General features: G+C 40.4%; 2 protein-coding genes across 2 annotated transcripts; both read right to left on the bottom strand.

Moving 5' to 3' along the window:
• Positions 1-70,758: 70,758 nt before the first annotated feature.
• Positions 70,759-273,914, bottom strand: LOC139756468 (ras-like GTP-binding protein RhoL). The gene is made up of 5 exons (XM_071675921.1): positions 273,785-273,914; positions 146,940-147,026; positions 93,954-94,100; positions 87,078-87,198; positions 70,759-71,345 (listed from the first exon to the last, which is right to left on the bottom strand). The coding sequence occupies exons 2-5, from the start codon at positions 147,024-147,026 to the stop codon at positions 71,146-71,148; spliced, it is 555 nt and encodes a 184-aa protein (XP_071532022.1). The 5' UTR covers positions 273,785-273,914; the 3' UTR covers positions 70,759-71,145.
• On the bottom strand, positions 263,240-264,073 carry LOC139756467 (autophagy-related protein 101-like). Its single transcript, XM_071675920.1, is given in 2 exon segments — positions 263,240-263,874; positions 263,876-264,073. Coding segments are annotated over 2 exon segments (666 nt in total). The 3' UTR covers positions 263,240-263,406.
• Positions 273,915-288,358: the final 14,444 nt, after the last annotated feature.

The raw sequence follows: 288,358 nt of genomic DNA, 5'->3' as shown, positions 1-288,358 counted from the left end.
GCCTATCAATTAACACGTAATCCAATAACGCTATCTGGCCATTTCTCATACTTTCATAGGTATTTTCATGTTTATCTCTCTTTTTAAACTAGGTATTCCCAATCACCAGTCCTTTTTTCAGCACACAAATCTACAAGCTCTTCACCATTCCCATTTACAACACTGAACTCCCCATGTACACCAATTATTCCCTCAACTGATACATCACTCACCTTTGCATTCATATCACCCATCACTATAACCCTTTCTCGTGCATCAAAGCTGCTTACACACTCACTCAGCTGCTCCCAAAACGCTTGCCTCTCATGACCAGGTGCATAGACACCAATAACCATCCATCTCTCTCCATCCACTTTCGCTTTTACCCATATGACTCTTGAGTTTGCTTTTTTACTCTATTACATACTCCCACAACTCGTGTTTCAGGAGTAGTTCTACTCCTTCCTTTGCTCTTGTCCTCTCACCAACCCCTGACTTTACTCCCAAGACATTCCCAAACCATCACATGTTTTGGACAATCACATGTTTACCAAATGGCGTCCTAGCTTCGTCTCTTCGATGTATATCAACTGACTGTTATATTTCTCTCTTGTGTCTCCCCTGATGATGTGATTATTACACGAAAGTGCACTTGGGAACTTTTCGTGTTTCATTTTCCCCGTGGACTCATAGGAATATATATATATATATATATATATATATATATATATATATATATATATATATATATATATATATATATATATTATCTCGGAAAGCAAAAATGGGTATGTTTGAAGGAATAGTGGTTCCAACAATGTTGTATGGTTGCGAGGCGTGGGCTATGGATAGAGTTGTGCGCAGGAGGATGGATGTGCTGGAAATGAGATGTTTGAGGACAATGTGTGGTGTGAGGTGGTTTGATCGAGTAAGTAACGTAAGGGTAAGAGAGATGTGTGGAAATAAAAAGAGCGTGGTTGAGAGAGCAGAAGAGGGTGTTTTGAAATGGTTCGGGCACATGGAGAGAATGAGTGAGGAAAGATTGACCAAGAGAATATATGTGTCGGAGGTGGAGGGAACGAGGAGAAGAGGGAGACCAAATTGGAGGTGGAAAGATGGAGTGAAAAAGATTTTGTGTGATCGGGGCCTGAACATGCAGGAGGGTGAAAGGATGGCAAGGAATAGAGTGAATTGGAGCGATGTGGTATACCGGGGTTGACGTGCTGTCAGTGGATTGAATCAAGGCATGTGAAGCGTCTGGGGTAAACCATGGAAAGCTGTGTAGGTATGTATATTTGCGTGTGTGGACGTATGTATATACATGTGTATGGGGGTGGGTTGGGCCATTTCTTTCGTCTGTTTCCTTGCGCTACCTCGCAAACGCGGGAGACTGCGACAAAGCAAAAAAAAGAAAAAAAAAAATATATATATATATATATATATGGAGGTGAAATAGCAATTCCTTAATTCAGATAATCTAACATGTATTTCTCTCTCCATGTTAAATAAGATTATCTGAACTACCGAATTGTAATTTCGCCTTCGTAACTATCATCGTGGACTAGTTTGATCATCATATCAACATATATATCAGAGAGAAAGTTTCTGACGGCCAGCAATAATCCGTATCAAGTCTCTAGTTACAAGAAATATTCTTATTCTGACTGATGGACACAAACGTGTAAGCACAGACAAAATCTTGAAAACTAGGCTGATTACTCCTCAATGAGATAAAGAAATTTAATGGAAGCGCCTAATGTAACACAACACCAAGAAATGCAAACAAATGTAGAGATGACATACTGCAAAGACAAGGAGACAGGAAATAGACATAGATAGGTCCCATTAACGTGGAACAGATGAAAGATAAACAGTTATTCTGTCTTATGAAATAATGTAGACCATAAGTGATTTGAAGATATTAACAGATTTACAGAACACTGATGGCAAAACTGAGCAGCTTGAGCGAGATAGAATACTTCCGTAGTTCGTGACGTTTATCCTTCAGTGACACTGAGGAAACGATGGCTGAACATGGTACGTAAGGAGTTGAAAAGAAAGGATAACATTTAAGTAAAAAAAAACAAATAGTGGGGAAGGAGAATTGAGTGGTAGTAGCGTACAATGTATGGAAAGCTGGGATCTGGGTATTGGATTGGGTTGGCAAGGTGAGCCCAGGAGAATGAGCACTCCCCGCAGGCAGTCGTCACAACGTGGCATGTGGGGAAAGGATGAAGCACGCAGGTGTACGACGGCGTTGGCGTTGTAATATAGGACACTCGGACCCTCGATGGCAACATGGACCACAGCAGCAGATGGATTGTTGATTGCAGCTACCGTAGCAGTTAGAGGGGGGAGGGGGGAGGGGCGAATCGATGGAGGCGGGGGTTGGAGACGAATGGTTATAGACTAGGACGGGACTGGGGTGGAGACAGGTGATATGTTGAATGGGGATACTGTAAGGGGAGGATGAAGGACGAGTGATATGGGGAAGGGTGATAATAAGGGAAGATAAGGACTAATCAAATCAGAAATATTTATCCAATGCAACAGAAATGATCTTACCTGCATATTTAGTATCCGGTCTGGGTTGGGTAGAGCCATGACACGATCTGAGGGAACCATCACCACCTCCAGCACTTCGTCACACTTCTCTACATTGAATCTTTTCTCACTTACGGCCAACTCTCCTGATCTGTACAGATGGATCCACTACACGTTGCATGTAACATAGTCACTCCTTGTAACATTGTAAATGTTCTGCCAGGAGCATCTTGTCTAGTTCGGTCACCAGCGATATAGTTGGCTGTGAGTGGCGGAGCAAAAGGTTTTCTCAAACGAGAAAATAACCCTTCCCCAAATATCCAGATCCTCGTTCACTTAGCTGTGTTCGATTCTAAACCTGTTCAGATGGTGTCTCCCGTCCGGATTATTTTGATGGTGTCTTTATGAAGACTGTTTCGTGCAGTAGAACTAGACAGTGGAAGTCGTAGGTGATCTTGGACAGCAACAGCATTAGAGAAGGGATCTGCTGCCACCACCTCTGGTCTTCTGCAGTTGTTGCTGCCTTGGGTGAACCTGAAAATCCCATTTTCTACACAACGTGTAAATTGTAGCGTACGATACGCCAATTTTCCTTGTTACGGCAGCAGCAGAGAGCCTCCACTGTGATTCGTTCCTATATTTCTTCCTCAGAGGGTTAATTGTAAATGTAGTCGATCTGTTTGTGCCGATGCCCTAAACTGTTACCACTCCGTTATGTTCTGATACCAGAGCGTGGCCGTAATCCAAGTCAATAGCACTCAACACCTCGGTATGAGTTACCACACAGGTGACTGAAACAACACTGTTTCGAACGGCAGATTGAAACGATCAACTAGGTGATGAAGGGAGGCAGAAGGGTATTGCATTCGGCAAGGGTAGTGGTGGATGAAAGTAGTGATAACTAATTCTCAGTATTGCCATATCTTTCATTTTTTGAAGTAGATGTCTTTAGTGTGAATGGAGGCCAGTTTTGTTGCAAGTGTGTAATGGGCTCTCGGCAGCCAGCGTACGACAACTGCTGTGGAATAAATACGTTGAGATTCTTGATTCTTTCATCATTATAATAAGAACTCACTCAATCAAGCATGTTTTCCCAAAGTATATATTGTTAGTCTAGTATTGTTAGTAGTTTTGTAATTGTTTCAAGAGTAAAGAATTAATTACAAGTATTTTAGCAAACTTGGTATATCTTCCCTTAACATCATTACCAGATCTGTTGCCTTACCTGTATTTTGTCGGGTCTTTACAATCTTTACAGACCAACGGTTCATTTACTATTGTATCTATGGACTTTGCTAGTGGTACTCGGGGAGCAAACTAAAAATCCATTTTTCGAGCAATAAGACCACCGAGAGATTTTTTCCGATGCTCAGATTTTTTTTTCTAGGTAAACATCGTAATCTCGAGTAGTTCACTTGTATAATCATCACACATTAACCCCTCACATATATACGTACGTATGGGTATAAGGGTACGTGGCTGTGCAAGAAAACATCAAGTGATATTACAGTCACGGACCAAAGTTCGCCATCTGAGATGTTTGGACTTTGAAACTTCATGAAGAAGTTGTTGTTTTCCGACAGATGGCGCGCTTCTCAGAGTAGGCCTTGGGGGGGTGTGTTTGTTAGGACTGAGGTACACACAGAATAAATCTTATACATTTCTATCTATAACTACTGCAGGACACAATTCTACGAAAGAGCCGTGGTGTTACACAGGAATGTTCTAAAGATTCCTGCAGTTCAAGGCTGAGCTATTTCCATTATCACGGAAATAATATAACCTTTGACAAGACTGTAATTAGTAATTAATTTAGAGGCTTCCGTGGTGTAGCGGTTAGCGTTCTTGACCCTGACGCATTTACGGGTCGCCCACGGTCAAGTGCATAGGTTCGACTCTTGGTTGTTGCAGTTGGTCTACATTCAACAAAAAATATTTATGAATCCCCAGAGGTTGGCCGATGAAATGGGCACCTGGCTTAGGCTAGGATATATATATATATATATATATATATATATATATATATATATATATACCCTTCATTCATGTGACTGGGTATTGCTGTGGGTAATAGTTGTTAAAGCTAATATAGTCTTGTACAGTATCTTAAGTAATGATGCATAGATTACCAGTCGGTGCTTTTTGTGATTATAATTTATGCATTTTGGAATATCTGTGATTAAATTTGGGGATTTACATGATTCCAGTTCTTCTGAGTATATTCAGAATTTGTTGTTCTGTCCATTCTATTTTTCATTTTTTCTTTCCATTTCTTGTCCATTTAATTTGCTGTAAAATAATTTTAAAAAATTTTCACTTTTGCTAATGAACACAGTATTATCCCTGAGATAGGGGAAAAAGAATACAGCCTACATATCTCCTATATTGATAAAGGCAACTAAGAAAGGTGGAAGTGGAGATGCTGGAAATCCTCCTGTATTACTTTATAAAAGATGGAACAGAGGAAAGAGCCAAATGAGGATCTCTTTTCCTCTAAGACTAAGTCATCTGTTGTAGATGCAACTTTGCTTACATGGAAAATAGCTAACAAGAGTGAAAGAAAAAGCGACTAGAAGGGACGGGAGCGGGGGGCCGGAAATCCTCCCCTCCTTGTATTAACTTTCTAAAATGGGAAACAGAAGAAGGAGTCACGCGGGGAGTGCTCATCCTCCTCGAAGGCTCAGAGTGGGGTGCCTAAATGTGTGTGGATGTAACCAAGATGTGAAAAAAGGAGAGATAGGTAGTATGTTTGAGGAAAGGAACCTGGATGTTTTGGCTCTGAGTGAAACGAAGCTCAAGGGTAAAGGGGAAGAGTGGTTTGGAAATGTCTGGGGAGTGAAGTCAGGGGTTAGTGAGAGGACAAGAGCAAGGGAAGGAGTAGCAATACTCCTGAAACAGGAGTTGTGGGAGTATGTGATAGAATGTAAGAAAGTAAATTCTCGATTAATATGGGTAAAATTGAAAGTTGATGGAGAGAGGTGGGTGATTATTGGTGCATATGCACCTGGGCATGAGAAGAAAGATCATGAGAGGCAAGTGTTTTGGGAGCAGCTAAATGAGTGTGTTAGCGGTTTTGATGCACGAGACCGGGTTATAGTGATGGGTGATTTGAATGCAAAGGTGAGTAATGTGGCAGTTGAGGGAATAATTGGTATGCATGGGGTGTTCAGTGTTGTAAATGGAAATGGTGAAGAGCTTGTAGATTTATGTGCTGAAAAAGGACTGATGATTGGGAATACCTGGTTTAAAAAGCGAGATATACATAAGTATACTTATGTAAGTAGGAGAGATGGCCAGAGAGCGTTATTGGATTACGTGTTAATTGACAGGCGTGCGAAAGAGAGACTTTTGGATGTCAATGTGCTGAGAGGTGCAACTGGAGGGATGTCTGATCATTATCTTGTGGAGGCTAAGGTGAAGATTAGCATGGGTTTTCAGAAAAGAAGAGTGAATGTTGGGGTGAAGAAGGTGGTGAGAGTAAGTGAGCTTGGGAAGGAGACCTGTGTGAAGAAGTATCAGGAGAGTCTGTGTACAGAATGGAAAAAGGTGAGAACAATGGAAGTAAGGGGAGTGGGGGAGGAATGGGATGTATTTAGGGAATCAGTGATGGATTGCGCAAAAGATGCTTGTGGCATGAGAAGAGTGGGAGGTGGGCTGTTTAGAAAGGGTAGTGAGTGGTGGGATGAAGAAGTAAGAGTATTAGTGAAAGAGAAGAGAGAGGCATTTGGACGATTTTTGCAGGGAAAAAATGCAATTGAGTGGGAGAAGTATAAAAGAAAGAGACAGGAGGTCAAGAGAAAGGTGCAAGAGGTGAAAAAAAAGGGCAAATGAGAGTTGGGGTGAGAGACTATCAGTAAATTTTAGGGAGAATAAAAAGATGTTCTGGAAGGAGGTAAATAGGGTGCGTAAGACAAGGGAGCAAATGGGAACTTCAGTGAAGGGCGTAAATGGGGAGGTGATAACAAGTAGTGGTGATGTGAGAAGGAGATGGAATGAGTATTTTAAAGGTTTGTTGAATGTGTCTGATGACAGAGTAGCAGATATAGGGTGTTTGGGTCGAGGTGGTGTGCAAAGTGAGAGGGTTAGGGAAAATGATTTGGTAAACAGAGAAGAGGTAGTAAAAGCTTTGCGGAAGATGAAAGCCGGCAAGGCAGCAGGTTTGGATGGTATTGCAGTGGAATTTATTAAAAAAGGGGGTGACTGTATTGTTGACTGGTTGGTAAGGTTATTTAATGTATGTATGACTCATGGTGAGGTGCCTGAGGATTGGCGGAATGCGTGCATAGTGCCATTGTACAAAGGCAAAGGGGATAAGAGTGAGTGCTCAAATTACAGAGGTATAAGTTTGTTGAGTATTCCTGGTAAATTATATGGGAGGGTATTGATTGAAAGGGTGAAGGCATGTACAGAGCATCAGATTGGGGAAGAGCAGTGTGGTTTCAGAAGTGGTAGAGGATGTGTGGATCAGGTGTTTGCTTTGAAGAATGTATGTGAGAAATACTTAGAAAAGCAAATGGATTTGTATGTAGCATTTATGGATCTGGAGAAGGCATATGATAGAGTTGATAGAGATGCTCTGTGGAAGGTATTAAGAATATATGGTGTGGGAGGCAAGTTGTTAGAAGCAGTGAAAAGTTTTTATCGAGGATGTAAGGCATGTGTACGTGTAGGAAGAGAGGAAAGTGATTGGTTCTCAGTGAATGTAGGTTTGCGGCAGGGGTGTGTGATGTCTCCATGGTTGTTTAATTTGTTTATGGATGGGGTTGTTAGGGAGGTAAATGCAAGAGTCTTGGAAAGAGGGGCAAGTATGAAGTCTGTTGGGGATGAGAGAGCTTGGGAAGTGAGTCAGTTGTTGTTCGCTGATGATACAGCGCTGGTGGCGGATTCATGTGAGAAACTGCAGAAGCTGGTGACGGAGTTTGGTAAAGTGTGTGGAAGAAGAAAGTTAAGAGTAAATGTGAATAAGAGCAAGGTTATTAGGTACAGTAGGGTTGAGGGTCAAGTCAATTGGGAGGTGAGTTTGAATGGTGAAAAACTGGAGGAAGTGAAGTGTTTTAGATATCTGGGAGTGGATCTGTCAGCGGATGGAACCATGGAAGCGGAAGTGGATCATAGGGTGGGGGAGGGGGCGAAAATTTTGGGAGCCTTGAAAAATGTGTGGAAGTCGAGAACATTATCCCGGAAAGCAAAAATGGGTATGTTTGAAGGAATAGTAGTTCCAACAATGTTGTATGGTTGCGAGGCGTGGGCTATGGATAGAGTTGTGCGCAGGAGGATGGATGTGCTGGAAATGAGATGTTTGAGGACAATGTGTGGTGTGAGGTGGTTTGATCGAGTAAGTAACGTAAGGGTAAGAGAGATGTGTGGAAATAAAAAGAGCGTGGTTGAGAGAGCAGAAGAGGGTGTTTTAAAATGGTTTGGGCACATGGAGAGAATGAGTGAGGAAAGATTGACCAAGAGGATATATGTGTCGGAGGTGGAGGGAACGAGGAGAAGAGGGAGACCAAATTGGAGGTGGAAAGATGGAGTGAAAAAGATTTTGTGTGATCGGGGCCTGAACATGCAGGAGGGTGAAAGGAGGGCAAGGAATAGAGTGAATTGGAGCGATGTGGTATACAGGGGTTGACGTGCTGTCAGTGGATTGAATCAAGGCATGTGAAGCGTCCGGGTAAACCATGGAAAGCTGTGTAGGTATGTATATTTGTGTGTGTGGACGTGTGTATGTACATGTGTATGGGGGGGGTTGGGGAATTTCTTTCGTCTGTTTCCTTGCGCTACCTCGCAAACGCGGGAAACAGCGACAAAGTATAAAAAAAAAAAAAAAAAAAAAAAAATATATATATATACATATATATATATATATATATATATATATATATATATATATATATATATATATATATATATATATATATATATATATATATATATATATATATATATCTTCGTATGAGTCACGGGGAAATGAAACACGATAAGTTCCCAAGTGCACTTTCGTGTAATAATCACATCATCAGGGGAGATACAAAAAAGAAATGTAACGGTCAGTTAATATACAACGAAGAGACGTAGATAGGACGCCATTTGGTAAACAAGTGACTACCCAAATGTATATAAAATCGTCCCTCCCTCCTGTGGGAGATGATTGAGGTTTGGGTGGAGAGTAGCTGAGGTACATAAGATTGACCCAATATCATAAGATACCGAATTCTTGATATATAGATGAAAGGAATTTCTGTACATTTGCTATGGAGATTCAAACTTCAGTTACCTTTCATGGATTTTTTATCAGCTGTCACTTCCTACAGTATATATGATCGATTACTGTAATGATGTGTAATTCAAAAGCCTCTGCCACCTAATCAGTTATCATGCATCATTGAATGTCACTCATGATAAGCATGTTTACCAGAACTCAGGCAATCAGTTGTATAAACATGTCTGACAAAAGAAATACGTTAAAAAAGATGAAGAAAATACATAAATCCATCCAATCGTAATGGCTGGTTATGCCGTCTGGGTCCAGTGTGTAACGTGGTTTATTCATCGTAAACGCAAGAGGTTTCGACAGACCTCAATGTCCAATGCACACATGTGCACTCTTGTGCTCACCTAGAGACTCATTTACATGTATATCGATAAAGTGAACACCGATACCATCTGTGAGTAAAGGGGAAAAAGATATATTTGAGGCTTTTCGTCTCTAACCTTAGAGTTCATTATCGTATAATAACCCCAATGAATTAAGAAGCTGGGGAAATTGACATCACCCCTAATGAATAATGAGTTTAGATTGTGTTGATTGGTAGCCACTGTCTCGAGAACCTTTTGATCGACATACGTCATACAAACCTGATGGAATGACACTACGTACCGTGTTTTCTGTTTAGACGGCTACCAACTTTTATATATTGTATCAGAACAGTCCAGTGCCGAATGATATATAGAGGTCTCTTTACGGTTAGCATCAGTCATCTACTTTAGCAATACAACAGATATTTGGAGAACAGATGTATGTAGAGGAGCCAGTGCCTTAAACCCGTGCCAACACTATGGGCTCTTATGGGCTGAATGACAGATGATTCTACATTATATGTTATTCATTACAAAATTTCTTTGCACTCATTCTGCGAACTCATTATATTTTTCTTAGTTTTCCTCCTAGATTGAATTTGGTGTATCTTGTAGACTGTAGATACACCTCCATCATGTGCATACTGAAGATATGTATTTTATCAAAAATTTTGCTTACTCGTGCTTACTTTGTGTGGCAGAAAATTATCATAAAGGATGACCTAGTATTTTAATATTCATGTTTTCTATTCTTAATTCATATCACTTTCACTAGAATAAACATGCCCATCTGTCATCATCAGGCATTCTAACTATATTTGACTAATGGATTTGTATATAGCTACGTACTTTTTCATAATTACATTCATACATTTTATGATCAATTTGTATACCTGTGGTTACTTACTTAAACAATCCTTTGGTTATCAGAAATCATAAAGGTTATGAAAATGCGTGACATGTTATTGAAGTGTTGCTGAAGTCAGTAGGACGCCCACTCTCCGTGTGCATCAACAACCTTATGAAATCGTGTTGTTAATGAATAGACTAAATCGAGGTAGAGGTTCGGATGGCGTCTCACTAACTCCTACACCTCTCTGCCTTATTTCCTATGGCTTGCGGCTTCCGGGCCTTCCCTTCGTCCCGCTCCCGGTACCTGTAACCCATCGGTTTACGATGGGGTTCAAGCTACACCCTTTACTTGGCCAATCTGTCACCACTGCTTCCGGATGATGGGAGAGCCAGTTCGTAACTATACTCCTCATTATGAATCGAACTCATATCCCACACAAGTCTAATGAAGTTCGGTTGTGGGATCGCCATAGTTCTCTCTGCTGGCGGTAGAACCACTTCCAAACAGTTCAGCATTTATTCTTGCTGTAAATCTTCAGTCCAATTCAACAAGATCCCCCGACCCTTACGCCCACATCCACCACGAAAATGAGGTGCCGGCTCTCCCGCTGGTGGCTCTTTGTTGAATGTGAACCTCCCTAAATCGTATATTCAGGGCTCTCCAGCATTATCGAGCCTCAGACCCTAAAGATGTAAAACATTTCTTATTCGTGAATATTACGTATAATGCAGGGCAAAACCCCAGAATGATTTCTTCATGCGCCTGCGTGAGCCGGCCTGGATGTAGTAGTGTTCTATGTTGTTTTGGAGAGGAGGTCGCCTGATTCTTCATAGTTAACGAGGCAGGTGCAAGACTCGTGTCAGTCGCTCAGCAGAGGCCAGTGGCTGTTTGTTGTTGAGCTGTCTACATAATCCTTTGATTGTTCTCGCTGTTGTACACAGGAATTCAAAAAGCAACAGACTGTTGGGTCCAAACAAGGCTGTTTGTCATAGTGAAAGATATCAGAAACTCGTACGATGTTATAGTAAAAATAGAAGACAAAAGTGTACAAATGATTCAATGAGAAAAACCTGCAAATTGTTTATATGCCTAGGGAGGCGCAAGAAATGATAGTCATAGACATTAAGGAAGATATATATCTACTAGTTTGTTAGGGGTATCTGTAGTACTGCTTTCAACCCCGACATAAAATGTTCTTCGACTCATTCGAGGTAAAACTTTGGCTCATGAGTTTGTATTCATTGTTATGAGTGAAATCAGATGAATCATTTCTTAAGTAGTTTCTTTGATCGAGATTATCAAAAGGTTTGATAATTTTTGATACTTGTTTTAGATCACCTCTTAAACTTCTCTTTTCTAAGCTAAATAGATTTAAATCGTTTAGTCAGCTACCATAAGGTTTTGTATTTCTTAGTCAGAGAATCATATTGATAGCTCGACAATGTACTCTCTCCATTCTGTTATCAACAAGGATGACCAAAACTGAACACAATATTAAAGATGAGGACGAATTGTAAAGAATAAGAATGATCTTACATTGAAATTCGTAATCCCTACCGATGAATACAAACGTTGTTCGCTCATTTCACTGCTTCTATCCCTGCTTACTTGGCCTTAGGTCACCAATGGTTATTACACGTGGTCTAACAATACGTGGCCTCGTCTCCTAACTTATCTGTTTGTCATCATTAAACTCATTTATGGTCAAGTGCCTCATAGAATCCTGTACCGTGAGCGATTTCTGTCGCTGGTAGACCGATCTCTCACACCCCGGTAATTCTCCCAAGATCAACATGTACCGCTGGGGTGTGGTCGCATCTTCTTGCCATACCTGGAAATTCAGTAGCGTGAGCACTTAGGGAGTGTGATACTCCTGGTGCGTGGTCACTTGGCCGCGCCCCAGTAGCCTGCGGCAACACACACACACACACACACACACACACACACACACACAGTTTGCCTGTCGCTGGAATTCCGGTTTTCATTCGTTATTCACATTTGGTCAAAATTGTACAGCGAAACGTATCATGTACTTGATGCTAATGTCTTTTGATGCACTCCTTTGGTCATTAACAATTAATTGATTATGAAAGATATGATCTACTCTGTTGTACCTCCGTCCAGACACACATCCACACACTAACATGCTCGCATACACATACATGCACTAAAACCTACTCTTAGAAACGCGTCAGCTGTCGGTAGACATCAAAACTTGTTTATGAAGCTCAGAGATTCAAAGTCTAGACACCTCCAGATGAGTCGCTGCGAACTGATCTATGTAAATGACTTGCCAGAAAGATGTAAAAGTCGTGAGAGAACTTAATGCAAGGAAAGATACATCATCTACAAGGGAATCAACACAGATTCCCAGTCCTGATATGAATCACTCCGAGTAAATATAGAATAATGAAGATGTCTCACAGCGAACGAAGGCCTCAATATGAATAACAGTTGGAAAATTTGCTGTGGGAATCTGTGTGAGAGAGATCTATGTGTTGACAACGTCCTTAACCTGTCACTAGAACCCAGCCTTAGTCGAATAGTTAAGGAGGCCAACTCTCTGTAGGCAAATATAAGTATATGATTCAAGTTCATAGATAAGGAAATATTCAGATGGATGTTCACGTCTTACACAAAACCAAAATTAGAATATGCTTCTCAAGACTGATTACTATGCTTACAGAAGCACGAAGAGCTACTAGATGTAGAGGGTCCAGAGGTAATCAACAAGACGGTACCAGAATTAAGAGATCTGAGTCTGAGGGAGAGGCTAGAGACCTTAGATTTACCCACTATAGGAGATGAGTAAGGGGTAACCTGATCACAAACTGTAGGTTTTTGAACTACATTGATTGATGGCGTATACAATGAACAGTTCGTCGATGGATAGCACAACCATAGGACTCAACATCCACTTAAGCAGGAAACGTGTTAAGATATGAAAAATAATTACGTTTATGATATAAGAGTAATGGATGATTGGGATAAACTGAATGAGGATGGGGCAAATGTTGGACAGCATGCAGAAGTTTAAAAGGTTCGCGACAGCGGGAAAGAGGTGTGGCGCCAGTAGTGCAGAACTTCCTCCCCAGTATAGTATAAACAGGTAATTCCACGAGGAAAATAGATGTTTCCTCTTTCGGCAGTTCTTATTTTTTCTAGCATTTAGCCCAAAGTGCTGTTCATGCAGACTTGAACCACGTGTACTGAGGGTACTATCATACAAATTGAATGTTCAGTTACATGGCAAAGAGTATTTGCGTTTGATATATATTACAAAGGTGTTTCAACTCCACCACCAATCTTCTCATGGCTCTGTCGTACACGTCAGTTGTGCATTTAACGATTTCTTTCCTTACAAAAATCGTCGTACCATCTTTTTTCCTGTTCGATGACGAAGTGAATGTTACGTACGAACGCTTCCACGCGATCGGGTTAGAATTCCCGTTAACGATAGAAACTACAGTCTCTAGAAGTATGATGCGGTTCTAAACACTTGAGAATGCCACATGGAGTATGTGAAGGAAAACAGATTTATTCCATGGACATAAATCTCTGATGTTAAAAAAAAAAAAAGTGTGAGCTTGCTTCCTAGTCACCAGAAAATTCCCCAGCACTGGTGTAAATATAGCGTTGAATATTGCAATCAGAGGCGCAAATGCAGTCACTGGAGCTTGTTACCCAGGCGTAAAGGTCATTAAACCAACAAGAGACACTTTACTATGCAGTATTCAGTGCTAGTTCCCAGGGGGTCTTTCAACCCTTACGCTGGCCCGCCAGCATTTTAATGCTACATGGCGGGGAAGGATACTAAAAAGGTGAGAAATGTGTATATGAATGTGTATATCAATGTGTATATAAATAAGGGGAAGGACAGATCGTAAGGTTCAGCCGGTGTGACGGTACATGAGTGCGTGAAACTAAGCATTGATATGGACGAACGGAGACGCACCACGAGCCAGTCTGCTGGATTATGAGGGACGGGATATTTCATATAGACAGATAGATGGATAGAAATATACAGATAGATAGACAGATAGATAGACGACAGTTGAGGTTGCAAGATGAGAGATTGGCGCGGCTGTGTGGATCAGATTCTCATCATGGATATGACACTGAGGAGAACGTGAAAAAGCATAGAAAATGAGACTTAAAATCTTATGACACATTTGACAGAGATGAGGTTTGGGCTGGGCTGAGGACGCATGGGAAACGTGGTGTGGCGGAGGAAAGAGGAGGAGGGAGGCTATTATCCTTGGTAGGTGTTAGGAATGACACATGAAGAAATGAGTTGCTTGGTGTTAAAGATGGAGCAAGACAGCGTTTGTTATGTTTTTAGAAAAAAAGAAAGCATAATGATGATCTTTAGAGATACAGTGGCAAGGATATTCTCATCATAAAATGTTAGAAATGACTATTCAAAGTGTTGTTGAATGTTAGGGAATATCATGTTGAGGACTGAATCGGTGCGACTACAAAATATTGCAAAGACAGCTTGGGTGAGTGAAGTAAATTAGGAAGGAGGTGAAGCTTGATCATACCGTAAGCAAGTTGTTGTCATACTGACAGATGTGCTTGGGAAGCGAGAAATTTAGAAGTTCTACTTAAGTATTTGAAATATCTGGATGTCAGAGAGGCACAGCATAAACTTGACCAAGGTAAACAATTTACATCCGAGATAATGAGGGAAGTAAATATACTTCTATCTCAGTTCACCGTCATTTCTTATCATTCATCATGTGATGGGTTAGTGGGGAAAAATCAGTGGGACACTAAAATACGAAGAACGGCCGGAATGCTGGGATAGGTACTACGTGATTTCTTTGGTATTCGCATACTGGGAGGCAGCGCAGGAGACTACAGGTTTTCCACTGTTTGACCTCATGTGGTACAGTGGTACGAAGATCATTAACTATCCTGAAGGAATTATGCACAAAATAAGTAGACGTAGCAGAGACTGGGCTAATGTATTAGACCTTCAGGATTGATTAAAGACAAGGTGTGGATTATCCCAGGCAACCCTTAAGAAGACAGGGAAAAAAGGTACAAATATCTTTATAACAGGAAAGGTAAACGACAAACATTTAATGATGGGGTTGAGATATCAATACAATTACCGACAAAGGACGACAAATTTAATGGATTGCAAGGGACCATTTAATTCAATAGGTTAAGTAGGTGCAATGAATTACATAATCTAATCAGGACATGCTGCAAAAACCTTCCATGGTGATCTCTTGAAAAATGACTCACACAAGATGGAATGTGGCTCTCATGCTCAACCAGGGTGCTCAACTTGGGCACGTGCCTCAGTGAAAGACGTCGCAACAGCTGGGACGAACCTCACCCAGGAGACGTCCAGAGTGAAGATAACACACGAAGGTCAAGCGAGGAGTTGCTACAAACACCTACATTTAAGGATCAGGAGACTACGGAGGATGTAAGATCTTATATGAATTTGTAGGGGGATATGAAGGCCTAAGTGGAGGATTTGTTAGGAGGTTATTCAGATGCTATTACTGAAGTACTTGGAGGTTCTGACAAATTACAGTAAGTGTCATTAAACATAATGGACTTCCGTAGCGCAGCGGTTAACGTTCCTGACCTTGTTAAATTCTCAGGCAGCCCGACGTCGAGCGCTTAGGTTCGAACCCTGACTTTGGCAGTCTGTCCACAGCCAACCCAGTCGTTCATCTTCCGCTAGGGAATACTCGAAAAATTGGGTACCTGACTTACTCCGAATACAAACAGACACACACAAACACACACACACACAAATCCTGGAGACTTGAAAAATGTGTGGAAGTCGAGAACATTATCTCTGAAAGCAAAAATGGGTATGTTTGAAGGAATAGTGGTTCCAACAATGTTGTATGGTTGCGAGGCGTGGGCTATGGATAGAGTTGTGCGCAGGAGGGTGGATGTGCTGGAAATGAGATGTTTGAGGACAATATGTGGTGTGAGGTGGTTTGATCGAGTAAGTAATATAAGGGTTTGAGAGATGTGTGGAAATAAAAAGAGTGTGGTTCAGAGAGCAGAAGAGGGTGTTTTGAAATGGTTTGGGCACATGGAGAGAATGAGTGAGGAAAGATTGACGAAGAGGATATATGTGTCGGAGGTGGAGGGAACGAGGAGAAGTGGGAGACCAAATTGGAGGTGGAAAGATGGAGTGAAAAAGATTTTGAGTGATCGGGGCCTGAACATGCAGGAGGGTGAAAGGCGGGCAAGGAATAGAGTGAATTGGATCGATGTGGTATACCGGGGTAGACGTGCTGTCAATGGATTGAATCAGGGTTATGTGAAGCGTCTGGGTAAACCATGGAAAGTTGTGTGGGGCCTGGATGTGGAAAGGGAGCTGTGGTTTCGGGCATTATTACATGACAGCTAGAGACTGAGTGTGAACGAATGGGGCCTTTGTTGTCTTTTCCTAGCGATACCTCGCACACATGAGGGGGGAGGGGGATGTTATTCCATGTGTGGCGAGGTGGCGATGAGAATGAATAAAGGCAGTGTGAATTGTGTGCATGTGTATATATGTATGTGTCTGTGTGTGTATATATATGTGTACATTGAGATGTATGGGTATGTATATTTGCGTGTGTGGATGTGTATGTATATACATGTGTATGGGGGTGGGTTGGGCCATTTCTCTCGTCTGTTTCCTTGCGCTACCTCGCAAACGCGGGAGACAGCGACAAAGCAAAATGAATATATATATATATATATATATATATATATATATATATATATATATATATATATATATATATATATATATATATATATCGTTACCTCGCTATCGTGGGAAATGGCGAATAGTATGAAAAAGAATATATATATATATATATATATATATATATATATATATATATATATATATATATATATATATATATATATATATATCCTGGGGATAGGGGAGAAAGAATACTTCCCACGTATTCCCTGCGTGTCGTAGAAGGCGACTAAAAGGGAAGGGAGCGGGGGGCTGGAAATCATCCCCTCTCGTTTTTTTTTTTTTTTTTTTTTTTTTCTTAATTTTCCAAAAGAAGGAACAGAGAAGAGGGCCAGGTGAGGATATTCCCTCAAAGGCCCAGTCCTCTGTTCTTAACGCTACCTCGCTATCGCGGGAAATGGCGAATAGTATGAAAAAAAAAAAAACATATATATATATATTTATATATATGTATATCGGGGGGCTGGAAATCCTCCCCTCTCGTTTTTTTTCTTTTTTTTTTCCCCAAAAGAAGGAACAGAGGGGGGCCAGGTGAGGATATTCCACAAAGGCCCAGTCCTCTGTTCTTAGCGCTACCTCGCTAACGCGGGAAATAGCGAATAGGTTAAAAGAAAGAAAGAAAGATATATATATATATATATATATATATATATATATATATATACATATATATATATATATATATATATATATATATATATATATATATATATATATATGGTTGTTTAATTTGTTTATTGATGGGGTTGTTAGGGAGGTAAATGCAAGAGTTTTGGAAAGAGGGGCAAGTATGAAGTCTGTTGGGGATGAGAGAGCTTGGGAAGTGAGTCAGTTGTTCGCTGATGATACAGCGCTGGTGGCTGATTCATGTGAGAAACTGCAGAAGCTGGTGACTGAGTTTGGTAAAGTGTGTGGAAGAAGAAAGTTAAGAGTAAATGTGAATAAGAGCAAGGTTATTAGGTACAGTAGGGTTGAGGGTCAAGTCAATTGGGAGGTGAGTTTGAATGGAGAAAACTGGAGGAAGTGAAGTGTTTTAGATATCTGGGAGTGGATCTGGCAGCGGATGGAACCATGGAAGCGGAAGTGGATCATAGGGTGGGGGAGGGGGCGAAAATTTTGGGAGCCTTGAAGAATGTGTGGAAGTCGAGAACATTATCTCGGAAAGCAAAAATGGGTATGTTTGAAGGAATAGTGGTTCCAACAATGTTGTATGGTTGCGAGGCGTGGGCTGTGGATAGAGTTGTGCGCAGGAGGATGGATGTGCTGGAAATGAGATGTTTGAGGACAATGTGTGGTGTGAGGTGGTTTGATCGAGTGAGTAACGTAAGGGTAAGAGAGATGTGTGGAAATAAAAAGAGCGTGGTTGAGAGAGCAGAAGAGGGTGTTTTGAAGTGGTTTGGGCACATGGAGAGAATGAGTGAGGAAAGATTGACCAAGAGGATATATGTGTCGGAGGTGGAGGGAACGAGGAGAAGAGGGAGACCAAATTGGAGGTGGAAAGATGGAGTGAAAAAGATTTTGTGTGATTGGGGCCTGAACATGCAGGAGGGTGAAAGGAGGGCAAGGAATAGAGTGAATTGGAGCAATGTGGTATACAGGGGTTGACGTGCTGTCAGTGGATTGAATCAAGGCATGTGAAGCGTCTGGGGTAAACCATGGAAAGCTGTGTAGGCATGTATATTTGTGTGTGTGGACGTATGTATATACATGTGTATGGGGGGGGGTTGGGCCATTTCTTTCGTCTGTTTCCTTGCGCTACCTTGCAAACGCGGGAGACAGCGACAAAGTATAATAAAAAAAAATATATATATATATATATATATATATATATATATATATATATATTTTCTTCTTTCAAACTATTCGCCATTTCCCGCGTTAGCGAGGTAGCGTTTAGAACAGAGGACTGGGCCTTTGAGGGAATATCCTCACCTGGCCCCCTTCTCTGTTCCTTCTTTTGGGAAATAAGAAAAAAAAAGAAAAAAAAAAACGAGAGGGGAGGATTTCCAGCCCCCCGCTCCCTTCCTCTTCTAGTCGCCTTCTACGACACGCAGGGAATACGTGGGAAGTATTCTTTCTCCCCTATCCCCAGGGATAAGATCAGTATATATTTTTTTTTTTTTTTTTTTATACTTTGTCGCTGTCTCCCGCGTTTGCGAGGTAGCGCAAGGAAACAGACGAAAGAAATGGCCCAACCCACCCCCCCCCCCCCATACACATGTACATACACACGTCCACACACGCAAATATACATACCTACACAGCTTTCCATGGTTTACCCCAGACGCTTCACATGCCTTGATTCAATCCACTGACAGCACGTCAACCCCGGTATACCACATCGCTCCAATTCACTCTATTCCTTGCCCTCCTTTCACCCTCCTGCATGTTCAGGCCCCGATCACACAAAATCTTTTTCACTCCATCTTTCCACCTCCAATTTGGTCTCCCTCTTCTCCTCGTTCCCTCCACCTCCGACACATATATCCTCTTGGTCAATCTTTCCTCACTCATTCTCTCCATGTGCCCAAACCATTTCAAAACACCCTCTTCTGCTCTCTCAACCACGCTCTTTTTATTTCCACACATCTCTCTTACCCTTACGTTACTTACTCGATCAAACCACCTCACACCACACATTGTCCTCAAACATCTCATTTCCAGCACATCCATCCTCCTGCGCACAACTCTATCCATAGCCCACGCCTCGCAACCATACAACATTGTTGGAACCACTATTCCTTCAAACATACCCATTTTTGCTTTCCGAGATAATGTTCTCGACTTCCACACATTCTTCAAGGCCCCCAGAATTTTCGCCCCCTCCCCCACCCTATGATCCACTTCCGCTTCCATGGTTCCATCCGCTGACAGATCCACTCCCAGATATCTAAAACACTTCACTTCCTCCAGTTTTTCTCCATTCAAACTCACCTCCCAATTGACTTGACCCTCAACCCTACTGTACCTAATAACCTTGCTCTTATTCACATTTACTCTTAACTTTCTTCTTCACACACTTTACCAAACTCAGTCACCAGCTTCTGCAGTTTCTCACATGAATCAGCCACCAGCGCTCTATCATCAGCGAACAACAACTGACTCACTTCCCAAGCTCTCTCATCCCCAACAGACTTCATACTTGCCCCTCTTTCCAGGACTCTTGCATTTACCTCCCTAACAACCCCATCCATAAACAAATTAAACAACCATGGAGACATCACACACCCCTGCCGCAAACCTACATTCACTGAGAACCAATCACTTTCCTCTCTTCCTACACGTACACATGCCTTACATCCTCGATAAAAACTTTTCACTGCTTCTAACAACTTGCCTCCCACACCATATATTCTTAATACCTTCCACAGAGCATCTCTATCAACTCTATCATATGCCTTCTCCAGATCCATAAATGCTACATACAAATCCATTTGCTTTTCTAAGTATTCCTCACATACATTCTTCAAAGCAAACACCTGATCCACACATCCTCTACCACTTCTGAAACCGCACTGCTCTTCCCCAATCTGATGCTCTGTACATGCCTTCACCCTCTCAATCAATACCCTCCCATATAATTTACCAGGAATACTCAACAAACTTATACCTCTGTAATTTGAGCACTCACTCTTATCCCCTTTGCCTTTGTACAATGGCACTATGCCATATATATGCCATATATATATATATATATATATATATATATATATATATATATATATATATATATATATATATATATATATATTTATATATATATACTATTATACTTTGTCGCTGTCTCCCGCGTTAGCGAGGTAGCGCAAGGAAACACACGAAAGAACGGCTTAGCCCACCCACATACACATTTATATACATACACACCCACACACGCACATATACATACATATACATTTCAACGTATACATATATATACATACACAGACATATACAAGATATACACATATACATATTGATGCTTACTGCCTTCATCCATTCCCGTTGACATCCCGCCACACATGAAATGGCAACCCGCTCCCACCGTGCGCGCGCGAGTTAGCGCTAGGAAAAGACAACAAAGTCCACATTTGTTCACGCTTAGTCTCTAGCTGTCATGTGTAATGCACCGAAACCACAGCTCTCTTTCCATATTCAGGCCACACAAAACTTTCCATGGTTTACCCCAGACGCTTCACATGCCTTGGGTCAAACCATTGACCACGTCCACCCCGGTATACCATATCGCTCCAATTTACTCTATTTCTTGCATGCCTTTCGCCCTCCTGCATGTTCACACTCCGATCGCTCAAAATCTTTTACATTCCATCCTTCATATCCAATTTGGTCTCCCACTTCTCCTAGTTCCCTCCACCTCTAACTCATATATCTTCTTTGTCAATCTTTCCTCACTCATTCTCTCCATGTTTCCAAACTATTTCAATACACCCTCTTCTGCTCTCTCAACCACACTCTTTTTATTGCCACACATCTCTTTTACCCTTTCATTACTAACTCGAGCAAACCACCTCACACCACATATTGTCTTCAAATATTTCATTTCTAACACATCCACCCTCCTCCGCACAACTCTATCCATAGTCCATATCTATAGCAACCATATAACATTGTTGGAACCCTTATTCCTTTCCGAGATAACGTTCTCGCCTTCCACACATTCTTCAACGCTCCCAGAGCCCTCGCCCCCTCCCCCACTCTGTGACTCACTTCCGCTTTCATGGTTCCATGCGCTGCTAAATCCTCTCCCAGGTATATAAAACACTTCACTTCCAGTTTTTTTCCATTCTTAATTGACTTGTCCCTCAACTCTACTGAGCCTACTAACCTTGCTCTTATTCACATTTACTCTCAGCTTTCTTCTTTCACACACTACCAAACCTAGTCCCCAGCTTCTGCAGTTTCTCACCCGAATCAGCCACCAGCGCTGTATCATCAGCGAACAACAACTGACTCACTTCTCCAGCCCTCTCCTCCACAACAGACTGCATACTTGCCCCTCTCTCCAAAATTCTTGCCATCACTTTCCTAACAACCACATCCATAAACAAATTAAACAATCATGGAGACATCACACACCCCTGCCGCAAACCGACATTCACTGGGAACCAACCACTTTCCTCTCTTCCTATTCGTGCACATGCGTTACATCCTAGATGAAAACTTTTTACTGCTTCTAGCAACTTACATCCTACATCATATACTCTTAATACCTTCCACAGAACATCTTTATCACTCTATCATATGCCTTCTCTAGATCCATAAATTCTACATACAAATCCATCTGTTTTTCTAAGTATTTCCCACATACATTATTCAAAGCGAACACCTGATCCACACATCGTATACCACTTCTGAAATCACACTGCTCTTCCCCACTCTGATGCTCTGTACATGCCTTCACCCTCTCAATCAATGCCCTCCTGTAAGATTTCCCAGGAATACCCAACAAACGTATACCTCTGTAATTTGAACACTCATCTTTACCTCCTTTGCCTTTGTACAATGGCACTATGCATGCATTACGCCAGTCCTCAGGCACTTCACCACGAACCATACATGCATTGAATATCCTCACCAACCAGTCAACAACACAGTCATCCCCTTTTCAATGAATTCCACTGCAATACCATTCAAACCCCCCGCCTTGCCGGATTTCATGTTCCGCAATGCTTTCACTACCTCCTTTCTGTTTACAAGACCATTCTCCCTGACCCTCTCACTTCGCACATCATCTCGATTAAAACACCCTATATCTGCCACTCTGTCATCAAACACATTAATCAAAGTCAAAATACTCACTCCATCTCCTCACTTCGCTTGGGGTGTCTAAATGTGTGTGGATGTAACAAAGATGAGAAAAAAAGGAGAGATAGGTAGTATGTTTAAGGAAAAGAACCTGGATGTTTTGGCTCTGAATGAAACAAAGCTCAAGGGTAAAGGGGAAGAGTGGTTTGGGAATGTCTTTGGAGTAAAGTCAGGGGTTGGTGAGAGGACAAGAGGAAAGGAAGGAGTAGCGCTACTCCTGAAGCAGTTGTTGGAGTATTTGATAAAGTGTAAGAAAATAAACTCTAGAATGATATGGGTAAAACTGAAAATGGACGGAGAGAGATGAGTGATTATTGGTGCCTATGCACCTGTTCATGTGAAGAAAGATCATGAGAGGTAAGTGTTTTGGGAGTAACTGAGTGAATGTGTTAGCAGCTTTGATGCACGAGACCGGGTTATAGTGATGGGTGATTTGAATGCAAAGGTGAGTAATGTGGCAGTTGAGGGAATAACTGGTGTACATGGAGTTTTCATTGTTGTAAATGGAAATGGTGAAGAGCTTATAGATTTGTGTGCTGAAAAAGAACTGGTTTAAAAAAGAACCTGTTTTAAGAAGAGATATACATAAGTATACGTATGTGAGTAGGAAAGATGGTCAGAGAGCGTTATCTGATTACGTGCTAATTGATAAGCGCGCGAAAGAGAGACTTTTGGATGTTACTGTGCTGAGATGGGCAACTGGAGAGATGTCTGATCATTATCTTGTGGAGGCGAAGGTGAAGGTTTGTTGAGGTTTTCAGAAAAGAAGAGAGAATGTTGGGGCGAGGAGAGTGGTGAGAGTAAATGAGCTTGGAAAGTAGACGTGTGTGAGAAAGTACCAGGAGAGATTGTGTGCATAATGGATAAAGGTGAGAGCAAATGACGAAAGGGGAGTGGGGGAGAAATGGGATGTGTTTAGGGAAGCAGTGATGGCTTGTGCAAAAGATGGCTATGGCATGAGAAAGGTGGGAGGTGGGCAGATTAGAAAGGGTAGTGAGTGGTGGGATGAAGAAGAAAGGTTGTAAGTGAGAGAGAAGAAAGAGGCAGTTGGACGATTTTTGCAGGGAAATAGTGTAAATGACTGGGAGATATATAAGAGAAAGAGGCAGGAGGTCAAGAGAAAGGTACAAGAGGTGAAAAGAGGGCAAATGAGAGTTAGGGTGAGAGAGTATCGTTAAATTTTAGGGAGAGTAATAAGATATATTGGAAGAAGGTAAATAAAGTGCGTAAGACAAGAGAACAAATGGGAACATCGGTGAAGGGGGCTGATGGGGAGGTAATAACACACACACACACACACACACACATATATATATATATATATATATATATATATATATATATATATATATATATATATATATATATATATATATATATATATATATATATATATATATATATATATATATATATATATATATATTTATCTATTTATTTTGTTTTGTCACTGTCTCCCGCGTTAGCGAGGCAGCGCAAGGAAACGGTCGAAAGAATGGCCCGACCCACCCACATACACATGTATATACATATACGTCCACACACGCAAATATACATACCTATACATCTCAACGTATACATGTATATACACACAGACATATACATATATACACATGTACATAATTCATATTGTCTGCCTATATTCATTCACATCGCCACCCCGCCACACATGAAATAACAACCCACTCCCACCTCATATGCGCGAGGTAGCACTAGGAATATATATATGTTTAAACAAATCAAACAGCCGCTGTAACATGACACATCATTGCCGCAGACTAACCTTTACTCGGTACCACTCTCTCTCCCCTTTTCTTACACGTAGACACTCCTTATACCTTTGATAAAAGCTTCTCACTGATTCTAAAAGCTTTCCTCCCTCATCATATGATCAGGACGTCTGACGAAAATGTAGAGGCTGATATCATCTATTCAGCTTATCAAAAAAGCATTTGATAAAGTCTCGTATTAAAGATTACTTAAAAGAATGTCACATGCTATAGATGATGATGTACTTCAGCGGTAAGAAAAATGATAGATGATTGGCTGGATAGACGTAACGAGTGGTGTGCCACAGGGATCAGCTATGGGACCACTTCTCTTTCACATGTATTGATGCATGAATGATACATCAATGATCTATCAGTGGTTCTGAGGCTAAGCTGATAAATACATCTCAACAAAAAGTGAGCGTATTCAGCCTCAAAGTAATGGAATATAGTCCTCACTCTTTACAGTTTTGGTCACCCTGCTCGGATAAAGGAGATCGATAGGATAGAGAGAGTCGAGTTACCACTTTAATTCCAAGACTGAGGGAGAACTCTTATTAGAGCCGACTAAACACCTTTGAACGTATTGCTCTCGTGTGTATACACACATATATACCCCAACCCATGCCAGGTACTAATTCGTCGACCAATCCTAACGACAGGATGAACAGTCGGGTTGGGTGTGGGCTGACTGTCGCACGCATGGTTCGAGCTCTAACGGGCCCGTGTATGTTCACACGCAAGTGAAAAACCATCCTCGGCGAGGCTACAACATTGCCAATGACAGGAAAGCGAGGAACTTCTTGCTCCATAGGAGTCAGTCATATCCCTGCTTCCGGTTGGAGCGCAGCCTTGAAGATGCATGAGCCCAACAAATGTATATATATATATATATATATATATATATATATATATATATATATATATATATATATATATATATATATATATATATAAATATATATATATATATATATATATATATATATATATATATATATATATATATATATATATATATATATATATATATATATTATTTTTTTTTTTTTTTTTTTGCCGCTGTTTCCCGCGTTTGCGAGGTAGCGCAAGGAAACAGACGAAAGAAATGGCCCCCCCCCACCCATACACATGTATATACATACGTCCACACACGCAAATATACATACCTACACAGCTTTCCATGGTTTACCCCAGACGCTTCACATGCCTTGATTCAATCCACTGACAGCACGTCAACCCCGGTATACCACATCGCTCCAATTCACTCTATTCCTTGCCCTCCTTTCACCCTCCTGCATGTTCAGGCCCCGATCACACAAAATCTTTTTCACTCCATCTTTCCACCTCCAGTTTGGTCTCCCTCTTCTCCTTGTTCCCTCCACCTCCGACACATATATCCTCTTGGTCAATCTTTCCTCACTCATCCTCTCCATGTGCCCAAACCACTTCAAAACACCCTCTTCTGCTCTCTCAACCACGCTCTTTTTATTTCCACACATCTCTCTTACCCTTACGTTACTCACTCGATCAAACCACCTCACACCACACATTGTCCTCAAACATCTCATTTCCAGCACATCCATCCTCCTGCGCACAACTCTATCCATAGCCCACGCCTCGCAACCATACAACATTGTTGGAACCACTATTCCTTCAAACATACCCATTTTTGCTTTCCGAGATAATGTTCTCGACTTCCACACATTTTTCAAGGCCCCCAGGATTTTCGCCCCCTCCCCCACCCTATGATCCACTTCCGCTTCCATGGTTCCATCCGCTGCTTTGTCGCTGTCTCCCGCGTTTGCGAGGTAGCGCAAGGAAACAGACGAAAGAAATGGCCCAACCCACCCCCATACACATGTATATACATACGTCCACACACGCAAATATACATACCTACACAGCTTTCCATGGTTTACCCCAGACGCTTCACATGCCCTGATTCAATCCACTGACAGCACGTCAACCCCGGTATACCACATCGATCCAATTCACTCTATTCCTTGCCCTCCTTTCACCCTCCTGCATGTTCAGGCCCCGATCACACAAAATCTTCTTCACTCCATCTTTCCACCTCCAATTTGGTCTCCCTCTTCTCCTCGTTCCCTCCACCTCCGACACATATATCCTCTTGGTCAATCTTTCCTCACTCATTCTCTCCATGTGCCAAAACCATTTCAAAACACCCTCTTCTGCTCTCTCAACCACGCTCTTTTTATTTCCACACATCTCTCTTACCCTTACGTTACTTACTCGATCAAACCACCTCACACCACACATTGTCCTCAAACATCTCATTTCCAGCACATCCATCCTCCTGCGCACCACTCTATCCATAGCCCACGCCTCGCGACCATACAACATTGTTGGAACCACTATATATATATATATATATATATATATATATATATATATATATATATATATTTGTATGGGTTTTCAGAAAAGAAGAGTGAATGTGGGGGTGAAGAGGGTGGTGAGAGTAAGTGAGCTTGGGAAGGAGACTTGTGTGAGGAAGTACCAGGAGAGACTGAGTACAGAATGGAAAAAGGTGAGAACAATGGAAGTAAGGGGAGTGGGGGAGGAATGGGATGTATTTAGGGAATCAGTGATGGATTGCGCAAAAGATGCTTGTGGCATGAGAAGAGTGGGAGGTGGGTTGGTTAGAAAGGGTAGTGAGTAGTGGGATGAAGAAGTAAGATGATTAGTGAAAGAGAAGAGAGAGGCATTTGGACGATTTTTGCAGGGAAAAAATGCAATTGAGTGGGAGATGTATAAAAGAAAGAGACAGGAGGTCAAGAGAAAGGTGCAAGAGGTGAAAAAAAGGGCAAATGAGAGTTGGGGTGAGAGAGTATCATTAAATTTTAGGGAGAATAAAAAGATGTTCTGGAAGGAGGTAAATAAAGTGCGTAAGACAAGGGAGCAAATGGGAACTTCAGTGAAGGGCGCAAATGGTTAGGTGATAACAAGTAGTGGTGATGTGAGAAGGAGATGGAGTGAGTATTTTGAAGGTTTGTTGAATGTGTTTGATGATAGAGTGGCAGATATAGGGTGGTTTGGTCGAGGTGGTGTGCAAAGTGAGAGGGTTAGGGAAAATGATTGCAGTGGTATTTATTAAAACAGGGGGTGACTATATTATTGACTAGTTGGTAAGGTTATCTAATGTATGTATGACTCATGGTGAGGTGCCTGAGGATTAGCGGAATGCGTGCATAGTGCCATTGTACAAAGGCAAAGGGGATAAGAGTGAGTGCTCAAATTACAGAGGTATAAGTTTGTTGAGTATTCCTGGTAAATTATATGGGAGGGTATTGATTGAGAGGGTGAAGGCATGTACAGAGCATCAGATTGGGGAAGAGCAGTGTGGTTTCAGAAGTGGTAGAGGATGTGTGGATCAGGTGTTTGCTTTGAAGAATGTATGTGAGAAATACTTAGAAAAGTAAATGGATTTGTATGTAGCATTTATGGATCTGGAGAAGGCATATGATAGAGTTGATAGAGATGCTCTGTGGAAGGTATTAAGAATATATGGTGTGGGAGGCAAGTTGTTAGAAGCAGTGAAAAGTTTTTATCGAGGATGTAAGGCATGTGTACGTGTAGGAAGAGAGGAAAGTGATTGGTTCTCAGTGAATGTAGGTTTGCGGCAGGGGTGTGTGATGTCTCCATGGTTGTTTAATTTGTTTATGGATGGGGTTGTTAGAGAGGTGAATGCAAGAGTTTTGGAAAGAGGGGCAAGTATGAAGTCTGTTGGGGATGAGAGAGCCTGGGAAGTGAGTCAGTTGTTGTTCGCTGATGATACAGCGCTGGTGGCTGATTCATGTGAGAAACTGCAGAAGCTGGTGACTGAGTTTGGTTAAGTGTGTGAAAGAAGAAAGTTAAGAGTAAATGTGAATAAGAGCAAGGTAATTAGGTACAGTAGGGTTGAGGGTCAAGTCAATTGGGAGGAAAGTTTGAATGGAGAAAAACTGGAGGAAGTAAAGTGTTTTAGATATCTGGGAGTGGATCTGGCAGCGGATGGAACCATGGAAGCGGAAGTGGATCATAGGGTGGGGGAGGGGGCGAAAATCCTGGGAGCCTTGAAGAATGTGTGGAAGTCGAGAACATTATCTCGGAAAGCAAAAATGGGTATGTTTGAAGGAATAGTGGTTCCAACAATGTTGTATGGTTGCGAGGCGTGGGCTATGGATAGAGTTGTGCGCAGGAGGATGGATGTGCTGGAAATTAGATGTTTGAGGACAATGTGTGGTGTGAGGTGGTTTGATCGAGTAAGTAACGTAAGGGTAAGAGAGATGTGTGGAAATAAAAAGAGCGTGGTTGAGAGAGCAGAAGAGTTTTGAAATGGTTTGGGCACATGAAGAGAATGAGTGAGGAAAGATTGACCAAGAGGATATATGTGTCGGAGGTGGAGGGAACGAGGAGAAGTGGGAGACCAAATTGGAGGTGGAAAGATGGAGTGAAAAAGATTTTGTGTGATCGGGGCCTGAACATGCAGGAGGGTGAAAGGAGGGCAAGGAATAGAGTGAATTGGATCGATGTGGTATACCGGGGTTGACGTGCTGTCAGTGGATTGAATCAGGGCATGTGAAGCGTCTGGGGTAAACCATGGAAAGCTGTGTAGGTATGTATATTTGCGTGTGTGGACGTATGTATATACATGTGTATCTGGGTGGGTTGGGCCATTTCTTTCGTCTGTTTCCTTGCGCTACCTCGCAAACGCGGGAGACAGCGACAAAGCAAAATATATATATATATATATATATATATATATATATATATATATATATATATATATATATATATATAAATTTTCTTCCATTACAATTTGATCTACTGCGTCGACTTTTTATTCTTCTCGCATTTTCATGTTGAACCATTCTTGTAGCATAAGCTCAGGAAGAAATGAATACTTCGTATGGCAGACAATGGTTCTCTGTTGAGAAGTTACTTTAAAAGTTAAAGGCTTGCTATACTGTAGAGAATCATTGCGATAAGATGTTATGTTACACCATATACATGCACAGATGGTACCCGTATACACTTCGATCCTTCTAGTGTACCTTCTCACTACGCTTATAAGATACGGCCAATCATTGTCATCTTAAGATCCAGAGTCAATATCAAGGTATTTAAACTCTCCTGACTCGCATCTGCCATAAAAAGCCAATGGGTCCTTTATCGTCCTCTCTGGAATGGAGAGAAGGTTGTAAGATGAGTAAAAGATGACCTCCTGGAGGTGACAGTTTTCCCATTACGGCCACGCAATGTCTTCCTCGATCATCTCTAAGGAATGAGACCTCTTAGGTTAGGTATAAATGGAGTGAAATGGTGTCTGGGGAAACCACTGCTTGCCTTTAATAAACCCGTATGTCAACCAGGATCTACAGTGATATATTTTCCAAGCACCGAAATTCTGCTCAGAACTGTGGGAAATACATGAATATTCACAGAGAAATATCAGAGCCTAGTTCTGATTCCCCTGATGAGAAGAGTAATTACTACCGCATAAAGCCTGAGTCCTTGTGGCATAAATTTCCTGAAGAATACGCGAGGATAATGATCATATCTGCCAGGTTTTGCGGAATTTATGGACCCTAATCATTACAGGTTATTGCCATCATTATTTCGTTATAGGTGTAATATATCACCTGACTTATCAACAGGTGCTTTGTCAAAGCTATCATTATGGACAGCTCAGGGGAAAGTTGCAGGTGACATGATCAATGTTCGGTCTCAGCCTATTCAGATGTCACTATCACTGCGAGGTAAGGGGGAGTGATATAAAAAAACGTCTGTAGAAATAACGCTTCCTCGTTATTCGAGTCTGGAGCAAAGCAACTATGAAAATTCTATGGCTGACAGAATGATTTTATTTTTCATCCTCCTAAATCCAATTATATCACGTAAATTATCAACTTGCGTGTCAGAGCAGGAACAAGCCTTCTCTCCTTCAAACTTGTCGTACGCTTCAAGTCTTTCCGTTTACCACACTTCTCAGAATAACGTCCATAATCCCCCGCTTCAACTTTCGACTCCTAACCTCAGTTTCCTTACTTTTAAGCACAAGCCTTTCAAAGATTAGCTGCAGATGTACCTTAACTCATACACACAGCATCCTGTGCTCTTCAATAGTCTATCTATTTATCTATTTATCTATCTGTAAGATTCTCTATCTGTCTACACATGTTAGATAGTCTATTTATCTATCTATACATCTGTCAGATTGTGTATCTATCTATCTATCTATCAATCCAAACACTCATATCTACTCACAATTTTCTCCTTTCACAAACTCTCCCACACTCTTTTACCTGCTTCTTCATTGTCTTGCACGAATCTACCACCAGCGTCATGTCATTAGCAAATAAGAACTCACTTACATCCCAGGCCCGCCTCACCTTCAACAGATAGTATATCTGTTCCTTTCTCCTACAGCCTTGCATTCACCTCCCACTCAATCTCATCCATGAACAAATCAAACAGCCATGGTAACATCACAAACCCCTACCATAGACCAACCCTTTCTTGGAATAACCCACCCTCCTGTTCATACACTCGCACACACGTGCCTGACACTCTTGATTAAAAACTCTTTCACTGATTCTAACACCTTTCCTCTTACACTATATATTTACACGAGTTTACACGAATTTACAAGAGAAAGACAGACAACAGGAGGCCTGATTGAACCACGACTGGGTTGTCTGGCTAAAAGAACAAAGGAGTTTAACTTGACAAGAAAATGTAATTCCATTCAGCAGTTTTTCAATATCACTGACTCTTCGCTGCTTGCTTTTTTACTTCCAGCTTAATATTTTTTATTGTACTTCAGATTGTCGCCAATGAAAACTCCAAGGTCCTTTTCTTCATTTACTTTAGTTAATTTCCGAATAGTTTGTAGTCGCAACGTATATTCTTGTCTCCAAAGTGCATAACTTTACACTTGTCTACAATAAATTTCATTTGTCATCTGTCTGACCTCTCTGGTAGTATGTTAGGATCTCTTTGAATCATTTCGCAGTCCCGCGTGTTGACAGCTCTGCCTCCTAGCTTAGTACTGTCAGCAAATTTGGAGACCTTAGATATGAGACCGAGTTCTAGGTCATTAATGTATACTAATGAAAGAAATTGTTACGTGAGGCTTAGCCGTTTAATAACACACGCTGCTTTCTTCCGTTAAGCCAGTCTCTGATCCATGTAGAGTTCTTCACCGTTTCCTTGTGATTTGAGTTTATATAAAAGTCTCCTGTGAGATATCTAATAGAAAGCTTTTTGGAAATATAAGTGTCTACATCGGACGGTAATTTTTAGTCCCAATTCTGATAAATAACGTTAACGATTTCTTAGCAGATTTGTCAGGAAGGATCTTGTATTGCAGAAACCCTGTTGGTCGTCCGATATAATTTTGTGATCTAGAAACGTGACACTTTTATCTCGTATCATTTTCTCCATTGTTCTACCTAACGCTGCAGTAAGGCTAATTGAGTAATAGCTCAAGGCACACTTTTTGTCTCCTTTTTATGCATAGGAGTAACATTTACTAGTTTCCAGTCATTTGGCACCTGACCATCCGATAGAGACTTGTTGACTATTCTTATGGGATATATCAGCTGTCTCCTGACCTCTTTTAAAAATCTTGGAGCAAAGTTGTCTGGGCCGTTTGATTTGTTAGGATTTAATTGGTCCAGGTATCTAAGTACATTAGAGATCTTTATATCTCTAACCTTTAACTCTTCATCATCAGATCCTTGAAGCATTTTCATTGGTTGCAGTATTCGAGCTTTCTCTTCAACTGTGAATACAGAATTAAAGGAGTAATCTAGTATGGTAGCCATTTCCTTGTCGTCATTAGTTAGTTGTGTTACAATTATCTCCACCTATTTACCAATAAATGTTATAGTTATCCATTAAATCTTATTCAGTTTTCTTTGAAGAATATCTTTTTTTTCAAGTCACATTATCCAGTGTACATTATATTATTTTGAGGGTCCTACTATCGTATATTAATATAAGAGATTTTGTTTGTTAGAGTGTAAACAAATTGAGAGGAAATGTCTTCAATATTATTACAAGTTATGGAAGGACCAAACGTAAGTAAGGGACAAGAGAGTGATGTGAGGAATTTGTATAGAAACTGGAAGAAGGCCAAAGCCGAGCCTCTCAAAGAATGGCTACAGAGAAAGGATGTGATACAAAGCTGTTGGTAAATGAATAATGTAAATGTACACATCTCCGTCATTTCAAACACTTATGTATATATTTGAGGGCAGTATATTTGCTAGGGAGATGTAAAGTAAGATAGAGATCAATGTATCAATCATAAATTTTACTAATCATGTTATGTGAGAGCCATGTTTATATTTGCTATTAGAAATATATCTTTATACATTTTCATCTGTGTTTGGTATTTGACCAACGTAACAAAAATCAAAAGTAGGTTTATATTTACGGCAGTCAGCTGTCAGGAGGTGTTAGCTAGATGGTAAGGGAATCTGTATCTAGCTCAAATCTCTCTGTTAACAAAAGCTGGTTTTTCAGCGTTATCTGTTTAAATGGGATAATGGGCTTATCATACACCCTTCAATATAAGGGGTGGAGGGAGAACGTAACAGTTGTCATGTTCGTTTTGTAAATGTACAATTCCTTCTATCTTTCTCATCTTTTGCCTCAAAAATTTGCAGAAATCCTCAGGATTATTCTTAACTTTCAAAGAAATTCTTTTTTCTTCCATTGTTAACTCTATCTTATGACCTTCTTATACTTTCTTCGGATTTTGATTAATTCTTAGTAATTTTCATTGGTTTCAATTGATTTGAATCTCATATATGTTTTCTTCTTTTGGCAAATTAGTCCTATTCTCCTATTCATCTATAATGGTTTTGAAATATTGAAAGTTCTCTTTGTAATTCGTGGAATATATTTATTTTCAATCTTGAGTAGGACGTTTTTAGAATTATTCCACATTTCCTCTACTGTGTGAACATCAAGAAGTTTTTTTCACTTGGTACTTCGAATTTCGTGTCTAGTGATTTCAAAATTTACTCGCCTGTAATCTGGGATTAAGAGTTTGTCATTTATCTCAAATTCTAAATCTATCTCTACTCTAATTAAACTGTGATCGCTGTTTAACAAACTCTCACCAACTTCGCAAGATTTGATTAAGTTTGTGTCACAGGTGAGGACATGATCAAGAATGCTTTTACCTCTAGTTGGATTTTGAATCAACCGTTGTAGAAAAGCGTCTTCAATCAGTTCCGTTAGTCTTATTCCCCCTCGGTCACCTGTTAACGTGTTCCACTTTATGCTTGGACTGTTGAAGTCTCTTACTGTTGTAACCTCTTCACTGTTTACTATAGTTTTGATTCCATTGCATATCATCTTATCGTTGTCTTCCTTTTGCTTAGAAGGTCTGTAAATAACGCCGAGACGTAGTTTACTTTGAACTTGTCAGTAATGCCAATATAAAGAAAGTCGTAAGTTTGTGTGTCTACTTTGCTTATCTTATCAGCACTTAGATTGTTATCAACGTAGATCAAAACTCCACCACCCGGATCTTTCGTAAATAGTTTGTATCCGAGTATTGCTACCTCGATGATTAAGTGTTTATTTTCAGAGTGCACCCACAATACTGCGATTGCAGTAATGTTCGGTTTTACAGGAACTGCATAGGATATAAATTCATCGCGCTTCGTAATGATGCTCCGGTCATTTATGTATATCAAATATATTTTCCTTGGAGTTGATTTCTGCACCGAATTCGCCTTTTTGTCGTCGTTATGCGTGTTTGTATTACCATTGTGGGTGTGTGCAGCAACGGGAGAGAGACGGTTCTCCATCAGTTTCGGGTTCACCGCCTCACTCTGGCTCTCCCCGCACTGGGCCCTACCAGCCTTGGCCCTTAAAAGTTACCTGAGAGTTAACCTGTAGCTGTGCTGACCCGCTGGTTATACTACCTGAGTTGTCCCCAGCTGACCTTACTTGACCTTTCTTCGTTAATTCCTCTGCCTGTGAGGTTATCGTTAATCCCCGAGGATCCCTTCCGCCAAGGTCCCGGCTATCCCCTACCGCTACCGTTATAGTGGTCATCCTGGACGGCTTGTCACTCCTATCCCTTTCACCCTCAGATCCCCCTCGCGCACCGACCCATCTCATATAGATACCCCGTCATTCTTCCCCATGCTCCTAGTTCCTTCGTTAGCTCGACCGTGATTTGCTCTCCCGAGTAGTTTATCTCTATCGAAAAAGACCTGATGTTCTCATCTAATACTCTGCCAAGGTTGGCTTTCCTTATTCCATTTAAGTGAAGACCATCCCTAGCGTACAGAGATCTATCATGACTAAAATGGTCCCACAGGTCGATACTAAATACACTATCCTCCTCCCTACAGACAGCTTCGACCCCTTTGTTTATTCCCGTCATTCTACTGAGGGTAAAGGAATCGACGTCATACCTTGGTAGTGATTCCAATATCATAAGCTTCCTATGACTTTCTTTAAACTCGATGATAAGTTCGCTATACTTCGCCAATATTGATTCCGATCTGCCATTATCTGCATTGTTCGTCCCAGCCTGAGCGACAAAAATCTTGTCCTCGGGATTGTTTGAGACAATGTCGTCAGACTTATCTAGGACGTGTTCTATCCTAGCTCCTGCATAACAACAGTCGTTCCTATTTCTACCCTTCATACAGAATCCTTGGTCCTGATGATGCTACGATCATCCTGTACCTCATCGTCTAGGACACTAAACCTATTGTTAGTGGAGAGTTCTTTGCTAGTAAGTTGTTCTGTAATGCAGTGACAGGTTTTCCTCGCAGGTTGGAATGTAGAAGTGTCTTCAAACTTCGTCTCAAGAGTTGCTGTCTAAACTATCCTGTATCGCAGCCACTCTCGCCGCCAAGAAATCAGCTTCCTCTTCCTACCCTTCATCCCAACATCTACTTTCTCTAGGGCTTCGCCGTTTTTCTAAACACCTACCGAAAGCCTATCAAATACGTCGCAGAACAAACAAGAAGGAACTCACCTCTATTCCGAGGGGAAAATCCCTAATGAACTCCCGATGGAGTTTAGGGCGGGCAAAACGAGAATCTGAAGCCATTTTCTAGGATTTCACTAAGACTGAAAGGATTCCGCCAAGATTCAAGTGGGTCACTTAACGGCACGAAAAAAAAAAAAAAAAAAATCCCAGTTTAAAACTCGGTCGACGAGCACGTTGCGAGAGCACGATATGTTAACGCCATATACAATCCCTCTTCATTTGTGTATTTCTTGCACACATTTCTCAAAGCAGACACCTAATCCAAGTATCCCTTACCACTCCTAAAGCCACATTGCTCCTCCTCAATCTGTCGCTCTGTGCGTGCCGCCACCTTCTCAATCATACCTCCCCCATTCAACTTTGTGAAACAAAAGTTTGTATAACTTCTGGCTATGTATGTTCAAATTCCTATAATTTTCACCACAAAATTGAATTTCTGATCTTTGAGGGTCAATGGTTTTCAAGGAAACTTTATGGTAACTTACATGAGTAAACAGTTTTCCAAACAGTTTTTCTTTACCAGGGAAGAACATCATTCACTTTCCGTCACGTAAACTATTACTTTCGTCCCCATGCCCAGCACGGTAGCCAAAGTTGTCTTTTGAAGCTATGAGTTACTCAATGACAGCACTTTGCCCCTAACTCTTATGTAATATAGTAATCAGAGTCAATAACATACCATAGTAGTGGTTTTACGTACGAGGAGATGAACCATGACTGCCTACAGTCGCCAACTGTGGAGCAATATCCGTGAAGGAAATCCGTGTAAGTCTCAGTATATTGGCAGGACGACGAGGCAACTCCTGGATCGCATCTTTCAACAGCTGGGACATTCATATTGCACGAACCAGCCACTCAGTCGTCAGCGTACTCTGCCTTTCAAGAACTGGTGTGAGCGAAGGACCATCGGATATGTGAGGTGCATCCGAGAATGCTCTCTAGTTATACCATATGCATGGAGCCTTGAGCAGCAGAGGCTTTATGCACTTACCAGGAAAGAAATATAGAAAATTTAGTTAGTATGGAACAGGGAAGGAACCTGTGTATTTCATTAGTAGTGTTTATTTTTAATAAATCTTGCTCTTTGCTTTAACATTTTGGAATTAAATCTATTTGTTAATGTACATCTTCCTTCCTTGCAGTTCTAGTACGTATTTCCAAATCATGACTGTTTTTATATTGAGCATTTTACCTTTCTCTTTTCTTATGTTACAGCTGTGCTTCTATTCAAATATGATGATCATTTCATCAAATCATTTCTTGATTATATTGGAATGTTATTTTCTGTTGTCTAACTCTACACTACGAGCGAAAAGTCACCTTTGGCGAAGTACTCCTCACTTCACAGGAGTCCACAATTCAATGCTGCTAGTAGTAACACAATCTTGGGCAGAAGAAGCCTTTAGAAAAAGATATGAGCGACGCCAAGACTTATAGAAACTGGTCCTGGGATAATTTGAAATGAAGAGAATTATATGTTTGGATGTTACTGGGCTCCGTTGTAAGAGGCTACACCGTTAGCGAAAAGTCACGTTAGCGAAGCTAAAGTCACTTGCTGCCGGAGTAGTTCGATGATAGCTTTTAAGGAAATTGAAGGTTGCCAGTGTAAGACCGATATTCAAAATAGTTACGAAGTCTCTGTCTGTGAATCATTGTCCAATCAGGTTAACGTCTGTCTTCGGGAAACTCATGGAAACCATTTTGCTGGACAAAATTGTGAACCATTTACCGGACTTCCATTTAATAAGCAATTCTCAGCATGGTTTTCAGTGTAATCAATCATGTCCAACACATCTGCTTACTATGATGAAAGTAAAGTATTTGATGTCGTCTACTTGAATTTTCACAAAGCAGTCGATGAAACACCACATCAAAGATTAATACAAATATTAAGTCATGTGGTATAGATGAGGTTGTACTTCGGCATTTTAGGAAACTGGCTGACTGGCCCTAAACTCATTAGAGTTGTGATTAATAGTCAAGACTCGCTTATTTGGACCGGATCTTTCGCATAAAAACTTATGACACTGATAATGGGGCTACATTGTAAGATAACGAATTTGCAAATGATACCATGTTGAAAGAAAAAAAATCCATAAAAGAAATTGGACATCAGCAGACTCAAATTGAAAAACTGATATCCTTACTGGCTTCATAGGTAACAAATTACTCGGATACATCAGTGATAAGTACAAAGTTTGACGCAATGGCTGTAGAATTAAGAGGCTATGGTGTAAGATCTGTTGAGTTACAGTAGATAAGTGAGGAAGTAATCTCTAGTGACCTAAAGACAAGCGAGTAGCGCACAGAAGCATTTATAAGGGCGAATCAAATTCCAGGATTTAAAAGTAATGTTTTTCGGACTCAAGGTTACTTAAGTTATCCTTACTCTTTGCAGTTTATACGTACGTTCTCATCTTGATTACTGCAGTCAGTGTTGAACATCCTGCTTTTAAACCCACAAGCAGAATGGAGCGCACAGCTTCGAGTTACCTAAATGATTACCGGACTGAGAAACAAAGGCTATGGGAGCCTGCTAAGCAACTCAGAACTATCTAACTTATCAAAAGAGAAAGTGAAGAGATGATTTACTACAAGTATTCAATATTGCCTGTCAAAGGCTTCGGTAATCTTGAGCCAGCCAGGTACTTACGGTTTGGGTCGTCTGATTTCACTCTTAGTAATGGTTACGAATACGGGGGACCACGATTAGCTTCGACTAAGTGGAAGCAATTTTTCTTTAACAGGATGTTAGTATATGGAATGATTTACCAAGTAAAGTAGTCGTACCATAGATGCGTTTCTGAATAGACTTAATCAACATTTTCTTTTTAAAATCCACACCTGCCGTTAGTTGGGCTTCCTCAGTTACACAAAAAGTTTGCGGGTGTTTCTCTTTGAAAAATATGTAAGTTTCTTTCCTTTTACCATCGTAATTTCCCACAACCATAAGCAGCCTTGGAAGGAAGCAGGGATATGTTGAGCTTGAATTCCTTTGTATTCCTTTTGTATCCCTTTGCATATTCCTGAATAAACAGAGAAGCAAGGATAAAACATCCAAAACCAGTATGATAGAAATCATCTACAAAACACGTAAAACTATCTCAAAAACAGTTCAAGAAAATACAGCGCTTGTTCTATGTCCGGAGGCACATGAAGCATCGTGTTATGTAACTGGGATTCGAATGTTGTTAATAGAAAATGACTAATAATCTCAAATCATCATTAGAATAAACTATTAGTTATTTCAATATTATCCGGACGTAGTCAGAATCTTCTCTTACTGCTGAGTGAGGAGGGATGTACAGCAACGAAGCGTCCTGCTCGAGTGAAGCAATCATTCGTTCGTTCATTGTTACGAATTTCGTAACTGACGATGGACGGCTGCAGGTCAGCTGGTATGCGGTCTTTACACGAAGAAAAACGAATGCCGAACTGAAACGAGGTTAAAGGCGAAAGTCTAAAATCACTTCAGTATGGGGATATAAATCTTAACTCAAAATAATTTGAAGAATTTTTCGAATTTTTCTTGAGTGTCGCTTCCAGATATTGTAGCCCAATGATAATACAACTTAATCGTTGGAATACATTGTAAAGAAGAGTAAATTTTTTTAGAACTTTAAATTTCATTAGATAGTCGACCGGTACAAATGTTTTTGATTATGAAATTTCATTTCAAGAATATGATGTTGTAATAACAGGTAAAGCCATCTTGGGTAGTCTACTCAACAGCATGTTCTTTTTTCACCGTAATGGTTATTTTGTGGTAATGCAAACAATTTTCTGTGTCTGTGGTCTCATCTACGGCAAAACACATTAAAGGATTCAATATTCATCTAAAATGTTCAACCGCACACTATTCAGGATAATGCTCTCAAGCCTTGTAATAAAAATTATATCAAATCTTCAAGAGTTTTTGGTATGATTCATATCTGTCTAATTCACATATTTTCCGTCGCACTTTTATCAAATGAACATTGCCCTGAGGGAAAGAACTCTCTATTCTATTAAAGGAACACTCGGGAATTCTATCAGTTTCAGACCACTGGGTCCCTTCGGAGGCTATTTGTGATATAGGAAGATATCTGAAAATCGTAAATCAATCTGGTAAGAGTGGTAAGACGTACAGATATTTCAAAAGAGAATAATACTGCAACTAATGCTAGTCGGTGGTGTTTGTATCCTCTTTATTCACGGACGCTAACATTTTCATGCCTTCTTTCAGCACCAGTGTTTTTCTTTCCCCAATTAAAGGTCATCCCAGCGTTCTGGTTCTCCTCCTCATGTCTTCCCTGGGCGCAAATATCATCCCATCACAAGGCACCATCAGCATTATTTAGGCAAACACCATTATCAACGTCAAACGAGGTACCGATCGTGTTGCATTACGACAGCCTAACCCGTCGTGCCAGTGTTTGGTGAGTAATATTACCAGATGGTTATGTTTTAGGTGCGGATATGGCGGTGTACCAGCCGGAAATTTCGCTATTATGTATTCAGTAACTCTGTTAACGAGCCAAGAGCAGTGGAGGTGGTGGGGAGGAGGCTCGACCTAAGAAAGAAGATAATGCTGGGTAACCTAGACACCAATAACATTATCAGGTTCCCCTCTTGCTAAAGATGCTATATCATTACTCAGATCTCTTGAGTATGATATCATTTCACGCCAGTAGGGCATTTTATAGACTTTGTCAGGTTTCTTGGCAGCGCCATTACCTTCAGTTTCTGAAAAATCCTGATTCTTGTCAGCAAAGAATGATTTTGATTTTTTTCGAGTATGCCATTTCCCTAAGAAATGCATTTGTTTTTGTCAGATGTTGTGTCATGCGTAGTTTGGCAGGTGCATGAGGTGATGAGTACTCATATGATCATATAAGACTTGATTGCTACGTATGAAACATTACAGTTTGCTTGCTCATTATTCCCCTGCAGATGATATACGTACTAGAAGTGATGGCCTTTGAGAAATCAGCCGTCAATGTGACGAAGATAAACTAATAGATAAAAGTAAAAACACATAAAATGCCAAACATGTACGGACGCATATAATTTTTTTTTTCATGAAATTTTAGGTCTAAAGGTTATGTCAGGTAAAATACAAAATATTTATCCGTAACGCAATAACTAGAAGTAACATGTTGTTTTGGGTCAGTAGTATGCACAAAATCAAAACTCTGCTCCTAAAGCATGGATATACTCACGGTATAAAAAGTATCTTCAAGAGTGTGTCCGATGAACTTCGAAATGATCAAAGCTACTTGTGTTGACTGGGTAGGGTTGGTAAGCGTGAATGATACAAATCATCTTAATATTATTGGTAGCCTCACTTTATAGTTACTTCCATCGAAATATGAAATCAATATAACTTTTATTATGGCAAATGACAGGAAATCTCGCAAGCAATCGATATATGAAGATATTTGAGACCAGACCAATGGGTATTTCTCAAAATCCTTCATCCGTTTTGTCGTTCTGCTTCACACAAAAAGTGGTAAGATACTTTTTTATCGTGTGTACAGTCTGATGTTCAGAGAACATACCTATTCGTTGAATCTTAAATTGGTTTCATAGTGACGATATGCTTTGCTAAACCTCACCGTCAGTGGCATTTTCTTTCATTTTACCAGTCTACCAGTCAGACATGTCTAGTTACAAGGAGTTAGGTGAGACATTGCAGCAATCCTTATATCAGTTTCTGTTCCAACTTTAGTCTGTATCCAGTTTTATGGCGAGAATGTTTCTCTAGCCGCCCTGAATAGCATTAGCATACAAAAATCTCTCCACAGCTACATTCTAGGAGAGAAAAGTACCTAATACTGAAATACCTACGTTCGGGTTGGGTTAATTTACCGTCAGAAATCACTTATTCAAGGCTAGAGCAGGTTATGTGGCGTGTAGAAAGGATCACAAAGGCGCTTGGACGAGTCCCCCAGGATGGTTTGGTCTCTTCTATTTCTAGCCCTATTCACTCCTATTCTGATGATTCCGCTTTGCCTACTCTAACTCACTTTCCTTCCCTTCCTCCGAAAACTCGTTTTCTTTCTCGAAGTGGTCATATATCCTCTTTCATCTTGGACCTCTTCTGCATCTTTGAATAGGGAAGCAGTAATCCAAGCATAATTTTACAGTATTATAGTGTATTTTCTCTCTATATCACTACCTAAGTGTCATTCAATTCTAGAGCACCATAACTCAGTCCTGTAACGACATAGATGTGTTGGGCGTAATACTATCCTCTACTCTATCCTGAAAACTCCACATAATCAACATCACAAACTCTGCTTCCAAAAATGTGTGTGTATGTTGTACATGTGGTTCCGGAATCATTTCTTTTGAAAGCAACCGTATCAGAATCGATGGTTCTGTTCGTCCTAGTGTGGAATACTGCTCAAGGTATCTCTTCTAATACCTCTCTATGAACGAGATTGGAATCAAAAGCCTTCCATCTCATTGATTCTCCTGGTATCATCTAATTTCAATCATCCCTTTGTATACGCAGCGATGTTGTTGTTGCTACTGCCGTCTCTGTCTCTATTCTACAGGTATAATTTTGTCTACATGTGTCGCCACCCCCAGAGCTTGGACCCTAGCTGTTACAGTTTCTATGTGGAGACCTGCTGCTCAAGGACTGACTGTTATGATACCTCCTTCCCTTTCACAGATAATCTGTGGAATTCCTATCCTCCTCTTCTCTTTCTTTCGACTTACAACCTTTCTATCTTTAAAAGTCAGCCCAACAAACACCTGTGGAGCCCTGACTAATGTCTAGTCTTTCCCTCACTTGGCTCCTTCATTCCGGGCGTGTTTTGCCCCTGCCATGTCGGTTGTTATATGATGAAAGAAAAGGTAGACCATTAGGCACTTGATAGGCTGGTCGTGAAGGTACATAACAGCACAGTAAATGGCACGAGGAGAAGTAGACCATGAAGGAGGTGGAGAGATCTAATGAGAAAATTTATCAAGTTTAGAGACGTTTCAGATGAAGATGGTAAATGACTCTAAGGAATTGGACAGAATGGAGGCATTTTGTTCATATAGGCAGTGAGAACTGAGAAACTGATCCCGTCTGAGGAACGAACTTATTGTGTACAAAAAAGGATGAAGCACTTTTATAACTGTAGATGTCCATGTTTCACATTTAGCGTTCTGAGAATGGGTTGTAGATGCGTGTGAGGGAGGTCATACCTATCCTTCTTTATGAAACTAGGACTGAAATAGTGATATGATATAGAAAATCAGATTATAAGAGACCCTTAAGGAGATTATCCCAGAGGCAGCCTCAAATTAACCCCATTTACCGCCCCTTCATTTTAACAAATAAGACTCTTACAACATCAGCCATCAAGAAAAATAATATTTCATTATCAGATACAATGGGAACGACTGGTCTTCTACTTGAAGATGTCATCGAGGAGTTGAGTTATAAGATTGGCTCCCACAAAACAGTCAAAAGAAAAAAACAATTTTTTCTAGAAATGGCAGCATACTCCCTGAGGATAATATGGGATAATAAAGATATATAAGACTCTAGAGTAAGGGTCCTTAACCTTTCTGTGTAAATGGACGGCGCAGAGGCACCTAGATGTGTCTGCAGACATAGACATATATCTAGTGAATATCCAATATCTTAAGGGGTCTGATATTACAGTCAAACAATATCACCCAAACCTTTATCGAAGACGGCATTGATGGAAGAATCTATCTATACATTTATTTCCATCCTTCTGTAGACCACTGAGGAATGGACTATAGCCCACCAGTGGTCCGTGGACCACAGGTTAAGAACCATTGCTCCAGAGGAGCTTACTGCCGCTGCTGCTTGTTGGTGATCTTCAACTTGAAAGCTTAGGTTTTATATTCGTCACTATCCAATACCGGCTCTGGTATGATCTCTCATTCTTTGTCAGAGAATCTGGGAAAGAGGGAGGGAGGGAAAGGAGGTCACTCGGATGCTCTCCCTGACAGAGACGTTATCTGCCTCACTTTTCTGAACGACAATGTAGTGGGGCACTGGAGAAGAAGGAGGATCTCCGATAGAACGAGAAGTGTGAGTTATCTATAAATTCCATCTCAGGATGTCTTCTCAGTGTGTCCAGTTCCACTCAAAACGATAAAGTCTGAAAGAAAAGGTGATTTTTATAAAGCCTTCATACTTTATTCTCCAAAAGCGGTATCTATAAGAATATCTATTTATACGTTACGAGTTATTTTTTTGTCTCTCTCTCTCTCTCTCTCTCTCTCTCTCTCTCTCTCTCTCTCTCTCTCTCTCTCTCTCTCTCTCTCTCTCTCTCTCTCTCTCTCTCTCTCTCTCTCTCTCTCTCTCTCTCTCTCTCTCTCCACATCGTTCCAATTCACTCTATTTCTTGCACGCCTTTCACCCTCCTGCATTTTCAGGCCCCGATAGTTGAGAGTCTTTTTCACTCCATCCTTTCACCTCCATTTTGGTCTCCCACTTCTCTTCGTTCCCTCCACCTCTGACACATATATCCTCTTTGTCAATCTTTCCCCAATCATTCTCTCCATGTGATCAAACCATTTCAAAACACCCTCTTTTGCTCTCTCAACCACGCTCTTTTTATTTCCACACATCTCTCTTACCCTTACATTACTTACTCGATCAAACCACCTCACACCACATATTGTCCTCAAACATCTCATTTTTAGCACATCCACCCTCCTCCGCACAACTCTATCTAGAGCCCACGCCTCACATCCATAAAACATTGTTGGAACCAATATTCCTTCAAACATGCCCATTTTTGCTTTCCAAGATAACGTATCTCGCCTTCCACACATTCTTCAACGCTCCCAGAACCTTCGCCCTCTCCCGCACCCTGTGACTCACTTCCGCTTCCATGGTTCTATCCGCTGCTAAATCCACTCTCAGATATCTAAAACACTTCACTTCCTCCAGTTTTTCTCCATTCAAACTTACCTTCCAGTTGACTTGTTCCTCAACCATGCTGAACATAATAACCTTCCTCGTATTCACATTTACTCTCAGCTTTCTTCTTTCACACACTTTACCAAACTCAGTCAACAGCTTCTGTAGTTTCTCAACCGAATCAGCCACCAGCACTGTATCATCAGCGAACAACTGACTCACTTCCCAAGCTCTCTCATCTACAACAGATTGCGTACTTGCCCCTCTCTCCAAAACTCTTGCATTCACCTCACTATCCCCCCAATCCATAAACAAATTTAACAATCATGGAGAAGTCACACACCTCTGCCGCAAACCGACATTCACTGGGAACCAATCACTTTCTTTTCTTCCTACTCGTACACATTCCTAACATCATCAATCAAAATATTTTCACTGCTTGTAGCAACTTGTCTCCAACAACATATACTCTAAGTACCTTCCACAGAGCATCTCTATCAACTCTTTCATATGCCTTCTCCAGATCCATAAATGCTACATACAGATCCATTTATTTTTCTAAGTATTTCTTACACACTTTCTTCAAAGCAAACACGTGATCTACCAACCCTCTACCACTTCTGAAACCACACTGCTCTTCCCGAGTCTAATGCACTGTACATACCTTCACCCTCTCAATCAATCAATATATATATATATATATATATATATATATATATATATATATATATATATATATATATATATATATATATATATATATATATATATATATATATAGTTAGAAATATTACACCAATTTTGTGATGAGTTTGGCATGGTGATCAACTGCTCTAAAACTAAATTTTTTGTAATCAACGGCAATGAGAGAGATAAGGAGGCGTTTCAGATGAATGATTTAGTCGTAGAACACTGCGTGAAGTATGTTTACCTGGGGTCACCCTTCACCTGTGACGGCTCTGTGTCCTCGGCTGTACGGACTCACGCTAAAAGAAAATTGTCCCATGTGTTAAAGTATGTATCATTCCTCAAGAAGAATAACGACATCCTATTTATTGTTAAACGACGAGTCCTTGATGCTGCCATGATGTCGTCCTTACTGTATGGATGCGAGTCTTGGGTAGGTGCTGATATCAAACCTGTTATCAAACTGTACAGTTGGGTCATAAAACAACTACTAAGGGTCAGGAAGACTACATCAAATTCGGTATGCTATGCGGAAGCTGGATATCCTTCACTCCCAGATTTGATTAAGTTTAAACAGCACAAGTTTTTCAGCAGTATGTGGTCCCAAAGATCAGATATGCCAGATGATCCCCTAACACTTTCCATCCGTGTTATAACCAGCACCAATACACACATGGGGAAACACATTCAAAATTTCATTGATAACCGGCCATCTGACCTAACTTCCTTAATTAAGAATGTACATAACACAATTGAAAATTCCAGCTCCTCAAGGTGTATCATATATAAGGAGCTCAACCCAGGTTTGTCTGTACATGACGTATACACTAAAAAACATCTGATACCAGAGTCCAACCACATTGCATTTACGCGCTTCCGTGTAAGCGGCCACAGCTTAAGTGTTGAAACAGGTCGCTGGAATAGAAGGGGACGTGGCCGCATACCTCTTGAAGAACGTGTGTGTATTTGTGGTGGAGGTTTACAAACTAAGAGGCATGTGATTGAAAATTGCTCTTTGACACAGAACATCAGACATATGAATAACTTCATAAGATTACAGGACCTTTTTGCACCTGATTTTCCCCATGACACATGTGTGAAATAATTTTTAAGATATTAGAAATGTATGATTAAATATCTTTAAGATAATATTCTGTGGACTACATTATCAACATTAAAAGTGGATTTAGTGATTATTGTTATTTTAGATTTAACGTTTAATTGTATTTATGTATGCTTAATGTCAATCTTATCTTGTTGTGGTCAATAAACTATCTATCTGTCTATCTATATGTATATATATATATATATATATATATATATATATATATATATATATATATATATATATATATATATATATATATATATATTTATTTATTATACTTTGTCGCTGTCTCCCGCGTTTGCGAGGTAGCGCAAGGAAACAGACGAAAGAAATGGCCCAACCCCCCCCCCCATACACATGTATATACATACGTCCACACGCGCAAATATACATACCTACCCAGCTTTCCATGGTTTACCCCAGACGCTTCACATGCCCTGCTTCAATCCACTGACAGCACGTCAACCCCGGTATACCACATCGCTCCAATTCACTCTATTCCTTGCCCTCCTTTCACCCTCCTGCATGTTCAGGCCCCGATCACACAAAATCTTTTTCACTCCATCTTTCCGCCTCCAATTTGGTCTCCCTCTTCTCCTCGTTCCCTCCACCTCCGACACATATATCCTCTTAGTCAATCTTTCCTCACCCATTCTCTCCATGTGACCAAACCATTTCAAAACACCCTCTTCTGCTCTCTCAACCACGCTCTTTTTATCTCCACACATCTCTCTTACCCTTACGTTACTTACTCGATCAAACCACCTCACACCACACATTGTCCTCAAACATCTCATTTCCAGCACATCCATCCTCCTGCGCACAACTCTATCCATAGTCCACGCCTCGCAACCATACAACATTGTTGGAACCACTATTCCTTCAAACATACCCATTTTTGCTTTTCGAGATAATGTTCTCGACTTCCAAACATTCTTCAAGGCTCCCAGAATTCTCGCCCCCTTCCCCACCCTATGATTCACTTCCTCTTCCATGGTTCCATCCGCTGCCAGATCCACGCCCAGATATCTAAAACACTTTACTTCCTCCAGTTTTTCTCCATTCAAACTTACCTCCCAATTGACTTAACCCTCAACCCTACTGTACCTAATAACCTTGCTCTTATTCATATTTACTCTTAACTTTCTTCTTTCACACACTTTACCAAACTCAGTCATCAGCTTCTGCAGTTTCTCACATGAATCAGCCACCAGCGCTGTATCATCAGTGAACAACAACTGACTCACTTCCCAAGCTCTCTCATCCCCAACAGACTGCATACTTGCCCCTCTTTCCAAAACTCTTGCATTCACCTCCCTAACAACCCCATCCATAAACAAATTAAACAACCATGGAGACATCACACACCCCTGCCGCAAACCTACATTCACTGAGAACCAATCACTTTCCTCTCTTCCTACACGTACACATGCCTTACATCCTCGATAAAAACTTTTCACTGCTTCTAACAACTTGCCTCCCACACCATATATTATTAATACTTTCCACAGAGCATCTCTATCAACTCAATCATAAGCTTTCTCCAGATCCATAAATGCTACATACAAATCCATTTCCTTTTCTATATATATATGTATATATATATATATATATATATATATATATATATATATATATATATATATATATATATATATATATATATATATATATTTTTTTTTTTTTTTTTTTTTATACTTTGTCGCTGTCTCCCGCGTTTGCGAGGTAGCGCAAGGAAACAGACGAAAGAAATGGCCCAACCCCCCCCATACACATGTACATACACACGTCCACACACGCAAATATACATACCTACACAGCTTTCCATGGTTTACCCCGGACGCTTCACATGCCTTGATTCAATCCACCGACAGCACGTCAACCCCTGTATACCACATCGCTCCAATTCACTCTATTCCTTGCCCTCCTTTCACCCTCCTGCATGTTCAGGCCCCGATCACACAAAATCCTTTTCACTCCATCTTTCCACCTCCAATTTGGTCTCCCTCTTCTCCTCGTTCCCTCCACCTCCGACACATATATCCTCTTGGTCAATCTTTCCTCACTCATTCTCTCCATGTGCCCAAACCATTTCAAAACACCCTCTTCTGCTCTCTCAACCACGCTCTTTTTATTTCCACACATCTCTCTTACCCTTACGTTACTTACTCGATCAAACCACCTCACACCACACATTGTCCTCAAACATCTCATTTCCAGCACATCCATCCTCCTGCGCACAACTCTATCCATAGCCCACGCCTCGCAACCATACAACATTGTTGGAACTACTATTCCTTCAAACATACCCATTTTTGCTTTCCGGGATAATGTTCTCGACTTCCACACATTTTTCAAGGCTCCCAAAATTTTCGCCCCCTCCCCCACCCTATGATCCACTTCCGCTTCCATGGTTCCATCCGCTGACAGATCCACTCCCAGATATCTAAAACACTTCACTTCCTCCAGTTTTTCTCCATTCAAACTCACCTCCCAATTGACTTGACCCTCAACCCTACTGTACCTAATAACCTTGCTCTTATTCACATTTACTCTTAACTTTCTTCTTCCACACACTTTACCAAACTCCGTCACCAGCTTCTGCAGTTTCTCACATGAATCCGCCACCAGCGCTGTATCATCAGCGAACAACAACTGACTCACTTCCCAAGCTCTCTTATCCCCAACAGACTTCATACTTGCCCCTCTTTCCAAGACTCTTGCATATATATATATATATATATATATATATATATATATATATATATATATATATATATATATATATATAAATATATATATATATATATATATATATATATATATATATATATATATATATATATATATATATATATATATATATATATATATATATATACATATATATATATATATATATATATATATATATATATATATATATATATATATATATATATATATATATATATATATATATATATATATATACATATATATATATATTATCCCTGGGGATAGGGGATTAAGAATACTTCCCACGTATTTCCTGCGTGTCGTAAAAGGCGACTAAAAGGGGAGGGAGCGGGGGGCTGGAAATCCTCCCCTCTCGTTTTTTTTTTTTAATTTTCCAAAAGAAGGAACAGAGGGGGCCAGGTGAGGATATTTCAAAAAAGGCCCAGTCCTCTGTTCTTAACGCTACCTCGCTAACGCGGGAAATGGCGAATAGTTTAAAAGAAAAAAAAAATATATATATATATATATATGTATATATATATATATATATATATATATATATATATATATATATATATATATATATATATATACATTATACCTATTATACTTTGTCGCTGTCTCCAGTGTTAGCGAGTTAGCGCAAGGGAACAGACGAAAGAATGGCCCAACCCACCCACATGCACATGTATATACATACACGTCCACACACAGCACATATACGTACCTATACATCTCATGGTATACATATGTATATACACACACAGACATATACATATATACACATGTAGATAATTCATACTGTCTGCCCTTATTCCTTCCCGTCGCCACCCCGACACACATGAAATGACAACCCCTTCCCTCAGCATATGCACGAGGTAGCGCTAGGAAAAGACAACAAAGGCCACATTCATTAACACTTAGTCTCTAGCTGTCATGTATGATGCACCGAAGCCACAGCTCCCTCTCCACATCCAGGCCCCACAAAACTTTCCATGGTTTACTCCAGACGCTTCACATGCCCTTGTTCAATTCATTGACATCACGTCAACCCCGATATACCACATCGTTCCAATTCACTCTATTCCTTGCACGCCTTTCACCCTCCTGCATGTTCAGGTTCCTATCACTCAAAATTTCTTTCACTCCATCTTTTCACCTCCAATTTGATCTCCCACATCTCCTCGTTCCCTTCACCTCTTTGTCAATCTTTCCTCACTCATTCTCTCCATGTGACCTAACCATTTTGAAAATTCCCTCTTCTGCTCTCTCAACCACACTCTTTTTATTACCACACATCTCTCTTACCTCTCCATTAATTACTCGATCAAACCACCTCACACCACATATTGTCGTCAAACATCTCATTTCCAGCACATCCACCCTCCTCCGTACAACTCTATCTATAGCCCACGCCTCGCAACCATATAACATTGTTGGAACCACTATTCCTTCAAACATACCCATTTTTGCTTTCCAAGATAACGTTCTCGACTTCCACACATTTTTCAACGCTACCAGAACTTTCGCCCCCTCCCCCACCTATGATTCACTTCCGCTTCCATGGTTCCATCCGCTGCCAAATCCCCTACCAGATATCTAAAACACTTTACTTCCTCCAGTTTTTCTCCATTCAAACCTACTTACCAGTTGGCTTGTCCCTCAAACCTACTGTACCTAATAACCTTGCTCTTATTCGCATTTAATCTCAGCTTTCTTCTTTCACACACTTTACCAAACTCAGTCACCAGCTTCTGCAGTTCTTCACCCGACTCAACCACCAGCGCTGTATCATCAGCGAACAACAACTGACTCACTTCCCAAGCTCTCCCATCCACAACAAACTTCATACTTTCCCCTCTTTCCAAAACTCCTGCATTCACCTCCCTAACAACCCCATCCATAAACAAATTAAACAACCATGGAGACATCACGCACTCCCGCCGCAAACCAACATTCACTGAGAACCAATCACTTTCCTCTCTTCCCACACGTACACATGCCTTAGATCCTCGATAAAAACTTTTCACTGCTTCTAACAACTTACCTCCCACACCATATATTCTAAATACCTTCCTCAGAGCATCTCTATCAACTCTATTATATGCCTTCTCCAGATCCATAAATGCTACATACAAATCCACTTGCTTTTCTAAGTATTTCTCACATACATTTTACAAAGCAAACACCTGATCCACACATCCTCTATCACTTCTGAAACCACATTCTTCTTCCCCAATCTGATGCGCTGTACATGCCTTCACCCTCTCAATCAATACCCTCCCATATAGTTTCCCAGGAATAATCAACAAACTTATACCTCTGTAATTGGAGCACTCACTCTTACCCATTTACCTTTGTACAATGGCACTATGCAAGCATTCCGCCAATCATCAGGCACCTCACCATGAGTCATACATACATTAAATAACCTTACCAGCCAGTCAACAATACAATCACCCCCTTTTTTAATAAATTCTACTGCAATACCATCCAAACCCGCTGCCTTGCAGGCTTTCATCTTCCGCAAAGCCTTTACTACCTCTTCTCTGTTTGACGAATTCTCCCTAACCCTCTCACTTTGTACACCAACTCGGCCAAAACACCCTATATCTGCCACTCTATCATCAAACACATTCAAAAAACCTTCAATATACTCACTCCATCTCCTTTTCACATCACCACTACTTGTTATCACGCCCCCATTAGCCCCTTTCACTGATGTTCCCATTTGTTCCCTTGTCTTACGCACTTTATTTACTTGCGCACTTTATTTACTTACGCACTTTATTTACTTACCTCCAATTCTATTCTCCCTAAGATTTAATGATACTCTCTCACCCCAACTCTCAATTGCCCTCTTTTTCGCCTCTTGCACTTTCTCTTGACTTCCTGCCTCTTTCTTTCATACATCTCCCACTCATTTGCATTACTTCCCTGCAAAAATCGTCCAAATGCCTCTCTCTTCTCTTTCACTAATGATCTTACTTCTTCATCTCACCACTCACCACCCTTTCTAATCTGCCCACCTCCCACGCTTCTCATGCAACAAGTATCTTTTGCACAAGCTATCACTGCTTCCCTAAATACATTCAATTCCTCCCCACTCCCCTTACCTCCTTGTTCTCACCTTTTTCCATTCTCTACTCAGTCTCTCCTGGTACTTACTCATAAAAGTCTCCTTCTCAAGCTCACTTACTCTCACCACTCTCTTCACCCCAACATTCTCTCTTCGTTTCTGAAAACCTCTACAAATCTTCATCTTCGCCTCCACAAGATAATGATCAGACATCCCTCCAGTTGCACCTCTCAGCACATTAACATCCAAAAGTCTTTCTTTCACGCGCCAATCAATTAACACGTAATCCAATAACGCTCTCTGGCCACCTCTCCTACTTACATACGCATACCTAAGTATATCTTTCTTTTGAAACCAGGTGTTCCCAGTCACCAGTCCTTTCTCAGCACATAAATCTACAAGCTCTTCACCTTTTCTATTTAAAACACTGAACACCCCATGTACACCAATTATTCCCTCAACTGACCAGGTCCATCGGCTGAAACCACAGGTCATAAAGTATAGTGATTTGGCTGTGTCTATGCACAGAGTACAGGGCAATTGAACAGGAAGTGCTCACTGTCTTCTTCATGGGAACTGCATCGTGGGCATGGATGGTATGGGGATATGATGAAGTGGTGTTTGTTGTGTTGTAGTGATGGATGATGTCCAGAGCACAAGCGAAAGAATGTCACTCGTGTTTGTCTGGGGAGTGTGGTTTCCAATGAGTGTATTTCTGGTGAGATTGAGATTAACATTGAGTTGGGGGTCGATTGTTTAGTGTTTGCCAGGTATTTCACTGTGTACATGTTTTGTCAGTTTTATATTTGTTGTGGGTTCGGGGATCTGTGAGTACAGTTTATCGAAGTGTGAGGCAGGGGTATGCTTTTCATTTTTGCTGGGAGGTTGATGGTTAGGGTGAATATGGTCCTGTAAGTATACCTTATAACTGGTAGGTTGTATGGAAGGGTATTGATGGAGAGGCCGATGATACATCCAAAGCGTCAGACTTGGAAGGAACAGTGTGGTTTCAGAAGTAGTGGAGGATGTGTTAGACCAGGTCTTTGCTTCAAGAATGTGTGTGAGAAATACTTTAAGAAACAAGAATTTGCCAGTGGCATTTGTGGATCTGGAGAAAGCATATAATAGGGGTGAATAGCGAAGCCTTGTGGAAGGTCCTAAGAAGATAAGGTGCGTGAGAAAAGCTGCTAGAAATAGTAAGAAGTCTTTATCAAGGGTGTAAAACGTGTGTGCGAGTGAGAAGACAGGAAAATCAGTGGTTTCAAATTGCAGTAGGTCTGCGATAGGTGCGTGTGATGTCACTATGGTTTTTAGTATATCTATGGATGGGGCTGTGAGGGAGGTAAACGCAAGGGTCTTGGAGAGGTGGGGCGAATATACAAATGTAAAGGATGAGGGTACCTGGGAAGTAAGTCAGTTATTGTTCACTAATGACATAGCACTCACTGGTAGCAGGTTCAATTTAGGAAATGTAGAAGCTGTTGACCGAGTCTGGGAAGGTGTGAAAAAGATTGAGAGTGAAGGAAGGTTACTAGGATTAGCAGGGTTCACGAAAAGGTTACTTTGGTTTGAATTTGCATGAAGAAAATTTGGAGGAAATGAATTTTTTCAGATATCTGGGAATGGACTTGGCAGCAAATGGAACCATGGAAACGGAAGTGGGTGGGTGAGTGAGCGAAGGTTTTGGAAATATTGAAAAATGTGTAGCAAGAGAAATCGTTATGTGGGAGGGCGAAAATGGGCATGTTTGATGGTATAGTAATCCCAACAATATCTTATGGATGCCAGGCATAGGCTGTAGATGAGGGTGTGATGAGGAAGGTGGATGTGCTGAAGTTAAATGTTTGAAGACAAATGTATGATGAGGTGGTCTGATCCAGTAAGTAATAAAACGGTAAGACAAAGGTGAGTTGATAAGAAGAGCGTGCTTGAGAGAACTAGGGAGGGTGCGCTGAGATGGTCTGGGCACATGGAAAGTATGAATGAGGAAAAGTTGACAAAGAGGATGTATGTGTCAGAAGTGGAAGGGATAAGAAGGGGAAAACCTAATTGGAGACTGAAGGATGGAGAGAAAAGATTCTGCGTGACAGGCCCAAACATGCCGGAGGTTGAGAGGTGTGCATTAGATAGAGTGAATGGGAACGATGTGATATACAGTGGTCGACGTCTTGTCATTGGACTGCACCAAGGCAAGTATATTGTTCAGGGAAAAAGATTGGAAAGGTCTATTGGTCCTGATTTTGGATAAGGGGCATGTGGTTTCGGTGCACTGCACACGACAGCTAGAGAATGGATGTGAGCAATTACTGTCTTTCTTCGTATCCTGCAGGCGCTATCTAGCTAATGTGAGAAACGGCGAATAAATATCGAAGGGGACTATATATGCATATATACCTCTTTTCTTGAAATGGCGAGGCATACACCTTCCCCATAAGGGGAATGGAGAAAAATTGTAAGGTCATGAAACCCTCATGATGCTCTTTTCGAGAGTGCAAGGGGTCCAATCGGATGCGAAACATCTCAATAACAAACAACTCCTTCATGAATGAGGCACCACGTGAGTATTGCAATATGATTTGTGTTATGGAAAAAGCTGCTCCTCTGAAAGGTCACAAGTGCCGCTAGGTAAAGGATGAGTTAGTAGTAATGGCAGCGAGTCACGGATATTGCATCGCACCATCTTCAGATTATGAACGATTTGCACATAGATACGTTGCCGTATGACACTGAAGCAATCTCAGGAGTGGTGTGGAATGTGGGAATGTTGCCACCAGCTCCATCCACGGCAGCTGATCCTGCTTACTGGGCTGCTCTTCAGACGATGGGCACCGAAGTGGTGATGGCTTATAGGAATACATTAGCATATTCAATAACAAATATATATATATATATATATATATATATATATATATATATATATATATATACACATATATAATAGAACATACAAACCTCCAACAGCCAGGATCGAACCCGGGACCCCTGTGCAAGAGGCAGGCATGCTAACCGCTAGGCTATGGGACTGTATAATAGGAAACAACTATTCGAAATACTAAGTACTCGAATACCCTTCGTCTCACAATGGTGAGCAACGGGGTCTATACCGGTTATTTCCGAACAGACGCACATAGCCAGGTGACAGCGTTTTACCGAACCTAACTGTACAACGCGGAGGTATATGAATACGAATAAAGTGCATATGAACGCGCACCTTCATAGAACATACAAACCTCCAACAGCCAGGATCGAACCCGGGACCCCTGTGCAAGAGGCAGGCATGCTAACCGCTAGGCTATGGGATTGTATAATAGGAAACAACCGGTATAGACCCCGTTGCTCACCATTGTGAGACGAAGGGTATTCGAGTACTTAGTATTTCGAATAGTTGTTTCCTATTATACAGTCCTATAGCCTAGCGGTTAGCATGCCTGCCTCTTGCACAGGGGTCCCGGGTTCGATCCTGGCTGTTGGAGGTTTGTATGTTCTATGAAGGTGCGCGTTCATATGCACTTTATTCGTATATATATATATATATGTATTTATCTTTTTCTTTCAAACTATTCGCCATTTCCTGCGTTAGCAAGGTAGCGTTAAGAACAGAGGACTGGGCCTCTGAGGGAATATCCTCACCTGGCCCCGTTCTCTGTTCCTTCTTTTGGAAAATTAAAAAAAAAACGAGAGGGGAGGATTTCCAGCCCCCCGCTCCCTCCCCTTTTAGTCGCCCTCTACGACATGCAGGGAATACGTGGAAAGTATTCTCTCTCCCCTATCCCCAGGGATAGGGGATATATATATATATATATATATATATATATATATATATATATATATATATATATATATATATATATATATATATATATTATATTATATTTTTTTAATATACTTTGTTGCTGTCTCCCACGTTAGCGAGGTAGCACAAGGTGACAGACGAAAGAATGGCCCATCCCACCCACATACACATTTATATAATTGCATGTCCACACTAGCACGTATACATACCCATGCATTTCAACGTATACATATATATATATATATATATATATATAGACATACACAGACAAATACACATGTACATAATTTATACTTGCTGCCTTTATTCATTCCCGTCGCCATCCTGTCACACATGAAATGACACCCCCCCCTCTCTCCGCACGCGCGCGAGGTAGCGCTAGGAAAAGAAAACAAAGGCCACATTCGTTCACACTCAGTCTCTAGCTGTCATGTATATTGCACCGAAATCACAGCTCCCTTTCCACATCCAGGCCAGAAAAAACTTTCCATGGTTTACCCGAGACGCTTCACATGCCCTGATTCAATCCACTGACAGCACGTCGACCCCGGTATACCACATCGTTCCAATTCACTCTATTCCTTGCACGCCTTTCACCCTCCTGCATGTTCAGGCCCCGATCACTCAAAATCTTTTTCATTCCATTCTTCCATCTCCAATTTGTCTCCCACTTCTCCTCGATCCCTTCACCTCCGACACATATATCCTCATGGTCAATCTTTCCTTACTCATTCTCTCCATGTGACCAAACCATTTCAAAACACCTTCTGCTCTCTCAACTACACTCTTTTTATTACCAGACATCTCTCTTACCCTTTCATTGCTTACTCAATCAAACCACCACATACCATATATTGTCCTGAAATATCTTATTTCCAACACATCTACCCTCCTCCGCACAACCCTATCTATAGCCCACGCCTCGCAACCATGAAACATTGTTGGAACCACTATTCCTTCAAACATACCCATTTTTGCTTTTCGATATAATGTTGTCTCCTTCCACACATTCTTCAACGCTCCCAGAACTTTCGCCCCCTCCCCCACCCTGTGACTCACTACCGCTTCCATGGTTCCATCCACTGCCAAATTTACTCCCAGATATCTAAAACACTTCACTTCATCCAGTTTTTCTCCATTCAAACTTACCTCCCAGTTGACTTCTCAGTCAACTCCACTGTACCTAATACCCTTGCTCTTATTCGCATTTCCTCTCAACATTCTTCTTTCACACACTTTACCAAACTCAGTCACTAGCTTCTGCAGTTTCTCACCCGAATCAGCCACCAGCGCTGTATCATCAGCAAACAACAACTGATTCACTTCCCAATCTCTCTCATCCACAACAGTCTGCATACTTGCCCTCCACTCCAAAAATCTTGTTTTCACCTCTCTAACAACTCCATCCATAAACAAATTAAACAACAATGGAGACATCACGCACCGATGCCGCAAACCAACATTCACTGAGAACCAATCACTTTCCGCTCTCCCTACTCTTACACATGCCATACATCCTCGAGAAAAACTTTTCACTGCTTCTAACAACTTGCCTCCCACACCATATACTGTTAATACCTTCCACAGAGCATCTCTATCAACTCTATCATATGCCTTCTCCAGATCCATAGATGCTACATACAGATCCAAATATTTTTCTACGCATTTCTCACATACATTCTTCAAAGCAAACGCCTGGTCCACATATCCTCTACCACTTCTGAAACCACACTGCTCTTCCCCAATCTGATGCTCTGTACATTCCTTCACCCGCTAAATCAATACTCTCCCATATAATTTCCCAGGAATACTAAACAAACTTATACGTATGCAATATATATATATATATATATATATATATATATATATATATATATATATATATATATATATATATATATATATATATATATTATATGTATATTATCCCGGGGGATAGGGGAGAAAGAATACTTCTCACGTATTCCCTGCGTGTCGTAGAAGGCGACTAAAAGGGAAGGGAGTGGGGGGCTGGAAATCCTCCCCTCTCGTTTTTGATTTTCCAAAAGAAGGAACAGAGAAGGGGGCCAAGTGAGGATATTCCCTCAAAGGCTCAGTCCTCTGATCTTAATGCTACCTCACTAACGCGGGAGACAGCGACAAAGTAAAATAAATAGAATATATATATATATATATATATATATATATATATATATATATATATATATATATATATATATATATATATATATATATATATATATATATATATTCCCAGGGGATAGGGGAGAAAGAATACTTCCCACGTATTCCCTGCGTGTCGTACAAGGCGACTAAAAGGGAAGGGAGCGGGGGGCTGGAAATCCTCCCCTCTGGTTTTTTTTTTTTTTTAATTTTCCAAAAGAAGGAACAGAGAAGAGGGCCAGGTGAGGATATTCCCTCAAAGGCCCAGTCCTCTGTTCTTAACGCTACCTCGCTATCGCGGGAAATAGCGAATAGTATGAAAAAAAAAAAAAAAAATATATATATATATATATATATATATATATATATATATATATATATATATATTTCTCTATTACCAAGAGAAATATCATTGAATCTTCTAATGTTAGATACACAAAGAGTTATAATCTTGATATTAGTGATGATCTATACAAATTAGATAACTTTATTGTTGATGAGATTTGTAAAATTTATGAACGCTCGTTGTATGTTTTGGACAATCACATGTTTACCAAATGGCGTCCTAGTTTCGTCTCTTCGATGTATATCAACTGACTGTTATATTTCTCTTTTGTGTCTCCCCTGATGATGTGGTTATTACACGAAAGCGCACTTGGGAACTTTTCGTGTTTCATTTTCTCCGTGGACTCATAGGAATATATGTATATATATATATATATATATATATATATATATATATATATATATATATATATATATATATATATATATATGAGTTGATAGAGATGCTCTGTGGAAGATATTAAGAATATATGGTGTGGGAGGCAAGTTGTTAGAAGCAGTGAAAAGTTTTTATCGCGGATGTAAGGCATGTGTACGTGTAGGAAGAGAGGAAAGTGATTGGTTCTCAGTGAATGTAGGTTTGCGGCAGGGGTGTGTGATGTCTCCATGGTTGTTTAATTTGTTTATGGATGGGGTTGTTAGGGAGGTAAATGCAAGAGTTTTGGAAAGAGGGGCAAGTATGAAGTCTGTTGTGGATGAGAGAGCTTGGGAAGTGAGTCAGTTGTTGTTCGCTGATGATACAACGCTGGTGGCTGATTCATGTGAGAAACTGCAGAAGCTGGTGACTGAGTTTGGTAAAGTGTGTGATAGAAGAAAGTTAAGAGTAAATTTGAATAAGAGCAAGGTCATTAGGTACAGTAGGGTTGAGGGTCAAGTCAACTGGGAGGTAAGTTTGAATGGAGAAAAACTGGAGGAAGTAAAGTGTTTTAGATATCTGGGAGTGGATCTGGCAGCGGATGGAACCATGGAAGCGGAAGTGGATCATAGGGTGCGGGAGGGGGCGAAAATCCTGGGAGCCTTGAAAAATGTGTGGAAGTCGAGAACATTATCTCGGAAAGCAAAAATGGGTATGTTTGAAGGAATAGTGGTTCCAACAATGTTATATGGTTGCGAGGCGTGGGCTATGGATAGAGTTGTGCGCAGAGGGTGGATGTGCTGGAAATGAGATGTTTGAGGGCAATGTGTGGTGTGAGGTGGTTTGATCGAGTAAGTAATGTAAGGGTAAGAGAGATGTGTGGAAATAAAAAGAGCGTTGTTGAGAGAGCAGAAGAGGGTGTTTTGAAATGGTTTGGGCACATGGAGAGAATGAGTGAGGAAAGATTGACCAAGAGGATATATGTGTCGGAGGTGGAGGGAACGAGGAAAAGTGGGAGACCAAATTGGAGGTGGAAAGATGGAGTGAAAAAGATTTTGAGCGATCGTGGCCTGAACATGCAGGAGGGTGAAAGGCGGGCAAGGAATAGAGTGAATTGGATCGATGTGGTATACTGGGGTTGACGTGCTGTCAATGGATTGAATCAGGGCATGTGAAGCGTCTGGGGTGAACCATGGAAAGTTTTGTGGGGCCTGGATGTGGAAAGGGAGCTGTGGTTTCGGTCATTATTGCGTGACAGCTGGAGACTGAGTGTGAACGAATGGGGCCTTTGTTGTCTTTTCCTAGTGCTACCTCGCACACATGAGGGGGGAGGGGGATGGTATTCCATGTGTGGCGAGGTGGCGATGGGAATGAATAGGGGCAGGCACTGTGAATTGTGTGCATGGGTATATATGTATGTGTCTGTGTGTGTATATATATGTGTACATTGAGATGTATAGGTATGTATATTTGCGTGTGTGGGCGTGTGTGTGTGTACATTGTGTATGGGGGTGGGTTGTGCCATTTCTTTCGTCTGTTTCCTTGCGCTACCTCGCAAACGCGGGAGACAGCGACAAAGCAATATATATATATATATATATATATATATATATATATATATATATATATATATATATATATATATATATATATATATATATATATATATATATATATATATATATATATATACGAACAAAGTGCATATGAACGCGCACCTTCATAGAACATACAAACCTCCAACAGCCAGGATCGAGCCCGGGAACCCAGTGCAACAGCTACTGCTAATCTATGAACATCTAGGTTCAGTAAAATGCTATCTGTTTGCAATGTGAGCCTGTTGGGAAATGACCGTTGTAGACCCCGTTGCTCATCAACGTGAAACGAAGGGTATTCGAATGAATAGTATTTGAATAGTCATTTCCTATTAGGGGCGATCATAGCCTAGCGGTAGCGCTCCTGCCTGTTGCACAGGGGTCCCGGGTTCGATCCTGGCTGTTGGAGGTTTGTACGTTGTATATATATATACATAAGGTCTCCGAATTTTGAAGGCGGTGTGAAAAGACTTCTGAAATCCTGTGCTGCTATAGGATATAGGATGTCACTCAAAGTGCATATCATCAGTTCACATCTTAACGTTTTTGCGGAGAACCTTGGAACAGTGTCTGACGAACAAGGAGAGCGCTTCCATCAGGACATCAGCGCGATGGAGCATCGATACCAGGGTTTCTGGAATGAAGGAATGCTTGTAAATTACTCTTGGATGCTAAATAGTGACGAACCTGTGTCAGAGCACCAAAGGAGGTTCCAAAGCTCAGCGTTTTTAGTTTGTGAAGATCGCCATAGAAGGATAAAAGGTCTATGTTTTTAGCTTGTCCTTCTGATTAGTATCTTCTTTGTATACCTTCTACCTAGGAATATTGAATTTCTGAAATAGAGAGTTGGAACTGGTACAATTCTTAACATTTGACCTTTTCCCATGCATCATGTAGCTGCAGCTGAACCGAAAAAGTATGTATCAGTAGAAAAAAAAAATGAGTCGCTCTGAAACGGGTCAAAAATTCGTAATCTGCATCGGAAATAAGTCTAGAAAAGTCCTACTGCAGACTTGATGAGGAAAAAGCTCAGTTTTGTTGACGAATGAATTCTGATGTCCTCATGTTTACATTTATTTTCTTGTTAACCAGATTTGCCCATTGGAAGGAATTCTTACGACATATCTGACGCCAAATAAACCAAGAGTGATAAGACTGCATGACAGATTCCATCCCCCGCTGGGAGAGTTAGTTCTTTGAATCGTTAATATGCGTTTACTATGATTTATCTTAGTACCTGATGCATTTTTGTTTTCTGTTCAAAGTCTGAAGATCTTGGCTTCCAGCATAGAAACTCGACACTGCATTTTCCGGTGATTTTGTGCCATGCAAATCAATGCTATATTATTATGCTTTATTACTGTTATGTCATTCCAGTAATACTGGTGGTGTATGTCAACCTTTACTGTATAACACCTTAAAACTCAGGTCAGTAATTAGGTGCAGTATTGGTGTGTATGAATACCGCCACCATAGTCTATTTTAGTGAGTGGAGACAGAAGGCTGCTGCTAATGGTCTAACAAAGAAGCTTGGCATAGTGGATTACATGTAGGGTGAGATGGAAGGTGAGGACCGACAGATGGCGTCTAACGTAATCAGTTTCAGCATTAAGTCTCGGGGAGGAAGGATGAGGGAATGCGAGGCGAACATGAGAACATAAGGAAATGTTTCCTCATGAAAGAAAATGAGGAAAAAACATCTCATCGGCGTGCTCTAGAGCTTGTCCAGGCTCAGCTGTTGAACAGTGTGCCTTAACGAGGTACAGATTCCAAAATCTACCCAGTTGTCTTCCATATAATGAGCTAGAAGGAACTGGGGTCTTCAGACGCTTTGAAGACCCGGCTCAGTGATATAAGCTTAACGAGCAGCTTAAGACCCTACATCTCCGGAGTCTATTGAAGGCAAATCTGCCCAGATCCTCAATCGCCGTGCGAGATCAATTAAGTCCTAAGAGACAATGAAAGAGACCCTTCTGAAAGCCCATATCCTGATTCAACTTTATCTGGGCTTAGTTGCAGGTTAATGAAAAGGCATCGTAAACTGGTGTCAGTTTATATGGCTACCTTCGAGCCTGGATGTCAGTAGCAGCATAACTCGATGCTACAGAGGAGAGATACCTGAATTAACACTTAAGACTCAGCTTCAAAGCTCCTGCCCGAGGAGATTGATCTTCAAGTTCAAAATGCAGCACATCAAAACACCTTTCTAAGTGATGGAAGAAGATGATACTTATTTTGCATTCTACGGTGATGCAACGAGGCATGATTTCAGGTATAGGAAGTTTCGAAAGAGCTACTCACCCCAACAGGCTGACTCACTGACTCACCACCTTCTGCAGAGCAAGCCACCGCACCTAACAGTGATTATCTTACCTCAACCATACCGTACTCACTTACCACACAGCAAACCAACCACGGGAAAAAAAGTTAGAATGTAGTGCAAGTTACACAGCACTTCTACTCGTTCTAATGCTCAATGTCTTGCCAAGAAATAAGAGCGCAGATGTGGCAGCTGCTCTCCAGGCCCCAGTTGGCCACGAGAATGAATCTACTAGTAAAACCATCCATACCTCACCACACAGGGATGTAAACCCAGCATTAGTGTTGCCGACCCGTGCACCTCTCCTACAATCATCTATATCCGCACTGCACTGCCGACACAGGCAGCCACCACTGTGCAGTCAGCTATCACGGTCACAGCGCAGCCACTTAATATTCTGGACAGCAGGTATCGACGCTCACCCAGCCGGGCTGTCAATCCCACCAGTGATATCTTGTGTCGCACACTTCGAGATGATTGATCCAGACAACTTACATACACCAGGTCAAGTTTCAATCACCAGATTCAGCTTCTGAACTCTTCCCCAACTGCACCACCAGACTGCAGTGCTCTAGATACTCTAAAGTCTAACACTACAGGACAACAGGACTGCAGCACTCACTGCTACTGCATCAGCAAATCCCGTGTAGCAAAGCGACGTCATCATCATGTCATTCATCGCCCCGCAGCAGTCAAGCTGAGCCACAGCATCGCTTCATCACCTAAGGAGTACCATAGTTACACCACAGCATTGTACTTATACCCTCAGGAGCAAAAGGGGATATCAGGATTCCTTTACCTCCTCCCTTACAACAGTCAAAATATCACAAGACTCACCATCAGCACCCACCTTGTCAAAAATAACTAGGACATATTCAACTTACCATACATTATTTTATCACATAACTTTTTATCATCTGATGTACAGTACATGAGAGATGCTATAACCAAAAACGCTAATTTCGGAAACTGGAGGTGGAAGACAAATGCCTGCCATTACTTTCATTACACGACAGTGAACTTCGAACACAGTCAGAACGTCCGTTCGAGGTTATCGGGCAGATCTTGGACTATATCTTTATCAACAAGACGGAAAGAGAACAACAAGAATAATCTTACTGATGTGTTAAAGAAATAGTTACAGATACGTTCTTTAACAATTCTGTTACACTTAGCTTGAGGCTCGAGCAGATTTAGATTGTTTATATCTGGTCAGAGAAAGCGAAGATGTAGGTTGAGGTTCACAGTGAACAAATGAATTGTTGCGGGTCGATGATAAGCGTTGTGGCGAGCAGAAATCTCCCTGGTGAGGATAAATGATTGACTACTTGGGCTTGAGGCTTATCGACTGTCAGGTTCATTAAGGCCTTCAGCGTCAATTCATCAATTCATGACTGCCAATCGAAAATCATAAACACGTTATCGAGGTATTCAAGGTAATGTACATACACCATACACCCTCTCAGCGAGCGTGTGCGGCCATAAAACAGAGCCACAGGTATATTCAGGGCGAACTCCTTAAGGACCACAACTTTTTAGTGAAGTCAGTGGAGTCCCACATAGAATCACTGCACAGTCACCACTAATCGACCAAGCTGTGCAAGAGATGGAGTTTGCCGGCATTACTGAATAATTCACGTCATCCTACCGTAGTTTTATGGTGGTTCTGTGAAAAAAAAAGGTTAAGGGGGTTTGCACTGGCGGAGGTTACAGGATAATAACCTCTGTGTATTCTGTCTTGCTGGCTGCGATTATTATGGCGTCTGGAGTCCACTGACCAAGTAGAAGGTTAGCATCTTCTTCACAAGGAATGAATGTGGAGTCCATAATTTCTTTTTCTCTAACGCCAGTTTTGATTTAGATAACGATGAGATATTATTCTGATCCAAGATGTGGCCTTCACAAAGGACAGTATTAGAAATAGTACTACTTTCTCGACCATATGTAACTGATGTCCCCAAAACGCTCACAGCCTGGAAGGGGACTATATCAGGGGATAATTCTGCCCAAATACATATGATAGGTCATGTAACCTAACCTGATACTGTCAACCTTTCTCTATACTTCTCTGTTGAGTTTTTGATGTACCTAATCGTACGTCTTTTTCCTAAAGAAAGTCCTCGAGTATAGGTCGCTATACAGTATTACCAGTTCTTTTATTTTTCCAGTGCTGGGTTAACCTTCGTTGTTTAATGTTACAATACATTTCTGCATCATATATATATATATATATATATATATATATATATATATATATATATATATATATATATATATATATATATATATATATATATATATATATATATATATGTTTATATATATATATATATATATATATATTTTTTTTTTTTTTTTTTTTTTTATACTTTGTCGCTGTCTCCCGCGTTTGCGAGGTAGCGCAAGGAAACAGACGAAAGAAATGGCCGAACCCACCCCCATACACATGTATATACATACACGTCCACACACGCAAATATACATACCTACACAGCTTTCCATGGTTTACCCCAGACGCTTCACATGCCCTGATTCAATCCACTGACAGCACGTCAACCCCGGTATACCACATCGATCCAATTCACTCTATTCCTTGCCCTCCTTTCACCCTCCTGCATGTTCAGGCCCCGATCACACAAAATCTTTTTCACTCCATCTTTCCACCTCCAATTTGGTCTCCCACTTCTCCTCGATCCCTCCACCTCCGACACATATATCCTCTTTGGTCAATCTTTCCTCACTCATTCTCTCCATGTGCCCAAACCATTTCAAAACACCCTCTTCTGCTCTCTCAACCACGCTCTTTTTATTTCCACACATTTCTCTTACCCTTACGTTACTTACTCGATCAAACCACCTCACACCACACATTGTCCTCAAACATCTCATTTCCAGCACATCCATCCTCCTGCGCACAACTCTATCCATAGCCCACGCCTCGCAACCATACAACATTGTTGGAACCACTATTCCTTCAAACATACCCATTTTTGCTTTCCGAGATAATGTTCTCGACTTCCACACATTCTTCAAGGCTCCCAGGATTTTCGCCCCCTCCCCCACCCTATGATCCACTTCCGCTTCCATGGTTCCATCCGCTGCCAGATCCACGCCCAGATATCTTAAACACTTTACTTCCTCCAGTTTTTCTCCATTCAAACTTACCTCCCAATTGACTTGACCCTCAACCCTACTGTACCTAATTACCTTGCTCTTATTCACATTTACTCTTAACTATCTTCTTTCACACACTTTACCAAACTCAGTCACCAGCTTCTGCAGTTTCTCACTTCTCACTGACTCACTTCCCAAGCTCTCTCATCCCCAACAGACTTCATACTTGCCCCTCTTTCCAAAACTCTTGCATTCACTTCCCTAACAACCCCATCCATAAACAAATTAAAAAACCGTGGAGACATCACACATCCCTGCCGCAAACCTACATTCACTGAGAACCAATCACTTTCCTCTCTTCCTACATGTACACATGCCTTACATCCTCGATAAAGACTTTTCACTGCTTCTAACAACTTGCCTCCGACACCATATATTCTTAATACCTTCCACAGAGCATCTCTATCAACTCTATCATATGCCTTCTCCAGATCCATAAACGCTACATACAAATCCATTTGCTTCTCTAAGTATTTCTCACATACATTCTCCAAAGCAAACACCTGATCCACACATCCTCTACCACTTCTGAAACCACATTGCTCTTCCCCAATCTGATGCTCTGTACATGCCTTCACCCTCTCAATCAATACCCTCCCATATAATTTACCAGGAATACTCTACAAACTTATACCTCTGTAATTTGAGCACTCACTCTTATCCCCTTTGCCTTTGTACAATGGCACTGTGCACGCATTCCGCCAATCCTCAGGCACCTCACCATGAGTCATACATACATTAAATAACCTTACCAACCAGTCAATAATACGGTCACCCCCTTTTTTTATAAATTCCACTGCAATACCATCCAAACCTGCTGCCTTGCCGGCTTTCATCTTCCGCAAAGCTTTTACTACCTCTACTCTGTTTACCAAATCATATTCCCTAACCCTCTCACTTTGCACACCACCTCGACCAAAACACCCTATATCTGCCACTCTATCATCAAACACATTCAACAAACCATCAAAATACTCACTCCATCTCCTTCTCACATCACCACTACTTGTTATCACCTCCCCATTTGCGCCCTTCACTGAAGTTCCCATTTGCTCCCTTGTCTTACGCACTTTATTTACCTCCTTCCAGAACATCTTTTTATTCTCCCTAAAATTTAATGATACTCTCTCACCCCAACTCTCATTTGCCCTCTTTTTCACCTCTTGTACCTTTCTCTTGACCTCCTGTCTCTTTCTTTTATACATCTCCCACTCAATTGCATTTTTTCCCTGCAAAAATCGTCCAAATGCCTCTCTCTTCTCTTTCACTAATAATCTTACTTCTTCATCCCACCACTCACTACCCTTTCTAATCAACCCACCTCCCACTCTTCTCATGCCACAAGCATCTTTTGCGCAATCCATTACTGATTCCCTAAATACATCCCATTCCTCCCCCACTCCCCTTACTTCCATTGTTCTCACCTTTTTCCATTCTGTACTCATTCTCTCCTGGTACTTCCTCACACAAGTCTCCTTCCCAAGCTCACTTACTCTCACCACCCTCTTCACCCCAACATTCACTCTTTTTTTCTGAAAATCCATACAAATCTTCACCTTAGCCTCCACAAGATATATATATATATGTATATATATATATATATATATATATATATATATATATATATATATATATATATATATATATATATATATATATATATATATATGTATATATATATATATATATATATATATATATATATATATATATATATATATATATATATATATATATATATATATATATATATATATATATATATATATATGATGAAATCTTCATCGTCTTCAATTTCGAAAGTTGCAGTATGTAACAAGTTATCAAAGTTTTTCAAATCCCTTCTGAGATCTTCATTTGAAGGCTATAGATATATATGAATTATCATCAGTCCTTCTGTACCAGGGTAACGTGAAGTTACATACATTAGGAACAATCCTAGTGTCGAAATATTACATAAACAGATTTGAATAATTGGTGAAAACGATTTATATATTGCAAAACTGTCTTTCTTTCATAAAACTTATATCTGAATTTGAAAGCACTGTACATTTTAAAATGTTCTGAAAGTTTAAGAAATACGTTTATGACTCAAAGGAAATTCTAGTTCGTGCAGCTTCTGAAGGTAATTTAGCAAGCAAAATCTTGTAAAAAGAGAATCCACACCAAAACCAGTAAGTGGGCAAAGAATATTGTGATTTCTTAAATGCTGCACCTAATCAGTCCTCATTGGCTTTTGAATAGAATTTTGAAATGTGTGCCTACTACGTGAGGCAACAACTTACATATCCATTTGGACAATTCATAAAATCAAATACACCGTCAGACCTGATCACAGGGCATGGAACACGACCTGGCACATAGATCTGCACCAAAACATATTTGTATGTCAAACCAGAAATGACAGCTGAAAATAATTTCATCCATTCCGGTTTGTTTTCAGAGCAATGATATCATGGATGAGCTGAAATTCTTAGTGGCTAAGGCTGTGGGATCTTTATGTATTTCCCTGCACGTATTTTCAAAACTTAGCATTTCTCTGATTTCCTTATTGTAACTACATTCATCAAGAATAACAACAGAATCAGGTTTGTCTGCTTCTTTGTATATCCTTATCATTCTTCAAGTAGCGGGAGGCACACATAAAACGATGGGATATGTTACTACTCTTCATTTTATTATAGTTGCTGTAAACATAAACACAAGCTTTGGCAAATAAGAATTTCATTTTCTGTAAGGTCTTTGGACATGTTTCAATATTGACAAATCCTGTAGACAATGAAAACTGATTTACTGTATTCTTTGAAAATCAAATTCTATGGCAACACCAAGAGTAATTACACTCGACTTGGTAAGTTCCGTTAGTATATTTATACCCATCTACCTTTTCCTGCACAGCAAGTTACCGCCAAGAACAGACGAGAACGGCCTCATTTGCTCAAATGCAGTCTTTGTCTGTAATACATAATGCACCGAAGAGCCTCCTATCCATAGTCAAGTCTCCATAGGTTTTTCACATTTTTCCATGACCATTTCCCACGTCCTGGCGAGTCCTTTGTACACGACATAGCAACAGTTCGCTCTATCCCTTACACGCCTCTCATCCCCTTGCATGTTCAAGCCCTGATAACTCAAACCCTCTTTCAATCCATCTTTCTATATCCATTAGCTTGTAGTCTCCACTTTTCCGTATGTATTCTTTTAGTCATTCTTCCTTCACTCACCGTCTTCATCTGTCCAAACCATTTCAATTCAGCTCTTCCAATCACAATCCTCGTACTATTACATCTTCGTCTCATATCATTAATCTTCGCAAGTACAACCTTCTTCGCGCCACTTACGGTCCTGAAACATTCAACTTGCAACACATCTGCTCTGTTCCGTTCTTTTCTCCATAGAACCCCAGACCTCTCACCCATACAGCATCCGTCTTTGCCCTTGCTGACAGGGACCTCCTCATTGCACCCAGGATCATTGTCCCCTCACCCACCCTATGATTCACTTCTGCTCCGATGTTATGTCATATGTCTAAGGTTATGTCCACCACCAAGTGTCTAAAACACTCCACTTCCACCAACCTCTCAACCTTAAAAAAAGAACAATGCGAAAACGAAAGAACTTTTTCTCTGTTAAGCTCTCCCAGAAAACGAACAATAAGCGTATAATTTTCGCCGGAACCCTTAACTGCCCTCATTCCAATGCTATTCGGATTATTCATAATTATTCAACTTTCCAGAAAAATATTTCAAATCCATTCCAGAAGGTTACTCTCGCAGAACACAGCTGTATCTGGTGGTTATGTGTCATCCATTATATAAACCTTGCATTAAATTTATTGTGGCTTCAGTAATGATCAGCGAGTTTCCGGTATCACTGGTAAGCTCTAATAAGGTATTGCACATCTAAAATATTGCCCATTAAACTCCAAAATGTTTTGTGTTTCACAGTGATTACGGGAAAAGCTACGCTTCCTGATCATATTCAGCTCAAGGTATGCCAAACACAATAATGACGTGAAAATAATTCCATAAATTGATGGTAAGTCTGCACACGGAACTGAATTTCTCCTGACTTAATGCTTTCATCACTAGTGCAGGTTGGAAATCCTTAGGAGTTGTGTCCGGCCGGTGTTACAAATCATGGTGGTTAAGTGCTTCGTGTGGTCGGTGTTACAACCCATGGTGGTTAGGTGCTTCGTGTGGTCGGTGTTACAACCCATGGTGGATAGGTGCTTCGTGTGGTCGGTGTTACAGCCAATGGACAAGTGCTGGGTCCAAAAGGTGTTACATCCCATGGACAGGTGTTTGGTCCTGACGGTGTTACAGGCCATTGCCAGGTGCTGGGTCCAGACAGTGTTACAACCCACACTACTGATGAAGTTACTCTCGCTCATATTTCCTGGATGGTGGAAAGGTCATACTTTTGCCATTCGGTCATAATCTGTTTTCCTTAACATTTGAGATTGGAAACTAAAAAAAAAAAAAGATAGATTTCAATTTCATCTCAGGGCGAAAAAATCTTCTTTGCGCTTATTTTCATCGACTGTGTAGAGCAAAGGAAAATTCCTCCCCCATCAGCTGTGTAAGAAAATAATTGAGTTCTCTTTCATCCCACGAGTGACAGCACACACACTGGTATATTGCAAGAGGTCATAATTGTGCCCGTGATCTAGTATATGCATTAAACCACAATAGAATTCTCATTCTTCTGTGATTTTATATCTGAATAAACATAATGTATGATCAAGAGCCACATACACAGTGGAGAGTCTTTGGTCATTAACGCCTGAAGGTGTTAAAGATTTCTTTCGGTTGGTGGATGTAACTTGACGTTGACGGCCTTAATGACCCTGGCAATTTATAGTTCTAAAGTCAATCTATCACCATGATCAAACACACACACACACACACACACACACACACACACACACAACATATCAAGACGTAAATCTTTATAATTTGATATTTATATATGTATATATATATATATATATATATATATATATATATATATATATATATATATATATATATATATATATATATATATATATATATATATATATATATATATATATATATGTGTGTGTGTGTGTGTGTGTGTGTGTGTGTGTGTGTGTGTGTGTGTTTGTGTATACGTATTTACTAAGGCATTTATCACTAACTCTCATGGTACAAGGTTCTCAGATAACATTACAATCACATGTTCTGGGTAATGATCAGAAAGAAATGTTCATGTGGCAATGAGGAGGAAACACCATTTATAAAGATTACATCACAGTTTAAGTCAAGAGATCAGTGAACAATATACAGACTTAAAGCTACGACGATGTCCTAATGTCAGCAATTATCACCAGGAGGCAAGAAAGAGGTTTGACGCACTAGTGACGAGTTCTTCACCTGTGGAATAATTGTTCACTAAGTAGATTGATAATCTGAGGTTGGTTGTCTACAGGAGATAATATCAAGGTAATACCAATATCAACAGTCCAATAGCCAAGCAAGGACAGATATCTACAGTACAAGGAAGCGCATTTGGTCATCACAACTAAAGTATATTTTTGAATCTCGTACTCGCACTATGGTCATACGGAGCCCTAAATCACTTCTAATAAAGCCAATGCTTCACAATAGGACACACGGAATTGCACGCTTCTTGAAGGTGGCTCTGACAGCGGTCTGGAAGACGTCATCACAGCCAGTCATCAGCTTGGCGGAACATTCCACGTAGCCGTACATGTTGAGCGAATGTGCCATCTTCTTGGCCTCAGTTTTCGTCACAGTGTGTTCAGGGGATGTTTCCCTGCGCAGGTCAGACTTGGTCCCTGAAAAGAAAATTGCGTTGAAACGATGACCAGACTTGATGATACTCTTACAGAAGGCGAGTATACAGAACCCACAACTAGTTACAAAAGAAAGACCTTCGTTCTGTAGAAGTACATGGGACAGACTAACGTGCAAAGAAAGATTGATACATGAGGTAGGGGAGAAAGAGTACGTCCTTATTCCCTGCATGTCGTAGAAGGCGACTAAAGGGGGCTTGTGCATGGGGCGAGAAACCCTTCCATTCTTGTATTTTGATTTCTAAAAGAGGAAACAGAAGAAGGGGTCAAGCGGGAAGTGCTTATCCTCTTCGAAAACTCATTTGGGGTGTCTGAATGTGTGTGGACGTAACCAAGAATAAAAGAGAGAAGAGACAGGTAATATGTTTTGGGAAAGAAACATGAAAGTTCTGGCTCTGAGTGAAACGAAGCTCAAGTGTAAAGGGGTAGAATTGTTTGGAAATGTCTTGGGAGTAAAGTCAGGAGATGGTGAGAGGACAAGATCTAAGAAAGGACTAGCATTACTCCTGAAGCAGAAGTTGTGGAAGTGTGTGATAGAGTGTAAGAAAGTAAATTCTTCCTAAATCTTGATGATACTCTCTCACGCTAACTCTCATTTGCCCTCTTTTTCAACCCTTGCAGCTTCCTCTTGACTTGCCACTTTCTCATATACATCTCCCAATCATTTGCACTTCTTCCTGGGAAGTATCGATCAAACACCATTCTTTTGTCTTTCACTAGCAGCTTTACTTATTCATCCCAGAACTCACTACTCTTTCTAATCTGCCCACCGTCACCTTTCTAATGCCACATGCATCTCTTTCACATGACATCACTGCTTCCCTATATACATCCCATTCCTCAACCACTCCCCTCGCGTCATTTGCTCTCGCCTTTTGCCATTCTACGCTCAGTCTCTCCTGGTACTTCATCGTACAAGTCTCCTTCGCAAGCTCACTTACTTTCACCATTCTCTTCTTTCCTCTTTTTTGAAAACACTTACAAATCTTCGCCTTTGCTTACACGAGATAGTGATCATATATCCCACCAACTGCCCCTCTCAGCACATTAACATCCAAAAGTCTCTCTATCACACGCCAGACAATTAACGCGTAATCTAATAATGCCCTTTGATCATCTCTCCTACTCTAATGCGTAACTGATATATATATACACATGTATATACATACGTCCACACACACAAATATACATACCTACACAGCTTTCCATGGTTTACCCCAGACGCTTCACATGCCTTGATTCAATCCACTGACAGCACGTCAACCCGGTATACCACATCGCTCCAATTCACTCTATTCTTTGCCCTCCTTTCACCCTCCTGCATGTTCAGGCCCCGATCACACAAAATCTTTTTCACTCCATCTTTCCACCTCCAATTTGGTCTCCCTCTTCTCCTCGTTCCCTCCACCTCCGACACATATATCCTCTTGGTCAATCTTTCCTCACTCATTCTCTCCATGTGCCCAAACCACTTCAAAACACCCTCTTCTGCTCTCTCAACCACGCTCTTTCTATTTCCACACATCTCTCTTACCCTTACGTTACTCACTCGATCGAACCACCTCACACCACACATTGTCCTCAAACATCTCATTTCCAGCACATCCATCCTCGTGCGCACAACTCTATCCATAGCCCACGCCTCGCAACCATACAACATTGTTGGAACCACTATTCCTTCAAACATACCCATTTTTGCTTTCCGAGATAATGTTCTCGACTTCCACACAGTCTTCAAGGCCCCCAGAATTTTCGCCCCCTCCCCCACCCTATGATCCACTTCCGCTTCCATGGTTCCATCCGCTGCCAGATCCACTCCCAGATATCTAAAACACTTCACTTCCTCCAGTTTTTCTCCATTCAAACTCACCTCCCAATTGACTTGACCCTCAACCCTACTGTACCTAATAACCTTGCTCTTATTCACATTTACTCTTAACTTTCTTCTTCCACACACTTTACCAAACTCAGTCACCAGCTTCTGTAGTTTCTCACATGAATCAGCCACCAGCGCTGTATCATCAGCGAACAACAACTGACTCACTTCCCAAGCTCTCTCATCCCCAACAGACTTCATACTTGCCCCTCATTCCAAAACTCTTGCATTTACCTCCCTAACAACCCCATCGATAAACAAATTAAACAACCATGGAGACATCACACACCCCTGCCGCAAACCTACATTCACTGAGAACCAATCACTTTCCTCTCTTCCTACACGTACACATGCCTTACATCCTCGATAAAAACTTTTCACTGCTTCTAACAACTTTCCTCCCACACCATATAATCTTAATACCTTCCACAGAGCATCTCTATCAACTCTATCGTATGCCTTCTCCAGATCCATAAATGCTACATACAAATCCATTTGCTTTTCTAAGTATTTCTCACATACATTCTTCAAAGCAAACACCTGATCCACACATCCTCTACCACTTCTGAAACCACACTGCTCTTCCCCAATCTGTACTCTGTACATGCCTTCACCCTCTCAATCAATACCCTCCCATATAATTTACCAGGAATACTCAACAAACTTATACCTCTGTAATTTGAGCACTCACTCTTATCCCCTTTGCCTTTGTACAATGGCACTATGCACGCATTCCGCCAATCCTCAGGCACCTCACCATGAGTCATACATACATTAAATAACCTTACCAACCAGTCAACAATACAGTCACCCCCTTTTTTAAATAAATTCCACTGCAATACCATCCAAACCTGCTGCCTTGCCGGCTTTCATCTTCCGCAAAGCTTTTACTACCTCTTCTCTGTTTACCAAATCATTTTCCCTAACCCTCTCACTTTGCACACCACCTCGACCAAAACACCCTATATCTGCCACTCTATCATCAAACACATTCAACAAACCTTCAAAATACTCACTCCATCTCCTTCTCACATCACCACTACTTGTTATCACCTCCCCATTTGCGCCCTTCACTGAAGTTCCCATTTGCTCCCTTGTCTTACGCACTTTATTTACTTCCTTCCAGAACATCTTTTTATTCTCCCTAAAATTTAATGATACTCTCTCACCCCAACTCTCATTTGCCCTTTTTTTCACCTCTTGCACCTTTCTCTTGACCTCCTGTCTCTTTCTTTTATACGTCTCCCACTCAATTGCATTTTTTCCCTGCAAAAATCGTCCAAATGCCTCTCTCTTCTCTTTCACTAATACTCTTACTTCTTCATCCCACCACTCACTACCCTTTTTAATCAACCCACCTCCCACTCTTCTCATGCCACAAGCATCTTTTGCGCAATCCATCACTGATTCCCTAAATACATCCCATTCCTCCCCCACTCCCCAAACTTCCATTGTTCTCACCTTTTTCTATTCTGTACTCAGTCTCTCCTGGAACTTCCTCACACAAGTCTCCTTCCCAAGCTCACTTACTCTCACCACCCTCTTCACCCCAACATTCACTCTTCTTTTCTGAAAACCCATACAAATCTTCACCTTAGCCTCCACAAGATAATGATCAGACATCCCTCCAGTTGCACCTCTCAGCACATTAACATCCAAAAGTCTCTCTTTCGCGCGCCTGTCTTTTATACATCTCCCACTCAATTGCATTTTTTCCCTGCAAAAATCGTATATATATATATATATATATATATATATATATATATATATATATATATATATATATATATATATATATATATATATATATATATACATATATATATATATATATATATATATATATATATATATATATATATATATATATATATATATATATATATATATATATATATATATATATATATATATATATATATATATATATATATATATATACATATATATATATATAGGGGGATAGGAGGAAAGAATACTTCCCACGCATTCCTCAATTGTCGTAGAAGGCGACTAAAGGGGACGGGAGCGGAGTGCTAGAAACCCTCCCCTCCTTGTATTTTAACTTTCTAAAAGAGGAAACAGAAGAAGGAGTCACGCGGTGAGTGCTCATCCTCCTCGAAGGCTCAGAATTTGGTGTCTAAATGTGTGTGGATGTAACCAAGATGAGAGAAAAGGAAAGATAGGTAGGATGTTTGAGGAAAGGAACCTGGATGTTTTGGCTCTGAGTGAAACGAAGCTACCAAGGGGTTTATAAAAAATTATATTTTATTATATTTTTTTTTTTTTTTTATTTTATTATATTTACATTTTTATAAATTTAAAAAAAAATTTATAATATATAATTTTATTAATTTTATTTTTATAATTTTTTTTATTATTGTTATTAATTTATAATATATTTTTATTAAAAACCAATAAAAATAACAAATAATATTTTTTTATTAATTAGATAATGTTATTTAAATCATTTTATAATAATAATTAAATTTTTTAATATTTTTTTTTATATAATATTTATTTTTATTTTTAATTTTTTCTTTATAATTAATAAATAAATTTTTTTTTTTTATATTTTTAATTCTTTTTAATTTTATAAATTTAAATTTTTTTTAATTTTTTTTTTTATAATTTTTATTTTAATATTTTTTTTTTATTTTTTATATTTTTTTTTTTTATATTAAATTAAAGGTAATTTCAATTTTTAAAATTTTTTTTTATTATTTTTTTTATTTTTATATTTTTATTTTTTTTTTTTTTTATTTTTTATTTTTTTTATTTATTTTAATAAAAATTTTTAAATTAATTGTTTAATTTTATATTTTTATTTAATTTTTTATATTTTATTTTTTTTTTTTATATTATTTTTTTTTATTTAATTTTTTGTTTTGTTTATAAATAGATAAAAAAAAATTTATTAAATTTTTTTTAATAATATTATTAATAATAATTTTTTTATAAAATTTTAAATTTTTTTTTTAATTTAAAATAATTTTAATTTTTATTTATAATTTATTATTTAATTTTTTTTTTTTTTTAAAAATTATAAAAAGTTATTATAAAAAAAAAAAAAAATATTATTAATAATTTTTTTTTTTTTTTTTTTTTTTAGTTTTTTTTTTTTTTTTTCAATAATTTTTAAAATTTTTTAATTAAAAAAATAAAATTATTTTTTAAAAATAAATTTTTAATATTATTTTTAATTAATAATATTTAAACAATTTTTTTTTTAATTTATAAATATATATTTAAATTTTTACTTTAATTTTTATTTTTAATTTTAATTTATTTTTTAAATGTTTTTTTTTTTAAATTATTTATTAATATATTTGTTATATTTTTTTAATTTTTTTTCTTTTAATTATTTTAATTATTTTTATATTTTTAATATTTATTATTAATTTTTTTAATTTTTTAATATAATTTTTTTTTAAATAAATTTTAATTTATATATATATATAAATTCAATTTATTTATTTTTTTTATTTTTTTTTTTAATTTTATTTATTTTCTTTTTATATTTATTTTTATTTTTATATTTTAAATTAATTTTTATTTTGTTTTTTTTTTTATAATTTATAAATAAAGATATTTTAAATTAAATAAATATATTTTATTTTTTATTATTAATTATAATTTTTTAATTATATAAATAAATTTTATTTTTTTTAATTTTAAATTTTTTTATTAATTTAAAGGGGGAAGGGTGGTTTGGGAATTCTCTTGGGAGTAAGTCAGTGGGTTGTGAGAGGACAAGAGCAAGGGTTGGAGTAGCATACTCTGAAACAGGAGTGGTGGAGTATGTGATAGAGTGTAAGAAAGTAAATCTCGAATGATAAGGGTTTAACTGAATTTTGAATGGAGAGAGGTGGGTGATTATTGGTGATAGCCCTGGGCATGAGAAGAAAGATCAAGAGAGGAAAGGGTGTTTTGGGAGCAGTGAATGAGTGTTTTAAAGTGGTTTTGATGCACGAGACGGGTTATAGTGATGGTTTGATTTGAATGCAAAGGGTGAGTAATGTGGCAGTTGGGGAATAATTGGTTATACATGGGGTGTTCGGTTGTAAATGGAAAGGTGAAAAAGCTTGTAGATTTATGTGCTGGAAAAGGGATTTTGATTGGGAATCCCTGGTTTTAAAAAGCGAGATATACATAAGTAAAACTTATGTAAGTAGGAGGATGGCCAGAGAGCGTTATTGGATTACGTGTTAATTGACAGGCGTGCGAAAGAGAGACTTTTGGATGTTAATGTGCTGAGAGGTGCAACTGGAGGGATGTCTGATCATTATCTTGTGGAGGCTAAGGTGAAGATCTGTATGGGTTTTCAGAAAAGAAGAGTGAATGTTGGGGTGAAGAGGGTGGTGAGAGTAAGTGAGCTTGAGAAGGAGACCTGTGTGAGGAAGTACCAGGAGAGACTGAGTACAGAATGGAAAAAGGTGAGAACAATGGAAGCAAGGGGAGTGGGGGAGGAATGGGATGTATTTAGGGAATCAGTGATGGATTGCGCAAAAGATGCTTGTGGCATGAGAAGAGTGGGAGGTGGGTTGATTAAAAAGGGTAGTGAGTGGTGGGATGAAGAAGTAAGAGTATTAGTGAAAGAGAAGAGAGAGGCATTTGGACGATTTTTGCAGGGAAAAAATGCAATTGAGTGGGAGATGTATAAAAGAAAGAGTCAGGAGGTCAAGAGAAAGGTGCAAGAGGTGAAAAAAAGGGCAAATGAGAGTTGGTGTGAGAGAGTATCATTAAATTTTAGGGAGAATAAAAAGATGTTCTGGAAGGAGGTAAATAAAGTGCGTAAGACAAGGGAGCAAATGGGAACTTCAGTGAAGGGCGCAAATGGGGAGGTGATAACAAGTAGTGGTGATGTGAGAAGATGGAGTGAGTATTTTGAAGGTTTGTTGAATGTGTTTGATGATAGAGTGGCAGATATAGGGTGTTTTGGTCGAGGTGGTGTGCAAAGTGAGAGGGTTAGGGAAAATGATTTGGTAAACAGAGAAGAGGTAGTGAAAGCTTTGCGGAAGATGAAAGCCGGCAAGGCAGCAGGTTTGGATGGTATTGCAGTGGAATTTATTAAAAAAGGGGGTGACTGTATTGTTGACTGGTTGGTAAGGTTATTTAATGTATGTATGACTCATGGTGAGGTGCCTGAGGATTGGCGGAATGCGTGCATACTGCCATTGTACAAAGGCAAAGGGGATAAGAGTGAGTGCTCAAATTACAGAGGTATAAGTTTGTTGAGTATTCCTGGTAAATTATATGGGAGGGTATTGATTGAGAGGGTGAAGGCATGTACAGAGCATCAGATTGGGGAAGAGCAGTGTGGTTTCAGAAGTGGTAGAGGATGTGTGGATCAGGTGTTTGCTTTGAAGAATGTATGTGAGAAATACTTAGAAAAGCAAATGGATTTGTATGTAGCATTTATGGATCTGGAGAAGGCATATGATAGAGTTGATAGAGATGCTCTGTGGAAGGTATTAAGAATATATGGTGTGGGAGGAAAGTTGTTAGAAGCAGTGAAAAGTTTTTATCGAGGATGTAAGGCATGTGTACGTGTAGGAAGAGAGGAAAGTGATTGGTTCTCAGTGAATGTAGGTTTGCGGCAGGGGTGTGTGATGTCTCCATGGTTGTTTAATTTGTTTATGGATGGGGTTGTTAGGGAGGTAAATGCAAGAGTTTTGGAAAGAGGGGCAAGTATGAAGTCTGTTGGGGATGAGAGAGCTTGGGAAGTGAGTCAGTTGTTGTTCGCTGATGATACAACGCTGGTGGCTGATTCATGTGAGAAACTGCAGAAGCTGGTGACTGAGTTTGGTAAAGTGTGTGGAAGGAGAAAGTTAAGAGTAAATGTGAATAAGAGCAAGGTTATTAGGTACAGTAGGGTTGAGGGTAAAGTAAATTGGGAGGTGAGTTTGAATGGAGAAAAACTGGAGGAAGTGAAGTGTTTTAGATATCTGGGAGTGGATCTGGCAGCGGATGGAACCATGGAAGCGGAAGTGGATCATAGGGTGGGGGAGGGGGCGAAAATTCTGGGGGCCTTGAAGAATGTGTGGAAGTCGAGAACATTATCTCGGAAAGCAAAAATGGGTATGTTTGAAGGAATAGTGGTTCCAACAATGTTGTATGGTTGCGAGGCGTGGGCTATGGATAGAGTTGTGCGCAGGAGGATGGATGTGCTGGAAATGAGATGTTTGAGGACAATGTGTGGTGTGAGGTGGTTTGATCGAGTGAGTAACGTAAGGGTAAGAGAGATGTGTGGAAATAAAAAGAGCGTGGTTGAGAGAGCAGAAGAGGGTGTTTTGAAGTGGTTTGGGCACATGGAGAGAATGAGTGAGGAAAGATTGACCAAGAGGATATATGTGTCCGAGGTGGAGGGAACGAGGAGAAGAGGGAGACCAAATTGGAGGTGGAAAGATGGAGTGAAAAAGATTTTGTGTGATCGGGGCCTGAACATGCAGGAGGGTGAAAGGAGGGCAAGGAATAGAGTGAATTGGAGCGATGTGGTATACCGGGGTTGACGTGCTGTCAGTGGATTGAATCAAGGCATGTGAAGCGTCTGGGGTAAACCATGGAAAGCTGTGTAGGTATGTATATTTGCGTGTGTGGATGTATGTATATACATGTGTATGGGGGGGGGTTGGGCCATTTCTTTCGTCTGTTTTCTTGCGCTACCTCGCAAACGCGGGAGACAGCGACAAAGTATAAAAAAAAAAAAAAAAAAAAAATATATATATATATATATATATATATATATATATATATATATATATATATATATATATATATATATATATATATATATATATATATTCTTTCTTTTTTTTTCTTTTACACTATCCGCCATTTCCCGCGTTAGCGAGGTAGCTTTAAGAACAGAGAACTGGGCCTTTGAGGGAATATCCTCACCTGGCCCCCTTCTCTGTTCCTTCTTTTGGAAAATCAAAGAAAAAAATAATGAGAGGGGAGGATTTCCAGCCCCCCGCTCCCTCCCCTTTTAGTCGCCTTTTACTACACGCATGGAATACGTGGGAAGTATTCTTTCTCCCCTATATATATATATATATATATATATATATATATATATATATATATATATATATATATATATATATATATATATATATATATATATATATATATTTATTAAAAAAGGTGGTGAATGTATTGTTGACTGGTTGGTAAGGTTATTTAATGTATGTATGACTCACGGTGAGGTGCCTGAGGATTGGCGGAATGCGTGCATAGTGCCATTGTACAAAGGCAAAGGGGATAAGAGTGAGTGCTCAAATTACAGAGGTATAAGTTTGTTGAGTTTTCCTGGTAAATTATATGGGAGGGTATTGATTGAGAGGGTGAAGGCATGTACAGAGCATCAGATTGGGGAAGAGCAGTGTGGTTTCAGAAGTGGTAGAGGATGTGTGGATCAGGTGTTTGCTTTGTAGAATGTATGTGAGAAATACTTAGAAAAGCAAATGGATTTGTATGTAGCATTTATGGATCTGGAGAAGGCATATGATAGAGTTGATAGAGATGCTCTGTGGAAGGTATTAAGAATATATGGTGTGGGAGGCAAGTTGTTAGAAGCAGTGAAAAGTTTTTATCGAGGATGTAAGGCATGTGTACGTGTAGGAAGAGAGGAAAGTGATTGGTTCTCAATGAATGTAGGTTTGCGGCAGGGGTGTGTGATGTCTTCATGGTTGTTTAATTTGTTTATGGATGGGGTTGTTAGGGAGGTGAATGCAAGAGTTTTGGAAAGATTGGCAAGTATGAAGTCTGTTGTGGATGAGAGAGCTTGGGAAGTGAGTCAGTTGTTGTTCGGTGATGATACAACGCTGGTGGCTGATTCATGTGAGAAACTGCAGAAGCTGGTGACTGAGTTTGGTAAAGTGTGTGAAAGAAGAAAGTTAAGAGTAAATGTGAATAAGAGCAAGGTTATTAGGTACAATAGGGTTGAGGGTCAAGTCAATTGGGAGGTGAGTTTGAATGGAGAAAAACTGGAGGAAGTGAAGTGTTTTAGATATATGGGAGTGGATCTGGCAGCGGATGGAACCATGGAAGCGGAAGTGGATTATAGGGTGGGGGAGGGGGCGAAAATTCCGGGAGCCTTGAAGAATGTGTGGAAGTCGAGAACATTATATCGAAAAGCAAAAATGGGTATGTTTGAAGGAATAGTGGTTCCAACAATGTTGTATGGTTGCGAGGCGTGGGCTATGGATAGAGTTGTGCGCAGGAGGATGGATGTGCTGGAAATGAGATGTTTGAGGACAATGTGTGGTGTGAGGTGGTTTGATCGAGTGAGTAACGTAAGGGTAAGAGAGATGTGTGGAAATAAAAAGAGCATGGTTGAGAGAGCAGAAGAGGGTGTTTTGAAGTGGTTTGGGCACATGGAGAGGATGAGTGAGGAAAGATTGACCAAGAGGATATGTGTCGGAGGTGGAGAGAACAAGGAGAAGAGGGAGACCAAATTGGAGGTGGAAAGATGGAGTGAAAAAGATTTTGTGTGATCGGGGCCTGAACATGCAGGAGGGTGAAAGGAGGGCAAGGAATAGAGTGAATTGGAGCGATGTGGTATACCGGGGTTGACGTGCTGTCAGTGGATTGAAGCAGGGCATGTGAAGCGTCTGGGGTAAACCATGGAAAGCTGTGTAGGTATGTATATTTGCGTGTGTGGACGTATGTATATACATGTGTATGGGGGGGGGGGTTGGGCCATTTCTTTCGTCTGTTTCCTTGCGCTACCTCGCAAACGCGGGAGACAGCGACAAAGTATAATAAAAAATAATAATTGAAGGAATAGTGGTTCCAACAATGTTGTATGGTTGCGAGGCGTGGGCTATGGATAGAATTGTGCGCAGGAGGATGGATGTGCTGGAAATGAGATGTTTGAGGACTATGTGTGGTGTGAGGTGGTTTGATCGAGTAAGTAACGTAAGGGTAAGAGAGATGTGTGGAAATAAAAAGAGCGTGGTTGAGAGAGCAGAAGAGGGTGTTTTGAAATGGTTTGGGCACATGGAGAGAATGAGTGAGGAAAGATTGACCAAAAGGATATATGTGTCGGAGGTGGAGGGAACGAGGAGAAGAGGGAGACCAAATTGGAGGTGGAAAGATGGAGTGAAAAAGATTTTGTGTGATCGGGGCCTGAACATGCAGGAGGGTGAAAGGAGGGCAAGGAATAGAGTGAATTGGAGCGATGTGGTATACTGGGGTTGATGTGCTGTCAGTGGATTGAATCAGGGCATGTGAAGCGTCTGGGGTAAACCATGGAAAGCTGTGTAGGTATGTATATTTGCGTGTGTGGACGTATGTATATACATGTGTATGGGGGTGGGTTGGGCCATTTCTTTCGTCTGTTTTCTTGCGCTACCTCGCAAACGCGGGAGACAGCGACAAAGGAAAAAAAAAAAAAAAGAAAATATATATATATATATATATATATATATATATATATATATATATATATATATATATATATATATATATATATATATATTTCTATTTCTTTTTCCTTTTCCATTATACTTAATCGCTTTCCACTGCGTTAGCGAGGCAGCGTAAGGAAACAGACGAAATAGCCCAACCCACCCACATGCACATGTGTATACATAAGCGCCCTCACACGTACATATACATACCTATAGATTCAACGTATACATACAAATACATACACAGACACAAACATATACATATATACACATGTATATATTCATACTTGCTCCCTTCATCCATTCTCGTGCCACCCCGCTACACATGAAATAGCATGTATATCTTTTTACACCAGGTATTCCCAATCACCATTGTTATTTCTGCATAAAATTCCACAAGTTCATCACCATTTTCATTCGCAACACTGAATACTGAATGTACCCCAATTGTACCCTCAACTGCAACATTACTCACCTTCGCATCTATATCACCCATCACTGATATCGGGTTTCGTCCATCAAAACTGCTGACACACTCACTCAACTGCTCCTAAAACACTTGCGTCTCATGATTTTTCTTCTCATGATCAGGTGCATATGCAGCAATAATCACCCATCTCTCTCCATTCACTTTCAGTTTTACCCACATCAATCCAGTATTTACTCCATTATACCTTATCACACACTCCCACAATTCCTGCTTTAGGAGTAGTACTACTCCTTTCACTCTTGTCTTCTCACCGAACCCTGCCTTTACTCCCAAGACGTTTCCTAACCATTCTTCCCCTTTATCCGTGAGCTTGGTTTCACTCAAAATCAGGCATCCACATCTCTTTTCTCAAACATACTTTCTTTTTTTCAGATAGCCATTTTCACCATATTTCAGAGCTTACCCAAGGAGCTTTCGTCCTCCTTCGGGCATCATCACAGAAATGGAATCTTGATACCACTGAATATGATACAGGCAGAGTGAGGAAAAACTAAAATTATAGAGACAGCTGTGTACTCCATGACGGGTAGGGAAGGCTGAAGGGGCTGCAGGATGTCTAATCTCACGTGCGAGACCAGCCACCCTGGGTCCCTATCTGCTATCCTGTTTGACGGCTGGAGGGACCAAATAATCTCAAGCTTCTGACTTGACTCTCTTGCTGGTTGTTGAGTTAGGGAGAAATGTTACTTTATATAAACTGCGTCTTTTATTCAAAGAATGCTGTGGCTGCTGTGATGTTTAAGAATTTTCGTGGTGTCCATCAAATGCTGTCGTTTAAGAGTCGTACTTTGATCCCTTTCCGGTACTTGGCCTCACATAGGGTGGAACGCTTGTCCACGAGTTCGTTGATTGAGATTATCGAAACCTTTAAAATGATTTTGAATACTTGTTTTAAATCACCCCTTCATCGCTTTTCTAAATACATTTAATTGATTTAATCGGCTCTCATAAATTTGTTTCTCAAGCAGGGGATCATCTTGGAAGTTCGCCTCTATACTCTTTTCGTTCTTTCTACGTCTTTCCTCAAGTAGAGCGAACAGCATTCGAGATGGGGACGCACCAATGAGTTGTAAAGAGCGAGGATAATTTCAGTAGACTTAGATTCGAAAGCCCTACCCATGATTCCAAGAGTTTTTTTTCGATATTAAACTGCTTATGTGCACTGCTTACTTGGCTTTAGGTCGTTAGAGATTATTTCATCCAAGTCCTCTTCCTCATTTAACCTTTAAGGCTCAACAGAATTTTATTGTAATTAGCACCTTGAGTTTTACTACCGGTATGCAAAACTTTGCATATATCATTTCTGAAATGAATTCGCCATCTGTTGACCCAATCCGTCATTCTTTTATGTCAGTTTGAAGAAATAGATTTATTTCCAAACTTATCAATATCCAAGAATTTAGTTACCCTACAATGCAGCATATTTTCAATATCATTAATACAAATGAAAATGAGAAACGCTTCTAAGAATGATCTCTGTGGCACACTATTTGTTACGTCTAAACATTCAAAAGCTTGACAGTTAATCACTACTCGTTGTTCACAGACAGTCAGACAATTTCTAACTGTCGAAGTTCAACAAAATATGTACCATGTACTCAACTTATCCATGCAACTTTTGATATGGAACTCAGTCGAATGCTGATTGAAAATCTAAATACATGACATTAGCTGCTTTGCTCTCATCATGCGTGGCGATTATTTCGTAAAAGAAATCAAGTACATTTATCTGTCGAGCGATTTCGTCGTCGAAAATCATGCTGGGAAATGCTTATTAAGTGGCGGTTCTCTAAATGGTTTAAGAGTCTTATTAACGAATGATGGCATCCTTTAGTTTACCAACTACAGACATTAAGCTAATTGGACGATAATTTCTGGGCAATTATCAATTATCTTTTATGAATATCAGTTTAATACCGGCAACTTTCCATTCCGATGAAACATTTCCCGTAGCATCTGACCTATTGAAAAGAGTAAACAAGGTTTTTAACTATTTCATTTTTCGCCTCTGCCAGCGTTCGTCCTTAAAACTGATCTGGACCTGCCCTTTTATCAACTTTTATTCCATTTATCGCCCATAGCACATCTTCATCTTTTATTTCATTATGTTGCAAAATGGTTTCCCCTTTTAGCTGTAGCGACGAGCATCTTGCAGGAAAGCAACGAGTGGTAGTGACACACCAATCTGGTAAGGGTCATGGGCAGTAACGACATGCTGTGATCGCTCTGTGAAGACAGTGTGTTGCCATCGTGAACAGTGCACTGGTGGAGTCCCTGCCAGTTTGAGCATATACAGATGGCAGACATGTGAATATCATCTTCCCAGCTTTCCAAGAACTTTTTTCATGTGGGATGCATCTTCCTGGGTGTCTAGTACCACCAGTACCTCCGTATCGTCAAAACTAAAGACAACTTTAGAGTGGGTGTTTATGAGAGAGAGAGAGAGAGAGAGAGAGAGAGAGAGAGAGAGAGAGAGAGAGAGAGAGAGAGAGAGAGAGAGAGAGAGAGAGAGAGAGAGAGAGAGAGAGAGAGAGAGAGAGAGAGAGAGAGAGAGAGAGAGAGAGAGAGAGAGAGAGAGAGAGAGAGAGAGAGAGAGAGAGAGAGAGAGATATCATTGGCAGAGAAGACAAAACTGGTGCCTGATTCTTTCTGGGAAGGTAAGAGATACGTTTACATGACACCTCCTCTCAGTGTCCTTCAACAGCTTAACATTCTCTCCTGCATGAACTATTCACTGGTTCATCTTTGAGTCGTGCTTGTGCCTTGGGGACGTTGGCGTCTCTTAGAAATACAGCCAGAGTGGCTTTCCAGGCAGAACCTTTCAGAAATGATCGATAGCTGAATCACTTCACGCGTACAACATACTTGATGACTTGGTATAAAGTCACCCGCACCTGGTTGTTGACACACCGTCTCCTTTATTGAATCTTGTCTGTCATCTGTCAATCAAGACCTAAATGACATCAGTATTCATTGTCATGTTCTGTAAGAATCTCAGAATCATCTTCAAGATAAATTCTGACGGATCATCGATGGTTATGGAAATAGATTCATTCTGTGATTGATCATTGCCATCTTATCAGGGATTCATACCGTGTCCTCTCTCCTGTCTGAGTCATGATAAGGTTAATATCTTCCTCATGGACCTGACTTTTTTCGTTTTTCTCTTGAGCCCAACACCATTAAGCAATGCAGGGGTTACTTACCACAGAAAGTTTATGCAACCTGAGATCAATGTCAAGTGCTCCCAGTACTGAGAGTTATCAGCTAAAGAGAATCTCTGAACAACATATCAAACTTTTTCTGATGGTACTAATTTTTTGCATATCTGTAAATATTTGTGTTTGCAGCTTTTTTCTTCCTGAGCATCCCAGAAGCCATCACTTTTGCTGCTCTGTATAAGACGTTCTGCAGAACTAGCCATCTTTAGTCAATTAGTCCCTTGCTTTGCTGTATGCTAATCCTCCACACCTTGTGTGGCAATCTGCCTCGTCGCAGTATTGATCAGTGCCTTAGGCACAGTTTCAAGGTCAAACGAGAGCACTGACACAATCTTCTCTACGTCCTAGGCATCCTTTGCTAGCCTGGAACTACCCAGCTCTTCGTGATCCACCGCTACTGATAGAGTAGCGCACATCACGCGATTAATCCTGCCGTACACATGAACCACCACAACCATCATTTCCTCAGCTCCGTAACATTGGTCTTTCAGAGACAAAAATGATCGTGTTTTGGTCTTCTATGGCGAGGTGTACCCGACAATCCTCTGTTTTTGGGCCGCTGTGCTGTAAACTTTCTTTTACAGGAGACTATGCGCCGATAATGGCCACGGGAGCTTGATGAATTATGAAAAAGATGAAAAACAATTACGTGCGAGAAAGAAAAAGTCTGGTGGAGTAAAGTTCAGGAGAAAATGGGATGGTAGGTCTCACCGACAAGAACTGCGGGTGTATTCTGGCCACACTCGCGTATGATCTCGGGCATCCACATCGTTTTGACGTTGGCGAATGAGTTCCGACTCACCACACTGAAGCACACCAGGAAGACGCTCGTCTGTGGAAGAAGAAAGAAAAAGAACGTACTGAAAACTTGTCAAACAAGGGAGAAATTAGATCATTGCATGACTTTATATGAAAACAACTTGGGATATCACACATTGGATTAGCCTTTGCGATGCAATAAAGTCAAATGCGCTAAATCTGAAAACCTTTCTCTCTTTCTTTCACATCTGATCGCCGTTAGCCGCGTTAGCGAGGTACCGCTAGGAACAGATGAAGAAAGGTTACATCCGCTCGCATTCATTCTTGAGCTGTCATGTGTACTGCACCGAAACCACAGCTCCCAATCCACAATCAGGCCCCACAGAACTTTCGATGATTTACACCGGACACTTTATCCCCTGAATCTGAAAATACGTGTGATGAATGTTGCTGACATACAGCAACATTTATCACACAAACAGACATGAATATATAGATACACGCACAAACTCCATGTCCTGCACTGAGGGAAGAGTTAAACTGTTTTCCGTCTATTTGTAAAAGATAGAGCCATAATCCACGATACATTCTTTAAAGATTTCTGCATGTTAGTTTAGGTGGCCCGTAGATTCAGTAGGTTAGTACTACCTGTGCGTAGATAAATGAGAATTAATTGATAAGAATGAGGAGCCTTCCTCCTCTTTTCCCACCTGATATGTCTCTAGCGAAGTCTCCGTATGTGAAGTTGCTCATTCCAACATTGTATTATCTGCTAACTCTAAATCTAGACTTTCACTTCTTCTCTGAGATTCGTCCTTAAGTAAGAAGATCGTTTTGAAGCTTCTTACTATCGCCCCATTGCTCTAAATTTTGCTCCCTCCATAGTCATCGAAACTCTCTTTAACTTCAGGTTTCATAAGCACTGAGGACACCAGTCCCTTCTTTCAGATCACCAATACGGCTCTCACAGTGTGACACTAAGTAGTAATTTTTCTCTCCAGTGTGATCCATCTCCTGCCTTCCTCTCTTAAGGGATCTTAATGGATCATTTGATGTGGCCCTTGATATCTGTAAATCACTCGATCGACTATGTCACAAATCTTTGCCTCATTAACCTCCATCTTTGGTTTTCCTGTGATCTTCCTATTCACCATTGCATAGTTATATTTCCGGTCGTTCTGCTGTTACAGTCGGTGGGGAAACGACGTCTGCCACTTACCCTATCAGCAGTGATGTCCTTCAGGGTTCTTCCTCTATCGTGTACCCCATCGATGTCGAACATTACCACAAACTCTCGAGAAAATTGCGAACATACCTCTCACCCTGGTAGCCTTGCTTTCCTTATATAGAAATAAGTGGAGCCATCAGCGACGCTATTCCTGTCACTTGCCATAATACAGCTTGTTCTATTTGGATTTGAAATCATTACGTTTCGAACATGGTACGATTGTGTTGTAAAATGAGAATAAGGGAAATGACAAACATGTGGGGTCTGACTGTACCTACTTGCTTCTCTTCATGAATGATCTCTCTTCTACACCCAACCCTGTTCTTCCTGACGTTGACAACTACACTGTATATACTTCAACTCCCTTCCCCCTTGCCTTCTGACTCTGATACATGCACTTTTCCTCACACAGATTATATGTCTTCTCTATATTCGGGCTTGTGTAACTTTGCAGGACTGGGAAGCAGTGACCTGATCGAGTTCAACGGTGCAAAGAGCGGAGTTTTCCCTATTTCTAAATCTCATTTAGTTCCCACCTTGAATTTACAAAACACCACATGTTAACCCTTACAATGATATAAAATGTTACATTTAACTATATCCTCTCCTATGAAGCCTCACCCATTGAACACCACAACATATGTGCAAAAGATAAGGCTATTGTATTAGCACAGCAGTTATTTCTCTTGCGAGTGACTATTCCTTATCTACAGGAGACTAATTAACCCCAAAATATAGCACTGCTCACATGCGTAGGGTACCCTTTCATTCAACTCTTTGTTAACTATGTTGGAATCAGAGCTTTCAGCTTTCTTAACTCTTTGATTGTCACTACCTGTTTTCCATTTGTCGTAACTTCGCTTTCCTCTCTCTACTCTAGAGGTAAATATCTGTCCATTTCTCTCGTATGCTTGCTGCCTGAGTCCCAAATTCTATAACTAATCTCCGGTTCCTATGACGTGTTTTGCTGCTGCTTCTCACAATTTTTGTGTGGAGGACAGTTACTCGAAGATTGACCTTCTCTCCTCATAGACGAAGGTGTGGAATTCTCTTTAGGTTTCTTTCTTTCACTCCAAGAATTTTTCTCAAATAGAATTGAACTTAAGTCTTACTGAATAATCCTTTGTTGTGATACTCATTATCTTTCCTTTCAAACGAGAAATCTATTATTTGGGAGTGGGTTTGTATGTGTCTGTTTCAAGCTGCAGACGTTCAATTTCCGTTGTAGATCTATTTGCCAACTTATAATCGTCAGAAAATATCGATATCTTACAATACAACCTATCATCAATATCATTAACGTACATTACATATAAAATTATTATCAAAATTGAACCCTGAGGTACAACCCTTGTCAGGTTTAGCCATTTTGAGGCTTAGACATCAATCACAACCTTTTGTTTATGGCTAGTGACTAGTTTTCAGACCAACGAACTACAACCCCATCTATACTATGTGACAACTTTTGCTTTTAATCTTTGATGAGGAACTTTCGAATGTTTTCTAAATATCTAAACAGATGATATCAGCTGCTTTACTTTCATCACACATGTTAATCATAGCATAAGACGGATAAAGCAATATCATCAGTCATGTGCGATTTCGTTACAAACTATGATGAGAATGTTTACTAATGTTATGGAATTGAATACCAAACGTTTACTAACAATTGTTTCCATACGTTTAACCCATAAAGACGGCCGGATAATTGTGCACTAATTTTCAGAGAGTGACTTCTTATCCTTTTTTGCACATCTCTGTCAAAGTTCCATTTTTCTGGAACTTTTCTCACATCAAGTGAATTACTGAAGAAGGCAATCAAGTGCTTCATGATCTCTTTTAATGTCCTTGGATATAACTTACCTTGTATGTATATATATATACAATCATTTCATCCACTGCTGATGGTATACTTAGTTTTAATATGTTTCAGAGAGCTTTTCTTTTCTGATAATGGAATTATATTCGGGATATGGGTCATGTCTTTAGTCGTAGATGTATTTACAAAATAATCGTTTAGAAGTATCTGCTATGGCATTCTTATCTTAAACTAGGTCACCGAGTTCAGTAATCAGTGGAAATATTGACATGATAATGATTCTCTTTCTTATAAGATATTCTAATAACTCGTTGGGGCTTCTTTAGCTGTTTTCAACAAAAATCTGCTTCATCGACTTTCACCCTGATATCCATTGGTTTTTCTGAACAAATTTACATAATCTCTTTAATCGTGCCTGTGCTTGGTCTCTGAGTTTCTTATGCTCTAATTTCTCATACAACAGGCATGTCTTTCTTTCATCCCTCCACCATTTTGGACTCATTTCGGAAAAGACCGTCTAGTGTGCATTTACACATATGTTCCCTCTCCGACTTTGAAAGTCTTACTGAATATTTTCGAAGTTACGTCCATATCGTTTTCCCTAACGATACATTCTCAGACCTGCTTGTCATGGGTAAAGCAAATATCAATAAAATTTGCGGATTTTCATGTTAACAAGCATTACATGGAGTGCTGAATGTTATTTCAAAAGTAATTTGTCAGTCAGCATTTATACCAAACATTCCTTCGACTTCAGACATAATTAATGGGACCCTCATTTCTCCTAGAGATACAGAAAGGGATTCCCTTGACATTGATAACAATTTCTTGAAATCTCTCACTATGATGGAATCATGTTCATCACAAATTTGTGTATGTGCTGGTGGCCTTTAAAAAGATCCCTGCAGCTCTTTCCTTACAAAGGCTGTCTTTAATTAAAAAAAGAAATGAAGTCGATCTTATTAGCTATAGCATTTTTCAGCATAGGATTACAGAAGGCTTTAACAAAGACCAAGATACCACAGTCTACCTAATCTCCTCAATCCCTGATGAATAGCATGTACTACATTCATATTGTATATTTGGCAGGAAATCGCTATTTCGAGCATCTAACCAACGTTTAGAAATACTAAGCTTATCATGGTTTTCTTCTGGGTAGTTGTCTCTAACTCAGAGATTTGGCTACGTATACTCGCTGCATTAGCATAAGATATGCTCATACATAAGTGGCTGCGACTTTCTTTTTTTTTTCTTAACCGAAACGCATATGTAAACTCCCTGAGTAGCCTGCTAAGACACGCAGCTCCCAGTTCGTTTAGGTATGGTCTGTCCAGCATAAACATATCAAGCTGCATACAAAAATGCTGTCATAAGTTCACGCATTCATCTCAGTCTTGGAAACAAAGGTTAACTAATCCAGCATTGAGACTGAACGCCTTGCTGAAGGTACCAATTCAGGCAGTTCTCCTGAAACCATTATGTTATGAGGTTTGGTTCGGAAACGCCAAACAAACTGGTAATATCTTTCCAGCAGCTCCTCCGATCCCTCATTCAATACGTCGCTGGTGCTTGAAAGAGAAATAAAGATTGTATCCTCACTAGCACCCCCACGGATCTTCCCTACATCGTCAGTGACATCGTCTGTCTTGGCACCTGGAGAGCAAAACCCTTGACGACGTGAAGGATTCCTGGCACAGAACTCCTCCAGTGATTGAGGTGATTGAGTCCCCTCTCGCCTTGATTGAGTCCTCAGCTAGTCTGCCTTGTGTTCGTTTTCCTCAAAGTCATCCAGAGCATAAAACTGATATTTCATTGGGTGCAGATGTATACGTTTAAGGACTCAGCACCTCGCTGTACTACCTCGAAGGGTCAGTTTTACTGACTGAGAGAAGAATATGACTTGTGTGTTCTCAACATCTACAGCACTGCTTCCCCATGTCTCCAGCTCATTTCCTGATGCACCCAGACGACTGATTTCGAAAACTTCCGCATTTATCTTGTGTGTCTGAGTAATTATACAAGGATCTACAGTAAGGGTTCTCCTCCAGGATCCGTGTGGTGAAGATAAACCAACTAATTGATGAAAAGAGTCATAAGATTATTCACAAAACTGGACGCCAATCTTCGCACTGCAGACCTACCACCTGATGATATGATAAAACCGAATTTTGCATCTAGAGAAGATAAGGGTGAGTAACGATATGAACCATAAGTTCGAGTGTTTTTACCGATAATTTTCCTTACACTTCAGGCAGTCACATCCTGCCTGCTTCATGTGAGGGAGGGGTAAACGGTCGGACTGCAGACCGGACCCGGTCTGTAGTGAGCTCTGGTGCGGACCCAAGCCTCGACCCTCTACTGTAATGTGACTTGCTCATAAGAAATATAAATTCTTTAAGACGGTTATGTTTTACTGTGCGTCTGTAATTGGTACTATTTCATAAGATCATCTCTTGAATTAACTCAATATACTTTTTCTAGTTATTAGAGGAGCCCGCATTAGCTTGAGAAAAAAATAACGGAACGCGTACTCTTGTTTAATTTTTCATCCGGACCTTTGCCATCTGGGAATCATATGTAACTGAACCATCAGTAATAAGTACCCTGGAAAGCGACGGCGTCCCTACGGATTAAGTTAACCGAAGGCGTATTTTTATTCCTGTCTTAATGTAAATCACTTTTTAGCAGCACTGTATGAAACGTAAATTCTTAAATACTTAACACAAGACAATATTTCTGTTGCAAAAGAGGTTGTAAAAATACACAAAGAAAGAACAAGAACTGACCTCTTTCCTCAAGCTTCAGGTCGTGTCTCATGTTTCCTCTGCTCATAATGTGTTTCCTCAGCTCACTTGAGCCAAAGGAATCTTTTCCCTTTTTAATGACGTGCTATATCATATCTCTTTCCAGCAATACAATATGAAAATGAAATAAACAAACACCTTGAATGACAACAAGAAAATTGCTGATTGAAATGTAGCAATAACACAGTGAAAGAAATACAACCTTAAGGTATAAGATCCAATCCAGACAATCGAGGTATCAAAGCAGACTCAAGCACGTCTGCCTCCTACCATGGTTGCAGGGTGACTAAAGGGTTCAACATATTTGATAACGAGTGTCAAACCTTCATAGAAATTGGAGCTTTGAGAAAAGGTGCCAAATATTCGAATGTGTTCAACCCCAGTAAATTGCATTGTGATATGCAACTTACCTGACTGTAAGAGAGAATGGCTGAACCTGACGTAACTTACCTGACTGTAAGAGGCAATGCTGAACTTTAGACGCAACTTACCTGACTGTAAGAGGGAGTGCTGAACTTCAGACGCAACTTACCTGACTGTAAGAGAGAAAGGCTGAACCTGACGCAATTTACCTGATTGTAAGAAGCAATGCTGAACTTCAGACTCAACTTACCTGACTGTAAGAGAGAATGCTGAACCTGACGCAACTTACCTGACTGTAAGAAGCAATGCTGAACTTCAGACGCAATTTACCTGACTGTAAGAGAGAATGCTGAACCTGACGCAACTTACCTGACTGTAAGAGGCAATGCTGAACTTCAGACGCAACTTACCTGACTGTAAGAGGCAATGCTGAACTTCAGACGCAACTTACCTGACTGTAAGAGAGAATGCTGAACTTCAGACGCAACTTACCTGACTGTAAGAGGCAATGCTGAACTTCAGACTCAACTTACCTGACTGTAAGAGAGAAAGGCTGAACCTGACGCAATTTACCTGATTGTAAGAAGCAATGCTGAACTTCAGACTCAACTTACCTGACTGTAAGAGAGAATGCGGCACCTGTCGAAGGCCTCTTGACCGGCTGTGTCCCAAAGGGTGTAGTTGAAGTCCTGGTCATCCACTCGTATGACTCCAGCATGATTATCGAACACAGTGGGGATGTATTCTTGACTGAATACGCCCTGAGAAACAAAGGCAAGTTAGATACGTAAAGTTATATGGTCTTCGACAAAATGATACATCTTGTTACTAACATAAGAAGGCTGAAATGATTTTGTGAGTTGCAACACAATACAGTAAGCGTAGGGAAAAGGGGATTTGACTTGGTAGTGTTGCAGTGGGAATGTGTTCTCTGTGAATATCTATGTACATGACTTTATTTCTATGTGCTACTCGTGACGGCACGGGCAACTGAATGCCCCAGTCAGGGTCATATCATAAATGCTCTCTCTCTCTCTCTCTCTCTCTCTCTCTCTCTCTCTCTCTCTCTCTCTCTCTCTCTCTCTCTCTCTCTCTCTCTCTCTCACACACACACACACAACTGAACGCGTGATAGCATAAATTCCTTCTGACCCTCGGGGAAATGAAACATGATAAGTTCCCAAGTGTACTTTCTCGTAATAATCATATCATCATGGGAGATACAAGAACGAAATACATCAGTCAGTTGATACACAAGAAAGAGACATAGCTAGAACGCCATTTGGTAAACAAGTGACAACCGGACCTACATTCGGGTAGTCACTTGTTTACCAAATGGCGTCCTAGCTACGTCTTTGTTGTGTATCAACTGAAAATCATATTCTGTTCTTGTATCTCCCTTGATGATGTGATCGTTACACGAAAGTGCTCTTTGGAACTTATCGTATTCATTTCCCGTGGATTAAAAGGAATTTATATATATATATATATATATATATATATATATATATATACATATATATATATATATATATATATATATATATATATATATATATATATATATATATATATATATATATATATATATATATATATATATATATATATATATATATATATATATATATATATATATATATATATATATATATATATATATACATACGTACACGATGTAAGGCATGTGTACGTGTAGGAAGAGAGGAAAGTGATTGGTTCTCAGTGAATGTAGGTTTGCGGCAGGGGTGTGTGATGTCTCCATGGTTGTTTAATTTGTTTATGGATGGGGTTGTTAGGGAGGTGAATGCAAGAGTTTTGGAAAGAGGGGCAAGTATGAAGTCTGTTGTGGATGAGAGAGCTTGGGAAGTGAGTCAGTTGTTGTTCGCTGATGATACAGCGCTGGTGGCTGATTCATGTGAGAAACTGCAGAAGCTGGTGACTGAGTTTGGTAAAGTGTGTGAAAGAAGAAAGTTAAGAGTAAATGTGAATAAGAGCAAGGTTATTAGGTACAGTAGGGTTGAGGGTCAAGTCAATTGGGAGGTAAGTTTGAATGGAGAAAAACTGGAGGAAGTGAAGTGTTTTAGATATCTGGGAGTGGATCTGGCAGCGGATGGAACCATGGAAGCGGAAGTGAATCATAGGGTGGGGGAGGGGGCGAAAATCCTGGGAGCCTTGAAGAATGTGTGGAAGTCGAGAACATTATCTCGGAAAGCAAAAATGGGTATGTTTGAAGGAATAGTGGTTCCAACAATGTTGTATGGTTGCGAGGCGTGGGCTATGGATAGAGCTGTGCGCAGGAGGGTGGATGTGCTGGAAATGAGATGTTTGAGGACAATGTGTGGTGTGAGGTGGTTTGATTGAGTAAGTAATGTAAGGGTAAGAGAAATGTGTGGAAATAAAAAGAACGTGGTTGAAAGAGCAGAAGAGGGTGTTTTGAAATGGTTTGGGCACATGGAGAGAATGAGTGAGGAAAGATTGACCAAGAGGATATATGTGTCGGAGGTGGAGGGAACGAGGAGAAGTGGGAGACCAAATTGGAGGTGGAAAGATGGAGTGAAAAAGATTTTGTGTGATCGGGGCCTGAACATGCAGGAGGGTGAAAGGAGGGCAAGGAATAGAGTGAATTGGATCGATGTGGTATACCGGGGTTGACGTGCTGTCAGTGGATTGAATCAGGGCATGTGAAGCGTCTGGGATAAACCATGGAAAGTTGTGTGGGGCCTGGATATGGAAAGGGAGCTGTGGTTTCGGGCATTATTACGTGGCAGCTAGAGACTGACTGTGAACGAATGGGGCCTTTGTTGTCTTTTCCTAGTGCTACCCCGCACACATGAGGGGGGAGGGGGAAGGTATTCCATATGTGGCGAGGTGGCGATGGGAGTGAATGGGGGCAGACAGTGTGAATTGTGTGCATGGGTATATATGTATGTGTCTGTGTATGTGTATATATGTGTACATTGAGATGTATATATTTGCGTGTGTGGACGTGTGTGTGTATACATTGTGTATGGGGGTGGGTTGGGCCATTTCTTTCGTCTGTTTCCTTGCGCTACCTCGCAAACGCGAGAGACCGCGACAAAGCAAAATAAATAAATAAATAAATAAATAAATATATATATATATATATATATATATATATATATATATATATATATATATATATATATATATATATTTTTCTTTTTTCTTTTAAACTATTCGCCATTTCCCGTGTTAACGAGGTAGCGTTAGGAACAGAGGACTGGGCCTTTGTGGAATATCCTCACCTGGCCCCCCTCTGTTCCTCCTTTTGGAAAATTAAAAAAAAACGAGAGGGGAGGATTTCCAGCCCCCCGCTAATATATATATATATATATATATATATATATATATATATATATATATATATATATATATATATATATATATATATATATATATGATACTTCTGTCTTAGTCAACAATGCTCGAGAAGATGATATGAGATGTCATCTCACATTGATGAATTGTATAAAAAAAGTTTTTATCTTCCTGTGGATTTGGCTGGCATTAATAACAGTATGCACAGCTGTATCAGTGCTTTTTCTGTTACTTGTAACTTTACCACCCTTTAATCGGCTCTTCCTGTGTACGCATTTATGCTCTAAGAGTATTAGAAATGTCAAGAATAACGTACTGAAACTTTGTGGTTCTGCTGATTTGTATGTTTTACACTTACTCAAAAGACATAGGAGTGAAACGTAATTCATTATGTTTTTGACTAGGTTTATTCATTGTGCTGAAAACAAAATACTGGTTTGAAATGACGAAACAAGTCCATCCAATTTGAATTAGCCAGCAAACACTGAAAGTGGCCTAGATTATCCCAGTAACACCCATACTTCTACTGATGTTTCAACACCAGTAAATAAGAATATCTAGACTGGTTTCTCTACAGGGGGTCAAATACGCAGTTAAAAATTTCATGCATTGTTATCAAGTCCAGAAGTTCAGCCACCTTCTGACTGCATTGAGGTACATTAGGTTTAGTATTCTAATGTGAAAGTAGCTTGAAAATAGGAATGAAAATTGGGAAGCTTTGGAATAGTATGTTAAAGATGGTCATAATTACATTTGTTACATAGATTAGCTTTAAGTAAGTGATATTAACTTTGGCAAAGTACAATTATGAGGTCTGAAACATTAATTACTGAGGAATAGAATTAGGTTTATGTTCCATGATTGTTTGAAATCATGTCTTTATGAAACTGAATGCTTGAAATAATAAAATGAAGGAAAGGGGATAGGGGAGAAAGAACACTTCCCACGTATTCCCTGTGTGTCGTAGAAGGCGACTAAAAGGGAAGGGAACGGGGGGCTGGAAATCCTCCCCTCTCATTTTTTTTTTTATTTTCCAAAAGAAGGAACAGAGAAGGGGGCCAGGTGAGGATAGTCCCTCAAAGGCCCAGTCCTCTGTTCTTAACGCTACCTCGCTAATGCGGGAAATGGCGAATAGTATGAAAGAAAAAAAAAAATATATATATATATATATATATATATATATATATATATATATATATATATATATATATATATATATATATATATATATATATATATATATATATATATATATATATATATATATATATATAAGTGCACTTTCGTGTAATAATCACATCATCTGGGAAGACACAAGAGAGGAATATAAGTCAGTTGACATACATCGAAGAGACGAAACTAGGACGCCATTTGGTAAACATGCGAGTGTCCAAGACAGACAACGAGCGTTCATAAACTTATCATTTTACAAATTTTATCAACAATAAAGTTATCAAATTTGTATAGACCATCACTAATATTAAGATTATAATTCTTTGTGTATTTAATAATAGAAGATTCAATGATATTTCTCTTGGTAATAGAGTTAGAGTTGATATCTGAGATGGCATTACTCCAGTCAATACAATGATCATAGTTTTTAGCGTGATTAAACAAGGCATTCGATTCTTGTCCCGTTCTTATTTATGTTGCTTAAGTCTAACAGAAAGATCCTTACCAGTCTGCCCAACATAAAATTTATCACAATATCCACAATGGCACTTTATAGATGCATCCAAGAGATTTTTCTGATGAATTCCTGATTATGATATTCTTTATAGTATTATTGTTGCTGAAAGCAACATTTACATTAAAGAATTTAAGCAACATGGGAAGTAAAGTGAAATTATGATTAAAAGGGAGAACTAAAAGATTCTTGGTGTCAATGGGAGGTTTGGGCTCAACTCTATAAAAAGATTTCTTTACTAACTTAAGGGATTTATCAATGAAAGATCTAGGGTACTTTAACTTAGATCCAATAGAATATATCTTCTCAAATCACCATCAATAAACTCTGGACTGCAAATACGTAATGCCCTAAGGAACATAGATTGAAATGATGAAAATTTAATTTTCTTATGTTGAGATGAGTAATAATGGATATATAAGCATACATTGGTAGGTTTTCTGTATATGCTAAACTTAAACTTGCTTCCTTGCCTATGGATCAAGCAATCTAAAAGTGGTAACATACCATTATTTTCATTTTCTACAGTAAATTTGATGGAAGGTACTAAATTGTTAAGTAAGGGGAGAAATATTTGTAAATTTTCATTTGTTGGCCAAACACAAAGAACATCACCTACATACCCAAACCAAATTGCATTAGAAAGTAAGATATCCTTTAGTAGTTTTGTTTCAAAAAATTCCAAATAAAGATAATTAGTACAAGCGAAAGAGGGTTACCCATTGCCATACCAAATTTTTGAGCATAATAATCTCCATTAAATTGAAATACACAGTCTTTTATACAAAATTTTATCTAAACATGACAAAGTTAAATTATCCTCATTTCAATCTATGTTCCTTAGGGCATTACGTATTTGCAGTCCAGAGTTTATTGATGACGAGTTTGAGAAGATATATTCTATTGGATCTAAGTTAAAGTACCCTAGATCTTTCATTAATAAATCCCTTAAGTTAGTAAAGAAATCACTTTACAGAGTTTAGCCCAAACCTCACATTGACAACAAGAATCTTTTAGTTCTCCCATTTAATCATAATTTCACTTTGCTTCCCATGTTGCTTACATCCTTTAATGTAAATGTTGCCTTCAGTAACAATAACACTATAAAGAATATCTTAAACAGGAATTCACCAAAAAATTCTCTTGGATGCATCTATAAAGTGCCATTGTGGAAATTATGATAAATCTTATGTTAGGCAGACTGGTAAGGATCTTTCCGTTAGACTTCAGCAACATAAATACAGTATAAGAACGGGACAAGAATCAAATGCCTTGTTCAATCACGCTAAAAACTATGATCATTGAATTGACTTGAGTAATGCCATCTCAGTTATCAACTTTATTACCATGAGAAATATCATTGAATCTTCTATCATTAAATACACAAAGAATTATAACCTTAATATTAGTGATGGTCTATACAAATTAGATAACTTTATTGTTGATAAAATTTGTAAAATGATAAGTTTATGAACGCTCGTTGTCTGTCTTGGACAATCGCATGTTTACCAAATGGCGTTCTAGTTTCGTCTCTTCGATGTATATCAACTGACTTATATTTCTCTCTTGTGTTTCCCCTGATGATGTGACTATTACACGAAAGTGCACTTGGGAACTTATCGTGGACTCAGAAGAATATATATATATATATATATATATATATATATATATATATATATATATATATATATATATATATATATATATATATATATATATATATATACATATAAATTCTAGCCTAAGCCAGGGAGTATTTTCTTGATCAATTCCTTAAGGAAGGATGAACAGCTCAGTTGATTCTGGACCATCTGCCGTAACTACGATTCGAACCTCAACATTCGACTCGGGGCGGCTTAAGAATGCGTCGCGGTTGGAAATGTTAAGCGCTGCACCACGGACGTCCATGTCGTTCTCTTTTGAAAACAGGCGAGGTAGGAACGTCTTAAGTAAGTCTCTTACGTGAGAAAAAATCCTATACATGTATTATTATTGGCTGGTCGGTGACGGAGAATCTGATAGGCTACTAAGTTCCTTAAATACTGTGCAGGCGTTGGGAACTCAAGGATTTGGCTGATTTCATATCTTTCTCCCGTGCTTTCCCAGCTTACTTGTAGAACTCTTTATCTACCTATAGTGATCATTACTCCTAGTAATGGCTTTCTTCAACTCGACGAATACGTGACGCTTATATTCTTTCCTCCTCCAACAAACCTCACGTTAGTACTGTTACCAATGACGTCAATCGGTGCCTCGTTGCACAAAAATATGTTAGATTGATTATACATATGGAAAGAATAACTGTACATATAAACTAATCCATCGTCGACGTCGTAAGATGTTACTGGCTCATCGTAATGAAGTTCTCGAATTTACAAGGCAATCGGATACGTGCTGGCCTCGTCCTTAAAAGACATGAATCATGAATAGCTAAAACGCATCCGGTGTGAACACCAGCGATTGTGGACTTTAAATCAGTGATGCCACGAACATTTATGTCGCAGTAATCATCTAGCAAATACATTAGGTAGGAAAGGTTTAATTCAGTCAAGCCTTTCCTACTTAACCTAGCGGGATTAGGTCAGTTTTCATCTTTTGCTGTTGTTCCATCTCCTACGCCAGACTTGCCTAACTCTGACCAAATTCCCCCTAACTTAGATTGCTTCTTTCCTTCTCAATAACAACAAGCGATAGAAACTTTCAACCACCTCAGGTCATGGAAGGCTTCCATCGCTGTTATGAGCTGTTATGAGGATCCTGTGGTTCACTTGTCACTTAAACACCAGCGTTGTGTCTGCATCAACAAAGTCGCAATAGAGAGACAGAACTGAGAGAATTCTCTGACTGGTTCAGTATTCATTCTTGCTTTTCAAGCTTTTCTTTCCCGACACGCTGGAATGAATTAAGTAAAGAAAGAAAGACAAAACTCTTTGGCCACATAGAAATAAATTTCTTACCATCATCCTTCGTCTATAGCGTCATTCATATTTTTATGATAAGGATAAGGTTCGCATAAGCTTATAGCTCAATCAAACATGTCCTCACGTCATGTCTAGTGTAATGAGGTAAAGATAATCGTTCACACTTCAGTAGTGGTTCATAAGTATTTTGCCAGCAGATTTAACAAACTGGATCTGCAAAACTTATTTCTGCTTCTACTCATTATCCTTCTCTAACACACCAGGCTCCCGTAATCTACGTTGGAGGCTCCAATCCACACCAAGTCTGGGTCTCACTTGAAAAATCGAGAAGATAATGAAAGAGGAACAGACGAGACATTTGCGAATTTTGGAGGAAGTGAACATTTTCTTGGCTGTTGCGTATTTGGTAAATAATGTTAACACTTTAATGTTTGAAATTCATAATTAAGAATCTAAAGGTTACACAGTCCTTTAGATAACCTTCACACCTTCTATTATTTATACTATTCTGGCACCACACTTCACATAACCACCAATATACCGCAGTAAGTCCTACAATCTGACACCATGCTTAACATAACCACCAATGTATTGCAGTAAGTCGGACTTTATGACACCACACTTCACATAGCCACCAATAGATTGCAGTCAGCCGGACCTCAAACTTGCCACTAAAATCTTCATAACTTCACTCCGGTTCTTCAGACTCGCATCAAACATACTTTGTACACTTCATTCTTCACTTAATCCACTCTTGTTCTACCCGTTCAAGTGGATTCATAATTTTCGTAAGGAGACCTCCAGCATCTGTCGCCACTTCAATATCCATCTAAAATGAGACTTTCCAATACGTAGGCTCCTTTCCTGCAGGCTGACGGGTGCCAGGAAGCCCAATATCCCGAGAGAGATTGGCTGTCTGGCAAATATCATGCACAGGTTTAGGTAAAGACAATAAAAACAGAAAATTAAGGTCAAACAGAAAACTCTCAAGTTACTTAAGACCTCATTCATATGACTTCGCTCGTAGTTAAAGATACAAACTCATGGGAAAACATTTTCCCTCGAATGAGGCGAACTATTTTTTTTTCAACAGGATTGTTAACGTATGGAATGATTTGCTAATTAGATTGGTTGAAAGCCGTGCTATAGATACGTGTAAGACTTGATTTATATTTCGCATCAAGACCATGACTTACATTATCAGCGCCTCCTTAGTCACATTGGCAATTTGCATCTTATTCTCTTTGAATTATATGTTTACCTTCTGACCTTTACCACACTAATCTGTGAGTTTCTGACATCTCCCAGTGTCACAAACAGCCTCGAAAGGACCCAATGGTCTGTTGCTGTTTGAATTCCTTTGTATTCCTTTCCATTTGTATTGTGTCATTGTGTTTTCCTTTAATATTTTGATAACATTTTGACACCTGATTATCAGTCGTCAGTAATAAAAAAAAGTCTTTCTATAGCTCATCTCTGATGTTTGTAAGACTTTTGAGACGTTTAAACATGCCTATTCGTAACTGGCGAGTGATTTAGACTTCCATAATGAAGATGTTAGACATAGAATACTTGCGTAAGTTAATCAGTCTCGACCTGTTTACCAGTAATAAGTCATGACCCAGGTCATAAACCACTCAATAGCCATGATTCCGATACTTGTTAATATCAACAAACCTGAATTACACCCTCGACCGTCTGTGAGTCAGCCGCCATCCCGGCGGCAACGGAGACCGGACGCATCCAGCCCGCATGCTGGCCTTACGCCTCTTGTTTATGTGTTAAGATGTAGATTATTTTCGTACAGGAATTTACGTCTAACTTTTTTTAGAGAAGATCACGTTGGCATTCTTGATGGCAGCAGTGGGATGCGAACGATTCCAGCACTCTAAAATTCCAGTGTTCTAAAATTCCAGTGTTCTAAGATTCCAATGTTCTAAGATTCCAGTTCTCTAAAATTCCAATGTTCTAAGATTCCAGTACTCTAAAATTCCAATGTTCTAAGATTCCAGTTCTCTAAGATTCCAATGTTCTAAGATTCCAGTTCTCTAAGATTCCAATGTTCTAAGATTCCAGTTCTCTAAAATTCCAATGTTCTAAGATTCCAGTTCTCTAAGATTCCAATGTTCTAAGATTCCAGTTCTCTAAGATTCCAATGTTCTAAGATTCCAGTTCTCTAAGATTCCAATGTTCTAAGATTCCAGTACTCTAAGATTCCAATGTTCTAAGATTCCAGTTCTCTAAGATTCCAATGTTCTAAGATTCCAGTTCTCTAAGATTCCAATGTTCTAAGATTCCAGTTCTCTAAGATTCCAATGTTCTAAGATTCCAGTTCTCTAAGATTCCAATGTTCTAAGATTCCAGTTCTCTAAGATTCCACGTGCTTTACGACTGTGTGTATTAACGGCAGCTCCAGCGCTCCAATGTTCAGTGAATCCCGGTGCTGGTGCAAGAGGTGTTATGACAACACCGTCCACGCGATAAGCAACAAACCCTCGAAACACTGAGCTGTTTCAAGGTCATCTGCACCCCAGCAAGCCATGCCAGCGGCTGGGCGAGGATGATGGCATCAGTTCCTCACCCGCTCAGAGCCACACCACACCCAAACTGACTCAACTACTGAGCCATTTCCATCAACTGACGCGCCACCATCGATGCCATCTTGTTAGGGAGCCCTTATCCACCGAGAGTGGACCTCAGAGCCAAGGTCTTGTGTGAGTCACGACTTGCCTACCAGCTGACTCCTCTAAACTCAACGATCAGCTGAGGTTCTCCTGGGCCACACTGCTGGCGTTCCCCAGGTCAACAACTCTGCTCTGGAACGTCCAGTATCAAGGAACCAACACTGATCTACGGTTGCGTGAAATCACAAAATTCTCTCAAGGCTAATGAGACATATACAAGATCAGTACTCTATGGGACTACAACTGTTGTGACAATGTGCTGGCTCAATCTCAGTTGGGTCTCCAGTAACTGGTAGCCTGGTAGGTTAGTCCATGAGGATGCTTCCGCTATCACATATAAAGGGGAATATAAAGACCTGGAAATTTGGTTTTCAAATTCCTTAAGCCAAGCATATGATTGGGGTTCAAAGTTGCTACAGATGCAGATGAAATTAGGGAACCCACGAAGTAGGCTGATCTTAAGGATGGGAATGTGCGACTGGCGGTGGTGCTTAGTGACTGCAGGAATGACTAATTGGAAGATATCAACTGTTATTGCAGGGGATGTCTTGGACATTCCATGAGGGAAGGTGCACTGGAAACATTTCTAAAGATGTCATTACTGGAAGCCACTACTGAGCGAAAGGATTATTGGGATGCATCCAAGATTGACAATCTGTGCATCAGATGGAAACTCGCGTCACAGGGTCTGTCTTCGTTAAATGCTGATGAGGTCAGGGACTATCACTGAAATCTATGAATAAAACTTTACATGTGTTTTTCTGTCAAAAGCAGCTCCACAAAGCTTATGTGTGTGTGTGTGTGTGTGTGTGTGTGTGTGTGTGTGTGTGTGTGTGTGTGTGTGTGTGTGTGTGCGTGTGTATGTGTGTGTGTGTGTATGTCTGTATGTGTGTGGGTGTGTGTGGGTGTGTGGGTGTGTGTGGAAGGGGAGCTGTTAAGCTGTGGACTATCCTGACTTGACACCTTTGATTTATAACATGGGGAATTTCGACTCCTGTCATCCGCATACAGATGCCCCATATGAAATCAAAGGTAAAGTGATGGCGCCAAATTCTTTATCGACCTAACCTAACACCACAGAACCATGAGAGGGAGCTTTGTTGGACGTACTATTTGGATTGTCACAAACTTGACAAGGAAATGAATACGGAATCGTCATGACAGATGCTTCCGTTCGATGCTGTTGACAAATCCCACTACCGAAGACTGCTAGGTCAGTCGTTAATGCATTAAGGAGAGCAATCTGGATCGGCTCAGTGCGCCGAGAGTACTAACTATGGAAAATGAGAACAATTGAATAGGAAGTCTATGGAGGAGCTAAGGACTGATATAGTATAAAGAAAGCTAACATTATAACTCATCACCGAGCGTCCAGTGAGCGAGCACAGAAAATGTGAATCGGAGCGTCTTAGAGACACGGTAGATATTGAATCATTTTCAGAATGATCACTGTTATGAATGAATCACAGATGTACACAGCACCATCAGTTTTTCGTATCAATCCGCGGTTGGATGTTGCATTTTTATCTCTTTATGATACAATAACGTCAAGACGCTGGACGGCGTACGATACTGAAAATTGGATAGCATTTAGATCCTTATATACGCAGCGAACTAGACAAAACACAGACTTAGCAACACGACAATTCACTTAAAGTTTTCAGTAAGTTAGCTAGACCTAAACAGAGTAAGGAGGTAATTTGGTAATGTTAAAGAACTTTAGCACTACAGGAGACAAACATAAGTTAGGTTCCATAAGTCACAGGACCATACAGGGTGTTGCAGTATAGAAGAGGACATATTTAGTATAAACTCAGACGCATACGACCTCAACACGTAAAAGATGTTGACAATCATAAGTCACTGATATATCAGGAAGAAAATGAAGACACAAAATAAGGTGGGGAGGTCCCCCGCAAGAAGAAGTATAGGAACAACCATATAACATTGTTGGAACCACTATTCCTTCAAACATACCCATTTTTGCTCTCCGATATAACATTCTTGCCTTTCACACATTCTTCAATGCTCCCAGAACTTTCGCCCTCTTCCCTACCTTGTGACTCACTTCGCTTCCATGGTTCCATCTGCTGCAAGTGCACTCCTAGATATCTAAAACACTTCACTTCCTCCAGTTTATCTCCATTCAAACTTACCTCCCAATTAACTTGTCCCTCAACCCTACTCAACCTAGTAACTTTGCTCTTATTCACATTCACTGTCAACTTTCCCTTTTCACACACTTTACCAAACTCAGTCACCAACCTCTGCAGTTTCTCACCCGAATCTGCCACCAGCCCTGTATCGTCAGCGAACAAAAACTGACTCACTTTCCAAGCCCTCTCATCCACAACAGCCTGCATACTTGTCCTTCTCTCCAAAACTCTTGCATTCACCGCCCTAACCGCCCCATACATAAACAAATTAAACAACCAGGGGAGAATCATGCACCCCTGCAGGAAACCTACATTCAATGGGAACCAATCACTCTCGTCTCTTCCCACTCGTAAACATGCCTTACATCCATAGTAAAAATCTTTCACTGCATCTAGCAACTTACCTCTCACACCATATACTCTTAAGACCTTCTACAAAGCATTTATATCATCCCTGTCATATGCTTTCTCCAGATCCATTAATGTTACATACAAATCCAACTTTTTTTTCACACACATTTTTCAAAGCAGTCATCTGATCCACACACCCTCTACCACCTCTGACACCACACTGCTCTTACCCAATCTGATAAAATGTACATGCCTTTACCATCTCAAGCAAATCCCTCCATATAAATTCCAAGGAATACTCAACAAACTTATGCCTCTGAAATTTGAACGCTCATCTTTATCCCATTTGCCTTTGTACATTGGCACTATGCAAGCATTCCGCCAATCCTCATGCACGTCACCATGATCCATACATAATTTGAATATCCTTACCAACCAATCGACAACACCGTTGCCCCTTTTCTTCATAAATTCCACTGCATTGCCATCCAAACTCGCCGCCTTGCTGCCTTTTATCTTCCGCAAAGCTTTCACTACCTCTTCTCTGTTTACCAAACCATTCTACCTGACCCTCTAACTTGACACACCATCCCTACCAAAACACCCTATTTCTGCCACTCTATCATCAAACACGTTCAACAAACCATCAAAATACACAGTTCATCACTACTTGTTATTACCTCCCCATTTGTCTCCTTAACGGATGTTTCCATTTGTTCTCTTGTCTTACGCACGTTACTTACCTCCTTCCAAAACATCTTTTTATTCTCTCTGAAATTTAATGATACTCTGGGAAGTGAGTCAGTTGTTGTTCGCTGATGATACAGCGCTGGTGGCTGATTCGGGCGAGAAACTGCAGAAGTTGGTGACTGGGTTTGGTAAAACGTGTGAAAGAAGAAAGCTGAGAGTTAATGTGAATAAGAGCAAGGTTATTAGGTTCAGTAGGGTTGAGGGGCAAGTTAATTGGGAGGTAAGTTTGAATTGAGGAAAATTGGAGGAAGTGAAGTGTTTTAGATATCTGGGAGTGGACTTAGTAGCGGATGGAATCATGGAAGCGGAAGTGAGCCACAGAGTGGGGGAGGGGGCGAAGGTTCTGGAAGCGTTGAAGAATGTGTGGAAGGCGAGAACGTTATCTCGTACAGTAGGAATGGGTATGTTTGAAGGAAAAGTGGTTCCAGCAGTGTTAAATGGTTACGAGGCATGGGCTATAGATACAGTTGTGCGGAGGAGAGTGGATGTGCCGGAAATGAAATGTTTGAGGACAATATGTGGTGTGAGGTGGTTTGATAGAGTAAGTAATGAAAGGGTAAGAGAGATGTGTAGTAATAAAAAGAGTGTGGTTGAGAGAGCAGAAGAGTGTGTATTGAAATGGTTTGGTCATATGGAGAGAATGAGTGAGGAAAGATCGACAAAGAGGATATATGTGTCAGAGGTGGAGGGAACGCGAAGTGGGAGATCAAACTGAAGGTGAAAGGATGAAGTGAAAAGATTTTGAACGATCGGGGCCTGAACATACAGGAGGGTGAAAGGCATGCAAGGAGGAGAGTGAATTAGAACGATGTGGTATACCGGGGTCGACGTGCTGTCAATGGACTGAACCAGGGCATATGAAGCGTCTGGGGTAAACAATGGAAAGTCTTATCTTAGCACTACCACGCGCGCGCGCGGGGGGAGGGTCGGTGCCATTTCATGTGTGGGGGTGTGGCAACGGAAATGGATGAAGGCAGTTGGTATGAATATGTACATGTGTATATATGTACTTGTCTGTGTATGAATATGTATGCATACGTTAAAATGTATAGGTAAGTACATGTGCGTGTGTGGGTATTTATGTATATACATGTGTATGTTGGTGGGTTAGGCCATTCTTTCGTCTGTTTCCCTGCGCTGCCTCGCTAATGCGGGAGACAGCGACTAAGTATAGTAAAAAATAAAAAAGATGATAACACACACATATATATATATATATATATATATATATATATATATATATATATATATATATATATATATATATATATATATATATATATATATATATATATATATATTTTTTTTTTTTTTTTTTTTTTTTCTTTCTTTTTTGCTTTGTTGCTGTCTCCCGCGTTTGCGAGGTAGCGCAAGGAAACAGACGAAAGAAATGGCCCAACCCATCCCCATACACATGTATATACATACGTCCACACACGCAAATATACATACCTACACAGCTTTCCATGGTTTACCCCAGACGCTTCACATGCCCTCATTCAATCCACTGACAGCACGTCAACCCCGGCATACCATATCGATCCAATTCACTCTATTCCTCGCACTCCTTTCACCCTCCTGCATGTTCAGGCCCCGATCACACAAAATCTTTTTCACTCCATCTTTCCACCTCCAATTTGGTCTCCCACTTCTCCTCGTTCCCTCCACCTCCGACACATATATCCTCTTGGTCAATCTTTCCTCACTCATTCTCTCCATGTGCCCAAACCATTTCAAAACACCCTCTTCTGCTCTCTCAACCACGCTCTTTTTATTTTCACACATCTCTCTTAACCTTACGTTACTTACTCGATCAAACCACCTCACACCACACATTGTCCTCAAACATCTCATTTGCAGCACATCCATCCTCCTGCGCACAACTCTAAACATAGCCCACGCCTCGCAACCATACAACATTGTTGGAACCACTATTCCTTCAAACATACCCATTTTTGCTTTCCGAGATAATGTTCTCGACTTCCACACATTCTTCAAGGCTCCCAGGATTTTCGCCCCCTCCCCCACCCTATGATCCACTTCCTCTTCCATGGTTCCATCCGCTGCCAGATCCACTCCCAGATATCTAAAACACTTTACTTCCTCCAGTTTTTCTCCATTCAAACTTACCTCCCAGTTGACTTGACCTTCAACCCTACTGTACCTAATTACCTTGCTCTTATTCACATTTACTCTTAACTTTCTTCTTTCACACACTTTACCAAACTTAGTCACCAGCTTCTGCAGTTTCTCACATGAATCAGCCACCAGCGCTGTATCATCAGCAAACAACAACTGACTCACTTCCCCAGCTCTCTCATACCCAACAGACTTCATACTTGCCCCTCTTTCCAAAACGCTTGCATTCACTTCCCTAACAACCCCATCCATAAACAAATTAAACAACCATGGAGACATCACACACCCCTGCCGCAAACCTACATTCACTGAGAACCAATCACTTTCCTCTCTTCCTACACGTACACATGCCTTACATCCTCGATAAAAAACTTTTCACTGCTTCTAACAACTTGCCTCCCACACCATATATTCTTAATACCTTCCACAGAGCATATCTATCAACTCTATCATATGCCTTCTCCAGATCCATAAATGCTACATACAAATCCATTTGCTTTTCTAAGTATTTCTCACATACATTCTTCAAAGCAAACACCTGATCCACACATCCTCTACCACTTCTGAAACCACACTGCTCTTCCCCAATCTGATGCTCTGTACATGCCTTCACCCTCTCAATCAATACCCTCCCATATAATTTACCAGGAATACTCAACAAACTTATACCTCTGTAATTTGAGCACTAACTCTTATCCTCTTTGCCTTTGTACAATGGCCCTATGCACGCATTCCGCCAATCCTCAGGCACCTCACCATGAGTCATACATACATTAAATAACCTTACCAACCAGTCAATAATACAGTCACACCCTTTTTTAATAAATTCCACTGCAATACCATCCAAACCTGCTGCCTTGCCGGCTTTCATCTCCGCAAAGCTTTTACTACCTCTTCTTTGTTTACTAAATCATTTTCCCTAACCCTCTCACTTTGCACACCACCTCGACCAAAACACCCTATATCTGCCACTCTATCATCAAACACATTCAACAAAGCTTCAAAATACTCACTCCACCTCCTTCTCACATCACCACTACTTGTTATCACCTCCCCATTTGCATATATATACATATATATATATATGTATATATATTTGACGATAGAGTGGCAGATATAGGGTGCTTTGGTCGAGGTAGTTTGCAAAGTGAGAGGGTTAGGGAGAATGATTTGGTAAACAGAGAAAAGGTAGTAAAAGCTTTGCGGAAGATGAAAGCCAGCAAGGCAGCGGGTTTGCATGGTATTGCAGTGGAATTTATTGAAAAAGGGGGTGACTGTATTGTTGACTAGTTGGTAAGGTTATTCAATGTATGTATGACTCATGGTGAGGTGTCTGAGGATTGGCGGAATGCTTGCATAGTGCCATTGTACAAAGGCAAAGGGGATAAAGGTAAGTGCTCAAATTACAGAGGTATAAGTTTGTTGAGTATTCCTGGGAAATTATATGGGAGGGTTTTGACTGAGAGTGTGAAGGCATGTACAGAGCATCAGATTGGGGAAGAGCAGTGTTTGCTTTGAAGAATGTATGTGAGAAATACTTTAGAAAAGAAAATGGATTTGTATGTAGCACTTAATGGATCTGGAGAAGGCATATGATAGAGTTGATAGAGATGCTCTGTGGAGGGTATGAAGAATATATGGTGTAGGAGGCAAGTTGTTAGTAGCAATGAAAAGTTTTTATCGAGGATGTAAGGCATGTGTACGTGTAGGAAGAGAGGAAAGTGATTGGTTTTCAGTGAATATGGGTTTGTGGCAGGGGTGCGTGATTTCTCCATGGTTGTTTAATTTGTTTATGGATAGGGTTGTTAGGGAGGTGAATGCAAGAGTTTTGGAAAGAGGGGCAAGTATGCAGTGTGTTGTGGATGAGAGAGCTTGGGAAGTGAGTCAGTTATTGTTCGCAAGGTTGTTAGGTACAGTAGGATTGAGGGACAAGTCAATTGGGAGGTAAGTTTGATGGAGAAAAACTGGAGGAAGTAAAGTGTTTTAGATATCTGGGAGTGGATTTTGCAGTAGATGGAACCATGGAAGCGGAAGTGAATCATCGGGTGGGGGAGGGGGCGAAAGTTTTGGGGGCGTTCAAAAATGTGTGGAAGTCGAGAACGTTATCTTGGAAAGCAAAAATGGGTATGTTTGAAGGAAGAGTGGTTCCAACAATGTTATATGGTTGCGAGACGTGGGCTATAGATAGAGTTGTGCGGAGGAGGGTGGATGTGCTGGAAATGAGATGTTTGAGGACAATATGTGGTGTGAGGTGGTTTGATCGAGTACGTAATGAAAGGGTAAGAGAGATGTGTGGTGATAAAAAGAGTGTGGTTGAGAGAGCAGAAGAGGGTGTTTTGAAATGGTTTGGTCACATGGAGAGAATGAGTGAGGAAAGATTGACCTAGAGGATATATGTGTCAGAGGTGGAGGGAATGAGGAGAAGTGGGAGACCAAATTGGAGGTGGAAAGATGGAGTGAATAAGATTTTGAGTGATCGGGGACTGAACATGCAGGAGGTGAAAGGCGTACAAGGAATAGAGTGAATTGGAACGATGTGGCATACCGGGGTCGACGTGCTGTCAATGGATTGAACCAGGACATGTGAAGCGTCTATTGTAAACCATGAAAAGTTTCTGTGGGCCTGGATGTGGAAAGGGAGCTGTGGTTTTGGCGCACTATACATGACAGCTAGAGACTGTGTGTGAACGAATGTGTCCTTTGTTTTTTTCCTAGCGCTACCTTGCGCACATGCGGGGGGAGGGGGTTGTCATTTCATATGTAGCGGGGTTGCGACAGGAATGAATAAGGGCACTCATTATGAATTATGTACATGTGTATATATGTATATGTCTGTGTGTGTACATATATGTATACGTTGAGATGTATAGGTATGTATATATGCGTGTGTGGACGTGTATGTATGTACATGTGCATGTGGGTGGGTTGTGCCGGCCATTCTTTCGTCTGCTTCCTTGCGCTACCTCGCTTACGCGGAAGACAGCGACAAAGTATAATAAAAAAAGATGATATATATATATATATATATATATATATATATATATATATATATATATATATATATATATATATATATAGCGTTAATCGGATGTCCTTTATTAGGGTCTCAGTTGCCCGTGCCATCTCAGTTAAGATAAAGAAAAAGAAATGTGGGCATGATTCAAATAGGAGAGGGTTACAAGTCTTCATACCTTTGCCTGTTAACAATTCAAATGGGAGACGTGAGCGCAAGAGAGGATTATTTAGTCTTAGAGAGATGGCTTTCAAGGTATTATTGGATATAAAGACACAAGGTGACGCCCGCAAACGTGAGGACAAACTTAGGAAACTGCAGAATATCAGTCAAGAGCACACACGAATCCTAGAAGCGCAGGCCAGACTCACACATCAACACTCTGAGAAGATAGATAAACTCATTTCAGTGATACGGAATATAAACAGGCAGCTGAGCCACCTTAGTCTCACTGTTGATCGAGTTATTGAATCACTGACTTATTGATTGTATGATTAAGCAGCGTACTATCCAGGGTACTTACATAAATTTGTGACTATTTCAGTTCAACTGACCATAATATCATTACCCCTGTACCGTTGCCACTTGCAGAACAGGGTAACCCCGTGGATCTAACACATACCGAGTCGCGCAATAAACTTGTAGTATTTGAACATTAATTTGAGAGTCTAATCATTTCTTTAAGGAACTGATGGAAGCCATATTAATTCATATTTCATTTGTACAAGAGCAAATAAAAATCTTTTTCAGCTTAGATAATCACCTTATTATATGAATCATTCTCCTGTGGAAATGGAAATACAATATCCAAATATATGAGATGAATATGAACAGCTGGGTTAGCTGTGAACCAGCTTGCCGCGACCAGGGTTCGAAACTACGTAGACTCGACCCTTGGTTGGTCCGTGACTGCGTCAAGGTCAGCAACGCCAACTGCGACACCATGAGAGTTGTAGAAGTCAGAGCAATAAGGCAATAACTGGAAGGGTTGGAATGGTGTTCCTTCTTTTGGGATAGGCTATAGCGATGCGTGCAGCCAAGACGAAGCTGTGCAAAGATAAAGATAAAGTTATAGCGTTTGAGCAAAAGCAGAAAAGACTGACAAGCACGAGATCAATCTAAGATGCATATTCCTTGAAAACACGAGGAGAGTTGTCCTGTGTTCCACATGCCATGTTTGTGTCCGGAGGGAAAAGTGCTTTTTAGACCTGTATGAGAAGAAATCATAGGACTGGCAAGAGGTGCAACGGTTGTAGGCGTGTTAATATCATTTAAGGTGAAGCTAGAGAAAAAAAGAAAGCAAATAAGAATTGCTTCGTCTTCAGGAGAGACGGTACGTAAAAGCGAAGGAAGGATAGTACGACAGAGGCTGTTGGATATACTTTTTACTAAAGACCAGAAAGATATGATAGAAAAGGAGAGGTTATCATACTTCATTTGGTTAAAGAAAAGCTTTGCTTCACGAATAAGATCTTTGCTACTATTTTGTCTGGAGATGAAAAATCAATGCAAGATGGAAGAGGGAGTTATTCCAGGTCTGGTATGCCAGGTGCCTTGCCCGAGTGTTTATGAAAAAAAAAAAAAATCGGTTGAACATGGATTAAAAAAAAGGCAGTCGTAGATAGAAAGGGAATATGTGCTGCTACCACTGCAATAAGGTCAGCAGAGATAGAAGCATTGCTCGAAGAAAAGCAGTAATCTTTCCATGAAAAGAAAAAAGAAAATCATAAACTTTACAGAGTTAGGAGAACTGTAGGCGAAGAATAGTGCTATTTTTGAGACTATTCTTAAACCGGATAAAGTCAGAGTTTAAGTGCATCAGGTGTGCAACTGGCGTGTTGGTGTTATAATAAGTACAGACTTCTTTTATAGAGCAAAACGGCGATAAAGATTGAAGTTGGAGACGTGAATAGTATGCATGTTTATGCGGTAAAGTCTCCGAATTAAGTAAGATATCTTTAGTCTATACATTCAGTGAATATATCCCTGTGTGTGTGGAGGAGGATAAGTGACGTTGCATCAGGTGAATATGAAGAGCTGGGTTAACTGTGGACCGGTTGGCGTGACCAGGGTTCGAACTTAGGTGACTCAACCTCTTGTTGGCCCGTAAAGCGTCACGGTCGGCAACCCTACCCCTTACACCATGGAAAGTGTCGAAGTCAGAGTGTTAGGACGATATCTGGAAGGGGTGATACCAGCTGAATGAGCCTCAACAGAAGAGTTAGCACGAAGACCGATGTTGATGATGTGAATGGAAAATGAATCATCTTTATAAAGGGTATTGGTTTGGCAGCAAACACAGATGGGATTCCGGAGGTTTTCCCAATCCATACTAGATATGTGAGCCAAAAGGAAGGTGGACTCTTCCATGTCTTGACAGGAAGGGAAGTAAAGATCAGCAGGAATTGTATATGTGGAATGTTTGAATTAAGAGCAGTATGGTTGATATGAGGCTGAGAATACCACCAGCAGTTCTGACAAGAATGGTTCCAGGCACCACTTTAATACTTGTAGGTCACGACGTAGTACTGTCCAGAGTGGCTCCTATCTACAACCTACTTAGGTACAAGCTCATAAGAAATGAAAAATGGAACTTAGAAAAAATGTTGACTCCTGATGTGTATCTGTTGTTGGGTCTCATAGCTACCGATTACTGAATAATTATGAAACCAGATATTGTAGTACGTGAAACATATACCTGAAAAAACAAATCCCAGCTCATGTGTAAGCTATGATGTTGGTTTTCACTGCTAAAAATTATCAGGACAACGCCAATACTGTCATCTGAATAAAGATTGTGAAAGATTTGCTCATATATGTTACAGGAGAGTGAGAGGCGTGCAAGGAATAGAGTGAATTGGAAAGAGGTGGCATACCTGGATCGACGTGCTGTCAATGGACTGAACCAAGGAATGTGAAGCGTCTGGGGTAAACTATGGAAAGGTTTGTGGGGCCTGGATGTGGATAGGGAGCTGTGGTTTCGGTGCACTACACATGACAGCTAGAGACTGAGTGTGAACAAATGTGGCAAATTTGTCTGTATTCCTAGCAGTACCTCGCTGAAACAGGGGATAGCGATGCTGTTTTCCTGTGGGAGGAGTAGCAACAGGAATGTATGAAGGCAAGCAAGTATGAATATGTACATGGGTATGTATGTAATGTCTGCGTAGGTGTACGTTGATATGTATAAGTCTGTATATGTGCGTATGTGGGCGTTTATGTATGTGTGTATTAGAGTGGATGGACCATTCATCGTCTGTTTTCTGACACTATCTCGCTGACGCAGGAAAGAGCGATTATGGATAATAATAATAACAATATAATAATAACAATAATGATAATAACAATGATAAAGATAGTAATGATAATAATGATGATAATGATAATAATGATAATAATAATGATAATAATAGTAATAACAATAATAATAATAACAATGATAATGATAATAATAATAATAATAATAATAATAATGATAATGATAATAATAATAATAATAATAATAATAATAATAGTAATAATAATAATAATAATAATAATAATAATAATAATAATAATAATAATAATAATAATAATAATAATGATAATGATAATAATAACAATAATTCTGTTATACAGTAAAGTATATTCATTAATCATAATAGCACATATGTACTATAAGTACATTAACATTATAACAGCAATTACTTGAATGTTTAACCGTTACTCTCCAGCTAATCATTTCAAAGGTTCATGAATGATTTTTTTTTCCCAGTAGGATGAGCATTACTTTTGTGTTTTATCTCCATTTGTTCAAAGTTCGCTCACAGTATAGAGAGAGCGCTGTTATCTTGGAGGGATGTCTGTGTCCTGCTGTGTAGTGGTGCTTGTTTCTGTTATTCGTTTTCTACGACATTGCTCAGATGAAGCTTATTGATACTAAAGTTATATTGATATGGCATATCACATCACCTTATGGTTACCTGAAATCTTTCATTATGCTTCGTGCATCCCTGCTTAAGAAAAGGAAAAATCTTCGCTTTATGATTCAGAGGCTTTCCTCCTACGACTTTGGCAAGGATTTCATAGATTTCGCTTCTAACACAGGATTTTCGTACGCACTTAGCATGCCGCAGGGAATGAAAAACGATTGTATGCCAGAGTAGGAAGTTGTAGAAGAGAGAGAGAGAGAGAGAGAGAGAGAGAGAGAGAGAGAGAGAGAGAGAGAGAGAGAGAGAGAGAGAGAGAGAGAGAGAGAGAGAGAGGAGTGGGCGATGAAAGGGGTCAATAGTAACCTGGGAAGAGACCGACGAGAGTGAAGGCGTGGAGGATGGTAGAGGGAAATAACAGGGAACAAAATTGATGAACATTAAGTAAAGACGTGAAGTGTGGAATAAAGTATTTTGATGGAAGGTAACGGGAACATATTGTGGGGAGAGTGAAAAAGACGGTCTGGCAGATTCATAGATTGGATCAAACAACAACAAGAGAAAAAGAAGGAATTGTAGTATAAGACGGGGAAAGAGGGAAAGCGTGGCTAGGGAGAGGGCTGAGAATTGACAGGGAGAGTTTGTGGTGGGAGATACCAGAGGGAGGAACACTTCTCAAGGTTATTACAACAATATTTCAGACAAAACATTTATCCCACGCGAACCACATGTCATGAGAAAGTTATCAACAAGTTATATGATGTCAGTCAATACAAATGACATACTCATGAACGATGGTTCTAATAGAAGACTGAGATTCTTAAGTCTTCGTCCTTCGCCACTGTTCGTACATAGAGGAAATACTAGTTTTAACATTGATTCAGACGGATTCATTTATAATAATACATCAAGACTCACTTGTGGTACTCCTACAGCTAGACTCACTTGTGGTACTCCTACAGCTAGACTCACTTGTGGTACTCTTACAGCTAGACTCACTTGTGGTACTCCTACAGCTAGACTCACTTGTGGTACTCCTACAGCTAAACTCACTTGTGGTACTCCTACAGCTAGACTCACTTGTGGTACTCCTACAGCTAAACTCACTTGTGGTACTCCTACAGCGAGACTCACTTGTGGTACTCCTACAGCTAGACTCACTTGTGGTACTCCTACAGCGAGACTCACTTGTGGTACTCCTACAGCTAGACTCACTTGTGGTACTCCTACAGCGAGACTCACTTGTGGTACTCCTACAGCGAGACTCACTTGTGGTACTCCTACAGCGAGACTCACTTGTGGTACTCCTACAGCGAGACTCACTTGTGGTACTCCTACAGCGAGACTCACTTGTGGTACTCCTACAGCTAGACTCACTTGTGGTACTCCTACAGCTAAACTCACTTGTGGTACTCCTACAGCGAGACTCACTTGTGGTACTCCTACAGCGAGACTCACTTGTGGTACTCCTACAGCGAGACTCACTTGTGGTACTCCAACAGCTAGACTCACTTGTGGTACTCCTACAGCTAGACTCACTTGTGGTACTCCTACAGCTAGACTCACTTGTGGTACTCCTACAGCGAGACTCACTTGTGGTACTCCTACAGCGAGACTCACTTGTGGTACTCCTACAGCGAGACTCACTTGTGGTACTCCTACAGCGAGAATCACTTGTGGTACTCCTACAGCTAGACTCACTTGTGGTACTCCTACAGCGAGACTCACTTGCGGTACTCCAACAGCTAGACTCACTTGTGGTACTCCTACAGCTAGACTCACTTGTGGTACTCCTACAGCTAGACTCACTTGTGGTACTCCTACAGCGAGACTCACTTGTGGTACTCCTACAGCGAGACTCACTTGTGGTACTCCTACAGCGAGACTCACTTGTGGTACTCCTACAGCGAGAATCACTTGTGGTACTCCTACAGCTAGACTCACTTGTGGTGTGGTACTCCTACAGCTAGACTCACTTGTGGTACTCCTACAGCAAGACTCACTTGTGGTACTCCTACAGCGAGACTCACTTGTGGTACTCCTACAGCTAGACTCACTTGTGGTACTCCTACAGCGAGACTCACTTGTGGTACTCCTACAGCGAGACTCACTTGCGGTACTCCTACAGCGAGACTCACTTGTGGTACTCCTACAGCGAGACTCACTTGTGGTACTCCTACAGCGAGACTCACTTGCGGTACTCCCTCAGAGACACTCACTGGTGAAGTCTAAGTTGTCTGTAGTGTTACAGTGTCTCTGATGTCTAGTTTTCCATAGTATCTCAGATCTACGCTGTATTGCATCACTTATCAGTCTCGCTGGTATGTCTTACCTGTCTGTAATGTTACAGTGCGTCTCTCCTTGGAGTAGTATGATGTATTCTCCCACCGTGTACAGTGTGACTGTGTATCTCATGCATACAGTGTCACGCTATCGTACGGACGCATAATAGTACACACACCACTGCCTTACGTCATACTGTCACACTGTAATAAAGATACCACTGCCGTGCGTTACGCAGTCACACGGATGCATAGCATTACAGATACGACTACCGTGTGTCACATAGTCACAGAGGTGACTGATGTCATAGACACCTCTGCCATATGTTACGCAGTCATACGGGTGCCTAGTGTTACAGATATCACTGCCGTGTGTCAGACTATCATACGGGAACATGTTACAGATATAACTGCCGTGTGTCACACTGTCATACGGATGCCTTGTGTTACAGCTACCGCTACAGCGTGTCACACTGGTATACTGGTGCATAATGTCACAGATATTGCTGCCGTGTGTCATCCTGTCGTGCGGGTACATGAATTACAGATACCACTACAGTGCGTCATACAGGCACAAAGGTACACATAATGTTACAGATTCTTACTGCCATATGTCATACTGTCATCGGGTACATAATGTTAAAGATGTCACTGTCATATGTCACACTGTCATACGGGTACATAATGATACAGCTACCACTGCAGTGTGTCACACTTTAGTGTTACAGTTAGTTCTTCCTGTGTGTAGCGTTGCAGTCAGTGCCTCCTGTGTGTAATATTTTAATCAATTCTTCTTGTGTGTAGTGTTACAGTTAATTAATCCTGTGTGTAGTGCTACATTTAGTCTGTTTCATGTATGATATTACAGTAAGTCCCTCCTGGGAGCGGTGTTACAATTAATCCCTCCTGGATGTAGCATTATAGTTAGTCCCACCTGCATGTTGTGTTACAGTTAGTCCCTCCTGCATGTTGTGTTACAGTTAGTCCCTCCTGGGTGTTGTGTTACACTTAGTCCGTCCTGAATGTGGCATTATAGTTAGTCCCACCTGCGTGTAGTGTTACAGATAGTTCCTCCAAAGTGGAATGTTACAGTTAGTCCCTCCTGCATGTTGTGTTACAGTTAGTCCCTCCTGCATGTTGTGTTACAGTTAGTCCCTCCTGCATGTTGTGTTACAGTTAGTCCCTCCTGCATGTTGTGTTACAGTTAGTCCCACCTGCATGTTGTGTTACACTTAGTCCGTCCTGGATGTAGTGTTACTGTTAATTCTTCCTGTGTATAATGTTACGATTTCCTGTATATTGTTATAGTGTACCTCACTTCTATGTAATGATGCATGCGTATCTCCTGAGTATATCTGAATATGTTATAGAGAGTCTGCCTCAAATGTGTTCATTAACCCTACTCCTCATATCTCATGCTAACTTTTTCATAGCAAGAGATTCCTGCCATATTACTTTGTATTATTTTGCTTATATTACCGTTCACTCCAAGAATTTTGATCAATGCCTGCGTGTAATTGCTTGTTCATGTAATCAATGATTATTCAGAATGAGGGGCGATAGATTAATTACCTCATCATAGGGGAAGGAAGAGGGTGAGTTGTAATATATGGAACATCTAAAAACGATGAGGGTTGGAGCTGCTGTGAGGCGCCATGACAACGTTCAAAATGCAAAGAAAACCTCTCATGATAATTCATTATTGCACATAAGTCTGCATGATATCGAGAGGTGCCGGTATCCATTACTCCATTTCGTGTTGAAATATTCAGCTATTTCTTCATATATCTCTTTCTTGTTCCTCTTTCCCGCGTAGAGAGGTAGCACCAAGAATAGAAGATGGTCTTATTTGCTCACATCTACTCCCCAGCTTTTATATATAATGTGCCGAAGAGCCCCGTAGTCACATTCAAGCCCCAAAGACCTCTCTCTGGTTTCCCATGACTACTTCATGTGCCTTGGTCCAGCCCAATGACAGTAGGTCGCCCCCTGGGTATATCGCTCCAATATGCCCTACCCCGTGCACGCCTCACACACTCCCCTTAAAAGCAGATATCAGCCATTGCAGTTTCTCACTTGAGCCTTCCGCTAGAGCAGTGTCATCAGCAAACACCAACTGACTCCAACCCTCAACCCTCCACCCCCAACTGACTGGAAAACTGACCATCTCTGCAAGAACAACGCTTCTACCTCCCTTCATAGTGAAATCAAACAGCTATAGTGACATTAACCACCCTTGCCACAGTCGTATTTTAACCTGAAACCAATCATCCTCCTCTCTTCCTACTCTCATACACACCTTAATCTCTTGTAGTATCTTTCCTTCTAAACCATTATTCGTAACACCTTCCACAAAGCATCTCTGTTATCCTTATTGTTCGCTTTCTCCGGTTCCATTAATGCCAAACTCAGATATCTCTCTTTCTCAAAGTATTTCTGATATTTTGTATAACTTATTAATGGATACTAAAGGATACTAAAATGAGTAGTTGAATATATTTGTTTTATAAATTCTAGCTTCGACGGAAACCTTCGCAGACGGAAACCTTCGCAGTCTAATAACGAACGTGTTTATTAAATTGTGGCTTCTATTGTTGGAATCTAGGGATATAGCGAAAAGACATAGCTAGTAATACATACACTGCTGTTTACATGTCTATTCGCTGGGTACGAGGCGCACCCATTTATTGGGTACGATAAACTGTGCGATAATCTTTTCGGTTATGACTAGACTGACAGAAAGGATGTGAAATAGTTATGTTTCCCTAGATTCCTCAGGATTTTCTTTGCAAGCTAAGATTTACTGGTGAGCGCTGGTTAGTCGTGCAATCATTAGACGTGCAGTTGGCACCAGAACGTTTTTTTGCAGATTGATTTATGCCGGTATCAACGGCTACTATATTGTACGCCTCATACTCATACTGTGAGCAGTGGGGCAAAAGGATTACAGAGGTCACAAAGTGTCTTTGTCATACCCCAGTGGGTTGATTTTCATTACACTAATTGTTACAAAACTCGTTCATAACATTACATACATTGCACACATCACATGGTTTTTCATGTGGTAAGTTTTACCGAACAGATACAGAGTGGATGCAATCTTAGAATTTTTTGGTATCTCATAGTTAACAAAAGGATGTTGTGCCATTTCTTGCAAAGTTTTTTTTCAGACGTATCCCTAAAAGGCTGTTTTTCCACATTCTAAGACATAGTGTTGTAGCTTGCGTCCATATCGTTGGCATGATAGGCTAAAACGCCTATAGTACCTGTAGCCTAGCCTTAGTATGGCAATTGAAACATATTGTACTCTGCTGGTCTTATCATTTTCTCCATATACATGTTTACTTCACACATTTCACTATGATGGAAAATGTTTCTACTTGTGCTTATCTGAACTCATCTACTTGCTTCAAAGAGGTCTGTTAGTTCCTTTCTGAATACAGTTTTGAGGCTTCTTATTGACAACACAATGTTGTTTTCAACAGCTTCACAAAATGTAAGTTTGGCTAAAACATCAGCTTTTTCATGCTCACGGAGGCCTTAATGAGAGAGAATTCATATTAAATGGATATGAATCCCTTATCCAATAATGTTGAATGTTTGTCTCTGACTTCATGGACTAGCATGTTACATTCTAATCACAGATTGTTAAGGGCAAGTATTGAACAGTATTGAACATAAAGAATCAGAGACAATTAAACGGTCTGTGGCAGTGATTTCTACAAGCTCGAGAGCGATAGTTATTGTAGACAATTCAGTTTGTAGGGTAGATACCCATTTGTTTATTCTAACATTTTTCTTTAAATTGCTACCACTGGGCTGGATCATGATGGCAGCACTACCTGCTCTCCCAGTGGTAGAGTTGAATATAGATGCACTGAGCTATGTTATTTTCAACTTGGAGTTTCAGTAAAGGTTAGTTTTAGCTAGAGGCTGAATGTGAAGATTATAGATAATTAGTTTTTAAGGAGGAAAAGTAGGTGTACTGATGCTATAGTGATGTCAAAAGGAGTTATTTGCCAGGAAGGCGGGAAATACCTCTGCTTCCTAATTTCATACCAATTATGAACTCCAAACATTGTCATGTCACGTTCTTTGGATCCTTTAAGATTCACTTGTGCCATGGCGCATTTAAGAGTTCGTTAGAGACAATATCCTATGAATACGATGCAGAAGTTTCAGGCCAATCATAAGACTGATTTTAAATGTTCCGTCCTCACTGCTGAGCATTCCAAGTTCGTTCCACAAGTTGAGTACTTCAGCAGTCTTCTGGTAACCAGGCATGATTCGTAATGTTTCATTTTGCATTCATTTGAGTCAAAATAAAGCCTTAAGAATTACACTTGGTTGCCCGAAGACCACTAAAGTACTTAACATACCGAAACAACTTGGTATACCCAGCATTTATTTTGATGTAACTCAGTTCCATTTTCCTTCTCTGGTACATGATAACCTCAGTCTATTAAGATCGAAATATACACACATTTTCTTCATTAACGAAGACCCATTACCTAGTACGAAGAACAGCGTAACAATATGTGAGATACCGGTGTCTCTGAGTTGCTTAGAAACTACCGGGAGAGACGTACAGTCTCCCCCAAAAAGTATCGGTCTCCCAGGCCTGAAGTTTCTAATAATCTACAACTGGCCAACTGAGATCAAAACATAACTTTGCAGCCAACCTGATACAATTTACAACTGCATCATGTTGGCAGTTAAGTTAACTGTTATTCCCAATCGGTCAATTGTACGTTACTAGAAACTTCTGGCCAGGGTGGCCGATACTTTTCTGGGAGACTGTACACTGAAACTCTGACATATTTCGTCTCAAGCTGTTTAGTCATAGAAAACACTGAGGGTATGTTTTCATCTTGCTATTACAGTGAAGAAGGATGTATCTAATCACGAGAGTTATCTATGTATGCATTCTCCCAGAGGCATTTCGGCTGCATAGATATATTCCCTCCACTGAAATATCTAAGGTCGGTTCAGTGAGAGTTTTGTCACTCATTACGCCAACAAAAGTGGTGGCAGCGTTGGATATCTAACATATGGTTGTTCCACATCATTACATTTAAGTAAGGCAATTAATCTACTGCTGATTAAAAGCTAAAACCCACGTGTGGTGCCTGTGGTCCTTAGACGCCTTAGTCTAGCATGTTGACAATCATGTTTGACATTTCCACTCTGACTTTAAGGAATTGGCCACCTTGTTACCAGCAAAACATAAAGCCCTAGAGAGACTGACTGTTCACGAGATGTGCTCACCATTCAATATAATCGCGTACTTCTTTTCTTGCTTAACATTTTTTTTCTTAATTTCATGGCACATCCTATAGTTGTTCTATCTGATATTTCGAAGAACTGTTCACTGTATGTCACCAATCTGTTTGAAAACAGGTGTGTGTGTGTGTGTGTGTGTGTGTGTGTGTGTGTGTGTGTGTGTGTGTGTGTGTGTGTGTGTGTGTGTGTGTGTGCGTGTGATAACATGTTCTTTTCCATCTTTGGAAAAAACACATATTAGTTGTTTGGGCTTTAGCCTTATCAAATGTCATTAAGGCCGTCAAAGTAAGTTCCATCCACCAACCGACAAATCTTTAACACCTTCTTCAGGGGTTAAGAATGATTATCAGACTACACACACACACACACACACACACACACACACACACACACACACACACACATTATGCATTAGGGAATTAATAAATTAAGGCTGCAATTTTGCTGAAAATACACGGCTGTGGTTTTAAAAATATTACAGAACTGGGAGGTCATAGTAAAACAAATTAACTAATCACAAAAGACCCTAAGATTAACTTGAAATGAATTAGCAAATGTTTCTTTTGTGTCCTTGATCAGTTGAGTGTGAATGTCCTCTGGTGAGAACCATAGTGAGGAATTTATGATTAACTGCTGGGAGTGTGTGCTGGGGGAAGCCGCCGTAATGGCGTGATCCTTTGTGGCCTCTCGCTGCCAAAGGAAATCCTTTCATGGGTTTCCATGAAGACTGAAGGATGTGAGTTCCACGTTGGCCACACGATGGCTACAATAATTCTTTGCTCTTAACCTGGACGTATGATGGAATACTTCCCAACAGGTGAGAATTAACTAGTATTATAATGATGAGGAACTGAAGTATGTAGATGTCAGACAAGGTCACATTTCCCAGTGAATTACCATCATGCACTTTATATACAATGCCGCTACAGAGAGAACATGATCAAGTGTTACCTTTGCACGACATAGGATACATAAGAAGTGCAATGTTTAATAAGGCATTAATAGAAGCTTATGAAAAAGTGAAAATCATGAAAATGGTTGCCATCTTTAGAATGCTCAGCCAAGAGTGCATATACTGGAGACATTTCACATTGATTTCGATGGGTCTGAATATTTGGTGAAAGTATTTGCCAATGTATTTGAAAGGCTACCATTGATTTCGCTTCTGGATTTAAACACTTTGCCTTCAGCTACAGGGATGTCGAATTCGGAAAACACCGAAAATAACTTGAACAAGGCTGTTCCAATCTTGTTGAAGCATACCTGAATATGAATGAAATTACTTTGTGAAGTGAGTAACAGCGCTTGTTAGCTTGATACTGACGGTCGATGTCATAACTACTCTACGCCAATTTGTGGTAATACAAAAAGACAAGTGTTGAGACACTTAGACAAACTTTCACCTCATCGCTCATATTGTACTCCTATGACATCGACTAAGAACTGTACAGCTTCATCTTCCTCACTCTGCTGATCTCGGGAGGGTTGTAACCATACGTTGTATGTATATATAAAGAATTGTTCCTAAAGTATAGTATCCTTTTACTGTATGAGCACCGACTACATACATTTGCTTTTGATATACACTGGAAGATTTTAAACCGGAATATCATGTTCCTTTACAGCTGATAAGAGATTGTGTAATTTAGCCAAAAATCATCATCCTAAAAATAGATTAGATACGTATATAAAGTATTTGATACATCCTTTTTTGTTGACGAGTCGGACATTCCTAATGATAGATCTGGATAGAGCAATGGTAACGCACAAAGAATGTATAGTCTAAGATCAGAACAATACAAGACATCGTAGTTTGATTACTGATAAAGAGCGGAAGTACTTGAAATTCCAGCTATATGTGTGGCGCGATCAAGAGTGAAAAACACAATAGGTGGTGGTATGGTTCTTGCCAGCAGGGGTAAGAGACCTTACTCTCCAAGTGATAGTGATGTCTCGAGATGATGGATGATGCTGTTGCTGACGTTTTCTATACAACATCTTGTTCCAAGATCTTTATTCTCACTGTTGTGGGTGACTTTGGTAATGATCTTTATTATTATTTTGCAAGGATATGATTATCATGGTTCAGATATTCATGCGCAGTGAAATTGAGTAACTGTTAAGAAGAGCTCCATGTTGAAGTTAATAGAATCGTGAATGATGAGAGAGGCAGATCTCTTATAGATCCCTTCCATTTGAATGACAATCTTCCTGGAGTTACAGGGAATGAAGAGGCAGCCTTTCCGACCATCCTTAGGTCGTGTCCAAATTCTGTATCCCAGTCGGTCTGGTGGCTGATGTTCTGTAGTCCGTGATCCATTCTATATAAGAAAATGCTCCCTCACTAGAATTTATACCACAATCTGCTGAATGAGTTTTTTGATGCGATACGAATACAATTGAAGGAGTATACGGCATCAATCTCTTATGTAATAAACAGACAGATAACCTACATACGTTCTTTCACTTTGTCATGTGTCCATCTACAAATGACGGTCTACTGGTCACATTGCAAGTAATTATCGGTAACTGGGAAATTTCTTATGCTAGGTTGTTATGATCATGTCAGTAGAATCAACGTGTTTATCATCTAGATAAGAGGAGTATTCGGAAGATGCTGGATGACCAAAGGAAGTATAAATGCCTTAAATCAGTCACATTATGAAAGTTCTGAATCACCGAGCGTTTAAAAGGATTATAAAAGAAAAAGGCGTCATTTATATACAAAGTAATCAAATTAGTCTGATTATAAGTTTTATAGACTCTTGGGCGAACTAGCATGATACGAGGCCCCGCTAGGTGTGATGGCTGCTGCCTCCAGCCATTGAAAGCAACAATGAATGAAACATATTTCCTCTGTATGATAGCATCAACAGGCAAGATCTATGCGGTTGAAGAAATAAAGACTGAAGTCTGCCCTGCCTATGCTCTTAAATCCTCAAGAAATGAGTACTGACAAATGATTAACAGAACAATGCTTTGAAATGACTCAAATTAAGATGATAACGATAATATATATATATATATATATATATATATATATATATATATATATATATATATATATATATATATATATATATATATATATATATATATATATATATATATATATATATATATATATATATATATATATATATATATATATGGGTATGTTTGAAGGAATAGTGGTTCCAACAATGTTGTATGGTTGCGAGGCGTGGGCTATGGATAGAGTTGTGCGCAGGAGGGTGGATGTGCTGGAAATGAGATATTTGAGGACAATATGTGATGTGAGGTGGTTTGATCGAGTACGTAATGTAAGGGTGAGAGAGATGTGTGGAAATAAAAAGAGTGTGTTTGAGAGAGCAGAAGAGGGTGTTTTGAAATGGTTTGGTCACATGGAGAGATTGAGTGGGGAAAGATTGACCAAGAGGATATATGTGTCAGAGGTGGAGGGAACGAGAAGTGGGAGACCAAATTGTAGGTGGAAAGATGGAGTGAAAAAGATTTTGAGTGATCGGGGCCTGAACATGCAGGAGGGCGAAAGGCGTGCAAGGAATATAGTGAATTGGAACGCTGCCAGATCCACTCCCAGATATCTAAAACACTTTACTTCCTCCAGTTTTTCTCCATTCAAACTTACCTCCCAATTGACTTGACCCTCAACCCTACTGTACCTAATAACCTTGCTCTTATTCACATTTACTCTTAACTTTCTTCTTTCACACACTTTACCAAACTCAGTCACCAGCTTCTGCAGTTTCTCACATGAATCAGCCACCAGCGCTGTATCATCAGCGAACAACAACTGACTCACTTCCCAAGCTCTCTCATCCCCAACAGACTTCATACTTGCCCCTCTTTCCAAAACTCTTGCATTCACCTCCCTAACAACCCCATCAATAAACAAATTAAACAACCATGGAGACATCACACACCCCTGCCGCAAACCTACATTCACTGAGAACCAATCACTTTCCTCTCTTCCTACACGTACACATGCATTACATCCTCGATAAAAACTTTTCACTGCTTTTAACAACTTGCCTCCCACACCATACATTCTTAATACCTTCCACAGAGCATCTCTGTCAACTCTATCATATGCCTTCTCCAGATCCATAAATGCTACATACAAATCCATTTGCTTTTCTAAGTATTTCTCACATACATTCTTCAAAGCAAACACCTGATCCACACATCCTCTACCACTTCTGAAACCACACTGCTCTTCCCCAATCTATATATATATATATATATATATATATATATATATATATATATATATATATATATATATATATATATATATATATATATATATATATATATATATATATATATATATATATATATATATATATATATATATATTATCCCTGGGGATAGGGGAGAAAGAATACTTCCCACGTATTCCCTGCGTGTCGTAGAAGGCGACTAAAAGGGGAGGGAGCGGGTGGCTGGAAATCCTCCCCTCTCGTTTTTTTTTTTTAATTTTCCAAAAGAAGGAACAGAGAAGGGGGCCAGGTGAGGATTTTCCCTCTAAGGCCCAGTCCTCTGTTCTTAACGCTACCTCGCAAATGCGGGAAATGGCGAATCGTATGAAAAAAGAAAAAAAAAAATATATATATATATATATATATATATATATATATATATATATATATATATATATATATATATATATATATATCCCTGGGGATAGGGGAGAAAGAATACTTCCCACGTATTCCCTGCGTGTCGTAGAAGGCGACTAAAAGGGGAGGGAGCGGGGGGCTGGAAATCCTCCCCTCTCACTTTTTTTTTTTTTTTTTTTTTTTTTTTTTTTTTTTTTCCAAAAGAGGGAACAGAGAAGGGGCCCAGGTGAGGATATTCCCTCAAGGGCCTAGTCCTCTGTTCTCAACGCTACCTCGCTAATGCGGGAAATGGCGAATAGTATGAAAGAAAAGAAAGAATATATATATATATATATATATATATATATATATATATATATATATATATATATATATATATATATATCTTTCTTTCTTTCATACTATTCGCCATTTCCCGCATTAGCGAGGTAGCGTTGAGAAACATATATATATATATATATATATATATATATATATATATATATATATATATATATATACATCCCACGTATTCCTCGCGTGTCGTAGAAAGCGACTAGAGGGGACGGGAGCGGGGGGCCAGAAATCCTCCCCTCCTTGTATTAACTTTCTAAAATGGGAAACAGAAGAAGGAGTCACGCGGGGAGTGCTCATCCTCCTCGAAGGCTCAGAGTGGGGTGCCTAAATGTGTGTGGATGTAACCAAGATGTGAAAAAAGGAGAGATAGGTTGTATGTTTGAGGAAAGGAACCTGGATGTTTTGGCTCTGAGTGAAACGAAGCTCAAGGGTAAAGGGGAAGAGTGGTTTGGGAATGTCTTGGGAGTAAAGTCAGGGGTTAGTGAGAGGACAAGAGCAAGGGAAGGAGTAGCAATACTCCTGAAACAGGAGTTGTGGGAGTATGTGATAGAGTGTAAGAAAGTAAATTCTCGATTAATATGGGTAAAACTGAAAGTTGATGGAGAGAGGTGGGTGATTATTGGTGCATATGCACCTGGGCATGAGAAGAAAGATCAAGAGAGGCAAGTGTTTTGGGAGCAGCTGAATGAGTGTGTTAGTGGTTTTGATGCACGAGACCGGGTCATAGTGATGGGTGATTTGAATGCAAGGTGAGTAATGTGGCAGTTGAGGGAATAATTGGTATACATGGGGTGTTCAGTGTTGTAAATGGAAATGGTGAAGAGCTTGTAGATTTATGTGCTGAAAAAGGACTGATGATTGGGAATACCTGGTTTAAAAAGCGAGATATACATAAGTATACTTATGTAAGTAGGAGAGATGGCCAGAGAGCGTTATTGGATTACGTGTTAATTGACAGGCGTGCGAAAGAGAGACTTTTGGATGTTAATGTGCTGAGAGGTGCAACTGGAGGGATGTCTGATCATTATCTTGTGGAGGCTAAGGTGAAGATTTGTATGGGTTTTCAGAAAAGAAGAGTGAATGTGGGGGTGAAGAGGGTGGTGAGAGTAAGTGAGCTTGAGAAGGAGACCTGTGTGAGGAAGTACCAGGAGAGACTGAGTACAGAATGGAAAAAGGTGAGAACAATGGAAGTAAGGGGAGTGGGGGAGGAATGGGATGTATTTAGCGAATCAGTGATGGATTGCGCAAAAGATGCTTGTGGCATGAGAAGAGTGGAAGGTGGGTTGATTAGAAAGGGTAGTGAGTGGTGGGATGAAGAAGTAAGAGTATTAGTGAAAGAGAAGAGAGAGGCATTTGGACGATTTTTGCAGGGAAAAAATGCAGTTGAGTGGGAGATGTATAAAAGAAAGAGACAGGAGGTCAAGAGAAAGGTGCAAGAGGTGAAAAAAAGGGCAAATGAGAGTTGGGGTGAGAGAGTATCATTAAATTTTAGGGAGAATAAAAAGATGTTCTGGAAGGAGGTAAATAAAGTGCGTAAGACAAGGGAGCAAATGGGAACTTCAGTGAAGGGCGCAAATGGGGAGGTGATAACAAGTAGTGGTGATGTGAGAAGGAGATGGAGTGAGTATTTTGAAGGTTTGTTGAATGTGTTTGATGATAGAGTGGCAGATATAGGGTGTTTTGGTCGAGGTGGTGTGCAAAATGAGAGGGTTAGGGAAAATGATTTGGTAAACAGAGAAGAGGTAGTGAAAGCTTTGCGGAAGATGAAAGCCGGCAAGGCAGCAGGTTTGGATGGTATTGCAGTGGAATTTATTAAAAAAGGGGGTGACTGTATTGTTGACTGGTTGGTAAGGTTATTTAATGTATGTATGACTCATGGTGAGGTGCCTGAGGTTTGGCGGAATGCGTGCATAGTGCCATTGTACAAAGGCAAAGGGGATAAGAGTGAGTGCTCAAATTACAGAGGTATAAGTTTGTTGAGTATTCCTGGTAAATTATATGGGAGGGTTTTGATTGAGAGGGTGAAGGCATGTACAGAGCATCAGATTGGGGAAGAGCAGTGTGGTTTCAGAAGTGGTAGAGGATGTGTGGATCAGGTGTTTGCTTTGAAGAATGTATGTGAGAAATACTTAGAAAAGCAAATGGATTTGTATGTAGCATTTATGGATCTGGAGAAGGCATATGATAGAGTTGATAGAGATGCTCTGTGGAAGGTATTAAGAATATATGGTGTGGGAGGAAAGTTGTTAGAAGCAGTGAAAAGTTTTTATCGAGGATGTAAGGCATGTGTACGTGTAGGAAGAGAGGAAAGTGATTGGTTCTCAGTGAATGTAGGTTTGCGGCAGGGGTGTGTGATGTCTCCATGGTTGTTTAATTTGTTTATGGATGGGGTTGTTAGGAACGTAAATGCAAGAGTTTTGGAAAGAGGGGCAAGTATGAAGTCTGTTGGGGATGAGAGAGCTTGGGAAGTGAGTCAGTTGTTGTTCGCTGATGATACAGCGCTGGTGGCTGATTCATGTGAGAAACTGCAGAAGCTGGTGACTGAGTTTGGAAAAGTGTGTGGAAGAAGAAAGTTAAGAGTAAATGTGAATAAGAGCAAGGTTATTAGGTACAGTAGGGTTGAGGGTCAAGTCAATTGGGTGGTGAGTTTGAATGGAGAACAACTGGAGGAAGTGAAGTGTTTTAGATATCTGGGAGTGGATCTGGCAGCGGATGGAACCATGGAAGCGGAAGTGGATCATAGGGTGGGGGAGGGGGCGAAAATCCTGGGGGCCTTGAAAAATGTGTGGAAGTCTAGAACATTATCTCGGAAAGCAAAAATGGGTATGTTTGAAGGAATAGTAGTTCCAACAATGTTGTATGGTTGCGAGGCGTGGGCTATGGATAGAGTTGTGCGGAGGAGGATGGATGTGCTGGAAATGAGATGTTTGAGGACAATGTGTGGTGTGAGGTGGTTTGATCGAGTGAGTAACGTAAGGGTAAGAGAGATGTGTGGAAATAAAAAGAGCGTGGTTGAGAGAGCAGAAGAGGGTGTTTTGAAGTGGTTTGGGCACATGGAGAGGATGAGTGAGGAAAGATTGACCAAGAGGATATATGTGTCGGAGGTGGAGGGAACAAGGAGAAGAGGGAGACCAAATTGGAGGTGGAAAGATGGAGTGAAAAAGATTTTGTGTGATCGGGGCCTGAACATGCAGGAGGGTGAAAGGAGGGCAAGGAATAGAGTGAATTGGAGCGATGTGGTATACCGGGGTTGACGTGCTGTCAGTGGATTGAATCAAGGCATGTGAAGCGTCTGGGGTAAACCATGGAAAGCTGTGTAGGTATGTATATTTGCGTGTGTGGACGTATGTATATACATGTGTAGGGGGGGGGGGGTTGGGCCATTTCTTTAGTCTGTTTCCTTGCGCTACCTCGCAAACGCGGGAGACAGCGACAAAGCAAAAAAAAAAAAAAAAAGATATATATATATATATATTTTTTTTTTCTTTTTTTCAATTCATCTGAAGCATGTAATAGAAAACCTGCATATCCATCTACTTATGTGCATTTCGGTATCCTCGCCCTTACTGCTCGGTTCTTCTTCATAGATCTCATCCCAGAGACCAGTAGAAAATCCTGAAGGATAAGCTGACACAGTTGCCTCTCACACGGGTTATACTAAGTGCTCTTGGGTCAGGTACTGGCCGGTGTGGCATGGTGCTCGCTGATTGGTTAATTCGTCTCGCATGCCCGCTTGTATTCGGCCAAGCTCCACCTATTAGCTTGACGATCGCTGTAGCCCATCTGTAACTCCCTGCTACTATGGTATTATCATCTAGTAAAATGTCGGCTGCCTCCACCGCCTTCTATCCTTGTCTGTCCAAGCCTCTGAGGATGATTTGTTCCTCCCTCCATCTCGGGAGATGTCCTGCCTTGTTCTACCTATGAGACACTACTGTGTCATATTTTCCTACGGAAGATAGCTATCGAAAAACTGAAAATTAGATACCCATCAGGAGCTCGTGTCTAATTACTATCATGATACCTATCTATAAACAAATGGGTCATTCGCTTCCATAAATGCCGCTAAATCTTGCCTATCGCCCATCATTCAAAACTGCTAGTATAAGATCTTGATAAAAACATAAAAGAACGTAATCATTACATGATGATATGAAGTTCCATTGTTGATGATCCAATGCTCAGTAATGACATCTAAAAAAACTGGAAAAGCCTTTTTGAACCATCCTGTATAACAACATCTTCCCAGTTTGGGGAAGTTTTCGGTCATCTTCCTCTGAAAAGGAATCTCTTGAGGAACACACATCACTTGACAGAATTTGTTAAGAAGACGCTGAGTGGTAGAAATGATGTCTACTTTGGGATGGTGGAGTTAATACCTATTCATTCACTTAAGTCTAAATCACATTCAAGGATTTTCCTGATAACCGTACAGTGGAATCTGTTATAGAATCGTGTAAAAGTGAAGATTTAAAGATTAAGATGTTTCTGAGGTGGAAATAGATGATTTTTAGTCAGTTCTCATAGCTGGATTTATGTTTTTATCTTCGGACAAGTATAAGGTGGATTTCATCGGCCATTCTACAGCGATCAGAGTGAAGAATGAAACACTGAAAGAGTAAAATAAGGATGACGGTGGTAAAGAAATGCTCTGATTAAAGCCGACACATTTCTATTAGTCGGATGATTTTATGTGCGTAATGGAGGAAAGTTGTAGTCTCATCTAGAGATGTTCAGACGTGCAGATTTTGTTGTTTATCTTATAACTCTCTTGAAATTAACTATCGCCTCGCGGTTGCCACATTTTCACGTATTTCATTACGGCTAATGAAATAAAGGAAACGTTAGACAAAGATGCAATTAAGCGAGGCTCCACACCTTGGAATTCCTTAATGATTCTGATCGAGTTCCTCTCTATGCTCGGCCTTTCCCCTCTCCTGACCCCAACCCCTTGCAAGGCACTCCCTTCCACCGACCCCCACCCCTTGCACTACCAGCGCTTCCATTATCCTCCTAAAAGCCTTCCTCTCCCTAGACCTCAATACAGCGCCTGGTCACCTTCTCCAAAGACCTCAGCCCCTACAAGGCCCTTCCCTCACCCCTATCCCCAGCACGCCTTTCCCACTCGACACCCACCCCCTACCCGAGGTTAGGTCCTGTCTTCAGACTCCCAGCCTGTCTGATCGCTCAGGCCATGGTGGTTTGCCTGGTCTCTGACCATGGTGGTCTGTGTCGAACAGTCTACACAAACACTTGCTCAATCGTATATAAACTAAAAAAGTTTTTTTTTTCCTTCTGGGAAATGTTACACGAGAAAAGTGTTCGATTGTGCTATTTATTCAGACTCAATATCTGTCACGTTTAAAGCCTATCCATGATGTAGTTTCCGACTTATTCATTCCAGTCATATAAACATACAGACGATGATGCCATTACTTCATTAGAGTGTGAGAGATCCCTCCAGGACCCACGTGGCTCCATACAAGCATGATTTAGCCATCCTCGTTTGACGTGAGTTTCCATAAGAGAGTTATGGATTTGGGTGACCATGTAAACACTACAAGAATTTTATGCTGTTATCATTAACTCCCTGTTCCTTTCTGACCTTGGATGTTGAGCATAAGATCTCCTATAGCCAGAATCGAGTCCAGGAACAAAAGTAACTGAGTTCAAAACACACTTCAGAACATATTTGCTGTCTTCAGCTCCACTTCTCTGAAATACGTATTTGTCCACAGGCTTTCTCTTCCTCCTTCTTTGCTTAGGTTATCAGTTACTTCAACCGGTGTGGAATTTGTAACGTACGTTGAAATTCCTCTTATATCCAACCAGTCTCGTCTTTAAAGGTAAAGTCGTGTAAGTCTTTAACTTTGTTTTGTGGACCATTAACACTCCGGGATGTTACTTCAAGCCTACATCAATCCAGTATCAGTACTGCTATGTTGCTTATCCTTCCCAATCATTTTTTCCTCGAGGATAGTTCATTCTTCCAGGACAATCCCTCATTTCACCTTGAGTTTTTCTTTATTACCATCTTTGCACCTTACCAACACTTAAGAGTTCGCTGTTGTTATTCCATACACTACCAAATCCTTTACTTTTCTCTTTTTTTCAATTCAGTAATCATTTTGTCAACTGAATTTCATCAATATCTTTGACTCTTCACTTTCCTCTTCCTCTCTAACTCTACTTCATTCACAAATTTACTCTCCTTTTCTTTGTTTATCACTGTCTTCTTATCACTTCTATCCGCTTACCTAAGTTTTGCAAGAGATAAAACACCCTACGCACCACTCTCCCCAGAATTTCTTGTTCATATTTATGATTAAGTCTCTCCTGCCACTTGCTTATCATCCTGATTATTCGCGGACATCAACAACCCATCCCGCCGTAAGCGCTGTCCTTTTCATTCTTGTGTCTCCCTGCTCGGCGTTGCAATAGTCTCCGTCTCCACCATTCGCGAGCTCCACTGTCTTGTCACTGGCATATTTCTGTGTGCCTCCACTGCGCTCACTGCATAATTCCGTTGATTGGCAATTCTTAGACGCGGCCTCATCTAACATGCAAATGGTCCAGCCGGCACTGTGAGTTTTCCCGCAATTGAAAGAACAAGGCTTAACCTTCTCTCCAGGTTTGATCTTATCCTTAGACATTCGTGCGTGCGTTCCCGCACTAAGATCTGCAGCGTGGGTCCTGGTGACAGATCCTGGCTTTACGTCCTCATCCGCAATACTTCGATTATGTTATTGGTTCTTCCACATTACGTTTCCACCTACCTGTACGTTGCTCCGGTGATGACAGCTTTGTTCTGGTCCTCTCCTCCGCTTATTAGGACACCAACTTCCCTCTCTGCCCCTTACGAAGTCCCTCTTGACCCAAACAAATCTCTTGTCATCAAATGAAACTTCTGGATCCAGTATTATAGGGTACATCGAAACTCTTGACCTTTGCAATTTTCTCTTGTCTGGTAGGGTCATCAGTGTTCCCTTGTACCGAATAGTCGTTTGCGCGTTCACAGCCACTGAGATCCCCAGTGTAGGGTAAGGCTTGTGTGTTACATATTTCAAGACGCTTAAGACGTCATTGCTTCTGTTCTATTTGTACCGACCACCGATATGTTTTCATGGAGGAGCATTGTGCAAGACTCTGGACAAATCAGTCTTTTCCTGAAATGACTAACTTTGCCGTGTGTGTGTGTGTGTGTGTGTGTGTGTGTGTTTGTGTTTGGATAGATAAATGAATAGATAGATCGATAAATGAAAAAAGTAATAACGGTTTTTGGATGTGTGCGGCCATTTAACTGAAAATAGACAGTTGAGGATTTACAGATATTACAGACTTAGGAAGTCATGATAATTACTAGTTAACTAATCATACAAGAGTTTAAGATTGAGGTGAGCTGGATATTTCCACACTTTGGATAAACAATTGGGTGAGATACACCTACATAGTCAGGGTGGTAGATATAAAAGGATGTTTACCGAGTCAATGTTATGTTTTATACATTATGAGTTTGACTGAACATTGAGCGGTGGATAGTTCCGGTAATACAGTGGCTGACGTGCCACATAGCCTAACTAACAGGAAACTGAGCTGTTCACTTGCATAGCTGTGTACTTGTTCATGGATTGTTGATTAAGTTCACACGGCAGGTATAGGACTGATCTTATATGTGTCTGTCAGTACGAGCCTTGATTGGAACAAGTTGATTGCGATAACGAGCAGCGGTTCGTGGTGGAGGGGCGTCTGGGAGGAGGATCGCCTTGTGACGGGGTTGTGTCAGCAGGTTATTGCCAAACTGCCATTATGAGCTGCCGGTGTTGATCTGAGACGGGGGACAGGTTCAGCGATGTGTGTGTGTGTGTGTGTGTTCAATTCTGTATGATGTTATTCCCAAATGTTGCCTTTCTGTTATTTTCATTATGATTACCCATGCACTTTCACTTACCTCCATTATTCTGTCTTTTTCTTCTCTTGTTCTCTCCCTCACTCTCCATTCCCACCTCCTGTCATTCTGTCTCCCTCGTCGTTTCATAACTCCCTCCCTCGTCAGACACCAATTAGGTTCATTACCTCATCTCGTGATAACCTCCGTACTGCACCATTTACATTAGACTCATCACTGCTTAACTCAAGGCTTTCAAGAATTATGTCGGGTATTTTCTTATCTTTATTCCACAATGGTAATTAACCCGGTGATATTAGCTTTACTTGAGCATTGTTAACACTATGCACATGTATTTCATTCAAAATGTATGACCACATTGTTACAATGCACCAAATCAATCGCATGTCAACACGTCTTTCACCATTAACTAGCACACACGTCAAAATGACGTAACTCCAGCTATGGGATTTCCTGTTTGGACTTGGCACACAAGCTTTTTACGCCCAAATATGGTAGGGTTCCCGAGCAGCCCCGACTGTGTTACAAAAACAGTTAAATATCCAAACTCCGAAATTGCTTGCCGGTAACTCTTCTTCTTACATCCTTGTGCATAAGTAATCAAGTCTCTGAGTCCCTCTCAAATTACCATCTAGCCTTGAAAACATCCGTAATTTTGGGAGCTAGATCTCACAACCGAGGTGTCTGCTGGCTCTCACAACCATGGCGTCTGCTGGCTCTAACAACCATGGCGTCTGCTGGCTCTCACAACCATGGCGTCTGCTGGCTCTCACAACCATGGCGTCTGCTGGCTCTCACAACCGTGGCGTCTGTTGGATCGCACAACCCTGGCCGTCTGCTGGCTCTCACAGCTGTGGCGTCTGCTGGCTCTCACAACCGTTTCGTCTGCTGGCTCTCACAACCGTGGTGTCTGCTGGCTCTCACAACCGTTTCGTCTGCTGGCTCTCAGAACCGCGGTGTTTGCTGGCTCTCCGAACCGCTTCGTCTGCTGGCTCTCACAACCGTGGTGTCTGCTGGCTCTCACAACCGTGGTGTCTGCTGGCTCTCACAACCATGGCGTCTGCTGGCTCTCACAACCGTGGCGTCTGCTGGCTCTCACAACCGTGGTGTCTGCTGGCTCTCACAACAGTGGTGTCTGCTGGCTCTCACAACCGTTTCGTCTGCTGGCTCTCAGAACCGTGGCGTCTGCTAGCTCTCAGAACCGTGGTGTCTGCTGGCTCTCAGAACCATGGTGTCTGCTGGCTCTCACAACCATGGCGTCTGCTGGCTCTCAGAACCATGGTGTCTGCTGGCTCTCACAACCGTGGCGTCTGCTGGCTCTCACAACCGTGGTGTCTGCTGGCTCTCACAACCATGGCGTCTGCTGGCTCTCACAACCGTTTCGTCTGCTGGCTCTCACAACCGTGGTGTCTGCTGGCTCTCACAACCGTGGCGTCTGCTGGCTCTCACAACCGTTTCGTCTGCTGGCTCTCAGAACCATGGTGTCTGCTGGCTCTCACAACCGTTTCGTCTGCTGGCTCTCACAACCGTGGTGTCTACTGGCTCTCACAACCGTGGTGTCTGCTGGCTCTCACAACCGTTTCGTCTGCTGGCTCTCAGAACCATGCGTCTGCTGGCTCTCACAACCGTGGTGTCTGCTGGCTCTCACAACCGTGGCGTCTGCTGGCTCTCACAACCGTGGCGTCTGCTGGCTCTCACAACCGTGGCGTCTGCTGGCTCTCACAACCGTTTCGTCTGTTGGCTCTCACAACCGTTTCGTCTGCTGGCTCTCACAACCGTGGTGTCTGCTGGCTCTCACAACCGTTTCGTCTGCTGGCTCTCACAACCGTTTCGTCTGCTGGCTCTCAGAACCATGGCGTCTGCTGGCTCTCAGAACCGTGGTGTCTGCTGGCTCTCACAACCGTTTCGTCTGCTGGCTCTCACAACCGTGGCGTCTGCTGGCTCTCACAACCGTGACGTCTGCTGGCTCTCACAGCCGTTTCATCTGCTGGCTCTCACAACCGTGGCGTCTGTCTTATCATTCGAGGTTTAGACTTTAGCTGAGCGAGGACAGCTCGTGACCCACCTGGACACCCCAACATGACTCCCTCCCTCGTCTGCTGTATCATATACTAACATCGTAGTCAGGCTAGTCATCATCAATTCTTAATCGTTTATCTATCTTGAGGAAAAAAAGATTGATAGATGACAGTTTCAGTGCTCTTCCTTGCAACAGTCTCATTTCTGCACACTGTTAAAACACATCTAGCTTGTCTTTAGCGACGCAATGTTCACATATGGAAGGAAGATAACCTCACACTCTTAGAGGGCGTCATGATATCTGACCCAAGTATACTGCACCATACATTATGAATAGCCACAGTGTCCCACCTAACCTAGCACGGCTCTGTTCTGTTACAGTGCATAGCGTCAAAAGTTTCCCTCATGGGTATTGTCATAGTGCATTTACCCGGCGCACGCTGTGACGGGGTTTCCCCCTTTGTGTCGTCTTTCACAATGCATTCTCATCTGGTGTAATTTTACTGTATGTCAGTTCATAAGGTATCGCACGTGTGTAATGTTGCAGCGTCCTTCTTTCTCCAGTGTATAATGTAAGGTATGGCTTTACCTTTGTGGAGTGATACAATGTGTTACATTTAGGCACAGATTCATGACGAACTTCACTTGTGTATAGTGTCGTAGTAGTCTCATCTGGGTACAATATGTCATGATGTTTTACCAGTGTTGTGACACATCTTATTCAAATCTATTTCAGGATGTTGATTACCTGTGGAAAAGGTCACTTTATCTTTTCTCTTTGTCTTTGATCTGTAGTGTGAGAGTTTGTCTCAATTTAACATCGCGATTGTCTTACTGGATTGATTTATCATAGTGTATCTCCTCTGTGTATAGTATTACATCATGGTGTGTATCCCTGTATAGTGTTACATCATGGTGTGTTCATCGTTGTATATAACGGTATATCAAGGTGTGTCTCCGCTGTATATAGTGCTATATCATAGTGTGCGTCTCATGTATATAGCTTTACATTATGGTGTGTCTTCTCTGTATATATGGTTATATCATGGTGTGTTTCACCTGCACATACTTCTTTATGATAGTGTGTCTTATCTTTAGTATTATATCAGGGTGTGTCTCCTCTGTATATAATGTTCTATCAGGGTGAGTCACTCATGTATATAGTGTCATATCGTATGGTGTCTTTCCTATATATAAATATCCTCATATTATAGTCTGTCCTTCCTGTATCATATTATATTGTGTTTCCCTTGTATATAGTGATATGTTATAATGTATCCCCTTATATAGTTTTATATCTCCCCTGCATATACGTAGTGTTGATATGCTGTGTCTCTCCTGAATATAAGGTTATATCACAGTGGGCCTCATAGCCACACGGTTTGTCTTACACTGGTGTTTGTCTCATCTGCATGTAGTCTTACAGTTTGTCTTATCTGTATAGCACTATTGTTTGTCTCATTTTGTGTGCCAGTAAGGTTTTTCTTGCCTGTGTATCTGAAAATATCCAATAGACGTTTTCAAAAGAGCATATTTTTCACGATATATCTCAACAATTTCCTCTTATTACAGACACACTGACCAGATAGATATGCGGTGTGGCGTTTAAAAGGAAGGAGATGCAATACAAACGTGGAAAAAAAAAAAAAGTTTCTATTTCAGCAGCAGAGCGCTAGGTCATTAGAATAAACCAAGGTGAATACTACCCACACATTCAAATAAAGGCAACGTAATAGCACCTGGATGATATTGCAGTAATAGCCTTGCTTATTTTCCCGCCAACCTTTCTAAAGCACAATGTGACCAGTGAGTTTGCTTCCACAACTCGACAATCTCGCTCAAAGGTCATTCCCTTTCAGTTTGTGTTTTCCTAATGTCTTTTATCTACATCTTTTCACATGGAATATTTTGCGTTGTCTTAATTACAGACGATACAGATACAGATACAGACGATAGACTTTATGACCAGTCTGCAGAAATTTGTAATGAAGACGATTCCATCATGAATGGAAGATCGTAACATATCTATATCTAAATGAGGAGATTCACTTTCATGTAGCTTCGGGAGTGAACTCAACTAGAATTGCGTGACAGTGCTTGAATACCATTCGCTGAGAATCCTACACACAATGTTTAGTTCTATGAATAAGGATCTTGTGTACAGTGCAGTGGTTGGAGGAATAATTTCGGTACGGGTAATCACAGACAAATAACTTTCGATGTAAGTTACGTCACTACTTGTGATGTTGGTAAATATGAAAATCGGGAAAAACAACAGATTTTAGCGGATGCAAATTATATTGGTCTTGGCAGTGCTCTTGACAAGAAAAGTTGTGATCACATCATCAGTGAAAACAAAGTTGACGAAACTTGGGAAAGCTTCACAGACATATTCAAAGAAGTTGAAGGTACTTATGTGTCAATCTGTAGCAGAGAGAAATTTTCCAGAATTAACCCCAAACAGCTAAACTTCCCAATAAAGAACTGCCTGAACTGCCTGTTGTCGAGGAAAATAGAACATAGGAGACTGAAGCAGAAAAAACGACCAATACGATACAGTGAGTTATGTAAATGCAGAAAAACAAACAAACAAACAAACAAAATAGCGTCGTGTGAACGTCAGCATGAAGCATTTTTTTTTTCTGAAAATGTCAAAACAAATGCCATCAAATAACTCAGTCATGTCCGAAGGAAGACATTCATTACTCAGTACATTGCTCTAGTGATCACGGATATTGGGCACTTGACTTACGATAATGTAATCATGGCAAAAGATTTAGAAGTACTTCCTCTGTCTGGATCTGCCAGTGAAGACGCAGCCTGCATCCCAGATTCAGTCCTATTACTAAAAGGGACAAGATATTCTGCAGCATATTAACATACATTTCCCGAACATTAGCTTTGAATGGGCCAAACGTCAATGGAACGGTAGGCCTTGATAAGTACTATCTGACAGCTATGAGCAAAGCTAAATGGAACGGTAGGCCTTGATAAGTACTATCTGACAGCTATGAGCAAAGCGAAATGGAACGGTAAGCCTTGATAAATACTATCTGACAGCTATGAGCAAAGCTAAATGGAACGGTAGGCCTTGATAAATACTATCTGACAGCTGTGAGCAAAGCTAAATGGAACGGTAGGCCTTGATAAGTACTATCTGACAGCTATGAGCAAAGCTAAATGGAACGGTAGGCCTTTATAAGTACTATCTGACAGTTATGAGCAAAGCTAAATGGAACGGTAGGCCTTGATAAGTACTATCTGACAGCTGTGAAAGAAGCTAAAGATATGAGAGTTAAGCTCCTGATCGTTCTTTTCAATAAAGCACTACTTACAAGGAAAGTTCCAGTGAATTGAAAATGTCTCACTGTAGCACCAGTATTGGAGACAGCTTCTACATGGAAAATATCGCCCAACTAACCAAATGATTCTCAGATTGCCTTACCACAATAGTGTTCATGTCTGACATATCTAATTAATATTCCATGATATCAACATCAAATTGAAAGTGAAGTGGTGATCAACATCTCATTAGACTTTCCCGAAAGCATTCTATAGGATAGAGTTGTACTTGTTTACGTAGCCACAATTAATGGTTCAACCTTAGAATGAACGGTTTGACATTATGGTGGTTGAGCCGCAGGGAACAGGTTTGGGCCCAGTTCCTTATATATATATTATTGATTTTGGTGATGAGTTGCGTTTTCAGATATCGAAATTCGTGGGTGATACTAAAGTGGGAAATAAAAGTATAACAGGAATTTTTAATGTTGAAAGCTTCAGTCACAGACAAAGGTTCATATCAAGGCCTGGCCTTGATTGAAATAAAGAGAGAATTATGAAAGGGAGGAAATAGAGAAGGGAAATCATTTATGAATTTCGTAAGAAATGAAAAAAACTCTTTTGAAATGCGCCGGGTCACAGTTACTGGGAAAGACATGGGGAAGTAGAAAGTTCCAAACCTTCGAGGAGTAAAAGAAAGAAAGTTATGAAAACTGCGATTCCTTGATTTGCACACGGCCACGCAATAATCATGTGATGCAGAAGTTGCCGAGCATTGCGTGGTCCACCTTGTGGTGTGGACACAAACAACCAGCAGCTCTTAGGAGCAAAAACCAAAGTGATACCGATAGAAGGAAAGTGAACCAACATGGCGTCGTAAGGCAAGAGGGTCGAGTTTGGAAGCTAGCTTGAGATAATTCATAAGTCAGACCGCTTTCGACTCAACTCTGTCAAGTAAGGATGCATAGCAAGAACCACCCGAGATGTGGGAACAGTACTCCATACAAGGACGATTCAATGATTTGTATAAACGGAGCAACTGCTCAGAAGTAGTTTCGACATCTAAATAGGACACACAGTTTATAAGATACAGAGTTAACTATTCCCGTAATGTGGGGTTTCCAAGAAGGAGTGGATGTTACAGTAATAACAAGTGTGTTCAGTGGGTCAAGGGGTGGAATTACAGAACTGTCAAAGGACAAACGAGAGATGTGAGGAGCTTTCGGTAGAGAAATGGGTAGAAATATATAATTAGATTTCGTCTACTCCGACGAGACATCCTGTCAAAGTCTGAGTTTATTGAGGAAGCTGTGTCAAAAAGAGATACAGATCGAGTGAAAGAAGAAGGAGCAAAATTGAAAGATGTAGATGAATGCAGTTTTGAATCGTCAGCGTATGAGTGCATTAGATTATTTGCGGAGGACAGGAAACAGTTGATAAAAAAAAAAGGTGTAAGGGACGGGACAGAACCTTATAAGACATAGCTATTGGTGAATAGAAGGGTAGGGTGGGGGCTGGTCCTTCAACAGCCACAGAGATAAATCGGCCGGAGAGGAAGTTAACTATGAAGGAGCGAAATGAGGCAGTGATGCCAGAAGAGGGGAGCTTAGAGATGAGACCCTGATGGCACACCCTGTCAAAAACTTTCGATACGTAAAGGGCAACTACATATGACTCCCCAAAATCTTCTCAGGATGATGACCAGACATTAGTAAGATAGGAAAGAATATCAGCTGTGGTTCTCCTCTTAAGGAAGCCGTGCTAATGGTCAGGGAGAAGACAAAGTTTCGCTGTGTCTAAGGATATGAGAGTTGAGGAGGGATTCAAAGACGATGGGAATGGTAGACTTCAAAGCAATGGAACGATAGTTAGAGAGGTCACCACGGCCACCCTTCATAGGGATGGGGTGCATCAATACATGCTTCCAAGAAGAAAAAGTCTTAATTTCTAAACAGAAACGGAACAGAGGAGCAAGCAAAGGTGCAAGTTCAGAGGCACGCTCATTCAGTGCACGGGAACTGATGCCAACAGGACCAGAAGCCTCGCTTGTGTTCAGAGAGAGAAGAGCTTTATGGACGGTCCGAAAAGAGATTACGAGAAGAGGCATAGGATTAGTAAAAGGAGCAACAAGGGCTAAAGGAATGTTAGAGCCATCCAAGATGGAGTTAGAAGAGAAACGGGAATCAAAGAAGTTTGCTTTGTCTCCGGGAGAGACAGCTATAGTACTGTCAGAGCGGAAAAGTGGAGGAATGGTAGAGCGACAGAAGTTGTTAGAGATGCCCTAAACTAAAGACCAGAAAGACCTATTTTTTGAATAGGAGCGCTTTGCCTCACGGATGCCATGCTTGCAATGATCATGGTGATGATAAAATCTGATTGGGAGCCTGATATGCCTGATCCCTTTCTTGGATGGTCTCAGAACAGGAGCTGTTGAAACATGGATTGGATGAAGAGGTAGTCTTGGAGAAAGAAGGGATAAACGCTTTCATTCCAGCAAGAATAATCTCTGCTATGCGTTTGGAGGAGATAGAAGCATCACCACATAAGAGACAGTAATTCACCCAAGGAAATTCAGTAAAGAAGTTACGTAACTTATTCCAGTCATCTTTGGTGAAGTGCCAGTATTTACGCTTAGAAGTGGCTGCTGGAGGGGAAGGAGCTGTTAGAATAGATACAGTTATGAGAGTGTAATCAGATGAACCAATCGTGGACGAGATTGTGCATCTACAGCGGGATGGACTAGAGTTGAAGAACAGATCCAGAATAGTAGGAGAGTGGTCACAGTGGTCAGGGTGGGAGATAATTTGCTTTAATTCACTGAGAATGGAGAACGTAATGGCTTCAGTCCCCCCCACCACTGGACGTGTGCAGCTGCAAACTGACTTAGACAAACTGATAAACTTGGCTCACTGACGGCGAGTGAATTACAGTTAAAGTGTAAATATTGAGTGCATAGATAAGAAATAAGCTATAGCATTAATTCCGGTGAGTAATGAAAGGTTATTACAGAAAGAAATAAGGTGTAATATTCTCTAATGCCCTAACGCTACGCAAGCAGTACATAGGAACTAAAAACAGCAAATCATAATCCTCGGAGTTTGATTTTGGTCACGCGACTTGATAAAAAACATAGACACAATGAAGACATGGCACAGGCGACCGACAAAGTAGATTTCGTATCGAGAAACAAATATCATGAGCGCAGGCTGCACGTGATAGATTTATTTTGGTAAAAGATCAAGAGATGATTTGTTATTCAGCATTATGAAAGGCCTTGATCATCTCGATCTCAGAAACTATTTATGGCTACATATGCCTGATTGCTCTCGTGGTAATGCATACGAATTCACGGGTAAACGTTTTACTTCGTTTGAGGTGAAGCATTTTTCAACGGGAATTGAATGATTTTATTAGTTAAAGTTCGCTGAAAGGCAGAATGATAGATAAGCTTTAGAACAGAGAGGACAAACACTTAACCTTCACGTCTGTGACTTACATTATTTGAGGTTACAAGTGTCTGTCCTTCACATCTGTTGTTTTCCTACACATACCACACTAATGTCTACGATCAGGTTGTCTTCCAATACAATAAACAGCCTCGAAAGAAACCAAAGTTCTTCTGCGGTTTGTTTTCATCTATATTTCTTTCATGAAATATCTTCTCGTTGAATAAGCCTTTTCAAGACTAATAATTTAACAAGCACGTATTTCAAATTATCTTTCTTTCTTCAGATAATAGGCAACTAAAATATGTTCCCTCCACAGTGTTGGCGACGGAAATTAGATAGAAGTATTTTTTATCTCTTCCATTCATCGTCGCCGACAAAATTTCCATATCAATATACACTTCCCATACAACATGGTGCGCCTTTATAGCTATTTTCTTGCCGGCTGACGCGCCAGAGGGAGTGATGTTGGGCAGGCTGAAGCCTTCTGCTTTACTATCTAACATCCACCAGTACAGCGAAGGTATTTACGATCATATTACCGTCCTCCGGCAGATAACCTTGTCTTAGAACCACCAGGTCTCAGGTAACCTGTTTTCTTTCCATCTTTCCCTTTACCTGTGTGCAGCGTGACAGTGCCTTTCATCTGTGGCTGTTTATCTCATATCTCTGTGGTAAGACAAGGGTATATCAGCTGTGGCGCGTTATGACAGCTTGTCTAACCCGGCGAGTTTTGTGTACGATTTCAGTTTCTCTCACCTGTGTGAAGTGCGATGGTGTGTCTTCTTTACTTAAAGCGTCACTGAATTCTCAACTTGTGTGTAGCATCACTGAGTTCTCAACTTGCGTATTGCGTCACTGAGTGCTTTAGAGGCATGTCTTACCTATATGTCGCTGTGTATCTTACCTGTTGAATGCCATGGTTTGTCTCTACCATGTGTGGAAATCGTCACGATATGTCAATTCTATACACTGAGACACAGTGTGTCCCATCTGTGTGTAGAATGAAGATGTGCTTTTTCACGACGCATTACGAAGTGTTTCGCCTGTTAGAGGATCACTGTTTCTTTCTTGTATGAAGTGTAACCCACGTGCATCATACGTGTATTATGTCTCATTTTGCCTACCTTACGGGGAACTGATGCTTGTCTCACCTGTATGTAGTGTTACAGTGTGCCTTACCTGTGCAAAGTGTTACATTGTGTTTCACCTACGTGTGGTGTTACGATGTGCATCACATGTGTGTGGTGTTACGGTGTGTCTTACCTGTGTATAGTGTTATATTGTATCCCATCTGCGTGTAACACTACAGTTTGTCTTACCTGTGTGTAGTGTTATAGTGTCTCACCTGTGTATAGTGTTACAGTGTGTCTTATACGTATTACCCTAATTTGTCTTAAGAGTGTGTGTTATCACAATGGACCTCGTGTGTGTGTGTAGTGATACAGTGTACACTGGGATGGTATCTCTCACCTGTGTGTAGGCCATAAGGAGGCAGGTCTTACCCACAGTGCCGTCGCCGATCACCACAATCTTCAGCACCCGTCCTATGCTGGTCATCTGCAGAATATAATGATAGAAATAACGGCAATTAGATTATAGAATGTTTGCCTTTTCTTGCAATCAGGTCATAGAAATGTTTGCCATTTCTTGCTCTAGTTTCTTATAAACCAAACAAATGATCATCCATGATTTAGTAAATAATGATTCTGTGCTGTCGTTTTGTTTTCGTTTTCAGCTTATACATTCACCTTCACTGTATTCAGGGTTTCAACATTAGGAGTTAGAAATGAGGATAGAACGGGTGGTTATGGTAAAGAAAATGACAAATGAATTCTGCTTCCCTAATGTATGGTGCAATCTTCTTCAGACAGAATTCAATCATAAGCGGAAAACATGAGTAGGTTGACGTTCCCTTACAGACGATGAGCTACATCCTGACTGGGTGGATCAGTTCACTGGCTCCGTCCATCTTCCTTTGCTCGTCCTTTAACGTGTTGTTACCTTCCCTACTGATCTAAATCAAGACAAATATCTACATCGGTTGATCAAGGCATCTTCCCAGCTTATGTGAACCACCTCTAACGCGTTTCTTTACCTCATATTTCATTCCTTCATGAATTATATCAGACTTGTCCCAATTCAGCAGATTTCCATATTCTTCTGCGTGCAGTACAACAGCAGCGGAATGTCTATGGTATCTCAAATCAGCTTTATGTTCTGCGATCATTTTCAGCAGCCCAAGTCTCAGTTAGATGTGTGAACTGGGAACCATTATGATATGGAACCTTGTAGACGAGGTTCACTGCATTCTTGACCTCATGTCAATTCCTTGCAGAAATGAGCGTTGTCACCTCATCATGCAGGAGGGCTGGTGAGGCTTTTGGGGGCCTAGACAGAGATGAGGTCAAGAATGCGTTAATTTTCATCTACAAGGTTCCATGCAACAGTTGTCAACGCACATATTACGGGAAAGACAGGATGTGGGTTAACGAATAGGACAGCAGAACAAATGGCAGATGTAAGATATCATAGAAAGGTATTAAAGGCAGGTCGAACAAACACGGAAGATTCCGTAAAAATAATTAGGATACTGTATTCTTATTCCAGGTCAGCGGCGAAGGAGGAGGCAAAGAGCCGGTGAACAGATCCAGCCAACCACGAAACAACTTAATGACTGTCAGGAAACGTTATCCAGAGGTCACTTAGGCTTGTGTTTTCCTCTTAATATAAGTTATCATCTTCTCTGAAGAAGCTGGACGGAAATGTTTAGAGAAGTAAAACTCAGCTTGGACCTATTGCGCCTGTGACCGCCCCTCTTATGTAGCCAGGTTTATCTTATCCGCGAATAATCATTCTGGCTATTGAGAGAGAGAGAGAGAGAGAGAGAGAGAGAGAGAGAGAGAGAGAGAGAGAGAGAGAGAGAGAGAGAGAGAGAGAGAGAGAGAGAGAGAGAGAGAGAGAGAGAGAGAGAGAGAGAGAGAGAGAGAGAGAGAGAGAGAGAGAGAGAGAGAGAGAGAGAGAGAGAGAGAGAGAGTAAACATTCATCTAGACATTCTATCTATCTTTACAAGTATATAAAGGGCGTATGCTTGCAATGATAGGAAACTCCTTCAGGATGTTTTGCTTGCAAGCAGTGAGTGGTATGCTAAATTAGCACAACTGTAAGTTCTTCGCGACTCCTAACACCACATTTACAAATGGTGCGGAGAAAACGTTCATCTTAGCTAACACAATTTTAGGAGTGAACAGCTCGTAGGAATGAGCCTCAAGCAATGTACACTGTAGAATCAGGTAAGACATTTACATAAGAGAACATAACGCTAGTCTAAACCCTCACACCACTGGGGTAAGACGGTCTAAGCAATACAAAGGAAATCAGACAGCGAGGGACCACTAAGTCCTTTCGAGGCTGTTAGTGTAAGCGGAAGATATCAGAGTGTGGCAAAGAGAATAACCAGCAAATTGTCAATGTGACTAAGGAGACGCAGATAATGCCATGAAATCACATCATTTCTAAAGTTATCATTTGCCTGCGCTGATGCATCTCATTCTCACTTCACCCAGTTGCCTCATACCGCTTTCTCTGACCTTCCACAGGTAGTTTCCTAAGAGGCAGAAATTGACCGAAGGAAATGTCAGTCAGTTTAGGACAGGCTCGTCCAAGACATTCGCCACCAGCTACATGTGGCACATTGGTGACGGGCTTGTGGTGAATTGAAAGTCTAAGTCTTAAACTTTTCGTTGCCGTTTTTATAATGTTTTTATTAGTTAATTTTCATTGATCATGTTTTTGAAAGAAAGTTGCAACCCTTTTTACCTACACGATTTCATTCATCCTTTTTCTTCATACTTCTTCACTTATATGATAGTTCAGCGGTTGTCCTAACTTACTCATAAATCATTTTTGAAATGTGGTGAATCTGGGCAGAAGTTCCGCACAGTTCAGGTGAGCAGTAAAGTCTTGTTGGACAATCGTGGTTTTTATGACTTTTTACCAAGAAGTAAACGGAAGCCGATAAAGGCGGTAGTAAGCGACATCTGTCGCTTTATGTGTTATAGTATTACAAAAATCTATAGTCAGCAACACCTGCTAATGCTACAGGAAAGCAGCGAAGTATTCAAACAATTAACAATTTAAACCGTATACAGTATGTGATGATTTACACGAACTTTAGTGATAAATGATAAGAGAGTGTGAAGCTTTTACCTATGGTAAAAATTTGAAGTACAAGATTTCACAGTCAGGAACATACGATATCTGGAAGTAGTGGAATCTTATAAGACGTTTGATATATAGATATATCAACCCAACCAAATTACAAAGAGAGACAACGTATCGAGAGCTCGCCCGCTACTTACTGAATGGGCTACCGACCACCATCACATTACGTCCTACTAGACACAACCAAGTGGACCCACCGTCGCTTCGGAACCAATGACGTACCGTGGATTATAGTTTATGAAATTCACACGTCAACTGGTCATGGAGGTGAAAATTGATCATATAAGACAAACTGTCAGTTCGCTATGGCAACATCCCACACTCTACTGTTCAGCAGTATAGTAAATGGTGTGAGAAATGGGCTGAGGAAAGGCTCAGACAAGAAACTCCTTCAGGAGTCCTTTGATCGCTCACTGTCTGTAAATGGCCAGAATGAACGTGGAGAAGCGGATATTACTATGTAAGCTATGTAAGCTATGGCTCCAGATCCGTATGGAGCTCCCTTGAATATCATATTAATTCATGTCATTCGTACGCTGAAATCCAAGACCTGAGGCATCGCTGACGCATGAGATTCACAATGATTCTTGAAGCTGGTGGCAAGGAATTTACTGTACAGGTTATACATGAGTTATCATCATTATGGCCATTATCATTATGGACGTTCACGATATCCCCAAAGTCAGGAACGTGTTGAACGAAGCAAAGCTGACTAGAAGGTAGAAGAAATGGCCTGGACGAGTGTTGATGAGTGTGGTCAGTGGAGATATGCTATTTGGTATGCACAATCGACAACAAATAACAGCTTCCATGACAGCATGAAGAATGACACCTTATCAGACTTAGACTAGCGGGAAAGAAACACGGATGTAACCTAAAACCAAACCTGCCAACTGAATTTCGCTCTAGGAATGGAAATGCTATTGAGGAACGTGAACTTAAGCGCCTTCTTAATAACACAACTGGAGCAGGAAGCCATTGCCAGGGATGCCTGAAGAACCACCCGAGGTACTGAAAGACTGTCGACTCCTGGGATTCCTCTCTGAGGATGGTGATGATTCTGGCAAGCCAACCACTCCCTCACACGTAAATGAATTCTCTTTATGTTCATATTTGAGTTCCTTCTGAACTTCTGTGAATCGCATCATATATCACATGTAACAGTCATAATCTATACTGAAATGATCACCTTGTGATTAATCTATCTTAAGCTTGTTAAATGTTTTACTCATAAAATTCACCAGACAAGATCATCACCAAGTGATATCTAAACAGAAATACGTACTGTTATAAATTTCGAAATCTACATAGTGCATCTCATACAGGTAAGAACAGTAACAGACGATCCATCCTAGACAGGAGCAGAGAGTAGATCCAAAACTCCAGCTGCAGAAAATGCTCAGCGAAAACATAGCCCACATCTACACGTCAGCCTTCAGACGACTGAGAGGAGAGACCATCCCGCCAGATGCTCAAGACAGGATTACCGAATGAGTTCGAATCCTGGTTGCGGCAGTCGGTTCACATTCAACCCAACTATTCATCTGCCCTTGGGCGTTGGTTGATAAAAGGGGTATCTGGCTCAGGCTAGGATATATATATATATATATATATATATATATATATATATATATATATATATATATATATATATATATATATATATATATATATATATATATATATATATATATATATATATATATATATATATATTTATTTATTTATTATACTTTGTCGCTGTCTCCCGCGTTTGCGAGGTAGCGCAAGGAAACAGACGAAAGAAATGGCCCAACCCACCCCCATACACATGTATATACATACGTCCACACACGCAAATATACATACCTACACAGCTTTCCATGGCTTACCCCAGACGCTTCACATGCCCTGATTCAATCCACCGACAGCACGTCAACCCCGGTACACCACATCGCTCCAATTCACTCTATTCCTTGCCCTCCTCTCACCCTCCTGCATGTTCAGGCCCCGATCACACAAAATCTTTTTCACTCCATCCTTCCACCTCCAATTTGGTCTCCCTCTTCTCCTCGTTCCCTCCACCTCCGACACATATATCCTCTTGGTCAATCTTTCCTCACTCATCCTCTCCATGTGCCCAAACCACTTCAAAACACCCTCTTCTGCTCTCTCAACCACGCTCTTTTTATTTCCACACATCTCTCTTACCCTTACGTTACTCACTCGATCAAACCACCTCACACCACACATTGTCCTCAAACATCTCATTTCCAGCACATCCATCCTCCTGCGCACAACTCTATCCATAGCTCACGCCTCGCAACCATACAACATTGTTGGAACCACTATTCCTTCATACATACCCATTTTTGCTTTCCGAGATAATGTTCTCGACTTCCACACATTCTTCAAGGCCCCCAGAATTTTCGCCCCCTCCCCCACCCTATGATCCACTTCCGCTTCCATGGTTCCATCCGCTGCCAGATCCACTCCCAGATATCTAAAACACTTCACTTCCTCCAGTTTTTCTCCATTCAAACTCACCTCCCAATTGACTTGACCCTCAACCCTACTGTACCTAATAACCTTGCTCTTATTCACATTTACTCTTAACTTTCTTCTTCCACACACTTTACCAAACTCAGTCACCAGCTTCTGCAGTTTCTCACATGAATCAGCCACCAGCGCTGTATCATCAGCGAACAACAACTGACTCACTTCCCAAGCTCTCTCATCCCCAACAGACTTCATACTTGCCCCTCTTTCCAAAACTCTTGCATTTACCTCCCTAACAACCCCATCCATAAACAAATTAAACAACCATGGAGACATCACACACCCCTGCCGCAAACCTACATTCACTGAGAACCAATCACTTTCCTCTCTTCCTACACGTACACATGCCTTACATCCTCGATAAAAACTTTTCACTGCTTCTAACAACTTTCCTCCCACACCATATATTCTTAATACCTTCTACAGAGCATCTCTATCAACTCTATCATATGCCTTCTCCAGATCCATAAATGCTACATACAAATCCATTTGCTTTTCTAAGTATTTCTCATATATATATATATATATATATATATATATATATATATATATATATATATATATATATATATATATATATATATATATATATATATATATATATATATATATATGAGAAATATATATATGTACGTGTAGGAAGAGAGGAAAGTGATTGGTTCTCAGTGAATGTAGGTTTGCGGCAGGGGTGTGTGATGTCTCCATGGTTGTTTAATTTGTTTATGGATGGGGTTGTTAGGGAGGTAAATGCAAGAGTTTTGGAAAGAGGGGCAAGTATGAAGTCTGTTGGGGATGAGAGAGCTTGGGAAGTGAGTCAGTTGTTGTTCGCTGATGATACAGCGCTGGTGGCGGATTCATGTGAGAAACTGCAGAAGCTGGTGACGGAGTTTGGTAAAGTGTGTGGAAGAAGAAAGTTAAGAGTAAATGTGAATAAGAGCAAGGTTATTAGGTACAGTAGGGTTGAGGGTCAAGTCAATTGGGAGGTGAGTTTGAATGGTGAAAAACTGGAGGAAGTGAAGTGTTTTAGATATCTGGGAGTGGATCTGTCAGCGGATGGAACCATGGAAGCGGAAGTGGATCATAGGGTGGGGGAGGGGGCGAAAATTTTGGGAGCCTTGAAAAATGTGTGGAAGTCGAGAACATTATCCCGGAAAGCAAAAATGGGTATGTTTGAAGGAATAGTAGTTCCAACAATGTTGTATGGTTGCGAGGCGTGGGCTATGGATAGAGTTGTGCGCAGGAGGATGGATGTGCTGGAAATGAGATGTTTGAGGACAATGTGTGGTGTGAGGTGGTTTGATCGAGTAAGTAACGTAAGGGTAAGAGAGATGTGTGGAAATAAAAAGAGCGTGGTTGAGAGAGCAGAAGAAGGTGTTTTGAAATGGTTTGGGCACATGGAGAGAATGAGTGAGGAAAGATTGACCAAGAGGATATATGTGTCGGAGGTGGAGGGAACGAGGAGAAGAGGGAGACCAAATTGGAGGTGGAAAGATGGAGTGAAAAGGATTTTGTGTGATCGGGGCCTGAACATGCAGGAGGGTGAAAGGAGGGCAAGGAATAGAGTGAATTGGAGCGATGTGGTATACAGGGGTTGACGTGCTGTCAGTGGATTGAATCAAGGCATGTGAAGCGTCCGGGGTAAACCATGGAAAGCTGTGTAGGTATGTATATTTGCGTGTGTGGACGTGTGTATGTACATGTGTATGGGGGGGGGTTGGGCCATTTCTTTCGTCTGTTTCCTTGCGCTACCTCGCAAACGCGGGAGACAGCGACAAAGTATAAAAAAAAAAAAAAAAAAAATATATATATATATATATATATATATATATATATATATATATATATATATATATATATATATATATATATATATATATATATATATTATCCCTGGGGATAGAGGATTAAGAATACTTCCCACGTATTCCCTGCGTGTCGTAGAAGGCGACTAAAAGGGGAGGGAGCGGGGGGCTGGAAATCCTCCCCTCTCGTTTTTTTTTTTTTTTTAATTTTCCAAAAGAAGGAACAGAGGGAGCCAGGTGAGGATATTCCAAAAAAGGCCCAGTCCTCTGTTCTTAACGCTACCTCGCTAACGCGGGAAATGGCGAATAGTTTGAAAGAAAGAATATATATATATATATATATATATATATATATATATATATATATATATATATATATATATATATATATATATATATATATATATATATATATATATATATATATATATATATATATATATATATATATATATAACGTTAATGAGATGACCTTGATTAAGTCAGTTGCCCGTGACGTCTCAGCTAACATGAAAGAAAATTGGAAAAGGCTGTGAGGATGAATGACAGCAGCATAAAGTCGCTGCGTCCCATTGACGTGGGTGATAACAGTGCCAATGTCTCAGTTAGACAGTAGGAAAGAGGAATCACCTACTGTGATTCTGAGATGTGCTTTCGATGGAAGAAAGTGGCTACAGAATAAAACACAAACCTGGGATAACTGAGGGTAAGCTTGCTCGAAATCAAGTAGAGTTTATGCGCTTCACTGGTCGTAAATTAGTTAATGTACCGCTCGGACAACTATGTAAGTGTTCGGGAAATTGTACGCGTACAGAGGATATTTGAAGGTCAGGAATTCACGAAGTCCCACTGCAGTAGCTGGCGAACAAAGGGGTGTTCCTGTGTGAAAGGCGGTCTCTGGTGGATATCACAGCTATAAATCATGAGAAATCATTCATCATGTTTCCTCCATGTGTCCCCCATACGAAAATATACAACATTTTAGCAAAATTTGCTTGTTTTAGTTTTACTTCCATATTTGTATTTCTTTTAGCTGGCTTCTTGAAAGTATGTAATGATAGGGACTTTTATGTATGTTTTTCAACGGAATTCATTTCTTTGTTAATGCACACTACCCAGTTCAAGAACTGGACAAAACTAAGTTTGCCTAGTTCATTTTTTTTTTTTTTATACTTTGTCGCTGTCTCCCGCGTTTGCGAGGTAGCGCAAGGAAACAGACGAAAGAAATGGCCCAACCCCCCCCACATACACATGTATATACATACCTCCACACACGCAAATATACATACCTACACAGCTTTCCATGGCTTACCCCAGACGCTTCACATGCCTTGATTCAATCCACTGACAGCACGTCAACCCCGGTATACCACATCGCTCCAATTCATTCCATTCCGTGCCCTCCTTTCACCCTCCTGCATGTTCAGGCCCCGATCACACAAAATCTTTTTCACTCCATCTTTCCACCTCCAATTTGGTCTCCCTCTTCTCCTTGTTCCCTCCACCTCCGACACATATATCCTCTTGGTCAATCTTTCCTCACTCATCCTCTCCATGTGCCCAAACCACTTCAAAACACCCTCTTCTGCTCTCTCAACCACGCTCTTTTTATTTCCACACATCTCTCTTACCCTTACGTTACTCACTCGATCAAACCACCTCACACCACATATTGTCCTCAAACATCTCATTTCCAGCACATCCATCCTCCTGCGCACAACTCTATCCATAGCCCACGCCTCGCAACCATACAACATTGTTGGAACCAAATATTCCTTCAAACATACCCATTTTTGCTTTCCGAGATAATGTTCTCGACTTCCACACATTCTTCAAGGCCCCCAGAATTTTCGCCCCCTCCCCCATCCTATGATCCACTTCCGCTTCCATGGTTCCATCCGCTGCCAGATCCACTCCCAGATATCTAAAACACTTCACTTCCTCCAGTTTTTCTCCATTCAAACTCACCTCCCAATTGACTTGACCCTCAACCCTACTGTACCTAATAACCTTGCTCTTATTCACATTTACTCTTAACTTTCTTCTTCCACACACTTTACCAAACTCAGTCACCAGCTTCTGCAGTTTCTCACATGAATCAGCCACCAGCGCTGTATCATCAGCGAACAACAACTGACTCACTTCCCAAGCTCTCTCATACCCAACAGCAGGAAAGTGCAGCAGGGACATGGGCATTGCCGGGGGCAAGGGAAACACGTAGGGGCAGGTGGGATGGGGGGGGGAGAGTAGGAAGAGGCACACGAAGGGACAGAAGGTCAATGCATACATAAAGATAAACAGGGGAGCCGAACAAAGTTCGGACAGGGGATGGAGCGCAAGAGGGACAGAGGGAAACAGTGGTGGAAGAGTGGTGGGGTGGGGAGGACAGGGGGGGGTACCGGCAAGGAGCAACGACGAAGCCAGAGACAATCAGAACAAGAGGGAGCCAGGGGCAAAAACATGCAGGCCAACAAACAAATGGAGGGGGAGGGGAGAAGCAGGCAGGGCACAAGAACAGCAGGGGGCCGAGTGACAAGAGGGAGGCATGGGGGGAAAGGGGAGGGGACAACGGGGTAACAAACAGAAGCAAAGAGTGGGGGGGCAGGAAAAGGGCGAGTAACAGAGGCAACAGGAGGGATCGGGGACAGGGTGAGCAGCAGATGAGACATGATGGGGGGAGGAGGCCGGGTACAAGCAAGGGGGACAGCATTTTATCAGGGGGGAACAAGGGCAAGCGCGGTGGTGACACACAAAGGGAGGAAGGGGGTGCCGGGGTTCAGTGGCACCAGAGAGGCCAAACAACATCATCACCGACCAACAGGGACCGAGGGGGGTTGATTGGGGGCAGATGAACAGGGGGGGCAGTTCACAAGGGGGGCGGGTAAGGCACCAAAGGAAGGGGCGGGGGGGGATGGCGGGGGTACAACAGACTGGGGGGAATAACCGGGAGGGGGAACATGGCGATGAGAGGGGATAAAAAAGGGACAAACGGGAGGAGGCACAGGGGGGGGAAGGGGAACAGGGGAGAGTGGCAGGGGGCAGGGGGGAGGGGGAAACAGACACAAACCAAACCAGGGGAACATGGGAACAGGGCAAGGCAACAGTGCAAACAGGGGACAGGGGAGAAGGGCGCAAAGGAGAGGAAGCGGGTGCAGCGGGGCAAAGGCTTCATACTGGCCCCTCTTTCCAAAACTCTTGCATTTACCTCCCTAACAACCCCATCCATAAACAAATTAAACAACCATGGAGACATCACACACCCCTGCCGCAAACCTACATTCACTGAGAACCAATCACTTTCCTCTCTTCCTACACGTACACATGCCTTACATCCTCGATAAAAACTTTTCACTGCTTCTAACAACTTTCCTCCCACACCATATATTCTTAATACCTTCTACAGAGCATCTCTATCAACTCTATCATATGCCTTCTCCAGATCCATAAATGCTATATACAAATCCATTTGCTTTTCTAAGTATTTCTCACATACATTCTTCAAAGCAAACACCTGATCCACACATCCTCTACCACTTCTGAAACCACACTGCTCTTCCCCAATCTGATGCTCTGTACATGCCTTCACCCTCTCAATCAATACCCTCCCATATATTTTACCAGGAATACTCAACAAACTTATACCTCTGTAATTTGAGCACTCACTCTTATCCCCTTTGCCTTTGTACAATGGCACTATGCACGCATTCCGCCAATCCTCAGGCACCTCACCATGAGTCATACATACATTAAATAACCTTACCAACCAGTCAACAATACATATATATATACATATATATATATATATATATATATATATATATATATATATATATATATATATATATATATATATATATATATATATATATATATATATATATATATATATATATATATATATATATATATATATATATATATATATACATATATATATATATATATATATATATATATACATATATATATATATACACACATATATATATATATATATATATATATATATATATATATATATATATATATATATATATATATATATATATATAATATACATACATATATATATATATATATATATATATATATATATATATATATATATATATATATATATATATATATATATATATATATATATATATATATATATATATATATTTTTTTTTTTTATACTTTGTCGCTGTCTCCCGCGTTTGCGAGGTAGCGCAAGGAAACAGACGAAAGAAATGGCCCAACCCCCCCCCCATACACATGTATATACATACGTCCACACACGCAAATATACATACCTACACAGCTTTCCATGGTTTACCCCAGACGCTTCACATGCCTTGATTCAATCCACTGACAGCACGTCAACCCCGGTATACCACATCGCTCCAATTCACTCTATTCCTTGCCCTCCTTTCACCCTCCTGCATGTTCAGGCCCCGATCACACAAAATCTTTTTCACTCCATCTTTCCACCTCCAATTTGGTCTCCCTCTTCTCCTTGCTCCCTCCACCTCCGACACATATATCCTCTTGGTCAATCTTTCCTCACTCATCCTCTCCATGTGCCCAAACCACTTCAAAACACCCTCTTCTGCTCTCTCAACCACGCTCTTTTTATTTCCACACATCTCTCTTACCCTTACGTTACTCACTCGATCAAACCACCTCACACCACACATTGTCCTCAAACATCTCATTTCCAGCACATCCATCCTCCTGCGCACAACTCTATCCATAGCCCACGCCTCGCAACCATACAACATTGTTGGAACCACTATTCCTTCAAACATACCCATTTTTGCTTTCCGAGATAATGTTCTCGACTTCCACACATTCTTCAAGGCCCCCAGAATTTTCGCCCCCTCCCCCACCCTATGATCCACTTCCGCTTCCATGGTTCCATCCGCTGCCAGATCCACTCCCAGATATCTAAAACACTTCACTTCCTCCAGTTTTTCTCCATTCAAACTCACCTCCCAATTGACTTGACCCTCAACCCTACTGTACCTAATAACCTTGCTCTTATTCACATTTACTCTTAACTTTCTTCTTCCACACACTTTACCAAACTCAGTCACCAGCTTCTGCAGTTTCTCACATGAATCAGCCACCAGCGCTGTATCATCAGCGAACAACAACTGACTCACTTCCCAAGCTCTCTCATCCCCAACAGACTTCATACTTGCCCCTCTTTCCAAAACTCTTGCATTTACCTCCCTAACAACCCCATCCATAAACAAATTAAACAACCATGGAGACATCACACACCCCTGCCGCAAACCTACATTCACTGAGAACCAATCACTTTCCTCTCTTCCTACACGTACACATGCCTTACATCCTCGATAAAAACTTTTCACTGCTTCTAACAACTTTCCTCCCACACCATATATTCTTAATACCTTCCACAGAGCATCTCTATCAACTCTATCATATGCCTTCTCCAGATCCATAAATGCTACATACAAATCCATTTGCTTTTCTAAGTATTTCTCACATACATTCTTCAAAGCAAACACCTGATCCACACATCCTCTACCACTTCTGAAACCACACTGCTCTTCCCCAATCTGATGCTCTGTACATGCCTTCACCCTCTCAATCAATACCCTCCCATATAATTTACCAGGAATACTCAACAAACTTATACCTCTGTAATTTGAGCACTCACTCTTATCCCCTTTGCCTTTGTACAATGGCACTATGCACGCATTCCGCCAATCCTCAGGCACCTCACCATGAGTCATACATACATTAAATAACCTTACCAACCAGTCAACAATACAGTCACCCCCTTTTTTAATAAATTCCACTGCAATAACCATCCAAACCTGCTGCCTTGCCGGCTTTCATCTTCCGCAAAGCTTTACTACCTCTTCTCTGTTTACCAAATCATTTTCCCTAACCCTCTCACTTTGCACACCACCTCGACCAAAACACCCTATATCTGCCACTCTATCATCAACACATTCAACAAACCTTCAAAATACTCACTCCATCTCCTTCTCACATCACCACTACTTGTTATCACCTCCCCATTTGCGCCCTTCACTGAAGTTCCCATTTGCTCCCTTGTCTTACGCACCTTATTTACCTCCTTCCAGAACATCTTTTTATTCTCCCTAAAATTTAATGATACTCTCTCACCCCAACTCTCATTTGCCCTTTTTTTCACCTCTTGCACCTTTCTCTTGACCTCCTGTCTCTTTCTTTTATACTTCTCCCACTCAATTGCATTTTTTCCCTGCAAAAATCGTCCAAATGCCTCTCTCTTCTCTTTCACTAATACTCTTACTTCTTCATCCCACCACTCACTACCCTTTCTAATCAACCCACCTCCCACTCTTCTCATGCCACAAGCATCTTTTGCGCAATCCATCACTGATTCCCTAAATACATCCCATTCCTCCCCCACTCCCCTTACTTCCATTGTTCTCACCTTTTTCCATTCTGTACTCAGTCTCTCCTGGTACTTCCTCACACAGGTCTCCTTCCAAGCTCACTTACTCTCACCACCCTCTTCACCCCAACATTCACTCTTCTTTTCTGAAAACCCATACTAATCTTCACCTTAGCCTCCACAAGATAATGATCAGACATCCCTCCAGTTGCACCTCTCAGCACATTAACATCCAAAAGTCTCTCTTTCGCACGCCTGTCAATTAACACGTAATCCAATAACGCTCTCTGGCCATCTCTCCTACTTACATAAGTATACTTATGTATATCTCGCTTTTTAAACCAGGTATTCCCAATCATCAGTCCTTTTTCAGCACATAAATCTACAAGCTCTTCACCATTTCCATTTACAACACTGAACACCCCATGTATACCAATTATTCCCTCAACTGCCACATTACTCACCTTTGCATTCAAATCACCCATCACTATAACCCGGTCTCGTGCATCAAAACCACTAACACACTCATTCAGCTGCTCCCAAAACACTTGCCTCTCATGATCTTTCTTCTCATGCCCAGGTGCATATGCACCAATAATCACCCACCTCTCTCCATCAACTTTCAGTTTTACCCATATTAATCGAGAATTTACTTTCTTACATTCTATCACATACTCCCACAACTCCTGTTTCAGGAGTATTGCTACTCCTTCCCTTGCTCTTGTCCTCTCACTAACCCCTGACTTTACTCCCCAGACATTTCCAAACCACTCTTCCCCTTTACCCTTGAGCTTCGTTTCACTCAGAGCCAAAACATCCAGGTTCCTTTCCTCAAACATACTACCTATCTCTCCTTTTTTCACATCTTGGTTACATCCACACACATTTAGGCACCCCACTCTGAGCCTTCGAGGAGGATGAGCACTCCCCGCGTGACTCCTTCTTCTGTTTCCCATTTTAGAAAGTTAATACAAGGAGGGGAGGATTTCTGGCCCCCCGCTCCCGTCCCCTCTAGTCGCTTTCTACGACACGCGAGGAATACGTGGGAAGTATTCTTTCACCCCTATCCCCAGGGATAATATACATATATATATACATATACACATACACACACATACCATACATACCACAGATACACCACACACACACATACATATAATCCATATGAAAAATGTATGAAACAATTAGAAAACTGAAACTTTCTTTCTACTTGAAATGAGATGAAAAAAAATAATATCATATAATAGGTTCAACCTCCTGGCTATGGAAAAAGGAAATGTAATAATTTATTTACACAAACGACATAGCATTCTCATCATTTAACCACGTAATGAAATAAGCTTCAATTGTCTAAGCTACTATTTATGTTTCCATTTCACTATTTTCCTAGTCAGTAATAGATATTTCATAAAGTGGGCGGTGGGCTGGATATCCTACCCTCATCGTTTTATTTTTTTTTTTTTTTAATTTTCCAAAAGAAGGAACAGAGAAGGGGCCAAGTATGAATTTCCCTCAAAGTCCCATCCTTTGTGCTTAACGCTAACCATCGCTAATAAAGGAAATGGCGAATAGTTTGAAAGAACAGAAAAGATATATATATATAAAAATATATAATATAATATATATAATATATATATATATATAATATATTATATATATATATATATATATATATATAATAATAAAATTTATATTCATAAATATGTATATATTATATAATAAATATATAAATATATATATATATATAACTACTTATAAATATATATATTTTTATATATATATATATATAAAATTTTATATATATATATAATGTATATATATATATATAATATATATAATATATATATATATATATTATATTTATATATATATAGTATATATATAATATATATATATATATTAATATAAATATATATAGATATATAAACATACAGAGGTATAAAGTTTGTGAGTTTCCTGGTAAAATAATATGGGAGGGTATTTTATTGAGAGGGTGAAGGCATGTACAGAGCATCAGATTGGGAAGAAGCAGTGTGGTTCAGAAGTGTAGAGGATTGTGGATCAGAGTTTTGCTTTTAGAATGTATGTGAGAATACTTAGAAAACAAATGGATTTGTAAGTAGCATTTATGATCTGGAAAGGCATATGATAAGTTTGATAGAGATGCTCTGTGAAGGTATTAAGAATATATGGTGTGGGAGGAAGTTGTTAAAGCAATGAAAAGTTTTTATCGAGGATGGTAAGGCATGTGTAAGTGTAGAAAGAGAGGAAAATGATTGGTCTCAGAGAATGTAGTTTCGGGCAGGGTTGTGTGATGTCTCCCAGATTGTTAATTTGTTTGTGCTGGGTTGTTGGGGAGGTAAAGCACAGAGTTATGGAAAGAGGGGCAAGTATGAAGTCTGTTGGGGATGAGAGATCTTGGAGTGAGTCATTTGTTGTTCGCTGATGAAACAGCGCTGGTGGCTGCTTCATGTGAAAACCTGCAGAAGCTGGTGACTGAGTTTGGAAAAGTGTGTGGAAGAATGAACGTTAAGAGGAAATGTGAATAAGAGCCAATGTTAATAGGTTACAGACAAGGGTTGAGGGGTCCAATCAATTGGAGTGATTTGAATGATCACAACAAATCTTTTTCACTCCATCTTTAAAACCTCCCATTTTGGTCTCTCCACTTCTCCTTGTTCCCCTCCCACCAACCGACACATATAATCCTCTGGTCAATCTTTCCTCACTCATTCCTTCCATGTGCCCCCAAAACCATTTCAAAACAACCCACTTCTGCTCTCTCAACCACGCTCTTTTTATTTCCACACATCTATCTTAACCCTTACGTTACTACTCGATCAACCCACCTCACCACCACACATTTCCACAAACTTTTCATTTCCACACATTCTTCCTCCAGCGCACAACTCCTATCCATAGCCCACCTCGCAATCCATCACAACATTGTGCAACCACTATTCCATCAAACAACCCATTTTTTCTTCGTGATCATGTTCTCGACTTCCACTCATTCATCAAGGCCTCCCAGGATTATTCGTATCGCCCCCTCTACCCCCACCCTATGCCTCTTTCCGCTTTCCATGGTTCCATCCGCTGCCAGATCCACTCCCAGATTATCTAGAAACACTTTACTTCCTCCATTTTTTCTCCATTCAAACTCACCCCCCATTGGACTTGACCCTCAAACCTAACTGTACCTAATAACTTTACTCTTATTCACATTTACTTTTAAAACTTTCTCTTCTTCCACACACTTTACCAAACTCAGTCACCACCTTCTGCAGTTTTCTCCACATGAATCAGCCACCACCCAGTATCCATCAGCAACAACAACTGACCACTTCCCACAGCTCTCTCATCCTCCAACACAACCGTCATACATGCACCTCTGTCCAAAACTCTTGCATTCACCTCCCTAACAACCCCATCCATAAACAAATTAAACAACCATGGACACATCCACACCCCTGCCGCAAACCTACATTCACTGAGACCAGTACACTTCATCTCTTCCTACACACACATGCCTTACATTACTCGATAAAAACTTTTCACTGCTTCTAACACTTGCCTCCCACATACCATAATTCTTAATACCATCGACAGAGCATCTCTATCAACTCTATCATATGGCTCTTCTCCAAAAAATCATAATGCCTACATACAAATCCATTTGCTTTTCAAAGTATTTCACACATACATTCTTCAAAGCAAACAACCGGATCCACACATCCTCTACCACTTCTGAAAGCCACACTGATCTTCCCTAAGCTGATGCTCTGTACATGCCTTCACCCACTCAATCAATACCCACCCACATAGTTTACCAGGAATACTCAACAAACTATTACCTCTGTAATTTGAGCACATCACTCTTATCCCCTTTTAACCTTTGACAATGGCACTATCAACGCATTCCGCCAATCCTCAGGCACCTCACCTGAGTCAAACATACATTAAATAACCTTACAACCATCAATAATACAGTCACCCACCCCTTGTTTAATAAATTCCACTGCAATCCCCATCCAAACCTGCAGCCATTGCCGGTTTTTCATCTTCCCGCAAAAGCTTTTACTACCTCTTCTCTGTTTACCAAATCATTTCCCTATCCCTCTAACTCTTTGCACACCACTTCGACCAAAACCCCCCTAATATCTCCACTCTATTATCACACACACTCAACAAAACTTCAAAAATACTCCCTCCAGCTCCTTCTCCACATCAACCACTACTTGTTATCACCTCCCCATTTGCGCCCTTCCTGAAGTTACCCATTAGCTCCCTTGTCTTACACATTATTAACCCTCCTACCAGAACAATCTTTTTTATTCCCCTAAAATTAATTGTACTTCTCTCACAACCCAACTCTCTTTGCCCTCTTTTCACCTCTTGCACCTTTCCTTGACCTCCTGACCCTTTCTTTTAATACTTCTCCCCCACTCAAATTGCATTTTTTTTCCCTGCAAAAATCGTCCAAATGCCTCTCTCATCTCTTTCACCAACTAATAATCCATTACTTCTTCATCCCCACCGCTCACTACCCTTTCTAATCAACTCACCTCCCATCTTCTCAGCCACAAGCAGCTTTGCGCAATCCATCACTGATTACCCTAAATACATCCATTCCTCCTCCCCACTCCCCTTACTTACATTGTCTCTACCTTTTTCCATTCTGGTCCTCCAACTCTCCTGTACTTCCCTCCACACAAGTCTCCTTCCCAACTCACTTACTTCGCAAACCACCCGCTTCACCCCCAAAATTCTCTTCTTTCTTTTCTGAAAACCATACAAAATCTTCTTAACCTTAAGAGGGGACGGAACGGGGGCCAGAAATCCTCCCCTCCTTGTATTTTTTTTTAACTTTCTAAAATGGGAAACCAGAAGAAAGGATCACGCGGGATTGCTCATCCTCCCCGAAGGCTCAAGACTTGGGGTGTCTAAATGTGTGTGGAGTAACCAAGATGGAAAAAAGGAGAGATAGGTAGTATGTTTGAGGAAAGGAACCTGATGTTTTGGCTCTGAGTGAAACGAAGCTCAAGGGTAAAGGGGAAGAGTGGTTTGGGATGTCTGGGGAAAGTCAGGGGTTAGTGAAGGACAAGAGCAAGGGAAGGAGTAGCAATACTCCTGAAACAGGAGTTGTGGGAGTATGTGATAGAGTGTAAGAAAGTAAATTCTCGATTAATATGGGTAAAACTGAAAGTTGATGGAGAGAGGTGGGTGATTATTGGTGCATATGCACCTGGGCATGAGAAGAAAGATCATGAGAGGCAAGTGTTTTGGGAGCAGCTGAATGAGTGTGTTAGTGGTTTTGATGCACGAGACCGGGTTATAGTGATGGGTGATTTGAATGCAAAGGTGAGTAATGTGGCAGTTGAGGGAATAATTGGTATACATGGGGTGTTCAGTGTTGTAAATGGAAATGGTGAAGAGCTTGTAGATTTATGTGCTGAAAAAGGACTGATGATTGGGAATACCTGGTTTAAAAAGCGAGATATACATAAGTATACTTATGTAAGTAGGAGAGATGGCCAGAGAGCGTTATTGGATTACGTGTTAATTGACAGGCGTGCGAAAGAGAGACTTTTGGATGTTAATGTGCTGAGAGGTGCAACTGGAGGGATGTCTGATCATTATCTTGTGGAGGCTAAGGTGAAGATTTGTATGGGTTTTCAGAAAAGAAGAGTGAATGTTGGGGTGAAGAGGGTGGTGAGAGTAAGTGAGCTTGGGAAGGAGACCTGTGTGAGGAAGTACCAGGAGAGACTGAGTACAGAATGGAAAAAGGTGAGAACAATGGAAGTAAGGGGAGTGGGGGAGGAATGGGATGTATTTAGGGAATCAGTGATGGATTGCGCAAAAGATGCTTGTGGCATGAGAAGAGTGGGAGGTGGGTTGATTAGAAAGGGTAGTGAGTGGTGGGATGAAGAAGTAAGAGTATTAGTGAAAGAGAAGAGAGAGGCATTTGGACGATTTTTGCAGGGAAAAAATGCAATTGAGTGGGAGATGTATAAAAGAAAGAGACAGGAGGTCAAGAGAAAGGTGCAAGAGGTGAAAAAAAGGGCAAATGAGAGTTGGGGTGAGAGAGTATCATTAAATTTTAGGGAGAATAAAAAGATGTTCTGGAAGGAGGTAAATAAAGTGCGTAAGACAAGGGAGCAAATGGGAACTTCAGTGAAGGGCGCAAATGGGGAGGTGATAACAAGTAGTGGTGATGTGAGAAGGAGATGGAGTGAGTATTTTGAAGGTTTGTTGAATGTGTTTGATGATAGAGTGGCAGATATAGGGTGTTTTGGTCGAGGTGGTGTGCAAAGTGAGAGGGTTAGGGAAAATGATTTGGTAAACAGAGAAGAGGTAGTAAAAGCTTTGCGGAAGATGAAAGCCGGCAAGGCAGCAGGTTTGGATGGTATTGCAGTGGAATTTATTAAAAAAGGGGGTGACTGTATTGTTGACTGGTTGGTAAGGTTATTTAATGTATGTATGACTCATGGTGAGGTGCCTGAGGATTGGCGGAATGCGTGCATAGTGCCATTGTACAAAGGCAAAGGGGATAAGAGTGAGTGCTCAAATTACAGAGGTATAAGTTTGTTGAGTATTCCTGGTAAATTATATGGGAGGGTATTGATTGAGAGGGTGAAGGCATGTACAGAGCATCAATTGGGGAAGAGCAGTGTGGTTTCAGAAGTGGTAGAGGATGTGTGGATCAGGTGTTTGCTTTGAAGAATGTAAAGTGAGAAATACTTAGAAAAGCAAATGGATTTGTATGTAGCATTTATGGATCTGGAGAAGGCATATGATAGAGTTGATAGAGATGCTCTGTGGAAGGTATTAAGAATATATGGTGTGGGAGGAAAGTTGTTAGAAGCAGTGAAAAGTTTTTATCGAGGATGTAAGGCATGTGTACGTGTAGGAAGAGAGGAAAGTGATTGGTTCTCAGTGAATGTAGGTTTGCGGCAGGGGTGTGTGATGTCTCCATGGTTGTTTAATTTGTTTATGGATGGGGTTGTTAGGGAGGTAAATGCAAGAGTTTTGGAAAGAGGGGCAAGTATGAAGTCTGTTGGGGATGAGAGAGCATGGGAAGTGAGTCAGTTGTTGTTCCCCTGATGATACAGCGCTGGTGGCTGATTCATGTGAGAAACTGCAGAAGCTGTGACTGAGTTTGGTAAAGTGTGTGGAAGAAGAAAGTTAAGAGTAAATGTGAATAAGAGCAAGGTTATTAGGGACAGTAGGGGTTTAGGGTCAAGTCAATTGGAGGTGAGTTTGAATGGAGGGAAAAAATGGAGGAACATATAAAATATAAATATAATATATATAATAATATATTATATATATATATATATATATATTATATATATATATATATAATATTTATATATATATATATATATTATATTATTTATATTATATATATTTTTTTTTTTATACTTTGCGCTGTCTCCCGCGTTTGCGAGGTAGCGCAAGGAAACAGACGAAAGAAATGGCCAACCCCCCCCATACACATGTATATACATACGTCCACACACGCAAATATACATACTTACACAGCTTTCCATGGTTTACCCCAGACGCTTCACATGCCTTGATTCAATCCACTGACAGCACGTCAACCCCGGTATACCACATCGCTCCAATTTACTCTATTCCTTGCCCTCCTTTCACCCTCCTGCATGTTCAGGCCCCGATCACACAAAATCTTTTTCACTCCATCTTTCCACCTCCAATTTGGTCTCCCTCTTCTCCTTGCTCCCTCCACCTCCGACACATATATCCTCTTGGTCAATCTTTCCTCACTCATCCTCTCCATGTGCCCAAACCACTTCAAAACACCCTCTTCTGCTCTCTCAACCACGCTCTTTTTATTTCCACCCATCTCTCTTACCCTTACGTTACTCACTCGATCAAACCACCTCACACCACACATTGCCCTCAAACATCTCATTTCCAGCACATCTATCCTCCTGCGCACAACTCTATCCATAGCCCACGCCTCGCAACCATACAACATTGTTGGAGCCACTATTCCTTCAAACATACCCATTTTTGCTTTCCGAGATAATGTTCTCGACTTCCACACATTCTTCAAGGCCCCCAGAATTTTCGCCCCCTCCCCCACCCTATGATCCACTTCCTCTTCCATGGTTCCATCCGCTGCCAGATCCACTCCCAGATATCTAAAACACTTCACTTCCTCCAGTTTTTCTCCATTCAAACTCACCTCCCAATTGACTTGACCCTCAACCCTACTGTACCTAATAACCTTGCTCTTATTCACATTTACTCTTAACTTTCTTCTTCCACACACTTTACCAAACTCAGTCACCAGCTTCTGCAGTTTCTCACATGAATCAGCCACCAGCGCTGTATCATCAGCGAACAACAACTGATTCACTTCCCAAGCTCTCTCATCCCCAACAGACTTCATACTTGCCCCTCTTTCCAAAACTCTTGCATTTACCTCCCTAACAACCCCATCCATAAACAAATTAAACAACCATGGAGACATCACACACCCCTGCCGCAAACCTACATTCACTGAGAACCAATCACTTTCCTCTCTTCCTACACGTACACATGCCTTACATCCTCGATAAAAACTTTTCACTGCTTCTAACAACTTTCCTCCCACACCATATATTCTTAATACCTTCCACAGAGCATCTCTATCAACTCTATCATATGCCTTCTCCAGATCCATAAATGCTACATACAAATCCATTTGCTTTTCTAAGTATTTCTCACATACATTCTTCAAAGCAAACACCTGATCCACACATCCTCTACCACTTCTGAAACCACACTGCTCTTCCCCAATCTGATGCTCTGTACATGCCTTCACCCTCTCAATCAATACCCTCCCATATAATTTACCAGGAATACTCAACAAACTTATACCTCTGTAATTTGAGCACTCACTCTTATCCCCTTTGCCTTTGTACAATGGCACTATGCACGCATTCCGCCAATCCTCAGGCACCTCACCATGAGTCATACATACATTAAATAACCTTACCAACCAGTCGACAATACAGTCACCCCCTTTTTTAATAGATTCCACTGCAATACCATCCAAACCTGCTGCCTTGCCGGCTTTCATCTTCCGCAAAGCTTTCACTACCTCTTCTCTGTTTACCAAATCATTTTCCCTAACCCTCTCACTTTGCACACCACCTCGACCAAAACACCCTATATCTGCCACTCTATCATCAAACACATTCAACAAACGTTCAAAATACTCACTCCATCTCCTTCTCACATCACCACTACTTGTTATCACCTCCCCATTTGCGCCCTTCACTGAAGTTCCCATTTGCTCCCTTGTCTTACGCACTTTATTTACCTCCTTCCAGAACATCTTTTTATTCTCACTAAAATTTAATGATACTCTCTCACCCCAACTCTCATTTGCCCTTTTTTTCACCTCTTGCACCTTTCTCTTGACCTCCTGTCTCTTTCTTTTATACATCTCCCATTCAATTGCATTTTTTCCCTGCAAAAATCGTCCAAATGCCTCTTTCTTCTCTTTCACTAATACTCTTACTTCTTCATCCCACCACTCACTACCCTTTCTAATCAACCCACCTCCCACTCTTCTCATGCCACAAGCATCTTTTGCGTAATCCATCACTGATTCCCTAAATACATCCCATTCCTCCCCCACTCCCCTTGCTTCCATTGTTCTCACCTTTTTCCATTCTGTACTCAGTCTCTCTTGGTACTTCCTCACACAGGTCTCCTTCTCAAGCTCACTTACTCTCACCACCCTCTTCACCCCAACATTCACTCTTCTTTTCTGAAAACCCATAGAAATCTTCACCTTAGCCTCCACAAGATAATGATCAGACATCCCTCCAGTTGCACCTCTCAGTACATTAACATCCAAAAGTCTCTCTTTCGCACGCCTGTCAATTAACACGTAATCCAATAACGCTCTCTGGCCATCTCTCCTACTTACATAAGTATACTTATGTATATCTCGCTTTTTAAACCAGGTATTCCCAATCATCAGTCCTTTTTCAGCACATAAATCTACAAGCTCTTCACCATTTCCATTTACAACACTGAACACCCCATGTATACCAATTATTCCCTCAACTGCCACATTACTCACCTTTGCATTCAAATCACCCATCACTATAACCCGGTCTCGTGCATCAAAACCACTAACACACTCATTCAGCTGCTCCCAAAACACTTGCCTCTCTTGATCTTTCTTCTCATGCCCAGGTGCATATGCACCAATAATCACCCACCTCTCTCCATCAACTTTCAGTTTTACCCATATCAATCGAGAATTTACTTTCTTACACTCTATCACATACTCCCACAACTCCTGTTTCAGGAGTATTGCTACTCCTTCCCTTGCTCTTGTCCTCTCACTAACCCCTGACTTTACTCCCCAGACATTCCCAAACCACTCTTCCCCTTTACCCTTGAGCTTCGTTTCACTCAGAGCCAAAACATCCAGGTTCCTTTCCTCAAACATACTACCTATCTCTCCTTTTTTCACATCTTGGTTACATCCACACACATTTAGGCACCCCACTCTGAGCCTTCGAGGAGGATGAGCACTCCCCGCGTGACTCCTTCTTCTGTTTCCCATTTTAGAAAGTTAATACAAGGAGGGGAGGATTTCTGGATCCCCGCTCCCGTCCCCTCTAGTCGCTTTCTACGACACGCGAGGAATACGTGGGAAGTATTCTTTCACCCCTATCCCCAGGGAAAATATACATATATATACACATATACACATACACACACATACACATACATACGCACATATACACACACACACACATACATATATATACATATGAAAAATGTAAGAAACAATTTAGAAAACTGAAACTTCTAGCTTGAAATGAATGAAAAAAATGAATATCATATAATGGTTCAACCTCTGGCTATGGAAAAAGGAAATGTATAATTTATTTACACAAACGACAATAGCAGTTCTCATCAATTTAACCACTGTATGAATAAGCTTCAATGTCTAAGCTACATTTTTTTCCAATTTCACTATTTTCCTAGTTCATGTAATAGATATTTTCATAAAGGGGGCGGTGGGCTGGATATCCTACCCTCTCGTTTTTTTTTTTTTTTTAAATTTTCCAAAAGAAGGAACAGAGAAGGGGGCCAAGTAAGAATATTCCCTCAAAGTCCCAGTCCTTTGTTCTTAACGCTACCTCGCTAATAAAGGAAATGGCGAATAGTTTGAAAGAAAAGAAAGATATATATATATATATATATATATATATATATATATATATATATATATATATATATATATATATATATATATATATATATATATATATATATATATATATACATATATATGTATATATATATATATATATATATATATATATATATATATATATATATATATATATATATATATATATATATATATATATATATATATATGTATATATATATATATATGTATATATATATATATATATATATATATATATATATATATATATATATATATATATATATATATATATATATATATATATATATATATATATATATATATATATATATACATACAGAGGTATAAGTTTGTTGAGTATTCCTGGTAAATTATATGGGAGGGTATTGATTGAGAGGGTGAAGGCATGTACAGAGCATCAGATTGGGGAAGAGCAGTGTGGTTTCAGAAGTGGTAGAGGATGTGTGGATCAGGTGTTTGCTTTGAAGAATGTATGTGAGAAATACTTAGAAAAGCAAATGGATTTGTATGTAGCATTTATGGATCTGGAGAAGGCATATGATAGAGTTGATAGAGATGCTCTGTGGAAGGTATTAAGAATATATGGTGTGGGAGGAAAGTTGTTAGAAGCAATGAAAAGTTTTTATCGAGGATGTAAGGCATGTGTACGTGTAGGAAGAGAGGAAAGTGATTGGTTCTCAGTGAATGTAGGTTTGCGGCAGGGGTGTGTGATGTCTCCATGATTGTTTAATTTGTTTGTGGATGGGGTTGTTGGGGAGGTAAATGCAAGAGTTTTGGAAAGAGGGGCAAGTATGAAGTCTGTTGGGGATGAGAGAGCTTGGGAAGTGAGTCATTTGTTGTTCGCTGATGATACAGCGCTGGTGGCTGATTCATGTGAGAAACTGCAGAAGCTGGTGACTGAGTTTGGAAAAGTGTGTGGAAGAAGAAAGTTAAGAGGAAATGTGAATAAGAGCAATGTTATTAGGTACAGTAGGGTTGAGGGTCAAGTCAATTGGGAGGTGAGTTTGAATGGATCACACAAAATCTTTTTCACTCCATCTTTAAACCTCCAATTTGGTCTCCCACTTCTCCTTGTTCCCTCCACCTCCGACACATATATCCTCTTGGTCAATCTTTCCTCACTCATTCTCTCCATGTGCCCAAACCATTTCAAAACACCCTCTTCTGCTCTCTCAACCACGCTCTTTTTATTTCCACACATCTCTCTTACCCTTACGTTACTTACTCGATCAAACCACCTCACACCACACATTGTCCTCAAACATTTCATTTCCAGCACATTCATCCTCCAGCGCACAACTCTATCCATAGCCCATGCCTCGCAACCATACAACATTGTTGCAACCACTATTCCATCAAACATACCCATTTTTCCTTTCCGAGATAATGTTCTCGACTTCCACTCATTCTTCAAGGCTCCCAGGATTTTCGCCCCCTCCCCCACCCTATGATCCACTTCCGCTTCCATGGTTCCATCCGCTGCCAGATCCACTCCCAGATATCTAAAACACTTTACTTCCTCCAGTTTTTCTCCATTCAAACTCACCTCCCAATTGACTTGACCCTCAACCCTACTGTACCTAATAACCTTACTCTTATTCACATTTACTCTTAACTTTCTTCTTCCACACACTTTACCAAACTCAGTCACCAGCTTCTGCAGTTTCTCACATGAATCAGCCACCAGCGCTGTATCATCAGCGAACAACAACTGACTCACTTCCCAAGCTCTCTCATCCCCAACAGACTTCATACTTGCACCTCTTTCCAAAACTCTTGCATTCACCTCCCTAACAACCCCATCCATAAACAAATTAAACAACCATGGACACATCACACACCCCTGCCGCAAACCTACATTCACTGAGAACCAGTCACTCTCCTCTCTTCCTACACGTACACATGCCTTACATCCTCGATAAAAACTTTTCACTGCTTCTAACAACTTGCCTCCCACACCATATATTCTTAATACCTTCGACAGAGCATCTCTATCAACTCTATCATATGCCTTCTCCAGATCCATAAATGCTACATACAAATCCATTTGCTTTTCTAAGTATTTCTCACATACATTCTTCAAAGCAAACACCTGATCCACACATCCTCTACCACTTCTGAAACCACACTGATCTTCCCTAAGCTGATGCTCTGTACATGCCTTCACCCTCTCAATCAATACCCTCCCATATAGTTTACCAGGAATACTCAACAAACTTATACCTCTGTAATTTGAGCACTCACTCTTATCCCCTTTACCTTTGTACAATGGCACTATGCACGCATTCCGCCAATCCTCAGGCACCTCACCATGAGTCATACATACATTAAATAACCTTACCAACCAGTCAATAATACAGTCACCCCCTTGTTTAATAAATTCCACTGCAATACCATCCAAACCTGCTGCCTTGCCGGCTTTCATCTTCCGCAAAGCTTTTACTACCTCTTCTCTGTTTACCAAATCATTTTCCCTAACCCTCTAACTTTGCACACCACTTCGACCAAAACACCCTATATCTGCCACTCTATTATCAAACACACTCAACAAACCTTCAAAATACTCCCTCCATCTCCTTCTCACATCACCACTACTTGTTATCACCTCCCCATTTGCGCCCTTCACTGAAGTTCCCATTTGCTCCCTTGTCTTACGCACTTTATTAACCTCCTTCCAGAACATCTTTTTATTCTCCCTAAAATTTAATTGTACTCTCTCACCCCAACTCTCATTTGCCCTCTTTTTCACCTCTTGCACCTTTCTCTTGACCTCCTGTCCTTTCTTTTATACATCTCCCACTCAATTGCATTTTTTCCCTGCAAAAATCGTCCAAATGCCTCTCTCTTCTCTTTCACTAATAATCTTACTTCTTCATCCCACCACTCACTACCCTTTCTAATCAACTCACCTCCCACTCTTCTCATGCCACAAGCATCTTTTGCGCAATCCATCACTGATTCCCTAAATACATCCCATTCCTCCCCCACTCCCCTTACTTACATTGTTCTCACCTTTTTCCATTCTGTACTCAGTCTCTCCTGGTACTTCCTCACACAAGTCTCCTTCCCAAGCTCACTTACTCTCACCACCCTCTTCACCCAACATTCTCTCTTCTTTTCTGAAAACCCATACAAATCTTCACCTTAGAGGGGACGGGAGCGGGGGGCCAGAAATCCTCCCCTCCTTGTATTTTTTTAACTTTCTAAAATGGGAAACAGAAGAAGGAGTCACGCGGGGATTGCTCATCCTCCCCGAAGGCTCAGACTGGGGTGTCTAAATGTGTGTGGATGTAACCAAGATGTGAAAAAAGGAGAGATAGGTAGTATGTTTGAGGAAAGGAACCTGGATGTTTTGGCTCTGAGTGAAACGAAGCTCAAGGGTAAAGGGGAAGAGTGGTTTGGGAATGTCTTCGGAGTAAAGTCAGGGGTTAGTGAGAGGACAAGAGGAAGGGAAGGAGTAGCAGTAGTCCTGAAACAGGAGTTGTGGGAGTATGTGATAGAATGTAAGAAAGTAAATTCTCGATTAATATGGGTAAAACTGAAAGTTGATGGAGAGAGATGGGTGATTATTGGTGCATATGCACCTGGGCATGAGAAGAAAGATCATGAGAGGCAAGTGTTTTGGGAGCAGCTGAATGAGTGCGTTAGTGGTTTTGATGCACGAGACCGGGTTATAGTGATGGGTGATTTGAATGCAAAGGTGAGTAATGGGGCAGTTGAGGGAATAATTGGTATACATGGGGTGTTCAGTGTTGTAAATGGAAATGGTGAAGAGCTTGTAGATTTATGTGCTGAAAAAGGACTGGTGATTGGGAATACCTGGTTTAAAAAGCGAGATATACATAAGTATACGTATGTAAGTAGAAGAGTTGGCCAGAGAGTGTTATTGGATTACGTGTTAATTGACAGGCGCGCGAAAGAGAGACTTTTGGATGTTAATGTGTTGAGAGGTGGAACTGGAGGGATGTCTGATCATTATCTTGTGGAGGCTAAGGTGAAGATTTGTATATATATATACATATATATATATATATATATATATATATATATATATATATATATATATATATATATATATATATATATATATATATTCCTATGAGTCCCCGGGGAAAATGTGACTTTTGTGTAATAGTTACATTATCATGGAAGAGAGAAATATAATCGTCAATTGATATACAACGAAGAGACGTAGCTAGGACGCCATTTTGGTAAATCTGCGATTGTCCAAGACAGAAAGCGAGCTTATCATAAACTTATTATGTGGACAAGAAGGTGAATTGTTTATGAATTTTATCAACAACAAAGTTATCCAATTTGTATAGACCTTCACTAATATTAAGATTATAATTTTTTTTGTGTATCTAATAATAGAAGATTCAATGATATTTCTCGTGGTACTGGAGTTAGAGTTAGTAACTGAGATAGCATTTCTCCAGTCAATACAATGATCATAGTTTCTAACGTGATTAAACAAGGCATTTGATTCTTGTCCTGTTCTTATATTATATTTACGTTGCTTAAGTCTAACAGAAAGAACCTTACCAGTCTGCTTAACATGAAAGATATCACAATTTCTACATGGCACTTTATAGATGCACCCAAGAGAATATTTTTTTGAGTTCCTGATTAAGGTATTCTTTATAATATTATTGTTGCTGAAGGCACCATTTACATTAAAGGATTGAAGCAACATGGGAAGTAAAGTAAAATTATTATCAAAGGGAGAACTAAAAGATTCTTGGTTTGATGGGAGGTTTGGGCTGAACTCTATAAAATGATTTCTTTGCTAACTTATATTTCTCTCATGTGTCTCCCCTGATGATGTGATTATTACACGAAAGTGCACATGGGAACATATCGTGTTTCATTTTCCCCGTGGACTCGTAGGAATATCTTTATCACGCGCAAAATTGTGATCCTTTCCAAAATATATATATATATATATATATATATATATATATATATATATATATATATATATATATATATATATATGTTTTGGCTCTGAGTGAAACGAAGCTCAAGGGTAAAGGGGAAGAGTGGTTTGGGAATGTCTGGGGAGTGAAGTCAAGGGTTAGTGAGAGGACAAGAGCAAGGGAAGGAGTAGCAATACTCCTGAAACAGGAGTTGTGGGAGTATGTGATAGAATGTAAGAAAGTAAATTCTCGATTAATATGGGTAAAACTGAAAGTTGATGGAGAGAGGTGGGTGATTATTGGTGCATATGCACCTGGGCATGAGAACAAAGATCATGAGAGGCAAGTGTTTTGGGAGCAGCTGAATGAGTGTGTTAGTGGTTTTGATGCACGAGACCGGGTTATAGTGATGGGTGATTTGAATGCAAAGGTGAGTAATGTGGCAGTTGAGGGAATAATTGGTATACATGGGGTGTTCAGTGTTGTAAATGGAAATGGTGAAGAGCTTGTAGATTTATGTGCTGAAAAAGGACTGATGATTGGGAATACTTGGTTTAAAAAGCGAGATATACATAAGTATACTTATGTAAGTAGGAGAGATGGCCATAGAGCGTTATTGGATTACGTGTTAATTGACAGGCGTGCGAAAGGGAGACTTTTGGATGTTAATGTGCTGAGAGGTGCAACTGGAGGGATGTCTGATCATTACCTTGTGGAGGCTAAGGTGAAGATTTGTATGGGTTTTCAGGAAAGAAGAGTGAATGTTGGGTGAAGAGGGTGGTGAGAGTAAGTGAGCTTGGGAAGGAGACCTGTGTGAGGAAGTACCAGGAGAGACTGAGTACAGAATGGAAAAAGGTGAGAACAATGGAAGTTAGGGGAGTGGGGGAGGAATGGGATGTATTTAGGGAATCAGTGATGGATTGCGTAAAAGATGCTTGTGGCATGAGAAGAGTGGGAGGTGGGTTGATTAGAAAGGGTAGTGAGTGGTGGGATGAAGAAGTAAGAGTATTAGTGAAAGAGAAGAGAGAGGCATTTGGACGATTTTTGCAGGGAAAAAAATGCAATTGAGTGGGAGATGTATAAAAGAAAGAGACAGGAGGTCAAGAGAAAGGTGCAAGAGGTGAAAAAAAGGGCAAATGAGAGTTGGGGTGAGAGAGTATCATTAAATTTTAGGGAGAATAAAAAGATGTTCTGGAAGGAGGTAAATAAAGTGCGTAAGACAAGGGAGCAAATGGGAACTTCAGTGAAGGGCGCAAATGGGGAGGTGATAACAAGTAGTGGTGATGTGAGAAGGAGATGGAGTGAGTATTTTGAAGGTTTGTTGAATGTGTTTGATGATAGAGTGGCAGATATAGGGTGTTTTGGTCGAGGTGGTGTGCAAAGTGAGAGGGTTAGGGAAAATGATTTGGTAAACAGAGAAGAGGTAGTGAAAGCTTTGCGGAAGATGAAAGCCGGCAAGGCAGCAGGTTTGGATGGTATTGCAGTGGAATTTATTAAAAAAGGGGGTGACTGTATTATTGACTGGTTGGTAAGGTTATTTAATGTATGTATGACTCATGGTGAGGTGCCTGAGGATTGGCGGAATGCGTGCATAGTGCCATTGTACAAAGGCAAAGGGGATAAGAGTGAGTGCTCAAATTACAGAGGTATAAGTTTGTTGAGTATTCCTGGTAAACTATATGGGAGGGTATTGATTGAGAGGGTGAAGGCATGTACAGAGCATCAGATTGGGGAAGAGCAGTGTGGTTTCAGAAGTGGTAGAGGATGTGTGGATCAGGTGTTTGCTTTGAAGAATGTATGTGAGAAATACTTAGAAAAGCAAATGGATTTGAATGTAGCATTTATGGATCTGGAGAAGGCATATGATAGTGTTGATAGAGATGCTCTGTGGAAGGTATTAAGAATATATGGTGTGGGAGGAAAGTTGTTAGAAGCAGTGAAAAGTTTTTATCGAGGATATAAGGCATGTGTACGTGTAGGAAGAGAGGAAAGTGATTGGTTCTCAGTGAATGTAGGTTTGCGGCAGGGGTGTGTGATGTCTCCATGGTTGTTTAATTTGTTTATGGATGGGGTTGTTAGGGAGGTAAATGCAAGAGTTTTGGAAAGAGGGGCAAGTATGAAGTCTGTTGGGGATGAGAGAGCTTGGGAAGTGAGTCAGTTGTTGTTCGCTGATGATACAGCGCTGGTGGCTGATTCATGTGAGAAACTGCAGAAGCTGGTGACTGAGTTTGGTAAAGTGTGTGGAAGAAGAAAGTTAAGAGTAAATGTGAATAAGAGTAAGGTTATTAGGTACAGTAGGGTTGAGGGTCAAGTCAATTGGGAGGTGAGTTTGAATGGAGAAAAGCTGGAGGAAGTGAAGTGTTTTAGATATCTGGGAGTGGATCTGGCAGCGGATGGAACCATGGAAGCGGAAGTGGATCATAGGGTGGGGGAGGGGGCGAAAATTCTGGGGGCCTTGAAGAATGTGTGGAAGTCGAGAACATTATCTCGGAAAGCAAAAATGGGTATGTTTGAAGGAATAGTGGTTCCAACAATGTTATATGGTTGCGAGGCGTGGGCTATGGATAGAGTTGTGCGCAGGAGGATGGATTTGCTGGAAATGAGATGTTTGAGGACAATGTGTGGTGTGAGGTGGTTTGATCGAGTGAGTAACGTAAGGGTAAGAGAGATGTGTGGAAATAAAAAGAGCGTGGTTGAGAGAGCAGAAGAGGGTGTTTTGAAGTGGTTTGGGCACATGGAGAGAATGAGTGAGGAAAGATTGACCAAGAGGATATATGTGTCGGAGGTGGAGGGAACGAGGAGAAGAGGGAGACCAAATTGGAGGTGGAAAGATGGAGTGAAAAAGATTTTGTGTGATCGGGGCCTGAACATGCAGGAGGGTGAAAGGAGGGCAAGGAATAGAGTGAATTGGAGCGATGTGGTATACCGGGGTTGACGTGCTGTCAGTGGATTGAATCAAGGCATGTGAAGCGTCTGGGGTAAACCATGGAAAGCTGTGTAGGTATGTATATTTGCGTGTGTGGACGTATGTATATACATGTGTATGGGGGGGGTTGGGCCATTTCTTTCGTCTGTTTCTTTGCGCTACCTCGCAAACGCGGGAGACAGCGACAAAGTATAATAAGATATAATATATATATATATATATATATATATATATATATATATATATATATATATATATATATATATATATATATATATATATACATAAAAGATTGAAGGGCTTCATGTATGGTGCCAATGAATAAAGACAAGAGGGATAAAGGTGAGTGTCCAAACTATAGAGGTAATAGTTTGTTGAGTATGCATGGTAACTTGTATGGGAAGGTACTGATTGAGAGGGTGAAGGCTTGTGTTTAGTATCAGATTCGGGAGGAGAAGTATGGTTTTAGAAGTGGTAGAAGATATATGGACAACGTGTTTGTTTCGAAGAAAGTGTGTGAGAAATACTTAGAAAAACAGATGGATCCGTATATAGTATTTATGGATATGGAGAAGGCATATGTTGGTTGATAGAGATGCTTTGTAGAAGGTCTTAAGAATATATGTTGTAGGAGGTAAGCTTCTCGCAGCATTGAGAAGTTTTTATTTAGAGTGTAAGCCATATATAAGTGTAGGAAGAAAGGAGAGTGAATGGTTCCCAGTGAAGGTTGGTTTGCGGCAGGGTTGTGTGATGTCACTATGGTTATTTGATTCGTTTATGGATGGGGTGGGGAGGGAGGTAAACGCAAGTCTTGGAGAGAGGGGCAAGTGTGCAGTGTGTTGGAGATGAGAGGACCTGGGAAGTGAGTCAGTTGTTGTTCGTTGATGATACAGCACTGGTGACTGATTCGAGTGAGAAACTGCGGAAGCTGGTAGCTGAGTTTGGAAGAGTGTGTGTATGGAGATAGTTGAATGTAATTGTGAATAAAAACAACATTATTAGGTTCGACAAGGTTGAGGGATAAATCAGCTGGGATGTAAGTTTGAAAGGAAAAACACTGAAGAAAGTGGTGTGTTTTTAGGCATCTGGAAATGGGCTTAGCGGCGAATGGAACCATGAAGGCGGAAGTGAGCCACAGAGTGGAAGAAGGGGCAAAGTTTCTGGGAGTGATGAAAAATGTGCGGAAAGAAAGAACTTTATCTCGGAGAGAAAAATGGGTATGTTTGAAGGAACAGTAAGTCCAGCAATGCTATATGGTTGCGAGGCGGGGGAGAGAGGATGTGTTGGAAATGACATGTTTAAGGTAGTTTAATCGAGCAAGTAATGAAAGGGTAAGAGAAATGTGTGATAAAAAGTGTGGTTGAGAGAGCAGAAGAGAGCGTCTGTTGAAATGGTTTGGACGTATGGAGAGAATTAGTGAGGTAAGGTTAACAAAGAGATATATGTGTCAGTGGTGGAGGGAACTAGGGGAACCAGGAGACCAAACTGAAGATGGAGGAACGGAGTGAAAGAGATTTTGAGCGATTGGAGCCTGAATTTGCAAGGGGGGTGAAAGGCGTGCACAGAATAGAGTGAATTGGAACGATGTGGTAGACTGAGGTCGACGTGCTGTCAATGGACTGAACCAGAGCATGTAAAACGTCTGGGATGAACCATGGAAAGATCTGTGGTGCCTTGATGTGAATAGGGAACTGTAGTTTCGGTGCATTACACATGGCAGCTAGAGAATGAGTGAGAGCGGATGTGGCTTTTCTTTATCGGTTTCCTGGCGCTACTTCGCTGACGAGGGGATGGAGATCGGGTGTGAGGGAGAAGATAGTGTACGTTATCTTTTTTATTTTCCATTCTTGCATTAGTGCTGTTTCCTCTAGCGCAGTTTTGACGCAAGAGACCGGGTACTAGTGGTACGTGATCTAAATTCAAATATGAGTAATATGGCCTATAAGGATGTTGTTTGAGGACATGAAGTATTCAGTAAAGTAAATGGAAATGATGAAAAGCTTATGGTGCTGTATTCTGAAATAGAGCTGGTAAATAGGAATAACCAGTTGAGAAAGAGAAATCAACACAAGCATATATATGTGAGTAAGGAAGATAGTAAGTGGGCATTATTGAATGTAAATGTGCAGTGAGTGGTAGCTGGTGGGATGTCTTATCATTTCCTGGTGGATGAAGATATGTAGAGGTTTTTTAAAAAGAGTAAATGGCATTGGTGAGAAGAGAGTTTTGAAAGTAAGTGAACCTTGAATGGAGCCTTGTCTGAAGTAATATCAGGAAAGTAAATTGAAAGTAAACGAAGCTAGGAGGTTGGGTAAAGAATGAAAAGTATTTAGGGAAGCAGTGCTGATAAGTCCGGAAGAGGTTTGAGGAAAGTGGGAGGTGGAAAAGGGTACTGAGTGGTGGATTGACGGAACAAAGTTGCTAGTGAAAGGGCAGTACCTACAGAAAAGGTTTGCATATGTCTGGGAGACGTACAAAAGAATACGACAGGAGGTCAAGAGGTGGGTACAGCGGTTGAGGAAGCGGGCATATAAGAGTTGGGGTGAACGAGTATCAGTAAATTTCAGTGAAAATAAGATGTTTTGAAATAAGCTTAATAACATGAGAATAACTAGAGAACGAATGGGAAATTCGTTGAAGGGGAGCAACGGGGGAAGTGGTAACAGGCAGTGATGAGATGAGCAAGATACAGAGTGAGTATTCTGAGGGATTGTTAAATGCGATGTGAGAGTCATGAAAAGTGGCTTAATGAAGTGAGAAGTGATGAAAGCCTTGCAAAAGATAAATTGGCAAGATGTCACTGCAGTTGAATTTCTTTGTGGAGGATGGTACAAATATATGGCGTGGAAGGAAAGTTACTAGAATCAGAAATATTTCACTAAGAGTGTAAGGCATGTGTACGAGCAGGAAAAAGAGAAAGTGGTTCAAGGTGAAGGTTGGTCTGTGGCAGGGGTGTGTGATGTCACCACTGCCATCTGATTCAATTGAGGATAGGGTGGTGAGGGAGGTAAATGCAAGGGTCTTTGAGAAAGAGGCGAGTATATAGAGAATGTGAGTCAATTACTGGTGGTACAGTACATTCGAATGGAGAACTGCAGAAGTTGGTGACTGAAACGAGGAGTATGTGCAAAGAGGCAGTAGAGTAAGTGTGAATAAAAACTAGGCTATTTACTTTGGCAGACAAAGGGACAGACAATTAGGATCATGGGTTTGAATGGAGAAAATTTGGAGGAAGAGAAGTCTTTAGATACAGGGGATTGGACATGGCAGCGAATGGAACCATGGAAGCGGAAGGGATTCATAGGGTAGATGAGGTAGCTGCTGTGGGCAGCATATCCAGTAAGAGGTTCGAGGTCTAGTTGTTGAAGGGCATTATCTGTCCTAAAAAAAAGTGCGCATTCATTTGAGCTATATTAGTGTTCATATACCTACACGTGTGACAGTAAGTTTGGTACAACTGGTGGCTAATGGGCAATGTGAGCCTGGCGGGATATGACCGGTCTAGACCCCATTGCTCATGGACGTGAGACGAAGGATATTCGATATATAGTAACCAAAAACTCATTTTCCTTTTATGGGCACCACAGCTGAGTGGTTAGGGTATTCCACACAAATGACACACAGTCCGAATCCTTGTTGTTAGGAGGCATTCTGCGTTCTGTGAAAGTGCGCATTTATTTGCACTATAATTTCGTATATATATATATATATATATATATATATATATATATATATATATATATATATATATATATATATATATATATATATATATATATATATATATGAAGTCTGTTGGGGATGAGAGAGCTTGGGAAGTGAGTCAGTTGTTGTTCGCTGATGATACAGCGCTGGTGGCTGATTCATGTGAGAAACTGCAGAAGCTGGTGACTGAGTTTGGTAGTGTGTGGAAGAAGAAAGTTAAGAGTAAATGTGAATAAGAGCAAGGTTATTAGGTACAGTAGGGTTGAGGGTCAAGTCAATTGGGAGGTGAGTTTGAATGGAGAAAAACTGGAGGAAGTGAAGTGTTTTAGATATCTGGGAGTGGATCTGGCAGCGGATGGAACCATGGAAGCGGAAGTGGATCATAGGGTGGGGGAGGGGGTGAAAATTCTGGGAGCCTTGAAGAATGTGTGGAAGTCGAGAACATTATCTCGGAAAGCAAAAATGGGTATGTTTGAAGGAATAGTGGTTCCAACAATGTTGTATGGTTGCGAGGCGTGGGCTATGGATAAAGTTGTGCGCAGGAGGATGGATGTGCTGGAAATGAGATGTTTGAGGACAATGTGTGGTGTGAGGTGGTTTGATCGAGTAAGTAACGTAAGGGTAAGAGAGGTGTGTGGAAATAAAAAGAGCGTGGTTGAGAGAGCAGAAGAGGGTGTTTTGAAATGGTTTGGGCACATGGAGAGAATGAGTGAGGAAAGATTGACCAAGAGGATATATGTGTCGGAGGTGGAGGGAACGAGGAGAAGAGGGAGACCAAATTGGAGGTGGAAAGATGGAGTGAAAAAGATTTTGTGTGATCGGGGCCTGAACATGCAGGAGGGTGAAAGGAGGGCAAGGAATAGAGTGAATTGGAGCGATGTGGTATACCGGGGTTGACGTGCTGTCAGTGGATTGAATCGGGGCATGTGAAGCGTCTGGGGTAAACCATGGAAAGCTGTGTAGGTATGTATATTTGCGTGTGTGGACGTATGTATATACATGTGTATGGGGGTGGGTTGGGCCATTTCTTTCGTCTGTTTCCTTGCGCTACCTCGCAAACGCGGGAGACAGCGACAAAGCCAAAAAAAAAAAATATATATATATATATATATTTATATATATGTATATATATATATATATATATATATATATATATATATATCATACAAACCTCCAACAGCCGGGATCGAACCTGGGACCCCTGTGCAAGAGGCAGGCATGCTAACCGCTAGGCTATGGGACTGTATAATAGGAAACAACTATTCGAAATACTGAGTACTCGAATACCCTTCGTCTCACAATGGTGAGCAACGGGGTCTATACTGGTTGTTTCCGAACAGACGCACATAGCCAGCTGTTAGCGTTTTACCGAACCTAACTGTACAACGCGGAGGTATATGAATACGAATAAAGTGCATATGAACGCGCACCTTCATAGAACATACAAACCTCCAACAGCCAGGATCGAACCTGGGAACCCTGTGCAAGAGGCAGGCATGTAACCGCTAGGCTATGGGACTGTATAATAGGAAGCAACTATTCGAAATACTGAGTACTCGAATACCCTTTTGATGCACAAGACAGGGCTATAGTGATGAGTGGTTTGAATGCAAAGGTGAGTAATGTGGTAGTTGAGGGAATAATTGATGTACATGGGATGTTCAGTGTTGTAAATGGAAATGGTAAAGAGCTTGTATAGTTATGAGCTGAAAAAGGGCTGGTGATTGGGAATACATGGTTTAAATAGAGATAGACATAAGTATACGTATGTAAGTAGGAGTACTCGAATACCCTGTTTTGATGCACAAGACCGGGCTATAGTGATGAGTGGTTTGAATGCAAAGGTGAGTATTGTGGTAGTTGAGGGAATAATTGATGTACATGGAGGTGTTCAGTGTTGTAAATGGAAATGGTGAAGAGCTTGTATATTTATGCGCTGAAAAAGGACTGGTGATTGGGAATACATGGTTTAAAAAGAGATAGACATAAGTATACGTATGTAAGTAGGAGAGATGGCCAGAGAGAGTTATTGGATTACGTGATAATTGATAGGCGCACGAAAGAGAGACTTTTGGATGTTAATGTGCTGAGAGGTGCAACTGGAGGGATGTCTGATCATTATCTTGTGGAGGCGAAGGGGAAGATATGTAGAGGTTTTCAGAAAAGAATAGAGAATGTTGGGGTGAAGAGAGTGGTGAGAGTAAGTAAGCTTGGGAAGGACCCTTTTGTGAGGACGTACCAGGAGAGAATGAGTACAGAATGGAGAAATGTGAGAACAAAGAAAGTAAGGGGAGTGGGGAGGAATGGGTTGTATTTAAGGAAGCATCGATGGCTTGCGCAAAAGATGCTTGTGGCATGAGAAGCGTGGGAGGTGGGCAGATTAGAAAGGGTAGTGAGTGGTTGGATGAAGAAGTAAGATTATTAGTGAAAGAGAAGAGAAAGGCATTTGGACCATTTTTGCAGGGAAATAATGCAAATGAGTGGGAGATGTATAAAAGAAAGAGGCAGGAGGTCAAGAGAAAGGTGCAAGAGGTGAAAAAGAGGGCAAATGAGAGTTGGGGTGAGAGAGTATCATTAAATTTTAGGGAGAATAAAAAGATGTTTTGGAAGGAGGTAAATAAAGTGCGTAAAACAAGAGAACAAATGGGAACATCAGTGAAGAGGGCTAATGGGGAGGCGATAACAAGTAGTGGTGATGTAAGAAGGAGATGAAGTGAGTATTTTGAAGGTTTGTTGAATGTGTTTGATGATAGACTGATAGATATAGGGTGTTTTGGTCGAGGTGATGTGCAAAGTGAGAGGGTTAGGGAGAATGATTTGGTAAACAGAGAAGAGGGAGTAAAAGCTCTGCAGAAGATGAAAGCCGGCAAGGCAGCGGGTTTGGATGGTATTGCAGTGAAATTTATCTAAAAAAATGGTGACTGTATTGCTGACTGGTTGGTAAGGATATTTGATGCAGGTATGACTCATAGTGAGGTGCCTGAGAATTGGCGTAATGCTCGCATAATGCCAATGCACAAAGGGAAAGGGGACAAACGTAAGTGCTCAAATTACAGAGGTATAAGTATGTTGAAAATTCCTGGGAAATTGTATGGGAGGGTATTGATTGAGAGGGTAAAGACATGTACAGAGCATCAGATTGGGGAAGAGCAGTGTGGTTTCAGAAGTGGTAGAGGATGCGTGGATCAGGTGTTTGCTTAGAAGAATGTATGTGAGAAATACTTAGAAAAGCAAATGGATTTGTATGTAGCATTTATGGATCTGGAGAAGGCATATGATAGGCACATGATAGAGTTGAAAGAGATGCTCCGAGGAAGGTATTAAGAATATATGGTGTGGGAGGCAAGTTGTTCGAAGCAGTGAAAAGTTTTCATCGAGGATGTAAGGCATGTGTACGAGTAGGAAGAGAGGAAAGTGATTGGTTCTCAGTGAATGTAGGTTTGCGGCAGGGGTGTGTGATGTCTCCATGGTTGTTTAATTTGTTTATGGATGGGGTTGTTAGGGAAGTGAAAGCAAGAGTTTTGGAAAAAGGGGCAAGTGTGCAGTCTGTTGTGGATGAGAGAGCTTGGGAAGTGAGTCAGTTGTTGTTCGCTGATAATACAGCGCTGGTGGCTGATTCATGTGAGAAACTGCAGAAGCTTGTGACTGAGTTTAGTAATGTGTGTGAAAGAAGAAAGCTGAGAGTAAATGTGAATAAGAGCAAGGTTATTAGGTACACTAGGATTGAGTGACAAGTCAATTGGGAGGTAAGTTTGAATGGAGAAAAAGTGGAAGAAGTGAAGTGTTTTAGGTGTCTGTGAGTAGATTTGGCAGTGGATGGAACCATGGAAGCGGACTTGAATCATAGGGTGGGGTAGGGGGCTAAAGTTCTGGGAGCGTTGAAAAATGTATGGAAGTCGAGAACGTTATCTTGGAAAGGAACAATGGGTATGTTTGAAGGAATTGTGGTTCCAACAATGTTGTATGGTTGCGAGGCATGGACTATAGATAGAGTTGTGCGGAAGAGTGTGGATGTGGTGGAAATGAGATGTTTAAGGACAATATGTGGTGTGAGGTGGTTTGATTGGGTAAGTTATGAAAGAGTAAGAGAGATGTGTGGTAATAAAAAGTGTGGGTGAGAGAGCAGAAGAGGGTGTTTGAAAATGGTTTCGTCACATTGAGAGAATAAGTGAGGATAGATTGACAAATAGGCTATATGTGTCAGAGGTGAAGGGAACGAGAAGTGGCAGACCTAATTGGAGGTGGAGAGATGGAGTGAAAAAGATTTTGAGTGATCGGGGCCTGAACATGCAGGAGGGTGAAAGGCATGCAAAGAATAGAGTGAATTGGAACGATGTGGTATACCGGGGTCGACGTGCTGTCAATGGCTTGAACTAGGGCATGTGAAGCGTCTGGGGTAAACCATGGAAAGTGGAAAGGGAGCTGTAGTTTCGGTGCATTATACATGATAGGTAGAGACCGAAACCACAGCTCCCTTTCCACATCCAGACCCCACAAAACTTTCCATGATTTATCCCAGACGCTTCACATACTCTGGTTCAATCCATTGACAGCACGTCGACCACGGTATACCACACCGTTCCAGTTCACTCTAACCCTTGCACGCCTTTCACCCTCCTGCATGTTTAGGCCCCGATCGCTCAAAACCTTTCTCACTCCATCCTTCCACTTCCAATTTGGTCTCCCACTTCTCCTCGTTCCTTCTACCTCCGACACATATATCCTCTTTGTCAGTCTTTCCTCACTCATTCTCTCCATGTGACCAAACCATTTCAACACAACCTCTTTTGCTCTCTCAAACACACTCTTTTTATTACCACACATCTCTCCTACACTTTCATTACTTACTCGGTCAAACTATCTTACACCACATATTGTCCTTAAACATCTCATTTCCAGCACAATGACCCTCCTTCGGACAACCCTATCTATAGACCACGCCTCGCAACCATTCAACATTGTTGGAATCACTGTTCCTTCAAACATACCCATTTTTGTTTTCCGAGATAATGTTCTCGCCTTCCACCCATTTTTTTCAACGCTCCCAGAACTTTCGCCCCCTCCCCCACCCTGTGACGCAATTTCGCTTCTATGGTTCCAACCGCTGCCAAATCCACTCCCAGATATCGAAAACACTTCATTTCCTCCAGTTTTTCTCCATTCAAACTTACCTCCCAATTGACTTGGCCCTCAGTCCTGATGTACCTAACAACCTTGCTCTCTCACACATTAATTCCAGTTTTTTTCTTTCACACACGTTACCAAACTCAGTCACCAGCTTCTGCAGTTTCTCACCCGAATCAGCCACCAGCGCTGAATCATGAGCGAACAATAACTGACTCTTCTCAAGACGTATCATACACAATAGACTGCATATCTGCCCCTCTCTCCAAAACTCTTGCATTCACCTCCCTAACAACGCATCCAGAAGCGAATTAAACAACCTTGGAGATATCACACACCCCTGCGTACCGATGGTGTTCTAAAAGATTATTTATGTCCGATTTGAGACAGAATGTCGGGTTATCAGCTGCAAGAATGTAAGTAGCCCAACCTGAATACTCTGGCTTTCTATGATCATTTACTTCTCTCTTTTCACAATAATTTATACAGCCAAAAGGTGACTGTTAGTTTTAAGTGTCTAAATACTTACAAAGTCAGTAGCAGTCAAGTAACTCAGGCAAGGAGGAAAGCACCTGGGGATGAGGCATTACAGGTGTCCTGGTGTACGTAAGCATAAGATCGCCTCACCTCCTCCCACCCTATCTTCTATGTCCACCCATATGTGCCAGCCTCCTCCAGGATACCAAACATTGTGTTTGCCTCCGTGGCAGGGTGCCACCCTGACGTCGCTCGTAAAAGGTAATATAGCTGGCCTACTACAGCTCCCCATCCTCTCGTATCCACCTCCAGTTACCCCCCCCCTCTCTCTCTCTCTTCATATATATATATATATATATATATATATATATATATATATATATTTCTTTTTTTTTTTTTTTTTTTTTTTTTTAAAGAAGGAACAGAGGGGGCCAGGTGAGGATATTCCAAAAAAGGCCCAGTCCTCTGTTCTTAACGCTACCTCGCTAACGCGGGAAATGGCGAAAAGTTTGAAAAAAAAAAATATATATGTGTATATATATATATATATATATATATATATATATATATATATATATATATATATATATATATATATATTTATATATATATATAAATATATATATATATATATATATATATATATATATATATATATATATATATATATATATATATATATATATATATCTGCCCCTTCCTTGCGCTACCTCGCAAACGCGGGAGACAGCGACAAAGTATAAAAAAAAAAAAAAAAAAAAAAAAAAAAAAAAAAAATGTATATATATATATATATATATATATATATATATATATATATATATATATATATATATATATATATATATACATTGAGATGTATAGGCATGTATATGTGCGTGTGTGGATGTGTATGTATATACATGTGAATGTGGGTGGGTTGGGCCATTCTTTCGTCTGTTTCCTTGTGCTACCTTGCTAATGCAGGACACAGCGACGAAGTATAATGATGAATATATATATATATATATATATATATATATATATATATATATATATATATATATATATATATATATATATATATATATATATATATATATATATATATATATATATATATATATATATATATATATATTTTTTTTTTTTTTTTTTTTTATACTTTGTCGCTGTCTCCCGCGTTTGCGAGGTAGCGCAAGGAAACAGACGAAAGAAATGGCCCAACCCCCCCCCGCCCCCAATACACATGTACATACACACGTCCACACACGCAAATATACATACCTACACAGCTTTCCATGGTTTACCCCAGACGCTTCACATGCCTTGATTCAATCCACTGACAGCACGTCAACCCCTGTATACCACATCGCTCCAATTCACTCTATTCCTTGCCCTCCTTTCACCCTCCTGCATGTTCAGGCCCCGATCACACAAAATCTTTTTCACTCCATCTTTCCACCTCCAATTTGGTCTCCCTCTTCTCCTCGTTCCCTCCACCTCCGACACATATATCCTCTTTGTCAATCTTTCCTCACTCATTCTCTCCATGTGCCCAAACCATTTCAAAACACCCTCTTCTGCTCTCTCAACCACGCTCTTTTTATTTCCAAACATCTCTCTTACCCTCACGTTACTTACTCGATCAAACCACCTCACACCACACATTTTCCTCAAACATTTCATTTCCAGCACATCCATCCTCCTGCGCACAACTCTATCCATAGCCCACGCCTCGCAACCATACAACATTGTTGGAACCACTATTTCTTCAAACATACCCATTTTTGCTTTCCGAGATGATGTTCTCGACTTCCACACATTTTTCAAGGCTCCCAAAATTTTCGCCCCCTCCCCCACCCTATGATCCACTTCCGCTTCCATGGTTCCATCCGCTGACAGATCCACTCCCAGATATCTAAAACACTTCACTTCCTCCAGTTTTTCTCCATTCAAACTCACCTCCCAATTGACTTGACCCTCAACCCTACTGTACCTAATAACCTTGCTCTTATTCACATTTACTCTTAACTTTCTTCTTCCACACACTTTACCAAACTCAGTCACCAGCTTCTGCAGTTTCTCACATGAATCAGCCACCAGCGCTGTATCATCAGCGAACAACAACTGACTCACTTCCCAAGCTCTCTCATCCCCAACAGACTTCATACTTGCCCCTCTTTCCAGGACTCTTGCATTTACCTCCCTAACAACCCCATCCATAAACAAATTAAACAACCATGGAGACATCACACACCCCTGCCGCAAACCTACATTCACTGAGAACCAATCACTTTCCTCTCTTCCTACACGTACACATGCCTTACATCCTCGATAAAAACTTTTCACTGCTTCTAACAACTTGCCTCCCACACCATATATTCTTAATACCTTCCACAGAGCATCTCTATCAACTCTATCATATGCCTTCTCCAGATCCATAAATGCTACATACAAATCCATTTGCTTTTCTAAGTATTTCTCACATACATTCTTCAAAGCAAACACCTGATCCACACATCCTCTACCATTTCTGAAACCGCACTGCTCTTCCCCAATCTGATGCTCTGTACATGCCTTCACCCTCTCAATCAATACCCTCCCATATAATTTACAAGGAATACTCAACAAACTTATACCTCTGTAATTTGAGCACTCACTCTTATCCCCTTTGCCTTTGTACAATGGCACTATGCACGCATTCCGCCAATCCTCAGGCACCTCACCATGAGTCATACATACATTAAATAACCTTACCAACCAGTCAACAATACAGTCACCCCCTTCTTTAATAAATTCCACTGCAATACCATCCAAACCTGCTGCCTTGCCGGCTTTCATCTTCCGCAAAGCTTTTACTACCTCTTCTCTGTTTACCAAATCATTTTCCCTAACCCTCTCACTTTGCACACCACCTCGACCAAAACACCCTATATCTGCCACTCTGTCATCAGACACATTCAACAAACCTTCAAAATACTCATTCCATCTCCTTCTCACATCACCACTACTTGTTATCACCTCCCCATTTACGCCCTTCACTGAAGTTCCCATTTGCTCCCTTGTCTTACGCACCCTATTTACCTCCTTCCAGAACATCTTTTTATTCTCCCTATATATATATATATATATATATATATATATATATATATATATATATATATATATATATATATATATATATATATATATATATATATATTTTTTTTTTTTTTTATACTTTGTCGCTGTCTCCCGCGTTTGCGAGGTAGCGCAAGGAAACAGACGAAAGAAATGGCCCAACCCCCCCCCCCCATACACATGTATATACATACGTCCACACACGCAAATATACATACCTACACAGCCTTCCATGGTTTTCCCCAGACGCTTCACATGCCCTGATTCAATCCACTGACAGCACGTTAACCCCGGTATACCACATCGCTCCAATTCACTCTATTCCTTGCCCTCCTTTCACCCTCCTGCATGTTCAGGCCCCGATCACACAAAATCTTTTTCACTCCATCTTTCCACCTCCAATTTGGTCTCCCTCTTCTCCTCGTTCCCTCCACCTCCGACACATATATCCTCTTGGTCAATCTTTCCTCACTCATTCTCTCCATGTGCCCAAATCACTTCAAAACACCCTCCTCTGCTCTCTCAACCACGCTCTTTTTATTTCCACACATTTCTCTTACCCTTACGTTACTCACTCGATCAAACCACCTCACACCACACATTGTCCTCAAACATCTCATTTCCAGCACATCCATCCTCCTGCGCACAACTCTATCCATAGCCCACGCCTCGCAACCATACAACATTGTTGGAACCACTATTCCCTCAAACATACCCATTTTTGCTTTCCGAGATAATGTTCTCGACTTCCACACATTCTTCAAGGCCCCCAGAATTTTCGCCCCCTCCCCCACCCTATGATCCACTTCCGCTTCCATGGTTCCATCCGCTGCCAGATCCACTCCCAGATATCTAAAACACTTCACTTCCTCCAGTTTTTCTCCATTCAAACTCACCTCCCAATTGACTTGACCCTCAACCCTACTGTACCTAATAACCTTGCTCTTATTCACATTTACTCTTAACTTTCTTCTTCCACACACTTTACCAAACTCAGTCACCAGCTTCTGCAGTTTCTCACATGAATCAGCCACCAGCGCTGTATCATCAGCGAACAACAACTGACTCACTTCCCAAGCTCTCTCATCCCCAACAGACTTCATACTTGCCCCTCTTTCCAGGACTCTTGCATTTACCTCCCTAACAACCCCATCCATAAACAAATTAAACAACCATGGAGACATCACACACCCCTGCCGCAAACCTACATTCACTGAGAACCAATCACTTTCCTCTCTTCCTACACGTACACATGCCTTACATCCTCGATAAAAACTTTTCACTGCTTCTAACAACTTGCCTCCCACACCATATATTCTTAATACCTTCCACAGAGCATCTCTATCAACTCTATCATATGCCTTCTCCAGATCCATAAATGCTACATACAAATCCATTTGCTTTTCTAAGTATTTCTCACATACATTCTTCAAAGCAAACACCTGATCCACACATCCTCTACCACTTCTGAAACCACACTGCTCTTCCCCAATCTGATGCTCTGTACATGTCTTCACCCTCTCAATCAATACCCTCCCATATAATTTACCAGGAATACTCAACAAACTTATACCTCTGTAATTTGAGCACTCACTCTTATCCCCTTTGCCTTTGTACAATGACACTATGCACGCATTCCGCCAATCCTCAGGCACCTCACCATGAGTCATACATACATTAAATAACCTTACCAACCAGTCAACAATACAGTCACCCCCTTTTTTAATAAATTCCACTGCAATACCATCCTAACCTGCTGCCTTGCCGGCTTTCATCTTCCGCAAAGCTTTCACTACCTCTTCTCTGTTTACCAAATCATTTTCCCTAACCCTCTCACTTTTCACACCACCTCGACCAAAACACCCTATATCTGCCACTCTATCATCAAACACATTCAACAAACCTTCAAAATACTCACTCCATCTCCTTCTCACATCACCACTACTTGTTATCACCTCCCCATTTGCGCCCTTCACTGAAGTTCCCATTTATTTATTTATTCCCATTTATTCCCATATATATATATATATATATATATATATATATATATATATATATATATATATATATATATATATATATATATATATATATATATTCATTTTGCTTTGTCGCTCTCTACCGCGTTAGCGAGGTAGCGCAAGGAAACAGACGAAAGAAATTGTCCAACCCCCCCACATACACATGTATATACATACACGTCCACACACGCAAATATACATACATATACATCTCAATGTACACATATATATACATACACAGACATATACATATATACACATGTACATAATTCATACTGTCTGCCTTTATTTATTCCCATCGCCACCTCGCCACACATGGAATAACAACCCCCTCCCCCCTCATGTGTGCGAGGTAGCGCTAATAAAAGACAACAAAGGCCACATTCGTTCACATTTAGTCTCTAGCTGTCATGTAATAATGCGCCGAAAACACAGCTCTCTTTCCACATCCAGGCCCCACAGAACTTTCCATGGTTTACCCCAAACGCTTCACATGCCCTGGTTCAATCCATTGACAGCACGTCGACCCCGGTATACCACATCGTTCCAATTCACTCTATTCCTTGCGCGCCTTTCACCCTCCTGCAGGTTCATGCCACGATCACTCAAAATCATTTTCACTCCATCTTTGCATCTCCAATTTGGTCTCCCACTTCTCCTCGTTCCCTCCACTTCTGACACATATATCCTCTTTGTCAATCTTTCCTCACTCATTCTCTCAATGTGACCAAACCATTTCAAAACACCCTCTTCTGCTCTCTCAACCACGCTCTTTTTATTTCCACACATCTCTCTTACCCTTACATTACTTACTCGATCAAACCACCTCACACCACATATTGTCCTCAAACATCTCATTTCCAACACATCCACCCTCCTCTGCACAACTCTATCCCATAGCCCACGCCTCGCAACCATACAACATTGTTGGAACCACTATTCCTTCAAACATACCAAATTTTGCTTTCCGATATAATGTTATCGACTTCCACAAATTCTGTAAGGCTCCCAGAATTTTCCTCCCCACTCCCACCCTATGATTCACTTCCGTATCCATGGTTCCATCTCCTACCAAATCCACTCCCACATATCTAAAACACTTCACTTCCTCCAGTTTTTCTCCAATCAAACTTACCACCCAATTTACTTGACCCTCAACCCTACTGTACCTAATAACCTTGCTCTTACTCACATTTACTCTCAACTTTCACCAGCGCTGTATCATCAGCGAACAACAACTGACTCTCTTTCCAAGCGCTGTCATCTATAACAGACTGCATACTTGCCCCTCTCTCTCCAAAACTCTTGCATTCCCCTCCCTAAGAACCCAATCCATAAACAAATTAAACAACCATGGAGACATCACACACCCGTGCCGCAAGCCTATATTCACTGAGAACCAATCACTTTCCCCTCTTTCTACACGTACACATCCCTTCCATTCTCGATGAAAGCTTTTCACCTCTTCTAGCAACTTGCCTCCCATTTCATATATTCTTAATACCTTCCACAGAGCATCTCTATCAACTCTATCATATGCCTTCTCCAGATTCATAAATGCTACATACAAATCCATTTGCTTTTCTAAGTATTTCTCACATACATTCTTCAAAGCAAACACCTAATCCACACATCCTCTACCACTTCTGAAACCACACAACTCTTCCCCAATCTGATGCTCTGTACGTGCCTTCACCCTCTCAATCAATACCCTCCCATATAATTTACCAGGAATACTCAACAAACTTATACCTCTGTAATTTGAGCACTCACTCTTATCCCCTTTACCTTTGTACAATGGCACTATGCACGCATTCCGCCAATCGTCATGCACCTCACCATGAATCATACATTCATTAACTACCTTTACCAACCAATCAACAATACATTTATCCCCTTTTTTTAATAAATTCCACGGCAATACCATGCAAACCCGCTGCCTTGCCGGCTTTCATCTTCCGCAAAGCTTTCACTACCTCTTCTCTGTTTACCAAATCATTTTCCCTAATCCTCTCACTTTGCACACCACCTCGACCAAAACACCGTATATCTGCCACTCCATCATCAAACACATTCAACAGACCTTCAAAATACTCACTCCTTTTCCTTCTCACATCACCACTACTTGTTATCACCTCCCCATTAGCCCCCTTCATTGAAGTTCCCATTTGTTCCCTTGTCTTACGCACTTTATTTGCCTCCTTCCAAAACATCTTTTTATTCTCCCTAAAATTTAATGATACTCTTTCACCACAACTCTCATCTGTCCTCTTTTTCACCTCTTGCACCTTTCTCTTGACCTCCTGCCTCTTTCCTTTATACATCTCCTAGTCATTTGCATTATTTCCCTGCAAAAATCGTCCAAATGCCTCTCTCTTCTCTTTCACTAATAATATTACTTCTTCATCCCACCACTCACTATCCTTTCTAATCAACCCACCTCCTACGCTTCTCATGCCACAAGCATCTTTTGCGCAAGCCATCACTGCTTCCCTAAATACATCCCATTCCTCCCCCACTCCCATTACCTCCTTTGTTCTCACCTTTTTCCATTCTGTATTCATCCTCTCCTGGTACTTCCTCACACAAGTCTCCTTCCCAAGCTCACTTACTCTCACCACTTTCTTCATCCCACCATTCTCTTTCCTTTTCTGAAAACCTCTACAAATATTTACCTTCGCCTCCACAAGATAATGATTAGACATCCCTCCAGTTGCACCTCTCGGCACATTAACATCCAAAAGTCTCTCTTTCGCGCGCCTATCAAGTAACACCTAATCCAATAACGTTCTCTGGCCATCTCTCCTACTTACATACGTATACTTATGTATATCTCTCTTTTTAAACCATGTATTCCCAATCAACAGTCCTTTTTCGGCACAAAAATCTACAAGCTCTTCACAATTTCCATTTACAACACTGAACATCCCATGTATACCAATTATTCCCTCAACTGCCACATCACTCACCTTTGCATTCAAATCACCCATCACTATAACCCGGTCTCGTGCATCAAAACCACTAACACACTCGTTCAGCTGCTCCCAAAACACTTGCCTCTCATAATCTTTCTTCTCATGCCCAGGTGCATATGCACCAATAATCACCCATCTCTCTCCATCAACTTTCACCCATATCAAACTAGAGTTTACTTTTTTGCACTGTATCACATACTCCCACCACTCCTGTTTCAGGAGTAGTGCTACTCCTTCAATTGTTCTTGTCCTCTCACTAACCCCTGATTTTACTCCCAAGATATTCTCAAACCAATCTTCCCCTTTACCCTTGAGCTTTGTATCACTCAGAGCCAAGACATCCAGGTTCCTTTCCTCAAACATACTACCTATCTTTCCTTATTTCTCATCTTGGTTACATGCACACACATTTAGACACCCCAATCTGAGCCTTCGAGGAGGATGAGCACTCCCCGCGTGACTCCTTCTTCTGTTTCCCCTTTTAGAAAGTTAAAACACAAGGAGGGGAGGGTTTCTAGCCCCCCGCTCCCCTCTCCTTTAGTCTTCTACGACACGTGAGGAATGCGTGGGAAGTATTCTTTCTCCCCTATATATATATATATATATATATATATATATATATATATATATATATATATATATATATATATATATATATATATATATATATATATATATATATATATATATATATATATATATATATATATATATATATATATATATATATATATATATGAATGTATATATGTATATATATATATATATATATATATATATATATATATATATATATATATATATATATATATATATATATATATATATATATATATATATATATATATATATATATATATATATATATATATATATATATATATATATATATATATATATATATATATATATATATATATATATATATATATATATATATATATATATATATATATATATATATCTTCCATTGTTCTCACCTTTTTCCATTCTGTACTCAGTCTCTCCTGGTACTTCCTCACACAGGTCTCCTTCCCAAGCTCACTTACTCTCACCACCCTCTTCACCCCAAACTTCACTCTTCTTTTCTGAAAACCCATACAAATCTTCACCTTAGCCTCCACAAGATAGTGATCAGACATCCCTCCAGTTGCACCTCTCAGCACATTAGCATCCAAAAGTCTCTCTTTCGCATGCCTGTCAATTAACACGTAATCCAATAACGCTTTCTTACAGAATGGAAAAAGGTGAGAACAATGGAAGTAAGGGGAGTGGGGGAGGAATGAGATGTATTTAGGGAATCAGTGATGGATTGCACTAAAGATGCTTGTGGCATGAGAAGAGTGGGAGGTGGGTTGATTAGAAAGGGTAGTGAGTGGTGGGATGAAGAAGTAAGAGTATTAGTGAAAGAGAAGAGAGAGGCATTTGGACGATTTTTGCAGGGAAAAAATGAAATTGAGTGGTAGATGTATAAAAGAAAGAGACAGGAGGTCAAGAGAAAGGTGCAAGAGGTAAAAAAAAGGGCAAATGAGAGTTGGGGTGAGAGAGTATCATTAAATTTTAGGGAGAATAAAAAGATGTTCTGGAAGGAGGTAAATAAAGTGCGTAAGACAAGGGAGCAAATGGGAACTTCAGTGAAGGGCGCAAATGGGGAGGTGAAAAAAAGTAGTGGTGATGTGAGAAGGAGATGGAGTGAGTATTTTGAAGGTTTGTTGAATGTGTTTGATGATAGAGTGGCAGATATAGGGTGTTTTGGTCGAGGTGGTGTGCAAAGTGCGAGGGTTAGGGAAAATGATTTGGTAAACAGAGAAGAGGTAGTGAAAGCTTTGCGGAAGATGAAAGCCGGCAAGGCAGCAGGTTTGGATGGTATTGCAGTGGAATTTATTAAAGAAGGGGGTGACTGTATTGTTGACTGGTTGGTAAGGTTATTTAATGTATGTATGACTCATGGTGAGGTGCCTGAGGATTGGCGGAGTGCGTGCATAGTGCCATTGTACAAAGGCAAAGGGGATAAGAGTGAGTGCTCAAATTACAGAGGTATAAGTTTGTTGAGTATTCCTGGTAAATTATATGGGAGGGTATTGATTGAGAGGGTGAAGGCATGTACAGAGCATCAGATTGGGGAAGAGCAGTGTGGTTTCAGAAGTGGTAGAGGATGTGTGGATCAGGTGTTTGCTTTGAAGAATGTATGTGAGAAATACTTAGAAAAGCAAATGGATTTGTATGTAGCATTTATGGATCTGGAGAAGGCATATGATAGAGTTGATAGAGATGCTCTGTGGAAGGTATTAAGAATATATGGTGTGGGAGGCAAGTTGTTAGAAGCAGTGAAAAGTTTTTATCGAGGATGTAAGGCATGTGTACGTGTAGGAAGAGAGGAAAGTGATTGGGTCTCAGTGAATGTAGGTTTGCGGCAGGGGTGTGTGATGTCTCCATGGTTGTTTATTTTGTTTATGGATGGGGTTGTTAGGGAGGTAAATGCAAGAGTTTTGGAAAGAGGGGCAAGTATGAAGTCTGTTGGGGATGAGAGAGCTTGGGAAGTGAGTCAGTTGTTGTTCGCTGATGATACAGCGCTGGTGGGTGATTCATGTGAGAAACTGCAGAAGCTGGTGACTGAGTTTGGTAAAGTGTGTGGAAGAAGAAAGTTAAGAGTAAATGTGAATAAGAACAAGGTTATTAGGTACAGTAGGGTTGAGGGTCAAGTCAATTATGAGGTGAGTTTGAATGGAGAAAAACTGGAGGAAGTGAAGTGTTTTAGATATCTGGGAGTGGATCTGGCAGCGGATGGAACCATGGAAGCGGAAGTGGATCATAGGGTGGGGGAGGGGGCGAAAATTCTGGGGGTCTTGAAGAATGTGTGGAAGTCGAGAACATTATCTCGGAAAGCAAAAATGGGTATGTTTGAAGGAATAGTGGTTCCAACAATGTTGTATGGTTGCGAGGCGTGGGCTATGGATAGAGTTGTGTGCAGGAGGATGGATGTGCTGGAAATGAGATGTTTGAGGACAATGTGTGGTGTGAGGTGGTTTGATCGAGTGAGTAACGTAAGGGTAAGAGAGATGTGTGGAAATAAAAAGAGCGTGGTTGAGAGAGCAGAAAAGGGTGTTTTGAAGTGGTTTGGGCACATGGAGAGAATGAGTGAGGAAAGATTGACCAAGAGGATATATGTCTCGGAGGTGGAGGGAACGAGGAGAAGAGGGAGACCAAATTGGAGGTGGAAAGATGGAGTGAAAAAGATTTTGTGTGATCGGGGCCTGAACATGCAGGGGGGTGAAAGGAGGGCAAGGAATAGAGTGAATTGGAGCGATGTGGTATACCGGGGTTGACGTGCTGTCAGTGGATTGAATCAAGGCATGTGAAGCGTCTGGGGTAAACCATGGAAAGCTGTGTAGGTATACCACATCGTTCCAATTCACTGTATTCCTTGCACGCCTTTCATTCTCCTGCATGTTCAGGGCCCCATTGCCCAAAATCTTTTTCGCTCAATCTTTCCACCTCCAATTTGGTCTCTCACTTCTCGTTCCATCTACCTTTGACACATGTATCATCTTTGTCACTCTTTCCTCACTCATTCTCTCCATGTGACCAAACCATTTCAATAAACCCTCTTCTGCTCTCTTAACAACACTCTTTTTTTTACCATACATCTCTCTTACCCTTTCATTACTTACTCGATCAAACCACCTCACACCACATATTGTCCTCAAACATCTCATTTCCAGCACATCCACACTCCTATGCACAACTCTATCTATAGCCCACGCCTCGCAACCATATAACATTGTTGGAACCACCATTCCTTCAAACATGCCTATTTTTGCTTTCCAAGATAAATTTCTCGACTTCCACACATTTTCCAACGCTCCCAAATCTTTCACCCTCCCCCCCACCCAATGATTCACTTCCGCTTCCTTGGTTCCATCCGCTGCCAAATCCACTCCCAGATATCTAAAACACTTCACTTCCCCAAGTTTTCCTCAATTCAAACTAACCTCCCAATTGAGTTGTCCCTCAACCCCACTGTACCTAATAACCTTGCTCTTATTTACATTTACTCTCAGCTTTCTTTTTTCACATACTTTACCAATATATATATATAAATATATATATATATATATATATATATATATATATATATATATATATATATATATATATATATATATATATATATATATATATATATATATATATATATATATATATAGCGGGGGGCCGGAAATCCTCCCCTCCTTGTATTAACTTTCTAAAATGGGAAACAGAAGAAGGAGTCACGCGGGGAGTGATCATCCTCCTCGAAGGCTCAGAGTGGGGTGCCTAAATGTGTGTGGATGTAACCAAGATGTGAAAAAAGGAGAGATAGGTAGTATGTTTGAGGAAAGGAACCTGGATGTTTTGGCTCTGAGTGAAACGAAGCTCAAGGGTAAAGGGGAAGAGTGGTTTGGAAATGTCTGGGGAGTGAAGTCAGGGGTTAGTGAGAGGACAAGAGCAAGGGAAGGAGTAGCAATACTCCTGAAGCAGGAGTTGTGGGAGTATGTGATAGAATGTAAGAAAGTAAATTCTCGATTAATATGGGTAAAATTGAAAGTTGATGGAGAGAGGTGGGTGATTATTGGTGCATATGCACCTGGGCATGAGAAGAAAGATCATGAGAGGCAAGTGTTTTGGGAGCAGCTAAATGAGTGTGTTAGCGGTTTTGATGCACGAGACCGGGTTATAGTGATGGGTGATTTGAATGCAAAGGTGAGTAATGTGGCAGTTGAGGGAATAATTGGTATGCATGGGGTGTTCAGTGTTGTAAATGGAAATGGTGAAGAGCTTGTAGATTTATGTGCTGAAAAAGGACTGATGATTGGGAATACCTGGTTTAAAAAGCGAGATATACATAAGTATACTTATGTAAGTAGGAGAGATGGCCAGAGAGCGTTATTGGATTACGTGTTAATTGACAGGCGTGCGAAAGAGAGACTTTTGGATGTTAATGTGCTGAGAGGTGCAACTGGAGGGATGTCCGATCATTATCTTGTGGAGGCTAAGGTGAAGATTAGTATGGGTTTTCAGAAAAGAGGAGTGAATGTTGGGGTGAAGAAGGTGGTGAGAGTGAGTGAGCTTGGGAAGGAGACCTGTGTGGGGAAGTACCAGGAGAGACTGTGTACAGAATGGAAAAAGGTGAGAACAATGGAAGTAAGGGGAGTGGGGGAGGAATGGGATGTATTTAGGGAATCAGTGATGGATTGCGCAAAAGATGCTTGTGGCATGAGAAGAGTGGGAGGGGGGCTGTTTAGAAAGGGTAGTGAGTGGTGGGATGAAGAAGTAAGAGTATTAGTGAAAGAGAAGAGAGAGGCATTTGGACGATTTTTGCAGGGAAAAAATGCAATTGAGTGGGAGAAGTATAAAAGAAAGAGACAGGAGGTCAAGAGAAAGGTGCAAGAGGTGAAAAAAAGGGCAAATGAGAGTTGGGGTGAGAGACTATCAGTAAATTTTAGGGAGAATAAAAAGATGTTCTGGAATGGAGGTAAATAGGGTGCGTAAGACAAGGGAGCAAATGGGAACTTCAGTGAAGGGCGTAAATGGGGAGGTGATAACAAGTAGCGGTGATGTGAGAAGGAGATGGAATGAGTATTTTGAAGGTTTGTTGAATGTGTCTGATGACAGAGTGGCAGATATAGGGTGTTTTGGTCGAGGTGGTGTGCAAAGTGAGAGGGTTAGGGAAAATGATTTGGTAAACAGAAGAGGTAGTAAAAGCTTTGCGGAAGATGAAAGCCGGCAAGGCAGCAGGTTTGGATGGTATTGCAGTGGAATTTATTAAAAAAGGGGGTGACTGTATTGTTGACTGGTTGGTAAGGTTATTTAATGTATGTATGACTCATGGTGAGGTGCCTGAGGATTGGCGGAATGCGTGCATAGTGCCATTGTACAAAGGCAAAGGGGATAAGAGTGAGTGCTCAAATTACAGAGGTATAAGTTTGTTGAGTATTCCTGGTAAATTATATGGGAGGGTATTGATTGAGAGGGTGAAGGCATATACAGAGCATCAGATTGGGGAAGAGCAGTGCGGTTTCAGAAGTGGTAGAGGATGTGTGGATCAGGTGTTTGCTTTGAAGAATGTATGTGAGAAATACTTAGAAAAGCAAATGGATTTGTATGTAGCATTTATGGATCTGGAGAAGGCATATGATAGAGTTGATAGAGATGCTCTGTGGAAGGTATTAAGAATATATGGTGTTGGAGGCAAGTTGTTAGAAGCAGTGAAAAGTTTTTATCGAGGATGTAAGGCATGTGTACGTGTAGGAAGAGAGGAAAGTGATTGGTTCTCAGTGAATGTAGGTTTGCGGCAGGGGTGTGTGATGTCTCCATGGTTGTTTAATTTGTTTATGGATGGGGTTGTAAGGGAGGTAAATGCAAGAGTCCTGGAAAGAGGGGCAAGTATGAAGTCTGTTGGGGATGAGAGAGCTTGGGAAGTGAGTCAGTTGTTGTTCGCTGATGATACAGCGCTGGTGGCTGATTCATGTGAGAAACTGCAGAAGCCGGTGACTGAGTTTGGTAAAGTGTGTGGAAGAAGAAAGTTGAGAGTAAATGTGAATAAGAGCAAGGTTATTAGGTACAGTAGGGGTGAGGGTCAAGTCAATTGGGAGGTGAGTTTGAATGGAGAAAAACTGGAGGAAGTGAAGTGTTTTAGATATCTGGGAGTGGATCTGTCAGCGGATGGAACCATGGAAGCGGAAGTGGATCATAGGGTGGGGGAGGGGGCGAAAATTTTGGGAGCCTTAAAAAATGTGTGGAAGTCGAGAACATTATCTCGGAAAGCAAAAATGGGTATGTTTGAGGGAGTAGTGGTTCCAACAATGTTGTATGGTTGCGAGGCGTGGGCTATGGATAGAGATGTGCGCAGGAGGATGGATGTGCTGGAAATGAGATGTTTGAGGACAATGTGTGGTGTGAGGTGGTTTGATCGAGTAAGTAACGTAAGGGTAAGAGAGATGTGTGGAAATAAAAAGAGCGTGGTTGAAAGAGCAGAAGAGGGTGTTTTGAAATGGTTTGGGCACATGGAGAGAATGAGTGAGGAGAGATTGACCAAGAGGATATATGTGTCGGAGGTGGAGGGAACGAGGAGAAGAGGGAGACCAAATTGGAGGTGGAAAGATGGAGTGAAAAAGATTTTGTGTGATCGGGGCCTGAACATGCAGGAGGGTGAAAGGAGGGCAAGGAATAGAGTGAATTGGAGTCATGTGGTATACAGGGGTTGACGTGCTGTCAGTGGATTGAATCAAGGCATGTGAAGCGTCTGGGGTAAACCATGGAAAGCTGTGTAGGTATGTATATTTGCGTGTGTGGACGTGTGTATATACATGTGTATGGGGGGGGGGGGTTGGGCCATTTCTTTCGTCTGTTTCCTTGCGCTACCTCGCAAACGCGGGATACAGCGACAAAGTATAAAAAAAAAAAAAAAAAAAAAAAAAAATATATATATATGTATATATATACATATATATATATATATATATATATATATATATATATATATATATATATATATATATATATATATATATATATATATATATATATATATATATATATTTTTTTTTTTTTTTTTTTTTTTTTTTAATACTTTGTCGCTGTCTACCGCGTTTGCGAGGTAGCGCAAGGAAACAGACGAAAGAAATGGCCCCCCCCCCCCCATACACATGTACATACACACGTCCACACACGCAAATATACATACCTACACAGCTTTCCATGGTTCACCCCAGACGCTTCACATGCCCTGATTCAATCCACCGACAGCACGTCAACCCCCGCATTCCACATCGCTCCAATTCACTCTATTCCCTGCCCTCCTTTCACCCTCCTGCATGTTCAGGCCCCGATCACAAAAAATCTTTTTCACTCCATCTTTCCACCTCCAATTTGGTCTCCCTCTTCTCCTCGTTCCCTCCACCTCCGACACATATATCCTCTTGGTCAATCTTTCCTCACTCATTCTCTCCATGTGCCCAAACCATTTCAAAACACCCTCTTCTGCTCTCTCAACCACGCTCTTTTTATTTCCACACATCTCTCTTACCCTTACGCTACTCACTCGATCAAACCACCTCACACCACACATTTTCCTCAAACATCTCATTTCCAGCACGTCCATCCTCCTGCGCACAACTCTATCCATAGCCCACGCCTCGCAACCATACAACATTGTTGGAACCACTATTCCTTCAAACATACCCATTTTTGCTTTCCGAGATAATGTTCTCGACTTCCACACCTTTTTTAAAGGCTCCCAAAATTTTCGCCCCCTCCCCCACCCTATGATCCACTTCCGCTTCCATGGTTCCATCCGCTGCCAGATCCACTCCCAGATATCTAAAACACTTCACTTCCTCCAGTTTTTCTTCATTCAAACTTACCTCCCAATTGACTTGACCCTCAACCCCACTGTACCCAACAACCTTGCTCTTACTCACATTTACTCTTAACTTCCTTCTTCCACACACTTTACCAAACTCAGTCACCAGCTTCTGCAGTTTCTTACATGAATCAGCCACCAGCGCTGTATCATCAGCGAACAACAACTGACTCACTTCCCAAGCTCTCTCATCCCCAACAGACTTCATACTTGCCCCTCTTTCCAGGACTCTTGCATTTACCTCCCTAACAACCCCATCCATAAACAAATTAAACAACCATGGAGACATCACACACCCCTGCCGCAAACCTACATTCACTGAGAACCAATCACTTTCCTCTCTTCCTACACGTACACATGCCTTACATCCTCGATTAAAACTTTTCACTGCTTCTAACAACTTGCCTCCCACACCATATATTCTTAATACCTTCCACAGAGCATCTCTATCAACTCTATCATATGCCTTCTCCAGATCCATAAATGCTACATACAAATCCATTTGCTTTTCTAAGTATTTCTCACATACATTCTTCAAAGCAAACACCCGATACACACATCCTCCACCACCTCCGAAACCGCACTGCTCCTCCCCAACCTGATGCTCCGTACATGCCTTCACCCTCTCAATCAATACCCTCCCATATAATTTACCAGGAATACTCAGCAAACTTATACCTCTGTAATTTGAGCACTCACTCTTATCCCCTTTCCCTTTGTACAATGGCACTATGCACGCATTCCGCCAATCCTCAGGCACCTCACCATGAGTCATATTTACATTAAATAACCTTACCAACCAGTCAACAATACAGTCACCCCCTTTTTTAATAAATTCCACTGCAATACCATCCAAACCTGCTGCCTTGCCGGCTTTCATCTTCCGCAAAGCTTTTACTACCTCTTCTCTGTTTACCAAATCATTTTCCCTAACCCTCTCACTTTGCTCACCACCTCGACCAAAACACCCTATATCTGACACTCTGTAATCAGACACATTCAACAAACCTTCAAAATACTCATTCCATCATATATATATATATATATATATATATATATATATATATATATATATATATATATATATATATATATATATATATATATATATATATATATATATATATATATATATATATATATATATATATATATATATATATATATATATATACATATATATGTACAAAGGCAAAGGGGATAAGAGTGAGTGCTCAAATTACAGATTTATAAGTTTGTTGAGTATTCCTGGTAAATTATATGGGAGGGTATTGATTGAGAGGGTGAAGGCATGGACAGAGCACCAGATTGGGGAAGAGCAGTGTGGCTTCAGAAGTGGTAGAGGATGTGTGGATCAGGTGTTTGCTTTGAAGAATGTATATGAGAAATACTTAGAAAAGCAAATCGATTTGTATGTAGCATTTATGGATCTGGAGAAGGCATATGATAGAGTTGATAGAGATGCTCTGTGGAAGGTATTAAGAATATATGGTGTGGGAGGCAAGTTCTTAGAAGCAGTGAAAAGTTTTTATCGAGGATGTAAGGCACGTTTACGTGTAGGAAGAGAGGAAAGTGATTGGTTCTCAGTGAATATAGGTTTGCGGCAGGGGTGTGTGATGTCTCCATGGTTGTTGAATTTGTTTATGGGTGGGGTTGTTAGGGAGGTGAATGCAAGAGTTTTGGAAAGAGGGGCAAGTATGAAGTCTGTTGGAGATGAGAGAACTTGGGAAGTGAGTCAGTTGTTGTTCGCTGATGATACAGCGCTGGTGGCTGATTCATGTGAGAAACTGTAGAAGCTGGTGACTGAGTTTGGAAAAGTGTGTGAAAGAAGAAAGTTAAGAGTAAATGTGAATAAGAGCAAGGTTATTAGGTACAGTAGGGTTGAGGGTCATGTCAATTGGGAGGTAAGTTTGAATGGAGAAAAACTGGAGGAAGTAAAGTGTTTTAGATATCTGGGAGTGAATCTGGCAGCGGATGGAACCATGGAAGCGGAAGTGGATCATAGGGTGAGGGAGGGGGCGAAAATTCTGGGAGCCTTGAAGAATGTGTGGAAGTCGAGAACATTATCTCGGAAAGCAAAAATGGGTATGTTTGAAGGAATAGTGGTTCCAACAATGTTGTATGGTTGCGAGGCGTGGGCTATCGATAGAGTTGTGCGCAGGAGGATGGATGTGTTTGAAATGAGATGTTTGAGGACAATGTGTGGTGTGAGGTGGTTTGATCGAGTAAGTAATGTAAGGGTAAGAGAGATGTGTGGAAATAAAAAGAGCGTGGTTGAGAGAGCAGAAGAGGGTGTTTTGAAATGGTTTGGGCACATGGAGAGAATGAGTGAGGAAAGATTGACCAAGAGGATATATGTGTCGGAGGTGGAGGGAACGAGGAGAAGTGGGAGACCAAATTGGAGGTGGAAAGATGGAGTGAAAAAGATTTTGAGTGATCGGGGCCTGAACATGCAGGAGGATGAAAGGCGGGCAAGGAATAGAGTGAATTGGATCGATGTGGTATACCGGGGTTGACGTGCTGTCAGTGGATTGAATCAGGGCATGTGAAGAGTCTGGGGTAAACCTTGGAAAGTTGTGTGGGGCCTGGATGTGAAAAGTGAGCTGTGGTTTCGGGCATTATTGCATGACAGCTAGAGACTGAGAGTGAACGAATGGGGCCTTTTTTGTCTTTTCCTAGCGCTACCTAGCACACATGAGGGGGGGGGGATGGTATTCCATGTGTGGCGAGGTGGCGATGGAAATGAATAACGGCAGACATTGTGAATTTTGTGCATGGGTATATATGTATGTGTCTGTGTGTGTATATATATGTGTCCATTGAGATGTATAGGTATGTATATTTGCGTGTGTGGATGTGTATGTATATACATGTGTAGGGGGTGGGTTGGGCCAGTTCTTTCATCTGTTTCCTTGCGCTACCTCGCAAACGCGGGAGACAGCGACAAAGCAAAAAATATAAATAAATATATATATATATATATATATATATATATATATATATATATATATATATATATATATATATATATATATATATATATATATATATAAGGAACAGAGAAGGGGGCCAGGTGAGGATGTTCCCTCAGAGGCCCAGTCCTCTGTTCTTAACGCTACCTTGCTGATGCGGGAAATGGCGAATAGTTTGAAGAAAAAAAAAATATATATATATATATATATATATATATATATATATATATATATATATATATATATATATATATATATATATATTATATATATATATATATGTATTTTAACTTTCTAAAATGGGAAACAGAAGGAGTCACGCGGGGAGCGCTCATCTTCCTCGAAGGCTCAGACTGGGGTGTCTAAAGATGTGTGGATGTAACCAAGATGTGAAAAAAGGAGAGATAGGTAGTATGTTTGAGGAAAGGAACCTGGATGTTTTGGCTCTGAGTGAAACGAAGCTCAAGGGTAAAGGGGAAGAGTGGTTTGGGAATGTCTGGGGAGTAAAGTCAGGGGTTAGTGAGAGGACGAGAGCAAGGGAAGGAGTAGCACTACTCCTGAAACAGTAGTTGTGGGAGTATGTGATAGAATGTAAGAAAGTAAATTCTTGATTAATATGGGTAAAACTGAAAGTTGATGGAGAGAGATGGGTGATTATTGGTGCATATGCACCTGGGCATGAGAAGAAAGATCATGATAGGCAAGTGTTTTGGGAGCAGCTGAATGAGTGTGTTAGTGGTTTTGATGCACGAGACCGGGTTATAGTGATGGGTGATTTGAATGCAAAGATGAGTAATGTGGCAGTTGAGGGAATAATTGGTATACATGGGGTGTTCAGTGTTGTAAATGGAAATGGTGAAGAGCTTGTAGATTGATGTGCTGAAAAAGGACTGGTGATTGGGAATACCTGGTTTAAAAAGCGAGATATACATAAGTATACGTATGTAAGCCGGAGAGATGGTCAGAGAGCGTTATTGGATTACGTGTTAATTGACAGGCGCGCGAAAGAGAGACTTTTGGATGTTAATGTGCTGAGAGGTGCAACTGGAGTGATGTCTGATCATTATCTTGTTGAGGCTAAGGTGAAGATTTGTATGGGTTTTCAGAAAAGAAGAGTGAATGTTGGGGTGAAGAGGGTGGTGAGAGTAAGTGAGCTTGGGAAGGAGACTTGTGTGAGGAAGTACCAGGAGAGACTGAGTACAGAATGGAAAAAGGTGAGAACAATGGAAGTAAGGGGAGTGGGGGAGGAATGGGATGTTTTTAGGGAATCAGTGATGTATTGCGCAAAAGATGCTTGTGGCATGAGAAGAGTGGGAGGTGGGTTGATTAGAAAGGGTAGTGAGTGGTGGGATGAAGAAGTAAGATTATTAGTGAAAGAGAAGAGAGAGGCATTTGGACGATTTTTGCAGGGAAAAATGCAATTGAGTGGGAGATGTATAAAAGAAAGAGACAAGAGGTCAAGAGAAAGGTACAAGAGGTGAAAAAGAGGGCAAATGAGAGTTGGGGTGAGAGAGTATCATTAAATTTTAGGGAGAATAAAAAGATGTTCTGGAAGGAGGTAAATAAAGTGCGTAAGACAAGGGAGCAAATGGGAACTTCAGGGAAGGGCGCAAATGGGGATGTGATAACAAGTAGTGGGGATGTGAGAAGGAGATGGAGTGAGTATTTTGAAGGTTTGTTGAATGTGTTTGATGATAGAGTGGCAGATATAGGGTGTTTTGGTCGAGGTGGTGTGCAAAGTAGAGGGTTAGGGAAAATGATTTGGTAAACAGAGAAGAGGTAGTAAAAGCTTTGCGGAAAATGAAAGCCGGCAAGGCAGCAGGTTTGGATGGTATTGCATTGGAAGTTATTAAAAAAGGGGGTGACTGTATTATTGACTGGTTGGTAAGGTTATCTAATGTATGTATGACTCATGGTGAGGTGCCTGAGGATTGGCGGAATGCGTGCATAGTGCCATTGTACAAAGGCAAAGGGGATAAGAGTGAGTGCTCAAATTACAGAGGTATAAGTTTATTGAGTATTCCTGGTAAATTATATGGGAAGGTATTGATTGAGAGGGTGAAGGCATGTACAGAGCATCAGATTGGGGAAGAACATTGTGGTTTCTGAAGTGGTAGTGGATGTGTGGATCAGGTGTTTGCTTTGAAGAATGTATGTGAGAAATACTTAGAAAAGCAAATTGATTTGTATGTAGCATTTATGGATCTGGAGAAGGCTTATGATAGAGTTGATAGAGATGCTCTGTGGAAGGTATTAAGAATATATGGTGTGGGAGGCAAGTTGTTAGAAGCAGTGAAAAGTTTTTATCGAGGATGTAAGGCACGTGTACGTGTAGGAAGAGAGAAAAGTGATTGGGTCTCAGTGAATGTAGGTTTGCGGCAGGGGTGTGTGATGTCTCCATGGGTGTTTAATTTGTTTATGGATGGGGTTGTTAGGGAGGTAAATGCAAGAGTGTTGGAAAGAGGGGCAAGTATGAAGTTTGTTGGGGATGAGAGAGCTTGGGAATTGAGTCAGTTGTTGTTCGGTGATGATACAGCGCTGGTGGCTGATTCATATGAGAAACTGCAGAAGCTGGTGACTGAGATAGGTAAAGTGTGTGAAAGAAGAAAGTTAAGAGTAAATATGAATAAGAGCAAGGATATTAGGTACAGTAGGGTTGAGGGTCAAGTCAATTGGGAGGTAAGTTTGAATGGAGAAAAACTGGAGGAAGTAAAGTGTTTTAGATATCTGGGAGTGGATCTAGCAGCTGATGGAACTCTGGAAGCGGAAGTGGATCTTAGGGTGGGGGAGGTGGCGAAAATCCTGGAAGCCTTGAAGAATGTGTGGAAGTCGAGAACATTATCTCGGAAAGCAAAAATGGGTATGTTTGAATGAATAGTGGTTCCAACAATGTTGTATGGTTGCGAGGCGTGGGCTATGGATAGAGTTGTGCGCAGGAGGATGGATGTGCTGGAAATGAGATGTTTGAGGACAATGTGTGGTGTGAGGTGGTTTGATCGTGTAAGTAACGTAAGGGTAAGAGAGACGTGTGGGAATAAAAAGAGCGTGGTTGAGAGAGCAGAAGAGGGTGTTTTGAAATGGTTTGGGCACATGGAGAGAATGAGTGAGGAAAGATTGACCAAGAGGATATATGTATCGGAGGTGGAGGGAACGAGGAGAAGAGGGAGACGAAATTGGAGGTGGAAAGATGGAGTGAAAAAGATTTTGAGTGATCGGGGCCTGAACATGCAGGAGGGTGAAAGGAGGGCAAAGAATAGAGTGAATTGGATCGATGTGGTATACCGGGGTCCACGTGCTGTCAGTGGATTGAATCAGTGCATGTGAAGCGTCTGGGGTAAACCATGGAAAGCTGTGTAGGTATGTATATTTGCGTGTGTGGACATATGTATATACATGTGTATGGGAGTGGGTTGGGCCATTTCTTTCGTCTGTTTCCTTGCGCTACCTCGCAAACGCGGGAGACAGCGACAAAGCAAAAAAAAAAAAAAAAAAAATATATATATATATATATATATATATATATATATATATATATATATATTTTTATTTATACTTTTTCGCTGTCTCCCGCGTTTGCGAGGTAGCGCAAGGAAACGGACGAAAGAAATGGCCCAACCCCCATACACATGTATATACATACGTCCACACACGCAAATATACATACCTACACAGCTTTCCATGGTTTACCCCTGACGCTTCACATGCCTTGATTCAATCCACTGACAGCACGTCAACCCCGGTATACCATATCGCTCCAATTCACTCTATTCCTTGCCCTCCTTTCACCCTCCTGCATGTTCAGGCCCCGATCACACAAAATCTTTTTCACTCCATCTTTCCACCTCCAATTTGGTCTCCCTCTTCTCCTTGTTCCCTCCACCTCCGACACATATATCCTCTTGGTCAATCTTTCCTCACTCATCCTCTCCATGTGCCCAAACCACTTCAAAACACCCTCTCTTGCTCTCTCAACCACGCTCTTTTTATTTCCACACATCTCTCTTACCCTTACGTTACTCACTAGATCAAACCACCTCACACCACACATTGTCCTCAAACATCTCATTTCAAACACATCCATCCTCCTGCGCACAACTCTATCCATAGCCCACGCCTCGCAACCATACAGCATTGTTGGAACCACTAGTCCTTCAAACATACCCATTTTTGCTTTCCGAGATAATGTTCTCGACTTCCACACATTCTTCAAGGCCCCCAGGATTTTCGCCCCCTCCCCCACCCTATGATCCACTTCCGCTTCCATGGTTCCATCCGCTGCCAGATCCACTCCCAGATATCTAAAACACTTCACTTCCTCCAGTTTTTCTCCATTCAAACTCACCTCATAATTGACTTGACCCTCAACCCTACTGTACCTAATAACCTTGCTCTTATTCACATTTACTCTTAACTTTCTTCTTCCACACACTTTTCCAAACTCAGTCACCAGCTTCTGCAGTTTCTCACATGAATCAGCCACCAGCGCTGTATCATCAGCGAACAACAACTGACTCACTTCCCAAGCTCTCTCATCCCCAACAGACTTCATACTTGCCCCTCTTTCCAAAACTCTTGCATTTACCTCCCTTACAACCCCATCCATAAACAAATTAAACAACCATTGAGACATCACACACCCCTGCCGCAAACCTACATTCACTGAGAACCAATCACTTTCTCTCTTCCTACACGTACACATGCCTTACATCCTCGATAAAAACTTTTCACTGCTTCTAACAACTTTCCTCCCACACCATATATTCTTAATACCTTCCACAGAGCATCTCTATCAACTCTATCATATGCCTTCTCCAGATCCATAAATGCTACATACAAATCCATTTGTTTTTCTAAGTATTTCTCACATACATTCTTCAAAGCAAACACCTGATCCACACATCCTCTACCACTTCTGAAACCACACTGCTCTTCCCCAATCTGATGCTCTGTACATGCCTTCACCCTCTCAATCAATACCCTCCCATATAATTTACCAGGAATACTCAACAAACTTATACCTATGTAATTTGAGCACTCACTCTTATCCCCTTTGCCTTTGTACAATGGCACTATGCACGCATTCCGCCAATCCTCAGGCACCTCACCATGAGTCATACATACATTAAATAACCTTACCAACTAGTCAACAATACAGTCACCCCCTTTTTTAATAAATTCCACTGCAATACCATCCAAACCTGCTGCCTTGCCGGCTTTCATCTTCCGCAAAGCTTTCACTACCTCTTCTCTGTTTACCAAATCATTTTCCCTAACCCTCTCACTTTGCACACCACCTCGAGCAAAACACCCTATATCTGCCACTCTATCATCAAACACATTCAACAAACCTTCAAAATACTCACTCCATCTCCTTCTCACATCACCACTACTTGTTATCACCTCCCCATTTGCGCCCTTCACTGAAGTTCCCATTTGCTCCCTTGTCTTACGCACTTTATTTACCTCCTTCCAGAACATCTTTTTATTCTCCCTAAAATTTAATGATACTCTCTCACCCCAACTCTCATTTGCCCTTTTTTTCACCTCTTGCACCTTTCTCTTGACCTCCTGTCTCTTTCTTTTATACATCTCCCACTCAATTGCATTTTTTCCCTGCAAAAATCGTCCAAATGCCTCTCTCTTCTCTTTCACTAATACTCTTACTTCTTCATCCCACCACTCACTACCCTTTCTAATCAACCCACCTCCCACTCTTCTCATGCCACAAGCATCTTTTGCGCAATCCATCACTGATTCCCTAAATACATCCCATTCCTCCCCCACTCCCCTTACTTCCATTGTTCTCATATATATATATATATATATATATATATATATATATATATATATATATATATATATATATATATATATATATATATATATATATATATATATATATATATATTCTTCTGTTTCCCATTTTGAAATGGTTTGGGCACATGGAGAGAATGAGTGAGGAAAGATTGACCAAGAGGATATATGTGTCGGAGGTGGAGGGAACGAGGAGAAGAGATAGACCAAATTGGAGGTGGAAAGATGGAGTGAAAAAGATTTTGTGTGATCGGGGCCTGAACATGCAGGAGGGTGAAAGGAGGGCAAGGAACAGAGTGAATTGGAGCGATGTGGTATACAGGGGTTGACGTGCTGTCAGTGGATTGAATCAAGGCATGTGAAGCGTCTGGGGTAAACCATGGAAAGCTGTGTAGGTATGTATATTTGCGTGTGTGGACGTATGTATGTACATGTGTATGGGGGGGGGGGTTTGGGCCATTTCTTTCGTCTGTTTCCTTGCGCTACCTCGCAAACGCGGGAGACAGCGACAAAGTATAAAAAAAAAAAAAAAAAAAAAAAAAAAAAAAAATATATATATATATATATATATATATATATATATATATATATATATATATATATATATATATATATATATATATATATATGTTATCCCTGGGGATAGGGGAGAAACAATACTTCCCACGTATTCCCTGCGTGTCGTAGAAGGCGACTAAAAGGGGAGGGAGCGGGGGGCTGGAAATCCTCCCCTCTCATTAATTTCTTTTAATTTTCCAAAAGAAAGAACAGAGAAGAAGGCCAGGGGAGGATATTCCCTCAAAGGCCCAGTTCTCTGTTCTTAACGCTACCTCGCTAATGCGGGAAATGGCGAATAGTTTGAAAGAAAGAAAAAGATATATATATATATATGTATATGTATATATGTATATATATATATATATATATATATATATATATATATATATATATATATATATATATATATATATATATATATATATATGTATATATATATATAAATTTGCTCAATAATTGTCGGGTTTCAGGGTTCTTGTTCTTCAAACCGCAGGTTGCTCTTCACGGAGAAAAAACGGTCAGACTGAACCTAGAGCTAACCACAACGCAGGCGTGGGGTGGTAATGATGCGCCGAGTTTTCTTATGATCTTCAAGTCAGTCATTATAAAGACGGGAGAAATGCACCACACGTCCAAGTTAGTCAAGAACCTTCCAGTCAGATGACCCAAGTTGTCTACTACAGTAGAGGTGAATGTACTTGTTGTGACGTGCATCAGTGGATCAGTTTAGATGCAATGACTTACTGTGAGATTTTTAGCTCTCGAGTTTGTTCCGGCTGCTACGATCCCTGACGTCGGAGGGAGCCTTGCAGTTCACAATCCCTGGTGCCGGAGGCAACACCTTTTTCAAGTTGTTAATTACAAAATCTTTCTCACTCAACGAAACTAGCTATATACGCCAAAATGAAAATAAAAGTCAACAAACGTTTTACAAATCTTACTTCAGTCGACACCATTAGAGCTTCATTAAGGCAGTGAGTGAAAACGTAATTTAAATTCCGACCAATGTCAGAATTTTCGCCAACATTCTCACAAAACCAGCATCCCCAAGTCTCTCAACATTAGGGCTACAGGCGGTAATGAGAAAGAAGATGGCAACACCATCTGGCGCAAGAAGAATTATCGCCAGTGAGGACACTGCAGCACCAAGAGATGTTACCACAGTGCATCTGGGAGAAACATTCAACGTGACGGCACAGGAACAACAATTGCCCCGTTACATAAGCTTGTCTTTAACTCTCAGTGATTCAAGTGTCCATAAAGCAGTCTCATTCTATCTAATTAGGTTAGCAGGATGTTTCATATATGTAAGACCCTTCTATATCAAGGAACTAGTTAACACCGCTCTGGATTCGGTCGCCAGGAGCTTTCTGACCGAACTTATTAAGTCTGTCACCTGGAATCACTCACCTTCCTCTTTCCCTGCTCGAACGCAAGCTTTATGTTCTTGATAAAAAATTCTTCACTGCTTCTAGTAGGCTTCTCCCATACCATATATGAGCAACACCTGCATAGCATGACTATCACCCTGTCATGCGCTTTCTCCATATCCATAAACACAATATACAGGTTCATCTGTTCCGTTAAGATTTCTCGCTCAACCTCTTCAAAGCACACACATAGTAAACACATACGCACACACACACACAGAGCCTCTACCTTTCCTGAAGCCACATTGTTCCTCCCACATCTGAAGCTCTGTGCATGTCGCCTCTCTCTCAAACACCACTCTCCCATACATCTTTTGTTCCTCTTCCCTTTACATAGAGGCATTCTAAAGGTTCCACCAACCCTCAGGCTACTCTATATGCGCCATACATACATTGAAAATCCTAACTAACCAATCAACAACACAATCATGCCCCTCCCCTTTTTTCTTATAGGGTAGTTAGAGGAAAGATGAAGTGGGACAGGAAAGGTTATAGTTTAAAATAGAAGAGCAGACTGAAGCGTGCCCAGGTGTATGGTGTAAGTTTTTTAATGACTAGAAGAGTGATCTTTCGGTGCCTTCAAGAAATTCAACTACAATCCCATGTACTCCACAGCCGCTTTGTTCCGGTTCTTCTCTCATCACTAAACAACTTTCGGTGACTCTCACTTCGCATATCTCCGCGGCCAAAGTATCCTACATTTGTTACCTCATAATCGAACACATTCAACAACTCTTAAAAATACACCATCTTCTCTTCGTCATACTTCTGCCCGTTACCATTTCCCCAAGCGGCGACCGATGTGTCCGTCTGTTCTCTTGTTATTCTCATGTAATGAACCTCCTCCCAAAATATTTTCTTTTTCTCGCTGAAGCTTGCTGATGCTCCCTTACCCCATACTCTCATTTGCCCTTTTTGGCAGCCCTTGTAATTTCCTCTTGACCTCCTATAGCTTTTTATAGTATGTCTTCTAATCACTTGGACTCTTCCCTGCATATGACTCTTTTAACTCTAGACACACATGAAACCAGCTCACACACTCCAGTCACTTTGAACTGACAATCTCTCCCACTGAGGAAAACACCAACAATTCTAAGAATCACACGCAACAAACACATGACAGTCACTCCCCACATCGGTCACGTAAACATCAAAAGTGACACACAGACAAATTGCCCTCACAGTACTATCTTCCATCAGATTTGGGCAAGCAAAGGAATCCTCAACATATGAACAATTCTTCTGCTCCACTTTAAATTACATATCACCTGCTTTGTCTTCCACCGTCTCAACAGCCAATATAACAAAGCTGGAAACCACACAAGATAGTACACTCAGACCAATCACCGCCTGCCTAGCAACCACAGCTACTCAAGACACTCAACACTTTCACAAATATCTCCGAAATAGGTTCCCACCTTAACGTGTTTGACACTTAGTTTTATGCAATCCAATTCCAAGTAGAAATAAGCTTACCCCTACCTTACACACACTAACCTTTATTTACAGATTCCTGCACCCTCAACAAATGTAACATTGACAAAACACGTAAGCAACAGCATGACCAGCCAAGCAACCGACCCCATAACTCAGCCTTGAACTGATCCCCAACACACATACACACACATCAGAAACCACACTCCCCACACAAACACGAGTGACACTCTCCCGCTTACTCTCTGAACATCATCCATTATTACTAAAACACGTCAAACACCGTCTCAGCCTATCCTGAGACTCTTCCTTCATACCCTCAGTGCAAACACCACTAAAGATTCACAGAGCAGTTACCACTCCATTACCCTGCACTTTCTGCTCCTAGAATCACGCACGTCATAACGCTTTATGAGCCTGGATAGAAGGGACACCTGGGGCGAGAAGATAAGATGATATATATATCACAACGTCTGACACAATTGTTCGGCGCTTGTACTCGGAAACTGATTCACTGGTGTAGAAGCCCTGGACGACGCTAACCTGCTCCTAGCCAACCTAGCTAGAGGTGCTACTTCCGTATGACACACACACACACACACACACACACACACACAACATTTGCATTGGTGCAACACATGCTAGCAGAATAATTCCGAGTGTGAGCATCAGATTCGAGCATCTATGTATGCTAAGTCAATCAGTATCATCAACGTCTACAAATGAGTGGGCTTATATGCACTCCACTGTGAAAATGTCACACGGAAATTTTTGAGCGGACGAGTACGTGAGACAAAGACTGGTGTCACAACTAGAGAGTTTATTGAGAAATATGAAGAGTGAAGCTTGTGGTGTGTGGCTAGTGTTTTGTCCAGTCTGAACACTAAGTGACCTTTACATTTCTTTGCCCGCTAGACTGGTTGAGCCAACAGAAACTGTGGGTAGAATGCTAAGCGGGTGAGAAGATGAAGAAGAATAAGAATAATGATAATGATAATAATAATCATAATGATGATGATGGTAATGATTAATGATAACAATAATAATGTTGATAATGATAATAAGGAATGATAGTCATGATATTAGTTCTGATAATAGTAATAGTAATGATAATAATAATAGTAATAACAATGATAATGATAACAACAATAATAATGATAATAATGAGAATGATGATAATAATGATTATAACAATAGTAACAATAATGATAATATTGATAATAATCACAATAATAATAGTAATAATAGTAATAATGATGATAACACTCAAGATACTATCTTTACTGCCATTCTCTGAACCATCTCTATTAGATCTTAATGTTACTTGGTCAGAAGATACAAGCCACAAACCATAATCAAGTAAGACTATTGCCTTCTTCAGAGCTTTAAAAACATCCTAAAAAACAAATATCTTATCTTCACACAATAAGAATCTCTTTTCTAAAGTACCCAACATGGCATGGATACACATGCTCCAAAAATTACAAAAGGAAGAGAATTCTACAGCTCCACTATATGTGAGGAAAGATGGATGCCATCATAACAGTCAATCCTCAAGTAGCTAGTCTCCACATATAAAGTACAAGAAGCAACCACAGATACAAGCCACATGTCTTAGCCTTAGTGGAAGGGATACACAGACAACTTACAAAAGCAGACTCACCCTAGTGGTAGGGATACACACAGACAACTTACAAAAGCAGACTCACCCTAGTGGTAGGGATACACACAGACAACTTACAAAAGCAGACTCATCCTAATGGTAGGGATACACACGGACAACTTACAAAAGCAGACTCTTCTGCAAAATTGGAACAAATCATCTTATTTTCTATACCTTTTTGCTGTTTCTCACCACAGTGAGGTAGCAGGAAGGACACAAGACTGAGCGTTGGAAGAATAATCCTATTTCAGCTCCATCCTTTATTACTATTCCAGTGAAGTAATAATACGGTAGGGAAGGATTTCTAACTCCTGTCTTCACCACTAAGTCATCTTTTATTTATGTCTTTTTCTTTCACACATGTTCACCATTTCCTGCATTAGCATGGTAACACCAAACATAAAAAGAAATAACCTCACTCACTTGCACCCATTCTAGCAGTTGTGTAAACTATTTTAAAACCAGAGCCCCCATCTATAATCAGGCATCATAGGCCTTTCTGTAGTTTCTCTTGAATGCTTCACCTGCTATGGTTTAGCTCAATGATGACATGTCATCCCCATCAAATTTTTAGTGTATGTGGGTAGGTCAGGCCATTCTTTTGTCTGTTTCCTTGCGCTACCTTGCTAACGCGGGAGACAAAGCCAAAGTATAATAAAAAAAAAAAAAAAAAATAAAATACTAATACTAATAATAATAATAATGATAATAACAATAATAATAATAATAATAATAATAATAATAATAATGATATAAATGATAATAATAATATAAATGATGATAATAGTGTTAGGAAGAAGAAGAAGAAAAAGAAGGTTTGAGTATAAGATCGCTGCGCCATTAATCTGAAGAGAGACGTATATTGATTAATGCAGGTTGTCTGCTCGAATGGGTCACTTCATCACAGATTCTGTTGAAAATCGTTTTAAAGGGTGTGTAACTGTAATGGATGTGTCTCACTTCAAGGTGAGCAATACATACAGTAGCTATTGACGCTAAGCTGGGCAAAAATGGACGAATGAAAAAAATCAAAAGTATTTGAAAAGGAATATTTAAAGGCTTGAAACTGGTTGAGATGGATAGGGTGCATCCAAATCCATCAACATATGGGCCATAAATGTTTCAAACTATTGCCATTCAGGTGTCCAAAGGAGTCTAGAACATGAGTAAGAAGACAACAAAAACAAAGACAAGAACGCTGAAAGCTGACCGTACAAACGGTTGAGGACCAAGGGATTTTCCTGGCTCCAGAAAACTCGCAAATTCCGTGAAGCGCAGACCAGAGAAGACCCTCCAACATCACGCTTACATTACTGGCAGACTCACTTGAACAAGACCCTAAAGCTAACTGGGGTGCAGATTCTCGTGATGATACTGATGGCCTGGTTCCCCTGAATGAGAGTGCGGTAGCAAGGGCAGATTACGAGTGTCCTAACTGTTGCTTCATTTAAGAAGCATGTCGTCAACGGTGTGAACGGTATAATGGTAGAAACTACGGGTAGTGAACCCAGGAACAGTGACCCCTAGGGAGATTGTGGCCGAGAAAGTACGTTACATGATGGTACTGTGAATAGAGAAACTGACTGGGTACTTCTGGAGCTTGACTTTCAGAGAACGCTAATTGTTTCGAATCAATACGGACGAAGACTCTGTCACAACTGTCACGAATGGTGGTCCTGGAGAGGTAGTGGTTAACATGAATGATCCTCTTCTTTAAAACGAAATTAGTGATATTCATAAAGCATCCTCAGCGTCAAATGACTTCCTTGATAATCTAGAATTAGCAGAATTCGTCTCTGATGCTATTAAGAAAGCGAGTTCTCTCCCTGCTTAGAATTTATAAAAGTTTCATCAACGCTTCTGTGTACAATGAATATGGTTTTGCGCTGATTTGGTCAGAATAAGTTCCTGGATAGAAACATCTGACTAAGAGATGTATCCAGATACGTACGGATGAAGACGATCTGTCGCAGTGCTCTACGATACATAACTTGCTAATTCACTGGACCAAATCAAAGTAGGTCACATGGATGTAAATGTCAAAGCTGTTGAAATTTACGAGCGATAATGCTTCTTATTTCATTTCCGGTACTGATTCAGTACAATTATATATGAAACAGTTTTTTCTTTGATAATCTTTCGGACATGGCTACGTTTGATTAAAAGCAGTACGAAAAAAGTCAAGTAAAAAAAGCATGACAAATTAATGATATTTAAGCTTTATGACATTAGTTTAAAGAGTATAAACTGAAATATTGTTTACACTAAAAGCTGCTACAGATCAATTCACATCACAAACCAATATAAAAAAAGACATGAATAAAATAGGATATGAATTTTTGAAAGTAATAATGTAAGTCTTCGTGTTGCATCACATTATTTTCATCTACAAAGTCGTTTTCACCTACGGTAGAAATATTTGGGGAAAGTGTTCTCCCGTCTCTTGTCATTAAGGGTGGTTTACAAGGTATTAAAACCCATATTCTCGGTGAAAATGATACTTTTGGCAACAGTTGCATTAAGCAATGGGAAATTTTCTTTCTAGAGCCCCTGTGTGCCACACGGAGATAATGAGAGTAACACGATAATGGCTGAGGACGGAAGTGAGTGTTGAGTTCCTGGGACGTTGGCACGCTCACCCACTCCCATGCGTCCACTTTCATGATACACTTTTATTTTTCCTCATGGCTTCCATCACGACAGCCTCAGTACTAATCATCGTCCATTATATATATATATATATATATATATATATATATATATATATATATATATATATATATATATATATATGTATATATGTTTTATTTTATCTTATTTTATCTAATTTGCTTTTTTCGCTGTCTCCCGCGTTTGCGAGGTAGCGCAAGGAAACAGACGAAAGAAATGGCCCAACCCACACCCATACACACGTCCACACACGCATATATACATACCCATACATCGCAATGTACACATATATATACACACACAGACACCTACATATATACACATGCACACAATTCACACTGTCTGCCTTTATTTATTCCCATCGCCACCTCGCCACACATGGATTAACATTCCCCTCCCCCTTCATGTGTGCGAGGTAGCGCTAGGAAAAGACAACAAAGGCCCCATTCATTCACACTCGGTCTCTAGCTGTCATGCAATAATGCCCGAAACCACAGCTCCCTTTCCTCATCCAGGTACCACAGAACTTTCCATGGTTTACCCCAGACGCTTCACATGCCCTGATTCAATCCATTGACAGCAAGTCGACCCCGGTATACCACATCGATCGAATTCACTTATTCCTTGCACGACTTTCACTCTCCTGCATGTTCAGGCCCCGATCACTCAAAATCTTTTTCACTCCATCTTTCCACCTCCAATTTGGTCTCCCACTTCTCGTTCCCTCCACCTCCGACACAAATATCCTCTTGGTCAATCTTTCCTCACTCATTCTCTCCATGTGCTCAAACCATTTCAAAACACCCTCTTCTGCTCTCTCAACCACGCTCTTTTCATTTCCACACATCTCTCTTACACTTACATTACTTACTCGATCAAACCACCTCACACCACATATTGTCCTCAAACATCTCATTTCCAGCACATCCACCCTCCTGCGCACAACTCTATCCATAGCCCACGCCTCGCAACCATACAACATTGTTGGAACCACTATTCCTTCAAACATAGCCATTTTTGCTTTCGGATATAATGTTCTCGACTTCCACACATTCTTCAAGGCTCCCAGGATTTTCGCCCACTCCCCCATCCTATGATTCACTTCCGCTTCCATGGTTCCATCCGCTGCCAGATCCACTCCCAGATATCTAAGACACTTTACTTCCTCCAGTTTTTCTCCATTCAAACTTACCTCCCAATTGACTTGACCCTCAACCCTGCTGTACCTATTAACCTTGTTCTTATTCACATTTACTCTTAACTTTCTTCTTTCACACACTTTAACAAACTCAGTCACCAGCTTCTGCAGTTTCTCACATGAATTAGCCACCAGCGCTGTATCATCAGCGAACAACAACTGACTCACTTCCCAAGCTCTCTCATCCCCAACAGACTTCATACTTGCCCCTCTTTCCAAAACTCTTGCATTCACCTCCCTAACAACCCCATCCATAAACAAATTAAACAACCATGGAGACATCACACACCCCTGCCGCAAACCTACATTCACTAAGAACCTATCACTTTCCTCTCTTCCTACACGTACACATGCCTTACATCCTCGATAAAAACTTTTCATTGCTTCTAACAACTTGCCTCCCACACCATATATTCTTAGTACCTTCCACAGAGTATCTCTACCAACTCTGTCATATGCCTTCTCCAGATCGCTAAATGCTACATACAAATCCATTTGTTTTCCTGAGTATTTCTCAAATACATTCTTCAAAGCAAACACCTGATCCACACATCCTCTACCACTTCTGAAACCACACTGCTCTTCCCCAATCTGATGCTCTGTACATGCCTTCACCCTCTCAATCAATACCCTCCCATATAATTTACCAGGAATACTCAACAAACGTATACCTCTGTAATTTGAGCAATCACTCTTATCCCCTTTGCCTTTGTACAATGGCAATATGCACGCATTCCTCCAATCCTCAGGCACCTCACCATGAATCATACATGCATGAGATAACCTTACCAACGAGTCAACTACACAGTCACCCCCTTTTTTAATAAATTCCACTGCAATACCATCTAAACCTGCTGCCTTGCCGGCTTTCATAGGTTTTACTACCTCTTCTCTGTTTACCAAATCATTTTCCCTAACCCTCTCACTTTGCACACCACTTCAACCAAAACACCCTATATCTGCCACTCTATCATCAAACACATTCAACAAACCTTCAAAATACTCACTCCATCTCCTTCTCACATCACCACTACTTGTTATCACCTCCCCATTAGCCCCCTTTCACTGAAGTTCCCATTTGCTCCCTTGTCTTACGCACTTTATTTACCTCATTCCAGAACATCTTTTTATCCTCCCTAAGATTTAATGATACTCTCTCACCCCAACTCTCATAGATATATTATATATATATTTCTTAAAAAAAAACGAGAGGGGAGGATTTCCAGCCCCCCGCTCTCTACCCTTTTAGTCGCCTTCTACGACACGCAGGGAATACGTGGGAAGTATTCTTAATCCCTTATCCCCAGGGATAATTATATATATATATATATATATATATATATATATATATATATATATATATATATATATATATATATATATATATATATATATATATATATATATATATATATATATATATATGTATATATATCCCTCCAGCTGCACCTCTCAGCACATTAACATCCAAAAGTCTCTCTTTCGTGCGTCTATCAATTAACACGTAATCCAATACCGCTCTCTGGCCATCTCTCCTACTTACATACGTATACTTATGTATATCTCGCTTTTTAAACCAGGTATTCCCAATCACCAGTCCTTTTTTAGCACATAAATCTATAAGCTCTTCACCATTTCCATTTACAACAATGAACACTCCATGTATACCAATTATTCCCTCAACTGCCACATTACTCACCTTTGCATTCAAATCACCCATCACTATAACCCGGTCTTGTGCATCAAAACCAATAACTGATCATTATCTTGTGGAGGCGAAGGTGAAGATTTGTGGGGGTTTTCAGAAAAGAAGAGAGAATGTTGGGGTGAAGAGAGTGGTGAGAGCAAGTGAGCTTGGGAAGGAGACTTGTGTGAGGAAGTACCAGGAGAGACTGAGTACAGAATGGAAAAAGTTGAGAACAAAGGAGGTAAGGGGAGTGGGGGAGGAATGGGATGTATTTAGGGAAGCAGTGATGGCTTGCGCCAAAGATGCTTGTGGCATGACAAGCGTGGGAGGTGGGTTGAATAGAAAAGGTAGTGAGTGGTGAAACGAAGAAGTAAGATTATTAGTGAAAGAGAAGAGAGAGGCATTTGGACGATTTTTGCCGGGAAAAAATGCCAATGAGTGGGAGAGGTATAAAAGAAAGAGGCAGGAGGTTAAGAGAAAGGTGCAAGAGGTGAAAAAGAGGGCAAACGAGAGTTGGGGTGAGAGAGTATCATTAAATTTCAGGGAGAATAAAAAGATGTTCTGTAAGGAGGTAAATAAAATGCGTAAGGCAAAGGAGCAAATGGAAACTTCAGTGAAGGGGGCTAATGGGGAGATGATACCAAGTAGTGGTGATGTGAGAAGGAGATGGAGTGAGTATTTTGAAGGTTTGTTGAATGTGTTTGATGATAGAGTGGCAGATATAGGGTGTTTAGGTCGAGGTGGTGTGCAAAGTGAGAGGGTTAGGGAAAATGATTTGGTAAATAGAGAAGAGGTAGTAAAAGCTTTACGGAAGATGAAAGCCGGAAAGGCAGCAGGTTTGGATGGTATTGCAGTGAAATTTATTAAAAATGGGGGTGATTGTATTGTTGACTGGTTGGTAAAGTTATTTAATGTATTTGTGACTCATGGTGAGGTGCCTGAGGATTGGCGGAATGCTTGCATAGTGCCATTATACAAAGGCAAAGGGGATAAGAGTGAGTGCTCAAATTACAGAGGTATAAGTTTGTTGAGTATTCCTGGTAAATTATATGGGAGGGTATTGATTGAGCGGGTGAAGGCATGTACAGAGCATCAGATTGGGGAAGAGCAGTGTGGTTTCAGAAGTGGTAGAGAATGTGTGGATCAGGTGTTTGCTTTGAAGAATGTATGTGAGAAATACTTAGAAAAACAAATGACTTTGTATGTAGCTTTTATGGATCTGAAGAAGGCATATAATAGAGTTGATAGAGATGCTCTGTGGAAGGTTTTAAGAATATATGGTGTGGGAGGTAAGTTGTTCGAAGCAGTGAAAAGTTTTTATCGAGGATGTAAATCATTTGTACGTGTAGGAAGAGAGGAAAGTGATTGGTTCTCAGTGAATGTAGGTTTGCGTCAGGGGTGTGTGATGCCTCCATGGTTGTTTAATTTGTTTATGGATGGGGTCGTTAGGGAGGTGAATGCAAGAGTTTTGGAAAGAGGGGCAAGTATGAAGTCTGTTGTGGATGAGAGAGCTTGGGAAGTGAGTCAGTTGTTGTTCGCTGATGATACAGCGCTGGTGGCTGATTCATGTAAGAAATTGCAGAAGCCGGTCACTGAGTTTGTTAAAGTGTGTGAAAGAAGAAAGTTAAGAGTAAATGTGAATAAGAGCAAGGTTATTAGGTACAGTAGGGTTGAGGGTCAAGTCAATTGGGAGGTCAATTGGAAGCGGAAGTGAATCATAGTGTGGTGGAGGGGGCGAAAATACTGGGAGCCTTGAAGAATGTTTGGAAGTCGAGAACATTATCTCGGAAAGCAAAAATGGGTATGTTTGAAGGAATACTGGTTCCAACAATGTTGTATGGTTGCGAGGCGTGGGCTATGGATAGAGTTGTGCGCAGGAGGATGGATGTGCTGGAAATGAGATGTTTGAGGACAATATGTGGTGTGAGGTGGTTTGATCGAGTAAGTAATGTAAGGGTAAGAGAGATGTGTGGAAATAAGAAGAGCGTGGTTGAGAGAGCAGAAGAGGGTGTTTTGAAATGGTTTGGGCATATGGAGAGAATGAGTGAGGATAGATTGACCAAGAGGATATATGTGTCGGAGGTGGAGGGAGCCAGGAGAACTGGGAGCCCAAATTGGAGGTGGAAAGATGGAATGAAAAAGATTTTGAGTGATCGGGGCCAGAACATGCAGGAGGGTGAAAGGCGTGCAAGGAATAGATTGAATTGGATCAAAGAGGTATACCGGGGTTTACGTGCTGTCAGTGGATTGAATCAGGGCATGTGAAGCGTCTGGGGTAAACCATGGAAAGTTGTGTGGGGCCTGGATGTGGAAAGGGAGCTTTGGTTTCGGGCATTATTGCGTGGCAGCTATAGACTGAGTGTGAACGAACGGGGCCTTTGTTGTCTTTTCCTAGCGCTACCTCGCACACATGAGTGGGAGGGGGATGGTATTCCATATGTGGCGAGGTGGCGATGGGAATGAATAAACGCAGACAGTGTGAATTGTGTGCATGTGTATATATGTATGTGTCTGTGTGTATATATATATATGTGTACATTGAGGTGTATAGGTATGTATATTTGCTTGTGTGGACGTGTATGTATATACATGTGTATGGGGGTGGTTTGGGCTATTTCTTTCGTCTGTTTCCTTGCGCTACCTCGCAAACGCGGGAGACAGCGACGAAGGAAAATAAAGAAATGAATAATATATATATATATATATATATATATATATATATATATATATATATATATATATATATATATATATATCCCTGGGGATAGGGGAGAAAGAATACTTCCCACGTATTCCCTGCGTGTCGTAGAAGGCGACTAAAAGGGAAGGGAGCGGGGGGCTGGAAATCCTCCCCTCTCGTTTTTTTTTTTTTTTTTTTTTGATTTTCCAAAAGAAGGAACAGAGAAGGGGGCCAGGTGAGGATATTCCCTCAAAGGCCCAGTCCTCTGTTCTTAACGCTACCTCGCTATCGCGGGAAATGGCGAATAGTATGAAAAAAAAAAAAAAAATATATATATATATATATATATATATATATATATATATATGCATATATATATATATATATATATATATATATATATATATATATATATATATATATATATATATATATATATATATATATATATATACATATATATATATATATATATATATATATATATATATATATATATATATATATATATATATATATATATCTAATATCTTTCTTTCTTTCTTTCAAACTATTCACCATTTCCCGCATCAGCGAGGTAGCGCTAAGAACAGAGGACCGGGCCTTTGAGGGAACACCCTCACCTGGCCCAATTCTCTGTACCTTCTTTTGGAAAAAAAAAAAAAAAATCCCAGAGGGGAGGATTTCCAGCCCCCCGCTCTCTCCCCTTTTAGTCGCCTTCTACGACACGCAGGGAATACGTGGGAAGCATTCTTAATCCCCTATCCCCAGGGATAGATATATATAGATATATATAGATATATATAATATATAGATATATATAATATATATGTATATATATAGAATATATATATATATATATATATATATATATATATATATATATATATATATATATATATATATATATATATATATATATATATATATATATATATATATATATATATATATATATATATATATATATATATAGAATATATATATATATATATATATATATATATATATATATATATATATATATATATATATATATATATATATATATATATATATATATATATATATATATATATATATATATATATATATATATATATATATATATATATATATATATATATATATATATATATATATATATATATATATATATATATATATATATATATATATATATATATATATATATATATATATATATATATATATATATATATATATATATATATATATATATATATATATATATATATATATATATATATATATATATATATATATATATATATATATATATATATATATATATATATATATATATATATTTGTTGGGGTGAAGAGGGTGGTGAGAGTAAGTGAGCTTGAGAAGGAGACTTGTGCGAGGAAGTACCAGGAGAGACTGAGTACAGAATGGAAAAAGGTGAGAACAATGGAAGTAAGGGGAGTGGGTGAGGAATGGGATGTATTTAGGGAATCAGTGATGGATTGCGCAAAAGATGCTTGTGGCATGAGAAGAGTGGGAGGTGGGTTGATTAGAAAGGGTAGTGAGTGGTGGGATGAAGAAGTAAGAGTATTAGTGAAAGAGAAGAGAGAGGCATTTGGACGATTTTTGCAGGGAAAAAATGCAATTGGGTGGGAGATGTATAAAAGAAAGAGACAGGAGGTCAAGAGAAAGGTGCAAGAGGTGAAAAAAAGGGCAAATGAGAGTTGGGGTGAGAGAGTATCATTAAATTTTAGGGAGAATAAAAAGATGTTCTGGAAGGAGGTAAATAAAGTGCGTAAGACAAGGGAGCAAATGGGAACTTCAGTGAAGGGCGCAAATGGGGAGGTGATAACAAGTAGTGGTGATGTGAGAAGGAGATGGAGTGAGTATTTTGAAGGTTTGTTGAATGAGTTTGATGATAGAGTGGCAGATATAGGGTGTTTTGGTCGAGGTGGTGTGCAAAGTGAGAGGGTTGGGGAAAATGATTTGGTAAACAGAGAAGAGGTAGTGAAAGCTTTGCGGAAGATGAAAGCCGGCAAGGCAGCAGGTTTGGATGGTATTGCAGTGGAATTTATTAAAAAAGGGGGTGACTGTATTGTTGACTGGTTGGTAAGGTTATTTAATGTATGTATGACTCATGGTGAGGTGCCTGAGGATTGGCGGAATGCGTGCATAGTGCCATTGTACAAAGGCAAAGGGGATAAGAGTGAGTGCTCAAATTACAGAGGTATAAGTTTGTTGAGTATTCCTGGTAAATTATATGGGAGGGTATTGATTGAGAGGGTGAAGGCATGTACAGAGCATCAGATTGGGGAAGAGCAGTGTGGTTTCAGAAGTGGTAGAGGATGTGTGGATCAGGTGTTTGCTTTGAAGAATGTATGTGAGAAATACTTAGAAAAGCAAATGGATTTGTATGTAGCATTTATGGATCTGGAGAAGGCATATGATAGAGTTGATAGAGATGCTCTGTGGAAGGTATTAAGAATATATGGTGTGGGAGGAAAGTTGTTAGAAGCAGTGAAAAGTTTCTTATCGAGGATGTAAGGCATGTGTACGTGTAGGAAGAGAGGAAAGTGATTGGTTCTCAGTGAATGTAGGTTTGCGGCAGGGGTGTGTGATGTCTCCATGGTTGTTTAATTTGTTTATGGATGTGGTTGTTAGGGAGGTAAATGCAAGAGTTTTGGAAAGAGGGGCAAGTATGAAGTCTGTTGGGGATGAGAGAGCTTGGGAAGTGAGTCAGTTGTTGTTCGCTGATGATACAGCGCTGGTGGCTGATTCATGTGAGAAACTGCAGAAGCTGGTGACTGAGTTTGGAAAAGTGTGTGAAAGAAGAAAGTTAAGAGTAAATGTGAATAAGAGCAAGGTTATTAGGTACAGTAGGGTTGAGGGTCAAGTCAATTGGGAGGTGAGTTTGAATGGAGAAAAACTGGAGGAAGTGAAGTGTTTTAGATATCTGGGAGTGGATCTGGCAGCGGATGGAACCATGGAAGCGGAAGTGGATCATAGGGTGGGGGAGGGGGCGAAAATCCTGGGATCCTTGAAGAATGTGTGGAAGTCGAGAACATTATCTCGGAAAGCAAAAATGGGTATGTTTGAAGGAATAGTGGTTCCAACAATGTTGTATGGTTGCGAGGCGTGGGCTATGGATAGAGTTGTGCGCAGGAGGATGGATGTGCTGGAAATGAGATGTTTGAGGACAATGTGTGGTGTGAGGTGGTTTGATCGAGTGAGTAACGTAAGGGTAAGAGAGATGTGTGGAAATAAAAAGAGCGTGGTTGAGAGAGCAGAAGAGGGTGTTTTGAAGTGGTTTGGGCACATGGAGAGGATGAGTGAGGAAAGATTGACCAAGAGGATATATGTGTCGGAGGTGGAGGGAACAAGAAGAGGGAGACCAAATTGGAGGTGGAAAGATGGAGTGAAAAAGATTTTGTGTGATCGGGGCCTGAACATGCAGGAGGGTGAAAGGAGGGCAAGGAATAGAGTGAATTGGAGCGATGTGGTATACCGGGGTTGACGTGCTGTCAGTGGATTGAAGCAAGGCATGTGAAGCGTCTGGGGTAAACCATGGAAAGCTGTGTAGGTATGTATATTTGCGTGTGTGGACGTATGTATATACATGTGTATGGGTAGGGGGGTTGGGCCATTTCTTTCGTCTGTTTCCTTGCGCTACCTCGCAAACGCGGGAGACAGCGACAAAGTATAATAAAAAAAAAAAAAAAATATATATATATATATATATCCCTGGGGATAGGGGAGAAAGAATACTTCCCACGTATTCCCTGCGTGTCGTAGAAGGCGACTAAAAGGGGAGGGAGCGGGGGGCTGGAAATCCTCCCCTCTCGTTTTTTTTTAAATTTTCCAAAAGAAGGAACAGAGAATTGGGCCAATCTTATTCTACCTAATGGTAGAATAAGATTGAGAAAATTAGAGAACAAGTAGATTAATAACTCTAAAAATGCCGTAGTATTCAATTATATATATATATATATATATATATATATATATATATATATATATATATATATATATATATATATATATATATATATATATATATATATATATATATATATGTCTCTCATATATATATATATATATATATATATATATATATATATATATATATATATATATATATATATATATATATATATATATATATAATTGAATACTACGGCATTTTTAGAGTTATTAATCTACTTGTTCTCTAATTTTCTCAATCTTATTCTACCATTAGGTGGGTGGTCGATCACCAGTTGTCCAAAATTATCCACTTTATTTCAATCAAGCATTCGACTTCACAGAGGCATCATCAGGAATCTATAAAAAAGAGATTAAGATATGTCGTAAATCTTGGATGCTGATGCTGACGTTCACAAGATGGTCATGCTGAGGGAATAGGCACCTTGCGGGGTGTATAATGTTTCACTTCTGGTTCGTCCTGATTCCATACTGATGTGTGATGTCGTCTCGATGAATTGGCCTCAGCTTACAATGCGTGAGGCTCATGTGCATCTCAGAACTCAAACACTTTCGCAAACATTTAATATTCAGCACATCCCGGCCCCTCATGATTACATCACTCGCGTAACCTTACACCTGGACACCTTTGTCTGTCTCAGATCTTACAAAGTCTTATACACCACTAACAAACATTTTCTATCGGCACTCCACCGTAAAACGAACAGGTCGTTTAGAACATTTAACTATGTGCTACGATTACAAGGGATTTATATGCATTTAAAGAATTACAGGCCATTTCCAGTTAGATCTGCTGTCAAAGTGCATTGTGCAGGGAACCTGGTTGATAAATCAATTAAGATAGGCAGATATTCTGAATTCATGAACCAAGTAGCGGAAACACTTTAAGTGAGGGAAATCTTAATCACTAGTGTAAATCTTAACGTTGGACGGGTCCAAGTTCTGCTTGAATTCGCCTATCAGAAACTGGACATTAGCTGACGGATGCCATATTGCTAATTCCTCAGCATAAAGCTGAGTGTTGAAGATTCCTGGAGCCCGTGTTAACGACTGAATATCGTTGGTCATTTATGAGATGATGACGGTTTAGGAACATTTTTTTTCCGTGAAAATTAAATGATTGAGTTGACAATTTCTCATCCCCCCCCCCCATGTCCTCAAGATCATTGCAAAAGGTGCCTTCTTTGCAGGAACTGGTGGACACCGGTACAAACACACTGTCAAATTGTTGGAATTTCTTAATTGGAAGAAGTTTTACCAGAGAATCTAGTTTCACTTTAACCAGATCACAATTTTGCCAGATCTCGTACTTGTTCCACTCCTCCAGTATCACTATCATTCACTTGCCTGATGAGGAAGGGATTGAGGAAAGCCTGTCTTGCGGAGCCCGTTACATGGAGTATCATGAAGTAAGCATTTTCTGATTGGATATCAGACATGGATGGCTGAGGAGAACCACTGCCTACCCAAGAAGAGGTACCAGATGGCCGAGAGCCAGTCATGTTATCATGGACAATCCTCGTCCCAGGGGGTAAAACACGACTCTTTACCAGTGGCATATAGGGTAAAACGATGCCAGATTGGAAGCGATTTATCCTTTAGTGAAAGTTATTTTATGTTAGGAGTGACGCTTTAAAAAGAATAATCAGGTTACCGTCTCCTGGTAAAAAAAGATTATCCGGTCGATCAACATATAAGCCTTATTCAATACAGCGCGTTTGAAAGAAGCTCCGCCAAGAAAGTTCAACAAAAGAGAATTCATCTTGGGCAAGGCAGAGAGCCGGAGAGACAAGCCGAGGTCAGAACAGAGTGTCTGCAGAGCAAGGACTCCCCAAGAACAAGGTGTTTGGTTGGAAGGATGGATGTCCATCATCAAGGCCATACTGTAGCCACTACCTGCAAACGTTTGAACACCTTCGTCAGACATTGAGGAAATTCTTATGGACATATACGTTCTCACTGCACGTATGGTCTCTGTGAACAGCAGGATACATGGATGGCTGTTGCATTTGAGTGGTTAGCTAACTGTAAGGGTCATATGGCCACCAGTCTTTTTCATATTCGACTTAAAACGTTTTCTATCTGCTCTTTTTATTTTAATATAATACTGCCAAAATGATGGGGACAGAGAGCAGTAGAACGATGTATATTTTGTGCAGCATTGTAAAAAGGTGTCAAGGATAGTAAGGCCTAATCAGAATCATAATAACAGTTAGTATAATGGTAAGAGGAGTATATACATTTAATGGTAAATTTCTTTTTACTTGCTGTTTATTTTAGATTTTTTTCAACTATACATTTCCTTAACCCAATAGAGACATGCATGTGAAAAGACAGAGAAACAAATAGAAAATGAAGACCACTTAATTAGCATGAATTATCCCATCTTGATCATTTCTTTGAGGAGAAGCATTAACATAAGTAGACACCTTTGTGTCCTAGTAATCATGCATACATTCCCAGAGCGTCTAAAAGGAGGAAGTTGAGTTTAAAAGTTGATAAATTCAAGTTTATTAGGTTTAGGTTGGCAGAGAGAGACAGGTTACCAGTGGGGAAGTTGTGAGTTTAAATGGAGTAAATTTAGAAGTAAAGTGTTTTAGATACCTGGGAGTAGACATGGTAGCGAGTGGATCCATGGAAGTGGAAGCGAGTCATAAGATGGGTGAGGGGGGGAATGTTTTGGGGGCATTGAGGAATGTGTAGAGCAAAGATGGTTATGTATGAAGGTATAGTAGTCCGAAGGATATTGTATGGATGCGAGGCATGGGCTACAGATGAGTAAGTGTGGAGGAGAGCGGATGCGTTGGAAATGAGATGTTTGAGAACAATATGTGGCGTGAGGTGGTTTGATAAGTAATGAAAGAGTAAGAGAGATGCGTGGTAATGAGAAGAGTGGGGTTGAGAGAGCTGAATATGTTTGGACATATGGAGAAAATGAGTGAGAAAAGGTTGACAAAGAGGATATATGCGTCAGAAGTGGAAGGAACAAGGAGAAAGGGGAGACCAAACTGGAGATGAATCAATGAGTGAAAATATTTTGAGTGCTCAGAGCCTGAACATGCAGGAGATGCCAAAGGCGTGCACAGGGTAAAAAGTGAATTAGAGCAGTGCAGTATAGGGGGCCGACACAACCAGCTACCCAGGTCAACCCCCGCCACCTGACCCTCCTTAAGCACTCTCTCTTACAAGGGTTACGACAAGACATAGCAAACAGTGCTTGGCCTAGAAGGATTGGTGTTGTACGGCGGGAATCAAATGTGATGTTGAGATTTAGATAACTTTGTTATGTACTTGCTCCTGATGAGGTGGATTGTCTCCACGAAAAATGTCATGCCACGTGTATAGAAAAATCATGTTAAAGAAATTTGTATGAACTTCTACTGAAGTGCGATTTCACCTTCATACTATCACCGAAAGCATTTACAACGAAATGTTTTATCGTTAAAATCCTGGAACGCGTGGAACTCGCCAAAAGACTTGATCACCGAGGATCATGAATACTAGTGATTATGTTGCTCATACCTAAGGCTTCTCTGTACCACCAACTCGTGACATCCCAAAGGTCCGCCTACCTTTCGGATAAAAAGGTTCAATGGAGGCTGGAGATACGTACTGTGCCCGTTCCAGTTGTCTGCCGTTCCCCCTGGAGTGAAGAGCGATATCACCAGAGAAGTTTTCATATCCATCAGGATCTGATGACTAGAATGCTCTTGCTAGTCAATATTCGATAGTGGACGCTGCACTTGATTACTGTATTTTAATGGATTTCATCCGTAATTGGCAGTCATCTCCACCGCCATATTGACGATTGGTGAGGTGAAGGACGGTGATCAAGACCCGTAAATCATCTGGGTTTGGGATGGTGGTCGAGGAGGGTGGTTTGAAAAGCTAAAAGAAAGAAGTTATCATATGTGAAGAATATAGGTTTTTCGAAAAGAGGGAAGGCATATGGCCTTCCCTATAATGCGGTTCCTGTTTTTTGTTCCTGTGTTGCCACCTGGGGCGAGAGAGGGACTTGATATACATCCTTAGAGGTAAGACTACACAAGAACGTTAAGTTCCATCCTAACAATAGTGTTATGATAACAAAATGAAATGAGCTCAGTTAGTATCTTTTAAAACGTTAGAGGAGAATGGGAAAGTAAAGGAGGAAAGCCTAGAAATTTGTAGCATGCGAGACAATGTAGTCTGGCAGTTAACGAGGTTTGTTCCGCTGGGAATTACCTAAGCTTGTTAGGATATATATACAGTTCAAGTTTGTGATACAGTCGAGACAAGCTGGGACCATAGTTCTGTGGTTTCTAGGATATGATAGTGTGTGTACCAACACAACAGCGAATGCAGTTCGTGATTAATTGTTGTCACTCGGTAGACGAGACAATGTCATGTTCTCACATGTAAGCGAATGAAAACTTCTCTTCGTCACTTCCTAGCGCTACCTTGCTAACGCGCGAAGCAGGCAACAAGTATGAAAAAAGATATTAAAAGTTTTGCCATGTAAAGTTTATTCCCAGCTGTGAAAGACGTCACAAAGCCAAATGAACATATCCTAAGGATCTTGGATCCGTTATGAAGAATGAGTTTGAGAGAAAATGATATAACTATTTGGGGACAAACTCGGGATAAGATCCCCTTATGAAACATATATTATTAGGTTCGTTAGCGGCTCAGTCGATAGTCACAGATTTCATCTCCCCTCAAATCAAAGACCAGATCAGGATCTTTGTTCTTATCGATTAATCCTGTCAATGACTGTGTCGTTTTTCTAGTCTTTTTATTCACTTTTTTTTCGGTACTTGGTGTTCCGAAGAGAAAAAAGAAACAGTTCACAATAATGTAAAGTAACAACACCTACTTTATAAGTGCTTTTGAAACTGTTTAGCACACTATTGGTCGTGCTCACGGCCGCTGTGTACAAGCAACATTGTGGCAACTTCTGGCAACATCACCAGTATTACTCGGTCCTGCAGGGAGACTGAAATTGATCATTTTAATCCATATTATTCCGGATACTTAATTTTCCCCCAGAGAGCTACCGGGCTGTACAATGGATGAACACCATAGAAAGAGCCAGTGCGTCGGAATGTGTGAGTATGATCAGATTTGGAAGCAGCACAGTCAAAGATTTATCCTGATGAATATTTTGTTAATAAGTAAGCGTGTATAATTTTCCTGCTGAAATGTGATTGAAAATTCCTATTTATCGTCATTTCATTAATGCTAAGCGTTGTGTTTCCATACGGTATTGCACGACCCAAGTCTCAGAGGGTTTCCATTGACTTCCACACATTTATACCTCAAGACATCACTGCTCAGGCTCAAAGACCAACGTCAGGACTGTTAGCGGGTTATCGGAAACCAAGATGGTGGAACGCCAATAGCGCGTACGCATGAGAAATCGAAAGAAGTTGTCAGAGTACGTGTCATGTGCTGGGCTGACCTCAACAGAAGTGATGACAACACTGGAACAGGTAGTAGAGGGACAGAAGCTGATGTCTGACGAGCCGAAGAGGCAACAGATGCTAACGTCATCACATTAACAGATGTAGGTACAGATACATAAGCAATAACAGTAGCATAAGCAGTTGGTAGTGGTAGAAAAAGTTGCAAAAGCAGCAATAGCATTATGTATAAACTAACTTTGACAACAGCAGCAGACGTGTGATAGTCTGACCTTGCAACAACGGCAAATGTTTCGCCAGCACAACCCACAGGTTGCAGCAACAGGAGCAAAGGCATTGGCAACAGCAACAATGGCAGCAAACATTTACCGTGAACGAACAAGAGCACCAGCTGTGTGGTACCGTGACCCAGTAACAACAGGAGGTAATTGATAACCTAACCCAGTAACGACAGTAGGTCTCCAATACCTAATTAGAACAACTGGACAAAGTAAGGCAGAGCTTAGCTGAGGATTCCGAGCAGCAGTGAGCAACCCAAGCCGAAGTGATGAAGAAATTGCAGGATCAGGCAATGCAACAAAGGGAGGTTTTTGTTACTTTGAAGCAGACGTTGGTGGTGCAGCCTGGGAAAGCAGGTAGAATGTCTTTATCAGCAAGGAGGAGGTGAATGAAGAGTGACTTGACCAACGGGAAGAACAGGTAGAACACGCATCAGCTTGACTGTGTTGTAAGGTAAGGTGTTGTAAGGTAAGGGTCAGCTGCTGGGCGGACCGACCCTCACTGACGCCAGGATGGAAGCTGGATTGGATGTCGACCATCGGGATCTGCCTTGTGCTTTACTGGAGGAACAAGAGGGTCTCTATGCGCCGAGATCCGTTGGCTCCCGAGTGGACGACTTCGTGGAGGATGTATGCGGCACACGGCAAGTAGCTGGCGGAGACGAACGGTAAGACACAACTGTGTGCTGTTTAGTTGGCCACGAGCATCATAGGCACCTACCTAAGAGCAGCACTAATGCAAAATTTTGACGAATGCGGCAGCCACGCTCCTGCACTTCCCCCGGAACGAGGTCAGAAATCTAGAGCGGAAAATTGTGCGATCAGCTCGTTGACGCCCTGGTGAGCATGACTGTTAAAGGTACAGGCTAGAGGAAGTAGGGCGAGAGTTCATGGGTTTGGGCAGATGATGACCAATTGCGTCTAACTGTATCTGTATAAGAATGGTCAACTACCTTCCAGGTCAAGAGGCAGAGCAGCTACGAGAGTCATCGGAGTACGTGCTGGCACTGTGATGGGCCACTGGAAACGAGATTCGACTCCCGAACGCTTGTCCGACATGGCATGGAACAATCTGGTGGCAAATATTAGTAGGACGTGTGACGTCTTTGGACGTGCAGCGGGAGCAGACACTTGTGGAGTGTTGTAAAAAGGCGGCCAAAGGACTTCGAAGGGGCTGGTATCAAGAGCAGACTGATTACACCGAACCTAGAAGAGCTTCATTCGCCTCTAAGAAGGCGAGGTCATGAAAGTCAAGGGCGATAATAGTAATGCGAATTTCTAGATAGTGGCGCAGTTCACTGATCATCAACGTTGGGGTAACCAGGCACAGCATGTCACTGAAAGGTCAAGGAAAAATAATTCTGTGTTCGTAACCGTGACGGAGGATCCGTGTATCCTAAAGCTTGATGACCTGATCCCAAGAGACACCGGCTGGACCGGGTGACAATGTTCCTTCGGAAGTTGCTAAGATCCTGATCGTAAAGATTTTCGGTAGGAAATACCCAGGTCACGCGTTACGCTGAGCAAGTCGATTATTTCCCTAATCAGGTGTTACACTGAGCAGGTCAGATACTTCTCCAGGTCACTCGTTACGCTAAGCAGGTCGGATGGTTCTCAAAGTTACTTGTTACTCTGAGTAACTCGGATGCTTCTTTTTCGTCATTCGTTACCCTGCGCGTGTTGGATGCTTCCCCAGGTCAGCATTTTACTTGCTGCGTTAAGCAAGCCGGATGTTTCCCCGGGTCACGTACTGTGCTGAGCAAGTCGAATGTTTCTCCTAAATCACTCGGTATGTTGAGCAAATCGAATGCAGGTCACCAGGTCACTTGTTACCCTAATCAAGTTGTATGCTTTCTCTAAGTAACATGTTACCCTGAGCAAGTCGGACACTTCCCTTCATAGCATGTGACTTAACTTTTTTTGATAACCTTTGATGGGGAACTTTATCGAATGAGCGATGCCGTCGTAAACCATATTGAGAATCGTTTATTAAGTAGTGGTCCTCTTGATGATCTACACTCTCAACCCAAATGATGGCTTCCATTAGTTTACCAAGCTAATTGAACGTTGATTAACAGACAATGATTTGTTTCCTTGTTTGAATACTGATGTTATATTGGCTAATTTCCATTCCTCTGGAACAAGTCCCATGGAGAGCGACATATTGAAAAAATTAGGCAAGGGATTAATAAACTCATTTTTCGCCTTATTCAGCGTCCTCGCCTAAAGCGTATCTGGACTTGCTGTTTTATTACTCTCATTCATTTAATGCTAATATTATATTTTCAAAATTCATTTCAATATGATTCAAAATTTCTTATATAACGTGAGTTGTATCCTCAACTGTAAATATATAAGCAAAAAATCTTTCAAAATCTTTGCCATGGTTTCGTGGTCTTGAATTGTCACCATTTTCCATGATCAATGGCCTAGTTGATTAAGTAATAAGTCTCTTACTTTTAGCTTTTTAGCGTTTCTTTTGTTAATTTTAGCAATACATTCTTCATGCTGACCTTTGCTTTGAAGTATGTGTCTTAGTTCTTGACGCAGATTACACGATTCACGCTGTCTTGTTGGTTATCAGACTCTTTGACTTTCTTATGTGCTTTATTCTTAGACATCAAGCATTTACTTATGTCACTGCCTTACCACTTCGGTTTCACTTTGAAACAAGACTATCGTATACATAACGGCGCAAATGTTCCCTACGCCACATTGAAAGTAATGCTAGAAGTTTCCAAGCTACGTCCATATTGTTTTCATTAACGATATCATCATAGCTTTGCCTGCCAAGAACAGTGCAAACACCACTGTAATTTGTGCGTCTAAAATATGGTATCTTTTAGCGATTTCCATGTTGCCCAGCAGTGTAAGCAATGTTGAAATTTACCTCAGAAGTGATTTGCCGTTGATCGGTTGTTCCAGACTTTTCTCCCACTTCAACATTATGGACAAAATTTCCATTTGTAGGTGGAATTAAGTTGATATGTTCTCATCGCGAGTAGCTTCCACAACGAATTGTGTTTGGGCGTTATCAAGCAAATTTAGGAAGAGCCAACATCCCGTGCGATGGGTAAGTGGTTCTCCTTACTTAGGTACCGGTATGTTAAAATCTTCCTTTATGATCGAACCTTGTATATCACAGTTTTCTGTCAATTGATACTAAAGTCTTACTTCTATCTTTCTGTTGTCTATGCAGCGGACCACTAAACTAATCCTACTTTTATTTCATTTTCAAATGAATCTTTAAGTGCAACAAAATGGAGTTGGTCTCATCAAAAGCTGACGCATCTTTTAGTACGGGATTGATATTGAATTTAACGAAATGCAAGACATCTCAGCTTGCTTGATTATCCCTACCACTGCTAAGCAGAGCGTACCCAGGAATCGCATATTCGACGAGAAAAATATCTCAAAAGAGATTCTTAATATCTAACCAAGATTCCGAAATTTCCCTCATATCGCAATTTCCCTCCAGACCAATTGTTTCTAACTTCGAAAATTTCTTACGAACTCTGCGTGCATTAACATAAGATATTCTGATACATGACTGAGACTTTGCGTCGTTGGCACGTATATGTGTAGCAATAAGAAAGATGCTCCGAGCGTTTATGTTTAATAAAGTGATTTTCTTCTGCGATTTGTGAGCACCTTTGAAATCAGTGTCCTTGATCTGGCTACTGGGGTGTAAGATTGAATCTCGGTTAGTCTGTGAGAGCGTCTGTGCAGCATTGGGAAAGGGATGCATGACGGTAATCCGAAATCGACCTGTCCCACTCAAGTCTCCACGATGTCCCCCGACCTCCTCCCTATCCCAGACCACCTGAGAGTTGGCCTCCACCTGGGAGCTTGCCATTACCTGCACAGTTCTATTCGCTTCTTTCTAAACCTGTCACACGTGTTCCTTATACTCCTGGTCCCACATACTCTACACTTCGACATGCCAGCTATGTTCCTAAACTTGAACCCATCTCTTCGTATTCCAGTATTCTAAGTATCTAACTGATATATGTTCATCGAAAAAAGAGCTTAATACCTCGCCTAACACTGCCAAGACTGACTTTCTCTGTTCCATTCAAGTGGACACTGTCCCTGGCATGAAAGCTTCTATCGTGAATAAAATGGTCCCATAAAGCGATATAAGACACTCTTTCCCTTCAGAAATCCTCAACTCTACTGTAAATCCCTAGCTTTCTCCTGAGGGTACAGGAGCTGACGTCAAACCTAGGGAGCAATCCTGGTGCAACTATTCTCCTCTCTTGGTTCTTTTTAAACTTAGATATGAAATCATTATATTTTGCTAAAATTTCCCCCGACCTCCCACAAGCTATTATGTAAATACTATAAGCATAGTCTTCTTTTGAGCATTTGAGACTATGTCGTCAGACTTTCCCAGAATGTCCTCCGGTTTACAACTAGGAAAATACAAATCTTTCCTTCCTTTTCCTTTAATAAAGAACTCCGGGTCTTTATCCCTAACAATGGAGTCCTTAACCGGAATGATAATAGATCATCCTGTACTTGTTCCTGCAGTAAGCTAAATCTATTCTAAATCGGTCTCCACGACCTGAGATTCTAAAATCCTACAAGTCTTTTTATGAGGGGGGAAGGCAGTGCTATCCTCTAACTTCTCCATGGCCAAAGCCTTGGTTATAAGAGTCACATGAATACCACAAGATACACAGACTTCAGGTCCAAGAAAGATGGTCTGCTCTTACCACTACTGAGAGACACGCAGTCCCCGTGAAAGCATTAGAAGAAAAGAGCAGGAAAGCAAAGTCTCTCTTCCCACCCTCCACTCCCTCCGGTAACATGCTGGACGGAAAAGAGGCAGAAAGAAACGCTTTACAGGAGGAAGGAAATTTCTATAGGAAAGTCAGAAAGTGGAATGAAAGTCTTTCACCAAAGACTTGCATCCTTCACTTTTTGTTATAAACTCTGAGCTTCAGCCTCGCGACTCACCATGCCTACATTACTCCTGACGTGGAGGGATGAAACAAAAGTTCTTTTTTGTTCCCTTAAAGCAGGCGACACGGGTTAATCAATGTCGGCAAGTTACCGCATCATGGCCAGGGCGAAATCGGTGGTTAAGGGGATAGCATGATATACCTCTACGTTATGATGACTGAATAGGAGAAATATTTGATACAGGGGAGTGATAGGTGATGATCAAGCTAAATTTTGAAGACACTAACTGTGTTCCTCTGAACAACACGTACTGGGAGCGTATTCCACGCATCAGTAATGTCGCTGGTAGAGCAATATTTCTGTAGTCCATATTAAGCAGGTGACCTCTGACTTTTAGTCCCTTGCCTCTCGTTGGTAGTACTGGCGCAACCTTAAAGAAGTTTTCAGTATCGACATTGTTGAATCCTTTATTTATTTTGAAACATTGCATTCACTTGCCTCTGAGCCGCCTCTTGATTAAAGAGGGCAAATTCAATTCTCGCATTCTGCCTTCACATGGTTTTTACATGTGGAAGACATCAATTCAGTTGCACTTCGCTGCACTGCTTCCAATTTAAGAATCTCTTTATGTAGGTGGGGAGACCAGAACTGCACTGCGTATTCGAGATGGGGGTCTAACTAGACTAAGGTGCAGTGGAAGTATCATATCTCTGCTTTTGCATGTAAAGTTTCTGTTAATAAATCCTAAAATCCTATTTGCTTTCTTGGCAGCTTTGTAGCTATGCCAGGAGCATTTGAAGTTACTGGAGACAGAGATAATCCTAGCTCCATTACATAAGGGCTTTTATCTTGTGGCCCTTCAGTTATAATCGAATTTCTTGTTGAGGTTCCCTAATTGGTACAACTGAGATTTGTTAATGTTAAAGAGCTATTGCTATTTCCTAAACCATTTAGCTATCTTATCTAGATCCTCTTTTAGTGTTAGTTTATCTTCTTCACTTGATAATAGCACTGACTGTCGATCTCTTTATCATCTGCAAATTTGGAGATTAAGTTATTCAGCTCTACATTACTATCATTAATATTAATGATGAAAAGTGTAGGTCCCAGAACGGATCCCTGAGGAACCTGACAGTAACGGATGACCACAGCGAAGATTTACCATTTATTACGAATGTTTAATTCCTGTCACGTAACCAGGGTTTCATCCAGTTTCTTTTGCTACCAGGCCCTGATTTTATGCATCAGATTAACGTGGGAGACTTTGCTGCATAACTTTTCGAAGTCTAGAAATATACCTATTTAACTTTGTGGGTATTGAAAGATTTATGATAAGATTCAAAGACGTCTGTGAAGAACGTTCTGTGCCTTCTAAAATCATGTTTTATGTCATTGATCAGATTGTGTTGCTCAAGGTGAAGAGAGAGAGAGAGAGAGAGAGAGAGAGAGAGAGAGAGAGAGAGAGAGAGAGAGAGAGAGAGAGAGAGAGAGAGAGAGAGAGAGAGAGAGAGAGAGAGAGAGAGAGAGAGAGAGAGAGAGAGAGAGAGAGAGAGAGAGAGAGAGAGAGAGAGAGAGCATTTCTTGTGGTCTTATGCCTGAGCGACCACAACAAAATTCTCTTTCACTTTAGTCTCTCCGACGGTATATAAGGACTCTTCAGGCAACAAAGTTTGTCAGAGCCAAGAGGAAGAGCCAGACACAGTCTCTTTGATCATAGTCACGTTTCACCTGCACCAGACCCACCTACCTATGCCACTCTCCTTGAACCTGGAATAATTTCTAACCCCAACAGACGGCCAGAAAGGCGTCTCATTATCTCAGCAGACGTGAAGGTAGTATTGCTGCTTCCGCGCATGGACTGTAGATAGTGATATTTTAAAACAATATTATGTTCTTTCGTCTGCAAACTATCCATGAAATGTACTCTCTTTTGTCCCTTTTTAAGATGGAAAAATATCTACGTTAACTCTGGGTAGCCTGCTGAATCAGAATATGTGTAAATACTTCCTCTGGTTGAGAATTTCCACTTGTATCGCGCCTTAAGATCGTTAATCGATAGATTTCACGAATGAAGGCCAAAGGAGCATGATTCTGAAACCTTCTGATACAGGACTTATAATCTAGACACTGTGATTACAGATCAATCATGGAATTTAGTTAAGGTGCTGTCCTTTTAGGGATGCTGGCTCATCAGATAATTCTTTAGTGGTCCTTACTTTTACGTATGTAGGAAGTGATGGAGACAAAGCGTACTACCTGACCTTGGGACCAAAGATACTAGCCAGAACTGAAACCAGTTCAAGAGTAAGTATACGAGGATGATTCTCTGACTAGATATGCTGAAATTCTCTCACTAGAAAGGCAAGCCGAAGGGCTTGCCTATAACGAACTATGTTTTCAGCTGATGAGAACATAAAAGTTCAGGAAGCGGATGTAAGACTACTCTCAGAAGCTCAAACGGGTTCACAGCTGTGCTGTTCGTAAATGACAAAGAATCGGCTTCAAGATCAAAGCTCTCAGAAAGCTTAGTGAAAAGCAAAGCTTGGTGGCGCATCATCAGAAAGCTACATCTTAGGAAACTATATGTCGACGTTTCTTGTAGTGGTAAAAATTAAATTGAAATTCTTGACAACGGTTATGCAAGTGGATTGCAAACGTAAGATTCAGACCATAGTACGTCTGACACTCCACTCTATCTAAGTGAAGAGGTGAATGAAACATTTATACATTGTAGATGCCAGGAAAGCTCTGGGACGAGACATTAAAATGTTCATATTTCCACAATAATTCCCGTTTCTTTAAATTTCTCCCCAAGACATACATGTAACAAAAAGAGGCTACGAATACTGTATAGAACAAATCAAGAATGGTAGGAATCTATAAACAAAAGAGCCTTCCAAACTTCAGGGAAAGCAAGAAAACATTAATAGGTTAAAAGTGTGGAAAAAAATGAGAACAAATGGGAGCCTCGGTGAGTAAGGCAAATGAAAAAGTGGTAACAAGCAGTGATTAGATGAAAAGGAGATGAAGCGAGAACTTTGAGGAACTTTTGAATGTGTTTGAGTTCAGGTGGCAGATTTGGGGTGTTAGTGTCACAAAAGAAAAAAAAAAAAAAAAAAAAATATATATATATATATATATATATATATATATATATATATATATATATATATATATATATATATATATATATATATATGTCTATATATATATATATATATATATATATATATATATATATATATATATATATATATATATATATATATATATATATATATATATATATATATATATATATATATATATATATATATATATATATATATATATATATATATATATATATATATATATATATATATATATATATATATATATATATATATATATATATATATATATATATATATATATATGTATATATATATATATATATATATATATATATATATATATATATATATATATATATATATATATATATATATATATATATATATATATATATATATATATATATATATATATATATATATATCATATATAATTTGTTTATGGATGGGGTTGTTAGGGAGGTGAATGCAAGAGTTTTGGAAAGAGGGGCAAGTATGAAGTCTGTTGGAGATGAGAGAGCTTGGGCAGTGAGTCAGTTGTTGTTCGCTGATGATACAGCGTTGGTGGCTGATTCATGTGAGAAACTGCAGAAGCTGGTGACTGAGTTTGGTAAAGTGTGTGAAAGAAGAAAGTTAAGAGTAAATGTGAATAAGAGCAAGGTTATTAGGTACAGTAGGGTTGAGGGTCAAGTCAATTGGGAGGTGAGTTTAAATGGAGAAAAACTGGAGGAAGTGAAGTGTTTTAGATATCTAGGAGTGGATCTGGAAGCGGATGGAAACATGGAAGCGGAAGTGGATTATAGGGTGGGGGAGGGGGCGACAATTCTGGGAGCCTTGAAGAATGTGTGGAAGTCGAGAACATTATCTCGGAAAGCAAGAATGGGTATGTTTGAAGGAATAGTGGTTCCAGCAATGTTGTATGGTTGCGAGGCGTGGACTATGGATAGAGTTGTGCGCAGGAGGATGGATGTGCTGGAAATGAGATGTTTGAGGACAATGTGTGGTGTGAGGTGGTTTGATCGAGTAAGTAACGTAAGGGTAAGAGAGATGTGTGGAAATAAAAAGAGCGTGGTTGAGAGAGCAGAAGAGGGTGTTTTGAAATGGTTTGGTCACATGGAGAGAATGAGTGAGGAAAGATTGACCAAGAGGATATATGTGTCGGAGGTGGAGGGAACGAGGAGAAGAGGGAGACCAAATTGGAGGTGGAAAGATGGAGTGAAAAAGATTTTGTGTGATCGGGGCCTGAACATGCAGGAGGGTGAAAGGAGGGCAAGGAATAGAGTGAATTGGAGCGATGTGGTATACCGGGGTTGACGTGCTGTCAGTGGATTGAATCAAGGCATGTGAAGCGTCTGGGGTAAACCATGGAAAGCTGTGTAGGTATGTATATTTGCGTGTGTGGACGTATGTATATACATGTGTATGGGGGTGGGTTGGGGCATTTCTTTCGTCTGTTTCCTTGCGCTACCTCGCAAACGCGGGAGACAGCGACAAAGCAAAAAAAAAAAAGAAAAAAAAAAAAAAATATATATATATATATATATATATATATATATATATATATATATATATATGTATTTATTTATTTATTTTATTTTTTTCCATTTTCCTTTGTCGCTGTCTCCCGCGTTTGCGAGGTAGCACAACGAAATAGACGAAAGAAATGGCCCAACCCACCCCCATACACATGTATATACATACACGTCCACACACGCAAATATACATACCTATGCATCTCAATGTGCACATATATATACACACACAGACATATACATATATACGCATGTACATGATTCATACTGTCTACCTTTATTTATTCCCATCGCCACCTTGCCACACATGGAATAACATCCCCCTCCCCCTCATGTGTGCGAGGTAGCGCTAGGAAAAGACAACAAAGGCCCCATTCGTTCACACTCACTCTCTAGCTGATATGAAATAATGCCCGAAACCACAGCTCCCTTTCCACATCCAGGCCCCACAGAACTTTCCAAGGTTTACCCCAGACGCTTCACATGCCCTGATTCAATCCATTGACAGTACGTCGACCCCGGTATACCATATCGATCTAATTCACTCTATTCCTTGTCAGCCTTTCACCCTTCTGCATGTTCAGGCCCCGATCACTCAAAATCGTTTTCACTCCATATTTCCACCTCCAATTTGGTCTCCCACTTCTCCTCGTTCCCTCCACCTCCGACACATATATCCTCTTGGTCAATCTTTCCTCACTCATTCTCTCCATGTGCCCAAACCATTTCAAAACACCCTCTTCTGCTCTCTCAACCAAGTTCTTTTTTATTTCCACACATCTCTCTTACCCTTACATTATTTACTCGATCAAATCATGTCAAACCACATATTGTCCTCAAACATCTCATTTCCAGCACGTCCACCCTCCTGCGCACAACTCTATCCATAGCCCACGTCTGGCAACCATATAACATTGTTGGAACCACTATTCCTTCAAACATACCCATTTTTGCTTTCCGAGATAATGTACTCGACTTCCAAACATTCTTCAAGGCTCCCAGGATTTTCGCCCCCTCCCCCACCCTATGATTCACTTCCGCTTCCATGGTTCCATCCGCTGCCAGATTCACTCCCAGATATCTAAAACACTTTACTTCCTCCAGTTTTTCTCCATTCAAACTTACCTCCCAATTGACTTGACCCTCAACCCTGCTGTACCTAATAGCCTTGCTCTTATTCACATTTACTCTTAACTTTCTTCTTTCACACACTTTACCAAACTCAGTCACCAGCTTCTGCAGTTTCTCACATGAATCAGCCACCAGCGCTGTATCATCAGCGAACAACAACTGACTCACTTCCCAAGCTCTCTCATCCCCAACAGACTTCATACTTGCCCCTCTTTCCAAAACTCTTGCATTCACCTCCCTAAGAACCCCATCCATAAACAAATTAAACAACCATGGAGACATCACACACCCCTGCCGCAAACCTACATTCACTGAGAACCAATCACTTTCCTCTCTTCCTACACGTACACATGCCTTACATCCTCGATAAAAACTTTTCACTGCTTCTAACAACTTGCCTCCCACACCATATATTCTTAATACCTTCCACAGAGCATCTCTGTCAACTCTATCATATGCCTTCTCCAGATCCATAAATGCTACATACAAATCCATTTGCTTTTCTAAGTATTTCTCACATACATTCTTCAAAGAAAACACCTGATCCACACATCCTCTACCACTTCTGAAACCACACTGCTCTTCCCCAATCTGATTGTCTGTACATGCCTTCACCCTCTCAATCAATACCCTCCCATATAATTTACCAGGAATACTCAACAAACTTATACCTCTGTAATTTGAGCACTCACTCTTATCCCCTTTGCCTTTGTACATATATATATATATATATATATATATATATATATATATATATATATATATATATATATATTTTTTTTTTTTTTTTTTTTTTTTTTTTTTTTTTTTGCTTTGTCGCTGTCTCCCGCGTTTGCGAGGTAGGGCAAGGAAACAGACGAAAGAAATGCCCCAACCCACCCCCATACACATGTATACCACAGCTCCCTTTCCACATCCAGGCCCCACAGAACTTTCCAAGGTTTACCCCAGACGCTTCACATGCCCTGATTCAATCCATTGACAGTACGTCGACCCCGGTATACCATATCGATCTAATTCACTCTATTCCTTGCCCTCCTTTCACCCTCCTGCATGTTCAGGCCCCGATCACACAAAATCTTTTTCACTCCATTTTTCCTCCTCCAATTTGGTCTCCCTCTTCTCCTCGTTCCCTCCACCTCCGACACATATATCCTCTTGGTCAACCTTTCCTCACTCATTCTCTCCATGTGCCCAAACCATTTCAAAACACCCTCTTCTGCTCTCTCAACCACGCTCTTTTTATTTCCACACATCTCTCTTACCCTTACGTTACTTACTCGATCAAACCACCTCACACCACACATTGTCCTCAAACATCTCATTTCCAGCACATCCATCCTCCTGCGCACCACTCTATCCATAGCCCACGCCTCGCAACCATACAACATTGTTGGAACCACTATTCCTTCAAACATACCCATTTTTGCTTTCCGAGAAAATGTTCTCGACTTCCACACATTCTTCAAGGCTCCCAGAATTTTCGCCCCCTCCCCCACCCTATGATCCACTTCCGCTTCCATGGTTCCATCCGCTGCCAGATCCACTCCCAATTATCTATATATATATATATATATATATATATATATATATATATATATATATATATATATATATATATATATATATAAATATATATATATACATATATATATATATATATATATATATATATATATATATATATATATATATATATATATATATATATATATATATATATATATATATACGTATATATATATATATATATATATATATATATATATATATATATATATATATATATATATATATATATATATATATATTTTTTTTTTTTTTTCTATACTTTGTCGCTGTCTCCCTCGTTTGCGAGGTAGCGCAAGGAAACAGACGAAAGAAATGGCCCAACCCCCCCCCATACACATGTCTATACATACGTCCACACACGCAAATATACATACCTACACAGCTTTCCATGGTTTACCCCAGACGCTTCACATGTCTTGATTCAATCCACTGACAGCACGTCAACCCCGGTATAACACATTGCTCCAATTCACTCTATTCCTTGCCCTCCTTTCACCCTCCTGCAAGTTCAGGCCCCGATCACACAAAATCTTTTTCACTCCATCTTTCCACCTCCAATTTGGTCTCCCTCTTCTCCTCGTTCCCTCCACCTCCGACACATATATCTGGACGATTTTTGCAGGGAAAAAATGCAATTGAGTGGGAGATGTATAAAAGAAAGAGACAGGAGGTCAAGAGAAAGGTGCAAGAGGTGAAAAAAAGGGCAAATGAGAGTTGGGGTGAGAGAGTGTCATTAGATTTTAGGGAGATTAAAAAGATGTTCTGGAAGGAGGTAAATAAAGTGCGTATATATATATATATATATATATATATATATATATATATATATATATATATATATATATATATATATATATATATATATATATATATATATATATATATATATATATATATATATATATATATATATATATGTGTATGTGTGTATGTACATGTGTATGGGGGGGGGAGTTGGGCCATTTCTTTCGTCTGTTTCCTTGCGCTACCTCGCAGGCGCGGGAGACGGCGACAAAGTGTAAAAAAAAAAAAAAAATATATATATATATATATATATATATATATATATATATATATATATATATATATATATATATATATATATAGGGTTGAGGGTCAAGTCAATTGGGAGGTGAGTTTGAATGGAGAAAAACTGGAGGAAGTGAAGTGTTTTAGATATCTGGGAGTGGATCTGGCAGCGGATGGAACCATGGAAGCGGAAGTGGATCATAGGGTGGGGGAGGGGGCGAAAATCCTGGGGGCCTTGAAGAATGTGTGGAAGTCGAGAACATTATCTCAGAAAGCAAAAATGGGTATGTTTGAATGAATAGTGGTTCCAACAATGTTGTATGATTGCGAGGCGTGGGCTATGGATAGAGTTGTGCGCAGGAGGATGGATGTGCTGGAAATGAGATGTTTGAGGACAATGTGTGGTGTGAGGTGGTTTGATCGAGTGAGTAACGTAAGGGTAAGAGAGATGTGTGGAAATAAAAAGAGCGTGGTTGAGAGAGCAGAAGAGGGTGTTTTGAAGTGGTTTGGGCACATGGAGAGGATGAGTGAGGAAAGATTGACCAAGAGGATATATGTGTCGGAGGTGGAGGGAACAAGGAGAAGAGGGAGACCAAATTGGAGGTGGAAAGATGGAGTGAAAAAGATTTTGTGTGATCGGGGCCTGAGCATGCAGGAGGGTGAAAGGAGCGCAAGGAATAGAGTGAATTGGAGCGATGTGGTATACCGGGGTTGACGTGCTGTCAGTGGATTGAAGCAGGGCATGTGAAACGTCTGGGGTAAACCATGGAAAGCTGTGTAGGTATGTATATTTGCGTGTGTGGACGTATGTATATACATGTGTATGGGGGGGGGGTTGGGCCATTTCTTTCGTCTGTTTCCTTGCGCTACCTCGCAAACGCGGGGGACAGCGACAAAGTATAATAAAAAAAAAAAATAATAATAATATATATATATATATATATATATATATATATATATATATATATATATATATATATATATATATATATGTGTACATTGGAAAGGGTCACAATTTTGTGTGTGATCAAGGTATTCCTATGAGTCCGCGGGGAAAATGAAACACGATAAGTTCCCAAGTGCACTTTCGTGTAACACTCACATCATCAGAGGAGACACAAGAAAGAAATATAACAGTCATTTGATATAAATCGAGAGACGAAGCTAGGACGACATTTGGTAAACATGCGATTGTCCAAGACAGACAACGAGCGTTCATAAACTTATTATTTTAGAAATTTTATCAACAATAAAGTTATCTAATTTGTATAGACCATCACTAACATTAAGATTATAATTCTTTGTGTATTCTATGATAGATGATTCAATGACATTTCTCGTGGTAATAGAGTTAGAGTTGATAACTGAGATGTCCTTACTCCAGTCAGTACAGTGATCATAGTTTTTAATGTGATTTAACAAGCATTTGTTTCTTGTCCCGTTCATGTACTATATCTATGTTGCTTAAGTCTAACAGAAAGATCATTACCAGTCTGCCCAACATTAAATTTATCACAATTTCCACATAGCACTTTATAGACGCATCGAAGAGATTTTTCTAGTGAATTCCTGATTAAGATATTCTTTAAAGTATTACCCTTGCTGAAGGCAACATTTACATTAAAGGATTTAAGCAACATTGGAAGTAAAGTACAATTATTATTAAAAGGGAAAACTAAAAGATTCTTGGTGTCAATGGGAGGTTTGAGCTCACCTCTATAAAATGATTTCTTTGCTAACTTAAGGGATTTATCAATTAAATATTTAGGGTACTTTAACTTAGATACAATAAATATATCTTCTCAAACTCATCATCAATAAACTCTGGACTGCAAATACGTAATGCCCTAAGGATCATAGATTGAAATGATAATCTAATCACTTCAATCTATGTTCCTTAGGGCATTACGTATTTGCAGTCCAGAGTTTATTGATGATTGATAGATTGAAATGATAATCTAATCATTTCAATCTATGTTCCTTAGGGCATTACGTATTTGCAGTCCAGAGTTTATTGATGATGAGTCTGAGAAGATATATTCTATTGGATCTAAGTTAAAGTACTCTAGATCTTTCATTGATAAATCCATTAAGTTAGCAAAGAATTCATTTTATAGAGTTGAGCCCAAACATCCCATTGACACCAAGAATCTATAGTTCTCCCTTTTAATAATAATTTTACTTTACTCCCCATGTCGCTTCAATCCTTTAATGTAAATGTTGCATTTAACAACAATAATACTATAAAGAACATCTTAATCAAGAAATCACCAGAAAATTCTCTTGGATGCATCTATAAAGTGCCATGTGGTAATTGTGATAAATTTTATGTTTGGGCAGACTGGTAAGGAACTCTCTGTCAGAGTTAAGCAAAATAAATATAGTATAAGAACAGGACAAGAATTGATTGCACATCGACCCCAGTTCACTGCAACCCGTGCACGCCATTTTCCCTCCTGCATGTTCAGGCGCCATTTACTCAATATTGTTTTTGCTACATCCTCCAAACTCCTATTTGGTCTCCCTCTTAACTTCTGACATATACATCCTCTTTGTCAATCCCTCCTTTTTCTCCCCGTATGTCCAAACCGATTCAGCACACCCTCTTCAGCTCTCTCAATCACACGCTTTTACCACACCACATAACGCTGTCAAACATCTTATTTCCAACACATAGATCCTCGTCCGCATATCATTATCTATAGCTAATGCCTCGCTTAATGAAACCACTATTCCTTCAAACATACCATTTTTTGCTCTCCGAGATAACGTTCTCTCTTCCCACTCATTCTTCATTGCTCCCAGAGCCTTCGGTCCCTTTTCCACCCTATAACTCACTTCCACTTCTGTGATTCCAAATACCGCAATGTCTACTACCAGGTATATAAAACACTCCACTTCCTCTAATTTTCTACATTCAGGTTCACACTCCAGCTAACCTGTCCCTCAACCCTGCTAAACCTAATAACCTTGCTTCTATTCACATCTACTCTCAACTTCCTCCTTTCACACACTTTTCTAAGCTCAGTCATCAGCTTCTGCAGGTCCTCACTCGAATCTGCCACTGGTGCTGTATAATCAGTAAAAAGCTGATTCTCTTCCCAAGCTCTATCATCCACTACAGACTATATATTCGTCCCTCTCTTCATTACTCTTGCGTTTACCTCCCTCATCATATCATCCATAAACAGATGAAACAGCCATGGTGATATCACACACTCATGTCACATACAAACCTCCCCTTGGAACCACGCACTCTCCTCTCTGCCGACTCGTACACATGTCTTACATCCTTGATGGAAACTTTTCACTGCTACTAGCTGCTAACCCCCTACACCATATATTCTTTAAGACCTTCCACAAGGCATATCCATGAACCCCATCATATGCTTTCTCCAGATTCATATATGTCACAAAGAAATCTTTCTGTTTTTCTAAGTTTTTATCATACACATTCTTTAAAACAACCACCTCATCTAAACATCCTCGATCACTCCTGGAACCACTTCCCTCCTTAATCTGATGCCCTCTATATACCTTCACTCTCTCAGTCAGTATCCTCCCATACAACTTGCTAGGTATACTCAACAAACTTTTAGCTCTAAACTTTGAATACTTATATTCATACACCTAGCATTTATTCAGTGGTACCTCATCATGATCCATACTTGCAAGAAATTTCTAGCTAACCAATGATGAACAAAGTCACCTACATTCTTATGAAATTCTATTGCAATGCTATCCACTTCAGATGCCTTGCCAACCTTCATCATATTTAAGGCTTTCACCAACTCTTCTCTCTTCACCGAACCACACTCCATGACTTTCTTCACATATAACTCTGACACAAACAATCGAGATCTGCAACGGGAAATCTACACTCCGGACGTTACCTGGCCAACTGCAAAAATACAAATCAATGAACATTCTTCCAGACACCAATGGAGACGTCAGTTACCCAACAGAATCCCTCAATTCTCTAGCACTACTGAGTGTAACCCACGAAATCTACAGCTCACACCTGGGGCACCTATCATTCTTCTCACGAATCTGGACCCACCAACACTGCAGTTCAATACGTTTGCGCTCTCGAGAAGCTGCTGCCACTCATCACTTAAGCCTCAGTCATGACGGACTATACTGCAGGACAGGATATTTTCATTCTACGAAGCATTCTAGTCATCCTATCTGATCTCCAGTTTAAACTCCAGTGCTTCCTTTTCTCAGTTGGATCCAACTTCGACAGGGCTTGAGGGTAATCAATCAAAGTTGTTGATCTCAATCTGCAAAGCCCAGGCTTTAACCGTTGGCCAGCTTTATGCTTTGTGTTCCACGGTTGGTAATTGTACGAACCATTTCATCTTGGCACCAGATGGGAGACAACCAATACTGTCTATAGTGAAGCACTGCAGTGGAAAAAAGAGCGGAACTGATTCTAATGAAATGTGATATAAATTTGTGATTTGAAATACGTAAAATTCTCGAGGCTATGGTAAAATTCTTTCACAAGTAAAACTATTGAATTCCAGCACACTTTACACGATCGTTTTAACGTTTATGGGGAAGAATTATTTGATATATTTTCAATTTTTGTTCTCTGATGAAATATATTCAGAACAAATAAAGTGATATGATCATCCAGAAGACATTGTCTTAATAACTCACGCAACGTTGGTACAAGTGGTCTGTTTTCAAATAGACCTATACATATATATATATATATATATATATATATATATATATATATATATATATATATATATATATATATATATATATATATATATATATATATATATATATATTTCTTTCTTCTTTCTTTCAAACTATTCGCCATTTCCCGCATTAGCGAGGTAGCGTTAAGAACAGAGGACTGGGCCTTGAGGGAATACCCTCACCTGGCCCAATTCTCTGTTCCTTCTTTTGGAAAACTAAAAAAAAAACGAGAGGGGAGGATTTCCAGCCCCCCGCTCCCTCCCCTTTTAGTCGCCTTCTACGACATGCAGGGAATACGTGGGAAGTATTCTTTCTCCCCTATCCCCAGGGATAATATATATATATATATATATATATATATATATATATATATATATATATATATATATATATATATATATATATATATATATATATATTTCATACCATTTCTTTCATACTATTCGCCATTTCCCGCATCAGCGAGGTAGCGTCAAGAACAGAGGACTGGACCTTTGAGGGAATATCCTCACCTGGCCCCCTTCTCTGTTTCTTCTTTTGGAAAATAAAAAAGAAAAAAAAACGAGAGGGGAGGATTTTCAGCCCCGCTCCCTTCCCTTTTAGTCGCCTTCTTCAACACGCAGGGAATACGTGGGAAGTATTCTTTCTCCCCTATCCCCAGGGATATATATATATATATATATATATATATATATATATATATATATATATATATATATATATATATATATATATATATATATATATATATATACATATTTTTTTCATACTATTCGCCACTTCCCGCATGTGATTCTTGTCCCGTTCTTATGCTATGTTTATGTTGCAAAAGTCTAACTCAAAGACCCTTACCAGTCTGCCCGACATAAAACGTAGCACAATTTCTACATGGCACTTTATAGATGTATCCAGGAGGATTTTCTGGTGAGTTCCTGATTGGGATATTCTTTATAGTATTATTGTTGCTGAAGGCAACATTTACATTAAAGGATTTAAGCAACATTGAAAGTAAAGTAAAATTATTATTGAAAGGAAGAACTAAAAGATTCTTTGGTGTCAATGAGAGGTTTGGGTTCAACTCTATTAAATGATTTCTTTGCTAACTAAGGGATTTATCAATGAAAGATCTAGGGTACTTTAACTTAGATTCAATAGAATATATCTTCACAAACTCATCATCAATAAACTCTGGGCTGCAGATACGTAATGTCCTCAGGAACATTGATTGATGTTAATTCATCTCTGTCAAGTTGAGATGAGTAATAATGGATATATGAGCATACATTGGTAGGTTTTCTGTATATGCTAAACTTAAACTTGTTTTCTTGCCTATGGATCATGCAATCCAAAAATGGTAAATTACCATTATATTCATTTTCTACAGTAAATTTGATGGAAGGTACTGAATTGTTAAGTAAGGGGAGAAATGTTCGTAAAATTTCATTTGTTGGCCAAACACAAAGAACATCATCTACATACCTAAACTAAATTGCATTAGAAGGCAGGATATCCTTTAGTGATTTTGTTTCAAAGAATTCCATATAAAGATTTCCTAGTACAGGCGAAAGAGCGCTACCCATTGCCATATCAAATTTTTGAGCATGATATTCTCCATTGGAATGAAATACACAGTCTTTTATGTACAATTTTATCAGTTCAGTGAAATCAGACTTTGAAACAGGTAAATGAATATCATCCAAAACGTCAAATAAATATTTCAAAAAGTCATCGACTGGAACTTTTGTGAAAAGTGAGGAAAGATCAAATCTAACAAGTCTGAAATCAGAATTAACATTGATCTTGTCATGCATGATGACTAATTCTACATTTTTCATAAAAGAATTTGATATCTTACCCCCTAAAGGGTTTGATAAAGAAACTAACTACTTTGACAATTTATATGTGATGGAGCCTACTGAACACACTATCGGTCTTGCTGGAGAGTTTTGTTTCTGTGTTTTGATAAGTCCATACATATATGGTAGTAAAGGGGACAAAGATGACAAACTTTTGATGAGAGAACTATTACCTTTCAACAACAACTTCAGTTCTTTATTGAAATGGGAATTAACTCCTGCTGATGGAGTCTTCTTGAGTTTAGAATATGTTGTGTCATCATCTAAAAGATAATTCATTTTAGATAAATAATTTCTTTTGTCCATAATCACAACAGTGTTAGCCTTATCTGCTTTAGTAATATGTATATCATTGTCTTTTATTTAAAGTGTTAACAGCTCTTATAAATCTTTTAGGGCAATTAGGTTCCACTGGTTTTGACAAACTGGCATAAAGTAAACCCTTAAAGATATCAATATCATCATTTGATAATTTACTGTACTTCTTTAAATTACAAAAAGACTTTGTGACATCAACACAGTTGGTTTTATTTGATGTTTTGGATGATACTCATTTACCTGTTTCAAAGTCTGTTTCAATGAACTGATGAAATTGTGTATAAAAGATTGTATTTCAATTCAATGGAGAATATTATGCTCAAAAATTTGGTATGGCAATGGGTAACCCTCTTTCACTTGTACTAAGTAATCTTTATATGGAATTTTTTGAAACAAAATTACTAAATGATATATTACCTTCTAATGCAATTTGGTTTAGGTATGTAGATGATGTTCTTTGCGTTTGGCTAACAAATGAAAATTTACAAATATTTCTTCAATTATTCAACAATTTAGTACCTTCCATCAAATTTAATGTAGAAAATGAAAATAATGGTATGTTACCATTTTTAGATTGCATGATCCATAGGCAAGGAAACAATTTTAAGTTTACCATATACAGAAAACCTACCAATTTGTGGTCAAAAATCCATTATTACTCATCTCAACATGACAGTCAAATTATCATTTCATTCTATGTTCCTTAGGGCATTACGTAACTGCAGTCCAGTTTATTGATGATGAGTATGAGAAGATATATTCTTTTGGATCTAAGTTAAAGTACCCTAGATCTTTCATTGATAAATCCCTTAAGTTAGCAAAGAAATCCTTTTATAGAATTGAACCCGAACCTCCCATTGACACCAAGAATCTATTAGTTCTCCCTTTCAGTACTAATTTTACTTTACTTCCCATGTTGCTTAAATCCTTTAAAGTAATGTTGCCCTCAGCAACAATAATACTATAAAAAAAATGTCTTAAACAGGGACTCACCAGAAAATTCTCCTGGATGCATCTGTAAAGTGCTATGTAGAAATTGAGATAAGTTTTATGTTAGGCAGACTGGTAAGGATCTTTCTGTTAGACTTAAGCAACATAATTATAGTATAAGAACGGGACAAGGATCAAAGGCATTGTTTAATCACATTAAAAACTATGATCAATGTATTGACTGGAGTAATGATATCTCAGTTATTAACTCTAACTCCAGTACCACGAGAAACATAATTGAATCCTCTATTATTAGATAAACATAGAATTATAACCTTAATATTAGTGAAGTTCTATACAAATTGGATTACTTTATTGTTGAAAAAATTTGTGTGCAATTCACCTTTTTGTCCATATAACAAGTTTATGATAAGCTTGTTCTCTGTCGTGTACGATCACTTGTTTACCAAATAACGCCCTGGCTACACACACACACACATATATATATATATATATATATATATATATATATATTTTTTTTTTTTTTTTTTTTTTTTTTTTTTTTTATACTTTGTCGCTGTCTCCCGCGTCTGCGAGGTAGCGCAAGGAAACAGACGAAAGAAATGGCCCAACCCCCCCCCCCATACACATGTACATACACATGTCCACACACGTGTATACATACCTACACAGCTTTCCATGGTCCACCCCAGACGCCTCACATGCCTTGATTCACTCCACTGACAGCACGTCAACCCCTGTATACCACATCGCTCCAATTCACTCTATTCCTTGCCCTCCTTACACCCTCCTGCATGTTCAGGCCCCGATCACACAAAATCTTTTTCACTCCATCTTTCCACCTCCAATTTGGTCTCCCTCTTCTCCTCGTTCCCTCCACCTCCGACACATATATCCTCTTGGTCAATCTTTCCTCACTCATTCTCTCCATGTGCCCAAACCATTTCAAAACACCCTCTTCTGCTCTCTCAACCACGCTCTTTTTATTTCCACACATCTCTCTTACCCTTACGTTACTTACTCGATCAAACCACCTCACACCACACATTGTCCTCAAACATCTCATTTCCAGCACATCCATCCTCCTGCGCACAACTCTATCCATAGCCCACGCCTCGCAACCATACAACATTGTTGGAACCACTATTCCTTCAAACATACCCATTTTTGCTTTCCGAGATAATGTTCTCGACTTCCACACATTTTTCAAGGCTCCCAAAATTTTCGCCCCCTCCCCCACCCTATGATCCACTTCCGCTTCCATGGTTCCATCCGCTGACAGATCCACTCCCAGATATCTAAAACACTTCACTTCCTCCAGTTTTTCTCCATTCAAACTTACCTCCCAATTGACTTGACCCTCAACCCTACTGTACCTAATAACCTTGCTCTTATTCACATTTACTCTTAACTTTCTTCTTCCACACACTTTACCAAACTCAGTCACCAGCTTCTGCAGTTTCTCACATGAATCAGCCACCAGCGCTGTATCATCAGCGAACAACAACTGACTCACTTCCCAGGCTCTCTCATCCCCAACAGACTTCATACTTGCCCCTCTTTCCAGGACTCTTGCATTCACCTCCCTAACAACCCCATCCATAAACAAATTAAACAACCATGGAGACATCACACACCCCTGCCGCAAACCTACATTCACTGAGAACCAATCACTTTCCTCTCTTCCTACACGTACACATGCCTTACATCCTCGATAAAAACTTTTCACTGCTTCTAACAACTTGCCTCCCACACCATATATTCTTAATACCTTCCACAGAGCATCTCTATCAACTCTATCATATGCCTTCTCCAGATCCATAAATGCTACATACAAATCCATTTGCTTTTCTAAGTATTTCTCACATACATTCTTCAAAGCAAACACCTGATCCACACATCCTCTACCACTTCTGAAACCGCACTGCTCTTCCCCAATCTGATGCTCTGTACATGCCTTCACCCTCTCAATCAATACCCTCCCATATAATTTACCAGGAATACTCAACAAACTTATACCTCTGTAATTTGAGCACTCACTCTTATCCCCTTTGCCTTTGTACAATGGCACTATGCACGCATTCCGCCAATCCTCAGGCACCTCACCATGAGTCATACATACATTAAATAACCTTACCAACCAGTCAACAATACAGTCACCCCCTTTTTTAATAAATTCCACTGCAATACCATCCAAACCTGCTGTCTTGCCGGCTTTCATCTTCCGCAAAGCTTTTACTACCTCTTCTCTGTTTACCAAATCATTTTCCCTAACCCTCTCACTTTGCACACCACCTCGACCAAAACACCCTATATCTGCCACTCTGTCATCAGACACATTCAACAAACCTTCAAAATACTCATTCCATCTCCTTCTCACATCACCACTACTTGTTATCACCTCCCCATTTACGCCCTTCACTGAAGTTCCCATTTGCTCCCTTGTCTTACGCACCCTATTTACCTCCTTCCAGAACATCTTTTTATTCTCCCTAAAATTTACTGATAGTCTCTCACCCCAACTCTCATTTGCCCTTTTTTTCACCTCTTGCACCTTTCTCTTGACCTCCTGTCTCTTTCTTTTATACTTCTCCCACTCAATTGCATTTTTTCCCTGCAAAAATCGTCCAAATGCCTCTCTCTTCTCTTTCACTAATACTCTTACTTCTTCATCCCACCACTCACTACCCTTTCTAAACAGCCCACCTCCCACTCTTCTCATGCCACAAGCATCTTTTGCGCAATCCATCACTGATTCCCTAAATACATCCCATTCCTCCCCCACTCCCCTTACTTCCGTTGTTCTCACCTTTTTCCATTCTGTACACAGTCTCTCCTGGTACTTCCCCACACAGGTCTCCTTCCCAAGCTCACTTATTCTCACCACCTTCTTCACCCCAACATTCACTCCTCTTTTCTGAAAACCCATACTAATCTTCACCTTAGCCTCCACAAGATAATGATCAGACAACCCTCCAGTTGCACCTCTCAGCACATTAACATCCAAAAGTCTCTCTTTCGCACGCCTGTCAATTAACACGTAATCCAATAACGCTCTCTGGCCATCTCTCCTACTTACATAAGTATACTTATGTATATCTCGCTTTTTAAACCAGGTATTCCCAATCATCAGTCCTTTTTCAGCACATAAATCTACAAGCTCTTCACCATTTCCATTTACAACACTGAACACCCCATGCATACCAATTATTCCCTCAACTGCCACATTACTCACCTTTGCATTCAAATCACCCATCACTATAACCCGGTCTCGTGCATCAAAACCGCTAACACACTCATTCAGCTGCTCCCAAAACACTTGCCTCTCATGATCTTTCTTCTCATGCCCAGGTGCATATGCACCAATAATCACCCACCTCTCTCCATCAACTTTCAATTTTACCCATATTAATCGAGAATTTACTTTCTTACATTCTATCACATACTCCCACAACTCCTGTTTAAGGAGTATTGCTACTCCTTCCCTTGCTCTTGTCCTCTCACTAACCCCTGACTTCACTCCCCAGACATTTCCAAACCACTCTTCCCCTTTACCCTTGAGCTTCGTTTCACTCAGAGCCAAAACATCCAGGTTCCTTTCCTCAAACATACTACCTATCTCTCCTTTTTTCACATCTTGGTTACATCCACACACATTTAGGCACCCCACTCTGAGCCTTCGAGGAGGATGATCACTCCCCGCGTGACTCCTTCTTCTGTTTCCCATTTTAGAAAGTTAATACAAGGAGGGGAGGATTTCCGGCCCCCCGCTCCCGTCCCCTCTAGTCGCTTTCTACGACACGCGAGGAATACGTGGGAAGTATTCTTTCACCCCTATCCCCAGGGATAATATACATATATATATACATATACACACACACACACATACACACACATACGCACATACCCACACACACACACACATACACATATATACACATATATATATATATATATATATACATATATATATATATATATATATATATATATATATATAGGGGATAGGGGAGAAAGAATACTTCCCACGTATTCCCTGCGTGTCGTAGAAGGCGACTAAAAGGGAAGGGAGCGGGGGGCTGGAAATCCTCCCCTCTCGTTTTTTTTTTTTTTTTTTCCCAAAAGAAGGAACAGAGAAGAGGGCCAGGTGAGGATATTCCCTCAAAGGCCCAGTCCTCTGTTCTTAACGCTACCTCGCTATCGCGGGAAATAGCGAATAGTATGAAAAAAAAAAATATATATATATATATATATATATATATATATATATATATATATATATATATATATATATATATATATATATATATATATATATATATATATATATATGTCTAGCTTGAAATGAATGAAAAAATGAATGTCACATAATGGTTCAACCTCTGGCTATGGAAAAAGGAAATGTATAATTTATTTACACAAACGTCAATAGCAGTTCTCATCAATTTAACTACTGTATCAATAAGCTTCAATGTCTAAGCTACATTTTTCTCCAATTTCACTATTTTCTTGTCAAAACACCATGTATGAAAACTATCACTCCAGTAACACAACTATAAACATTTACTTCCCCTTTAAAAAAAAGTTCTGGGGAAGTCTGTCTCGATACACTGCGGGAAACTCTACCACCTGGCGAGGTTTGTGTTGCAATGGTTCCCGATTCACAAACGTAGTAGCATCACTGGTGGGCCAAGGTAGTTCCGTTTGCGAAGAGGCGCTTTATGTGATGTCTTGACACACGATGATCTTAACGAGGTGATGATAGAGGTCCAGTGGAAGTGTTGTTCAGCGATGGGCAGTTTCCTTGCCATGCTGAAGGACACAGTTCCCGTCACGGCGATTCTCTTCCACCGTCTGAGGACCTTATTGGAGTTTGGATACGTCCACCAGAGTCCAGGTATGATTGACGTTGCTCGTCTTGCCAACCACCAATGAGCACGTGCTCTCTCTGATGCTCAAAGGATTTACTTGCAGGGTTAGTTTTTCTTGGCTGATTATAAATGTCGATATTGAAAAAACTGATTTAGATGTTCTTCTGACTTCATAATGGACGTCCAACTTCCTTGCAGGATCCCACTCCACATCATCTTAGGCTTTGCTTTACTTCATACTTCGAAAACAACAAAGCTCTCCTCAGTAACCACCCCTGCATGCAGTACAGGATCAAAGCTGTAGTAACCTAAGTAGAGCCAGTGTTATAGTGCTAGTGTATCTCTTATCAGCTTCTTGATTGTGGTTGTTGCCGAGGGATTACTTGGAGTAGAGACACTGTAGCTTACCTTGAAGAGAAATGGTTGGACATCTGCGTAATTTGTGTCATATATAAGGTCAATCTCTGCCTGATTTGGAGGGGAGGGGATATAGTCATGCCGGTTTAGTGTGTCTGTTATATGAAGTAGTCTCTCTCCAAGCGTTTCCCCAACTTTCTCTCGCCAAATCTGTCGCTCATGTTCGTTGTTTAACGAGACTACATTAACTCGTAACGTCCACACTTCCCAAGGAATACTTTCTGTACCAAATGGCCATCTCACACGTTTTCGTTGATAAAACTCTAAAGCAACCTGGCCACTGGATGGAGCATCAGGCGCCCGGATAGCTTCACAGAAGCCACTAACTTCTCGGCGAATGTTCTTATCCAAGTCTTCCGACGAACACCGCACCTTTACTTACATAAGTAAAATCAATGAAATCGCAGTCGACGTCTTGGAAACCAATGGTTCCAACAGCATATGTGTCATCATTCTTGTAGTGAAATTTTCCTGTAGATCGATGGAAGAGCAGTGTGTGAAACAGACTTAAAACTGCTTCATCCACCTGTCTGCCCTCCACATTCAGCTCGAGGACCTGCGTATTAGCGTTCATTCTCGGCTTTGTTTTTCAAGCTAGAAGTTTCAGTTTTCTAAATTGTTTCATACATTTTTCATATGTATATATATGTATGTGTGTGTGTGTGTGCATATGTGCGTATGTGTGTGTATGTGTGTGTATGTGTATATGTGTATATATATATGTATATTATCCCTGGGGATAGGGGTGAAAGAATACTTCCCACGTATTCCTCGCGTGTCGTAGAAAGCGACTAGAGGGGACGGGAGCGGGGGGCCAGAAATCCTCCCCTCCTTGTATTAACTTTCTAAAATGGGAAACAGAAGAAGGAGTCACGCGGGGAGTGCTCATCCTCCTCGAAGGCTCAGAGTGGGGTGCCTAAATGTGTGTGGATGTAACCAAGATGTGAAAAAAGGAGAGATAGATAGTATGTTTGAGGAAAGGAACCTGGATGTTTTGGCTCTGAGTAAAACGAAGCTCAAGGGTAAAGGGGAAGAGTGGTTTGGGAATGTCTGGGCAGTAAAGTCAGGGGTTAGTGAGAGGACAAGAGCAAGGGAAGGAGTAGCAATACTCCTGAAACAGGAGTTGTGGGAGTATGTGATAGAATGTAAGAAAGTAAATTCTCGATTAATATGGGTAAAACTGAAAGTTGATGGAGAGAGGTGGGTGATTAGTGGTGAATATGCACCTGGGCATGAGAAGAAAGATCATGAGAGGCAATTGTTATGGGAGCAGCTGAATGAGTGTGTTAGTGGTTTTGATGCACGAGACCGGGTTATAGTGATGGGTGATTTGAATGCAAAGGTGAGTAATGTGGCAGTTGAGGGAATAATTGGTATACATGGGGTGTTCAGTGTTGTAAATGGAAATGGTGAAGAGCTTGTAGATTTATGTGCTGAAAAAGGACTGATGATTGGGAATACCTGGTTTAAAAAGCGAGATATACATAAGTATACTTATGTAAGTAGGAGAGATGGCCAGAGAGCGTTATTGGATTACGTGTTAATTGACAGGCGTGCGAAAGAGAGACTTTTGGATGTTAATGTGCTGAGAGGTGCAACTGGAGGGATGTCTGATCATTATCTTGTGGAGGCTAAGGTGAAGATTTGTATGGGTTTTCAGAAAAGAAGAGGGAATGTTGGGGTGAAGAGGGTGGTGAGAGTAAGTGAGCTTGGGAAGGAGACCTGTGTGAGGAAGTACCAGGAGAGACTGAGTACAGAATGGAAAAAGGTGAGAACAATGGAAGTAAGGGGAGTGGGGGAGGAATGGGATGTATTTAGGGAATCAGTGATGGATTGCGCAAAAGATGCTTGTGGCATGAGAAGAGTGGGAGGTGGGTTGATTAGAAAGGGTAGTGAGTGGTGAGATGAAGAAGTAAGAGTATTAGTGAAAGAGAAGAGAGAGGCATTTGGACGATTTTTGCAGGGAAAAAATGCAATTGAGTGGGAGATGTATAAAAGAAAGAGACAGGAGGTCAAGAGAAAGGTGCAAGAGGTGAAAAAAAGGGCAAATGAGAGTTGGGGTGAGAGAGTATCATTAAATTTTAGGGAGAATAAAAAGATGTTCTGGAAGGAGGTAAATAAAGTGCGTAAGACAAGGGAGCAAATGGGAACTTCAGTGAAGGGCGCAAATGGGGAGGTGATAACAAGTAGTGGTGATGTGAGAAGGAGATGGAGTGAGTATTTTGAAGGTTTGTTGAATGTGTTTGATGATAGAGTGGCAGATATAGGGTGTTTTGGTTGAGGTGGTGTGCAAAGTGAGAGGGTTAGGGAAAATGATTTGGTAAACAGAGAAGAGGTAGTGAAAGCTTTGCGGAAGATGAAAGCCGGCAAGGCAGCAGGTTTGGATGGTATTGCAGTGAAATTTATTAAAAAAGGGGGTGACTGTATTGTTGACTGGTTGGTAAGGTTATTCAATGTATGTATGACTCATGGTGAGGTGCCTGAGGATTGGCGGAATGCGTGCATAGTGCCATTGTACAAAGGCAAAGGGGATAAGAGTGAGTGCTCAAATTACAGAGGTATAAGTTTGTTGAGTATTCCTGGTAAATTATATGGGAGGGTATTGATTGAGAGGGTGAAGGCATGTACAGAGCATCAGATTGGGGAAGAGCAGTGTGGTTTCAGAAGTGGTAGAGGATGTGTGGATCAGGTGTTTGCTTTGAAGAATATATGTGAGAAATACTTAGAAAAGCAAATGGATTTGTATGTAGCATTTATGGATCTGGAGAAGGCATATGATAGAGTTGATAGAGATGCTCTGTGGAAGGTATTAAGAATATATGGTGTGGGAGGAAAGTTGTTAGAAGCAGTGGAAAGTTTTTATCGAGGATGGAAGGCATGTGTACGTGTAGGAAGAGAGGAAAGTGATTGGTTCTCTGTGAATGTAGGTTTGCGGCAGGGGTGTGTGATGTCTCCATGGTTGTTTAATTTGTTTATGGATGGGGTTGTTAGGGAGGTAAATGCAAGAGTTTTGGAAAGAGGGGCAAGTATGGAGTCTGTTGGGGATGAGAGAGCTTGGGAAGTGAGTCAGTTGTTGTTCGCTGATGATACAGCGCTGGTGGCTGATTCATGCAAAGTGTGTGGAAGAAGAAAGTTAAGAGTAAATGTGAATAAGAGCAAGGTTATTAGGTACAGTAGGGTTGAGGGTCAAGTCAATTGGGAGGTGAGTTTGAATGGAGAAAAACTGGAGGAAGTGAAGTGTTTTAGATCTCTGGGAGTGGATCTGGCAGCGGATGGAATCATGGAAGCGGAAGTGGATCATAGGGTGGGGGAGGGGGCGAAAATTCTGGGGGCCTTGAAGAATGTGTGGAAGTCGAGAACATTATCTCGGAAAGCAAAAATGGGTATGTTTGAAAGAATAGTGGTTCCAACAATGTTGTATGGTTGCGAGGCGTGGGCTATGGATAGAGTTCTGCGCAGGAGGATGGATGTGCTGGAAATGAGATGTTTGAGGACAATGTGTGGTGTGAGGTGGTTTGATCGAGTGAGTAACGTAAGGGTAAGAGAGATGTGTGGAAATAAAAAGAGCATGGTTGAGAGAGCAGAAGAGGGTGTTTTGAAGTGGTTTGGGCACATGGAGAGAATGAGTGAGGAAAGATTGACCAAGAGGATATATGTATCGGAGGTGGAGGGAACGAGGAGAAGAGGGAGACCAAATTGGAGGTGGAAAGATGGAGTGAAAAAGATTTTGTGTGATCGGGGCCTGAACATGCAGGAGGGTGAAAGGAGGGCAAGGAATAGAGTGAATTGGAGCGATGTGGTATACCGGGTTGACGTGCTGTCAGTGGATTGAATCAAGGCATGTGAAGCGTCTGGGGTAAACCATGGAAAGCTGTGTAGGTATGTATATTTGCGTGTGTGGACGTATGTATATACATGTGTATATATATATATATATATATATATATATATATATATATATATATATATATATATATATATATATATATATATATATATATATATATATATATATATATATATATATATATATATATATATATATATATATATATATATATATATATATATATATATATATATATGTACATATATATATATATATATATATATATATATATATATATATATATATATATATATATATATATATATATATATATATATATATATATATATATATATATATACATATATAATATTTTTTTTTATTATACTTTGTCGCTGTCTCCCGCGTTTGCGAGGTAGCGCAAGGAAACAGACGAAAGAAATGGCCCAACCCCCCCCCCATACACATGTATATACATACGTCCACACACGCAAATATACATACCTACACAGCTTTCCATGGTTTACCCCAGACACTTCACATGCCTTGATTCAATCCACTGACAGCACGTCAACCCCGGTATACCACATCGCTCCAATTCACTCTATTCCTTGCCCTCCTTTCACCCTCCTGCATGTTCAGGCCCCGATCACACAAAATCTTTTTCACTCCATCTTTCCACCTCCAATTTGGTCTCCCTCTTCTCCTCGTTCCCTCCACCTCCGACACATATATCCTCTTGGTCAATCTTTCCTCACTAATTCTCTCCATGTGCCCAAACCACTTCAAAACACCCTCTTCTGCTCTCTCAACCACGCTCTTTTTATTTCCACACATCTCTCTTACCCTTACGTTACTCACTCGATCAATCCACCTCACACCACACATTGTCCTCAAACATCTCATTTCCAGCACATACATCCTCCTGCGCACAACTCTATCCATAGCCCACGCCTCGCAACCATACAACATTGTTGGAACCACTATTCCTTCAAACATACCCATTTTTGCTTTCCGAGATAATGTTCTCGATTTCCACACATTCTTCAAGGCCCCCAGAATTTTCGCCCCCTCCCCCACCCTATGATCCACTTCCGCTTCCATGGTTCCATCCGCTGCCAGATCCACTCCCAGATATCTAAAACACTTCACTTCCTCCAGTTTTTCTCCATTCAAACTCACCTCCCAATTGACTTGACCCTCAACCCTACTGTACCTAATAACCTTGCTCTTATTCACATTTACTCTTAACTTTCTTCTTCCACACACTTTGCATGAATCAGCCACCAGCGCTGTATCATCAGCGAACAACAACTGACTCACTTCCCAAGCTCTCTCATCCCCAACAGACTTCATACTTGCCCCTCTTTCCAAAACTCTTGCATTTACCTCCCTAACAACCCCATCCATAAACAAATTAAACAACCATGGAGACATCACACACCCCTGCCGCAAACTTACATTCACTGAGAACCAATCACTTTCCTCTCTTCCTACACGTACACATGCCTTACATCCTCGATAAAAACTTTTCACTGCTTCTAACAACTTTCCTCCCACATCATATATTCTTAATACCTTCCACAGAGCATCTCTATCAACTCTATCATATGCCTTCTCCAGATCCATAAATGCTACATACAAATCCATTTGCTTTTCTAAGTATTTCTCACATACATTCTTCAAAGCAAACACCTGATCCACACATCCTCTACCACTTCTGAAACCACACTGCTCTTCCCCAATCTGATGCTCTGTACATGCCTTCACCCTCTCAATCAATACCCTCCCATATAATTTACCAGGAATACTCAACAAACTTATACCTCTGTAATTTGAGCATTCACTCTTATCCCCTTTGCCTTTGTACAATGGCACTATGCACGCATTCCGCCAATCCTCAGGCACCTCACCATGAGTCATACATACATTAAATAACCTTATCAACCAGTCAACAATACAGTCACCCCCTTTTTTAATAAATTCCACTGCAATACTATCCAAACCTGCTGCCTTGCCGGCTTTCATCTTCCGCAAAGCTTTCACTACCTCTTCTCTGTTTACCAAATCATTTTCCCTAACCCTCTCACTTTGCACACCACCTGGACCAAAACACCCTCATTTGCCCTTTTTTTCACCTCTTGCACCTTTCTCTTGACCTCCTGTCTCTTTCTTTTATACATCTCCCACTCAATTGCATTTTTTCCCTGCAAAAATCGTCCAAATGCCTCTCTCTTCTCTTTCACTAATACTCTTACTTCTTCATCCCACCACTCACTACCCTTTCTAATCAACCCACCTCCCACTCTTCTCATGCCAGAAGCATCTTTTGCGCAATCCATCACTGATTCCCTAAATACATCCCATTCCTCCCCCACTCCCCTTGCTTCCATTGTTCTCACCTTTTTCCATTCTGTACTCAGTCTCTCCTGGTACTTCCTCACACAGGTCTCCTTCTCAAGCTCACTTACTCTCACCACCCTCTTCACCCCAACATTCACTCTTCTTTTCTGAAAACCCATACAGATCTTCACCTTAGCCTCCACAAGATAATGATCAGACATCCCTCCAGTTGCACCTCATATATATATATATATATATATATATATATATATATATATATATATATATATATATATATATATATATATATATATATATATATATATATATATATATATATATATATATATATATATATATATATCATACTTTGCCGCTGTCTTCCGCGTTACCAACTCACCCACACACACATATATACACACACACGTCCACACACGCACATATTCATACCTATCATTTCAACGTATACATATATATACATACACAGACATATACATATATACACATGTACATAATTCATACTTGCTGCCTTTATTCATTCCCGTCGCCACCCTGCCACTTACGAAATGACAACCCCCTCCTCCCGCATGCGCGCGAGGTAGCGATAGGAAAAGACAACAAAGGCCACATTCGTTCATTCTAAGCCTCTAGCTGTCATGTATAATGCACCGAAACCACTGCTTCCTTTCCACATCCAGGCCTCACAAAACTTTCCATGGTTTACTCCAAACGCTTCACATGCCCTGGTTCAATCCATTGACAGCACGTCGACCCCGGTATACCACATCGTTCCAATTCACTCTATTAATTGACCACCTTTCACCCTCCTGCATGTTCAGGCTCCGATCTTTTTCACTCCATCTTTCCACCTCCAATGTGGTCTCCCATTTCTCCTCGTTCCTTCCACCTGTGACACATATATCCTCTTTGTTAATCTTTCCTCACTCATCCTTTCCATGTGACCAAACCATTTCAAAACACCCTCTTCTGCTCCCTCAACGACACTCTTTTTTATTACCACGCATATCTCTTACCCTTTCATTACTTACTCGATCAAACCAACTCACACCACATGTTGTTCTCAAACATCTCATTTACACCACATCCATCCTCCTCCGCACAACTCTATGTATAGCCCACGCCTCGCAACCATGCAACATTGATGGAACCACTATTCCTTTAAGTATACCCATTTTTGCTTTTCGAGATAATGTTCTCGCCTTCCACACATTTTTCAACCCTCCCAGAACCTTCGCCCCCTCCTCCACCCTATGATTCACTTCCGCTTCCATGGTTCCATCCGCTGCCAAATCCACTTCCAGATAGCTAAAACACTTCCTCCAGTTCTTCTCCATTCAAATGTACCTCCCCATTGACTTGTCTCTCCCCCCTAATGTGCCAAATAACCTTGCTCTTGTTCACATTTACTCTCAGCTTTCTTCTTTCACACTTTACCAAACTCAGTCACCAGCTTCTGCAGTTCCTCACCCGATTCAACCACCAGCTCTGTATCATCAGCGAACAACAACTGACTCACTTTCCAAGCTCTCTCATCCACAACAAACTGCATACCTACTCCTCTCTCCAAAACTCTTACATTCACCTCCCTAACAACGCCATCCATAAACAAATTAAACAACCATGAAGACATCACACACCCCTGCTGCAAACCGACATTCACTGAGAACTAATCACTTTCCTCTCCTCCTACTCGTACACATGCCTGACATCTTCGATAAAAGCTTTTCACTGCTTCTAGCAACTTGCCTCTGGCACCATATATTCTTAATATCTTTAACAGAGCATCTCTATCAACTCTATCATATGCCTTCTCCTGATCCATAAATGCTCTATACAAATACATTTACATATCTAAGAATCTCTAACATACATTCTTCAAAGCAAACACCTAATCCACACATCCTCTACCACTTCTGAAACCACACTGCTCTTCCTCAATCTGATGATCTTTACATGCTTTCACCCTTTCATTCAATACCCTTCCATATAATTTCCCAGGAATACTCAGCAAACTTATACCTCTATAATTTGAGCACTCACATTTATCCCCTCTGCCTTTGTAAAGTGGCACTATGCATGCATTCCGCCAATCCTCAGCCACCTCGCCATGAGTCATGCATACATTAAATATCCTTACCAGCCAGTCAACAACACAGTCTCCCCTTTTTTAATAAATTGTACTTCAATACCATCCAAACCCGTTGCCTTGCCGGCTCTCATCATCCGCAAAGCTTTTACTACCTCTCCTCTGTATTGCAAATCGTTCTCCCTAACCCTCTCACATCGCACACCACCTCGACAAAAACACCCTATACCTGCCACTCTATCATCTAAAACATTCAACAAACCTTCAAAATACTCACTCCATATCCTTCTCACATCACTTCTTGTTATTACCTCCCCATTAGTCCCCTTCACCGATGTTCCCATTTGTTCTCTTGTCTTACGCACATTATTTACCTCCTTCCAGAACATCTTTTTATTCTCTCTAAAATTTAATAATGCTCTCTTACCCCAACTCTCATTTGCACTCTTTTTCACCTCTTGCACCTTTCTCTTGACCTCGTGCCTCTTTCTTTTATACATCTCCCGGTCATTTTTACTAGTTCCCTGCAAAAATAATCCAAATGCCTCTCTCTTCTCTTTCACTAATAACCTTTCTTCTTCATCCCACCACTCACTATCCTTTCTAATCTGCCCACCTCCCACGCTTCTCATGCCACAGCCATCTTTTAGGCAAGCTATCACTGCTTTCCTTAATACATCCAATCCCCCCCCACCCACTCCCCTTTCGTCCTTTGCTCTTACCTTTTTCCAGTCTGCACTCAGTCTCTCCTGGTACTTAATCACACAAGTCTCCTTCCCAAATTCACTTACTTTCACCATTCTCTTTACCCCAACATTCTCTCTTTTTTTCTGAAAACCTCTACAAATCTTCACCTTCGCCTCCACAAGATAATGATCAGACATCTCTCTAGTTGCAGCTCTCAGCACTTTAACAACCAAAATTCTCTCTTTCACGCGCCTATCAATTAACATGGAATCCAAGAACGCTCTCTAGCCATCTCTCCTACTTACATACGTACACTAAATGTATATATCTCTTTTTAAACCAGGTATTCCCAATCACCAGTCCTTTTTCAGCTTGCAAATCTTCAAGCTCTTCGCCATTTCCATTTACAACACTGATCACCCCATGTACACCAATTACTCCCTTAACTGCCACATTACTCACCTTTGCATTCAAATCACCCATCACTATAACCCGGTCTCGTGCATCAACACTACTAACACACTCACTCAGCTGCTCCCAAACACTTGTGTCTCATGATCTTTCTTCTCATGCCCAAGTGCATATGCACCAATAATCGACCATCTCTCTCCATCCACTTTCAGTTTTACCCATATTAATCTAGAATTTACTTTCTTACACTCTATCACATACTCCCACCGCTCCTGTTTCAGGAGTATTGCTACTCCTTCCCTTGCTCTTGTCCTCTTACCAACTCCTGACTTTACTTCCTAAACATTCCCAAACCACTCTTCCCCTTTACCCCTTGAGCTTCGTTTCACTTAGAGCCAAAGCATCCATGTTTCTTCCTGAAATATACTACCTATCTCTCTTTTTTTCTAATCTTGCTTACATCCACACACATTCAGACACCCCAGTCTGAGCCTTCGAGGAGGATGGCAATCCCCCGCGTGACTCCTTCTTCTGTTTCCCCTTTTAGAGAGTGAGGGGAGGGTTCTTAGCCCCCTCTCCCGTTCCTTTTTGCTCGCCTTCTACGACACGTGGGGAATGTGTGGGAAGTATTCTTTCTCCCCTAACCTCAAGGATATATATATATATATATATATCCTTGATATATATATATCCTTGATATATATATATATATATATATATATATATATATATATATATATATATATATATATACATATATATATATATATATATATATATATATATATATATATGTATATATATATATATATATATATATATATATATATATATATATATATATATATATATATATATATATATATATATATATATATATATATATATATTCAAACGTTCCTACTAACCTTTCCTGAAGATATGGAAAGCTTCGGTGTATTGATACGAGCCGCAGTAAGTGTCCCCCACACTGACACACTCACTATACACTACTGGTGACGAAACTTGGGAAGGGGGCCAAGCTTACAGGAAACCTTGTGATAACGCCGTCCGCTCCGTCATTCCATGAAACCTCGGCACACACTAACACATACAAGCATACAGACAAAGACAAGCACGCAGACGGACACACTAACATAGATTGATACATATACACATTCTCCTTTACGTAAGTACACACACACACACACACACACACACACACACATAAACATATACACATATACATACACACACACGCGCACACACACACACACACACTCACACACACACACACACACACACACACACACACACACACACACACATACACACACATACACTCACACACACACACACACACACACACACACACACACACACATACACTCACACATATAAAGAGTACAGCAGTGAGCGACCAGTTAAAAGTATTCATTATATTTTGGCAACTCTAACAACTGATGAGATCAGCAACTTTAAAGAGAATATATATTTTTTTTTGTCTGCGTGTATTCTGCTTTCGGCCAAGGAAATAAACAAGTTGTTATTCCGAAAAACATCTCTTCAATATATCATTTCACTGTGCCATTTGAGCAGGAAGACGATGGTCTTAATAGCCTCGAGGAACAACTTAAGACGCTTAGCACTGTATGAACCAGGGATGTAATGGGCTATCATAATTACAAGGACATTCAGAAAAGCAAATTAGTCCAGACAGTTACCAGCCACACATGGTAGAGTTTAGCAGATCATCTTATCGTTTGTTTTTCTTGAATTTGATTACTTGATCAGAAATGGATTCAGACAGGTGAAGGTACCCTGAATCACCGATAGTGACCAGATATAGAGGAAGGAAGTTAGGATAACAAATGAATGACTTAAAAGAGACCATGAGGTTGGAGAACTTCATATAGATTATTGAAGGGCTGGATCAGAGGTCAAAACGATTTGGAAGAGTAAAAGGAACTGGGATGTCCATTGAAAATACTAAAGCGTAATCAGATGGGAGAGGAAATTAGAGATTTTGAATACGGAGTCAGAGCCTGCAAAGATAACCAGTTCAGCTGAAGATATTCAACAGAGATTAACAACAGAGAGAGAAAAAGGGCAGCATGACAGAGGAGAGAAAAAGGTCAGAAATATCGTTTCTAAATGTCGTACAAGCTTTTGAACAAGAGGAAATGTACATAGCACAGAGCACATGAGCTGCTGATAGTAATGTGCTGGGAATAGAAACAGGAGGCAGTGTCTGGGGCTGGTCAACAGAGTCAGAGCACGAAGACTGATGCAGTGGGTTAAAGACGTAGGAACAATGAAACAGAGGTTATAGAGGAGGTGATATGCGCTGTTAGAAACGGAACGATCAGGGAAAAAAATTGTTTTAGTCGATGAAAAGCTTAGAAAAGTCCAGAACATACATGGTCAGTGCTTAGTAGTAGAGAGATTACAGAGAAACTCAGAGACACAGAGGTTGATAAATCGACACAGGACTTAGCTTTAAAGTGCATGGCACCAAAATCAAAATGATTAGCAAACCAGGAGGTTGACTGTTGTAAATGACTCATCATTTTTGGACTGGAGGATCATACACCAATTAAAAAGGAAAAGATAAAGGAAGAAGAAGTACTCATTAGAATTTAGCGGAGGTTATCGAATTGCCAGAAACCGTTTCAGTTGTTAAAGAAAGGACAAGAATTGATGGTTATAATGAAAACATAAGGGGACAACTAAATGTGGCAACGTTTAGGTATTTAGGTAGAATAAGAACTTCAGAAATATGGGAGGGGTAGTTGTCAAAAGTAACCGACCAAGAGCAAACGGGGAAATTACAGAGAGCAAAAAATGGGACAACACAAATGAGGCAAGAGGACACATCCCAGCAAACACCGCAGAGAGGTTAGGAACGCTAGGTCGTGGTGATGACAGATTGATATGAATGCAAATAGGTTGGTAGTAAATGCTAATGAAAACAATCGAATTCTAGGCTCGTATTTGGGAAGACGCACCTGATATTGTTGGAACCGTGGGAACAAATCGTACTAAAGAAATTGAATCTCACTTGCTGTGTCCAAAGGGATGCATGGTAGCAAAGAGGGAAAGAAAAGACAAAGGAGGAGGATTGGCCCTCTTAATAACAAACAAGATTACGTTTAGGAAGAAAGTAGAAGATGGCCTATTCAAACAATACATAATGCCTCAGTAGGTATATGAAGGAAGTGCTAACATAGCGGTGTTGATATCAGGAAATCCTCCAAAGAATTCTAACGGTCCAGAACATATATACAATGGTAATAAGGAAGGAACAATCATGCTGGTTAAAGGAGCAGACAAAATAATTCTGGGAGATATTAAAGGAGTGAATGTGGGGATCTCAGTTGTCGTGATAGAATTTCTCCATATTTACTGAAGATGTTTGCAGATACGCTTGATTAATCACCTGAAATATCTAATTGTTCAAGATGTCGGAAAAGAATAAGTCCAAGGAGTGGAAGGCAAACGTCATACTTAACTATAACACAAGAGACCCGGAATGGGCGCTGTTGTGCCTATTTATAATTACAAAAGAGCGTGTCTGTTTGTCTGTGTGTGACCGTCATGGTTCCAATAGAAAAGAACTCAGAGACCAGAAGTTTTGTACGCATATTGAGTGAACCCTGAGGGTATGCTCCTGGATATTATTACTTACCTTACCCATATGATTGTCTGCATGTGCCTTCTCGTAGTGAGAAGTACTCTGGAAAATACCAGGTCACGAAAGTATTCAAGCTTTAGACTAGCGAGGGTCATGTTTCTGTCCACCTCCGCTCACGGGCAGTCACAGTCTCCTCACACCACAAATATCATCTCAGGTATACGACAGTTTCCCCTCTACTCTGACGACATTATATAACTTAAACTTTCTCTACAGTTAAAGATTTTCTTGGCAGCCAGATAGAATTCCCACAAAACTTATAATACAGTAAAAAGGAGAAGCTACTTACAACTTATTCTATTCTTACAATCTCCATCATGTGTAGCATATAAAAGAGTTCTCATAACCCTCTCTAAATCCTGTCACTTGTACATAATGGTACACATTAACATTTGCAATATCAGTGATGCAAAAATTGTATAGAAGATTATTGTACACTCAGGATTATCAAAGGTACAACTGTCCACCGCAATAATAATCTCACGATAATTCAGGATATTTTTTTTCCCCCCACTTATCCTTGCCCATATTCAGATGCAGCATGTTTGCTCAACGTATTCCCCGCAACATGAAGATACAAGACGAAATGCTGCTCTGAGATCCTTGTAGTGGTTGGTTGGTTGGTTGCTTGGACTTTAGGCCTACCAACCGCCAGGGTCATTAAGTACATCAACATAAATTACATCTATCATCCGAGAAATCTTTAACACCTTTTTCAGCTGTTAAGGATAATTCTATGATCAAACACACTCGGCACCATGTATGTGGCCCATGCCTGGTGTGACTGGTTCCAGTTCACTTCTGTTTCTACCATACCACTCCTCCTTCAGTCATTAGCCAATCATGTACTCTTTCATGTTCCACTTGAGCCAATCATCTGCCTACCCTTGACCGACTACTAACTGTAAACAATGCGATCGTGGTGGAAGGAATCAGCTAAACTGCTAACTAGGTAACGCTATATGTTTAGCTTACTACGTCTTACCTCAACTTAGTCTTACTGATGTACAGTAGTGCTCGTATCCTGGCATATAGACGAATGAGATAATACTTACATCGTGACATTTCACCCATCCTTAAAGAAATTATGTCTCTGTAATTTCTTTTTATATTTCCCTGATAATGAAGATAGGACATCCTCCCTTCTGTGGATTTACTGTATATCCTGTCTCAGTGTAATAATCTACTGTACCTAATTTGTCTATAGAAGGAAAAGATTCTTTCCAGTGAAGTTGGTTGTTGTCTTTACGTAGAAGTAGCAATATCTTATCCCCAGGTTTGTAAGAACATTGTTTAGCTCTCCTGTTGTGGAGAGTTCTGTACCTTGCTGCTGCCTTCCTCAGTGCCTCCCGAGCTATCTTACAAGTTCTCCAGAAACTCTCCCTAAGGCTTAGCGCATATTAATATGTCGTTCTGGTTCCTGATTTATTCACCTCCACAGCCCATAATTCCTTTGGTATAACTAAAGGATCTCGTATCACACTACCATAAAGCAACGCAAACTGTTAACGAACTCTACTCTCTTGTGGTGCTTCTCTGTATGTTGACAAGAAAGGGAGCTACATATCTAATGATATCTCATAAAAGGGAGAGCTTGGATTTCTAATGTATGAAGCTGGTGCAAGGCATATTAAGGATAGCTTATACCTGAAGCTAAGAATATGTGCTCTCTGCAACTAACCGATGGGATGGTGCCGGGATATAAAAACTGAAGGTATTCCCTCAATCTCAAATGAAAAATCTAGACATGGTGTGCCAACACAGTTGGTAAGATATACTGACAAGGTGAATGTTGGGAATGTAGGTCAGTGAATAGCTACAATTACAGTCAGGGAGTTATGTCGTGTACAGTCAATAAGAGGATTTGTATCTCCATAAGTAGAACGAAAGAGAAAATCCCCCCATCTGTTTCCATTACCTGAGGTTACAGTCATCCGGCGATGGCCTGGATCACAACCCGATGATAACAGTGTAAGAGGAGGAGAAGAGGGAGGAAGAGGAAGTTCATCATAATAAGGGGATAGGGCACAGTAGTAGTAATAGGTGTAGTTGTGATAGAGGTAGTATCAGTAGTAGTGGTAATACTGGTAGTAATAGTAGTAGTAGTAGTAGTAGTAGTAGTAGTAGTAGTAGTAGTAGTAGTAGTAGTAATAGTAGTCGTAATAGTAGTTGTTGTTGTTGCAGCAGTAGTAGTAGTAGTAGTAGTAGTAGTAGGAGTAATCAAAGATGAGTTGTCATGTATGTAGAATACCTAGAAGAGTATATCCATATAACATTGAGCATTTGTAATATTTGTATCTCCAATGTATATGTTAGCTAGCTGTTTTGTCGGCTTTAGGCTTATCAACTGCCAGGGACACTGAACCAGTCAATATCAAGCTACATCCACCAACACTATCTTGTAAACGCAGAGAGTTTGGCGTTAATTACATCTACGTATATTACGAGTCAGTTCAAGCGACAAAATATATCTACCAGCTGGGCTGTACTTTTCTGGCTTTGCACTTTAAGGAAAACAACGCCTGAGTAGTTCATTTATAAGACACTGAATCTATTACAATATGAGAGATAACGATTCACTTCACTGCAGATCAGTTTAGGTGGGAGGTGTATTTAAGGAGGGGCATTAGGTGACTGTTCTCTCGTTCATTCAGCCTTCTTGATATGATATAAAATGTACTGTTTCACTCTAGCATATGTTTATGTGTATTACATTGGAAAGAAGATATTCAGAGCTGCTCTTTTTTGTGCTATTGACAGATCTTATGGCTAGTGCATCCGACTCCATAAAAACAGAATTGGTTAGAGAAAATTGTATAAACATGCAGTACAAGAGCTGACAGATACAACAGATGAAATTGTTGTGAGTGACCTTATCAATAACTATTAATCACTTTTGTACCCACTTTAGAAGAAGACTATTTTACCATTATTTGATGATTACATAGAGACTGGATACTCCACAGTGGTTGATATAGAGTAGTCAACGATGGCAGACACCACAGCATCAATGTCACTGTGATAACACACAACTTACTCATGCTTGACATACAACCAAGAAACAGCATTTTAAGATGTACTCGTTTCTTTCTTCTCAAATGAAGAGATCTTGGGAGAGTTGAAACCCGAGGAAGATGAACTGTAAGGCCTCGCATGATTTAACCTAAATATGAGAGATGTTTTAAGAAAACGTTAAAGATATCTTCTGGTGGACTGGTCTTTATCTAATCCGTAAGTGCTTACTGAAGGTCAAGCATCCTTGAGCATCCTTGACAAGCCACCGTATGAGCTGAGGTGCCCAGGGGTAAACAAATATCAACTCCTAATGAAACTAGTGTAATAAAGTTGTATGAAAATTTTGCTCAGCCCGGATGTATTATTGGTCTTCAGTCACTTTACAGAACGGCGAAGGGAGGAGCATTAAATCCTGATATGGGATGAAGAGATGTTATACGTATCTTGAAGAAGAATAGAAGTAACACTGTTCATAAATTGCAGCCTAAAAACGTTAAGACCCAGAGCTGTTCTTCCCAGAAAGTTGAATGTTATTGTAGGATGCGTTGTGACCGATGGGAATCACCTCACCCGCTCCATAGCCTAGACTTAAGGTAAATCCTGTAGAAGACAGGTATTCATTCACGTCACATGTAAGCCCTCACTTCAAGGCGGATTGTCGCTCCATCCATACTCTCTACTCGTTAAAACTCTCCTAAAGCTGAAATATCTTACGTCTGTTTGTAGCTTAGTCAATACGTAACCCATGCTATAAGATGTTTGGAGTATTTGCACAGAAAACATAGAGAAGCATGGTGGGTGAAAACGTTACTGGCATACAAAACAATCAGCCACTAACGCTCTTAGAAATTCAAACACGCAATTTCGTCCTGGTTAGGTAGTCTAACAGTTCTCCATAAAGACGGTTTATGAGGTGAAAAAATTTAGACGAAGTTTGTTGAGTATTCCTGGTAAATTATATGGGAGGGTATTGATTGAGAGGGTGAAGGCATGTACAGAGCATCAGATTGGGGAAGAGCAGTGTGGTTTCAGAAGTGGTAGAGGATGTGTGGATCAGGTGTTTGCTTTGAAGAATGTATGCGAGAAATACTTAGAAAAGCAAATGGATTTGTATGTAGCATTTATGGATCTAGAGAAGGCATATGATAGAGTTGATAGAGATGCTCTGTGGAAGGTATTAAGAATATATGGTGTGGGAGGCAAGTTGTTAGAAGCAGTGAAAAGTTTTTATCGAGGATGTAAGGCATGTGTACGTGTAGGAAGAGAGGAAAGTGATTGGTTCTCAGTGAATGTAGGTTTGCGGCAGGGGTGTGTGATGTCTCCATGGTTGTTTAATTTGTTTATGGATGGGGTTGTTAGGGAGGTGAATGCAAGAGTTTTGGAAAGAGGGGCAAGTATGAAGTCTGTTGTGGATGAGAGAGCTTTGGAAGTGAGTCAGTTGTTGTTCGCTGATGATAGAGCGCTGGTAGCTGATTCATGTGAGAAACTGCAGAAGCTGGTGACTGAGTTTGGTAAAGTGTGTGAAAGAAGAAAGTTAAGAGTAAATGTGAATAAGAGCAAGGTTATTAAGTACAGTAGGGTTGAGGGTCAAGTCAATTGGGAGGTAAGTTTGAATGGAGAAAAACTGGTGGAAGCAAAGTGTTTTAGATATCTGGGAGTGGATCTGGCAGCGGATGGAACCATGGAAGCGGAAGTGAATCATAGGGTGGGGAAGGGGCGAAAATTCTGGGAGCCTTGAAGAATGTTTGGAAGTCGAGAACATTATCTCGGAAAGCAAAAATGGGTAAGTTTGAAGGAATAGTGGTTCCAACAATGTTGTATGGTTGCGAGGCGAGGGCTATGGATAAAGTTGTGCGCAGGAGGGTGGATGTGCTGGAAATGAGACGTTTGAGGACAATGTGTGGTGTGAGGTGGTTTGATCGAGTAAGTAATGTAAGGGTAAGAGAGATGTGTGGAAATAAAAAGAGTGTGGTTGAGAGAGCAGAAGAGGGTGTTTTGAAATGGTTTGGTCACGTGGAGAGAATGAGTGAAGAAAGATTGACCAAGAGGATATATGTGCCAGAGGTCGATGGAACGAGGAGAAGTGGGAGACCAAATTGGAGGTGGAAAGATGGAGTGAAAAAGATTTTGAGTGATCGGGGCCTGAACATGCAGGAGGGTGAAAGGTGTGCAAGGACTAGAGTGAATTGGAACGATGTGGTATACCGGGTTCGACGTGCTGTCAATGGATTGAACCAGGGCATCTGAAGCGTCTGGGGTAAACCATGGAAAGTTGTGTGGGGCCTGGATGCCCAAAGGGACCCGTGGTTTCGGTGCATTATTACATGACAGCTTGAGACTGAGTGTGAACGAATGGGGCCTTTCGTGCCTTTTCCTAGCGCTACCTCGCACACATGATGGGGGAGGGGGTTGTTATTCCATGTGTGGCGAGGTGAGGATGGGAACAAATAAAGGCAGACAGTATGAATTATGTACATGTATATACGTATATGTCTGTGTGTTATTAGGTACAGTAGGGTTGAGGGTCAAGTCAATTGTGAGGTAAGTTTGAATGGAGAAAAACTGAAGTGCTACATCACGCACATGCGGGGGAGGGGGGTTGTCATTTCATGTGTGGCGGAGTGGCGACGGGAAAGAATAAGGGCAGGCATTATGAATTACGTACATGTGTATCTATTTAAATTTTTGTGTGTGTATATATATGTGTACATTGAGATGTATAGGTATGTATATTTGCGTGTGTGGACGTGTGTGTATATACATGTGTATGTGGGCGGGTTGGGCCATTCTTTCGTCTGTTTCTTTGCGCTACCTCGCTAACGCGGGAGACAGCGACGAAGCAAAATAAATAAATAAATAAATAGATAAATAAATAAATATATATATATATATATATATATATATATATATATATATATATATATATATATATATATATATATATATATATATATATATATATATATATATATATATTTTATTTACATCTTTTATTATACTTTGTCGCCGTCTCCCGCGTGGGCGAGGTAGCGCAAGGAAACAGACAAAAAATGGCCCAACCCACCCATATACACATGTATATACATACACGTCCATACACGCTCAAATACGTACCTATGCATTTCAACATATACATATACATACACAGATATGTATTTGTTATTATTATATTTTATTATACTTTGTCGCTGTCTCACGCGTTAGCAAGGTAGCGCAAGGAAACAGACAAAAGAATGGCCCAACCCACCCACACACATATGTATATACATACACGTTCACACACGCACATATACATACCTATACACCTCAACATATACATATATATACACACACAGAAATATAAATAGATACACATGTACGTAATTCATAAGGTCTGCCCTTATTCTTTCCCGTCACCACTCCGCCACACATGAAATGACAACCCCCCTCCCCCGCATGTGCGTGATGTAGCACTAGGAAAAGACAACAATGGCCACATTCGTTCACACTCAGTCTCTACCTGTCATGTATAATGCACCGAAACCACAGCTCCCTTTCCATATCCAGTCCCCAAAAAACTTTCCGTGGTTTACTCCAGACGCTTCACATGCCCTGGTTCAATCCATTGACAGCACGTCGACCCCGGTATACCACATCGTTCCAATTCACTCTATTCCTTGTACGCCTCTGACCCTCCTGCATGTTCTGGCCCTAATCACTCAAGATCTTTTTCACCCCATCTTTCCAGCTCCAGTTTGGTCTCCCACTTCTCCTCGTCCCCTCCACCTCTGACACATATATCATCTTTGTCAATCTTTCCTCACTCATCCTCTCCATGTGACCAAACCATTTCAAAACACCCTCTTCTGCTCTCTCAACCACACTCTTTTTCTACCCTTTCATTACTTACTCGATCAAACCATCTCACATAACATATTGTCCTCAAATATCTCATTTCCAGCACATCAACCTTCCTCCGCACAACTCTATCTATAGCCCACACCTCGCAACCATGTAACATTGTTGGAACAATTATTCCTTCAAACATATCAAGTTCTGCTTTCCAAGATAATGTTCTCGCCTTCCCCACATTTTTCAACATTCCCAGAACTTTCGCCCCTTCCCCACCCTGTGACTCACTTCCACTTCCATGTTTCCATCCGTTGCCAAATCCACTCCCAGATATCTAAAACACTTCACTTCCTCCAGTTTTTCTCCATTCAAACTTACCTCCCAATTGACTTGTCCCTCAACCCTACTGTACCTGATAACCTTGCTCATATTCACTCTTACTCTCAGCTTTCTTATTTCACACACTTAACTAAACTCAGTCACCAGCTTCTGCAGTTTGTCATCCGAAACAGCCACCAGCGCTGTATCATCAGCAAACAACAACTGACTCACTTCCCTAGGTCTCTCATCCACAACAGAATATATCTTCTCAAACTCATCATCAGTACTCTCTGGACTGCAAATAGGTAATACCCTAAGGATTATAGATTGAAATGATAATTCAACTCTGTCGAGATGAGTATTGATGGATGTGCGAGCATACAATGGTAGATTGTCTGTATATGCTAAACCTAAACTTGTTTCCTTGCCTATGGATCATGCTATCTAAAAATGGTAATATTCCGTTATCTTCATTTTCTACAGCAAATTTGATGGAAGGTACTATATTTTTAGGAATATACTTAATCACGAGCAAAATTGTGATCCTTTTCAATATATATATATATATATATATATATATATATATATATATATATATATATATATATATATATATATATATATATATATATATATATATATATATATTTTTTTTTTTTTTTCTCTCTCTTTTTTGCTTTGTCGCTGTCTCCTGCGTTTGCGAGGTAGCGCAAGGAAACAGCCGAAAGAAATGGCCCAACCCACCCCCATACACATGTATATACATACATCCACACACGCAAATATACATACACGATAAGTATATGAAACACGATAAGTTCCCAAGTGCACTTTCGTGTAATAATCACATCATCAGGGGAGACAAAAGAGAGGAATATAACAGTCAGTGGATATACATCGAAGAGACGAAGTTAGGACGCCATTTGGTAAACATGTGATTGTCCAAAACATTCCCTCCACCTCTGACACATATATCCTCTTGGTCAATCTTTCCTCACTCATTCTCTCCATGTGAACAAACCATTTCAAAACACCCTCTTCTGCTCTCTCAACCACACTCTTTTTATTTCCACACATCTCTCTCACCCTTACATTACTTACTCGATCAAACCACCTCACACCACATATTGTCCTCAAACATCTCATTTCCAGCACATCCACCCTCCTGCGCACAACTCTATCCATGGCCCACGCCTCGCAACCATACAACATTGTTGGAACCACTATACCTTCAAACATACCCATTTTTGCTTTCCGAGGTAATGTTCTCCACCTAGAAACATTCTTCAATGCTCCCAGAATTTTTGCCTTTTGCCCCCTCCCCCACCCTATGATTCACTTCCGCTTCCATGGTTCCATTCGCTGCCAGATCCACTCCCAGATATCTAAAACGCTTTACTTTCTCAAGTTTTTCTCCATTCAAACTTACCTCCCAATTGACTTGACCCTCAACCCTACTGTACCTATTAACCTTGATCTTATTCACATTTACTCTTAACTTTCTTCTTTCACACACTTTTACCAAACTCAGTCACCAGCTTCTGCAGTTTCTTACTTGAATCAGCCACCAACGCTGTATCATCAGCGAACAACAGCTGACTCACTTCCAAAGCTCTCTCATCCACAACAGACTGCATACATGCCCCTCTTTCCAAAACTCTTGAATTCACCTCCCTAACAACCCCATCCATAAACAAATTAAGCAACTATGGACACATCACACACCTCTGCCACAAACCTACATTCACTGAGAACCAATCACTTTCCTCTCTTCCTACACGTACACATGCCTTACATCCTCGATAAAAACTTTTCACTGCTTCTAACAACTTGCCTCCCACACTATTTATTCTTAAATCCTTCCACAGAGCATCTCTATCAACTCTATCATATGCCTTCTCTAGATCCATAAATGCTACATACAAATCCATTTGTTTTTCTAAGTATTTCTCACATACATTCTTGAAAGCAAGCACCTGATCCAAACATCCTCTACCACTTCTGAAACCACACTGCTCTTCCCCAATCTGACGCTCTGTACATGCCTTCACCCTCTCAATTAATACCCTCCCATATAATTTACCAGGAATACTCAACAAACATACACCTCTGTGATTTGAGCACTCACTCTTATCCCCTTTGCCTTTGTACAATGGCACTATGCATGCACCTCAGACACCTCACCATGAATCATACATCCATTAAATAACCTTACCAACCAGTCAACAATACAGTCACCCCCTTTTTTAATAAATTCCACTGCAATACCATCCAAACCTGCTGTCTTTCCGGCTTTCATCTTCCGTAAAGCTTTTACTACCTCTTCTCTATTTACCAAATTATTTTCCCTAACCCTCTCTCTTTGCACACCACCTCGACCAAAACACCCTATATCTGCCACTCTATCATCAAACACATTCAACAAACCTTCAAAATACTCACTCCATCTCCTTCTCACGTCACCACTACTTGTTATCACCTCCCCATTAGCCCCCTTCACTTAAGTTCGCATTTGCTCCCTTGTCTTACGCACTTTATTTACCTCCTTCCAAAACATCTTTTTATTCTTCCTGAAATTTAATGATACACTCTCACCCTAATTCTCATTTGCCCTCTTTTTCCCCTCTTGCACCTTTCTCTTGACCTCCTGTCTCTTTCTTTTATACCTCTCCCACTCATTTGCAATTTTTCCCTGCAAAAATCGTCGAAATCCCTCTCTCTTCTCTTTCACTAATAATCTTACTTCTTCTCCCCACCACTCACTACCTTTTCTAATCAACCCACCTCCCACGCTTCTCATGCCACAAGCATCTTTTGCGCAAGCCATCACTGCTTCCCTAAATATATCTCATTCCTCCCCCACTCCCCTTAACTCCTTTGTTCTCACCTTTTTCCATTCTGTACACAGTCTCTCCTGGTACTTAATCACACTAGTCTCCTTCCTAAGCTCGCTCATTCTCACCACTCTCTTCATCCCAACATTCTCTCTTCTTTTCTGAAAACCCATACAAATCTTCACCTTCGACTCCACAAGATAATGATCAGACATCCCTCCAGTTGCACCTCTCAGCACATTAACATCCAAAAGTCTCTCTTTCGTGCGTCTATCAATTAACACGTAATCCAATAACGCTCTCTGGCCATCTCTCCTACTTATATACGTATACTTATGTATATCTCGCTTTTTAAACCAGGTATTCCCAATCACCAGTCCTTTTTCAGCACATAAATCTACAAGCTCTTCACCATTTCTATTTATAACACTAAACACTCCATGTATACCAATTATTCCCTCAACTGCCACATTACTCACCTTTGCATTCAAATCGCCCATCACTATAACCTTGTGCATCAAAACCACTAACGCACTCATTCAGCTGCTCCCAAAACACTTGCCTCTCATGATCTTTCTTCTCATGCCCAGGTGCATATGCACCAATAATCACCCATCTTTCTCCACCAACTTTCAGTTTTACCCATACCAATCTAGAATTTACTTTCTTACACTCTATCACATACTCCCAGAACTCTTGATTCAGGAGTAGCGCTACTCCTTCCCTTGCTCTTGTCCTCTCAATAACCCCTGACTTTACTACCAAGACATTCCCAAACCACTCTTCCCCTTTACCCTTGAGCTTCGTTTCACTCATTACAAGCACACACATTTAGACACCCCAATCTGAGCTTTCGAGGAGTATGAGCACTCCTCGCGAACTCCTTTTTCTGTTTCCCCTTTTAGAAAGTTAAAATACAAGGAGGGGAGGGTCTGGCCCCCCGCTCCCGTTCCCTTTAGTCGCCTTCCAGGACACGTGAGGAATGCGTGGGAAGTATGCTTTTTCCCTTATCCCCAGGGATATATATATATATATATATATATATATATATATATATATATATATATATATATATATATATATATATATATATATATATATATATATATATATATATGTATATATATTTTCCCTGGGGATAGGGGAGTAAGAATACTTCCCACGTATTCCCTGCGTGTCGTAGAAGGCGACTAAAAGGGGAGGGAGCGGGGGGCTGGAAACCCTCCCCTCTCAATTTTTTTTAATTTTCCAAAAGAAGGAGCAGAGAAGGGGGCCAGGTGAGGATATTCCCTCAATGGCCCAGTCCTCTGTTCTTAACGCTACCTCGCTAACGCGGGAAATGGCGAATAGTTTGAAAAAAAAAAAAAAAAAAATATATATATATATATATATATATATATATATATATATATATATATATATATATATATATATATATATAAATATATATATATATATATATATATATATATATATATATATATATATATATATATATATATATATATATATATATATATATATATATATATATATATATATATATATATATATATATATATATATATATATATATATATATATATATATATATATGTAGGTTTGCGGTAGGGGTGTATGATGTCTCCATGGTTGTTTAATTTGTTTATGGATGTGGTTGTTAGCGAGGTGAATGCAAGAGTTTTGGAAAGAGGGGCAAGTATGAAGTCTGTTGGGATGAGAGAGCTTGGGAAGTGAGTCAGCTGTTGTTCGCTGATGATACAGCGCTGGTGGATGATTCATATGAGAAACTGCAGAAGCTGGTGACT

The sequence above is a fragment of the Panulirus ornatus genome, chromosome 22, assembly GCF_036320965.1.
Source record: "Panulirus ornatus isolate Po-2019 chromosome 22, ASM3632096v1, whole genome shotgun sequence".
NCBI lineage: Eukaryota > Metazoa > Arthropoda > Malacostraca > Decapoda > Palinuridae > Panulirus > Panulirus ornatus.
The sequence above is the reverse complement of the archived record's forward strand: the minus strand, read 5'-3'. Positions and strand labels throughout refer to the sequence as shown.

Bases quoted from the DNA above. Each gene is read 5' to 3' on its own strand.
- LOC139756468 (XM_071675921.1), bottom strand. From the start codon at position 147,026: ATGACCAGCATAGGACGGGTGCTGAAGATTGTGGTGATCGGCGACGGC. The intron at 87,199-93,953 runs GTAAGTTGAGTC...CTTCTTCCACAG, and splicing joins GCATTCTCTCTTACAGTCAG to ACGAGCGTCTTCCTGGTGTG. The intron at 71,346-87,077 runs GTGAGACCTACC...TTTTCTTTTCAG, and splicing joins TACACCCGCAGTTCTTGTCG to GGACCAAGTCTGACCTGCGC.